This window comes from Leptodactylus fuscus, chromosome 3, assembly GCF_031893055.1.
Source record: "Leptodactylus fuscus isolate aLepFus1 chromosome 3, aLepFus1.hap2, whole genome shotgun sequence".
Classification (NCBI taxonomy): Eukaryota; Metazoa; Chordata; class Amphibia; order Anura; family Leptodactylidae; genus Leptodactylus; species Leptodactylus fuscus.
In genome coordinates, this window is record NC_134267.1 from 25,631,948 (window position 1) to 25,904,493 (window position 272,546).

Genomic DNA, 272,546 nt, shown 5'->3' on the forward strand with positions numbered 1-272,546 from the left:
ATTGGGGGCGTTTCGCACCGCAGACTCTGTTGCTGAGTCAGGCTGGGTTCTCACTATTGCTTGGTTTCCATTCTGGAATTCTGTCCCCTGAATCCGCCTATTGTCTATGGGGTCTTCTGGTTTTGGTGGGTAACCACTTTTTAAGTGATTTGGGTTTCTGTTTTTCGGGTCCCCAAGCGGACCTACAACATCCTACAATGTCTCCTGTGTGAATTCTTCCTTATACAAGTCCAAGCAGACAAACAAAAAAAAGTACACACCCAAAAAAAGAAAACCTGAAATTTTAGGAATTATTTTTATTATGACTTTTGGGGCTGTACTCTTTATGTATATTCTTGGACTTCTTAGATATTTGGTACAACGCCTGCCATCTTTGTTTTTGGTGTACTTTTTGTGATTTTACAGCAAAACATTTCCCACATTCAGGACATGAAAAGGACTTTGTCCCTGAGACAATTCTGTGATGTTTAATACAATCTGAGTGGCTGGAAAAACGTTCCCCACGTTCTGAACATAAATGTAGGACTTGTCTCCTGTGTGAATTCTCTGGTGTTCCAGAAGTTGAGATTTCAGGGTGAAACATTTCTCACATTGTGGACACGAAAGCACTTTGTGAACAAGTCTTTGATGCCGGACCAGATCTGCACGCTGGGGAAACTCCTCGTTACATATGGGACACGCCACCCGCTTAAAGTGCGATTCCTGATGTTGGACACATAATGATTTCTGAATGAAACCTTTCCCGCATTCCGAACAGGAGAACGGCTTCTCCCCCGTGTGAATTCTCTTATGTCTGGCAAGATGTGACTGCACCGTAAACTTTCTCCCGCATTCTGAGCATGCAAATGGCTTCTCCCCCGTGTGAGTTCTCTTGTGTGCGGCAAGGTCCCTTTTAATTGCGAAACTTTTCCCACAGACTGAACATTGAAACGGCTTCTCCCCCGTGTGAATTCTCTTGTGTGTCTCCAGCTGTGACTGCACCGAAAACTTTTTCCCGCATTCTGAACATGTAAAGGGCTTCTCCCCCGTGTGAATTCTCTGATGTATGATAAGACCTATCTTTTGCCTAAAGCTCTTCTCACATTCTGTGCACGAGTATGGCCGCTCTCCTGTGTGAATTCTACTATGTAAGGACAAACATGATTTCGCGGTAAAAGACTTGCCGCATTCTGAACATGAATATGGCTTCTCTCCTGTGTGGCATCTCAGATGTTCCATGAGATGTGTTTTATTTCTAAGATGCTTCCCACATTCAGAACATGAAATTATCTTCTTCCCCTTGTGACCTTTTTGATTTTTACCGCCCTTTTTGTTATTTTTGCCTTGTGGAATATTTTTCAAGGAGTCTGAAGATTGGGCTTTTTCAGGAGGATCAGACTGCAGGTCTTTGTGGGGAGAAGTTGCGGGTATCTCTGGGATATCGATGGGCTCTTCAGATGGCTCTTGCTTGATATCACAGTCTTCAACTTTAACATCTGAAGATATCTGTTGTCCCTCCGAGCTCCCGTGACAGAAATCTGACAAATATAAAAGTCATTTTATTATTTTCAATTATTAACCGGTTAAAGACCAGGCCTTTTTTTTTTCAAAACTGACATGTGTCACTTTAAATGGCAATAACTTTGAGGCGCTTTAACTTACACAAGTGATTCTGAGATTGTTTTTTTGTAACACATTGTACTTCATGTCAGTAGTAAATTTTGGTCGATATGCTTTGTCTTTGATTATGAAAAAATATGAAAATTGGCGAAAATTTTGAAAAAAATACAGTTTTCAAACTTTGAAATTGCAAGCCTTTCAAATAAAAAGCCATACTACCCAAATTTTTTCATAAGTATAATTAACCATGTCTCTGATTTATGTAGCAATGAAATTTTAATCACCCTTTCATTTTTTTGCAGATATTATAAGGCTTACAAGTCAAGCAGTAATTTCCAAAATACATTTTTCAAGGGACCAGTTCAATTCTGAAGGGAACTTGAAAGGCCTCTCTAATAAAACCCCCCATAAGTCACCCCATTCTAAAAACTACACTCCTGAAAGAATCCAAAACAGCAGTTAGAAAGTTTCTTAACCCTTTCAGCATTTCACAGCAATTAAAACAAAATGGAGGTCAAATTAAAATTTTTCAATTTCTATCACTAATATATTCATTTAGCCCTAGCATTTACACATTTATTAAGGGTTAAAAGAGGAAATGCACTCCACATTTAGTTACACAATTTCTCCTTAACACGACAATACCCCAGATGTGCTGGTACCCTAATGTACGGGCACACGGTCGCTCTCAGAATGGATGGAGCGCTAATTGGATTTTGTAGGCCAGATTTTGCTAAAATAGTTTGCAGGCACCATGTCTCATTTGCAAAGCCCCCAAGGTGCCAAAACAGCGGAAAACCCCATTTTGGAAACTAGACCCTTCAAGGAATTTATCAAGGGGAATAGTGAGGACTTTGATCCTACAGGAGTTTCACAGAATTGGCCCAGCAAATGGGAAAATGACATTTTTTGCTATAAAATGTTGCTTTAACCCCAAATTTTGCATTTCCACAAGGGGTTAAAGGAGAAAATGCACCCCAAATTTTGTTACCCAATTTCTCCCGAACGTGACAATACCCCATATGTGCTGGTACCCAAATTTACGAACGGATGGAACGCTAATTGGATTTTGTAGACCAGATTTTGCTAGAATACTTTGCAGGCATTCAATAAGTGGTAGAGTATCCAGATTTTTTGTGAAATGTTGAAAAAGATGCAAAAAATCTAATTAGTATTTTTGTTCCCCAATGTATTCATCTAGGGGTATAATTTAGGAAATTTAGAGTTTATAATAATAGGAATTTGCAGGTTTATTCAAAAGATGGGGCTTGGTGGCAACCACAGCGACTGTCTCTCTGCTGTCTCTAATATCATGTCCTCGCTCTATCTGAAACTTAATCTCTCCAAGACTGAACTACTACTGTTTCCACCATCTAATAGATCTGTCCCTGATATATCCATTGCAGTCTCAGGCCTTACTATAACTCCTAGGCAGCAGGCCCGCTGCCTCGGGGTCATGTTTGACTCAGACCTTTCCTTCACCCCTCATATTGAATCACTCGCACGTTCATGTCACCTCCACCTCAAAAATATCTCCAGAATACGCCCTTTCCTTACCAGAGATACACTAAAGACACTTATTGTCTCTCTGATTCATTCTCGCCTTGACTACCGTAACTCCTTACTAATCGGTCTTCCCCTCACTAAACTCTCCCCTCTACAATCTATTCTTAATGCAGCGGCCAGGCTCATCTATCAGGCTGGACGCTACAGCGATGCCTCTGGTCTGTCCCGGTCACTACATTGGCTGCCTATTCATTATAGAATAAAATATAAAGTTATCACCCTCATCCACAAGGCTCTACATAATGCCGCACCTCCCTACATCTCCTCCCTCATCTCTGTCTACCGCCCAAACCGTGTTCTCCGCTCACTCAATGACCTAACACTTACATCCTCTATTATCAGAACCTCCCACGCTCGTATACAAGACTTCTCCCGAGCTGCACCACTTCTCTGGAATGCTCTACCCCGGACAATCAGATTAACTCCCAATTTCTACAGCTTCAAACGCAAACTAAAGACGCATCTTATCAGACAAGCCTATCACAATGTCTAAAGTAAACCCTTAACCCTCTTCTGTCCCCACTCCCACATTACCCCACATGATATGATGTCATCTCATGCTAACTTTATAGGTCCAAGCTCCATCCACATGTTAAAGGACACGACTGTCGACGGCTCATAGTCTTATGTTTATGTAATGACAGTCACCTCTATTACAAAAGTGTCTGACCTCTGCATAAGCAATACCGCCCCTGCTACCTCTTGTGTCACCCCCTCTACCTCATAGATTGTAAGCTCTTGCGAGCAGGGCCCTCAGTCCCATTGTGTGAAATTACTATTTCTTTGTAATGTATCTTTCTCTCTGTATTTGAACCCTACAAATTGTACAGCGCTGCGGAATATGTTGGCGCTATATAAATAAAATGTATTATTATTATTAAATTAGAAGTGGAATATACAAGAAGAGCTCTAATAATGAAGAACAGTGTGGTATTTCTCAAAACAAGGAACAGTACACAGGCCTGGTTGTGAGGGGCATGAGGGACAATGGTAACGGGTATCTCTGCGTCGCCCATTGTTGGAGCAGACACGGCATTTTTTTGCACGGTAGCTCATGTTGTTGTTGAGGGAATTAGACTGATAAAATGCCTTTCAGTTAGTCGTTTGACCTCTTCAGACTGGGGGTTCTCTATGGGGTCCTGAGGGTCAAAAAGGAGGCTGTGAATTATTTCCTCCTGGAAATCCAGGTATTTGTCAGTGCCTCCCTTCTTTTTATAAAGTAACAAGGCATTGTGAATTCCAATTTGAATTAGGTATTTGTACCAGGTTTTTGTTTTTCTTTTTATCAAATATTGCTGTAAGATCTGATCACTTAAATCCAAGTAGTTCATGTGGGTAAATTGGGGATCATCCACTGTTATGCCAGGAGATGCAGTAAATGGGGGCACTCTAGAGGCAAAAGATGGAGCAGGTGCCCACTGGAGGGAACGCACATCAACTAGTGGGAAAGTGTCACTGTCTGCTGCCGCACTGCTAGTTCCTGCACCTTCACCATCTGAAGGGTCAATTTCATCAGGCAGAACGTCCCCTGAAGACAAATCTGAAATGACACTTATATTGTCGTTGTCTACAAATGTTTCAGTGTCAGACGCATCTGACCAAAGAATGGCGTCTGCCTCCTCACTGGTATAAAACCTCCTCGCCATAATGTCACTAGAACACTTAGATTGCGAGTCCACTTTGGTACAGTGGCTGACAATGTCTGTAGAGCGCCGCAGAATATGTTAGCGCTATACGAGTGACAGATATATATACCTAAATGGCATATATATACCTAAATATATCTCCCTATCTAGATCTGATATACAGAGATAAGATGATATACTTGGGGTGGGAATTAGGGATTTTGGGCAGTGGATGGGGTAATCGATGGGTTTTTGGGCAGTTGAAAAAATGCATTAGTGTTTTGTGGCAGCTGCTGCTCTAAGATCTCTCTTCTTCTCTTCTCCTCACAAAGATACTAAGTGTGAGGAGAAGAGGAGACTTAAGACACAGCCGTCATACAGTAAATAGAAGGGATCGCTGTGACTTGCTGTCAAAGCGATCACGTGACCGGGGACCAATCAGATCAGTCCCCGGCATGTTCACCAAGTCCCGTGCCGGTAGTGGGGGCGGGATCCCCTCTAAAATGGAGTCTAAAGACCAGCCGTACTTTTACAAAAGTACCGGCCGGTCTTTAGGTACCACGATCACTGGCCGTAAATTTGGCCAGCGGTCATTAACTAGTTAAAGTGGTTTTGCAGCTAAAAATATTGATGACCTAGCCTAAAGAGCGGGGGTCTGACATGCAGCACCCCTATCAATTATCTGTTCTCCAAAATGGACACACAGAAAATGGAACAGGAACCAGATAGCGCTGTTCTATGTGTAGTGGCAGAACGGAGTCAATGCAGTTTAGTTCCTCATCAGTATCAGATGGGTGGGGTCCGACATCCAGACCCTGCACTGATCAGCTGTTTCAGCGGCCAGCAGCAGCTCTGCAGGGTTGCAATTCCCTGGTGCAGCACTGTACACTGTATACTGCTTCCTACCCTGTGCACTGTAGTGGTGGCGATAAAGAACTACAGCTTTAAACCAGTCATATACTTTCGGCAGCCAAAACTGCTGATCAGTGCACAGTCCGGGTGTCAGACTCCGACTCTCCTGTGGACAGGCCATTAGTAACAAACCTTCGTGGGGCTCGGACAACCCCTCTAAGTTGTATTTTCATATCCCTACTTTAAAGGCCCGATGCGCGTTATTACCTATAACATTATCCCATTTTCAGCCACATTGAAAGAACTTTCACCACCTTCAACAAGTTCAGCTCTTTACATGAATTAATACCCATTCCTTCACAGTTGGATTTTTTTCTCTCTCGCCCCCATCAGTCCTGAGTAATCAGTGCTGTTAGTTTTTGTGCCTGATCTGCTATTTAGACTCTTTACTGTCAAGAGGGTGGGGTCAGGCAGGAGCAGACAAGGGGGTGTGATTATGAGCTCCGACACTGGCTGCCTCTGATTGGAGGGGTGGCTATTAACAGAAGGTAAGAACTAAAAGCTGAACATACACAGTGTCGCAGGTGAAGTAGCAGGAAGGGTTCTCTGCTCACCTGTATATACGTCTTCTTTAGACTCCTCATCTTCACTCACATCTGTCGCTGATTCTTCTTTTACCACCAGGTCCATCAGATCGTTATTGTTCAGCTCTATATCCTGAGAAATAAATCAGGTGAAGTTGGCGGAAAAGTCACCAGGAGAGTTTTACATAACCAAAAAAGATAATTAAAGGGATTGTCCAAGACCCACCAATGTCCCTAATTAAAGAGATTGTCCAGATCATCAATATCAGATCGATGAGACATCCAGACCCCGCACCGACCAGCGGATTTGACGCCAATAGCTGCATTCAAGCTAAAGTAATTAAAGTGAAGCGGCAGTTCTCCAGATCCACCACGTACAGCTCTGCACACTGTATACAGCTTGTGGCTATGTATACAAGACTGAACACAGGACATTAAGGCCAGATATCACACAGCCAAAATCAGGCCTAGAAATGCGGCCCATGTGTTGGCTGGACCGCGGCTCATAAGGACAGGACTCACAGTATCAGAGTCATCTACAGCAGGCATGTCAAACTCAGGGTACCCCGAGGGCCACATGAGTAACAAGAGGTTGTTGCGAAGGCCGTACACAGCAGCTAATGGCTAGGGCCTAGGGGACTGATCACTAATACCATGCATCGCAAAAATCCGGCATTTCTATTGCAGGCTACATAGAGTAGCCTACAATAGAAAGTATAGAATGACAGGCTGGAGCCTCACAAGGCTCCCGGCTGCCATAAAATGCACGCAGGCCTTGAATCTTGCTCCGGGTGCCTGCGATTGCCAGTAAAATGGCACCTCAGTTAAAGCCGGCAAACACCATTATTGTGTTGGAGTGCTGGGGAAGGGTTGGAGTGCTGGGGGAGGGGGGCTTCTGGATGAATGGCCCTTCCTTGGGCCTGAGGACTGTTTTTTCCCACCCACTTGTAATTCTTGCACTTGGGGGTTAATAGGAGCACTACAGACTGTAATGCTCCAATTAACCCCCAAGTGAAAGAATTACAAGGTGGGTGGGAAAAAAAAAACAGTCCTCAAGCCCAAGGAAGGGCCAGACAGACATCAAAAAGCTCCCCTCCCCCAGCACCCCTCCCCTCCCCCAGCACCCCAACCCTCCCCCAGCACCCCAACCCTCCCCCAGCACCCCAACCGCTCTATCATCATAAATCTAGTATTTATCCCCTATCCGTAGGATAGGGGTTAAATACTTGAAAAATCAGTTTCTTCTGCAGAAGCTTACCTGCTTCTGCTCTTCAGTCTGTGCAGCGGTCTTGTGAGACCGCGTAGGACGCAGGCACACGTCGGGTGCGGGCCTGATTACGTGGCCACGTCACCCGGCGTGTGGGGAAGAGGGGGCGGAGTGGAGAGAGGAGGGGGCGGAGCGGAGCAGGCAGAGAGCAGGCAGGGAGACCTGCTCTCTGCGAAGGGTGAGGGGCGGCCGCTGGAGTAGCGCTGCGTCCAGCAGGGCCGCCCCAATCTACCGCTCACTTTCCCTGTCGAGACGGTGACACTAAGCCAGTCCAGGGGCCGGGGCCCTGGCATAGCGCTACAATCAGCACTTCCGGCTCTTCATTCATTGGCCCATATCCTTGCATATGACCAGCTTACGTGATCAGCAGCCGACCAAAGTACACACGTCATGGATTGACATGGAGCTAGTTGGTTGGCTGCTGATCACGTAAGCAGGTCATATGCAGGGATATGGGCCAATGAATGAAGAGCCGGAAGTGCTGATTGTGAGTTTTGTACATCTGCGGCCCGCACAAAAGTCTCAAACTTTATCTCTAAAGTTTAGAGACAAAGTTTGAGTCTTTTGTGCAGGCCGCAGATATGCCTGCAAAGGGCCGCATGTTTGACATGCCTGATCTACAGCACTGTGCAAAAGTCTTCAGCAAGTGTGGAAAAATGCTGTGCAGTAAGAATACCCCAGAAATAGAAGAATTAATAGGTTTATACTGTCCTCATACACGTGACTGAGGTGTGTAATAGACATGTAGCTAAACCCCGTCTTATGACGTGGTAAACCTCTTTATTGGAAGTTGACGGGAAAGACAGGAAAGGTGAAACTATAGGAAGAAATAATGGCACTTAGAATACAATCTGTACAGTGTATATATATATATATATATATATATATATATATATATACACAGATAATCTCAAGTATAGTATATCATGAGGTAGTAATACAGGCTATGCACAGTACTATGTAATGCATCAACACACAGTAAAACAAGGCGTAGTGACAGACGTATAACGCTCTTACCGACTATGCACTCTGAGAGACGATGTAAAATGGTGGCTGGAGAGGAAGGAAATAGAAAACACCCGGGCACTACCCATAATGCCTAGAGCTGAAAACGAGGTTACAGAGAATGACCAGTAGATGGTGCTGTTACCATACAATATAAATTTGCCTATGAGGGCAGAACAAGGTTATTTCTGTGACAGATGATCCGGCCCCCACAGATATAGCCCTGATCTCAACATCATCCAGTCTGTCTGGGATGACAAAGAGAGAGACGGATTGAAGCAAGTCTACATCCACAGAAGATCTGTGCTTAGTTCAACAAGATGGCAGCGGGAACAACCTCCCTGCCGAGTTCTGCCAAAAACTGTTTGCAAGTACCGAGAAGAACTGATGGAAGGCAAAAGGGTAAAGGTCACACCAAATACTGATGGGATTTATATTCCATTAACCCTTCTATTTCTGAAAGCATTCTTACTGTGCAGCATTTTCCCACACCTGCCTAAAACTTTTACACGGTACTGTATGATGCGAGGAGTCTCTGCCTCACCACAGGACTGTGATAGGGGACAGAGACTGTGTCAACAGATGACTACGAGACTGAGAGTCCTGATCATATGAACCATGGCTGGACCATCATGGTCGTGAGAAACCGGCCTTAAACCCCATCTACTCATCTTAGCGATATCTCCATCTACCTGATCTTCTGGTGAGACTTCTTCCTCCTTACAACCCTGTGGTAGAAGAGGACTGGGACATCTCTCCGGGGTTGTCCTCTTACTGGATCTACCTGTAGGAAACACAGACAGGAACTGAATTCATTCTGTACATACAAATAATGGAAGTCCATGTGTATACAGTCATGTCTATTACCTGGTGATGTGAGGGGCTGCAGATCCTCCATCATGACTTCCTTGTACAGATCCTTGTGTCCTTCTAAATACTCCCACTCCTCCATGGAGAAATAGACAGCGACATCCTGACACCTTATAGGAACCTGACAACACAATGATACAGTCATCACCCCGACCCCTCCAGTTACTGTATAAAGTCCCAGCATTCCCAGCAGTGTCACCTCTCCAGTCAGCAGCTCCAGCATCTTATTGGTGAGTTCTAGGATCTTCTGTCCATTGATCTCCTCCTGTATAAGGGGGTGAGGTGGAGGCCCCGGGATTGATGTAGGGTTTCTTCCACAATCTTCAGACACAGGAGCCTGACAGCTCCCACTAGAGGTCTTCCTAACTACTGTGTAGTCCTGTTCATGGAGAGAAATTACAGATCACTACATACATGTCCAGAGTCCATCTCCTCTACAGCCATGTCTGTCTGTTATTACTATAGATAAGAATGATGTAATGATGACATCATCAGAGTCTCTCACCTCTCCAGTAAGCTGGTACAGGATCTCTAGGGTCAGGTTGAATATGGCCTCCGCCACCTTGTTCCTGTCCATGTTCATCCTTGACCGTTCATCCGGGACCATGGAAGATGACATCAAAAGATAAGAATATATTGTAGGAACCTAAAATGGGAAGAAGATGAAAAAATGTTAAAACCACCAGAAAATACCCTGGAAAAAATTATCATACTAAGCAACATGTATGTTGGCACATTAGGGACAGGTGGAGATGTCCACTTTTGGGTAGAGTTGTTTTCTGAAAATTTGTGGTGCTTGGCCCCTTTACATTCCCATGTGTCCCTGTGATTAGATTCCTAAAGATAAGACAAAGCCGAACCTGAGGATCTGAACAACCATTATTTGTAAACAGTCCACGAATAGTGAAACGCTGCTAAAACACAATCCCAAAAACACAATCCAAAAATGCTTGCTCTTAATAAATCTTTTACTTGCCCCCAAGCCTTGGTGTCTGTTCACACAGGGTGTAGACCTGTTGGATTTTTCATGGGATTTGCAGGCAGAAAATTACGGCATCAACAAAGTGAATTAATTTTTTAAGAAATCTCGCTCGCCTGCAGCGGAAATTGACCCGCGGTGCGATTACTTTTGGAGGATTTTCAACCTTTACATTCCATGACAGAATTCTGCGTCTTGTGTGAACACATCCCGATAAAATGGAACAGCAGAGAAATATCACACCCAAAAGAAAACCAGACAAGGAGACGACACAGCGACAACCCAATAGGCTTCACTATACGCCAACTTTCACCTGTGGTCTCCCCAATATGGCGTCACATTCACAGATATAACCAGACTGATAAATGTCCCCTACCCATATGTCCCAACCGTCCCAGATTCTGCGGGACATCCTTGGATTATGGGTCATGTACCGCAGTTCTAGTCTGTGTCCGGAGTACAATGTTGAATGAAGCAGGAGTTGTCGGCACAGCTCCTGCTTCCCCGCTGTGTTCAGGTTCCAAGCGCGATGTGATGACGTCACTCACATCGCACCAGCAACTTCCCAGTACAGACTGAGACTGCAGACAGAACGGCAGGGGATCAAGGAAAGGCGAGTATCAGTGTTTTTATGTTAAACTTTGATGACAAATTGAGGGGGAACATGAAACTAGGGGCAGAGATGGAAGGGGAACATTATACTGGGGGCAGAGATGGAAGGGGAACATTATACTGGGGGCAGAGATGGAAGGGGAACATTATACTGGGGGCAGAGATGGAAGGGGAACATTATACTGGGGGCAGAGATGGAAGGGGAACATTATACTGGGGCAGAGATGGAAGGGGAACATTATACTGGGGGCAGAGATGGAAGGGGAACATTATACTGGGGGCAGAGATGGAAGGGGAACATTATACTGGGGGCAGAGATGGAAGGGGAACATTATACTGGGGGCAGAGATGGAAGGGGAACATTATACTGGGGGCAGAGATGGAAGGGGAACATTATACTGGGGGCAGAGATGGAAGGGGAACATTATACTGGGGGCAGAGATGGAAGGGGAACATTATACTGGGGGCAGAGATGGAAGGGGAACATTATACTGGGGGCAGAGATGGAAGGGGAACATTATACTGAGGGCAGAGATGGAAGGGGAACATTATACTGGGGGCAGAGATGGAAGGGGAACATTATACTGAGGGCAGAGATGGAAGGGGAACATTATACTGAGGGCAGAGATGGAGGGGGGACATTATACTGGAGCAGAGATGGAAGGGGAACATGAAACTGGGGGCAGAGATGGAAGGGGAACATTATACTGGGGCAGAGATGGAAGGGGAACATTATACTGCGCGGGATTAAGAGGGATATTAAAATGGGGACATCTGGCGGAGGACATTAAACTGTGGGAGTAGCTGGAGGGGGATCTGTTTGCCTCTAGTTGCCCCCAGTTTCATGTCCCACTGCAGGTGCCATTAATTTATTGCCCCCCTCCAACTACCCCCACTGTTAATGTCCCCTCCAGCTGCCCCAGTTTCATGTCCCCTCTAGTTTCCGCCAGGTTAATCTGGGGCACCAGGAGAGGGACGTAATACTGTGGGGCAGCTGTAAGGGAACATTATAATGTGGGGACATATAGTGTACAGGTGACTGGAGGAGGATTATACTGTGTGGGGGCACATGGGGAAAAAAAAAAGAAATATAATGGGCGGGGTCAACACAGAAGTGGGTGGAGCTAAAAAAAATAAATGTAGATTGTGAGCCCCACATAGAGCTCACAATGTACATTTTTCCCTATCAGTATGTCTTTTTGGAATATGGGATGGAAATCCATGCAAACACGGGGAGAACATACAAACTCCTTGCAGATGGTTTTTTGCCCTTGGCGGGATTTGAACACCAGGACTCCAGCGCTGTAAGGCTGCAGTGTTAACTACTGAACCACCATGTGGCCCCTGAGTGGAGCTAAATGTGCATAATGTGCGGTGCATTGTGTCCCTCTTTCTGTCCTGTGAGGTCTGTCTACCCCTGCCAGTGACCGCGCAGACTGTGCAACTTACCCCGACCTGCTGAGCTGCATCTATGTGTGCACAGGACCTGCAGTGATGTCATGGTCATGTGACCAGGCACATACACAGGAGGAGGCGAGTGATCACATGATCAGCACTGTGTGCTATGTGCATGTAGTTGTACTGAAGGTGTGAATGCAGCAGAGCTGTGTGTGCAGTGTCTGTAGGGCTGAGCTGTGTCTTTGTAATGTGCATGTAGCAGAGCTGTGTGTGTAATGTGCATGTAGCAGAGCTGTGTGTGTAATGTGCATGTAGCAGAGATGTGTGTGTAATGTGCATGTAGCAGAGCTGTGTGTGTAAGGCTCATGTAGCAGAGCTGTGTGTGTAAGGCTCATGTAGCAGAGCTGTGTGTGTAATGTGCATGTAGCAGAGCTGTGTTCATGTAATGTGCATGTAGCAGGGTTGTATCTGTAAGGATGCATTCACACTATGGATACGCTGACTGATTCTGAACGTTAAAACACGTTCAGAATCAGCGCGTATAAAGCAGAATGAACCGAACGAGCCGTACACGCGAGTGCTTCCCATTCACTTCAATGGGAGCGCTCGTAGAGAAAAAAAGCAGCCCATTCATTTCAATGGGGAGCGCTCGTATGCCGACTCCCATTGAAATGAATGGGATCTGCTTTATACGCGCTGATTCTGAACGTGTTTTAACGTTCTGAATCAGTCAGCGTATCCGTAGTGTGAATGCACCCTAAAGGTCATGTAGCAGGTCGTGTGCATGGAAAGTGCATGTAGCAGAGCTGTGTGTGTAAAACCCATGTAATCCTTGAGTCTTCCCGGGGAATATTTTTCTTAGTTCTCCATAAGGTTTGGGTATTAGATAGAGATGTCGCCGGGGATATCGCCCACTTGGGCTGTTCCTGCCATCAGTCGGAGCTGTGGATACAGGTGTATGTTTACATACAGCAGATTTGTCGTAGTTGTTTCTAAATAGGATTTGCAGAGATCCATTGTGTGATGTTCTGGGGATTCAGAAGCTCTGGTTTCCTTTTCAGATCAAGCTGTATTGCAGCAGACATGTTTAAATGTACAGTGTTGTGCTGCTCAGTTACTCAGCGTATCAAAACAAACATAGGAAGATAAAATCCTACGCCTCTCCGGCGGCTAACTAAACAAGTTATTCCCTTACTAACCAGGGGTCAGCCTACTGCTGGCCTCCTAATAAACAGGGTTTCCAAGTAAACAAGGGGTACACATACCCAGCACTTTAACAGCATCCTCTTTGGCAGAGCTTTCTCCAACACTGGTTGACTGCCCCAGTGTTTGTCTCTCTCCAAATAAACAGCACACCTGTGCCACTTACAGACCCCTGCTGGTCTGTTTTTAAAGGGATCCTATCATTCAGGCACAATTTTTTCTAGGTACCACGTAGGAATAGCCTTAAAAAAGACTATTCTCCTACCCTTTGTCATCTTCTCCGCATCGCCGTTCGCCTACAATCCCTGTTTCTCTCAGTATGCAAATTAGCTCTCTTGCAGCACTGGGGGCTGGCCCCAGTGTTCAAACAGCACTGGGGGCGTGCCCAATGCTGCGAGAGAACTCTCTCCAGCGCCGCCTCCATCTTCTTCAGCAGCGTCATCTTCAGCCTCTTCTTCCGGCGTTGGCTTGTAACTTCTAGGCCTCGGGCAGGGCAGACTGTGCATGCCCACAGGCCACAAGAAAATGGCTGCTTGCACAGTATTGTAAGCGGCCATTTTCTCATGGCCTGTGGGTATGCGCAGTCTGTTCTGCCCAAGGCCTAGAAGTTACAAGCCAATGCCGGAAGAAGAGGCTGAAGATGGCGCTGGAGAGAGTTCTCTCGCAGCATTGGGGACGCCCCCATTACCGTTTGAGCGCTGGGGCCTGCCCCCAGTGCTGCGAGAGAGCTAAATTGCATACCAAGAGAAACCGGAATTGTAGGCGAATGGCGGCGCAGAGACGATGAAAGGTAGGAGACGAATAGCCATTCTTAAGGCTATTCCGACGTGGTACCTAGAAAAAATTGTATACGATCCCTTTAAGCTTGAAGTGGCTTGCCCTGCAGGACTGGCCTGAACTCCTACTCCAGTCCGGGACCTAAAAGCTAAATGCCTGGGCATACTGCAACAGTCTGCGGGAAATATAGCGGTTCTCCCACACTATACCTCTCTGCACTTCACATACCCCTCCTTTTTTTTTTCGAGCCAGTGGGGTCGGACAACAGCGGCTACCTCTGCACTGCCGCAGTATAATGCATCCGCATTTGTCTGGAGTCGGCCGGCTCTGTGCTCAATCGCAAACTTGTACAGTCAGGAACCAACGGGTGACTCTGGCATTTCTTTCTTTATTGTGAGCCATCCAAGTTAGGGGGGAATGGTCTGTAACCAACGTGAAGTGTCGTCCCAGGAGATAGTACCTTAGAGCTTCAAGAGCCAAGCACTCTCGTTCAACTATACTGTGTGTAAGTTTTCTACTCAAGTATATCACCGGACGTTTTTCTCCGCGGACCTCTTGTGACAGCACTGCCCCCAGTCCTACCTCTGAGGCGTCTGTGTGAACTATGAACTCATTTTTGAAATCCGGAGTGATCAGTACTGGCTGACAACATAGGGCAACCTTTAGCTCCTGAAAGGCTATTTCAGCTGCAGCAGTCCAGACAACAGAACCAGATTTACTTCCCTTTACCAGTTCCGTCACTGGGGTAGCAATGCTGGCAAAATTCGGAATAAACCATCGGTAGTACCCGACGAGTCCAAGAAAGGCTCTCACCTGTTTCTTGGTGACAGGCTGGGGTTACTTCTGGATTGCCTCCACCTTATTGAGTTGTGGCTTTATCACACCCCGTCCAATCACGTACCCCAGGTAGCGGGCTTCCTCAAGCCTAATGGCACATTTTTTCGGGTTCGCTGTTAGTCCCGCAGCTCTGAAGGAGTCCAGGACGGCTTGCACTTTTGCAAGGTGACTCTCCCAATCTTCACTAAAAATCACAATGTCATCCAGATAGGCCAACACATATTTCAAGTTTTAGGATGATGTCCATTAAGCGCTGGAAAGTTGCTGCGGCTCCGTGCAACCCAAACGGCATGTCTCGGTACCGGAATAAGCCTTCTGGGGTAATAAATGCAGTCTTCTCCTTGGCTGTTGGAGACAACGGTATTTGCCAATATCCCTTTGTTAAGTCAATGGTTGACACATAGCGAGCCCGTCCTAACTTCTCAATCAATTCATCCACGCGTGGCATTGGATATGCGTCTAACTTGGATACCTGACATGCAGGACAGGACGCACAGTAGTCCCTCACTTCCCTGTACACGCCTGGCCAATAAAACCCTTGGAGAATCCTCTCCTGTGTTTTTTCAGCCCCTAGGTGTCCCCCAAGTATTATGCCCTATAGTGGCCCCTGCAAACAGTATTATGCCCCATAGTGGTTCCTGCACACAGTATTATACCCCATAGTGGCCCCTGCACACAGTATTATCCCCCATAGTGACCCCTGCACACAGTATTATCCCCCATAGTGACCCCTGCACACAGTATTATCCCCCATAGTGGCTCCTGCACACAGTATTATACCCCATAGTGGCCCCTGCACACAGTATTATCCCCCATAGTGACCCCTGCACACAGTATTAGGTCCCATAGTGGCCCCTGCACACAGTATTATGCCCCATAGTGGCCCCTGCACACAGTATTATGCCCCATTGTGGACCACCCATGTACAATTATTATACGCTGGAGTCTTTTCAGACCACAGAGTATAATAATCGGGGACCCAGGGGCGGATACAAATATAAAAAACACTGTTACTTACCTCTCCTGGGCTCCAGTGCTCCTAGCTGATGTTGGCCATCTTCAATGATATAAGAGACGTCACTTGAGCTGGGCTTGCGTTGTGAAGCACAAGGACAGCAGCCTCAGCCCACGTGACATCTGGGACGTCACCAAGTAGGTCTGAAGCCTTCCATATCCAGGAGAGGTAAGTAACAGTGTTTTTTATGTTCCGCATTCAGAAATCAAAGCCTCAATAATTGAATGTGTGTGAAGTCTGCAGACACATTTGATTATTGAGACTTTGATTTATTTATAATGGAACGCTGAAAGACAGTTTGTAATTATGCCAGAACTGAGTTCCAGCGTGGTCCGGCCCAATTTAAGCACTGCTGTTCTCCATAAAATATACTGTCCCTGATACTTGATCCCATACAGTATATTGTCTTCATTACAGGCCCCCATACAATATAACGCTTCCCCCATACAGGCCTCCAAAGCGGTACTTTAGGCCACTACTAGAGACGAGCCGCTTAACCCCCTGTGTGCCGGCTGCGTCCATTCATTCCTATGGGTGTGTGTTATTCGAAACGGGAGTTTCGAATAGTAGTCGCTCATCTCTAGTCACTACCCATTGGATTACTGCTGTAGGTTATGAGCAGTTTTTTAATTTAAAAATAAAAAATCCTAAAATAATGGCCCCATAGCAGCAGTTGCGGCCCTGATATCATTGCAGACGATCGGTATAAGAAAAAATAAAATATAATAAAAATTACTACTGGAAAAGACAGGGAGGGGGAGATAAGCTAAAAATAGAGGCAATGCTTAACTATCCCAGAGCCTGCATGGGGTGGCACGGGGGAATATCGAACCCCATTATAGTCTATGGGGAAAATGCTTTGTTTCAGGGGATCCCACTATGACACCTCAGGAAATGATGCCAACACCTCTGCAATGCAACTGGGACAGCAGGGGAAGCATGTCTGGGGGCATCTAACAAGCAGAAGTCAGTTTTACCCCACCATCACAGCCTATCAACTACACACTTTCCACACTCAAAAAAACCTCTATGAAGGTGGGAAAATACCTGGAAACCTTCTTTTGGATGGACAGAAACCCAAATTTTAAGCTAAAGAAACATTACCAAGCACCCCTTTAAGTCACGTTGCCCATGATAACCACACATGGAATAGGCAATGGGAAATCCAACAGTACCCACCCTGAACTGTCATTGTGGATGTGTGTGTGATGTGGTAAGACCTTCCAAAATTCACTTTTCCGGCCCTTAATGTGAGCCCTTCCAAATTAAGTTAGAGACTTATAAGCTGAGCTACTAGCAGAGATTGAGGCCCTTTAGGTGACTTTGGCCTCTTACCAGCAGAGTGTTAGCCCCTTTAAAATTGTTAGCACCTAAAACGGTGGTTCCACAACCATCACTCTCATTGTGTTGGATTGATGCAGTGGATTGGACTGAGGACCCAGACATTGACCTTGATTTTGATTGTGAAATTGATAATATTTTGGCATCAAGTCCTGGGGGTAACTTTTATTTAGATGGCCGCAAAGGTGGAGAATTGGCTGCAACCACTACTAGCAGTAATGGCCCTCTAATATCGGACTCTACATTACCTCTACTGGGTTCTGATCAGGTGTTAATAGTCCAAACAACATGCTCCAGTACTTTAGAGAAAGGCGTACTCCCCTGCTCCATCGGCCTCTTCAGTGGTTTCAAGAGGAGGGCTTGAACTCCAGAATCCGGGATTGCAGTCGGTTGTCCACCCGCCAGGAGGAGCATTTGAGGATCGCAGAGTGCCAGCAGTGTTGGATGCCGGAGTACCGACTGGTGGGCCCTCAGCACCCCGGCAGTCAGGTGAGCACATGTCTATCCTTCCTTTTCAGCTACCTATGTTACCAGCCTTGGGGGCGAGGGATGTCCCTGGGGATGGTGGCAAGGGTATGTGGGAATTTTTAGGGATGCTAGGGCAGTTATGTAGGGGAGCTATTGCTCCGCCTCAGTTGCAGTCGTCTGTACCGGCGTGGCTAGGGATGGGGGTACCTGGTTTTAGTGGGATTAGTTCCGGGTTTAGACGGTTCAGTTGCTAAGGATGTGGGGACGGCAGTGGAATCGGTTGTAGGGACAGGAGCAGCGGGAGGGGCTAGTGGAGCAATTAGTGGGGCTAGGAATAAGGAACAGGAAAAAGATAAGGATAAGTCACAGGAGAAGGATGGGAATAAGAAGAAGGAGGATGATTCACCGAGATTAGACGATTCGGCTAGAGGGGAGGTCATTGCAAAACCTGAGGGTCCCCTGAGGGACTAACACAATAGGGCTCACCTACTCACTCTTTGACTCCTCGATGACACCCAGTTTCAGCATCTTGTGCACTTCCTTAGTAATTACTTCCCGGCGTGCTTCTGGGACACGGGTTAGCCTTAAACAAACCCGAACATGTGGCTCAGTGACAATGTCATGCTGGATCAAATGTGTGTGCCCTGGTATTGCTGAGAACACGTCAGTATTACGCTGAACCAACTCTCGTGCCTCCTGCTTTTGCCTTTGCGTGAGGGCTTCGGAGATTTGTACTTCTGTCTCCAGATTGGACAGTGGATTTCTCCTCTCAACATGTACCTCAGCACCTGTCACAACTGGAACATTCACTGCCCCGAGTGCTTCACGTTCCAAGGCTTTGACATGGTATATTTGTTCAGTCTTGCGTCTCCCTGGTTGAAACACCTTGTAGTTCACTTCTCCGACTCGGGATACTACTTCATAGGGCCCTTGCCACTTTGCCAGGAACTTGCTCTCCACCATTGGTACGAGCACTAGTACTCGATCCCCTGGTTTAAAAGTGCGCAACTTAGCAGATCGATTATAGACCCGACTTTGAGCTCTCTCTAGATTTTCTCAGACCAAGGGCAAGACTGCTGCCATTCTTTTTTTTTTTTTTTTTAATGTAGATTGTGAGCCCCACGTAGGGCTCACAATGTACATTTTTTTTCCCTATCAGTATGTTTTTGTTTTTTTTTTTGGAATATGGGATGGAAATCCATGCAAACACGGGGAGAACATACAAGCTCCTTGCAGATGGCTTTTTTGCCCTTGGCGGGATTTGAACACCAGGACCCCAGCGCTGCAAGGCTGCAGTGCTAACCACTGAGCCACCGTGTGGCCCCCTTAGACTGCTGCCATTCTATCCTGCATACTGGCAAGATGCTCTATTACACTTCTGTATGGAGTGTTTTCCTGTTCCCAGGTCTCCTTTGCGATGTCAAGCAGGCCTCTAAGCTGACGTCCATAAACCAGCTCAAAAGGTGAAAACCCGGTAGAAGAACGTGGGTCCTCCCGTATAGCAAACAACAGGTACGGGAACAGGCATCTCAGTCTTGACCGACAACTTTCTTGAGCATTCCTTTTAGAGTTTTGTTGAACCATTCAACGAGACCATCGGTTTGGGGGTGATAAACCGAAGTCCGTATATGTTGGATTTTCAGCATTTTGCACAACTCCTTCATAACCTGTGACATGAACAGAGTTCCCTGGTCTGTTGATATTTCTTTTAGGATGCCAGTCTGTGTGAACATCAGAATGAGTTCTCGAGAGATTACCTTAGCTGTGGCGGCTGTCAGGGGTACTGCCTTAGGGTACCGGGTGGCATAATCTAAAATTACCAAAATATATTGGTGTCCCCGGGAGGACTTTGGCAGCAGGCCCACTATATCCATGGCCAATCTCTCAACCACCAACTGTTCTACTACCTCCCCTCTTATTTTGTCTACTCGGTACAACTTATTATTTATAACAGACATGTGAGGATATTCATTCTCAGCTCCCATAAATTTGGGCTTTCCATCAAGCACCTTAACATTTTCCCACCCCCTAGTCAAGGTGGGATCCTGCAGTTGAGCAGACTCAAAATTGCCCCAAGTGATGTCCATGACAGGTAGATCATCTTCCCCTTCTGTATCTTCCGCCTCCCCTGCCATCGCTAACAGAGGAAAACTTTCCTCACTGCAATATTTGGTGTACTATGACCAGGATCCAACGGCAACAGAGTTCTCCAATCAGGGTCTTCAGGGCTCTCATCAAAGTTCACAGAGTCACTTGTCGGCGTCTCTGTCACCAGATTCGGTCTGGGGTTGTCCACACGGTCAACAAGAGACCCTTGGTGACTCCATAAGAGACTTCCAAAAGAGGGGAAAGTCTCTCCCTAAGGTCACACTATGTAGAAGTGATTTAACAACCCCCACTTCATGGGTTTGAGTTTCACAGGGGGTCTCGAACTACCGTATTTTCCGGACTATAAGGCGCACATAAAATACTAGAATTTTCTCAGAAATTGCAAGTGCGTCTTATAGTCCAGTGCGCCTTATATATGGATCTGTCCTACCTCTAATGGAAGTTGCAGAAACTCAATTTGAAGCTGTCTCTTCCCCAATACAACTGGTTGGGTCCCGGTCGTGCTGTCGCTGGGCTCTCCGCCGCGCCAAAGTGACCGCTCCGTGACTGCTGCACTCTGTGGCGCGATGTTAGGACAGCGTCCGGCCATGTTGGCTGCTGGCCGTGCCCCCTCGCTGCCTTACGTGTTCTTCACAGCAGTCTGTTGTGTGGGCGGGGCCTGGGCCGCAGCCCCACCTAATTTGTGTCACACTGGAGAGCTGGGAGCGCATCATCCCCCGGAGCTGCTGCTGCTTCTGTCCCCTGTGTCTCACACAGAACAGAAGCAGCAACAGGCGCCTTATAGTCCGGTGCGCCTTATATATGAACCTAGATGCCTTAGCAGGCTTTTACTGCAGGAGCGCCTTATAGTCCGGTGCGCCTTATAGTCCAAAAAATACGGTATACTAGGGCGTTCAGATATTCGCGGGTCTCTCCGTGGATGCACACAACCTCAACCCGATTTCCAGTTGAAGTGTCAGGGTCCGCCAGACTAACATGCACTAGTATTACTAGACTTCCAGAGTCAAGTAGGGCCTTCACAGCATAACCAGCAATCTTCACCCAGAAAATGTGCCTATCTTTGTCAGTTAGAGACTCTGTCAGTCCCACTGGACTAGCAAAGAGTGACATTCTTCTGGCTGAGCTGCAGTCCATTGGTTCTTGGGTCAGGGGACAGTTGGCTGCAATATGTCCTGGCCCTTTGCATCTCCAACAGTAGATCACAGCAGTCTTCCTGGTGGAGTCATGGGTCGCGTCTGCAGTCTCTCCCCAGAACTTTTGTTACCGGATCCCTTCACTTCAACTTCGGGTTGACAGTTGGGGAGCAGGGCCTCTCTGCTCCAAGCTACGACCTTACTTGGAGATTGAGCTGATTTTTGAGGCTGGGCAGTGGTCGACCCTCGTGGACAGTTTTGAAACAGGTCTTTCGTTGCCTGGTACCTCTTCACAAGGCTTACCAGCTGATCAGCGTCTCTGGAGTCTGCCTGTCCAACCCACCTCTGCAATTTTGGCGGTAAGGACCGTATGAACTTGTCCATCACTATGATTTCTGTAATCTTAGCTAGAGTGTGAACTTCAGGCCGTAGCCATTTCTTTACTAGGAGTATCAGGTTGTGCATTTGTGATTGTGCTGGGGAATCCTCTGAAAAAGTCCATTGCTGTGCCGTTTGAGCCCGTACATATACATTCACCCCTAAGCGATCTATGATCTCCAAAGCTGGTGGTAACACAGAATCCTATATAGCTGTAAGAGGATACAGATATAGCGCCTAGAACACTAGGAACCTCACTAGCAGGCTAATAAGGCCCAGATTGTCAGAAAACTGCCCACTATATGCAGCCCGCACCGGAAGTGGCTCCCGCGATAAGTAAATATCCCACACCGTGGAATAAAAAAAAGCCACCGCCCTGCTTATCTCTCCTGGAGAGGGCTAATAGACGTGCTCACCTCTAAGGGACCTTAAACCGGCGATAAAACGCTGTAAGATCCTTATTCCCGGCGAACCAGAAGTGCATACTCTGCAACCTTCCCCCCCTCGCCACAGGGGAGTAGGCCACAAGGTTACAGACAGGCCGAGTCAGAAGGGGTGGGCCTAAGCACTACCCAGAAGCGCACAGCTGCCTCTGGGAATCAGGCTGCGACCAGGCCTAAGGCTTCACCCAGCACGGCCAAGCGCAGGCCACCCAGCAGCAAACACCATAGGACGCACACTAGGAATGTGCCGTCCCTAGAGGAAAGGGCCCTACCTCAGGCCCTGCAACTAACCTCTCTCTCCCCACAGGAAGAAGAAGAATAACAAAGAAAGAAAAGGAGGGCCAGGACCCCCACCAGAAACAGGAGCGGGGAAAAGGTAAGGGAATAACCCTTTTTAACCTTGACCCCCGGCCTCCAGGAGGACACAGAGTCCTCTCCACCTGTCCTCCGTCACAAGACAGAAAAAAACATGCGGGGGGAGGTCTCTGTGCCCTCTTATAGGGCCTAGTCAAGCATGTATAATTAATCACTAATTAAAAATTCTGCCTGTCCTACCAGAACACAGGGGCAGAAATACCCCATATTGTGCTGCTGGTAGGGACAACAGGGAAATTAATATATAAATAAGGGGAAAGTTGTGAAAGCCACGAAAAGACGACAAAAACATTCTAAATAATTGTATTTTATTTTAAACTAAAAACAGATTTACGGGTAAAAGGTCTCTCACTTTCTGTACAGAAATATTCTGTTTCTTGTGTGAATTCTCTCATTGTACAAATTAACAAATATAAAATGCACCCGCAAAAACAAAATAAAAACTAATTATCATATTCTTATTATTTTTGCAGTTTTGGGTTTGCTCTTTTATGTGTCTACTTGGTATCAACTCACCAAAATTGCAAAAATAGGAATTATAATGGCAAATTCTAATAATAAAGTTATTTTTTATAATTTGTGCACTTTTCTCCTTAGACTTCTTTAGACAGTTGGTACAATTGGTTGTTATTGACGCCTTCCTCTAACTTATAGAGGTGCCGCCATTTTATTGGTGTTGCAAATTTCGTGATTTCACGGCAAGCTCTTTCCCGCCTTCAGGATATGATGTGGTCTTTAGTCGTGAGACAGCTCTCGGTCAACAAACAATTTCTTGTCTTTAAGAAAATCCCATTTTGATAAAGGATCAAAGATCTTCTATGGTGGGTCAAGGAAGAGGCTGTTCACATAACTGTAAACGAGGAGTTTAGGGTGAACATCTGCCTCAAATACCTCTTCACTTCCGCCCCTCTGGCATCCCGTGGTAGAAAGTAGAAGCAGAGCAGAGCTTTGGCATTCCACTAGGACATAGGATTAGGTAAATGGGGCTCATCGGGGGCGTCTCGCACCGCAGACTCTGTGGCTGAGTCAGGTTGGGTTCTCACTATTGCTTGGTTTCCATTCTGGAATTCTGTCCCCTGAATCCGCTTATTGTCTATGGGGTCTTCTGGTTTTGGCAGGTAACCACTTTTTATGCGATTTGGGTTTCTGTTTTTCGGGTCCCCAAGCGGACCTACAACATCCTACAATGTCTCCTGTGTGAATTCTCCCTTATATGACAAGTCCAAGCAGACAAACAAAAAAAGTACACACCCAAAATTTCCAAAAAAGAAAACCATGAACTTTTATTAGTTATTATTTTTATTATGACTTTTGGGGTTGCACTTTTTATGTATATTCTTGGACTTCTTAGATATTTGGTACAATTTGTTCTAACTTATCGCAGCGCCTGCCATCTTTGATTTTGCTGTAGGTTTTGTGCTTTTACTGCAAAACGTTTCCCACATTCAGGACATGAAAATGACTTTGTCCCTGAGACAATTCTCTGACGTCTAATACAATCTGACTGGCCTGTAGAGCGTTCCCGTTCCCCATGTTGTGAACATAAATGTAGGACTTGTCTCCTGTGTGAATTCTCTGGTGTTCCAGAAGTTGAGATTTCACAGTGAAACGTTTCTCACATTGTGGACACGAAAGCACTTTCTCCACTCGGTGAACAAGTCTCTGATGCTGGACCAGATCTGCGCGCTGGGGAAACTCCTCGTTACATATGGAACACACCACCCGCTTAAAGTGTGATTGCTGATGTTTGACACATTCGGATTTCTGAATGAATCTTCTCCCGCATACCGAACAGGAGAACGGCTTCTCCCCCGTGTGAATTCTCTTATGTCTGGAAAGATGTGACTGCACCGTAAACTTTTTCCCGCATTCTGAACATGAAAATGGCCTCTCCCCCGTGTGAGTTCTCTGATGTCTGGTAAGATCTTGCTTTTGCTTAAAGCTCTTGTTACATTCTGTGCATGAGTACAGCCGCACTCCTGTGTGAATTTTTCTATGTGAGGACAAATTTTTTTTCAGGGCAAAAGACTTGTCACATTCTGAACATGAATATGGCTTCTCATCTGTGTGGCACCTCATATGTTTCGTAAGATGTGCTTTATAAATAAATAGCTTCCCACATTCAGAACATGTAAATATCTTCTTCCCCTTTTGACCTTTTTGATTTTTACCACCTTTTATGTTATTTTTGCCTTGTGGAATATTTTTCAAGGAAGCTGAAGATTGGGCTTTTTCAGGAGGATCAGACAGCAGATCTTTGTGGGGAGAAGTTGCGGATATCTCTGGGGTGTTGTTGCGCTCTTCACATGGCTCTTGCTTGATATCACAGTCTTCAACTTTAACAACTGAAGATATCTGTTGTCCCTCCGAGCTCCTGTGACAGAAATCTGACAAATATAAAACTTGTTTTATTATTTTCAAATATTAAAGTGGTTTTGCAGCTAAAAATATTGATGACCTATCCTAAAGAGTGAGGGTCCGACATCCAGCACCCCTATTGATTATCTGTTCTCTGCAGGAGGGTGGGGTCAGGCAGGAGCAGAAAAGGGGGGGGGCGATTCTGAGCTCTGACACTGGCTTCCTCTGATTGGAGCTCTGAATCACGCCCCCTGCCTGACACCGCCCACCTGACAGTACAGAGCTTAAATAGCACATCAGGCATCAAAACTAACTGTGCTTGTTGCTCAGGAATGGTGGGGGCTAGAGAGAAAATTCCAACTGAGCTGGAATCAGTGGAGGGGTGGCTATTAACAAATGGTAAGAACTAAAAGGGGAATATACACAGTGCAACAGGTGACGTAGCAGGAAGGGTTTTCTGCTCACCTGTATATACATCTTCTTTAGACTCCTCATCTTCACTCCCATCTGTCACCAAATCTTCTTTTACCACCAGGTCCGTCAGATCGTTACTGTTCAGCTCTATATCCTGAGAAATAAATCAGGTGAAGTTGGCGGAGAGTTTTACATAACCAAAAAAGATAAAGGGATTGTCCAGATCATCAATATCCCTAAATAAAGAGATTGTCCAGACCCCGCACCGACCAGCGGATTTGACGCCAGAAGCTGCATACAAGGTAATGTAATGGGAGTGGAGTGGCAATTCTCCAGATCCACCATGTACATCTCTGCACACTGTATACAGCTTGTGGCTATAAAAAAAAACTTTGGAAAAACTGGCAACTCTCCGAAGGATAATTCCATAAAATGCAACTTTTAATAAATCATATTAAGAAAAATACAAAAAGTGAACAAAACAAGTGAGGATTTTGCAAAGAAGAAAATGAACACAGAGCATTAAGGCCATATTTCACACAACCAAAATTAGGCCAAGAAATACGGCCCATGTGTTGGCTGGACTACGGCTCATAAGGACAGGACTCAGAGTCATCTACAGCACTGTGCAAAAGTTTTCAGCAAGTGTGGAAAAATGCTGCGCAGTAAGAATACCCCAGAAATAGAAGAATTAATAGGTTATTTCTGTGAAAGATGATCCGGCCCCCACAGATATAGCCCTGATCTCAACATCAACCAGTCTGTCTGGGATGACATGAAGAGATTGGAGATTGGACGGATTGGAGTCTACATCCACAGAAGATCTCTGCTTAGTCCTCCAAGATGGCGGCGGGAACAACCTCACTGCCGAGTTCTGCTAAAAACTGTTTGCAAATACCAGAAGAACTGATGGAAGGCAAAGGGTAAAGGTCACACCAAATACTGATGGGATTTATATTTCATAAACTATTAACCCTTCTATTTCTGAAAGCATTCTTACTTTGCAGCATTTTCCCACACCTGTCTAAAACTTTTACACGGTACTGTATGATGCGAGGAGACCCTGCCTCACCACAGGACTGTGATAGGGGACTGAGACTGTGGCAACAGATGACTACGAGACTGAGAGTCCTGATCATATGAACCATGGCTGGACCATGTGGCCGACACACAGCCCCATCATGGTCGTGAGAAACCGGCCTTAAACCCCATCTACTCATCTTAGCGATATCTCCATCTACCTGATCTTCTGGTGAGACTTCTTCCTCCTTACAACCCTGTGGTAGAAGAGGACTGGGACATCTCTCCGGGGTTGTCCTCTTACTGGATCTACCTGTAGGAAACACAGACAGGGACTGAATTCATTCTGTACATACAAATAATGGAAGTCCATCTGTACAGTGGCGTAACTACCGGGGTAGCGGCTGCCACAGGGCCCGGGACCTTAGGAGCCCAGCGACAGCCGCTACCGCTGCGTTTTGTTTTTCTTACTAGGCCGTTACCGGCTGGAGTCACTCCAGCCAGTAACGGGCCCTATTTACTTACCGATCCTGGCAGGGGCCGGGATCAGTAAGTGAAGCCGCAGGCCCCACAATCACTATTATTATACTCGGGGGTCTTTTCAAACACCCGAGTACAATGATCGGAGGCCTGGGAGAGGTAGGAGAACATAAAAAACACAGTAACTTACCTCTCCACGCTCCATACAGGCATCGGGCCTAGTTGTGTAATGTCCCTGACATCACTTGAACGGGACCTGTGTCCCGACTCATGTGACGTCCTGACATAATTGAAGATGGCCAACACCATGGAGGACTGCAGCGGAGCCGGGGATAGGTAAGAGACAGTGGTTTTTATGTTTGTATCCCCCCCTCCATCTCCAATTATTATACTGTGGGGTCTGAAAAGACCCCACAGTATAATAATTGTTCATTTTGGGGCATAATACTGAGTATTGGGGCCACTATCCACTAAGGGACATAATACTGTGTGCAGGGGCCACTATGGGACATAATACTGTGTGCAGGGGCCACTATGGGACATAATACTGTGTGCAGGGGCCACTATGGGGCATAATACTGTGTGCAGGGGCCACTATGGGGCATAATACTGTGTGCAAGGGCCACTATCCAGTATGGGGCATAATAGAGCGCGCAGAAATGCGAGGGGGGGGGGTCGGTAGAGGTCGCCAGTGTTGGTTGGGGGGGGAGCATGTCAAAAGTTCACCACGGGGCCCTGCCATTCCTAGTTACACCACTGCATGTGCATGTAGTCATGTCTATTACCTGGTGATATGAGGGACCGCTGATCCTCCATCATGACCTCCTTGTACCGATCCTTGTGTCCTTCTAAATACTCCCACTCCTCCATGGAGAAATAGACAGCGACATCCTGACACCTTATAGGAACCTGACAACACAATGATACAGTCATCACCCCGACCCCTCCAGTTACTGTATAAAGTCCCAGCATTCCCAGCAGTGTCACCTCTCCAGTCAGCAGCTCCAGCATCTTATTGGTGAGTTCTAGGATCTTCTGTCCATTGATCTCCTCCTGTATCAGGGGGTGAGGGGGAGGCCCCGGGATTGATGTAGGGTTTCTTCTACAATCTTCAGACACAGGAGCCTGACAGCGCCCACTAGAGGTCTTCTTAACTACTGTGTAGTCCTGTTCATGGAGAGAAATTACAGATCACTACATACATGTCCAGAGTCCATCTCCTCTACAGCCATGTCTGTCTGTTATTACTATAGATAAGTATGATGTAATGATGACATCATCAGAGTCTCTCACCTCTCCAGTAAGCTGGTACAGGATCTCTAGGGTCAGGTTGAATATGGCCTCCGCCACCTTGTTCCTGTCCATGTCCATCCTTGACAGTTCAGCCGGGACCATGGAAGATGACATCAAAAGATAAGAATATATTGTAGGAACCTAAAATGGGAAGAAGATGAAAAAATGTTAAAAACACCAGAAAATACCCTGGAAAAAATTATCATACTAAGCAACATGTATGGATTAGAGACATGTAGGTGGGGACGTCCACTTTTGGGTAGAGTTGTTTTTCTAAGTTATGCCCTTCTTTGGGATTTGGAAATGCTGAATTTGTCTGGATTGTTTGGCCCCTTTACATTCCCATGTGTCCCTGTGATTAGATTCCTAAAGATAAGACAAGGCCGGACCCGAGGATCTGAACAACCATTATTTGTAAACAGTCCACGAATAGCGAAACGCTGCTAAAACACAATCCCAAAAACACAATCCCAAAATGCTTGCTCTTAATAAATTTTTTACTTGCCCTCATGCCTTGGTGTCTGTTCACACAGGGTGTAGACTTGTTGGATTTTTCATGGGATTTGCAGGCAGAAAATTACGGCAGCAACAAAGTGAATTAATTTATTAAGAATTCTCGCTCGCCTACCTTTGGGTAGAGTTATTTTCGCAAGTTATGCCCTTCTTTGGGATTTGGACATGCTGAATTTGTCTGGATTGTTTGGCCCCTTTACATTCCATGTGTCCCTGTAGTTAGATTATTAAGGATAAGACAAAACTGTTCCCGAGGATCTGAACAACCATTATTTGTAAACAGTCCAAGCAACAAAGTGAAAGAATTTTTAAAGAAATCTTGCTCGCCGGCAGCGGAAATTGACCCGCGGTGTGATTATTTTTGGAGGATTTTCAACCTGTACATTCCGTGACAGAATTCTGCGTCTTGTGTGAACACATCCCGATAAAATGGAATAGAAGAGAAATATCACACCCAAAAGAAGACCAGACAAGGAGACGACACAGCGACAACCCAACAGGCTTCACTATACGCCAACTTTCACCAGTGGTCTCCCCAATATGGCGTCACATTCACAGATATAACCAGACTGATAAATGGATGGAGGACATTATACTGGGGCAAATGGAGGAGGCAATTAAACTGCGGGGGATTAAGAGGGATATTAAAATGGGGACAACTGGAGGGGGACATTAAACTGTGGGAGTAGCTGGAGGGGGATCTGTTTGCCTCTAGTTGCCCCCAGTTTCATGTCCCGCTTCAGGTGCCATTAATTTATTGCCCCCCTCCAACCACCCCCACTGTTAATGCCCCCTCCTGCTGCCCCAGTTTCATGTCCCCTCTAGTTTCCGCCAGGTTAATCTGGGGCACCAGGAGAGGGACGTAATACTGTGGGGCAGCTGTAAGGGAACATTATAATGTGGGGACATATAGTGTACAGGTGTCTGTAGGAGGATTATACTGTGTGGGGGCACATGGGGGGAAAAATGGATTATAATGGGCGGGGTCAACACAGAAGTGGGTGGAGCTAAATGTGCATAATGTGCGGTGCATTGTGTCCCTCTTTCTGTCCTGTGAGGTCTGTCTACCCCTGCCAGTGACCGCGCAGACTGTGCAACTTACCCCGACCTGCTGAGCTGCATCTATGTGTGCACAGGACCTGCAGTGATGTCATGGTCATGTGACCAGGCACATACACAGGAGGAGGCGAGTGATCACATGATCAGCACTGTGTGCTATGTGCATGTAGTTGTACTGAAGGTGTGAATGCAGCAGAGCTGTGTGTGCAGTGTCTGTAGGGCTGAGCTGTGTCTTTGTAATGTTCATATAGCAGAGCTGTGTGTGTAAGGCTCATGTAGCAGAGCTGTGTGTGTAACATCCATGTAATCCTTGAGTCTTCCCGGGGAATATTTTTCTTAGTTTTCCATAAGGTTTGGTTATTTGGGCATTAGATAAAGATGTCGCCGGGGATATCGCCCACTTGGGCTGTTCCTGCCGTCAGTCGGAGCTGTGGATACAGGTGTATGTTCACACGCAGCAGATTTGTTGTAGTTGTTTCTAAATCGGATTTGCAGAAATCCATGTGAATAACAAAACCTATTCAGGGGGAAGAAACGGAGGCTGCTGGGTGTGAACAGGCTTCAACCCTTTACAGACACAGGCTAGTTTGGGGGTTATTATTTTTCCCCTTTTTGGTTGATGGAGCTTTGTGAGGGCTTATTTTTTTGGGACAAGTTGCAGTTTGTATTGTGCTATTTAGAATAGTAGTATACAGTCATGGCCAAAAGTTTTGAGAATGATACAAATATAAATTTTTTTACAAAGTCTACTTCAGTTTTTCTAATGGCAATTTGCATATACTCCAGAATGTTATAAAGAGTGATCAGCTTAACAGCAATTACTTGCAAAGTCAATATTTGCCTAGAAAATGAACTTTATCCCCCAAAACACATTTCAACATCATTGCAGCCCTGCCTTAAAAGGACCAGCTAACATCGTTTCAGTAATTGCTCCATTAACACAGGTGTGGGTGTTGATGAGGACAGGGCTGGAGATCAATCTGTCATGATTAAGTAAGAATGACACCACTGGACACTTTAAAAGGAGGCTGGTGCTTGGCATCATTGTTTCTCTTCTGTTAACCATGGTTATCTCTAAAGAAACATGTGCAGTCATCATTGCACTGCACAAAAATGGCCTAACAGGGAAGAGTATCGCAGCTAGAAAGATTGCACCTCAGTCAACAATCTATCGCATCATCAAGAACTTCAATGAGAGAGGATCCATTGTTGGCAAAAAGGCTTCAGGGCGTCCAAGAAAGACCAGCAAGGGCCAGGACCGTCTCTTAAAAGTGTTTCAGCTGCAGGATCGGGCTACCAGCAGTGCAGAGCTTGCTCAGGAATGGCAGCAGGCAGGTGTGAGTGCATCTGCACACACTGTGAGGCGGAGACTCTTGGAGCAAGGCCTGGTCTCAAGGAGGGCAGCGAAGAAGCCACTTCTCTCCAGAAAAAACATCAGGGACAGACTGATATTCTGCAAAAGGTACAGGGAGTGGACTGCTGAGGACTGGGGTAAAGTCATTTTCTCTGATGAATCCCCTTTTCGATTGTTTGGGACATCTGGAAAGCAGCTTATTCGGAGAAGACGAGGTGAGCGCTACCACCAGTCTTGTCTCATGCCAACTGTAAAGCATCCTGAAACCATTCATGTGTGGGGTTACTTCTCAGCCAAGGGAATCGGCTCTCTCACAGTCTTGCCTAAAAACACAGCCATGAATAAAGAATGGTACCAGAATGTCCTCCAAGATCAACTTCTCCCAACTGTCCAAGAGCAGTTTGGCCATCAACAATGCCTTTTCCAGCATGATGGAGCACCTTGCCATAAAGCAAAGGTGATAACTAAATGGCTCAGGGAACAAAACATAGAGATTTTGGGTCCATGGCCTGGAAACTCCCCAGATCTTAATCCCATTGAGAACTTGTGGTCAATCATCAAGAGACGGGTGGACAAACAAAAACCTACAAATTCTGACAAAATGCAAGCATTGATTGTGCAAGAATGGACTGCTATCAGTCAGGATTTGGTCCAGAAGTTGATTGAGAGCATGCCAGGGAGAATTGCAGAGGTCCTGAAGAAGAAGGGTCAACACTGCAAATATTGCAACGCTGCATTAACTCATTCTAACTGTCAATATAAGATTTGGTTATTCATAATATGATTGCAATTCTATTTCTGTATGTGATAAAAACATCTGACAAACACACAGAAACCAGAGGGCAGCAGATCATGTGAAAATAGAAGATTTGTGTCATTCTCAAAACTTTTGGCCATGACTGTACATGCCGCATCCCAGAGCGCTACTGCTTTGTGTTTGTCTATTGTGCCTCTGGGTTATGTTGATATGTCCCGTCCTTTATGTTCTGTCTTATGTTATTGTTTGCAGTTTTCCCTTGTTAATTTCCTCTAATTGTTCAAACCATAGCATTGGTTCAGTCCTGGTCAATCAAAGGCCATCGGGCGGGTTGTAGGAGACTCTAGTCTCTATAGTGACCATTGGTCCTCAGAGTTGAGATGAGTTCAGTCTAGCATTTAGTGCAGTACAGAGTGCAGAGCACCCAGCAGCTGGACAGAGGCCCAATGGCTAGCCTTGCAGCCTTCAAGGAGGATCATCTTCTGCCCCAGGCTCAACTATAGACAGGACTAAGCAGGGAGTTGCTGCTGTCTGGAATATTGGATGTTATCTGTGCTGTGCCAGGAGGAACAAGAGAGGACCCTGACAGGAGGAACAAGTTCAGGCTCAGTCTATAGGTAACCAGACCCCTGCCAGGTCTCCTGCACCATTATTATCAGCATCTGGGGGAGACACAAGAGGAGGAGCAGTGGTGGAGTATACCATAGAGCTGGCACATCCCTATAACCAAGGCTGGAGGATTGGATAATGTTGTATTACTACCCCCATATGATAGCTGCCGTTTACTTCTGTTCCAGTTGCCAAAATAAACTGTTACCTGTTTCACTGCATCTCTGAACTTCTGAGTTGTACCTGCCTCACCATCAGGGACCTTCCAACCAACAGCACTCTGCGTCAGAGAGAAGAGGTCCCCTACCCAACTGGAAGCGCCCCGGGGGAACTACTACCACCACCGTCAGGTAGTGCTGCAGGACACCCTCAGCAGTGGCTGGCTAAGGAGCGGCTCTAGAGTGTACTCGGCCTAGCAGGTGGCACATCATCCATCACTACCACTCCCATCCTCTGAGCTGTGGCATACATAAGATGGCAGGAAATCCTTCAGGACTCTGCAGGCAACTGCTACTGCTGCACCCCCCATATCTTGCCCCTGACAATAGAGCAGCCCCTGATCCTTTTTAAAGGAGGGCTTAAATTCTGCCAGTACTCACCCCATCAAAGCCACGACTACTACAAGCAGCTCCGACCTCTATCACACGTTGCTAACATATTTGGGCATATTCGTCAATAGAAGTCCAATACTTGTTTTACATTTACGCCAAAATTTATGGTGCACGACAGTTACGACGTTTATGAACAGTGCGGGACAGAAAGAGCAGAAGAATACGGCACATGTATGAGACTGGTGTGAAGTTCCCAAATATAAAATGGCGTAAGCTTAGGAATTTACATCGATTTACTTTGTGTGCCAGAAATTCCCGTCATGTGCCCCATATTTGTCTCCTCAATAAGTGAGAGAGGATTTGGTTTTGCTTATGTTGTAGGTTTTTTGATACGTGAACCGAATATTTGGTCTGTACGGTCTACGAGTTTGTCTACATTGTATTGTGCCAAAATTGTTTGTACAAAATTTGTCTCCGGGTGAAGCTCGACACGTTTAGTCGGATGATATTTGAGTCAGAATTTTGGAGCTTCGTACGACAGATTCATAAATATTTCTTAAACTGTGACCGGGATTGATCGGGTAAGACAAAGAGAAATAGATAAATGTGCCCCAATGTCCTCCAGTCATTGGCCGAGCCCCTCGTGGTGGAGGAGACACAAATATTTCCATCTTGATCAAGTCTTCAAAAGTTCCCAAATCTTCTACTTCAGTAAAAGCAACAGCCATGAATTTATATATAAATAAGGGGAAAGTTGTGAAAGCCACGAAAAGACGACAAAAACATTCTGAATAATTGTATTTTAATTTTTTTTGTAAACTGAAAACAGAATTATGGGTAAAAGGTCTCTCACTTTCTGTACATGAATATTCTGTCTCGTGTGTGAATTCTCTCATTGACACATATAAAGGGCACCCTCAAAAATAAAAAAAACTAATTTTATTACCATATTCTTATTATTTTTTCAATTTCGGGTTTGGTCTTTTATGTGTCTACTTGGTACAAACTCACCAAAGAAGAACAAAATTGCAAAACTAAGAATTATAATGGCAAATTCTAATAATAAAGTTGATTTTTATTAATATTTTCAGCTTTGTGCACTTTTCTCCTTGGACTTCTTTAGACAGTTGGTACAATTGATTGTTATTGACGCCTTCCTTTAACTTATAGAGGTGCCGCCATTTTATTGGTGTCGCACATTTCGTGATTTCACAGCAAGTCCTTTCCCGCCTTCAGGATATGACGTGATCTTTAGTCGTGAGACAGCTCTCGGTCAACAAACAATTTCTCGTCTTCAAGAAGATCCCATTTTGAGAAAGGATCAAAGATCTTCTATGGTGGTTCAAGCACCTTCTTCTTCACTTCCGCCCCTGTGGCATCCTGTGGTAGAAAGTAGAAGCAGAGCTTTGGCATTCCACTAGGACATAGGATTAGGTAAATGGGGCTGATCGGGGGCGTCTCGCACCGCAGAATCTGTGGCCAAGTCAGGCTGGGTTCACACTATTGCTTGGTTTCCATTCGGGAATTCTGTCCCCTGAATGCGCCTATTGTCTACGGGGTCTTCAAGTTTCGCAGGGTCACCGCTTTTAAAGAGATTTAGGTTTCTGTTTTTCGGGAACCCAAAAAATGGAAACGCAAGTGCAGGTGTGAACCTAGAGTTAGCCGTATTGTTTCAGCATCCTACAATGTCTCCTGTGTGAATTCTCCCTTATACAACAAGTCCAAGCAGACAGATGAAAAAAGTACACCCCCAAAATTGCCTAAAAAGAAAACCTGAAATTTTAGTATTTATTATTTTTATTACGACTTTTGGGGCAGCACTCTTTATGTATATTCTTGGACTTCTTAGATATTTGGTACAATTTGTTCTAACTTATCACAGCGCCTGCCATCTTTGTTTTTGGTGTACTTTTTGTGATTTTACGGCAAAACGTTTCTCACATTCAGGACATGAAAATGACTTTGTCCCTCAGACAATTCTCTGATGTCTAATACGATCTGACTGTCCGGTACACTGTCCCCGATGTTCTGAACATAAATGTCTCCTGTGTGAATTCTCTGGTGTTCCAGAAGTTGAGATTTCACGGTGAAACATTTCTCACATTGAGGACACGAAAACACTTTCTCCACTCGGTGAACAAGAGTCTGATGCCGGACCAGATCTCCAAGCAGGCGAAACTTCTCATTACATATGGAACATGAGAGTCGGTTTAAGTGTGATTGCTGATGTTTGATACATTCTGATTTCCGAATGAAAGCTTTCCCGCATTGTGAACAGGAGAACGGCTTCTCCCCCGTGTGAATTCTCCTATGTCTGACAAGATGTGACTGCACCGTAAACTTTCTCCCGCATTCTGAACATGTAAATGGCCTCTCTCCTGTGTGAATTCTCTCATGTGTGACAACGTCCGTTTTCATGGTGAAACCTTTCCCGCAGACTGAACATCGAAACGGCTTCTCTCCTGTGTGAGTTCTCTGATGTCTGATAAGACCGTGCCTTTGCTTAAAGGTCTTGTCACATTGTGTGCAAGAGTGTCGCTCTCCTGTGTGAGTTCTCTGATGTCTGAGAAGACCGTGCTTTAGCTTAAAGCTCTTGTCACATTCTGTGCACGAGTACGGCCGCACTCCCGTGTGAGTTCTACTATGTGAGGACAAACCTGATTTCACGCTAAAAGACTTGCCGCATTCTGAACATGAATATGGCTTCTCTCCTGTGTGGCATCTGAGATGTTCCATGAGATGTGTTTTATTACTAAGATGCTTCCCACATTCAGAACATGTAAATATCTTCTTCCCCCTGTGACCTTTTTGATTTTTACCGCCCTTTATGTTATTTTTGCCTTGTGGAATAATTTTCAAGGAAACTGAAGATTGGGCTTTTTCAGGAGGATCAGACGGCAGGTCTTTGAGGAGAGAAGTTGCGGGTATCTCTGGGGTATCGTTGCGCTCTTCAGATGGCTCCTGCTTGATATCACAGTCTTCAGCTTTAACATTTGAAGACATCTGTTGTCCCTCCGAGCTCCCGTGACAGAAATCTGACAAATATAAAAGTCATTTTATTATTTTCAAATGTTAAAGTGGTTTTGCAGCTAAAAATATTCATGACCTATCCTAAAGAGTGAGGGTCCGACATCCAGCACCCCTATCGATCTGTTCTCCACAACTGATACACAGAGAATGGAACAGGAAGCAGATAGCGCTGTTCTATGTGTAGTGGCAGAACGGAGTCATTGTAGTTTAGTTCCTCATCAGTATCAGATAGGTCGGGATCTGACATCCGGTCCCTGCACTGATCAGCTGTTTCATCGGCCGGCAGCAGCTTTGCGCGGTTGCAGTTCCCTGGTGCAGCACTTTATGGAGCACTGTACACTGTATACTGCTTCCTACCCTGTGCACTGTAGTGGTGAAGATGAAGAACTACAGCTTTACACCAGTCATATACTTTCAGCAGCCGAAACTGCTGATCAGTGCACAGTCCGGGTGTCAGACTCCGACTATCCTGAGGACAGGTTATTAGTAACAAACCTTTGTGGGGCTCGGACAACCCCTGTAAGTTGTATTTTCACATCCCTACTTTAAAGGCCCAGTGCACGTTATTACCTATAACATTATCCCATTTTCAGCCATATTGAAAGAACTTTCACCACTTCCAACAAGTCCAGCTCCTTACATGAATTAATACCCGTCCCTCCACTGATTCTGGCACAGTTGGAATTTTTTCTCTCTCGCCCCCACCAGTCCTGAGCAATCAGTGCTGTTAGTTTTTGTGCCTGATCTGCTATTCAGTCTCTGTACTGTCAGGAGGGTTGGGGTCAGGCAGGAACAGACAAGGGGGTGCGATTCTGAGCTCTGACACTGGTTGCCTCTGAATAGAGCTCTGAATCACGCCCCGTGCCTGACACCGCTCACCTGACAGTACAGAGCTAATATAGCACATCAGGCATCAAAACTAACTGCGCTTGTTGCTCAGGAATGGTGGGAGCTAGAGACAAAATTCCAACTGAGCTGGAATCAGTGGAGGGGCGGCTATTAACAAATGGTAAGATCTAGAATTGGTGGAGGTGGTGAAAACTCATCCTTAATCTGCATTTCAGATAAAAGGGGAACATACAGAGTGCAGCAGGTGAAGTAGCAGGAAGGGTTTTCTGCTCACCTGTATATACGTCTTCTTTAGACTCCTCATCTTCACTCCCATCTGTCGCCGATTCTTCTTTTACCACCAGGTCCATCAGATTGTTACTGTTCAGCTCTATATCCTGAGAAAAAAAACAGGTGAAGTTGGCGGAGAAGTCTCTGGGAGAGTTTTACATAACCAAAAAACATAATTAAAGGGATTGTCAAAGATTCACCAATATCCTTAAATAAAGAAATTGTCCAGGTCATAAATATCAGATCGATGAGACATCCAGACCCCGCACTGACCAGCGGATTTGACGCCAGAAGCTGCATACAAGGTAATGTAATGGGAGTGGAACAGCAGTTCTCCAGATCCACCATGTACATCTCTGCACACTGTATACAGATTGTGGCTATGTATACAAGACTGAACACAGGGCAACCAAAATCAGGCCAAGAAATACGGCCCATGTGTTGGCTGGACCACGGCTCATAAGAACAGGACTCACAGCATCAGAGTCATCTACAGCACTGTGCAAAAGTCTTCAGCAAGTGTGGAAAAGTGCTGCGCAGTAAGAATACTCCAGAAATAGAAGAATTAATAAGTTATTTCTGTGAAAGATGATCCGGCCCCCACAGATATACAGATATAGCCCTGATCTCAACATCATCCAGTCTGTCTGGGGTGACATGAAGAGAGAGACAGATCGGAGCAAATCTACATCCACAGCTTAGTCCTGTTTAGTCTTCCAAGATGGCGGCGGGAACAACCTCCCTGCCGAGTTCAGCCAAAAACTGTTTGCAAATACCAGAAGAACTGATGGAAGGCAAAGGGTAAAGGTCACACCAAATACTGATGGGATTTATATTTCATAAACTATTAACTCTTCTATTTCTGAAAGCATTCTTACTGTGCAGCATTTTCCCACACCTGCCTAAAACTTTTACACGGTACTGTATGATTTGAGGAGTCTCTGCCTCACCACAGGACTGTGATAGGGGACAGAGACTGTGGCAACAGATGACTACGAGACTGAGAGTCCTGATCATATGAACCATGGCTGGACCATGTGGACGACACACAGCCCCATCATGGTCGTGAGAAACCGGCCTTAAACCCCATCTGTACATCTTAGCGATATCTCCATCTACCTGATCTTCTGGTGAGACTTCTTCCTCCTTACAACCCTGTGGTAGAAGAGGACTGGGACATCTCTCCGGGGTTGTCCTCTTACTGGATCTACCTGTAGGAAACACAGACAGGGACTGGATTCATTCTGTACATACAAATAATGGAAGTCCATGTGTATATAGTCATTTCTATTACCTGGTGATGTGAGGGGCTGCGGATCCTCCATCATGACCTCCTTGTACCGATCCTTGAGTCCTAAATACTCCCACTCCTCCATGGAGAAATAGACAGCGACATCCTGACACCTTATAGGAACCTGACAACACAATGATACAGTCATCACCAGACCCCTCCAGTTACTGTATAAAGTCCCAGCATTCCCAGCAGTGTCACCTCTCCAGTCAGCAGCTCCAGCATCTTATTGGTGAGTTCTAGGATCTTCTGTCCATTGATCTCCTCCTGTATCAGGGGGTGAGGGGGAGGCCCCGGGATTGATGTAGGGTTTCTTCCACAATCTTCAGACACAGGAGCCTGACAGCGCCCACTAGAGGTCTTCTTAACTACTGTGTAGTCCTGTTCATGGAGAGAAATTACAGATCACTACATACATGTCCAGAGTCCATCTCCTCTACAGCCATGTCTGTCTGTTATTACTATAGATAAGTATGATGTAATGATGACATCATCAGCGTCTCTCACCTCTCCAGTAAGCTGGTACAGTATCTCTAGGGTGAGGTTGAATATGGCCTCCGCCACCTTGTTCCTGTCCATGTTCATCCTTGACAGTTCAGCCGGGACCATGGAAGATGACATCAAAAGATAAGAATATATTGTAGGAACCTAAAATGGGAAGAAGATGAAAAAATGCTAAAAACACCAGAAAATACCCTGGAAAAAATGATCATACTAAGCAACATGTATGGATTAGAGACATGTAGGTGGGGACGTCCACTTTTGGGTAGAGTTGTTTTTCTAAGTTATGCCCTTCTTTGGGATTTGGAAATGCTGAATTTGTCTGGATTGTTTGGCCCCTTTACATTCCCATGTGTCCCTGTGATTAGATTCCTAAAGATAAAACAAAGTCGGACCCGAGGATCTGAACAACCATTATTTGGAAACAGGTCACACACAGTGAAACACTACTAAAAGACAATCCCAAAAACACAATCCCAAAATACTTGTTTTTAATAAATCTTTTGCTTGCCCCCAAGCCTTGGTGTCTGTTCACACAGGGTGTAGACCTGTTGGATTTTTCATGGGATTTGCAGGTAGAAAATTACGGCATCAACAAAGTGAATGATTTTTTAAGAAATCTCACTCGCCTGCAGCAGAAATTAACCCGCAGTGCGATTACTATGAATTGATTACCTTTGAATTCCATGACAGAATTCTGCGTCTTGTGTGAACACATCCCGATAAAATGGAACAGCAGAGAAATATCACACCCAAAAGAAGACCAGACAAGGAGACGACACAGAAACAACCCAATAGGCTTCACTATACGCCAACTTTCACCAGTGGTGTCCCCAATATGGCGTCATATTCACAGATATAACCAGACTGATAAATCTCCTCTACCCATACGTCCCAAATTCTGTGAGACATTCCTGGATTCATGGTCATGTCCCGCAGTCCCGGTCGGCAGGAGGTATGTCCCTCATCTGTGTCCGGAGTACAGTGTTGAATGAAGCAGGAGTTGTCGGCACAGCTCCTGCTTCCCCGCTGTGCTCAGGTTCTAAGCGCGATGTGATGACGTCACTCACATCGTGCCTGCAGCTACCGAGAACAGACTGAGACTGCAGACAGAACGGCAGGGGATCGAGGAAAGGTGAGTATCAGTGTTTTTATGTTAAACTTTGACGACAAATTGAGGGGGAACATGAAACTAGGGGCAGAGATGGAAGGGGAACATTATACTGGGGGCAGAGATGGAAGGGGAACATGAAACTGGGGGCAGAGATGGAAGGGGAACGTTATACTGGGGGCAGAGATGGAGGGGAAACATTATACTGGGGGCAGAGATGGAAGGGGAACATTATACTGGGGGCAGAGATGGAAGGGGAACATTATACTGGGGGCAGAGATGGAAGGGGAACATTATACTGGGGGCAGAGATGGAAGGGGAACATTATACTGGGGGCAGAGATGGAAGGGGAACATTATACTGGGGCAGAGATGGAGGGGGAACATTATACTGGGGGCAGAGATGGAAGGGGGACATTATACTGGGGGCAGAGATGGAGGGGGGAACATTATACTGGGGGCAGAGATGGAAGAGGGACATTATACTGGGGCAGAAATGGAAGGGGAACATTATACTGGGGGCAGAGATGGAAGGGGAACATTATACTGGGGGCAGAGATGGAAGGGGAACATTATACTGGGGGCAGAGATGGAAGGGGAACGTTATACTGGGGCAGAGATGGAAGGGGAACATTATACTGGGGCAGAGATGGAAGGGGAACATTATACTGGGAGCAGAGATGGAGGGGGGACATTATACTGGCACAGAGATGGAGGGGGGACATTATACTGGGGGCAGAGATGGAGGGGGGATATTAAACTGGGGGGGATTAAGAGGGACATTAAAATGGGGACAACTGGAGGGGGACATTAAACCATGGGAGTAGCTGGAGGGGGATCTGTTTGCCTCTAGTTACCCCCAGTTTCATGTCCCGCTCCAGCTGCCATTAAAGGGGCTCTATCAGCAAAATCATGCTGATAGAGCCCCACATATGCGTGAATAGCCTTTAAGAAGGCTATTCAGGCACTGTAAATGTTATATTAAACTACACACACACACACACACACACACACACCCCCCCCCCCCGTTTTAAAATAAAACCCTAACACAGGATGTGATAAACTTACCCATCGTGCACGGTGGGCGGGCATTCATGGTCCGCCGTCTTCTTCAGCCTTGCCTCCTCTTCCTGCGATGTCCTCGGGTCCCGTCTTACTCGCGAACTGACATTGATAAAAAATGGCGTGGGCGCATCGCAGTAGCATGCTGCTTCTACTATGGCTACTGCACATGCGCCATTTTTTTTATCAATATCAGTTCACGAGTAAGACGGGACCCGAGGACATCGCAGGAAGAGGAGGCAAGGCTGAAGAAGACGGCGGACCATGAATGCCCGCCCACCGTGCACGATGGGTAAGTTTATCACATTCTGTGTTAGGGTTTTATTTTAAAATGGGGGGGGGGGGTAGTTTAATATAACATTTACAGTGCCTGAATAGCCTTCTTAAAGGCCATTCACGCATATGTGGGGCTCTATCAGCATGATTTTGCTGATAGAGCCACTTTAATTTATTGCCCCCCTCCAACCACCCCCACTGTTAATGCCCCCTCCTGCTGCCCCAGTTTCATGTCCCCTCTAGTTTCCGCCAGGTTATTCTGGGGCACCAGGAGAGGGACGTAATACTGTGGGGCAGCTGTAAGGGAACATTATAATGTGGGGACATATAGTGTACAGGTGACTGGAGGAGGATTATACTGTGTGGGGGCACATGGGGGGAAAAAAATGGCTTATAATGGGCGGGGTCAACACAGAAGTGGGTGGAGCTAAATGTGCATAATGTGCGGTGCATTGTGTCCCTCTTTCTGTCCTGTGAGGTCTGTCTACCCCTGCCAGTGACCGCGCAGACTGTGCAACTTACCCCGACCTGCTGAGCTGCATCTATGTGTGCACAGGACCTGCAGTGATGTCATGGTCATGTGACCAGGCACATACACAGGAGGAGGCGAGCGATCACATGATTACTTATTACTTCATTCCCGAATTCTCTATGGCAACATTTACCTTTATAAGATAACTGCTGCCACCTAGTGGTGCTCTCTGTGTATATACTAGAAATGGATTAGATGTCATCCTGTCTGTCTCCTGTGGTACCCATCTTTCCTGGGATCAGATTAAGTAGCAGTCCCCAATGATCAGGCATCGTCTTCCTTTGGTTATCCTGCTGGAGGGGCCACCAATGAACCGATCCCCCCGTGTCTGGCCATGAATCATAAATCCACTCTGTGTAATAAATGGAGACTCCGAGGAGGTGTAAAAATAGGATTAAAGCAGGATACTTGGTCACTGTTCAGATTCGTTGCTTTGAAAGTTCATTTTATTTCTCATTAATGTACACTTAGCCCCATCTTGACAGAAAAAAAAACAACAGAAATGTAGATATTTTTGAAAATTTATTAAAAAAACAAAAAACCTTAGGGTGCATTCACACTACGGATACGCTGACTGATTCTGAACGTTAAAAGACATTCAGAATCAGCGCGTATAAAGCAGTTCCCATTCATTTCTATGGGAGTCGGCATACGAGCGCTCCCCATAGAAATGAATGGGCTGCTTTTTTTCTCTATGTGCAGTCCCATTGAATTGAATGGGAAGTGCTGGTGTGTACGGACCGGAATGAGCTGAGCTAGCCAAACAAATGGGCACTTCCCATTCACTTCAATGGGAGCGCTCATAGAGAAAAAAGCAGCCCATTCATTTCAATGGGGAGCGCTCGTATGCCGGCTCCCATAGAAATTAATGGGAACTGCTTTATACGCGCTGATTCTGAACGTCTTTTAACGTTCAGAATCAGTCAGCGTATCCGTAGTGTGAATGCACCCTAAAATATCACATGGTCATAAGTATTTAGCCCCTTTGCTCAGTATTGAGCATTTGCCCCTTTTGAGCTCGTACAGCCAGGACTCTTCTTGGGAATGATGCAACAAGTTTTTCACATCTGGGTTTGGGGATCCTCTCTAGTTCCATCAGGTTAGATGGGGAACGTTGGTGGAGGCCATTTTCAGGTCTCTTCAGAAATGCTCAATTGCATTGAGGTCGGGGCTCTGGCTGGGCCAGTCAAGAATAGTCACAGAGTTGTTCCGAAGCCGCTCCTTTGATATTCTTGTCTTTGGCATTTATTTTCCACCTTAGGTTGTGGCCAAAATGGGTAATGAATGCAGCAGATTAAGACATATGGACATCATGAATTGATGACAGATAAGATTCTGGACCAGTCTTATTACTCAAAAAATCTCAATAATGGGCTGGTGTGGCCGTCGCTTTTCTCCTGCCAGTTGGGCATCACTTTACGGCTGGTTTCACATGACAGGGAGACGCGGTCCCCGTATTCGCTGGACTTGCACAGGTTTATGTGACTGGAATAGAGAACGTCCTTCAGTTTCCTATCTGCCTGAGGCTTCTTTTCAGGCCCAATGTTGCGGAAGAGCAGCTTTTATTTCTGCAATTTTTGCTTTCGTCATATCGCCAAAGTAGCTTGTACATGTTCACATTGGGATGTGCTGGCTGAATTTTTTTGTATAATTATCTCAATAAACATTTACGGTATAAAAATATAAGTTATCATATTTAAGCAATAAATATATAATGAATGATTATTAGAAAAAAACAATTATTATTATTATTTTTTATATTATTATTATTTATTGTTATTATTTATTGTTATTATTATTTTTTACTAAGATTCACTTCATTAAATTTAATATTTAACTTTTTTATTTTTATCTGTATTTTTTGTTTTCTTAGTAAAGAATTTTCTCCTTTATTTCTAGATGAATTTTGATCTATTTTTTTCCATCCTCTATGTTCACGTCACACACCGGGGACTCGGCAGAATTTCTTAGTTTATTGTTCTCTTAGTCCATTGGGGAAAAATTGATGAAGAAAATGGAAAAGCAACAAATAAAAGTCTCCCCGAGCTCCCTAGTAAGGGTTATAGGAAGCGACTACCAGCCAGCTGGGGATCATCGGCGCTAACTCCTTATCTCCAGGTACGGAGGGGAACAATTCTGTGTCTTTCTCAATTCCCAAGATTTCTAGTAAAATGTTACGAGGAGGAGGAAGGTGAGAGCGGATTATTTTACTGACACATTCAGGATCACGAACCTCACACGACCAGAGGCCAAAACTCACAGCAGAGCGATATTACAGTAATGCCGCCATACAGCTGTAGATTTACACAAACTGTGAACCCTGCAGAGATTTCGCAGTTGGTGTAGGTCGGAATATCTGCTGTGTCCGTAGTAGATGAGAAAACACGTAGTTGGATATTCCAGCCATATTAACGTCTGCTCTATAGGTATCAGAGAGTGAACTGCATAGGATGGTTACACTTTGTAGATCAATCCTTAAAGAGGACCCTTCACCAACTTCAGGTTTTTTGCTTCATCCACTGATTTCGGTGCAGTTGGAATTTTTTTATGTAGCCCCCACCATTCCTGAACAATCTGTGCAGTTGGTTTTGGTTTCTGACAGGTTGGATAGACTGTTTACTATCAGGTGGGCAGTGTTAGGCAGAACAGGGCATTGTCTGCTCCTTCCTGAGACTGCCCATTTGCCCAACCTATCAGGCACCAAAACCAACTGCACTGATTGCTCAGGAATGGTGGGGGCTACAGGAAAAAATCCAAACGTGCTGGAATCAGTGGAGGGACGGCTATTACAACAGCTAGAGTTAATGACTGTAGGGAAAGGCCCGATTTAGGCTGTGTTTTTTTGTTGCAGATTTTACTGCATTTTTAGCCAGGAATAAATGGTATTACATACATATATATATATATATATATATATATATATATATATATATATATATATGTATATTACATTACATATTACAGAGTACATTATATATTAGGACACGGCCATATGATCTAATACAGAATACATTATACACTAGGAAACGGCCGTATAATATAATACAGAGTACATTATATACTAGGACACAGCCTTATAATATAATACAGAATACATTATATATTAGGACATGACCATATAATATAATACACCTCATTTTGTCAGCCATGGCTTTTGACCGGTACTTGGCTATATGTAACCCCCTCCACTATATAACAATAATGAATAGAAAAGTCCAGATTCTTCTGGTTGTCACTTCCTGCGTAACATCATCTCTACACGTCATTTTACATAGTTATACCTTGTCGCAACTGAGCTACTGCCGGGACAGACTGATTCACTATTTCTTCTGTGACGTGACTCCTCTCATCCATCTTTCCTGCTCAAGCACGGCTCTGGCCGAGCTCTTCATTTACTAGGAGGGCTTGGTGGCCATGATGACTCCGTTCCTCTTTATATTATTTTCTTTTTGGCTTACTGGTAAGGCCATAATAAAACTGAAGGGTTGAAGTAAAGCGTCGTGTGTTAAAGCGTCTCTAAGTTATTATTGGTGGCAGATCCATTTTTTGGTCCATTTTGTGCACCAAGGTCTCCATTTAAGTCTATGGGTCCGTGAACACGAGAGACGACATCTTTTTTTCTTTGATCTAGAGACATTGTAAAGTATAGGCTTTTTTTGTTTTATAGACAGTTTTTCATGGATGTAAAAGGTGGCTCCACCATGGAGAGCACAAAAATAAGGCCATGTGCTGTCCATAATTATTATAGACATCACAAATCCACAAAATGTGAAGGTGTGAGTGAGGCTTAGGTACTCCCAAATATATACAACACTATCTTGCCCTCAGTGACTCTCGAACACAATCTTCTGGAATCTGTTACAATTGGGCATCCTCAGGACTTGGGACAGAAATTCCCACCACCTTAGAAACTAATGGACACCTCCAATGCCAAAGGGGAATATTTTAAGTGGTGCCTCCTAAAACCATTGGTGTAGGCGTCCATGTGTGACCTACATTTTGCAATATTTGCTAAGTTTGATATACTTTCTGGGGTTTATAAGTACTTTATAATATTAAAGGTGGAAACTCCATGGATGGGACTTGTTTTTCCAACATATCCATCAGACGTTCAATCAGATTGATATCTGGGGATAGGTGTGGATGTATCCTTATACCATTGTACTGTAACTAAATATTAGTACTATATGTTTTGACTGAATAATACCGCCATATTGTGACTGAGTCATACCACCTCAACATTGACCCATTAGTACCACCATATCATGACTGTTAATACCATTATACACCAAACAAGCAAGTTAAGGGTAGAATAAACACCAATGACCATCAGGTCATGACTTCCATGATAGTAGTTGTTCCAGTTCCATCCACAGAGGTCGCTCACAAAGGCCCATCACAAATAATACAACACATAACAAGCACCAAAAGCGTATTTAATTCATGTAATTTATGTTCTAATGGACAATTTGATGTCATGAAATTAAGCAGATTGGCGGATTCATGGAATCCTAGAAAAGGTAAAATGTTCTAACCACCGTTACCTACATCACAATACAATCGGTTGATCAGATTGTCCATATGAGCGTCTTGGGTACAATTGGTCACCCTCATGCTGACCAATAGCTATCATGGTCGGCCTTAGTCCCATGACGCATTTACACGCTAATTTCATACATTACACATAAAGTGGGCAATCTCTCTCCATAACCTCTTCCACCCGTTGTGCACCTCTTGGTTACGGAAGCTGTAGATAAATGGGTTTAGCATAGGAGCGATGATGGTGTAGACCACAGTGATCGCGTCTTTCATTTCGGTCTGTTTGCTCACCCCAGGCTGAATAACGTAGGTGAAAATTCCTGTTCCATAAAACAGAGTGACCACCGTCAAGTGAGATGCACATGTAGAAAAGGTCTTCCATTTCCCCTTAGCAGAGTTGATTCTCACGATGGTGGTGATGATAGCAATGTAGGAGCTGACCACTATGAGTGCAGGTATGGGGCCTACAAAGATCCCAGCGATGAACTGAAACATCTGGAGGCCTGAACTATCGGAGCACGAAAGCTGAAACAATAAAGGGGCATCACAGAAGAAACCGGGGATGATGTTCGGGCCACAAAAAACAAGTTGGAAAATGAAGATGGTGTTTGTTAATGAGTAGGCAACGCCCAGGAACCAGCATAGCAAAATCATCGCAACTAGAAAGGGTTTCACCATCACAAGGCTGTACTGCAATGGTTGACAAATGGCTAGGTAGCGGTCGTAGGCCATTGTGGCCAAGAGGAAACACTCCGCAACTATAATCAACTGATAGAAGAGAGTCTGAGTGACGCAGCCAACAAAGGAGATCACCTTGTGGTCAACCAACAGGATGTTCAGAAGATGAGGGACAATAACCGTAGATAAGGAAACATCTAAGAAAGACAAGTTTTCCAAGAAGAAGTACATTGGGGTGCGCAGACGATGCTGGGATCTGATGATGGAGATAAATACCACATTCCCACCGACAGTTACTACATAGATGATTGTGAAGACAACAAAGAACAGAAGATGAAGATCTGACTGTTCCCAAACCCCCAACAGGAAGAATTCATTCACCCGGGTTGTGTTGATTTGTCTTTGGAAGTAACCCTGGTGTGGAATGGAAAAAGGTCAGAAACATCATTATGTCCAAAAGAAATATCTACTACGTCTACATCACCGAGATGTTCAAGGAGCAAATCCAAGACTGGATTGAGAACCATTACCAGCGTAAGAGATGTCAATGGCCCGGCCTGAGACATCGGTGACCTTCAGTAGCTCCTTCCCTTCATCTTCTATTTAGTCTACAGACCTAAAAGAGACAACAATGGAAAAAAGTGTGACGTCTCAACGAATCCACTGTGCCTAACAATAAGGGATTACCCATTCCATAAATCATATCAATATGTTTTTCATGACCCTGAGCTAAAGCATAAAAGTCAAAGTGCACAAAAGTGAGGTATCAGGAGGTGAGAGGAGGTGAGAGGAGGACAGAGATGTATGGAGAGGACAGGTTGTGAAGTTACTTAATAAGTTAATAGAGTCCAGCTGTGTGTAATGTTGTCTCAGAATATAGATATATCTGTTCTGTGAAGGCCTCAGTGGTTTGTTAGAGAACACTAGTGAACAAACAGCATCATGAAGACCAAGGAACTCACCAGACAGCTCAGAGATAAAGTTGTGCAGAAGTGTAAAGCAGGTTTAGGTTACAAAAACATATCCCAAGCTTTGAGCATCCCAAGAAGCCCTGTTCAATCCATCATCCAAAAATAGAGAAAGTATTCTACTGCAAACCTATCAAGACATGGCCTCCACCTAAACTAACAGATCACTGAGCAAGGAGAGCGCTAGTCAGAGAAGCAGTCACTGGGCACCCCACAAATCTGCTAATCCATATGGAAGAACGGCAAGAAGAAAACCATTGTTATAAGAAAATACTAAGAAGTGGCGTCTGCAGTTTATGGCCACAAGATATATAGGGAACAGCAAACATGTGGAAGAAGGTGAGAGGAGACCAAAGGGAAACTTTATGGCCTAAATGCAAAGCGCTATGTGTGGTGGAAAAGTAATCCTGCCCATCACCCTGAACACCGCCTCTGTGACACATAGGGGGCAACTTCACACTGGCAGGGGGCAATAGGGACAGGGAAGAGGGCAGATATGATGGGAAGATGGATGGAGTGAAATACAGGGAAATCCTGGAAGAAAACCTGAGCCTGGAGGCTGCAAAAGACTTGAGATTGGAAAGGCAATTCCAGCAAGACAATGACCCTAAACCTCCAGCCCGAGAACCAGTGAATGGATTAGATCACGTACAATTTGGGGGTTAGAACGGCCCAGTCACAGGCCAGACCCAAATCCCATTTAAATTACTGATCATAGACGCTCCATCCAATCTGGCTGCAACGAAGGGGCAGAAATCTCATCTCTAGATGTGCAAAGCTGAGACCGAGCCCAAAAGACTTGTAGCTGGAATCCACAAAGTAATGGTATAGGGGGCTGAAGACTTTTGCACATCACACTTGTCAGATTTTTCTTGGATTAAAATTGTGACAACCTTGTATCATTTTCCTTCCACTCCACAATTATCTGATCCTTTGTGTTGTTATCACCGAAAATCTCAAGAAAATACATTTAAGTTTGTGTTTGCAACAAAATGTGACAAAGTTCGAGGGGTGTGAAGACTTTTGCAAGGCACTATATGTTAATTGGTGTTGGAGATGTATAGGAGGGACATATAGATAACGGAATATTATGTATGGGTGGTATTGGGAGATTAATACATAGATATACCCAAGGACCTGATGATGGACTGGTCGTGGTATTTCGGTAAGTGTTGGTCCTTTAGCTACACCCAGGCTTTCTGACCAGGATTCAAGGACCAAGATTTGTTACTACTTAGTGTTTGTTTCAGGGCGTACAACGCTAACATATACAGTAGATCCGTCATTATTACATAGGTCACAAAGGGGACGGTTGGAGAGAGAAAGCTGTAGTTTGACCCTGGTGGGTTAGTTCCCTTAGGAGTCGGCCCCGTCCTGTGATTTTCCCGCTGTCACGATTACAACTCCCCAGGCCATAGATCTATCTGCACCTCTAACAAGGTCCCTCAGGAGTCCATGTTTGTAACAATAATGTAATAACGATAGACTTGGAGGAAGGAAACGTCTTCATTATCTCAAGTCTACAAGGAAAAGTTGTTTGTATGAATTGTCTAAACATGGAGTATGATATCTAGCCATGATCTGGGGCAATGGACCCACATGAAACACCCAAATTTGGAAGACGAATCACCCTAGCCTTGGCTCATCCATTCTACCTAAGTTATATCATTTCTTTTATTATATTTTGGTAGATCTTTTATTAGCAGTTGAGTGCCCAATGGTGTGACAGTTCGTTGGTTGGTTCGTTGGGCACCACTGGCATGATGGTGCCCAATTCCTGTCTCCACTCCATTCATGGACAATTAACTTTTCTGATGATGTGGTCAAATACAACAACAGACATGAGGGATCCCCTCCATCAACCCATTCTCCTCCTCCGCAAAGCAAGATAGCCATTCAGTTGTTACGGCAGCCAAGAACCAAGTGGAGCTTTCAGGCTGGCCAATACTAGGTTACTATTAAGCTCTGTCTGTGGCCGGTCCTAATACTTACATAGAGATTGATGGTATATTGCTATGGTATAAGCCATCTAATGATCAAATGGTCATATGCTCTAAAGGGGCTAAAAATATCACCCCACAACTGTACTAACCACTACACACCAGGAACACCCCACTGTGGCTATTGTGTCCACTTATGGGATATGTGGGGAGAGGTCCTGGTACAGTCATAGACCCAATTTGCTAAACAACGTAAATTTGGCCTCGGTTTATTGGTAATGTTGGGACTTATGGGACAGATTTTTTGGCCGGGTAGAAGGGCACAATCCTGCTCTATACAGTAACCCCCAGTAATAAACATATACATCGCAGTATACTGTACTGTAATACACTGTACACTATATGACATCTAGGAAAAACTACTGTGTATAAGTATAGAATCCATACACATGCACGGAACAGGAATAAAGACACAAACTGATAGAATATCCCAAATGACATCATCAGTCACATAGTCCGTGTATAGTCAGCAGAACCGTATTGTGATTTCTTCCATTAATACTTTGCATATGGGCAGGGGCATTACCATAGGCTCAGGGGTCCTTTTGTAAAAGCTCAGCTTGGGCCTCCTGCTGAAGTTCTCCTCGCTACCATCAGCCATGCCCCATATGTATGTTTTTGCAGGACCCAGACCACCATGATGACTCCTTCACTACATGTGTGTGCAGACAAGATTCCCACCATCCCCATCCCCTGTGTGTGCCCCCATAGAGTAATCGTGCCTCGTTTTCTCCCCCACAGAATCCCTCCATAGCCATATACCGCTGACCATCTGCTGTTTTCCTATTAAAGGGTTAATTATCTGCTTTCTGACAGTGGAAGGCTGTGTATCCTAAATCTCCCTCCAGTGCACCAGAATACATTTAGGATGAACAGACTGCCAGGCATCAAAGTGTGGTGAGGGAGACCCGTGGGCAGCTCTGATCACTGCGATCTCTATAGTTAGCCAGCATGTCCCCTCTGCCCACAGCATGTCTCCCCTTTCCTCACCCTACACATGGCTTCCCACTCTCAGTCACTAATAGAGATGAGGCACTTGGTTGGTAATAAATCGAGTGAGTTGCAAATTTTCTAGAAATTTCATGTTCATCCAAACCCAAAAATGTAGGGGTCCTCCACCTGCAGATCATTATTATACTCTGGGGTCTGTTCAGATATAATAATCTCACTTTCCTGGTCCTGGCATCCACGTTGTCCTCTGACTCTCTACCCGACGTTATCAGCCCGGTTATCATGACTGAGGACCAATCGCAGGTCTTAGTGTTGACCTTGGACTGATGACATCAGGGCAAGAGCCGAAAGACATCGAGGACACCTGGGCACCATGATGGTGCCCAGAAAGGATGAGTATTACAGTTTATTAAACTGGTCCAATCTGCCAGGTGACCCTCGTAAATATTTTCAGAACAAATCTTGGGAGGTTCCCCCATCACCAGCCCCACCAGCCTCTCCTGTCATTCTCAGTCTACCTACAATGGCTATGGTTTTCCTCCACATGATGGATCTTTTCTCATTACATAGTTGTAGTGTGTGCTGCAGCTTATGGCGCAGACCGCGCCTTGTTCACATGTGACATGTTATATACTGTCAATCAGAGATGAATCAGTGTAGTGATGGAGGGTGGACATACATATTACATGCATACCACATATATACAATATGTAGCCACATACCTACCCCATAAATAACCACATACAGTATATATCAGGTTCTTATAGAAATGCAGAACATTGTAGTAACTTTGTGCCCTGTAAGGTTTGTAAATACCTCTGGAACACGCAGGGTTAATGATACCCCCACTTATTGTAATGGGGGATGTCGATATCTTCTGCTGTCCGCTTTACCAGGGCCCTGAGTGTTCTGTCCTCTGAGGAGAAGCTCCTGGTTCTTATATCTCCGCCCTGCGAGGGCGAGTTCATTATTGATTTCTCCGGAGACGACTTCATGTTTTTCAATCCTTATATATTATCATGAAAATTGTCCCCCAAGACCCGACAATTCCCAGAAATACAACATGTCAATTACCCTCAGAAAATACCTGGTAGAAGTGTCGGATAGATCGAAAACTCGACTAAGGCCGATATAGAAATGATAACAGGTGTGATACAATCTAATACTGGGTCTTATCACAAGAGGGCATAAAAGTGTTTTACTCGCTGCCCTATAACAAGCCTCTCGGAGGCTACTTTTGGGTAGTGTAGATCTTGGTAAGAAATTGATTATCTTTTGCCCAGTTGACAGACTTTGAGAGGGAGCAGCATTGTACTCAGGATGGTTGTATCCATGAATTGCTGCCATCCAGGATGTTCTGACCTCGCTATTAGGAGGTGTTAGAGTAGGTTACATGAGGACACACATGGTGAACAGCACGGCCCAGACAGACCACCAGGAGAGACAAGGTACGAGCAGCTCCCACAGTTTCCTGATCAACCATCCAGATACAGGGGGCACCATCATTACACCCCGTCTCTTCATTACACCCCCCTGTCTATTCATTACACCTCCTGTCTCTTCATTACATCCCCAACGTCTCTTCATTATACCCCCATGTGTCTTCATTACATCCTCCGATTCTTCATTACACCTCCCTGTCTCTTCATTACACCCCCCTGTCTCTTCATTATACCCCCATGTCTCTTCATTACACCCCCTGTCTCTTCATTACACCCCCTGTCTCTTCATTACACCCGCTGTCTCTTCATTACACCCCCTGTCACTTCATTACACCCTCCATCTCTTCATTATACCCCGTCTCTTCATTACACCCTCCATCTCTTCATTACACCCCATCTCTTCATTACACCTCCCTGTCTCTTCATTACACCCGTCTCTTCATTACACCTCCCACGTCTCTTCATTAAACCCCCCTGTCTCTTCATTACACCCCCTGTCTCTTCATTACACCCCCTGTCTCTTCATTACACCCCTGTCTCTTCATTACACCCCTGTCTCTTCATTACACCTCCCACGTCTCTTCATTACACCCCCCGTCTCTTCATTACACCCCCCTGTCTCTTCATTACACCCCCTGTCTCTTCATTACACCTCCCATGTCTCTTCATTACACCCCCCGTCTCTTCATTACACCCCCCTGTCTATTCATTACACCTCCCACGTCTCTTCATTACACCCCGTCTCTTCATTACACCCCTGTCTCTTCATTACACCCCCTGTCTCTTCATTACACCCCCTGTCTCTTCATTACACCCCCTGTCTCTTCATTACACCCCCCGTTTCTTCATTACACCCCCTGTCTCTTTAGTAACCTCCTGTCATTTCATTACACCCCCCTTCTCTTCATTGCACCCCCTGTCTCTGCCCGAACCATTTCCGGACACTTTGAAGGTAATTTGATGTCCCTTTGCCCATTACATGTCCTGCCATTGACACTCAGACACCGTCACCTTCATCTGCTGTGGTGTCGTGAAGAGGAAACCTGGACAGTACAGACTGGAGCTGTATCTTCTATGGTGATGGATCTGTTTGGGGTCTGATCAGTGCCTTAACTAAAGTCTTGTGGGCCCGGTACAAGCTTTTCTGCAGGGCCCCTTACCCCCTCCCTAGAGTGAACTCTTGATAGTGGCGGTTACGGACACTGCAGCGATATCTCAGATACTTGAAAGGGGTCCAACTATACAACCCAAAACTGCAGTGATCAAGAATCCAGTGAGTGTATTACATGCTCCACAGTGGCCCCCACATGTTATTACATGCTCCACTGTGGCCCCCACATGTTATTACATGCTCCACAGTGGCCCCCACATGTTATTACATGCTCCACAGTGGCCCCCACACAATATCAAACTGTGGGGAGCTTTTTCTCCTTAATTCCCTTGTGAAAATTAAAACTTAGGGAATAAAGTGACATTTTAGTAAGTTTTCATTTGTTCGGTTCTAGTAAAATCTGTCTTCCAAAATCCCAATAGCGCTCCTTCCCATGCGTTGTCATGTGCCCAAACATCAGTTTACACCCACATTTGGGGTATTTCTGTATTTGGGACAAATTGCGAGATGTTTTTTCTATTTTAACCCCTTACGAATGTGTAAATTCTAGGGATAAATGAAAGAAATTGAAATGTGTAAATTTCACCTTCATTTTATTTTCATCCCAGTGAAATGCTGAAAGGGTTAGGGAAATTCCTAAGTGCCGTTTAGAAATTTTTCAGGGGTGCAATTTTAAGAATCAAGTGATTTCTGTGGGTTGTATTAGAGGGGACTCTCAAGACCCCTCCAGAAAAATGAAATTTGGAAATATTCTTCAAAATTTGGAAAATTACCACTCTATGAAAAAAAATGAAAGGGGAGTTAAAGTTTGATGCCAAGATAAAGCAGAGATTTGCAATTTTTTATTTCCAGATTTTGACCAAATTTCGAAGTTTTTCATAATTGAACACAAAACAGGGCGACCAAAATTTACCACTAAATAACACAAAGTACAATGTGTCACGAAAAAACAATCTCAGAATCACTTTGATAAGTTAAAGCGTCTCAAAGTTATTGCCACATAAAGTGACACATGTCAGATTTATACAATGAAGCCTGGTCACTAAAGGGTTAAGTCCGATTCGCCGGATGTTTTCTTAGGTATCCAGGTATATTACAAAAGTAGGTGACCCAGCCCGATGTCCGCTACATGCCGGATAGGGGGAGATTGGTTTATGTTTTTACAGATCTATTTAGTAAGTTTCATTCTAGTTCTTAATCTATGTAGTGTTAGGTCATTGTGTAAATGTTCACTAGCCCCCGGCCTATAGTGGCCTCAACTGTGACTGGTCAGGACTGGAAGAACCGGTTTAGGGTCAGGAAATAAGGCAAGGCAAAAAGAGAAATAGAAACTACAACAAGAGAGAAAAACAGTCTCAGGTCTAGAAAGGTAAGAACCTACTCCATGAGCTATCTGTATATATATATATATATATATATATATATATATATCACTAATATGTAACTAACTAACTAAAAAAATATCTATCTACCTATCTCAGATCTATCTACCTATCTCAGATCTACCTATCTACCTATCTCAGATCCATCCATCCATCCATCTATCTATCTCATATCTACAGGAGTTAGATGCAATGATATGGTACACACATGTATAAGGTCATAACCAACTCAGCCTTAAGGTGTTTATTTTAGCAAAATCCTATCACACTGAAGAAGATATAAAACATGAACATGTCCAAATGGCATCAATTGTATTTTCTTCTGTGGTCAGCCACTTCTTGGAGTCAGCAGGGCGTCTTCATGTAGGTATAGTCTCTTCTTGTACAGACCACACAATTTCATGAGTCATGATGAGTCAGCCATAATGAGATATACAGACCTATAGTTATATAGAAATACAGGTAGACAAACAACATAAACAACATATCAAAAAGGAGTCCATAGTCCAGCATTTGAGGGTCTTCTATTTCTATCTATCTATCTATCTATCTATCTATCTATCTATCTATCTATCTTCTATCTATTTATCTATCTATCTTCTATCTATCTATCTCCTATCTATCTATCTATCTATCTATCTATCTATCTATCTATCATATATCTCCTATCTATCTATCTATCTTCTATCTATCTATCTATCTATCTATCTATCTATCTATCATATATCTCCTATCTATCTATCTATCTATCTATCTATCTATCTATCTTCTATCTATTTATCTATCTATCTATCTATCTATCTATCTATCTTCTATCTATTTATCTATCTATCTATCTATCTATCATATATCTCCTATCTATCTATCTATCTATCTATCTATCTATCTATTTATCTATCTATCTTCTATCTATCTATCTATCTATCTATCTATCTATCTATCTATCTCCTATCTATCTATCTATCTATCTATCAATTCATATCCCCCCTACCTAGCAGCCCCAGACCCTGACACTATCTATTCACCTATCTATCTATCTATCTATCTATCTATCTATCTATCTATCTATCCATCTCATATCTATCTACCTATCTCGTATCTATCTATCTATCTACCTATCTATCTCATATCTTTCTATTATCTATCTCATATCTATCTCCTATCTTTTTCTCTATCTATCTATCTATCTATCTATCTATCTATCCATCTCATATCTATCTATCTCATATCTATCTATCTATCTATCTATCTATCTCATATCTATCTTTCTATTATCTCCTATCTATCTATCTATCTATCTATCTATCTATCTCATATCTACCTATCTTCTATCTATCTATCTATCTATCTATCTATCTATCTATCTATCTATCTCATATATTTCTATTATCTATCTATCTATCTCCTATCTATTTATCTATCTATCTATTTATCTCCTATCTATCTATCTATCTATCTATCTATCTATCTATCTATCTATCTCCTACCTCTCTCTCTCTATCTCTCTCTCTCTCTCTCTCCTATCTCTCTATCTATCATATCTATCTATCTATCTATCTATCTATCTATCTATCTATCTATCTATCTATCTATCTCTATCTCTTTCCTCTGTGTTTCCTGCACAAATCCTGGATTTGTCAGTCTCTGGGGTTGGGCAGTTCATCCAGATATGGGGTCAGTTTGTTCTCTCTGTATTCTCTGTGTATTGTTAGTTTGTGTGATGTTCCTCAGTTATTCCTCCTGTCACTCATATTTGCTTTTGTCCAGTTTGGGTGAATTGTTCCTGGATTGCCTGGGACCCTTTGGTTTAGCAATAAGGACTTATAATGATGGGAACTTTTACTTCTACCATATAGATGGACCCAGTATGATGGCGCCCTCTACTGGATCGTAAGGTGTAGATGGAATCTGTCTGTTTGCAGTGCTGGTCTTATGTTTTTTTCTTGGGACAACCATGATGTTGGTTTTCTTTGGATTCAGGGTAGGGGCCACTTGATGCTGAATTTATTATCATGGAGGGTGAGTGCTGGTGCTGAGGATGACCCCAGACCCGCAGCCAGCTTATTGATGTAGATGTTGAGGAGACTTTTAGTAAACTACAACATTTCTAGACATACGGGGGGAGGAGATATGCTGCGACATCATCTATGGGCAGTAGTGATGTATTAATAGCTCAGTGGTGTTATCTATAGAGGTGTTATCTTCTATTGTAATAATGTGATTTGAATGGGGTGACTGCTGCAAAGGAACCCTACAGACTTATTATTTGACTTAGTGGCCAGAGTGCAAATTGCAGTATTGTTTAACATAGTGTATAGTTAGTGACATGGAGAATAAAAACAAGAATTCTTAACAAACGTGTTGAACATAAAATCTGGGCCCTTTTAGGTCTCCTGTCTGGTGCAGACTATCCGATAGTCACTGAAGCGTCCCTGTCGGGATCAGACACACATTGCAGCATGGCTAAAGCAAACAGAGGCTTGTGATGGGATCAGGGGTGACGGGGCCAGGTTTGGGGGTGTTCCTTGTGTCTGCCCCATCCCTGCACATCTCACTGGCCGCCGGCCTTCCACCCCTGTGAGGGTGACTTGTGATTGGCTGCGGGGTAGGTGTGACACTGTGTACACTCTGGGAAGTTGTACAGCTGTATGTTTGGGCTCTGCCAGTAACATGAATGGGGGTGTCGGGCCCATCTGTGCAGGGATTGGCTCTGGCACGCTGTGTTTTGAGTGTGTAATCGGTGTGTGCTGACACTGCAGGCTCAGACGTGCAGACACATGCTGGGTAACGGAGACTGCAGCTGTTAGATCATTGCTCAGGATAACTTGTATCTCAGGTGGGCACCATGGTGGACAGCGTGTACAGAACACGGTCACTGGGAGTGGCAGCTGAGGGCCTGCCGGATCAGTATGCTGACGGACGGGCAGCTCGTGTCTGGCACTACTACATTGGAGACAAGAGAAGTCGCACAGATGAATATCGGGCCTGGATATTGTCTCTACTACAGCAACATGGCTGCCGGACGGTGCTGGATGTCGCCTGTGGCACTGGGTGAGCACGGTGAGAAAATGTCACGACACAGAGTAATAATATACCCATAACATCGATATAACACACCCAACTCATCATTATAATACACCCGACTGAATGCTATAATACACCCGTAACATCAATATAATACACCTGACTGATACACCCGACTGACCATTATAATACACCCGACCGACCATTATAATACACCTGACTGAACATTATAATACACCCGACTGAACGCTATAATACACCCATAACATCAATATAATACACCCGACTGACTATTATAATACACCTGACTGAACATTATAATACACCTGTAACATCAATATAATACACCTGACTGATACACCCGACTTATCATTATAATACACCTGAATGAACATTATAATACACCCGTAACATCAATATAATACACCTGACTGATACACCTGACTGACCATTATAATACACCCGACTGACCATTATAATACACCCAACTTATCATTATAATACACCCGAATGAACATTATAATAAACCCGTAACATCAATGTAATACACCCGACTGATACACCCATCTGACCATTATAATACACCCGTAACTTCAATATAATACATCTGACTGATACACCCGACTGATCATTAAGATACACCTGACTGAACGTTATAATACACCCATAACATCAACAACTATCCATAATACACTGCTCTATCATCCAGTACTATCCATAATACACTGCTCTATCATCCAGTACTATCCATAATACACTGCTCTATCATCCAGTACTATCCATAATACACTGCTCTATCATCCAGTACTATCCATAATACTACTCTATCATCCAGCACAATCCATAATACACTGCTCTATTATCCAGTACACCCGACTGATCATTAAGATACACCTGACTGAACGTTATAATACACCCATAAAATCAATATATCAATATAATCAATATACTACACCTGACCGATACACCCAACTGATATAATACACCTATAACATCAGTATATAATACACCTGACTGATATACCCGACTGATCACTATAATAAACCTGACTGTTCATTATAATACACCCATCTCATCATAATACAACCGTCTTATCCTTCATCCAGTACTATCCATAATACTCTGCTCTATCATCCAGCACTATCCATAATACACTGCTCTATCATCCAGCACTATCCATAATACTCTGCTCTATCATCCAGCACTATCCATAATACAATGCTTTATCATCCAGTACTATCCATAATACACTGCTCTATCATCCAGCACTATCCATAATACACTGCTCTATTATCCAGTACTATCCATAATACACTGCTCTATCATCCAGAACTATCCATAATACTCTGCTCTATCATCCAGCACTATCCATAATACACTGCTTTATCATCCAGTACTATCCATAATACTCTACTCTATCATCCAGCACTATCCATAATACTCTGCTCTATCATCCAGCACTATCCATAATACTCTGCTCTATCATCCAGCACTATCCATAATACTCTGCTCTATCATCCAGCACTATCCATAATACTCTGCTCTATCATCCAGCACTATCCATAATACACTGCTCTATCATCCAGCACTATCCATAATACTCTGCTCTATCATCCAGCACTATCCATAATACTCTGCTCTATCATCCAGCACTATCCATAATACTCTGCTCTATCATCCAGCACTATCCATAATACTCTGCTCTATCATCCAGTACTATCCATAATACACTGCTCTATCATCCAGCACTATCCATAATACACTGCTCTATTATCCAGTACTATCCATAATACACTGCTCTATCATCCAGTACTACCCATAATACTCTGCTCTATCATCCAGCACTATCCATAATACTCTGCTCTATCATCCAGCACTATCCATAATACACCGCTCTATCATCCAGCACTATCCATAATACACTGCTCTATCATCCAGTACTATCCATAATACACTGCTCTATCATCCAGCACTATCCATAATACACCGCTCTATCATCCAGCACTATCCATAATAAACCGCTCTATCATCCAGCACTATCCATAATACTCTGCTCTATCATCCAGCACTATCCATAATACACTGCTCTATCATCCAGTACTATCCATAATACTCTGCTCTATCATCCAGTACTATCCATAATACTCTACTCTATCATCCAGCACTATCCATAATACACTGCTCTATCATCCAGCACTATCCATAATACACTGCTCTATCATCCAGCACTATCCATAATACACCGCTCTATCATCCAGTACTATCCATAATACACTGCTCTATCATCCAGCACTATCCATAATACTCTGCTCTATCATCCAGCACTATCCATAATACACTGCTCTATCATCCAGTACTATCCATAATACTCTGCTCTATCATCCAGTACTATCCATAATACTCTGCTCTATCATCCAGCACTATCCATAATACTCTGCTCTATCATCCAGCACTATCCATAATACACTACTCTATCATCCAGCACTATCCATAATACACCGCTCTATCATCCAGTACTATCCATAATACACTGCTCTATCATCCAGCACTATCCATAATACACTGCTCTATCATCCAGTACTATCCATAATACACTGCTCTATCATCCAGCACTATCCATAATACATTGCTCTATCATCCAGCACTATTCATAATACTCTGTTCTATCATCCAGTACTATCCATAATACACCGCTCTATCATCCAGCATTTTCCATAATACACCGCTCTATCATCCACTACTATCCATAATACACCGCTCTATCATCCAGCACTATCCATAATAAACCGCTCTATCATCCAGCACTATCCATAATACACAGCTCTATCATGCTTTATCAATAACAAGATGTTCTTAGTAATACATTGTCCTATCAGATTGTATTGTCAATAAAACACAGCTCTGTCATCCTGAACTATAACTATCATGTTGCTCTATCATAATGTACTGTAATACACAGGACTCACATGCTTGGTACCCACATCTGTCTGTAGGAGCACTCTATTACTACTATCACTGTCTCTTGGTGCACTCTATTACTACTATCACTGTCTGTAGGAGCACTCTATTAGTACTATCACTGTCTCTAGGTGTCTTACCCACTGAGTAGTCACACTTGCTCCTTTGCCATTCTTCAGGGTGGACTCGGAGATGTTGGTGGAGGAAGGATTCTCGGTGGTCAGTGTTGATGCCAGTGATAAGATGTTGAAATACGCCCTGAAGACTCGCTGGAACAGAAGAAAAGAGCCCGCATTCGACAAGTGGGGTGAGATGATGATAGAGTAGAGTATTATATGTATGGATGATGGAGGAGAGTATTATATATATGGATGATGGAGGAGAGGAGAATATTATATGTATGGATGATGGAGGAGAGTATTATATATATGGATGATGGAGGAGAGGAGAATATTATATGTATGGATGATGGAGGAGAGTATTATATGTATGGATGATGGAGGAGAGGAGAGTATTATATGTATGGATGATGGAGGAGAGTGTTATATGTATTGATGATGGAGGAGAGTATTATACGTAAGGATGATGGAGGAGAGTATTATACGTATGGATGATGGAGAAGAGTATTATACATATGGATGATGGAGGAGAGTATTATACGTATGGATGATGGAGGAGAGTATTATACGTATGGATGATGGAGGAGAGTATTATACGTATGGATGATGGAGGAGAGTATTATACATATGGATGATGGAGGAGAGAATTATACATATGGATGATGGAGGAGAGTATTATACATATTGATGATGGAGGAGAGGAGAGTATTATATGTATGGATGATGGAGGAGAGTGTTATATGTATTGATGATGAAGGAGAGTATTATATATATAGATGATGAAGGAGAGGAGAGTATTATACGTATGGATGATGGAGGAGAGTATTATATGTATGGATGATGGAGGAGAGTATTATACATATGGATGATGGAGGAGAGTATTATACATATGGATGATGGAGGAGAGGAGAGTATTATATGTATGGATGATGGAGGAGAGTATTATACATATGGTGGATGGAGGAGAGTATTATACATATGGTGGATGGAGGAGAGTATTATATATATGGATAATGGAGGAGAATATTATACGTATGGATGATGGAGGAGAGTATTATATGTATGGATGATGGAGGAGGATATCAGATGTATTGATGATGGAGTATAATATATGTGATGTGTGATGGATCATGCATTTACATATTATTGTGGGGGGTCATATTGATGGTATTGGTCTCTTATGCTGAGCATCTGTCTCTTGCAGTCATTGAGGAGGGTAACTGGCTGTCTCTAGACCAAGATATCTCTCGCCCTGGACCGGGATTTGATGCTGTCATTTGCCTAGGGAATTCATTTGCACATCTGCCGGACTTTAAAGGTACCCCCTGCACACAGAATGGTTTAACCCTAACTATGTAGACCGTGATGGAGATTTGTTTCCTACCATGTGATATGGACCACGGTGGAGCTGTCACATTGTCACCACCAGGGGGTGCTGTTCCCTCCAGTGATTGTTGCCTGTCATGTCAGTCTCCTTAGCCATCCTTACATCCCTCTCCATCACATCCTGGCCTGGAGGCTTTTTATTGGTTAATAACTTTTAAACAAACTGCGTGAAACATTAGAAAATCTGTATACAAAATACTTTGTAATATATCTTATTATAGAAAAATTACTTAGACTCTTTTCTTTCTCCCCCTAAACTGACATTCACTCTGAAATCTCTGTTGTATCTGTCTTGGTCTCCCAAGAGAGACTTTGGGCTCACAGAAGGATCAGATTACATGTGTGTATAGAAGTCTATGGAGACAGTCGGGAGAGACACAAAAAGAGCGTCTGCGGCATCTAATATGTTATGGATTTGCTTAAGCAATTCCTAAGGTGATAGAATTGCTGTTTAAGGACATTACCCGGGGAGTAATAAATCTTGCCGGAACAGTCTCTGAACTGGTTAAGCTTTATTACACTCTACTCCCCTGGAGCCCCATTGATTACTTTTGTGGAGGGCTGCGGAGGAGGAGGCCCGAACTCTAGTTCCTCTGTCTCCCCTGCAACTGATGCAGTCTGTGACATCACCAACTCTCCACAGACTCACACGCCATTTGGTGACCATGTGACCCAGACTAATCAGAGAGGAACCAGAGTATCGGTTTTCCCCAAGGCGCTCTGCAAATGTAATGATTGGGCTTTGTGGAATGGGGGTGTACAGGGAATGCACCGATAAGACTTATTACTCCTCGGGTAACCCCTTTAAGATATTTCCTAATATGACGCAGGTACTTGCTACCTATAATTCAACACAGACCAGGTTTACGGAGTCTATGGTCATCCTGAGCTTTGGAACCCAGGTTGCAATCCCAAAACAAGGTGCCAAAATAAAGGCGCACTTGCAGACTTAGGACCAAACCATAATAGTGGGCAGACAGAATAAAACACAGGCCAAGGTCGAAACCAGGAGAGTACGGAAACAGACAAAAACAAAAACAGAGATGTCAGAGTCCAGGCCATGGAGGCACAGGTACAGCCAAATCAGTAATAGAAGGGTTAATCAGCGAAGGTTAGTAAAGCAGGAGGTCAACAAACAAGGTAAAGTACTGAAAGTAATTTCCAAAAATACTAATGCAGTCATGGGAAAACAATACGGCTCCCTGGTAGGTGTAAAGACCCTGCCTCTACTCTGGATCGGGCAATGAGGCAGCACTTTCATTGGCTCTGTCAACTGAGAAGACCAAGCCAGAGTTGGACTGGTAGACATGGAAATCTCAAAGCCACAGCTATAGGAATGCAACACTGAATGGTGGATGCAAGTAGGAAGGGCAAGAGGTCTCCCTCACCTTATAATGCCCCCTGAATATGCTCCCACATTATAATGTCCCCTCCCCGGTGCCTCCACTGTATGTATATTGTCCTCTCCCGGTACCTGCAGAGTATAAATAAACAAGACTCAACCCTTCTCGCTTCTCCATTGTCTTCAGCTCATCTTCAGCCTCCGGAATTGTAGTTGGGATATACTGCTCGCCATCCAGGACAGCACCTAGAATCCAGGACACTTGGGCGATACAATACAGGAATCATTCTAGAAGTAAAGGAGAGGGTTGTCACAGCCACGCCCCCCTCTGATATTATAGAATGGAAGGTGTGGTATAGCAGTCACTCCAGCCAAAGCTTACTTCAAAGAATACAGCCACATATACCAAGTCCTTACAATGTCTGGTCACCAGCAATGTCCAGACCCCTGGAATGACCAGATGGTCACGAGTCCAGTATCATGAAGGTCCAGCCATATGAATGTTCAGTCACTTGAATTTCCCATATTTTGGCTGACATCCTGACAGGAGTTGTTATAATGACCACCCTGCCATCTCTCCCATCAGGAGATCAGAGTGACCAGCGACTGGCTCTCCGGAACATTGCAGGGATGGTCAGACCAGGAGGAATCATGATCATCGACCACAGAAACTACGACTACATCCTGAACACTGGCTGCGCCCCTCAAGGCAAGAACATTTACTACAAGGTGAGGCCATTTTTGGGCAGAGCTGTCTCACAGACACCCACAGATGTTACTGTCTCTGTCTGTCTCCGCAGAGTGACCTGACGCAGGACATTTCCACCTCCGTCCTGTGGGTGAATAATAAGCCTCATATGGTGACCTTGGATTATACGGTGCAAGTGCCAGTGCCTGGGGACCAGCAGCCAGAACTGAGGTACAGCTTACCCCCTCTGCCCATTATAAGGACACCCAATGACAGACAGAAAACGGGCCATAAAATCTACCACCTTTAGTATCTGCATCCACAGTCTATCTAAATCCTCCTCCCATATCTTCAGACATAAAGCCCATGATTTCAGAGAGAATTACAGCTTCACTGTCATATCTCTGGACCACCAGGGATGTTACCAGTAACTCCGTCATTTTCCTAGAATACCAAGGATTTTACCCAAAGCAATTTACTACTCCATACTATACCACAGGGATGTTACCATAAACCTCTTCCTTTCCCTAGACCATCAGGAATACCACCACAAAAAGCTTCACTTCCCTAGACCATCAGGGATGTTACCATAAACCCCTTCACTTCCCTAGAATACCAGGGATACTACCATATAAACAGTCACTTCCCTAGACCACTTGGTATGTTACCGTAAATCCCTTCATTCCCCTAGACCACATGGGATGTTACCATCAACCCCTTCACTTCCCTAGAATACCAGGGATACTACCATATATACAGTCACTTCCCTAGACCACGTGGTATGTTACCGTAAATCCCTTCACTCCCCTAGACCACCAGGGAAGTCACCACAAACCCTTTCACTTCCCTAGAATACCAGGGATATTACCATATAACCATTCACTTCCCTAGACCACTTGATATGTTACTGTACAGTAAACCCCTTCACTACCCTAGACCACCAGGGATGTTACCATAAACCCCTTCATTCCCTAGACCACTAGGGATGTTATCATAAACCCCTTCACTTTCCTAGAATACCAGGGATGTCACCATAAACTCGTTTACTTCCCTAGATGTTAATGGGGTTAGGGTCAGGGTGGTTCTTTTAGGATTAGTTGAGTTAGCTATATTAGACACATTTTGGGGATTAGTAGGGGTAGGGTCAGGTTGGTGGACTAGTGGGGTTAGACACTGTATGATAAATCTGCAATTCAATAAGCCCTTATTCCTATGACAATTTTAAGCTACATGCCTGAGTTCCATGGGAATACCCATAAACCTTCCAAAAAGTCACTTTCATATACGTGTAGCCAGTTTTCTGGCATAGAGGGGTGTGTTGCATGTTTAGCACAAGGCCCCCTCTTCTGTATTCATCCTCCATTCTCAGGACCCTGGGGGCTAACATATTTATTACAGCTCACATCAATTTTATGGCATGAGACATATCAGAAATCTACGCCACTTCCTAATTAGCATGGAGCTAAATTCTGACAAAGGGGCGGGGCCTAAAAAGGCCTTTATTAGGACTGGCATGGAAATGGCCGCACTGTCCTTTGCCCCTGGTGTGTGGGGCATTCTTGGTGTAACTTTCACCAGGACCCTGATATTATAATGAAGGTGACATCACAGCTCGGCACTATCCTGGGCTCTGGTGTCAGCCGCGCACCACTATATGGCTTCCCTATTCAGTGACATGGCTCTTCTTTCCACAGTAAGTTCCGCCTGTCCTACTACCCTCATCGTCTGGAGTCTTTCACGGCTCTACTAGAAGAGGCCTTCGGAGGTCACTGTGAGCATACGGTGTACGGAGATTTCCTGCCCTATACCCCAGGCCAGGGGAATGACCCTTGTTACTTTATACATGTCTCAAAGAAAACCTCATGAGCAGAAGACGCCCCAAAGAAGGAAGGGCCTCGTCTACACTGGACCCCCAGCTTCTTGATATTATTTGCAGCTTTTGCTGGGGTTGGAGTGATTTCTATATGATTAAATCTGCTGCTACGTTGTTTATTCTTTCCTTTCGTCATTGTTTTTCGTAATGGATTCACCTGCAGGGGGCGACACATGTCATCCAAATCACACTATATACAGGACATGAGATGTATAGACACTACAAAGAATCCTTGTCTATGAGACCCTGCTCTTACAGGAAAGAATCTGCGTCTATGGGGAAACCTTTTGCCATGATGGTCATAGATGGGGATTCTTTCCTGTAAGAGCGCGGATATGGTTGATTCATTGTTCGAGGGGCCGACATACTTATATTACGATTTTTGGGACCGGTGTAAACGCGATGATACAATAATGAAGGGATTGTTCCTCTAATATTGGGTATTGTTCTTCTTCTGGATCCACACAGTAGGATTATAAATTGGTCTTGATGGAGCTCGGCCTGTTTTTATTACCCCAGAAACACCATATACAGGACATGAGACCCGTATACACTGCACACATGGAAATATCAATAGACACACATGATATCCAGCACATGATATAACACCACCAATATACCATCTATACAGGACACAAGGGCTGTATACACTGCACACATGGAGGAGAGCTCAGCCTTTGGGATTGGTGTGAGCTTGTGCTGAGTGGACAGGCCGGGTGAGGTCCTGACCTACGTGTCATTGTCCGGCTGAAGCTTCTAGTGACAGAACTGAGAGATGAGGATCAGAGACAGCCGGGAGCAACGACAGGAACCCAATGTGTGGATCCAACTGGTAAGTGTCACTGCAAGGCCCAGAGGGGGCATAAACGCATCAGGCCTTAAGAGGACAATGACTGTAATCCATGATACATAGCAAGGGTGTAATAATTAGTGTTATGAAGCCATTTAACATATTGAAGTGTAATAATCAATGATAGTCCTGGTGGCATATTGGGGTGTAATAATTAATATTACTTGTTACCTCAGGGGAAACAATTCTAATGATCCATGTAACATAATGCCATGTAATAATTAGTGATAGTGTGTGTTACGTATTGATGTGTAATAATCATTAACAATAATCCATGTTACATATTAGAGTGTAATAACTACTGATAATAATCCATGTAATATACTGGGGAGTAATAATTACTAATAATCCATGTTATATATTGGGGTGTAATAATAATTCATATAATATATTGGGGAGTAATAATAATCCATATAATATATTGGGGAGTAATAAGAATCCATATAATATATTGGGGAGTAATAATAATCCATATAATATATTGGGGTTTAATAATAATCCATATAATATATTGGGGTGTAATAAGAATCCATATAATATATTGGGGAGTAATAAGAATCCATATAATATATTGGGGAGTAATAATAATATATATAATATATTGGGGAGTAATAATAATCCATGTTATATATTGGGGTGTAATAAGAATCCATATAATATATTGGGGTTTAATAATAATCCATATAATATATTGGGGTGTAATAAGAATCCATATAATATATTGGGGAGTAATAATAATATATATAATATATTGGGGAGTAATAATAATCCATGTTATATATTGGGGTGTAATAAGAATCCATATAATATATTGGGGTGTAATAATAATCCATATAATATATTGGGGTGTAATAATAATCCATATAATGTATTGGGGTTTAATAATAATCCATGTTATATATTGGGGTGTAATAAGAATCCATGTTATACAGTATATTGGGGTGTAATAATAATCCATATAATATATTGGGGAGTAATAATAACCCATATAATATATTGGGGAGTAATAATAATCTATAATATATTGGGGAGTAATAATAATCCATATAATATATTGGGGTGTAATAATTATATAATATATTGGGGTGTAATAATAATCCATATAATATATTGGGGTGTAATAATAATCCATATAATATATTGTGGTGTAATAAGAATCCATATAATATATTGGGGAGTAATAAGAATCTATATAATATATTGGGGAGTAATAAGAATCCATATAATATATTGGGGAGTAATTATTATTGCTAATCCATGTAACATTAGGGGTGTAATAATTATTGCTAATAATTGATATAACATATTGGGACATAATTTTTGATGATCAATGTAAAATATTGAGATTTAGTAATTCTTCATAAATATGAATGTAACATATTAGAGAGTAATTATTATTGTTTATTTATATAGCACCATTAATTCCATGGTGCTTTACATTTGGGGAGTAATAAGTATTAATAACTATGCACATAACACATTGGGGTGTAATAGTAATCCATTTATCATACTGGGGTGTAATAATCCGTGATAATAATCCATGTAACAAATTGGGGTATAATAATCAATGATAGTCCATGTTGTATATGGGGGAGCTATCACCATGTACCGTAATAATTAGTAGCAATAATTCATGTTACATATTGGGGTTTAATAATTAGTAACGCTAATCCATGTTACATATCGGGCTGATATTATTGTTTATAATACTCCGTTTTACATTTTGGGTATAATTATTATTGATAATAATCCATGTTTCGTGTTGGGGTATAATAATTATTGATAAAAACCTATGTTATATATTGGGGTGTAATAATTCTTGGAAATAATCCATTTTACATATTAGAGTGTGATTATTCATAAAAATGCATGTTCTATATTGGGGCATAATAATAATTTATTATAATTCAGGTAACATTTTAGGGTGTAGTTATAGATAATAATCTGTGTTACATATTGAGGTATAATAATAAATAGGTATAATAATTATTGATAAAACATGTTAGAGATTGGGGTGTAATATTTATTTATATTAATCCATGTTTTGGGGTGTAATGGTTAATAATAATAATTCATGTTATATAATAGGGTTTAATAATTATTATTAATACTATATTTTACATATTTGGGTGTCAAATTCTGGATAATAATCCATGTTACATATTGCATATTGGGGTGTAATAATTATTAATATTTATCCATGTTACATATTGGAGGAATTATTTTATAATAATAATCCACATTACATATTGGGGTGCAATAATACTCCATACTACATATGTGTTACTGTAACATACATAACTAATCCATGTGACCTATTGGGATGTTTTTATTATTGATTATACTCCATGTGTGTGTAATAATGATTGATAATAATCCATTATATATATTGGGGTGTAATAATATTCTGTATTACATATTTGTATGTAATTAATAATAATACTACATGTGACATATTGAGGTCTAATAATTATTGATAATAATCCATGTGACATGACATATACACATATACAGAGTTATATATTGGGGTGTATGATATGAATTCTTGATACTCTGTGACATTTCGGGGTGTATTAGTGATAATAGTCCATTCCGGTCACAGGCACACCAGATGAATCTCCTTTCCTGGGCGGTTGGGCTGCGGCCCACATTTAGGCCGTGTTTATACATTTCAGATTTTGGGCCCAAAACCAGATGGGAGTAAAGGGAGTGAAATCTAGAGATCAGAAACTTTTAGCACATTTCACTCCAACATATCCATTCATTTAGATTGATGGTCACAGCGCCATGACGTTCAGGGTGAGCACCATATTAATACGGCCCCTTACCCTTAGTTTAGCTCGCTGTAGGGCCCTGTGATATGTGTGATAGTATTATATAGTATATATACAGACATGGGCCTGCGCTGATCAGCCAGAGCACTGGATATCTGGTGACAATGGCGCAGCCTGGGGTCGGATATATTATGCAATGGTCATTTTTTGATGTCTTGAAGCAAAAGAAATGAGCAAGCGTAAGGATGTGAGTGAGTGATGGTGACAGGGTCGTCTTACGCCGGACACCACTGGACACCTGCACGGATCTTGGTTAGTCCAGGTCTTGATGGGTCAGAGCACAAGGTACAATAGTAGGCTGATGGAGTATAGTAGGTGACATATAGATATTCAGATTCCTCCAGGTGTCTGGCGCTCTAAGTTGAGCTGCAATACCAGCCATGACCATACTTGGAGGGTGCGCTGTCTTTACACCTTCCATCTAATCTGTTGCTGCCCCTTTAAGGGCTCGTTCCCACAATGTAACACGTCGCTCATTCTGACATGTATACACGTGTCAGAATCAGCGCTTCAAAACAGAATCCCATTGACTTCAATGGGTTCCGTCCTACGCGCGCTACACATTGAAATCAATGGGATGCTTTTTAACCCATTGATTTCAATGTGTTATGCGCATTAAACGGAACCCATTGAAGTCAATGGGATTCTGTTTTGAAGCGCTGATTCTGACACGTGTCAGAATGAGCGACGCGTTACATTGTGGGAACGAGCCCTAAGGGTCTTCATATATTGCGAATGACCCCCGTTGATTTTTTATTGTCCCCATTTCGCAGGTTACCTAAAGGGACTCTCCTAAGGAGCTGGCTCACCAAATCCCGTCCCCGGCTTCTTCTCTTCATTGCTGGATTAAAAAGACCTCAGGTCACCCTTATGAGGAGGAAGAGGATGAAACGCACCAAAGTTGCAAAGGCCACGTAAGCGGTAAATAGAGTAAAAGTGGGGAGGGAATGTGGGGAGAAACATTGAACATCTGATACATCTCCACCTATTCTTACCAGGTTGTTACAGCACCAGACCTCCAGTTGTGATCAGCGGGACCAGTACACTGCACTAATAATTCCCATCATAGATATAGGGGGCGACCCTTCATCCATAGCTACTGCTGTGCAATAGAAGCCATGCTGTATACCGTGTGATCTCCAAGATCCATATATAAGGCCTTATTCACACAACTGCACAGAGTCCAAGTCAGCATCAATGTGGGATCCTTTTTTTTCGAGTTGAGTCTGAAAATGGAGCTGTGTTCTGATCCGTCAGATAGTACAACATGCTATATTTTTGATGGATCATGTACAGCACCCAGTAGTGTGAACAGAGCCTAAATTATATACAGAGAGCTCCCCCTAGTGGTGGCGGCACAGTCAGGATTTACAATAGAAGGCTATACTGAATCAGCTCCATCATATGACCCCTGTGGCCCCCTGACAGACCCTAATAACCTATAATAGGGCCCATCAGGAAGCTGAACAAGTTCCCCATAGAAGGCTTCATCTGCAGTGCGCCCCCAGCTGGTGTCTAACCAGTGCAGTCAATAACGGGGATCTCACCATTAAGGTGTAGGGGGTAACTCTGCTAGTATTAGGCAGGTGAATCTTGGATTTGGGGTCTCGCTTATACCAGAAGTTGTTCAGGCCTAAAATCAGGCACATCTGTATTTCCAGTTCTCTTGATGCAGCCTGCAGTGTAAAGAATGGCGGCTTACAATGATGGTTGTGCCCTAGTAGTCTCTAGAGTAGTTTCTACTTCAACACAGCCCCACCCACTACTGCAACTTAGCCCTACCCATAATTTACACACCACTCCGCCTTTTACTGCAACACTCCACCCACAAATGCAAAACAGCCCGGCCCAGACTGTTGCTGCTGCCCTGGTATTCAGACAGCAGAGGGTTAATAATTCCAGTCTCGAGTTAGAAGGGATCCTAGGAGTTGGAGTGTTTTTCTTTTCTTGTGGTCATGTGATCCCTCCTGGCCAATCAGCACAGAGGGAAGCCCCTTATTACCATATACATCTGTACTGTGGGCGTTGGTTTGTAGCTAACAGAGGCGGCCATGATGAGGGATTCTCCGTACTGTGAATCTTTCATGATCGTCCTCATTCACCACCAATTGTCTGATTTAATCTTCATAGGGTAGCGCCCACAACCACCACCAGAGGGCGACCACTTATATAACTGCAGCTCTCTGCTGGGGGGTTGGATTGGCCCCACATAGGATGCCTAGCTGTTTCTAGGGTGTGAAGTCGCCATGTGCCTGTTCTCAGAGTACCGCATGTCTTTGCAGAGTGAGTGCCCGGTCCCCCCATTTTCCAGAAGAAGTGCTGGCCAGGCCAAGGGGAGACGTCTGGAGCTGCCACCAGTCACGAAGACGAGAAGACTAAGGGAATGTGGACAAGGCAGCCGGCAGTCTGGACTACCATAAGTGCCCAGCCCATGTCTGAACCTACAATACAGTCTGATTGTATGTACACACAGCCTGAGTCATTACTGTACCCCTGAAGGGGCATAGTCTGGTGGGAGGAGCCTGACAGAAGGCTGTCATGGTGGGAGGAGTCTCATAAAGAAGTTGCTCTAATAAGGAGCATCATACAAAGGGTTACTCTAGTGGGAGGAGCATCAAAGACGGCATGTGAAGGTAGGAGGAGTCTCACAAAGGGTAGTCCACAGTGGGAGGAGTCTCACAATGGGTAGCCCTCAGTGGGAGGAGGCTCACAAAGGGCAGCCCTCAGTGGGAGGAGTCTCAGAAGATTGATCTGATGAGATGCATGATACAAATGGGTTGCTGTAGTGGGAGGAGTGTCTAAGAGGGTCACTCGGAGGAGGGGGATACCACGGAGGGCCACTCTAGAGGGGTGGGGGAGCCTTTAGACGGTCGTTTCACTGGTATGTGCTGGGCCTCTACATCTCTACCATGTATTCCTACCACTACAGGAAAAAAACAAAACAGTGACCGCAGCTCTAGCTGTAACTGGAGTATAACACATTGTAGGACTTCAGAAACCGCAACTCTGAAAGGCACTAGAGTATTATGTATGGCGTAACAGCAGAACTTTGACTGCAGCTCTAGATGTGACTAGAGTAGATGACACAATCACATACACTTTTCACCTAGAGAGGTAATGGGCGCACGGCGCCTCCATCTTTATTCGTCCTCTGGGGCACAGGGTACACCCCCTCCCCCTGGTACTATTTTACACTTATTATTTTATACATCATCACCGGACATGGAGAACTGCCGGTGAATCCTCTCATATCGCTGCAGCTCTTTCTGTGACACAGACGGCTGAAGACGCTCCGCTGCTCGCAGCAAATGCTCCAGACGAAGGACGAGCTCTGGCACTGGTTCATCCGTACCTGGAAGGAGATGTGAGGATTAGTAAACCTGACCTCGCCCTGCTCACACAGCTGAGTGTTGTATCAGCCCGGTCTGCCCACAAACAGGAGGGAGAAGGGGCGTGGTGTAGATGGGAGTGCAAGTAACTAAGCAATCCCAAGGTGAGGATATGCTGCACGTCTCTCTGCTAAGGTCAGAATACCCCTTTAACCTCTCACCACCCTTCCCTCTTACTTTCTGACTCTGGCTCCCCCATAATGTTGAGTGACACCCCCCATAGCCCTGGCCCTCCCTCCGCCACATCCTCACCTTCCTGTAGGCGCTGCACCTTCTCTTTGATGGCGCTCATCATGGCATCAGCACACAGAGCGTAGAGGTCGGCCCCGGTCAGGGCCGCAGGACAGAACTGTAAGACATGAGACAGGTCCACTGCGGGGTCCAGAGAGAATCTGCCAGAGCGGAGAAAGATCCATAAGTGGAGACCCCTCACCAGGCATCACTGCCGGAACCCCAAAACCTGGAGTCACATGATAGGGCTCCAGTATGACACCAGACTCCCCGTACAGCGATACTCTAGTGACTAGCCTGGAGATCCATGTAATGGGAGACGACCCACCTGCACATTATGGCTTCCACTTTCCCTGGTGCAGGTGACCTGTCTGGGATCGGGGGGCTCCACATGATGGGGGAAGGGGGAAAGGGAACTACTCACTTGCGTGTTATGGCTTCCAGGACCTTCAGTTGGGAGTCTCGGTTTTCATTTAATCCAACATACACCAGCTTATCAAATCTGAGGGGCAAACAGAGAGGAGAGATGAAGACCAGATGGCATACCCCTCCCCCAATATCCTCAATGTGACATCTCTCTAGTTAACAGAAAGGTATGGACTAATGGTTCTACTAAACATCATAGTAAACAGGGAAGTGAGGACTCCTCCATTAGTACAGTAGCAGTCAGGGGTCCCAGCACATCCCCCACACCCTGACTACATACAAGAGCCTGGCCCCCACCTCGCTCTTGGTCTTTCAGTCTTCTGGGCATGTACTTCCCATCATGTCACCTTTAAATTTCTGAATTTGTTCTCACAGGTGAAGATCACATGACAGGAAGTTCATCTACCAAAAACTGAGTAGGTTAATGTTACCATGACAACTCCAGAGCAAGCACAATACCCAGATGGGTGCAGCAGGAAGATCAGGAGAAGGTGAGGACATAACAAGGCGCCACCTAAACATACAGCGCCCTGATAGTGGCCCCTGAGGGGAACAGACACAACATGGTTACCTCCCAGGCCGGAGCAGAGCGGGATCCAGCAGATCAGGACGATTTGTGGCTCCGATAACAAACACATCACTAGAGGAGTGAAGCCCGTCCATCTCAGCCAGCAGCTGGGACACCACCCTATGGACAGAGTCACATATAGAAGGAGTAAGGGGTCTGGAGGTGCACGGGGGCATTGTGGACCGGAGTTGGGGTTATAGGCATAGCCTGATACTCATAGGTTCTAAGTGTAGGGATACCAGGATAAGGACACTTGGCAGACATGTCCCCACACCCTGGAGACTGTACTGGGTGAGGACACATTCTATATGGTCTTACGGTGGTCAATAGTGTTATGGGAAAGGGAAAAGTCCACAAGTGTTAGCAGAAGATTCAATACATATATAGTATAGGAGGACATGGATGTCAGCATGTGGATGTGTCACGACTCAGGCAATACAGTGCAGCGGTGAAGATTACAGATCAGGCATAGTGCAGTCGGGGTCATTAGGGGGCTTCATCTTACACTTATAGGAGAATCTTTAAGACATTAACCCTCTTCCTAACACAAGTCTCTCATCCTGGGCTCTATACCTCTAGTCCCGCTGCACTGTGTAGACTGAGTCATCTCACCACAAGCATGGCTTTAGAGGGGATGTCAAATAATATAAATAGGTGAGGGCAGGATTAATACTGCTGTGAATGTGTGTGTATATATTACATAGACACATATCTATCTATATAACTCATCTCACCGATCCATCACACCTCCTGAGTCCCCACTTCTCCCTCTGTTTGGCGCCAATGAGTCCAACTCATCAAAGAATATAATGCAAGGAGAAGCTGCTTGAGCCCGGGCAAAGACTGTAGAGAGAGGAATATGAGGACAGGGCGAGCACAGGCATGATAGACACGGCGAGGAGGGTGAAGCACAGGCATGACAGACACGGCGAGGAGGGTGAAGCACAGGCATGACAGCACAGGTATGACAGGCACGGTGAGGAGGGTGAGCACAGGAAAGAGAGAACAGAGACAGGACAATGGGCAGAGATTTAGGAGACAGTGTACAGGGACAGAGGACAATGAGGAGAGCACAGGCGGAGGATTCGGGGTCTGTCGCTTCTCTCACCTTCTCGGACGTTCTCTTCACTTTGTCCGACATACATGTTAATTAATTCTGGTCCCTTAACACTGCAAGAAGAACAAAATCCTGAAAACCAAGGAGCAGACATGTCCAGGTGCACTACAATAACTAGAAACCTCCAACATAACCCCTTATCTAATGAATAATGACTTCATAAGCGGTATGATGGAGCTCCACACTAAAGCCGTGTTCCCACTGCACAGAACCCACCACAAAAATGCAGCAGTACCTGAGGAAGGTCATGGCACATTCTGTAGCAACAGCTTTGGCCAGCAAGGTTTTTCCTGTTCCTGGAGGACCGTAAAGCAAAATCCCCGACCTACTAAGCCCCAAGGCCAGCATCTCAGGGTGTTCAAGGGGAAACTGCACTGTGTCCAAGAGCTGACGCTTAGCATCCTCTAGTCCACCCACATCCGTCCAGTGCACACAGGGAACCTGGGGGAACAGAGACATCAGACCTAAACAGCGCATCAGTCTATTGTGGGGGAGTCAGTCACTTAGCATCTGTCCTTGTGTAATGTGACGCAGGATACCGAGGCTGGTTGGGGTAAGGTGGCGCTCTACTACTACACCTATATTGTTGGCATACATTGATACAGCTAGCGTATTTATGGATCCACTGGTGGTATATTAATCCATTCATTTCTATGGCCATAGGGTTACACAGATCAGTATCCAGGCCATAGAAATGAGGTGCAAATTATGAATCCGATCCCATTCGAGGCTCAGTCCATTCATTCAAGTGTATGAGCCCACGAAAAACACAGACTGCACTGATGCCAATAGTATCATTTTTCTGGACATGTGCACCGCAAACAGACCTGTAAGTGTCGACTTAGTAAGGTCTAGATTCTGGTGCTGGATTGCCCTGGTCAGGGCTGGTGTCATCTGTAGCTAGGGGCATTTAGGATGTTAACAGGAAGATGCATTGTGTCCCCTGTTCTATCCTTGGGAGTCAACTATTTGTAGGTGCCGCAGCCTGGACTCACCTTAGGGGCACCAATGGCTTCTGAATGAGCCTCCTGCAGTTCAGTAAGAGCACAATCCAAATCCTGAGATGTGACGGGGAAGCCAGCAGCCAAGAGGCCTTCTTCATCCTCTTCTGAGAGTGCACTACAAGGACAAGCAGAGTTATAACATGGGAGCAAGACCAAAAAAAGAGGGAGAAAAGAGATGAAACCAGGTAAAGGAGGAGGAACGAGTCAAGGTGACAGGGGTAGGGTCTGGGCCAAGTGGAAAAGGCCTGGCCGAGGGGGCAAAAACAGTAAAAGCAACAGATGATGAAATCCTGAATATACTATCAATATGTGGAGGGGAAACTAACCAGGAATTACGGATTCTGGTGCAGGAGATGCGCCCGGCTCTTGACAGCAACGCACAGAGATCCCCAACCACAAAACCCTGGAGAAGACACAAGGACGAGTCACGTTCACGGCTTCCCCCGATGTCATTGTGAACTCTTAGAGGCAGGTCACATATACACTGATGTAGCAGAGCCGACTCGCTACACTACATCAGTTTCCAGGTAAAGCCACAGCTATAGCCGGCAGGCAAAAGGGTAAGATAAATGACAAACTCAGCTCCTCTATATCTGTGAGGTTTCCATCTACACCAGTCCAGGCTCCTACAATAGGGGGCGCCACCTCCTTACTGATCAGACCAAGCTGTAAAATAAGTCAATGACCATTTGTGATATTCTCACCGCAGTCCTGCGCGCCAGGTGAGAGAGGTCCACATCTCTGCTGAGTGGGAGCGGAGCGGTCAGTACAGTGAGGAGGGACAGCCGCTGCTCTTCTGTCGGGGCAGTCAGGGAAACCTCATGTAGGAAGCAGGACTGGAGATCCAGAGGGACCTCTTGTGCTCGAGACGTAGTGGCTACCACTAGGAATGGCGGCTCCCTGCAAAGAGACAGCCTGTATGACCATTGTGACCACTGAAGCGAAAGAGAGTGCATTCACCGCTATCATACAGAGGGACGGCAGATACCGATTTGTGTGACTAGTCTCGAGCAGGAGACTGCACAGAGCAGAGACGACTCTTGTGTCCTCTCCAGACCCATCTCTGTCCTTCCCCAGCAGATCCAAGTGACATAGCAGCAGGATGCAGGGTCGGCAGTCTTGGGCATTAGAGAAGACGGAGCATAGACGTGAGATGCTGCTGGCGCTGCTGTCCCGGCAAAGTCTTGCACACTCCACCTGAAAAAATCACAAGGCGAGTCCCACAGGCAAGTTCTGAAGATGTTGCCAAGTGTCCCCAAAAAGATGCAGAATACCAACCTGATACAGGTGTAAATTCAGCCGGCTGCATGCAGCTCGCACCACCGTTGTTTTACCACTGCCTTTAGGACCAGTTAGAAGAAGGCGACCTCCGACCCTAAGGACATCGCTCCTGGGAAGAGAACAGTGTAAGGAGAACAGCGGCTAGAGCTGGGGTCTCAGGGTATGACAACTTACATGCTCTGCACATGAGGCAGGAGTATCCGACAGATGTCATCCACTGTGTGCGACAGGCCGGCCGGGTATAAACTACTCCAGAACACGTGACCATCCCGGGATGGAAAAGAGGGGACAAAGCTACATACGGTGCCCACCTGTCATATGACACAGAGGCCATTGTGAGGACACGGGAGATCATAGACAGAGACGACACATGTGCTATGTGTATTATAACCTGATAGAGGGTGGTATGGCTGGCGCTGGCCACGTAGCCCTCACTGTCTTGCTCTCCCTCGATTTTCTGCACCTTAAAGTAGAGGTCAGGACACCTGGAGAAAGATATGGGAAGGGAAGACTTCATACATGTGAACGCATGTGCAACCATAGATCCAGGTATACATATATGTCATGACTTACACTCACAGACCAGGCTGATATACATGTCAATACGCGAGTACTAAGGGACTGTTCCATCCTGACACATTCAGAGCGGTGGAAAGTGTCAGGAAAATGAAGGGGTCAGAAGCAGAGGTCCACCTCACGACCCTCCTCATTTTTGGCTATCTCCCTTCAGTTCACTCCCTGGTGCTAGCCAAGTTCCATTGATAAATACCATCCAAAAGCAAGACATCTGCACATTGAGTGAAGGGGGAGAGTCTGTTCTGTCTTCACACAGTGAATGGAGAGGGGAGGGGCTGATTCTCTTCACAGACTCACAAATCTGCAAACTGCTGGCTCTGTGCAAAGGAATGAACATTCTGCAAATCTCTTATCTTACAATGGTCTTTACTGTACTAGTATTTACTTCTGGCTGATTTTGTGGTTACAGTCGGATATTATTCACAGACTGCAGCAGCTTTCCTGACTGTGCTCATAGATTGCTCTTTTCCTGTGTTATGCCTGCAATCCAGTCTCCTTGGGCCTCCTAAATTACCATCACTTGGGCCTTTCTCAACTATTTTTTGCTATTTTACAGTTATTCCGGGCAGAATTACATGTAGATAAACCAGTAGTGATTATAATGGATTGGGAAGGGGCAGTCTGCTCCTGAGGGTAAGTTCACACAGAGGTTTTTGGTCCGGAACCTGAGGCGGAGGCCGCCTCAGGTTCTGGACCAAAAGCTGTACACTGCACTGGCATCAAGTCGCGCGCTCTGCTCCGGATTAGGCCCAATGAATGGGCTAGTCCGGAGGAGGGAGTGTCTTCAGGTCGAATCGTGAGGTGACTCGGCCTGAAGAATGAGCACCTTGCTTCTTTTTTCCAGGAGTCGGAAGAAACGGCTCCTGGAAAAAACTCCTGAGCGGCTCCCATTGATTTCAATGGGAGCCGTCTTTTTGGTCAGAATTTTGAGGCGGATACAGTCTCAAAATCCTGACCAAAAAAACTCAGTGAACTTACCCTTATTATACACGCCTATAGCCTCAGGGGCCAATGTCAAATGTGCTGCAGCCTGACTAAGGCTATTGGCAGCAGAAAACTGATGTTTGACCATGTTTGAAGAAGACTTATACAGTTGTAAAAAACACTGACCCATTGAGACCCTGCAGATATTTCAACTTTTCATGAAAACTCAGGTACCATTTAACCTCTTCCCGCCGACGGCATTTTTTGATTTTCGTTTTTAACCCCCCCCCCCCTTCCAAACCCCATAACTTTTTTTATTTCTCCGCTCCCAGAGCCATATGAGGTCTTAATGTTTGTGAGACAAATTTTTCTTCATGATGCCACCATTATTTATTCTGTACAATGTCCTGGGAAGCAGGGGAAAAAATTCAGAATGGGGATTTAAAGAAAAAGTACTTTTGTGCGATTTTCTTACGGGCTTCGTTTTTACCGCGTTCACTGTGCAGCCAAAATAACATGTCACCTGTATTCTGTGTTTCGGTACGATTCTGGAGATACCAAATTTCTATGGTTTTATTTACATTTTAACCCCTTAACAAAAATCCAAAACTATGCCAAATTTTTTTTTCTTCTAAAAGTCGCCATATTCTGACACCTGTAACTTTTTTATACGTCCGTGTACAGGGGCATAGGGCGTCTTTCTTTGCGGGGCCGAGTGTATTTTTAGTTCTACCATTTTGGGGAACGTTTATTGCTTTGATCATTTTTCTATTCAAATTTATGTCAGGCAAAACTGTGAAAAAATGGTGGTTTGGCACTTTTGACTTTTTTCCCGCTACTGTACAGGAAAAATATTTTTATAGATTTGGCGTTTTCGGACACAGGGATACCTAATGTGTAGGTGTTTCACAGTATTTGAGTATTTTTATATGTGTTCTAGGGAAAGGTAGGTGCTTTGAATTTGTAATACTTTTTTTATATTTATTAGACACCCCCCCCTCAGGGGTCTTGAACCCCAGGGGGTCTGATCACTAATGTAATGCATTACAATGCTAATGCATTGCAAAAAATCGTCATTTCTTTTGCAGGCTGCTTTATTCCTTTACAAGGCTCCCGGCTGTCATGCCAACGTGACGTCGGGCCTGGAGCTTGCTCCAGGTGCCGGCGATCACTGGCAAAATGGCGCCTCAGTCAGCTTTGACTTCCCGGCGACCGCCATAGTTAAACACCCGGCATCCAGTGTACTATTACGGCAAATGTCGGGAAGGGGTTAATGTCCATTATTTTCATAAATAGTAGTGTGAACCCAGCCTTACCAACCTTACTGGGATCTGTGACTTGTTGATCTGAAATTCAGAATGTGAGAGACAGGAGACGCACAGGACATCACCGACCTGAATGGCCCTAAACAAAGAGAAACCATTACTGAGCAGGAAAAGACGACCAGCATGAACAATAAGAACAGGGTCCGGGCCCCGGAAATATTAGGTAAGAATCTACAATACAAATTTTCGCCATATGTCTGAGATGCCGGTAAAGGAAAGGGCCTTGGGTTGACATTCCAGGTATATGATGTATAACCGTGCAGGGGCTGACCTGGGTGTCTGGAAGTGCTGACACAACGCTTGCTGGAACGTAGCGTCACTACTGTAAGCCGGAGACTTCACCACAGCTACGTGAGCCAACTTGGCAATCGGAGGCTCCACTAGAGCAGATCGACCTTCCTGTGTGGGCTCGGTGCTGAACCGCTGTCATGGAGGAAAGAACAAGAGGGATCAGTAAAGGTGAATAACGTGTGGGATTATTACGTATCTCAGGTTCATTCCTGGTATGTGGACAGTTATGTGGACATGAGGCACCATCCTGATTATATCCATCCATGTGGTGAGCTCAGTCCAGTGCTCACCTGTATCAGGACCTCACTGACAGAGCTAGTACCAGAAGTCAGGTTGAAGGCGAGAGTGGCAGATATGACGGCGGTGCCAGCTGCCACACTCCCGGGATAGGTGGGCTCATCTCTCGATGCCAGGCAGGGATTACTCAGCAGGTGATTGTACTTGTGTGGATGCCCCAACCAGAGCTCTGCGGCCACTATCATCGCCAAGTGCCGGCCCCTGTTAGCCTGTGCTGGAGTCTTCCTTGTGGTGCTCCTGTCCTGTGGTAGAGACACCCACACCCACTCCCGGTGGTACAAGCCCAGTGCCCGCAGCTGCTTCCTGCTGACCCATAAGGCAGAGCTCCGATCCACAGGGCCCCCAACTTCCTGCAGCCTCCCGGCCCGGACCAGTGACTCAGCATCAATCGGGGCTACACGGAGCTTCAGTGGAAGTGGGGTCCGAGCAAAACTGGATACCAGTGGAGAACGGAGATCAGGGGTGACTGCAGCGCCGTCCAGAAAACTGACAGAACTGTCCGTAACCAGACTGTCCGAGGAAGGAGCTCCAATGTGACTTCCCTGGGATCCCCCTTCCTCCTCTCGCAGTCCTCCCAGGGTTCCCCTCTTATCCTCTTGCTTATCTATCAGGGACCTCGTGCCCTCCTCCTGTAGTCTTGCCAGATGGCCCCTCTCCTCTTCCCACTGACCTCTCGGGGGCCCCCCTTCCTCTACCTGCAGTTCTCCCAATGGTTCCCTCTCTTCTTCCCAGAGATCTCCTGGGGTCCCCCCTTCCTCCTCCTGAAGATCTCCTGGGGGGCCCCTTTCCTGCAGTCCTCCTGAAGGCCCCCTCTCTTCCTCCCACAGATCTCCAGTGGTTCCCTCCGTCTCCCCACGTTGATTTTCCAGGGGTTCCCCTTCCTCCACCTGCTGTCTTCCCAGTGGCCCCCCATTTTTGTTATGTTTACCCCAGTGTCCCCGGTCTTTCTCCTGTGGCCCCTCTTTCTCATGCACTCCCCAGGTGCCCCCCTCATATTTCTGACCCCTCTGGGCACCCCCTTCATTCTCCTCACTATTTTGGGACCCCCCTCTTCCCCCCATGTTGCCCCCCTTCACTTCTATGCGGCTGATGCGAGTGTTTGGCCCCAGGATGCCCTGGAGGGTGGGCCGGGTGTCTAGTATCACGGCTCCGGTCTCTGGCAGCACCTCCCCCCGGCGGACAAGCAGTGGTCCCCGGGGAGTCGGCGTCCTGCGGCTCGGCACCCCCAGCAGAACCCAATCCAGGGCCGGGGGCGAGCTGAGCAGGAAGCGCCGCGGGGTCAGGGGGCCCCTGGTCCGAACGAACAGCAGAGGGCCCCCCGGACACCGGGAATCAGCCATACCGGACACTTCCGGGATCAAACTACAACCGGAATCGGCGCCTTATAATGACGTCGTGACAGGCTACATGCCGGCCATGTTTGTGTAGCCCAGCAGACCTCATGAAGCTATAATACATTGCTCGTGGGCGGGGCTTCCCTGTGATTACGCAACCATTATGGGCGGGGCTCATTCTCCTTGACCATGGGGGCCTATTCCTTGGCCTATATTCACACTAGGTGTATTTATTGTGGAATTTCACCACAATCATTACTATGGCAACAATGAAATGTGCAGAATCCACAGAGAAATGTAGCACTTGTAGGTTCATTCCAGATTGTCAGGCTGGGGCCACACAGTCATACCGACCAACTTTTGAAGAACAGAAAGAGAGATAAAATCTGCGGTGCGCATTGCGCGCAGCTGCAAATTTAGCCCCGCCCGCTTTTAAGTTGACTCCGCCCATTCTCATTCATTTTCCGTATACCCCCCCACACAGTATAATCCTCCTACAGTCACCCAGACACTATATGTCCCCACATTATAATGTCCCCTCCAACTGCCCCACAGTATTAAAGGGATTCTACCATTAAAAATCTTTTTTCTGTGGCTAACACGTCGGAATAGCCTTTAGAAAGGCTATTTGTCTCTTACCTTTAGATGGGATCTCTGCTGCGCCGTTCCTTAGTAATACCGGTTTTTACCAGTATGTAAATTAGTTCTCTGGCAGCGATGGGGGTGGGCCCCAGCGCTGAAAATGCGATGAGGGCGTCCCCACGGCTGCCCGAGAACAGGATCCTGCGCCGCCTCTATCTTCTGCTGGATCCTCCCCTTCTTTCTTCTGACGCCTGCGCAGTTGGCTCTGCCACTGAGACACTAGTAGAGCCGACTGCGGCTCGGAACTATGGCCGCGCATGCACAGTCGGCTCTACTAGTGTCAGAGCCGACAGAGGTGAAGCCGCCGAAGAAAGAAGGGGAGGATCCAGCAGAAGATAGAGGCGGTGCAGGATCGTGTTCTCTGGCAGCCGTGGGGACGCCCTCATCGCATTTTCAGCGCTAGGGCCCACCGCCATCGCTGCCAGAGAACTAATTTACATACCGGTAAAAACCGGTATTACTAAGGAACGGCGCGGCGGAGATCCCATCTAAAGGTAAGAGACGAATAGCCTTTCTAAAGGCTATTCCGACGTGTTAGCGACAGAAAAAAGATTTTTAATGGTAGAATCCTTTTAAAGGGGCTCTGTCATTGAGAAAAGTCATTTTTAAAGGGAGAGCCCCACATATGCATGAATAACCTTTAAAAAGGCCATTCAGGCACCGCTAAATTATATTTACGCGCGTAATACATTGAAAGCAATAGGGAAAAAAGCCTCCCACTGATTTCAATGGGGAGCGCACGTATGCCGGCTCCCATTCAAGTCAATGGGAGCTGCTATTTACGCACTCATTCTGAACGTGTTTTTACGATCAGAATGAGCGCAGCGTAACTCCGTGTGAAGGCTCCCTAACAATAACTGTGTGTGTACCCATACCGTCTCCTAGCACAGACACAGAAGTTTGAAGCCACCGCCAGAAGAAGACCCGTTCCTGAAGAAGATGGAGGCGGCGCTGGAGAGTTCTCTCGCAGCATTGGGGACGCCTCCAGTGCTGTTTGCACGCTGGGGACCGCCCCCAGTGCTGCGAGAGAACTAATTTGCATACCAACGAAAACCGGATTATATACCGAACAGCGGCGTGGAGAAGACATCTAAAAGTAGGAGAAGAATAGTCTTTCTTAAGGCTATTCCGACGTGGTAGGCAGAAAAAAATTGAGTTTTAATGATAGAATCCCTTTAAGTGTCAGATCATAACAAAATGGCAGCTCGGGGGGGTGGGGGGGCAATACTGACATCCTGCAAAGAAACTCAAGCAGAAACTATCCAAAAACTCACAAATTTAATGGATGCAAAAATTGTGACGCTGATAGTAAAGAAGGGGTCTATGTTAACATGGAAGGTTAGGTTCACATGTCAGAGTCAAGTCCGCCGCAGATTACAGTCTTATCCAAAAGTTTTGAGAATGACACAAATCTTCTATTTTCACATGATCTGCTGCCCTCTGGTTTTTATGTGTTTGTCAGATGTTTTTTTTTATCACATACAGAAATATAATTGCAATCATATTATGAGTAACAAAAGCTTATATTGACAGTTAGAATGAGTTAATGCAGCATTGCAATATTTGCAGTGTTGCCCCTTCTTCTTCAGGACCTCTGCAATTCTCCCTGGCATGCTCTCAATCAACTTCTGGACCAAATCCTGACTGATAGCAGTCCATTCTTGCACAATCAATGCTTGCATTTTATCAGAATTTGTAGGTTTTTGTTTGTCCACCCGTCTCTTGATGATTGACCAATTGATGATTAAGATCTGGGGAGTTTCCAGGCCATGGACCCAAAATCTCTGTTTTGTTCCCTGAGCCATTTAGTTATCACCTTTGCTTTATGGCAAGGTGCTCCATCATGCTGGAAAAGGCATTGTTGATCGCCAAACTGCTCTTGGACGGTTGGGAGAAGTTGATCTTGGAGGACATTCTGGTCCCATTCTTTATTCATGGCTGTGTTTTTAGGCAAGACTTGAGAGAGCCGATTCCCTTGGCTGAGAAGTAACCCCACACATGAATGGTTTCAGGATGCTTTACAGTTGGCATGAGACAAGACTGGTGGTAGCGCTCACCTCGTCTTCTCCGAATAAGCTGCTTTCCAGATGTCCCAAACAATCAAAAAGGGGATTCATCAGAGAAAATGACTTTACCCCAGTCCTCAGCAGTCCACTCCCTGTACCTTTTGCAGAATATCAGTCTGTCCCTGATGTTTTTTTCTGGAGAGAAGTGGCTTCTTTGCTGCCCTCCTTGAGACCAGGCCTTGCTCCAAGAGTCTCCGCCTCACAGTGTGTGCAGATGCACTCACACCTGCCTGCTGCCATTCCTGAGCAAGCTCTGCACTGCTGGTAGCTCGATCCCGCAACTGAAACACTTTTAAGAGTCGGTCCTGCCACTTGCTGGTCTTTCTTGGGCGCCCTGGAGCCTTTTTGCCAACAATGGAACCTCTCTCCTTGAAGTTCTTGATGATGCGATAGATTGTTGACTGAGGTGCAATCTTTCTAGCTGCGATACTCTTCCCTGTTAGGCCATTTTTGTGCAGTGCAATGATGACTGCACGTGTTTCTTTAGAGATAACCATGGTTAACAGAAGAGAAACAATGATGCCGAGCACCAGCCTCCTTTTAAAATGTCCAGTGGTGTCATTCTTACTTAATCATGACAGATTGATCTCCAGCCCTGTCCTCATCAACACCCACACCTGTGTTAATGGAGCAATCACTGAAACGATGTTAGCTGGTCCTTTTAAGGCAGGGCTGCAATGATGTTGAAATGTGTTTTGGGGATAAAGTTCATTTTCTAGGCAAATATTGACTTTGCAAGTAATTGCTGTTAAGCTGATCACTCTTTATAACATTCTGGAGTATATGCAAATTGCCATTAGAAAAACTGAAGCAGTAGACTTTGTAAAAATTTATATTTGTATCGTTCTCAAAACTTTTGGCTATGACTGTACACCCACAATCGACAGACAATATAGTCCTGCACAGAGTCTAAGGTGACCGCTGTTTTAGCAGACAGCTCCCCGTCTCCCCCAGGAGACCCGAATGGCAGAGAACCCAGCGCTAGTGTGACTGTGTATCAAATTAACTTTGTCTGTTAATTTGTTTTTGATTGAAATAGCTCTTGATTTCAGTAAATGTGACGTCTTAACCCCTTTAAGCAAAATCATGTACATGTATGTAATTAGATGTGAGGGGCTAAATGGAGAGGGGACGTCAGAACATCATTGTGATCAATTGCCATGACAGCCAGGAGCCTAGTGAAGGCTCTTCGGCCTGTCCTTTCAATAGTCCTATTACACTCTGCCATCCACGCTCCGTATATCTGTACACTAGTCTGTTACTGATCTCTCTGTATACTAGTCTGTTACTGATCTCTCTGTTATTGATCGCTCTATATACTATTCTGTTACTGATCTCTGTATACTATTCTGTTATTGATCTCTCTGTATACTATTTAGATACTGATCGCTCTGTATTGCTGTATACTATTCTGTTACTGATCTCTCTGTATACTATTCTGTTACTGATCTCTCTGTATACTATTCTGTCACTGATCTCTCTGTATACTATTCTGTCACTGATCTCTCTGTATACTATTCTGTCACTGATCTTTCTGTATACTATTCTGTTACTGATCTCTCTGTATACTATTCTGTCACTGATCTATCTGTATACTATTCTGTTACTGATCTCTCTGTATACTATTCTGTTACTGATCTCTCTGTATACTATTTTGTCACTGATCTCTCTGTATACTATTCTGTCACTGATCTCTCTGTATACTATTTTGTCACTGATCTCTCTGTATACTATTCTGTCACTGATCTTTCTGTATACTATTCTGTTACTGATCTCTCTGTATACTATTCTGTCACTGATCTCTCTGTATACTATTCTGTTATTGATCGCTCTGTATACTATTCTGTTACTGATCTCTGTATACTATTCTGTTATTGATCTCTCTGTATACTATTTAGATACTGATCGCTCTGTATTGCTGTATACTATTCTGTTACTGATCTCTCTGTATACTATTCTGTTACTGATCTCTCTGTATACTATTCTGTTACTGATCTCTCTGTATACTATTTTGTCACTGATCTCTCTGTATACTATTCTGTTACTGATCTCTCTGTATACTATTCTGTCACTGATCTCTCTGTATACTATTTTGTCACTGATCTCTCTGTATACTATTCTGTCACTGATCTCTCTGTATACTATTCTGTTACTGATCTCTCTGTATACTATTCTGTCACTGATCTCTCTGTATACTATTCTGTTATTGATCGCTCTGTATACTATTCTGTCACTGATCTCTCTGTATACTATTCTGTTATTGATTGTTATGTATATCTGTATACTATTCTTTTTTTTTTTGTAGATTGTGAGCCCTAGATAGAGCTCACAATGTACATTTTTTCCCTATCAGTATGTCTTTTTGGAATATGGGATGGAAATCCATGCAAACACGGGGAGAACATACAAACTCCTTGCAGGTAGTTTTCTGCCCTTGGTGGGATTTGAACACCAGGACTCCAGCGCTGCAGTGCTAACCACTCAGCCACCGTGTGGTCCCATCTGTATACTATTCTGTCACTGATCTCTCTGTATACTATTCTGTCACTGATCTCTCTGTATACTATTTTGTTATTGATGGCTCTGTATTGCTGTATACTATTCTGTTATTGATCGCTCTGTATTTCTGTATACTATTCTGTTATTGATCGCTCTGTATATCTATATACTATTCTGTTACTGATCTCTCTGTATACTATTCTGTCATTGATCTCTCTGTATACTATTCTGTTACTGATCTCTCTGTATACTATTCTGTCACTGATCTCTCTGTATACTATTCTGTTACTGATCTCTCTGTATACTATTCTGTCATTGATCTCTCTGTATACTATTCTGTTACTGATCTCTCTGTATACTATTCTGTCACTGATCTCTCTGTATACTATTCTGTCACTGATCTCTCTGTATACTATTCTGTCACTGATCTCTCTGTATACTATTCTGTCACTGATCTCTCTGTATACTATTCTGTTACTGATCTCTCTGTATACTATTCTGTCACTGATCTCTCTGTATACTATTCTGTTACTGATATTTCTGTATACTATTCTGCCACTGATCTCTCTGTATACTAATCTGTTATTGATCGCTCTGTATTTCTGTATACTATTCTGTTACTGATCTCTCTGTATACTATTCTGTTACTAATCTCTCTGTATACTATTCTGTTATTGATCGCTCTGTATTTCAGATTTACTTTTTTCAATGTATTAAAATTTGGAAAAAAAAAAGATATAATATTGGATAAGCCGCAAATATACTCAGCTGCAGAATATTGGGAACATGTCATTTTTACCACAAGTACAAACACCATCAACACGAAAGCCATAAGAAAATTGCCACATTGTGTTTTTTTCCCAGTTCCGTCCATTTTTCTCAGGTTTCTAGTACATTACACAGTATATTGAATAGTACCATTATGAAGTACAAGTTATCCCTCCAATATAAGCCCTCCTATGGCTCTGCGAATGGAAAAATAAACAGGTTATGATTTTTGGAAGGCAGGGAGTAAAAAACAAAAATGCAGAATAAGGAGGGCAGTACAGAGCTTAGGGGCTACAAAAGTAAGGAAATAACAGACAGGGAAATGTGCAGAAACAGAAAAATTATACAAAATTCCAAGTGGTAAAGCCCTCAGGGACACGGCATGTACCTACAGTACATCCTATTGGATTTGATCCCAAAGCGATGTCACTGTCTTGTGAACAGAGGGTCATTGTACTCTAGAGGGTCGTGGTGTCTTCTCCTCCCCAGGTCAGCCCACGAGGAGGTCACCTCTGCACTTCTTCACACTGCCACTACTTTAACCAGAAATGGTGACCTGTTGTATAAAATGTCTCCGACTCCACATGGGAGAAGCGACCCTGACAAGTGTCCTCTTATACGTTACATTGTGATCGTCAGGTAGGAACCAGAGGTTGTAGTGAACAAAAAGGAAGCCTAGGGATGCCCGGGGTATCGCCTTGTCACATCTACCCGCTAATCTCTGACATGACTGCTCTTTTAACAGCCGATCATGTTACATGACTACCCCTCTAAGCTCTCATACAGTCACATGACTACTCCAGTGATCCATCAGCCAGTCATGTGACTGCCAATCTGATCCCTCATCCAGTCACATGACTACCCCTCTGATCCCTTATCCAGTCACATGACTGTCCCACTGATCCCTCATACAGTCACATGACTATCCCAGTGGTCCCACCTCCAGTCACATGATTGATCCTCTGATTTTTTTTGACATCTCCACATGATGACCTTATGACTAACCCTTTGACCCATGACCCTATTACGTGATAGTCCTGTCACAGAATTAACCCTATAAAACCTGACCTTGTCCCATGATTAACCCTAAAATCCCTTCTTCTGTCACATGACCTATCACACCTTTACATCATTTTACACGTTTCATGAGATTTTTGTAGGGCAAAGTAAAATATGGCGGGAGAAGGTGTGAGGTGGAGAAAAACGGCCGCAAGAGGGCGTGTCTTTGTGGGCGGGGGTAGACGAGCTGACTGACGTCACGTGTTAAAATCAAAAGACAGAACGAGAACCAGGCTGTTACCATGGCAACACGTACGCGGCAACGTCACTCCGCCGGCTGAATGACGTCACACGTCGGACGCCACCGAAAATCCGCAGAGACCTCCCGAGAGGACGAGAGACGTCAAGAGACATCGGAAGAGATGCCGTATAAACCTAAGAAAGAGAAGGTGAGAGACGCCTGTGTGCAGACAGAGACTGAGAGAGACAGAGACAGCTCCTTTATCGGGGAGAGAGACAGACAGACAGAGACAGCTCCCTGAGAGAGAGATCCATTATCAGAGAGACAGAGACCGCTTCATACTGTGTGTGAGAGAGATTGTTCTATACTGATATAGAGAAAGAGGCAGCGCCATAATGACTGACAGAGAGAGACAGCAACATAATGAGAAAGACAGCTCCATATTGAGTGAGAGAGACAGCTTTATAATGATAGACAGCGCCACAATAATGGAGAGGAAGAGAAATACAGCTCTGTACTGATACAGAGAGAAAGAGACGGCTCCATACTGAGAGAGACAACACCATGATGATATAGACGGCTCCATACTGACTGAGAGAGGGATAGATGTATACTGAGAGAGAGAGAGACAGCACCATGATGATATAGACGGCTCCATACTGACTGAGAGAGGGATAGATGTATACTGAGAGAGAGAGAGACAGCACCATGATGATATAGACGGCTCCATACTGACTGAGAGAGGGATAGATGTATACTGAGAGAGACAACACCATGATGATATAGACCGCTCCATACTGACTGAGAGAGGGATAGATGTATACTGAGACAGCTCCACAATAATGGAGAGGAAGAGATACAACTCTATACTGAGACATAGAGAAAGAGACGGCTCCATATTGAGATAGACAGTTGTATACTGATACGGAGAGAAAGAGACAGCTCCATACTGACAGAGGGAGAGACCGCACCATGATGATATAAATGGCTCCATACTGACTGAGAGAGAGACAGCTCCATACTGAGAGAGAGAGAGGCAACACCATGATGATATAGACCGCTCCATACTGACTGAGAGAGGCATAGATGCATACTGAGACAGCTCCACAATAATGGAGAGGAAGAGATGCAACTCTATACTGAGACATAAAGAAAGAGACGGCTCCATATCGAGATAGACAGTTGTATACTGATACGGAGAGAAAGAGACAGCTCCATACTGACAGAGGGAGAGACCGCACCAGAATGAGAGAGATCTCCATACTGAGTGAGACAGCTCAATACTGATACAGAAAAAAAAGAGATGGCTCCATACCAAATGGGACAGTTTTGTATTGAAAGAGACAGCTTAATACAAGTGCTCCACACTGACATAGGAGGAGAGGGACAAAGAGACCTACAGCTCCATGCTGAGAGAGATAGCTATATACTGAGGCCTAGGGAGAGATGACATGATAGTGACAGAGAGGCTCGATAACAGGGCACAGGGCAGCACTTCAATTACTTATTTAGGTTCACCAAGGGAACCAACTAAACTCCCAAAAGTGTTAACTTGGAAAAAAAATTTTATGATGTCACATCAAAAAAAAAAAAAAAAAAAAAAAAGGAGGTGACAAGTGTGATGTGTATGACCGGGACAAGAGACTACATCACAACAGAGGAAGGGAGAGAGGTCAATAGTGACAGAGAGAGAGTGGAGCGTCTATAGGGAGTGTCGGCTCGGCCCTGACTGAGAGATTACCATTTTATCATAAGATAGACATGTGTTTATCCCAGAGACAGTGCCGTGCTGATAGAGAAGGCTGGGCATCCAAAGACATAGAGACAGCTCTGTACTGACAGAGACGTCTTTGTATCCTGAGAGACCGCTCCACACTGACAGAGCTGGAGAGAGACAGCTCCATCCGGACAGAAAAGACTGTGTTTTCAGAAAGCGAGAGCACCAAACTGCCAGAGACAGCTGTGTGACGTTCCTCCTTCTTCTGGACTAGGAGCCGGTCAAGGTGTCTGCGGGCAGAGGTGTAGTGAAGAACGGTAAAGATGGAGGAGGAGGCGGTGGCGGTGGCGGTGGTGGTGGTGGTGGCACAGCTGAGGAGGTGAGTGCTGAGTGCCCATGTCAGTGCTGGCGCTTTCTAGCTGATGTCTCTCACATCTGACTGTCTCACTCTGTGATGTCATAGCGTTGTGTTGCGGCACATTCATCGGCTTCCTGGTGTTCAAGCCATAAAAAGTCATAATTGTTTGCACAAAATCATGTATGTTTTTTTTTTTTTTTTTTTTTCGGTAGATTGTGAGCCCCACAAAGGAGGGTGTGATAAGGGTGTGCGGGGGGCGGGGCTATGGGGCTGCAGCCCAATTAGGGATCACAATGTAGGTTTTTTTTTTCCTATCAGTCTTTGGAGTGTGGGAGGAAATCCACGCAAACACAGGGAGCACATGCAAACTCCTTGCAGATATTGTACCTGGTGGGATTTGAACCCAGGACTCCAGCGCTGTAAGGCTGCAGTGCTAACTGAGCCACCGTGTTGCCCCTTGATTTTTTTGATTTTTTTTTTTAAATTGGCATTGTCTTTGCCGTTTTCCTGAAAAGAGGGCGTGATGAAGGTGTGCAGGGGGTGGGGCTATGGGAACCATCAGATTTACCATTATGTACACCGGTAATCTGTTAACCCGCTACAAGCCCCATTGTGATTGGTTGGAGAATGTGAGTGGGATCATCTCCTAGTGGAGCAATAACAAAACCTGTCCCCACCCACTGACTCAAGATTTGTAAGATGACGCTGCTGTATGTTCGGTGGGTCCCGAGGAGTCTCTTGAGAATGACGGGCTGCCGCTCTGTTTGTCCCATGGGTGGTGGCAGCCGCTCCTTTAGGTATAGGTTGGAATTCGAATGGGGCAAATTGGTATATTAGCACTATGACCCCCTCATTCTCAAGATTGTTGGGGGTCCCAGGGTTCGAACTACCCCCTACATGATAGGGATGGCCTATCCCAGCAGAATACCCCTTTAAAGCTCTCCCATAGTGGAGAAGATCTAAAGGATCGTCCAAAAATGCCAGAACCTTCTGGAGCTAAAACAAAGGAAGTTGTCGGTGATTCCCCCCCCAATACTTTACTTTATTCAATCCTTACTTCCCATGTTAAGTCTTCTATATAATTCCTTGTATCACATCAGATGATTCCTATATGATCGGCCAGACGATCCTCTCTCTGACTCTTCGGCCTCTTTCTCTGATTTATAGTGAGATTCAGAGGAGGAAGGGAAACTTAGAGTGTAAGGCCGCGTGTGCAGCCCGTGTTCTGATATGATATTTATAGAGCAGGGCCTAGGAAAAAAAAATGAGAACAGAACGAAGCATCGGAAGAGCCGCAGTCTGCACACACAGTCCTGTGCATGAGACCTTGGGGTATGTTCACATGGTGTAATTTGATGCTGATTTTATGGTGAATTCTGCCTGTATAATAAGTGGCCTGTTCGATGTTGTGACAATTTCCATAACTAATTCAGCCTCAGAACCCATGGAGCGTGTCACTCTGCTGTAAGTAGAGGGGCAGGTCGTGGGGGTGCTGTAAGTAGAGGGGCGGGTCCATGGTGCTGTAAGTAGAGGGGCGTGTCGTGGGGGTGCTGTAAGTAGAGGGGCGTGTCGTGGGGGTGCTGTAAGTAGAGGGGCAGGTCGTGGGGGTGCTGTAAGTAGAGGGGCAGGTCGTGGGGGTGCTGTAAGTAGAGGGGCGGGTCCATGGTGCTGTAAGTAGAGGGGCGTGTCGTGGGGGTGCTGTAAGTAGAGGGGCGTGTCGTGGGGGTGCTGTAAGTAGAGGGGCGGGTCCATGGTGCTGTAAGTAGAGGGGCGTGTCGTGGGGGTGCTGTAAGTAGAGGGGCGTGTCGTGGGGGTGCTGTAAGTAGAGGGGTGTGTCGTGGGGGTGCTGTAAGTAGAGGGGCGTGTCCATGGTGCTGTAAGTAGAGGGGCGTGTCCATGGTGCTGTAAGTAGAGGAGCGTGTCCATGGCGGTGCTGTATCGAGGGGCGTGTCGTGTCAGTGCTGTAAGTAGAAGGGCGTGTCAGTGGGGGTGCTGTAAGTAGAAGGGCGTGTCGGTGGGGGTGCTGTAAGTAGAGGGGCGTGTCCATGGTGCTGTAAGTAGAGGAGTATGTCCATGGTCCTGTAAGTAGAGGGGTGTGTCCACGGGGATGCTGTAAGTAGAGGGGCGTGTCAGTGCTGTAAAGGGGCGTGTCCATGGCGGTGCTGTAAGTAGAGGGTCGTGTCGTGTTAGTGCTGTAAGTAGAGGGTCGTGTCGTGTTAGTGCTGTAAGTAGAGGGGCGTGTCAGTGCTGTAAGTAGAAGGGCGTGTCGGTGGGGGTGCTGTAAGTAGAGGGTTGTGTCGTGTTAGTGCTGTAAGTAGAGGGGCGTGTCGGTGCTGTAAGTAGGGGGGCGTGTCGGTGCTGTAAGTAGGGGGGAGGGTGTTTCAAGCTGTAAGTAGGGGGACGTGTCAGTGCTGTAAGTAGAGGGGCATTTCATGCTGTAAGGGGAGGCGTGTCCATGCTGTAAGTTAAGGGGTGTGTTGGTTCTGTAGGTTGGGGGTGTTTCATGCTGTAAGGGGGGGCACGTCGGTGCTGCAAGTAGAGGGACGTGACGGTAGGGGCGCTGTAAGTAGACGGGCGTGTCGGTAGGGACGTGGGGGAGCTGTAAGTAGAGGGGCGTGTCGGTGGGGGTGCTGTAAGTAGGGGGGCGTGTCCATGGTGCTGGTGGGGGTAGTGTCGGTGAAGGACGCTGTGAGTAAGGGGGCGTTTCATGTTGTAATTAGAGGGGCGTGTCGGTGCTGTATGGAGATATACTATTTTTTTTTTTTTTTTTTTTTTTTTTTTTATAAACCTCCTGGGTTTCTGCTCAAGACATTCAGTATTCTGTGTTTTGTTGCTTCCTGACCATAAATTACCATGTATACTCTACCCTTACTGACTGAATCGTCCTCTGAGGTTGCAGGTAGGTGGTCCCAGGGGTAGATCCTGAGGTCTGATGTGTGTAAGATGTTGTGTGAGGCACTGGCTGACCGGGTGTATTTTTCATGTCTAAAGGCTCAACAGGGTGTGAACAAGCGGCCCAGCCCCAGTGCTCCGCCTCCAACCCAGCTAAACAAGATCCAATATGGCGGTGGAGGGCAAGTGGTGAAGCGGGAGCGGAGGCAGAGTTCATCCAGATTCAGTCTGAGCAAGAACAGAGAACTCCATAAACTCCCACCTCTGAAAGGTAAGACCCCCATTGTGTATCACTGCGGCTGTCAAACAAGACATAGCAGGCCATGACATCACTGACATGAGAGGGGGGACCATGACGGGACAGCAGAGAATTGATGTTAGGTTGATGTGTCTTATTTTTTGTTTTACCGCCACCCCTGACCTTCCCTAAATCCTGGACAACCCCTGTAAAGCTGCTCACCGTTTTGTCACTTCCCTTTCTCTCCGCAGATTGCCCTCCCGGGGAGGAGCGGGAGACCCTGTTTGTTCAGAAGATTCGCCAGTGCGGTGTCCTTTTCGATTTTGTGTCCGATCCTCTCAGTGACTTAAAATACAAGGAGGTGAAGAGAGCGGCGCTCAGTGAGATGGTGGAGTACATCACCCACAGCCGCGATGTGCTGACCGACTGCATCTACCCCGAGGCTGTGCATATGGTGAGACCCTGCTCCGATCCTCTCTTCCTTCTTATTGTAAATTATCAGCAGCACAGAGCATTTCAGGAGCGATCTGTGCGGTATTGTATGCTCAGCTCTGACGTTTCTGTTTTGTCCTGTACAGTTTTCAGTGAATTTATTCCGGCCACTTCCGCCCTCCTCTAACCCCAGTGGAGCAGAGTTTGACCCGGAGGAGGACGAGCCTACACTAGAGGCCGCGTGGCCCCATCTACAGGTAACGGCGGTTTTCCCTATTTCCCCCATTCTAAGTCATACTGTTCCCATGTCATGGGGGGTGCGAGGGGCAGGACTGTGTGTGGTGTTTGTTATGTGGGTATCGCCCCATGGCAGGCTTGTGTCTTCTAGGGTTCGGTCTCCTCAGCCCCTTGGATACGACGTTTACTTACAGTTTGTATTTTCTCTCCTTCCGCAGCTGGTTTACGAGTTTTTCCTCCGATTTCTCGAGTCTCCCGACTTTCAACCTAATGTGGCAAAGAAATACATCGACCAGAAATTTGTGCTGTCGGTAAGTGGTTACGATGTGTGTCAGCGTGTGCGATGTGATGGAGACCCCCATGTGTGACGCGTGTCCTCTTCATGTGTCTCCTCAGCTCCTGGATCTGTTTGACAGTGAAGATCCCCGAGAGCGAGACTTCTTGAAGACAATTCTGCATCGCATCTATGGAAAGTTCCTGGGGTTGCGAGCGTACATGAGGCGGCACATTAATAATATCTTCTACAGGTGGGATCCCCATAGTTGTAAGGGTGACCTCTGTGTTGTCATGTGGACAATTTAAAGAAAAGTGTTGCAGCCGCTCATGGTGACCCGTCCGCTCCCCGCTGCCATTTTTCATCAGCATTATGATTGGTTGTCGTAGGAATCGCCTCAACTTTTCATTTGCTCTAGTTTGGGTGAAACTGAATTCATAGACTTCAAGGATGATGACCGTGGTGGATGTGGGTGATGTCATCAGGGGTGAATGTGGGTAATGTGATGTCATCAGGGGTGGATGGGGATGATGTCATCAGGAGTGGGTGTTGTCATCAGGGGTGAGTCCGGGTGATGTCATCAGGGGTGGATGGGGATGATGTCATCAGGGGTGAATGTGGATAATGTGATCTCATCAGGGGTGGATGCGGGTGATGTCATCAGGGGTGGATGTGGGTGATGTGATGTCATCTGAGGTGGATTGGGATGATGTCATCACTGGTGGGTGTGGTTATAACCTTTGATTTGTCTTTTCCTAGGTTTATTTATGAGACGGAACATCACAATGGAATCGCTGAACTTCTGGAGATTCTTGGCAGGTATGTATGTGTGTATAGATGATGGGGGTGATGGTCTCTCCACAACTCCGCTCCTCAGTTCTTTCCCCTGGCCAGTGTCTTCAGTGATGGCCTGCGATTATTTGGGCACTGCTCCCCAGATGACCCCATGTATTGTGAACTCTATTTGATGACCTTTCCCATTCACTTTCTCCTTTCAGCATTATTAATGGCTTCGCACTTCCCCTTAAAGAAGAGCACAAGATGTTTCTGATCAGAGTCCTGTTACCTCTGCACAAGGCCAAGTCCCTGAGCGTCTACCACCCGCAGGTAATATTCATGTGCTGCTCCAGGCCCAGACTGTAGGGGCGCAGTAGGGAACATTGTGGCTTCTTGTAATTGCTGCATGTGATCATGTGTGTGTCCTGTCAGGGAACTGGGTGATGATGTCACAAAATTTGTACTTGTTTGTCACTTTTTGGGGGAGATAATGGGGTGCTCTGTATCATATTGGCTTGAGAGGAAAACCCCTTCCAGTTTTCCCACTGGTACAGCCAGCCACTATTGGTCTCGTAGCCCAATTCCCCAGCCATGTGACACGTCTGCCTCTCCATCCCTCCAGCCATGTGACTTGTGTGACTGCAGCCATTGCCTCCTCCTGGCTCTGTAACCTCCTTTTGTCTCGCTCTCTCCTTGCAGCTGGCGTACTGTGTGGTGCAGTTTTTGGAGAAGGACAGTACCCTGACAGAACCGGTGAGTAATCTACTGTCATGATAATACCGTGTCCTCCCTCTGTGACTCCTCTGGTTTTACATATCGGGATGTAGTAAAAACCTTTGTTCCTTAGAAAGTCTTAGGGTAAGTTCGCACTACGTAAAAGGTTTCCGCTGTGTGACTTTTCCACGCGGCTAGCCGCAACAGGATGCTTATGCAGTGCACCGGTATCCCGCTCCAGATTAGGCCCGAATGAATGGATCTAATCAGGAGTAAGTCTCGAGCCGCGGACGGCCCGACTAACTCAGCCACAGGATCTGCGGGAAGATAGGGCATGCCGCTCTTTTTACCGCTAGCGGGAAAAAAAGCGAATGACTCCCATTGAAATGAATGGGAGACGTTTTTGCAGGTGGATTTTGAGGTGGATTCCGCGTCAAAATCCACCTGCAAAAAAACTCCTTGTGAACATACCCTGAGAAGCTACACAATGATGAAAGTTGCATGCGGTTCTTCGATCTGCACAGTCACATGACTCTGTATTGGTTTTGTCCCTCAGGTCATCTCTGGACTCCTGCGCTTCTGGCCTCGCACTCACAGCCCCAAGGAGGTCATGTTCTTGAATGAACTAGAAGAGATTTTAGATGTGATGGAGCCTTCAGAATTTACCAAGATCATGGAGCCCCTGTTCAGGCAGCTGGCGCAGTGTGTTTCCAGCCCCCACTTCCAGGTAGGTTGTTCCTTTATACACTTACTATCACTATAAGCGTATAATGTGGTCCCACAGTCTGTTGCAGGATGCTGTCACAAAGCCTGTCTGTCAGCTCAGTCTGTCCTTGGATGGGGCTGTCACAACATGTGGGGCAGCCTGTGATTGTGTGAGGTCGAACAATTTGTAGAACCGATTGAGAGTGGATGGTGGTGACACAGCATGAGGGTAGTGCAGTCTCACATTCAATGGGGGTATGTTTTTAAAGAGGACCTTTCACCACGTGGGGCACATGCGGTTTTATACACCGCTAGAGAGCCGACCGTGCACTGAATTCAACGCATTGTTGGTTTTCACGATCTCTGTCCCAGGTGAAGATCTAACAGTCCCGTTACCGTAGCTCTTCACCGTCAGAAGGGCGTTCCTGACAGTCAGTCAGGAACGCCCTTCCTCATAGCAGCACCTATGGCGCTGTACTGTAAGAGCGGGGAGGAACGCCCCCCTCCCCTCCGTCTATGGACGAGTACTATCAGGAGGGGAGGAGATGTTCCTCACCACTCTCACAGTACAGCGCTATAGGCACTGCTATGCGGTAAGGCCTTCCTGACTGACTGTCAGGAACGCCCTTCTGACTGTGAAGAGCTACAGTACCGGCACCGATAGCTCTTCACCGGAGGCACAGATTCAGCGCAGTGTCTGCTTTCTAGCGGTATATAAAACCGCATATGCCCCAAGTGATGAAAGGTTCTCTTTAAGATTGGCATTTTATACTCCGTGTTTCCTTTTTACAGGTGGCAGAGCGAGCACTTTACTACTGGAATAATGAGTATATCCTGAGCTTGATGAGTGACAACGCTGCGCAGATTCTACCAATCATGTTCCCATCGCTGTACCGCAACTCCAAGAACCACTGGAACAAGTAAGTGAGAGAGAGAAGCTGAAGTGTCCCAGTTCTCTGGAGGCCTCTTTATTTCCTACTCTGTCCCTGTGTTAGGTCTCCTTGTCCAGTGGTTTATCTTCTCTGTGTTAGGTCTCCTTGTCCAGTGGTTTATCTTCTCTGTGTTGGGTCTCCTTGTCCGGTGGTTTATCTTCTCTGTGTTGGGTCTCCTTGTCCGGTGGTTTATCTTCTCTGTGTTGGGCTTGTTGTCCGTTGGTTTGTTTATTTTTGTCTCGGTCATCTGGTGGCTTTTCCTCTCTGCTTTGTTCTCCATTTCTGGTCTTTCATCCTGTGTTAAGTTCGTTTTCTGGTGATTTATCTTCTGTTTGTCGCGCTCCTCTCTGCTAGTTTATTTTCTACCAGTCTGCGACTCTCTAAACTTGGGCATTTATTTGAGGCTAGAAAGTTCTTCTCAGTAAAGGCTTTCACCACTGACCTCAGGGTCTCCTTTGTGTCTTCACTGGCGCTGACGTGTCTTGAGCTTCTTGTTCTCTTATAAAGCGTGCACGGTGCTGACTCCTCAGCCTTGGAAGCTCGTAACTTGAGATGTACGGACGGCTTGGCGGATTTGCAACTTTGACATAGTATCTACATGGCGTGTGATGATGAATATAGATCGGTCTCAAGAAATTGTTATTCTTATTGGTGTTAAGAAAAGGATTTGTGATATGTAGTTTGTGTGTCTACGTGTCGTGTAGGACTTGTATGTGTGTCTAGTAGAGATGAGCGAATAGTATTTGATCGAATACTCGTATCGGTCGAATACCACACAGGAAAATTCCATTGAATTCAATTCAAAAACCTCCTCGCGCTCCTCGTCCTGCTACTTCCTGAACTTGGAGGATCCAGTGTGTCGAACTTTGGTTTCCATGTAAACCGGAACAACAGTCCCGTTTTTTCCCATAGACTATAATGGTATTCGATATTCAATCGAATACTACTCGCTCATCTCTAGTGTCTACATGTCTTGTAGGACTTGTATGTGTGTCTGTGTCGTGTAGGACTTGTATGTGTGTCTGTGATTCTTGTAAAGTTGTGACACGTCAGCTCTTTACAATGTCTTAAATGTAGGCTTGTGAGTCTTATAGCTATGTGTGTTCTTGCAGGACTATACACGGACTGATCTACAACGCCCTGAAACTCTTCATGGAGATGAATCAGAAGCTCTTTGACGACTGCACCCAGCAGTACAAGGCCGAGAAGCAGAGGTCTGCAGCTTTGTCTGTTATGAGTGAAGTGTAGGGAAATTGTGGGAGGAGATAGCGGAGACTTCCGAGTATCCTCTCTTAAAAGAGTATTCCAGGCTTATCAATTGATGACCTATTCTTAGAATAGCTCATCAGCTGAAGGTCGGTGGTGGTCCGACATCTGAGACCCCCGCCAGTGAACTGACTATCATTTGAAAGAGCTAAAAACCAAGGACTGTGCCAAACAGCAGCTGCGTTTTGGTCATATGACCGGTCACATGTCCTGTGAATCAGATCCAGTGCTTCAAACAGGTGTCAGGCCCCGCTGATCTTCAATTGATGACCTGTCCTTAACCCCTTCGCGCCGACAGCATTTTTTTGAGTTTCGATTTTCATTTTTGACTCCCCTCCTTCCAAACCTCATAACTTTTTTTTTTTTATTTTTCCACTCTCAGAGCCATATGAGATCTTAAAGGGGTATTCCCATAACCCTTGTTCACCAACCTGCAGGCTGTGTGCTCTCTTCACTTCCTGGTTTTCTCTGCACATTGGGATTTCACTTGCTCTGCTATCTGCTATGTTTGCAGTTAGTAATGACATATTGTCTGTACGTACAGAGGTAATGGACTCCCTATCTCAGCCCTTATCAGATAAGTGGAAGAGCTAAAAAATAGACAGCACAGTATTCTCGAAGCTCTCACCTCCCCCCTCCCCTATCTGAGGAGCTCTGTTACTTGTCAGACATAAACAGCTCAGAGCTGCTGCTGAGCACTCAGCCCCTCCCCCCCCCCCCCCCCTGAGAGCTGTCACTTGGGGACTGAGCAGATAAGCCCAGTGGCCATAGAAAATAAAGTGTAAACAATGAAGTGAATAAATTAAGATAGCGGCCAAACAAAGCAGTATTGATAAAGCAATGTATTTAGGAAAAGTCTTAAAGGGACTCTATCAGCAAAATCATGCTGATAGAGCCCACATATGCGTGAATAGCCTGTAAAAAGACTATTCAGGCACCGTAAATGTTATATTAAACTACCCCCCCTAAATTTAAATCCACATAAACTATCAGTATAGATAGGATGCTTTTGCTTTTCATGGGACAACCCCTTTAATGTTTGCAGTACAAATTTTTCTTCAAGGTACTACCGTTATTTATTCTGTATAATGTCCTGGGAAAATGGGAAAAAATCAGAATGGGGATTTGAAGAAAACCTGCATTTGTGCGACTTTCTTATGGGCTTTGTTTTTACAGCGTTCACTGTGCAGCCAAAATGACATGTCACCTGTATTCTGTTTCGTTACGATTTCGGGGATACCAAATTTCTATGGTTTTATTTACATTTTAACTCTTTAATAAAAATCCAAAACTGTGCCAAAATTTTTTCTATAAGTCACCATATTCTGACACCCGTAACTTTTTTATACTTCTGTGTACGAGGCCATAGGGCGTCTTTTTTTGCGGGGTTGGGTGTTCTATTTAGTTCTAACATTTTGGGGAATTGATATTGCTTTGATCACTTTTTGATCACATTTTTATCAGAGGCAAAACAGTGAAAAAACAGCGGTTTGGCACTTTTGACTTTTTTTCCTGCCTGTATAGGAAAAATATTTGTATAGATTTGTAGAGCGGGCGATTTCGGACACGGGGATACTTAATATGTATGTTTCACTGTATTGAAGTACTTTTATATGTGTTCTAGGGAAAGGGGGGTGATTTGAAATTTTATTTTTAATAATTTTTTTTTTTTAAATTTGTATGCATGTACTAGACCCCCCTAGAGGTCTTGAACCCCAGGGGGTCTGATCACTAATGCAATACATTACAATGCTAATGCATTGCAAAAACCCAGCTCTTCTATTACAGGCTACGGAGAGTAGCCTGCAATAGAATCCATTGAATGACAGGCTGGGGAGCCTTCACCAGACTCCCCACTGTCATGACAACACAATCCCGGCCCCGGAGCTTGCTTCGGGTGTCGGCAACTTCCGGCAAAATGGTTGCCGCCTGGAAAATAGCGCCTCGGTCAGCTTAGACCTAGGCGCCAAAGGGGTTAATGCAAGCACCGACTGGGGACATTAGCGCTGGGTGTCTACTGTGTAAAACAGTAGACACCGGACATCTATGGTGGCTGCCCGGCTCCCGAGCAGCCGCCATGTTTAAACATCCGGCATGTGCCATACTAGTACGGTGGATGTCGGGAAGGGGTTAAGGATAAGTGATAAATTTATAAGCCAGAAAACCCCTCTAAATTCCCCCCTATAACAAGTGAGAAGTCAGTGAAGCCGCTGATTCTGATGCGATCGGCCGACCTTCTTATGGGTATGGCAGATGATTGGGGTCAGGAAGGATTAGGCATGTTTAATTTCATTAGTCAAGATTTTTTTTGGAGCTTGAAGCCCCTTCAGAGGATATTGGCAACAATCTGCTCTTCTCTCTCCATTAAAACACATGCACACTTAGCAACCCAGCATGCATGTGTTTTGGGGAGTCAGGGGGAATAACTGACATTCAAATCCTCCTGGATTTGATGGAGGGGCCGAGGTGCAGCAGTTCTGGCGAGTTTCCTGCACATTCTTCTATATCTCATTCTCCAGGGGGAAGATCCGAGGAAGAGAACGAGCAGAAATGTGGAATCGGATTGAAGAAATGGCGCGGCTAAATCCCCAGGTAGACATGTATTGCGTGCAGCTCGTGTGCTTTGTCTCCCGATGGTTTTCAGGTCTGGAGGAGTCTCTCACCCAGTTTTTCTCTCTCTCTCTCTCTGTCTCGTCGCCTCCTCAGTACACAATGTTTAATTCTCCTCCTGCTCTCAGCCTGATCTGCTCCATGGAGACAGACACCCCTACCGCTGAGGATATTCAGATCCTAAAGAAGACAATGGAGACTGAGGCTGTGCAGGTGAAGAACCACAGCTACCCTTCATGGCCCCATACACACTCTCATTCTGCCCCTCACAGCCATCACCAATCCTCAGAAAGGCCAAAATCTTTCCCTTAAAGGAGTTGTACCAACTTTAGAAGTTATTCCCGGTCGATGGGGTAGATTATCGGTAGAGTCTGAATATAGGGGTCCAGTTCTCTCATCCTGATGGAGCTGCAAGCCAAGCATGCACCCATCCACTCCCTCCATTTTCTAGGGATCTGTGGGGCCCCAGTAGTAATAGTTGGTACAACACCTCTAAGACCTGACATGTTAACAGTCTCTAGTATGGAGCATTGTTCTGAGCTTGTGACGTTGTACAGATACCGCCATTGTAGTATATGCTTAGTCCTAGTGACAGTCACCAATATTGCTGATTCTTATGATTGACAGTCAGTGAGTCTGATGGATTCCTCAGGCAGATTGTTCGGTTAGCAGACGTCATTCCCACCTCCCCTAAACTGAATGTTGGTTCTTTCTTCACCTCTTATGTTACTCTCTAATCTGTCTGGTGCTGACAGGTGACTGTTGTAGTTGGCTATGACTGGTGATGACTAGAGATGAGCGAATAGTATTCGATCGAATACCTCGCTCCCATAGGAATGTGTGTAAGCAGCCGAACACCAAGGGGTTAAGAGCAGTGAATATTCGATGTGCTTAACCACTTGGTGCTCGGCCGCTTACACGCATTCCTATGGGAGCGAGGTATTCGATTGAATACTATTCGCTCATCTCTAGTGATGACCTATGACCTGTGATGGTTCTAGTTGATTGACTGATGATGACTAGCCTCAGGTTAATGCAGACAGGTGATGGTTGTAGTTGGATGATGGACTATGACTGGCTACAGACTGGTGGTGACGGTTGTAGTTGGATGATGGACTATGACTACAAACTGGTGGTGACAGTTGTTGTCGGGTGATGGACTATGACTGGCTACAGACTGAGGGTGATGGTTGTAGTCGGGTGATGGACTATGACTGGCTACAGACTGATGGTGATGGTTATAGTCGGGTGACGGACTATGACTGGCTACAGACTGATGGTGACGGTTGTAGTCGGGTGATGGACTATGACTGGCTACAGACTGATGGTGACGGTTGTAGTCGGGTGATGGACTATGACTGGCTACAGACTGATGGTTGTAGTCGGGTGACGGACTATGACTGGCTACAGACTGATGGTGACGGTTGTAGTCGGGTGATGGACTATGACTGGCTACAGACTGATGGTTATAGTCGGGTGACGGACTATGACTGGCTACAGACTGGTGACGGTTGTAGTCGGGTGATGGACTATGACTGGCTACAGACTGATGGTGATGGTTATAGTCGGGTGACGGACTATGACTGGCTACAGACTGATGGTGATGGTTATAGTCGGGTGACGGACTATGACTGGCTACAGACTGATGGTGATGGTTATAGTCGGGTGACGGACTATGACTGGCTACAGACTGATGGTGATGGTTATAGTCGGGTGACGGACTATGACTGGCTACAGACTGATGGTGACGGTTGTAGTCGGGTGATGGACTATGACTGGCTACAGACTGATGGTGACGGTTGTTGTCGGGTGATGGACTATGACTGGCTACAGACTGAGGGTGATGGTTGTAGTCGGGTGACGGACTATGACTGGCTACAGACTGATGGTGACGGTTGTAGTCGGGTGATGGACTATGACTGGCTACAGACTGATGGTGACGGTTATAGTCGGGTGACGGACTATGACTGGCTACAGACTGATGGTTGTAGTCGGGTGACGGACTATGACTGGCTACAGACTGATGGTGACGGACTATGACTGGCTACAGACTGATGGTGACGGACTATGACTGGCTACAGACTGATGGTGACGGACTATGACTGGCTACAGACTGATGGTGACGGACTATGACTGGCTACAGACTGATGGTGACGGACTATGACTGGCTACAGACTGATGGTGACGGACTATGACTGGCTACAGACTGATGGTGACGGACTATGACTGGCTACAGACTGATGGTGACCTACTATGACTGGCTACAGACTGGTGGTGACAGGCGACTATTGTAGTCAGTTGCTGGTGAGTGGCCACAGTCCTGGTTTTGCTTTTTCTTTGTACATAGCAGCCTCCTGTCCTTCCTCATCTTCATCTTCTCATCCTTATACTGTTTGCATCCAGTTGATTTATGAAGGAGTTTTCACCATAACCCCACCTCATTGTGTCCTTGTGACCCCCCCTCCCTCCCCCCATGTGCCTCCTGGCACTGCCGTCTGTATCTTGGATTTGGAAGTTCTAGAATCTCCCTACATGAGAATCAGTATTGTGCTTGTGGTGATGGCTGTATAAGGACATGTTCACATCTGCATTGTTCATAGGGATTACATGGACTATCATGGAGTCAGTTGGGTATTCGATGCTTTTGTGCTTGCCGGACTCTATCCAGAATTTTAGAGGGATTCTGCTTCCGAGGCTTCACTGCAGTTGTGAACATGGTCTTAATACAGACCGCTCATAGTCCGCTCACTGTGCAGAATGTGTCTGCTTCACCAGCGGCTGCGTGTCCCGTCAGGCTCTGTTCACATCATGTTTGGTGCTCGTAATGTAAACCTTTAGTACTGTGCAAAAGTTTTAGGCAGATGTGGTGATGGGGAAATGGTGCAAATTAAAGGACTCCTATGGTTGGATACCCTCTTTTCTGACTAACACGTAGGAATAGCCTTAAGAAAGACTATTCTTCCCCTACTTTTAGATGTCTTCTCCACGCCGCTGTTTGGTAGAAATCCCGGTTTTCTTCTGTATGCAAATGAGTTCTATTGCAGCACTGGGGGTGGTCCACAGCGCTCAAACAGCACGGGGGGCGTCCCCAATGCTGCAAGAGAGCTCTCCAGCGACGCCTCTATCTTCTTCTGGAACGCCCTCTCCCTGTGTCTTCTTCCGTCCTGGGTTTGAATCTTCTAGGCCTCAGACAGAGCCGACTGCGCATGCCGGGGCCACAAGAAAATGGCCGCTTACACCAGCTTACTTCTAGGCATGCGCAGTCAGTTCTGCCTGAGGCCTTGAAGATTGAAACCCAGGACGGAAGAAGACACAGGGAGAGGGTGTTCCAGAAGAAGATGGATGCGTCGCTGGAGATTTCTCTCGCAGAATTGGGGACCACCCCCAGCGCTGCGAGAGAACTCCTCTGTGTACCGAAGAAAACCTGGATTTTTACCGACCGGTGGCGTGGAGAAGACCTCTAAAGTTAGGAGAAGAAAAGTCTTTCTTAAGGCTATTCCTACTTGTTAGTCAGAGATAAAGGGTATCTAATGATAGGATCCCTTTAAGAATACTTTCAGAAATGTGGATGAAGAAAAGAGAAATGTAAATCCCGTCAGTATTCGGTGCGACCTTTGTCCTGCCTTGAACTTTTGCACTGTATTGTAGAACCCCATACAACCGGTATATACTAGAAGTATCCTATGGTGTATACAGGTGCGGCCAGTGTTGGCACCTTTTCCATTCCCATGAGTCTAGTGATGGAGGAATCAACTATAATGTGAACAGAGCCCTAAAACCACAACCCTTCCACTCTGAGTAGTTCTGGCCCTGTCTACTGTCCCCCCATGGTCACCCGTGTCTTTCTGTTCTCCTCCAGGTGCCGCGTACTTCTCCTCAGGAGCAGATGCTCCTTAGCAAGAAATCCGAACTTCCGCAGGATATTTACACCATCAGAGCGCTGGAGTCCCACAAGAGAGCAGAGGAGTATTTGAGTAGCAGCAAGGAGACCCTCTGACCCCCTGCGATCAGGGACATTATGACATCCTGCCACCCTGGACATGAGAGAAAGGGGGCTCCACCCTCCCATGACACCAGTCTATGACCAGGAGGTCCTCCGGTCTCATCGGATTAGTCTGGAGACGCCACTCATGAAGCTCCATCCATCTTAATCTGTTCTTAAACTTTTTATACTTCAACGTCATGAACATTCACACACAGGACAAGCACCGCAGGACGTACGGGGGCCGGAGCGGTCACCCTCCTTTCTTGGCCATGCATGCAAGACACTCATTAGAATTCTGCATTTCTGGAACGTTCTTAATGCTTCAGAACCTGAAGAGGTTTCGTAAGTCCCAAAGCGGTCATGTCCTCGCTCATGGTGAAGGCCGCTGCTCCGACGTCTGCAAGGGCAAAACTGCAAAAGCCACAGCCGGACGCCTGTAGAAACCCTGAGCACTCCATAAGTGATCTGCCTGAGACTGTCCCGGGTGTTCAGCCTCCTTTCCCTTTCTCAATTCTCTTGGTCCTCACTCAAAACTTGTGATCCTGGGCCTGGTCACATCCGGGGTGAGGCCACGTGGCTGTGTGGATTGACGAAGGGGAGATATTGGCTCATTGTCTCTTAGGAAAGAAATAATAAATAATACAAATCATTAAAACTGACTTAAAGTGTTATAAAGTCATGTGACTGAGTATAGACAGGCCCATATACGCTAGACCACTGTATACAGCTACACAACTGGTCTTGACATCCCATTTAGTAACTAGCCAGTCAAATTTTGTTAAAGACAACCGTCCTCCAACTGGAGCTTGTTTCATGATTTAATAGCCACCCTTCCACTAATTCCAGCACAGTTGGAAGTTTTTCTCTAGTCCTCACCGTTCCTGAACAAACAGTACTGTTAGTTTCAGAGTCTGATATGTAACTAGACTCCCTAATAACCAGTGGGTGGTGTCAGACAGACAAAAGTGGGAAGAGGGGTGTGACTCAGCTCTGACACAGTCTGCTTCTGATTGGTGCTCTGAGTCACGCCAACCCTCCCCCCGCGCCTGATGTCACCCACTGGACATTAGGGAAATTATCATATCAGACACAAAAACTAACCACCAATTGCTCAGGAACAGTGGGGGCCAGAGGAAAAATTCCAGCTGCACAAGAATTGGTGGAGGAGCAGATATTGATAGAGGTGCTTTTAAGTCTTTGAACTGATTGAGAGTACGACAGGGCCAAGATTAGGTGTTAATGGTGAATTTACTGTGTAGGGGGCAGCACCGAGTCAGCAAATAAGAGGGCAGGTGAAGTTATATAGATGAGCAAATAAATACATATATATTATATATGACAAGAGGGAACGGGCACCTATGGATATACTGAAACACGTAATCCAGTGCCAGAATCTGTGAGAGGTGGATCTACAAGAGCACTGACTTAGCTCTGCACCTATATGGGGGAGGACCAGGGACCGACCAGGCCAAGAACTGGATACAGGTAAGGGATAAGCAGAGGTATGTGCTGTATGGAACCAGAACTACCTGTGTAGCCTGTGGGTCATCTGATCTTAACCCAGACCCCCACGTAGCTCCGCCTCCTCTCTGGTTTTCATAGGTAGTTATGGCATGCCAGCCCCCATAGCATACATAGCACAGGTATCTAGTAGTGAAAACAGGAGAGAAGGTGGAGTCAAGTGGGGGCTCCAATCATGTGACCTCATGTCAGAACCCCCTAGGCACGCCATCTAAAACCCCCAGAGGCAGTAAGACTAAAGACTCTCAGGCAACCCCTTTAAGTCCTGTAAGTTGCTCAGTGTGGCCTCGATCAGCTCGAGATCTGTAGAATTTATCGCTGTTGCCATTGTGCCTTCTATTCCTCACACTGTACCTGACCAGTTTGGGGGGGGGGGGGGGGGGGGGTAGTATCCTGCTGACAGAGGCCACCGCTGCCATAGTGTGTGTGTGTGTGTGTGTGTGTGTGTGTCAGTATAATGTTTAGGTAGGTGTCAAAGGAATGTCTATTGATGGTTAATGAGAAACACACTGCCGTGGATCACTCTGTTTCTTTCTATAGGGCAGCCTGAAGCCACCTGCCAGGTAGGTGAGGCCCCCGGACGTCCACATGGGCTTCATCAGACGGGGCCACCTGCGGTCAGCGCTCTATGGTCCATTTCTGATGCTTCCATGTCCATTGTAGGTGACTTTGGCAGTGGATGGGGTAGTAAGGACACTGCTGGTCTGTATGGAATCCTATAAGCAGAATCCTGCAATGCTCTGTGTGCGCTGAGAACTTTTTCAGAGCAATTTTTTTGGAGGTTTTGTTGTTTGTTTTTTAGCTTATTATTTCTACTGAGGTATTAAAGGGGATTTCTTATACGGATGAGCCTTTGGGGTCCAAATTCTGACATCAGCTGCCTGAAGGGGCCACAACACTCTGCTGAGTACTGCGGCCTCCTCACTGTATGCCTAGCACAGCGCCATAGGCAGTATAGTGGCTGAGCGTGGTAGTGCAGCTCACTACTTGCCATTTGTATGAGACTGACCCTCAGAAGAATCACATGATAGGGCTGTAATATTGTCAAATAATTGGGGGGAGGTGCAAGGACCTACTCTAAGGATGGGTCATCAAAATAAAAACCTCAGAAAACCCCTTTAATGCTGCATGGTAATAGAGTGACAGTGCACATGCGCGGGATACTGCACAGGAGAACCGAAGCCTCATACACGGGGTCTGTGGGGATTCCAGTGGTCAGACCCCACCAATCGTGAAGTTATCTCCTGTCCTATCAATAGTGGATAACGTCAAAACCTGTACAACCCCTTTAAGCGACAGAGAGACTCATCAGCCCGTCACATAGCAGTGATGTACAAGCCCCTCCCCTGCCCAGGGACCGCCCACCAGTATGTTGAGGAATCTGTAATCTGAGGATCCTTGTGATGACATCATCAGTCCTGTGATGACCTACCTATAATCTGGACGGAGTAAAGCACGGAGCACGGCCTTCTTGGCGCAGCTTTACATTTTATTTACATGGAGCGGTTACAGACAGGATATTTATATATACACATATTAAGTATAACGTCTCATTTCTTGGGAGGAGACATCGCGGAGCGGGACTGAATGGTCTGGTGGACGAGGTGCTCCCAGTCGGCGTCGGAAATCTGCTGTGCCCAAACAGGGACCGAAAGAGTCGGGAGCTTCACTCCTGCCATGGTCCTCTTTACCAGCTCCACATGATCTGCAGAAATATCACCAGTGAGGTATAACAGGAGCAAAAATACAACCCCCTCCCCCCACCAAAACATCTTCCTGACCTTGCAAGGCTCTCCAAAATAACAGGCTCTTCCATAAAATGCTCCTCTTAGTGCCAAGAACCCCTCCATGTGACCAGACCCTGTGCCCCCCTTACTGTACAGAACCCCTCCATGTGACCAGACCCTGTGCCCCCCTTACTGTACAGAACCCCTCCATGTGACCAGACCCTGTGCCCCCCTTACTGTACAGAACCCCTCCATGTGACCAGACCCTGTGCCCCTCTTACTGTACAGAACCCCTCCATGTGACCAGACCCTGAGCTGCTCTTACTGTACAGAACCCCTCCATGTGACCAGACCCTGAGCTGCTCTTACTGTACAGAACCCCTCCATGTGACCAGACCCTGTGCCCCTCTTACTGTACAGAACCCCTCCATGTGACCAGACCCTGAGCTGCTCTTACTGTACAGAACCCCTCCATGTGACCAGACCCTGTGCTGCTCTTACTGTACAGAACCCCTCCATGTGATCAGACCCTGTGCTGCTCTTACTGTACAGAACCCCTCCATGTGACCAGACCCTGTGCCCCCCTTACTGTACAGAACCCCTCCATGTGACCAGACCCTGTGCCCCTCTTACTGTACAGAACCCCTCCATGTGACCAGACCCTGAGCTGCTCTTACTGTACAGAACCCCTCCATGTGACCAGACCCTGAGCTGCTCTTACTGTACAGAACCCCTCCATGTGACCAGACCCTGTGCTGCTCTTACTGTACAGAACCCCTCCATGTGATCAGACCCTGTGCTGCTCTTACTGTACAGAACCCCTCCATGTGACCAGACCCTGTGCCCCCCTTACTGTACAGAACCCCTCCATGTGACCAGACCCTGTGCCCCTCTTACTGTACAGAACCCCTCCATGTGACCAGACCCTGTGCTGCTCTTACTGTACAGAACCCCTCCATGTGACCAGACCCTGTGCCCCCCTTACTGTACAGAACCCCTCCATGTGACCAGACCCTGAGCTGCTCTTACTGTACAGAACCCCTCCATGTGACCAGACCCTGTGCCCCCCTTACTGTACAGAACCCCTCCATGTGACCAGACCCTGTGCCCCCCTTACTGTACAGAACCCCTCCATGTGACCAGACCCTGAGCCGCCTTTACTGTACAGAACCCCTCCATGTGACCAGACCCTGAGCTGCTCTTACTGTACAGAACCCCTCCATGTGACCAGACCCTGTGCTGCTCTTACTGTACAGAACCCCTCCATGTGATCAGACCCTGTGCTGCTCTTACTGTACAGAACCCCTCCATGTGACCAGACCCTGTGCCCCCCTTACTGTACAGAACCCCTCCATGTGACCAGACCCTGTGCTGCTCTTACTGTACAGAACCCCTCCATGTGACCAGACCCTGTGCTGCCCTTACTGTACAGAACCCCTCCATGTGACCAGACCCTGTGCCCCCCTTACTGTACAGAACCCCTCCATGTGACCAGACCCTGAGCCACCCTTACTGTACAGAACCCCTCCATGTGACCAGACCCTGAGCCACCCTTACTGTACAGAACCCCTCCATGTGACCAGACCCTGTGCCGCCCTTACTGTACAGAACCCCTCCATGTGACCAGACCCTGTGCCCCCCTTACTGTACAGAACCCCTCCATGTGATCAGACCCCGTGCCCCCCTTACTGTACAGATCCCCTCCATGTGATCAGACCCTGTGCTGCTCTTACTGTACAGAACCCCTCCATGTGACCAGACCCTGTGCTGCCCTTACTGTACAGAACCCCTCCATGTGACCAGACCCTGTGCCACCCTTACTGTACAGAACCCCTCCATGTGACCAGACCCTGTGCTGCCCTTACTGTACAGAACCCCTCCATGTGACCAGACCCTGTGCCCCCCTTACTGTACAGAACCCCTCCATGTGATCAGACCCCGTGCCCCCCTTACTGTACAGAACCCCTCCATGTGACCAGACCCTGTGCTGCTCTTACTGTACAGAACCCCTCCATGTGACCAGACCCTGTGCTGCTCTTACTGTACAGAACCCCTCCATGTGACCAGACCCTGTGCCGCCCTTACTGTACAGAACCCCTCCATGTGATCAGACCCCGTGCCCCCCTTACTGTACAGAACCCCTCCATGTGACCAGACCCTGTGCTGCTCTTACTGTACAGAACCCCTCCATGTGATCAGACCCTGTGCCCCCCTTACTGTACAGAACCCCTCCATGTGACCAGACCCTGTGCCCCCCTTACTGTACAGAACCCCTCCATGTGACCAGACCCTGTGCTGCTCTTACTGTACAGAACCCCTCCATGTGACCAGACCCTGAGCTGCTCTTACTGTACAGAACCCCTCCATGTGACCAGACCCTGTGCTGCTCTTACTGTACAGAACCCCTCCATGTGACCAGACCCTGAGCTGCTCTTACTGTACAGAACCCCTCCATGTGATCAGACCCCGTGCCCCCCTTACTGTACAGATCCCCTCCATGTGATCAGACCCTGTGCCCCCTTACTGTACAGAACCCCTCCATGTGACCAGACCCTGTGCTGCTCTTACTGTACAGAACTCCTCTTTAGGATCACATTTCTCACACATTATTTTTGTCTATGAGAGAACTCTGCCGCTTCAGGTTGTTTGTGCCCACATATTATTGTCTCCTGGATCACCCCAGAGCTGTCGGTGGGGCGGTCACTGCCCAGGAGCTGCCTCTGACATTGGGACAGATCAGGGACTACAGCTAGGCCAAAGTACGTACAGAATGACCGTGGTTGTCGGAGATCCCCTCCCTGCCCTAGTGATAAATACCTGCGTCCATGGGAATGGAGCTCTGTGCGCCTAAGTCGTCATCCTCATCCTCACTGTCAACAGGAGGGTCAGGAAGCTGCAGTCTCATGGCCTAAAAGAGAGAGGGCGCTGCTTATAGTGGAGGGAGCTAGAGGGAGGCTCTCAGGGCGCTGGGGTTTCATGGCTGTACACAAAGCCCTTTGGGTTGTATAAGAACAAAGATACTATTTCTTCCAGAAACTGCGCCACTGCTGTCTGTGGTTATGTCTGTTACTGCACATCAGCTGCTGGGTTACTTTCCATATGGCAGGAGTCTTAAGGAACATGGCTGGCTTACCTGCCTGATGGGCGGAGCCTAGTGAACTCTGGCTGGGCCACCTGTCTGATGGGCGGAGTCTAGTGGCTGGGTCACCTGCCTGATGAGTGGACTCTAATGGAGACTGGCTACCTGCTTGATGGACAGCGTCTTGAAGAGTCTGACTGAGTTACTTACCTGATGGGCGGAGCCTAGTGAAGTCTGGCTGGGTCACCTGCCTGATGGGTGGAGTCTTGTGGCTGAGTTAACTGCATGGTGGGCGTAGCCTAGTGGCCAGGTTACCTGCCTGATGATTGGAGCCTAGTGGTCAGGTTACCTACCTGATGGGTGGAGCCTATTGCCGGGTTACCTACCTGATGGGCGGAGCCTAGTAAAGTCTGGCTGAGTCACCTGCCTGATGAGTGGCGTCTTGTGGCTGAGTTACCTGCATGATAGGCGTAGTCTAGTGGCCAGATTACCTGCCTGATGGGTGGAGCCTAGTGGTCGGGTTACCTACCTGATGGGTGGAGCCTAGTGCCAGATTACCTGCCTGATGGGCGGAGCCTAGTGGCCAGGTTGCCTGCCTTGTAGGATTATGGTAACAGAGCTCTGTATTACCTGCAGTCTCTCGTGTAGGTCACTTTCTGTCTGGACACCATCTTCTGGGTCTTGGTTAAGGGGCTGGTACTGGTAGCCACTCTGAACTTCTTCATCCTCCTCTTCCTCACCTCCACTCCACTCTATTGGAGGCTCCTGAGGTTCCCCGAGATCTTCGCTCTGGTTTGGTAAGATTCTCTCTGGGCCCATTCTGTGCAAAAACAAAATGGAAGCCTCAGAATGAAAATGAATATGTAACCAGCCAGTCCTGGAGATCTGCAGCTCCCCAAATATCAGCTTGAGCCCTCCATGTGACAGTGTATTTGGGGGGTATTACTGGTATAGAGGGGCAGGAAGGTTCTAACTGATCATGTGACAGTTTTTCTTGAGGGGCTATTACTAGTGCAGAGCTCACACCAATAAAGCTACTGCACTGAAATGACCTTTCTCAGGTGCTGATTTTGAGCTTGGCCACTGGGGGCGCTCCTACTCCTTCCTGCCATGAATATGGGGATTGTACGGCCGCTATTTATATCCTGCAGCTCTTTCACAAGCAGCAATGTGATGTCCAGAAATAGACGCAGCGTGGATAGTCATCCGGCTGTCCCTGAGGTCAGGAGAAGGAGCCGCAGCCAGGCAGAGGTAAGCCCGCTTCTCTGAGTAGTTCTGTCTTCTTCTCAGACTCCACAACATCCCCCGTCCTGTCCATGGTCACTCTACCCAAAAGTCCAGCAGAGCCGAACTCTGCACCTCTAGCAGTGGGACAATCTCACACAAAGGGTACAAGGAACCCATCAGGATGTATCTGGGGCAAAGGAACATCTCATGACTGGACCATAGTGCTGCCCCCTACTGTTTAATTACTTACTCCATAGTCAGAAGGTCTGGGGCCACATCATCCATTATGATTCAGTGAAGGTGAGAACAGAGAGTACGCTGCTGCACTACAACTCCGGGGTCTCCGGTCTGGCCTATCATTAAGAGAATGTCCCAGCAGCCCCTGGGGTGGAGGGATCACATGATGGCCATGGCTATATAAGCAGGACCCCATTCACATCCAGCGACTGACCAACCCAGCCTTGTCACCAGTCTACTGCTCTCCACTGCTTGTGGGAACCTTCCAATATGGCGTCCACAACAGTCAGCCCCAAATCTGTGTACGGAGGAGCAATAGTGAAATCAGCAGATGGCGCCATACCTGCTGCCCCATAGGCCACCTCAACTGGCTGGGATACAAACTATTCAGGCTGTGGGTATGTGAGGACCCTACTGGTGGGGAAAGAAGAGCCACACGGGGCCAGGGCCGACTCCTGCTCCTTCATAAATCCCTATGACAGTAAATATGGAACAAACTATAAAAAAAAAAATTATACAATATTAAATAATATCATTAATCAGTTTATTATGAAGTTGGGAACTTTTTTCGGATTCCACAGCCCTGAAAAGGCACCAACTCCAAGAGCTGGAGGGGCTGGTGTGGAGAGTTCGGGATCAGAGGCAGCGGCGATGGGTGTAGATTAAACGGTGGCGGTGAAAAGGTGATAGATGAAGAGTCTGGGATAAAAGATGGTGGTGGATGTAACGTCTAGGATTGGACATGGCAGTGGAGGTGGAGTGTAGGATTGGACATGGCTGGTGATGCGGAGTCTAGGATTGGACATGGCCGGTGGAGGTAAAGTGTAGGATTGGACATGACAGGATTGGACATGGCTATGGATGCGGAGCCTAGAATTTTTTTTTTTTTTTATGTAGATTGTGAGCCCCATATAGGGATCACAATGTACTTTTTCTTTGTAGAATGGGAGGAAATCCACACAAACACAGGGAGAACATACAAACTCCTTGCAGATGTTGTTCCTGACAGGATTTGAACCCAGAACTCCAGCGCTGCAAGGCTGCAGTGCTAACCACTGAGCCACTGTGTTGCCCCCACAGAATCTAGAATTGGACATGGCGGTGGTAGATGTACAAGGTGGACTCAATGGCGATAGGTAGAAGGTGGTGGCAGATGTAGAGTTCAGGATCTGAGCCGGGGCGGTGGATGTTCAGTCTGAGATGAGACCCGGTGGTGGTGGATGTAGAGTCCGGGGCGGCTGTGATCGGAGGGGGCAGTAGAGGACGCCGCTGTTACCCTTCCCCTATCACCACCTATCTGCCCATCTTCAGGTGTTTTTTTTTTAGGTTCAGTGATGGGGTCTACATACACTGTGGATGGGGGAGGGGTCACAGAATCCATACAGAATATGATGGGGCTATATAAACGAGGGGAGAGATAACAGGGGGAGGGGCTGACACTGTGACAACAGGAAACTCTCCATTACCAGGGAGACAAACAGATGACACATAACAGCATCCCCTCCCCCTCCGTATATTACATGGTCTGACTACCTGAGGTCAGGAGGCTTTACCAGATGCGACAACAGAAGGGTCCGTCACCGGTACTCACTTCCGGCAGAGTGTGGCACTACAGGACAGAGACTTCCGGCCAAGTGTGGCATCACAAGACATAGACTTCCGGCCGAGTGTGGCATCACAGGACTTGTACTTCCGGTAGAGTGTGGCACTTTAGAACATAAACTTCCAGTAGAGTGCGGAGCGGAGGGCGTGCACTTCCGGAAGAGTGTGGCGGAATTGACGGATGGAGGTGGCATAGCGCTGGGCTCGGGGTCTGGAGGCTCCTATTGTAGTCGGGTGAGAGGAGGTCGGGTGTCTGCGGGCTGTGGCTGGGGTGCAGGGCGGTCATAGGGTTGCAGGGGGTGATTATTTCAGTTATTGCAGTCTGGCAATGTCACAGCCAGTGACAGAGCAGTGGAGGAGGGGGATGTGGCTGCAGCTCGGGGGTCTGTGCCCTCCTCTAGGGTTTGGGGCAGTGGGCGGGGCTTGTACTGATTTATTTTTGGGATCAATGTCCATCCCGAGCAGAGTCCAGGCTGGACAGTATTCACACCTGGGACTGTGCCCTGTAATTTGTTTGCATAAAGATCTCCAGTCATCACAGCCGAAATATCTGCAGAACTGCACTCGCCAACAAAAAATATCTGCCCCCTCCCCCCCCTAGAAATATGGCACTGGTGGAAACTTCATGCTGCACTGCTGTCTCAGGCTGATATGTAAACTGTACGTATGGTCGGATCAGATACCGGGTCTTAGCACTATAGGGCATGAAAGTGCTTCCCCTGCTGCACTATAAAAAGGCTCACATGCTACTTTTGGGTAGTGTACCTCTTGGTGAGAGATAACTGACTGCAAGGCATGTCTTTAGACATTTGACATGTCGATGAGTTGCTGCCATAAAGACTCTTCTGACCTCGCTTTTAGGAGCAGAAGTTATGTGAGGACAGACACAGGGGGAACCTTCATTACACCCCTCTGTCTCTATCTGCACCTTATCCAGAAATCTGGTGTCCCGTCCATTACATGTCCTGCCATTGACAACCAGACACAGTCGCCTTCATCTGCAGTGGTTTCGTGAGCAAGAAACCTGGACTGTACAGACTGAAGCCATATCCTTTAGGCTGAGTTCACACAGGGTATTTTGGTCAGGATTTTGAGGTGGAATCTGCTTCAAAATCCTGACCAAAAAAACGTCTCCCATTGAAATCAGTGGGAGCCGGTCAGTTCTTTTTTTCTGGGAGCGGTTTGTTCCGGCTCCTGGAAAAAAAAAGAAGCGACATGCTCATTCCTCAGGCGGATGCCGCAGACGGTTCAGCCGTGGACGACCGCCTGAAGACACTCCCTTCTGACTAAGCCCATTCATTTGGGCCTAATACGGAGCCGAGTGATGTGACTGCATGCCGGCATCCAGTCGCAGCTACCGTTTTTTGGGTCTGGAATCTGAGTCGGCCTCTGCCTCAAATTCTGAACCAAAAAAAACCAGTCTAAACTCAGTGATGGATCTGCTGATGGTCGGGTTGGTGTATGGAGGCCTCATGGTGATCTATTCAATGCTGCCTGTTCTGTGGAGAGACACGCTGCCCCCTGCTGGTGTGATGATATTGGGGCCATCACATAGGACAGTCAGTCACCCCTAGTAGTGATACTAGGACACAAACAGCTCAGTGATATGTACAGGACATCCTGACACTGCCATATCCCAGCAGGACAATGCTCGCCCACACACACACAAGGGTTCCTAGGAATGTCTCCTCCAGATTACAACACTTTCTGGTCCTGCCCGGTCGCCACATTTATGGGACCAGTTGTGACTTCACCAATCTACAAGTGTTCAGGATCTACAGGCCCAGCTGTAACATCTGTGGTAAATGTACTGCTATATACCATACAGAGCCTGTATATACCTCCATGTCCTGCCGTATCTCATCTTGTATCCAGACTACAGGTGTAACATCTGTGGTAAATGTACTGCTATATACCATAAAGAGCCTGTATATACCTCCATGTCCTGCCGAATCTCATCTTGTATCCAGGCTACAGGTGTAACATCTGTGGTAAATGTACTGCTATATACCATACAGAGCCTGTATATACCTCCATGTCCTACCGTATCTCATCTTGTATCCAGGCTACAGGTGTAACATCTGTGGTAAATGTACTGCTATATACCATACAGAGCCTGTATATACCTCCATGTCCTGCCGAATCTCATCATGTATCCAGACTACAGGTGTAACATCTGTGGTAAATGTACTGCTATATACCATACAGAGCCTGTATATACCTCCATGTCCTGCCGAATCTCATCATGTATCCAGGCTACAGGTGTAACATCTGTGGTAAATGTACTGCTATATACCATACAGAGCCTGTATATACCTCCATGTCCTGCTATATCTCATCTTGTGTCCTGGAGCCTGTGTTGTAACCTATAATATTATCATCACATAATTATAAAGCTTCACCAGGACAGGACCCAGTTGTGAGGGACGGATGTTTCGTCAGGTTGTACAGTCAGTGACACCTCTTGGAGTGAAAGCGTCTGTTGGTTGTTTTTGTGGACATTCCCATTGCTGTTATTTCCCTGTTTGGCTCTGCTGATGTTTAGGGAGCATTCACACGATGTAACGCGCCGTTGATGCTGACACGAGAACTCGCGTAAGAATCGGCGCTGCAAAACTGAATCCCATTGACTTCAATGGGTTCTGTTTAACGCACGTAAGACATTGAAATCAATGGGATTCTGTTTTGCGGCGCTGATTCTTATGCGAGTTCTCGTGTCAGAATCAACGCTGCGTTACTCTGGGTGAATGCCCCCTTAGGGGTCTTGCTGGATAATAAATCTCCTCAGTTCTCTTGCAGGTTGCAGCAGGTTTCCTCCCAGGATTTCTTGTATTTTACTTGAGCCCTGATCCCCCGCAACCTCCATATCATTCATGTAGTTCTCTCCTCCGCAGGCTCTGGTGTGGTGACACCTCTGCCTCCCTGGTGTCTCGGCATGCATTGGGGGGATGCCTCGTTGGACGGTGCATCTAGAGGGGGGTCCAAGACGAGTGAATCATGCTGCAGTGGCCGTGGGACATCGAGTCTTTTCCTTTGGTGGCTACTGTACAGGGGAGGACTACGAGACGCGCCGTCAGATCGATGTCCACGTCTTCAATGCCGGTAGGGACTGCTGAGCGCGTGCACGGAGTATGGTGTGAATGGGGGGCAACTGAGGTGCTGTAGACAAGACATCTGTTTTTTTTTTTTCTTGCAGTGTCTCTACGTTGGAGGAAGCTTACCACGCCACGCTGCTCCCCGTCCAAGGTTCCTTACATGAGATATGGGCACACGGCGGTTCTGATCGATGACATCGTCTACATCTGGGGAGGACGTAACGACTCTGAGGGGGCCTGCAATGTCCTATACATTTTCCACACAGGTGATTCTCCCCTTCCATAGTCCTAAATCTTACTCGACTATCCCTAAGCCTATTCTCATTACAGGCACAGAGCAGTGGTTGAACCCCAGTGTGAGTGGTCACATCCCAGGGGCTCGGGACGGTCACTCTGCCTGCGTTCTGGACAGGACCATGTATATCTTTGGTGGATTTGAGCAGCTGGTAAGCCCCTCTGTAGGGGGGAGGAAGGGGGATTTCGCGATTACAGCTGTAGAGGCTGCAGTGACGTCTATAGAAGAAAGTAACAATGGGGCATCTGCCTGTCTCTTCTTGTGACATGCCCCCTAGTGGTCAGGATACATGTATTGGGAGGTCAGGGTCACAGCTCTGAAATTTTCTGCTTCTCCTTACAGGCCGACTGCTTCTCTAATGACATCCACAAACTGGATACCAAATTCATGATCTGGAGTCTGGTGAGAGCTAAAGTGAGTAACAATCCCCGCTGGTCTGTATCGGCAACCTCGCCTGCTGCCCTGCTCTGTAGCCTTCACCGTGTTACGTTTTGTTTTTAAATGTAGATTGTGAGCCCCACAAATCCATACAAACATGGGGAGACCATACAAACTCCTTGCAGATGTTGTCTCTGGCAGGATTCGAACCCAGGACTCCAGTGCTGCAAGGCTGCAGTGCTAACCACCGAGCCACCTCCTCACCCTGTTACTTATGTGCAGGACGTAGTGTCCTATTAATCCAGTAGAATGCGCTGTGTCCGCCCTGCCCCTACACCATGTCTGGTACTACAGAGCTGCACTATGTTGTGTCCACAGGGGGTGCCGGCTCGCTGGAGAGACTTTCACACCGCCACAGTCATCGGAACTAAGATGTTTGTATTCGGTGGCCGCGCAGATCGGTCCGGTCCGTTCCACTCTAACAATGAAATCTACTGCAACCGAATCAGAGCATTTGATTTACTAACAGAAACCTGGTTGGACGTCCCTCAGTGCTCTACCCTGCCTGAAGGGAGGAGGAGCCACTCTGCATGTGAGTGTACTGTGTACAGGGGAGGGTGGGCACTGAGTATAGGGTATACGGGGAGGAGGAGCCATTCTGAATGTGAGAGTATAGTATACAGGCAAGGAGGGGCCACAGACTATAGTGTATAAAAGGGGAGGAGGAGCCACTCTTTGTGTGAATATATAGTATACAGGGGAGCATGAGCACTAAGTATAGAGTATACAGGGGAGAAGTGGCTCTCTGAATGTGAGTGTATGGTATACAGGGGAGGAGGGGTCACAGCATATAGGGTGTACGGTATAGATGGGTAGGAGGAGTCAGTGAGTATAGGGTGTATAGCATGAAGATGAGCTCTGTAACTCCGCCTCCATTTCACACCTCTTATGCTTTGTTGCTGTCTCGGGGTAGGGGCTGCACTCAGTAACTCAGCTTTCTTACAGTTGCATACCGGGGGGAGCTTTATATATTTGGTGGCTACAATGCTCGTCTGAACCGTCACTTTCAGGACCTATGGAAGTACACGCCAGGTAGGTGGCAGAGCTCTGGCTGGGGATGTCTTGCTGATGGAACACGCCTCCATCTTTTTTTGGTTTCTCTCTGTTTAGAGACCGGCCGCTGGCAGCGCGTGGAGATACAGGGTAAAGGCCCGTGTGCTCGGCGGCGGCAGTGCTGCTGCATTGTGGGCGATAAAATCCTGCTCTTCGGAGGCACCAGGTAAGAGAAAAACAGATGCTAAAGAGATAACGCACGGGCCCAGAGGGACGGGGGAGGGGCTTCAAGGACAAGGCAGAGGGTCTGTAGCAAGGGGTCATCCTTAGGAGATCTTGAGAAATATTTTGAAGTCCTTATCCAGACTTGGACTGTACTAAGAGGACAGATTCTGGGGGAAATAAGACTGTGGGCTGAGCTTTGGGGGGAAGGGTTTCAAGGGGAAGAACCTGTTCTGACAGGAGATGTTTAGGAGTTTGTACGAGTGACAGGAGGAACAATTGATGGACTTTTTTTTTTTTTGGCTGCAGCCCATCTCAGGACCAGAATCTCCAGGACGAGTTCTACTTGATGGATCACTCAGACCTCCACATTCTAGACTTCAGTAAGTTGTGACGGTGTGCAGAGGGATCTGGTGGGAGGTGCAGACGGCAGGACCACACTCCACATTGGGGTAGGAGTCTGGCTGTTAGCAACGGTCTGTGTTTGCCAAAGATGGCGGTGGAGGACCGCACTTCACATGTAAGCCTGGCTGACGGCAGCTGCTTCTATAGGCCAGGGTGGATAATTGGGGCTGGGCAGGGGAAGACCTGACCCCCGATTATGTTCACTATGTCCCATTCTGAGTTGCATTCATACTAGTGTTGTGTTCTGGTCCATTGGAGGATCAGAGTAATGGACACCTAAAATTGCAGAAACATACAAAGCTATTGGACCCCATTGACTGTAATGGGATCCTATGGCTGGTTCAGTTTAAAAAACACAAACGCCCAAATGAGAAAGTGGAGGGGACCTATAGAATGGTCTATACGCCCTCTGTAGCATTATGTTTGACTTCCATTGTCTTCTTTAGGTCCCAGTTTAAAGACGCTGTGTAAACTTGCCGTATTACAGTACAGTCTGGACCAGTCCTGCCTGCCTCATGACATCAGGTGGGTGCGCATGCGTGTTTGGGAAGAGGGGAGGGGACTGTCTCATGTATTCAGCTCCATTAACCCTATTACCTTCTGCTCTTCAGGTGGGAACTGTCGGCCATGACCACAAACAGCAACATTAGCCGCCCCCTGCTCTTCTCCCATGGATAAGAGACGCCCCGCGCTTCTGACACCCCGCTTCTCCCACACTCATCATCTTTTATACGTCTGCACCGCGGAATAAATCTCACAAATCAATGAAAAATAAAATGTCATTATAATAACTGTCTAATGTGTACAGTTTGGTGTGTGGAAATGGTGACTGCAAGCGGGTAACTGAGAGAGCGGAAGGGGGCACATACTTTACATGAGACTAGTGTAAATAAAGACTCTTCCCAAAATGCAAATCGCCAAAATATGTATGGAGTGCAAAAAGAATTAAACTATGAATCTGAAGAATAGCAAGCACAGTATAGGATAAGTAATGTATGTACACAGTGACTGTACCAGCAGAATAGTGAGCGCAGCTCTGGAGTATAATACAGGATATGTAATGTATGTACACAGTGACTGCACCAGCAGAATAGTGAGCGCAGCTCTGGAGTATAATACAGGATGTAACTCAGGATCAGTACAGGATAAGTAATGTAATGTATGTACACAGTGACTGTAACAGCAGAATAGTGAGCGCAGCTCTGGAGTATAACACAAAGATTAACGCCACATTTCAATGACCTTCTGATTGTGCTTAGATTAGACTGGTGGTCAGGAAAGTATTTGTGACCTTATTGTGAAGTATCTGGATGCAGCCTAAGGGTGCATGTACACTACGTAACGCCGGGCGTGTATGAGAGCCGTACACGCCGGCATTACGGCAGACTGCCGAACACTTCCCATTCACTTCAATGGGAGCGCTCGTAACAGTGGCGTTTACGAGCGCTCCCATTGAAGTGAATGGGAAGTGTTCGGCAGCCCTGCTGTAACGCCGGCGTGTACGGCTCTCATACACGCCCGGCGTTACGTAGTGTGCATGCACCCTAAAAGGGGAAAGTCCACGTCTCTCTCTTGCTTCCTCCTGAGTGTTTTAAAAATGTGGACAATTCTCCATATCTATGAACTGGAAGTCGTGCTCTCAATGAAACCCTCCTGCTACACAATCAGATTCCTGAGCGTCCCCCCCCCCTCTGTCTTCAGACCATAATAATATTGCAATATTGGCCAAGTTTTTCAGCCAATTGGGGGGGGGGAAACCCAGTCTCAGGAAAGGGGTAGTTATACAAACTAGCAGGCTGATCATCCACAAGAGCAATTGGCTAAATATAAGCGGCTCAGCGCCGACACCAACCCACAGACGAAGTCGCGGGCAGATGCTAGTAACTATATAGAATGATATATAGTAGTGTAATATATGTAATGTGTGTAATATGTGATCTATAATAGTCTATATATCCTATTAATATTATAAATGTGAAAGTTTGTGGGTTTGTGTGTTTGGATGTTCGGATGTTTGTTCCTCAATCACGGAAAAACCGCTCCACCGATTTGGCTGAAATTTTCCACAAACATAGTTAATACACCCGATTGCGCAATAGGCTACTTTTCGTCACAATAGCTCACATACGTTTGTGCCAGGACCCCCACAAAACCCAAACTCACACCACCATCTCTGCAATCTCACACACTTTGGACCATAGCAAGCCACAAAATTCATATTGCCCTCTACAGCCTCGCCCCTAACCCCACACACTCACATATACATATACTTTACCACTTTGCCCCTCACCTTAACGCTACTTCAGGAGGCTCTCTTTAACGCTCCGATGCAGCCATGTTTGCCGACCCCCACCGCTCTGACAATCTGCGACACCGCCCACCCATGACAATACCCCTAGGCGGTCTAATAAATGCAAAAAAAAAAAGTTTAAAAAAAGTAAAAAAATATATATATATATAAAAAAAAAAAAAAGGATTAAAAATTCAAATCACCCCCCTTTCCCTACAACACATATAAAAGTAGTTAAAAACTGTGAAACACATACATGTTAGGTATCCCCACGTCCAAAATCGCCCGCTCTACAAAGCTATACAAATATTTTTCCTGTTCGGTAAACGCTGTAGCGGGAAAAATGGTCAAAAATGGCCATTTTTTCACTGTTTTGATTCTGATAAAAATTTGAATAAAAAGTGATCAAAGCAATAACATTTCCCGAAAATGGTAGAACTACAAAGTACACCCGGTCCCGCAAAAAAAGACGCCCTATACATCCCCGTACACGCACGTATAAAAAAGTTATGGCTGTCGGAATATGGCGACTTTTCAAAAAATAATTTTTTAACACAGTTTTGGATTTTTTTTAAGGGGTCAAAATGTAAATAAAACCATATAAATTTGGTATCCCCGGAATCGTAACGAAACACAGAATACAGGGGACATGTCATTTTGGTTGCACACTGAATGCCGTAAAACCAAAGCCCGTAAGAAAGTCGCAGAAATGCATTTTTTCTTCAAATCCACCCCATTCTGAATTTTTTTCCCTGCTTCCCAGTACATTATATAGAATAAATAATGGTGGCATCATGAAGAAAAATTTGTCCCAGGAAAAATTAAGACCTCATATGGCTCTGGGAGCGGAGAAATAAAAAAAAGTTATGGGGTTTAGAAGGAGGGGAGTCAAAAACAAAAATCAAAAAATGCCATCGGAGGGAAAGGGTTAACTTCAAATACTTCTGTCCCAAAGTCACTATGTAAAGTTTCTCACACACCGTATATATAGCAGCTCAAATACAAAGTAACTTCAACACAAAAGTCTCACGTATTCTCTGAATTACAGCAAAAAACAAGATACAAAGTTACATTTCATATCCCATACCTTATACACAGTACGAAAACCTTACCCGCGCCTCTATATACCCACTGCTACAATCACCGCAGACGAAGTCGCGGGTACCAGCTAGTGATTTATAAGTGTTATATATGTGTTGTGCTATAACTATATATGATATATAGTAGTGTAATATATGTAATATATGATCTATAATAGTGTATATATGATATATAAGGGCTCGTTCACATCTGCGCCCGTACTCCGTTCTGCAGGTTTCGGTTTCCTGCACAAAACACGGGCAGGAGACGGAAACCTGCCGGCATGTTTCAAGCCCATTCTTTTGAATGGGCTTGAAAAGTCTCCAGCCGTGTGCGCCTGTGAGCATTTTATGCTCTCCGCGGCAAAACCGTTTTTTAAAACCGGATACAGAGTAGGACATGCAGTACTCTGTGTCCAGTTTAAAAAAAAAAAAAAAACTGTTTAGTCGCGGAGAGCATAAAACGCTCAGTGCCGGACCCGGTCTGACAGGTTTCCCTCTTCTGCATGCAGAAAATGGAAACCTGAAAACGGAGTTCAGGCGCTGGTGTGAACTCAGAGTAAGTGTGTTATATATGTGTTGTGCTATCATTATGTAATAATATAATTATATATGATAGTGTAATATATGTAATAACATGTAATATGTGATCTATATGTGTGTATGTATGTATGTGTGTAGTATATATTACTCTAATAAATACAGAACACAGCAGCAGCTGTGACGTTACTTTTAGAAACGTCACAACGAAGCCGCTTAGCGACCGTGACGTCATCACGCTACTTACGCCTGTTTTCTAGGAAAATGTGTCTACGCATGCGCAGTGAAGTCAGCGCCTATTGGCCGCCGATACTCACTTCGCCGGAAGTTCTGAGCAGCGCGTGTTTATCCGGAGGATCGTGGAGAAGTTATCCGAGTGTGAGGTAAGAACACGTGCTCATGTTTATCTGCCTACTTGTATGTACCCCCGATGTATGATATAGATATATATATATATATATATATATATATATATATATATATATATAGCCTCTGATCGTCATAGTGGGGGGTGGGGGAGCAAATGTGCCAGCAGCTGCAATCAAGGAGACTCGCTGTGTAAACAGGCTTAACCCTTTAGTAATGAGTGTACAGACGGCACGCCAGGAGCTTCCTCTAGATAAAGCTATGACACTGATAGATATATACATATATATATATAGTGTATTTGATTGGTAACCCCTTTAACCATGTATTGGCAGGGCCACATGTTCCCGCTGCCCCTCTTTAGTAGCCATGTGGGGGCAGATATATACATAGTATACATATATAGGGCCATAGTGTGTTCAGAGACTGATCCCCTTATCCAAAATATTGTGAGCCTCAGCATCCTGACATTAAAGGGGCTCTATCAGCAAAATCATGCTGCTAGAGCCCCACATATACGTGAATAGCCTTTAAAAAGGCCATTCAGGCACCGCTAATGTTATATTAAATTACCCCCCCCCCCTCCTGATTTAAAATAATACCCTAAAAAAGAATGTGCTCTACTTACCCATCGTGCACGCTGGGCGGGCATTCAGGGTGCGCCGTCTTCTTCATCCACGCCTCCTCTTCCTGCGATGTCCTCGGGTCCCGTCTTCCTCCGGCGCTCGCAATCTGACATTGATATAAAAAAAATGGCCTGGGCGCATGCGCAGTAGCATGCGGCTTCTACTACGGCTACTGCGCATGCGCGTAGGCCAGTTTTTTTTATATCCGTGTCTGCTCGCGAGCGCCGGAGGAAGACGGGACCCGAGGACATCGTAGGAAGAGGAGGCGTGGATAAAGAAGACGGTGGACCCTGAATACCCGCCCAGCGTGGGGCATATGTGGGGCTCTATCAGCAGGATTTTGCTGATAGAGCCCCTTTAATGTGTTAATAATATGAGTTTGGCTGATGCTATATATAACACAATAAGGCCTCACGTACCGGACAGCACCAAAAAAGCGCTGCAGGATAATGCGTGGTGGCAACACTTAAAGGCATTCTACCATTAAACTACCTTTTTTTCTAATGAACATGTCGGAATAGCCTTAAGAAAGGCTATTCGTCTCCTACCTTTAGACGTGGTCTCCGCCACGCCGTTCCGTAGAAATACCGGTTTTAACCGGTATGCAAATGAGCTCTCCGCAGCAATGAGGGCGGGCCCCAGCGCTGAAACACTGATGAGCGCGTCCCCATTGCTGCCCCGAGCTCTTTCCTGCGCCGCCTCCTTGTTCTGCAGCAACTCCGCCTCTTCTGGCTTCTCTTGCTCTTGTAGTTCTATACAGGAGCATAGAGAGGCCATCCCAAAATGGCCGCCGGCCAGCTCCTGTATTGAACAGCAAGAGAAGCCAGAAGAGGCGGAGTTGCTGCAGAACAAGGAGGCGGCGCAGGAAAGAGCTCGGGGCAGCAATGGGGACGCGCTCATCAGTGTTTCAGCGCTGGGGCCCGCCCTCATTGCTGCGGAGAGCTCATTTGCATACCGGTTAAAACCGGTATTTCTACGGAACGGCGCGGCGGAGACCACGTCTAAAGGTAGAAGACGAATAGCCTTTCTTAAGGCTATTCCGACGTGGTAATTAGAAAAAAAGGTAGTTTAATGGTAGAATCCCTTTAACGGTTTCTCCTGCAGCTCTTCTCACAGAGAGGTTTCCTCTGCGGACTTTCTGCTTCCATTATAGCTTATAGGGAAACTGCAGGTGTTTCTGTAGGTATAACCGACTTACTGCGATTTACAAAACCGCAACAGTTGTAGAAATTGCAGTGTGTACGCCGCGCATTTTATTCAGCGTTGTTTCCGCAACGTGGGGCCCGGGCCTAATAGTGATGCCACTACATTCAGCTGGGTGGGACTAATGTTGCTGTACTTTTTGGGGTCTCCATGGTCAAACTCCTTACAACCAGGCAGTTACCCCTTACTCAGTAAATAACTTGCTGAATTGCCCTTAAAGGATTTTATATATACCCATATATTGTATACACAGGTGCAGAGAGGAGCAGGAAAGACATTTCTGATGGAAAAATCCCAACCCAGGGCAGACATGATGACGCCGGTCACTGACAGCTCAGATCGCTCTAGCATTGAAGATGAGACGTCAGATACAGAGAGCGAGAGCGACACCAGTTTAGAGCAAGATGCTGAATTAAGCCAAACAGGTAGGGGGGAGTGTTGTGTTAGGTGTGCGGGGCTCCCCTCCCTTGAGACCCTCACTGACATATTATCTAGACTGGAGCGTGACTTCACAATTTTAAAACATCAGGTTATAAGAAACAGCGCATATAGCCAAACAACTGTGGAGCCGACCGGTCTGAATGGTAAAGCATTAAAAGAAAAAATGTGCAAACTTCACCAAGAAAATGCAAATATGTGGAGAGAGATAGCAGACCTGAAATCACACATTCAACGCCTCACCCAAGAGAGAGGATCAGAGAAAGAGGGGGGTGAGAACAACATGACAGACATCAGACAGGACACCAACAAAGCTGAAGGAAATGCAACACAGGAGAGGCCAGAGCTGCCCACTGCCTCAGGAACCCAGCTGACCACCACTAAGAACTCACCGGGCCCAGATATTGTTCTGATCACAGACTCCAACGGCAAATACTTAAACATAAGAAGACTCTTCCCAGGAAAAACAGTCGTCAAAATCCACTGTCCAACCATCGAAATAGCAACCTCTGTCATCAACAATCCATTCTTCAGCAATCCCAACCACATCATCATACACACAGGGACAGAAAACCTCCAGGACCAACAGATAGCGGGACAGCTGACCCAGCTAGCAGAGAGAGCACAACACCAGTTCCCGGGCTGTAAAATCATCCTGTCCTCTCTGCTCCCACGAAAAGACGTCCCTGAACACATCATCAGGGAGATCAACACAGAACTGGCTGCTAAAATCAGATCAATGCCAGGCATCACCCTGGCACAACACCGCTCCATAAACCAGTACCACCTATACGACCACAAACACCTCAACGAACAAGGAGTCAGTCTTCTGGCCAAAGAATTTAAAGACCTAGTGCTCAGCAGAGACCCCCGGCCCAGACCCCATAGAAGACAAAAACTGTAGTGAAGTCACCTGTCAGGCAAAATCCCCAAACACCATACCCCCTCTTAACATACAATACAAAAATCCTTGGAGAGGTCTCCTGTAAGGAAAAATAACACAAACACACCTCCCCCCAACAAACTAGAAACGGGACCACCATAAACAATGGCAGAAGCCTTCTGGGCCAGCCAGAGCAATACAGACATAGAGGAGATAAAGACCCTGCTGTAACCTGACACAACATGGCCACCAGTCAAAAATCCAGCCTGTCCTCTGCAGGACGGCTCATTACAAGGTATACCCTTCAAAATAACATCATTGACTATCAGTAGCTGGAACGTACAAGGGCTGAACGCCTCAGCCTTTGGATCCAAGCCAAACGATCCAGACTTTATAGACTGACCAAAAAACATAGACATCCAAATCCTAGAGACATGGACCCGGGCAGAAGATGAATTCCTAACACCCACAGGCTAAAGGGAATAGCTCCATCCTCAGCAGCCAACATGATGGAGATGGGGTGACACAGGCAGACGTACAAGCCACGGGAGAACAGACTATGTTAACACTGTACCCAGGGGGCCCTAGAAGACGAGGCCCATGTCCTGCATCCACCTGCCACCAACTGAGGGGGAAGATGAGACCCCATGGACTGCCACACCCCATTACTGCCCCCTCTAATCACCCATCCACCCTACGTACGCCCCATACCCACAACTCACAGCCCCCATAACCACCACTCTATTTGCTTTGGCAATGACTAATGTTTATTTGGATGGTCCCAATAAAGCTTATTTGATTAGTGTGTATACAGTGTGTGCAGTGTGTGTTCTGTCCTCCCAATCCCCTTACATGTCTGATCTATGTGCGTCCTGTCCTCCTGATCTCTTTACATGTCTGATCTACTCTTTTTCTTTGCAGCACTCACTGCTTTATGTCTGATCTACATGTGTCTTGTCCTCCCAACCCCCCTATATGTCTGATCTATATGTGTCCTGTCCGCCTAATCCCCCTACATGTCTGATCTATGTGTGTCCTGTCCGCCTAATCCCCCTACATGTCTGATCTATATGTGTCCTGTCCGCCTAATCCCCCTACATGTCTGATCTATGTGTGTCCTGTCCTCCTACATACGATGAGTGAAAATTGAAGCAAAGAAAAAAGGATAATACTCAGCCCAACTGTGGTTGAATCACTCACGCTTTTCATGAAATAAGTTGCTTGCCATCTGTATTCATTCTATAGGACTTTGCTCGGACAACATATGCGCTCTCGGTTCAGAGCGATACACATGAAAAATCACCAATAAAAGCAAATCCGGAAAAGGCCACGGTGGATATATTGGAAAATCTTCTTTCACATCTTCTTAATAAAACGCAATGGTACAAACAGTGCAATCATGATGCGTCAGACTGACGCGTTTCGGACCTCTTCCTTCCTCAGAGTCTGAACTACAACTGTTGAGATCCTCACGCTACTTGTAATGACATCAATAAGAATCACCTGTATCTTTCTATCAGCTGGTATTAACCTGCCACTAGCTACAAGAAACATGAGGATCCCAATCCGCATCATGTAAAACAATACAATACAATATCGAGTCTAACACCCTACAAATGTGTATATTAAAACAACAGGAGAGGCCCATATACAGAAACCTCTTGTTAATTAATATATTGTAAAAAACACAAGAATAAAGAAAATTGCAGAAGACTATCACAATTCTAATGTTCTATGATCAAAAAGAAAACAGTCCAAAGAAAAAACTCATCTAAATTGAAAGGTTCTTATTCCTGTGGATCTACATAGAACAGTAGAATTGTGATAGTCTTCTGCAATTTTCTTTATTGGTGATTTTTCCTGTCCTACATGTCTGATCTATGTGTGTCCTGTCCTGCCGATCCTCCTACATGTCTGATGTATGTGTGTTCTGTCCTCCCAATCCCCCTACATGTCTGATCTGTGTGTGTCCTGTCCTCCCAATCCCCCTACATGTCTGATCTACCCTTTTTCTTCGCAGCACTAACTGCTTTATGTCTGATCTATGTGTGTCCTGTTTTTGATCTCTTTACATGTCTGATCTACTCCTCTTTGCAGCACTCACTGCTTAATGTCTGTCCCTGTCATGGTCATTTCTTGCATGTTTCTGACCTTTTCATTTTCCTCACCAGATTTCTCATCAATGTCTTTTGAGGAGATGATCAGTTTACAGAAGAAAGTGGGGACTAAAGCGTTCTACAAAAAGGCTCAAAGCTCTCAAAAAGCAAAAGTGTCAGGTGACAGCGTGAAACAAGATAAGAGTCGGTAGGTGCCTAGTAGTCCACCAGGTGCGGGTGTGCAGTGCTCGGGTTGTGATGCCGCAGTATGGAGACATCAGCATTGAGATATATGATCTATCACTTTTTGTTTTCAGACCTGTGGAAATATCCTCTAAGAAACCTGTTCCATTCCTGAGGAAAGTGGTGCCGGCCAAGAAAAAGGTAAGGTGTCTGCACCATATCATGCTGTTACTTCTGGAAGGGTCTATCTGGTTTGCACAGTCTTCTTGTTAGATGGTTCCTCAACATTAAAGGGGTTGTGTTTATTAAGGACACTTATCCCCGACCCATAGGATAGCGAATAGGTCACAGATCATCGGGGGCTGAGATTGCACTGTATTGGTGCTCCATTCACATGAAGACTTTATGGGGACCTTCAGTTACCCATTCTCCTCATTGCTGGGTAGACTCAGGGATAAGTGTCCTTAACAGCACATCCCCTTTAAGATGGTCACAGATTATCCATTTGCTGGTCCTGGTGATCAATTGTAGCCTGTGGGACAACATGGCAGACAGGTCAGTTCATCTGCAGCACCCCCTGCTGGAGAAATAGCTCACAGTTCCCATTGAATTATATGGTGTATACATGTAAGATATGGATGTTCCTCGCCCTCTATATATCTGCTGATATATATCATAAACTTCCCCCATGAACAGGAAAAGCTTATTATACCGTCCGTCAGACATGGAGGGTCATTACAGATCATTCAGCTGACAACAGCGGCTGGGAAAGGACACGGACGATGAAGCGACTCTGGTCGCTAGTCTCACAATGCAATGTGGTTTACATTTACAGATGCATCGCGATCCGCGGTTCGATGACCTCTCCGGTGAATTTAAGCCTGAGGTGTTTGACAAGACGTACAAGTTCCTAGATAAGATCAAGATGAAGGAGAAGGCGGTGAGTCTCATATTCAGTCACCTACTAACTGACTGCAGATAAAGATGGTCAGAGAGTCGATGGAGGGGTACGGCACTGAAGCAGAAGGTATAACGTACACAGACCTCCAGGGGACAGGGAGGGGGATACAGTATATAAGGGACACTGAAGATACAATCCATACAGACCTCCAGGGGACAGGCAGAGGGGACAGGGAGGGGGATACAGTATATAAGGGACACTGACGACACAATCCATACAGGCCTCCAGGGGACAGGCAGAGCAGATAGGGATGAGTCAGGGAGGGGGATACAGTATATAAACAACACTGATGACACAATTCATACAGGCCTCCAGGGGACAGGCAGAGGGAGGGGGATACAGTATATGAGGGACGCTGAAGATACAATCCATGCAGACCTCCAGGGGACAGGCATAGGGGTCAGGGAGGGGAATACAGTATATGAGGGACGCTGAAGATACAATCCATACAGACCTCCAGAGGTCAGGCAGAGCAGATAGAAATGGGTCAGGGAGGGGGATACAGTATATAAGGGACACTGAGCTGAAGGTACAATCTGGGGGACAGGCAGAATGGGGAGGGGGTGAGCAGGGGGATATAGTATGATAGGTATAAACCATGAAATGAGAGAGGAAATAAGCAGAAGATGTCACCCACACAGCATGTAAGACCTCTTTGAATACAGGTGGCGCAGGGTAAGAGTTACTGCAGACTAAACAGGGGGCCGCGTACTCCTACATTTCTGACCTACAGAGTACAGTTCTGCCATTCTTTGTGGGAGGGGGTTGTATATGGAGGATCCCTGAGCATCCCTTACTGATCTCTTTGATTATTTTACAGGTTTTAGAGAAGAAATTTCGGAAATCTCGTGACCCAGCAATGAAGGATCAGCTAAAACAGCTGCTGCACAGAATGGTAAGGATCAGTTCCAGAGGAAGGGGAGGGGGGAAGACCCCCAAGATCGGCTCCTCATTGGTCTTTGTGGTTATATTTAGGATCAGCAAGAAGAATCTGCTAAGCAGAAGCAGCGGCTCCGGGAGAAACAGGCCGAGTTTAAGAAACAGCAGAGAGAACGTGCACAGCAGGGGAAGAAGCCGTTCTATCTTAAGAAAGGTGAGTGCCGCCATATAGTGCAGAAACAATACCGCAAGTAGTCAAGTGTCAGGTCCAAACAACTAGTAGTGGGGCGACTTCTGTGAGGAAAGATAATTGTGTGGCCACAAACTCATGAAGCAACGAGAATATAGTCACCTTTCATGGATATTAAAAAACACAGGTGACAAGTGCACTGGGGGCGGGGCGATGTGTCAGATCTGCTAACAGAGCTGTGACATAGGGGAATCCAAGCGGTCGGGTTCACCAGTGATCTGATACTTTTCTCTTATCCTGTGGATAGGGGACAAGTATCTGTAATGGCAAAACCCCTGTAATGCAGACTCACTACAGTCAGGGGAAGGCCCAGGACTCTGTTTCCAGTCACCTGTTCTGTATACAAGGCCACTCAGCTGGCTTCATCAGTAGTAGTGGGCCCACTGGAGCCAATCACAGGCCTCAGCATTGACCTCTTCACAATGCTGTGACATTTGTGAAGAGGTGACCAATGAGGGCTGCTGCGGTCACCTGGCACGAATAGCCGGGGCACCTGTAAACTGAAGACCTGAGCGGCCGCTGTCAGTAATTGGGTCCCGAGGGGGAAGGGAGTGATTGCTTTTTATGTTTGTGGGACCCTTAGAAAGTCAGAACACCCCTTCTAATACATCCGTGTCACATTATGGGAGGAGCCGGCACTGTGTGATAACCTGCTGACCCGTCTACTTGTACCCTCAGGTGACGTTCGGAAGTTAGAACTTGCAGACAAATATCAAGAGCTGAAGAAAAAAGGAAAAGTGGAGAATTTCTTGAGTAAGAAGAGAAAGCGGAACTCTGTTAAAGACAGAAGACGACTCCCCAGCCAGCAGTAGTTGTGGTGAGCGGCTGCCCTGTGTGCAATGTTCTGCAGCTCATCTGTATATCATGCTGGGTTTTTTCTACCAGAACATTTATGGACATGCAAAGGTTCTGGAAATTTCCATAAAGAAGCTCTGCAAGGGTGGAGTCCTCTTGATCTACTACATCTAATGTGATGCTCTGCAGGGGTGGAGTCCTCATCGCACTACAATGTGTGATGTTCTGCAGATGACATGTGACTTGTATGACTGTGTGGACATTGATATTCTGCGACGAGTGAGGCCGCAGATCATTCCTTTTCCTGTAACAAGATGCAGAGTAACATTGGTGGACATGTGACGTTGTAGCCCACTCTGGACCACCAACCTCTAAGTGACTTCTTCCCATTTTTAAAGAGGAAGACTTAAAGGGGAATTCTCCGACTTCAACTATAAAAATCTGACACTAATCCTAACCATAAGCCGTGTCCATTCAGTGTTGTCAGATATGTCGCCCAGGGACTGAAATCCATCTCGGTACAGCTCATCAATCCTGAGGCCGTTGACACCTCTGATGTGGTCATTTATGGCAATGTCTGCCTTTCCCTCCTGGGATTGTTGTCTTTAGGGTTAGAGGAACTCGCTGAACATAAGAGGCCTTGCTCTACAGCAGTCTCTATGGTCTTTGACGTCCGGGTGGGGGGAGGTTGAGATTTGCTGGAGACCTGGCTGGTGAGTGGTCACCTGTCTCCTGTAATGTATTAAATAAACATTTACAGGCTTTACTCTTGGGTTCTCTTTCTTTAGGCAATGCTATTAGGAGGGTCTTTTATGTCTAGTTCTGAGAGGGCCATGTGGGCTGTGATGCTGGGGTCACTATCTCAAGGCCTTCCTCCTTATGCTCACCATATATGTACAGGGAGCAATGACCATACAAGACTAATAGACTGCTGCCCACCTCCATATGGAAATTCTTGTAGAAATGAGAACTTGACTATAGCCTATATATCTGCAGGACTGGGGTGATATGCTGGTTCTAGTGACACTAACCTATCTATCTGCAGGACTGGGGTGATATGCTGGTTGTGGTGACACTAACCTATCTATCTGCAGGACTGGGGTGATATGCTGGTTGTGGTGACACTAACCTATCTATCTGCGGGGCTGGGGTGATATGCTGGTTGTGGTGACACTAACCTATCTATCTGCAGGACTGGGGTGATATGCTGGTTCTGGTGACACTAACCTATCTATCTGCAGGGCTGGGGTGATATACTGGGTCTGGTGACAGTAACCTATCTATCTGCAGGGCTGGGGTGATATGCTGGGTCTGGTGACACTAACCTATCTATCTGCAGGACTGGGGTGATATGCTGGTTGTGGTGACACTAACCTATCTATCTGCAGGGCTGGGGTGATATGCTGGGTCTGGTGACACTAACCTATCTATCTGCAGGACTGGGGTGATATGCTGGGTCTGGTGACACTAACCTATCTATCTGCAGGACTGGGGTGATATGCTGGTTGTGGTGACACTAACCTATCTATCTGCAGGGCTGGGTGATATGCTGGTTCTGATTACACATTCCCTTTTAACACAAGTACAAACCTCTGTGGCCAATCAGCAGCCTAAGGAAAGTACACAGGATGTCACCTTTCCTTGTCATTGAAGCTTCTTATTGACCTCAGCGGTCATGTGGGGTTGGGGGAGGACTTTTCCCGAAACAAACCCTGCAGCATCGGAGGAACCAGACTGTGGCCTATTAGATTTTTTTCCACCTTCCCCAGTCTCCAGGAAATTAAAAATGTTTGTTTTCTGGACAACCCCTGATGGCCTCAAACTGTCCGACTACCAGATCCGGGGGGATAACGGAGGCCAAAAACAGACACAAATAAACAGCTGTAACGATCAATGTGAAAAAAAGAAGAAAAAAATATTGTTTTCATTGGACAGCACAGAAGTACGGTATATACGGTTATATATCTCTTGTATCCAGGTGCTCATCCATCTGTTTGTGTCTGGTTTTAGTATCCATTAAATAGATCTACTAAATGGATATAAAAAACGTGGTGTGAATAGAGCCGAAGCCTGAGAGCTGTGGTGTGCAATATAGGTGAATAGGCCATACCATGATACTACCAGCACTGGGGGTCCCAGATGGTAAACAGGCCGTACCATGATACTACAAGCATCGGGGGTCACAGATGGTAAACAGTCCGTACCATGATACTACCAGCGCTGGGGGTCACTGATGGTAAACAGTCCGTACCATGATACTACCAGCGCTGGGGGTCACTGATGGTAAACAGGCCGTACCATGATACTACCAGCACTGGGGGTCCCAGATGGTAAACAGTCCGTACCATGATACTACAAGCATCGGGGGTCACAGATGGTAAACAGTCCGTACCATGATACTACCAGCGCTGGGGGTCACTGATGGTAAACAGGCCGTACCATGATACTACCAGCATCGGGGGTCACAGATGGTAAACAGGCCGTACCATGATACTACCAGCACCGGGGGTCACAGATGGTAAAGAAGCCATACCATGATACTACCAGCACCGGGAGTCACAGATGGTAAAGAGGCCGTACCATGATACTACCAGCATCGGGGGTCCCGGATGGTAAACAGGCCGTACCGTGATACTACCAGCGCTGGGGGTCATGGATAATAAACAGGCCGTACCATGATACTATCTACGCCGGGGGTCACAGATGGTAAACAGGCCGTACCATACTACCAGCACTGGGGTCACACATGGTAAACAGGCCGTACCATGATACTACCAGCGCTGGGGGTCCCAGATGGTAAACCGGCCGTACCATGATACTACCAGCACCAGGGGTCACAGATGGTAAACAGGCCGTACCATGATACCTAAGGTCTAACCCCAAATGAGTGAAGACCCATGTGACCATAAGAGCTTACATGTTATAGGAAAGAAAGGAGCCAGCTGAGATTAAACGACTTGGCAGGATGTCCCTATCAACCCCTAAGCCATGACTGAGCTTGTTCTGTACACGAGAGAAGATATATATATACTGTCTACCACCCAACCCGTGTTCTCCGTTCACTCCATGACCTAACACTTACATTCTCTATTATCAGAACCTCCCACGCTCGTATACAAGACTTCTCCCGAGCTGCACCACTTCTCTGGAATGCTCTACCCCGGACAATCAGATTAACTCCCAATTTGTACAGTTTCAAACGCAAACTAAAGTCACATCTTATCAGACAGGCCTGTCACAATGTCTAACGTAAACCCTTCCGTTCTATAATTAGAATCCCCAAAATTTAACCCTCCTCTGTCCCCGCTCCCACATTACCCCACATGATATGATGCCTTATCAGGCTAACTTTATAGGTTCAAGCTCCATCCACATGTTACAGGACACAACTGGTGACGGCTCATACAGTTTTATGTTTGTGTAATGACAGTCACCTCTATTACAGAAGTGTCTGACCCCTGTATAAGCAATACCGCCCCTGCTACCTCTTGTGTCACCCCCTCTACCTCATAGATTGTAAGCTCTGGCGGGCAGGGCCCTCAGTCCCATTGTGTGAAATGACTTTCTTTGTTATGTATCTTTCTGTCTGTATTTGAACCCTACACATTGTACAGTGCTGCGGAATATGTTGGCGCTATAGAAATAACATGTATTATTATTATATACATAGCATTCTGTGCCTGTATTATGATATACGTGGCAGTATGTTCAAGTATTAGGATATATACGGTATGATGTTCATGTATTAGAGTATATACGGTAGAGGCCTAGCTGAAGAGGCTTTGAGCAGAATTTAGTTGCCCTGGTAACAGGTATACATAGCGTTCATGGTGGCTCCGCCCTGTTATCTCTCCCTGATCACATGACTGTTGCGTCACATAATCACAGCCCTGCTGAATCCCAGCATCAATCGGTGAGAAATTCCTCAAACCCCCTAATCCTGCTGAAACCCGGAAAATATATTTATGTGCCCCTTCACCTTGTACACACCCCAGTATATATATGTGCCCCCTCACCTTATGTACACCCCAGTATATATATGTGCCCCCTCACCTTGTACACACCCCAGTATATATATGTGCCCCCTCACCCAATGTACACCCCAGTATATATATGTGCCCCCTCACCCAATGTACACCCCAGTATATATATGTGCCCCCTCACCTCATTCACACCCCGGTATATATATGTGCCCCCTCATCTTGTACACAGCCCAGTATATATGTGCCCCCTTGCCTTATACACACCCCAGTATATATATATATATATGTGCCCCTCGCCTATATACAGTCCAGTATATATATGTGCCCCTCACCTATATACACTCCAGTATATATGTGCCCCCTCACCTTGTACACAGCTCAGTATTTGCCCCTTAACCTTATACACATCCCAGTATATATATGTGCCCCTCACCTATATACACTGCAGTATATAAATGTGCCCCTCAACTCGTACACATCCAGCATATATATATTATATATATATATATATATATACCCCCTCACCTCGTACATAGCCCGATATATTTGTGCCCCTTACCTCGTACACAGCCCAGTATATATATGTGCCCCCTCACCTCGTACACAGCCCAGTATATATATGTGCCCCCTCACCTCGTACACAGCCCAGTATATTAATATATGTGCCCCTCCATCTTATATACATCCCAGTATATATATGTGCCCCCTTGCCTTATACACACCCCAGTATATATATGCATGTCCCCTCACCAAGTATTTATACACCCTATCCTTATACAAAAGTCTATATGTACCACTCTCAGCTTACACACCTAGTCTGTACAGCCTGCATACTATAAGATCCAACATAAACCCCTACACCCCACGTTTAGTGTATGTGTGTGATCCCAGTATATTGTAAAAAACTGTTTTAAATTCAATCCATAAACCCTGTATACAGTATTAACCCCTAAATAGTCTACGTGTACTGTATAAGGTATGGACCCTACACCATTGTCATAGATGGAGCCCCTTGTACCCTTTAAGGATGACGTCTGTACCTAAATCCACCCTAAAGTCCAATATTTGCCATTGGGCTGATTATTGAATATGGCCACAGGGACATAGGGCCGGGATCACTATAGGCGTTCCATACGGTGGATGGGACTGATGGGACTGAAGTTACGGAATCTTCCAGATAAGTTTTAGCGCCCTTTTTTAGTTGTCAGGAGGTGTTAACGGTCCTCTCCGAACCCTAATAAAAAGTATAGCTGAAGACTTATCCATTATAAACAGGATAGATAGTCAGAGTCTGATCAGTGGGGGGCAAGAGTCCCATGCCCCCCATATGAGGTCAGGGAGGTGGGCAGGTATGCTGCTGCTCCATTCATCTTTATGGGACTGTCAGATTACACAAGCTCCAATTCTTTTTAGCAATCCCATAGAGCTGACTGGAGTAGCGGCAGTGGTGTAACTACCGCCATAGCAGCAGAGGCAGCTGCCACAGGGCCCGGGACATTAGGGGTCCGGCGACAACCGCTACTGCTGCTATCATTATACTCGGGGGTCTTTTTGGACCCCCGAGTATAATGATTGGCGGAGCGGGAGAGGTAAGAAACATAAAAAACACTTTTACTTACCTCTCCACGATCCTGGCCAGGCCTCCTGCCACTATGGGGCATAATAGAGCACACAGCGTCGGTGTCGGTTGGGGGGGCATGTCGAAAGTTCGCCACGGGGCCCCCGCCATTCCTAGTTACGCCACTGAGTAGCGGTGCACGTGCTGAACCATCACACCATCCATATGGGGGAACAAGGGGCACTAATTCTCCTGATCAGTCAGAATTGGGAGCAGCGCCCTATAAATATCCCAGTCATCTGCTGATATCTCTGGGAATAATACAGGTAGAACTTAGAGATGGGTGAATCGCTTCTGATATAACCAAATTTGATCCAAATTTGTCAAAAGGTTCATCTGAATCAAACCAGAGGGTCAGCTTGTCCAAACCTGAGGCAAACTGAATCTTCAGAAGTTCGCCCATCTCAGGTGAGAATCTTTCATATGACATTAGAACCACTGTTCTACTTCTATAATAGGAAAAATCTATCCTTGTACCTTGTATCCTTCAGAAATTGTGTTTAAACCTTGCCTGACGAAGGGGCCTAAGCAGCCTCGAAAGCTTGCAACCTGTCATCATTTTGGTTAGCCATTAAAAAAGGTATGAACTACTGAAGACTCTCAGTTTTTATATTTCTAATTCTATAATGTCAGAGATATAACTGAGGCGACCCCCTGTCCAGCCACCGCCTCCCTGCCCCTGGGGACATGTAGGGTATCTACTACTGGAGAAGGAGAGAAAGATGGAAGGAAATCGCCTAGCGATGAGTGAACTGTCACCTCATGTCTCTTTGTTTAGGGGCGCACTCGTGTTGGAACAGAAAAGGCCCGCTCCCAAATTGTTCCCACGTAGTGAAAATTGTGTGAAATGTCTTTTTATGCTGCAACATTAACGCTTCACTTGAAATAACGGGTTAAACCTTGAAACGGCAGACTTATTCTTACCCTTTCTCCTTTAAGGTTCTGTATGTCCTCAGACCGAATGATGGCGGACAAAGGCGGAGGCCTTCTCCTTAGCAATTCTGTCAGTCTATCTGGTAATGGCGGGAATGCGTCTCTGTGCCTCGGCCGGGGGTTAGATGCAGGACCCAACCTCAGTGGAGTGACCATAATGAGGCCTGAGGGGCCCGGCTCTGTACCCGTCCCTATGAATCTCTTTGCCACGTGGGAAGTGGACAGGTGCTCTCCCAGCTGTGTACCCAGGTACGTCTCCATACACCTCATTACACATTCAGTATCCCCAAACATGGAGATTTTGGAGTAGTTATGGGGCAGGAGTAGGCATTTGGGGATAACAATACTGCTGTATGATGGGATGATCTAGGAGTACTAGTGGTCAGGGGTGTAACTGAAAGCTCACGGCCCTGCTGCAAAAGCTAAAATTAGGCCCAACATCTTCTCACACCCATCAGTTGCTCCCCTCTGTACATTTTAGCAACAGTTCCATTTCCTTTCCTTCAGTGCCCCCTTTGATGCCACAGCCCCCCCCCCCTCCCCCACAGCCACCACAGAATTATTCCTTGACTAAACATTGCTGACTGACAGTGGAAGGCTGTGCACCAAAAACCTTCTCTCTCCAGGGCACCAGCGGGCGGGGGGAATACATTTACAATTCACAGATTGACAGTCATGAAAGGAAAATGGAATGAAGATGAAAGAAGTTTATCCAGCTCTAGTGTGGTGAGGGGCCTGTGGGACCCCCTGGCAGACCTGGTTTTAGCTACAACCTCTGCGACGGCTATGGTTAGGCCAGTGCTAGAGGTGCTGCAGGAGCAGTCATTGGTCTGATGATGATGTCACCTCCGTGCTCCTTGACTGATGATGTCACCTCCGTGCTCCTTGACTGATGATGTCACCTCCGTGCTCCTTGACTGATGATGTCACCTCCGTGCTCCTTGACTGATGATGTCACCTCCATGCTCCTTGACTGATGATGTCACCTCCGTGTTCCTTGACTGATGATGTCACCTCTGTGCTCCTTGACTGATGATGTCACCTCTGTGCTCCTTGACTGATGATGTCACCTCCGTGCTCCTTGACTGATGATGTCACCTCCGTGCTCCTTGACTGATGATGTCACCTCTGTGCTCCTTGACTGATGATGTCACCTCCATGCTCCTTGACTGATGATGTCACCTCCGTGATCCTTGACTGATGATGTCACCTCCGTGCTCCTTCACTGGTGATATCACAACCATCACTAGTACCCGTCACTTCTTTTCCGACCTCACCACCATTTGTCAGCAATGTCTTCACTACCTTTACATAGAGACCAATGATACAGCAAAGACGCTTCTTCTCTCTTTTGGTCATTGAAGATTGTTCGGAGATTGGGTCATTGGGAGATTGTTCAGAGACGCTTTACAGTATGGAGAGACTGTGCGTTTTGTCACAGATGGCTCATACTATACAGTAAGTGCAGATAGTAGATGTCTCCACATCCCTGGTGCAGAGCAGCGCTTGTGGATGACCCGTGTGGACACCTTGTCATGTTCATGTAGTCTTAGACCTTATGACCAGCTCATGGACTTGGTGTGCAACAACCATACCATGGTATTACAAATGTGGGACCTTCACTCTGGACCCCTGCTAGTGGTCCCGACCAGACCAGTTTCATGACTCTTCAGTAATTGTCAGTATTTGATTCCGGCTCTAAAATCCAGAAATTATGGAGCAATCCGGATCAGGAACGTCAGAAATCAGGGTGATGGACCATGAGCAATGTATGCCATGCACCCCCACACCTTGGGGCACTCCTCTTCTTGTTACCTCTATGTGGGGCAGCAGGGTTATATGAATATGTTATGACTCCCACCCTGTACTCTGGGGTCTCCCGCAGTGACAGGTCTCCTGGGGCTGCGGCTGCTAATGAGGATTAGTCTTCAGTTTGACATTTAGAGGCTTTGAGTTGTTCATGTCAGATTAGTCGCTGGACAGAGATGAGTGCCTGGGGAGGGGGGATTAACCCTCTATCCTCCATACGTGTAAGGACATGGAGGTTATATTATAGATTGGTGGAAAGAATAGCAGTGACTGCGCAGCGGCGGTGTATACTTGGAGGAAATCCTGCAGTGTTTGGTTCTGACCCATCGCCAAGTTACGGGTTCTTGTTTAGCTCTTAGAGGATCTGGAGAAGCTTCTTTATAGAAGAGCGGAAAGTCATTGGCTGATAAACCAGTCCGAGAACAGCTAAGTCTCGGCCAGTCTTGGTCAGAGCAAAAGATTATGACCGCCAGTTGTGACTGGTACGGTACCCTGCGTAATCTGTGACACTCAGGTCAGATCTGAAGATCAGGATTTGGTCTTCTTAATAAGTTAAAGCCATACACAGCTCCCCGGTCTTACTGATGGGAAGGCAATAGAGTTCACAGAACTTTTGGAGTCACCTATGAACGTCCTAAAGTCATTCCTACTGGAATCTTATTCTTCAGATATGCAAAGAAATCCATCCACTGATCAATGGAGCCATCAGTGGACCCATTAATGGACCCATCCCTCAGACATATCTCATGACCACTGGCCAATATCCACTCTATGTATTTCCAGCAAAAATGTAGAAAATGATGACATGTTAACATGGCTGCTAGCTCTCATGTACACACATATTATGGTAATCCTGATTTAAGTTGACCATACAGTACCATTATCCTCCCTCGATCACCAAATTTTTGTCCACCCGGCAATCATGTTTGACAACAACCAACTTCCAAAGTCAGTCTTGGACTTGATCTACCATGTGGGACTTATTTAGGGTACTTGGTATGAACGGTCATTGAGATTGTGGTGAGGAATACAGGGCTTGTAGAAAAACTGGGGGCTCTAATAAAGAACTGGGGGGTCTGAAGAAGGGATGGGGATGCAAAATACTGGTTTTGGCTTGGATCGTTCTCTCCATTCAAGTGTAAATGTACAATGAGGGTTAACCAACTGTGAGTGAACAAAGAAGTGCAGAACTGCAGACCTAGGGATACATCAGTGATAGAGTATAATGTCCATTCTATAGGTTTGTCTCCTTCCTCTATAGTATAATGTCCACTCTATAGGTTTGTCTCCTTCCTCTATAGTATAATGTCCACTCTATAGGTTTGTCTCCTTCCTCTATAGTATAATGTCCACTCTATAGGTTTGTCTCCTTCCTCTATAGTATAATGTCCATTCTATAGGTTTGTCTCCTTCCTCTATAGTATAATGTCCACTCTATAGGTTGGTTTCCTTCCTCTACAGTCTGATGCCCATTCTGTGGTCTCTTCTATACTGTCTATACGCCATCTTGGGACATCATGTATTGTTACTGACAATGTTTCCTTCCACTCTTGCTGTTTAGACTCTGCAGTTTGACCCTGAAGAAGCTCCTGGTGCTGCGAGAACTGGACAGAGATCTGAATTCTGTCGTCATTGCTGTAAAGCTGCAGGTGAGAGTCCTGATGCTGTATGGATTATTATACTGCGCACTTATGGGGTAGATCAGTCAAAGTGACTCCTCATTGTCTCTATCCAGGGATCCAAGAGAGTTCTGCGCTCCAATGAATATCACCTTCCTCCATGTGGGGTGATGGAGACAGAGCTGGAGCTCACGTTCTCCCTCCAGGTGGGTTATTATATTCCGCAGGTGGACATGTGATCCCCACTTTTTATCGGTCTATCAGAATACGTGGTAGTAGATTAAGGGCCCTGAAACTCCACCTCGCCACATCACTACTTGCACCCCTGATCATACATTGTTCACTTGTGTCATGTTACATATATACTGTACAGTACCATAGAGATATCTATAGTATACAAAGTGGGCTGAGAAAGGAAGACACCCCAACAGGGCACATCTTGGGGCAGTATACTAGAGAGTGACCAATGGACAACTAGACAAATTCTACATAGGTACCCATAATCTGTAGATATATGTTTGCAGCACTTGTGTGGATAACGGAGCAAGTCCAATAAGAAATTGACTCCCAGGTAAAGTGGGGTCCAGTGATTCGTTCTCTGTTGAGGGACCTGGGACCATGTGACATATCAGATTATAGATGATTTGTGCTGTAATTATTAGGGGTGCGTCGGGGTTGTACCTTATAGTGGACGGTATTGGATGTTTACTGTGCACGTCTCTTCTTTTTACTTTTGTCCAGTATCCACATTTCCTGAAGAGAGATGCCAACAACCTGCAGATCATGTTACAGCGCCGGAAGCGATACAAAAACCGCACCATCCTGGGCTACAAGTCTCTGGCTATTGGGGTCATTAACATGGCAGAGGTGACGCTATCATCATTTGAATGCCTGTTATTTTTATGACAGTAACATAGTCCATGGCGCTGTACACTTGATATGTCACTCATATGTATTCCCGGATTTATTGCTATCCCCGGAATCTCACACACACACTCTATAAGTGTCCATACACATTAAATTATTGTTGGCCGAACCAAACAAATTCAGCGGATCTGGCTGGACCATATGATGTGTATAGGGGTGTCCCGACTCTCCTCTGTCATGTTTTCAGTGAGATCCCTAGCACTGGTGGCCATGTTTTACTGCTGGTTGCTTCAGTTCACTGGATCTTGGTACTGATGTCCATTCTGTCCTCCTACAATTCAGGTCATGCAGCGTCCTACAGAAGGGATGAAGGTTCTCGACCTCCACAGTAACCGTAAAGATCCTGCCATACGAGTGGCTGAAATCAGCATCTTCTCATTGTCCAGCCAGCCCATTGATCATGAGGAGGTCACTGCAGTGACCAGGCTAAAGGTCAAGGGCCTGGGTAAGAAATCCCCCAGTCTAAAGTATCAGGTGGGCTAGGACCTGCATACCTAATATGAAGAACATTGAGCCCTGGGAAATAGAAACACATACAGAGACAGCAGATCTCCTGACTACACTGACCACCTAAGGTTACATTGACCACTGTGACAAGACGTCGAACATAGCAAGAGTGATACCAGTATATACTAGTAGTAAGACCTTGACTTCAAGGCATTTTGTTTTCCAGATGCAGAACCGTACTGGGAAGAAGAGGATGATGAAGATAGTTATTCCTCAGAGCCGGACGGCAGTGATGAAGGACAAGGACAGGTGAGTGCTGCCTCCTATAGAACATCATATAGTGCCCACACTGTTATGTATTATGAGATAAGGACAACACAATAAACTCCAAGTGTCACATTATATGATGATTTTTATGAACAGAGTGAAATTATGAGTAGGAGGTTCCAGGCCAAAAATTACCCACGCCGAATTATAGACTCGGCAAAACTGAGGGTAAAAGGGTTAACACAAGTAGACTGTTTAGCACCTAGGGATAAGACAACAAAGGTAGATTTGAGATGTAATTTTCTAACTACTTTCAACAGTCGACATGATACTATACGTACCATCATGACGCAACATTGGCACATATTGCAAAGTGACCAATATCTTAGAAAGATCATCCCAGATAAACCTAAAATGACCTTTAGACGTGCTAGAAATGTCAGAAATATTATAGCACCCAGTAGATTAAAAGCAGTTACTGGTAATTACCCATCTGAAGAACAAAATATGGATATAAATGTAAATAGGGGTAGCTTTAGATGTGCACACTCAAGTTGCAAATGCTGTGATTGTATTAGTCACAATATTACTAGAATAACTAGTCGAACTACCGAAAGATCTTTTGATCTTAAATTCCACATGGACTGTTCCAGTAGGTTTGTGATCTATCTGGTGGAATGTCCATGTGGTTTACAATATGTAGGAAGGACCACTATGTGCCTGAGGACCCGTATTAACAAACACAGGTCCAATATACTGAATGGCTACCCGAAGCATAGTGTGTCCCGCCATTTTGCGTTAAAACATAATAAAGATTTCGGTGGGTTTAGAGTTACACCTATAGATCATATTTCGGCAGACGAGCCCAATAGGTTCAGAACATTAAAACGTAGAGAGATCTACTGGATATATCAACTAAATACTTTACGTCCAGAGGGTCTCAATGAGATGTTAGAGGATGTCACGTCCTATTTTTTTCCCCCTCTAGGGGTAGTTTTATGTTCATTTAGTCTAATATAGAAATGTATGGTTTTGCATTACATGTGAATTTTGTGATGCTGATTACCTTTAGATAACATGTTATTATGTATGTTTTATATTTATATTTATATTTTTGTATTTATCTTAATTTATTTTATTAGCTATGTTTTACCTGAAATGATCGTAATGTTTGTTATGATGCGTGTATACACTCACTGGCCACTTTATTAGGTACACATGTCCAACTGCTCGTTAACACTTAATTTCTAATCAGCCTATCACATTGCGGCAACTCAGTGCATTTAGGCATGTGGACATGGTCAAGACAATCTCCTGCAGTTTAAACTGAGCATCAGTATGGGGAAGAAAGGTGATTTGAGTGCCTTTGAACGTGGCATGGTTGTTGGTGCCAGAAGGGCTGGTCTGAGTATTTCAGAAACTGCTGATCTACTGGGATTTTCACGCACAACCATCTCTAGGGTTTACAGAGAATGGTCCGAAAAAGAAAAAACATCCAGTGAGCGGCAGTTCTGTGGGCAGAAATGCGTTGTTGATGCCAGAGGTCAGAGGAGAATGGCCAGACTGGTTCGAGCTGATAGAAAGGCAACAGTGACTCAAATAGCCACCCGTTACAACCAAGGTAGCCAGAAGAGCATCTCTGAACGCCGCACAGTACGTCCAACTTTGAGGCAGATGGGCTACAGCAGCAGAAGACCACACCGGGTGCCAATCCTTTCAGCTAAGAACAGGAAACTGAGGCTACAATTTGCTCAAGCTCATCGAAATTGGACAATTGAAGATTGGAAAAATGTTGCCTGGTCTGATGAGTCTCGATTTCTGCTGCGACATTCGGATGGTAGGGTCAGAATTTGGCGTCAACAACATGAAAGCATGGATCCATCCTGCCTTGTATCAACGGTTCAGGCTGGTGGTGGTGGTGTCATGGTGTGGGGAATATTTTCTTGGCACTCTTTGGGCCCCTTGGTACCAATTGAGCATCGTTGCAACGCCAAAGCATACCTGAGTATTGTTGCTGACCATGTCCATCCCTTTATGACCACAATGTACCCAACATCTGATGGCTACTTTCAGCAGGATAATGCAATGCCATGTCATAAAGCTGGAATCATCTCAGACTGGTTTCTTGAACATGACAATGAGTTCACTGTACTCCAATGGCCTCCACAGTCACCAGATCTCAATCCAATAGAGCATCTTTGGGATGTGGTGGAACGGGAGATTCGCATCATGGATGTGCAGCCGACAAATCTGCGGCAACTGTGTGATGCCATCATGTCAATATGGACCAAAATCTCTAAGGAATGCTTCCAGCACCTTGTTGAATCTATGCCACGAAGAATTGAGGCAGTTCTGAAGTCAAAAGGGGGTCCAACCCGTTACTAGCATGGTGTACCTAATAAAGTGGCCGGTGAGTGTATATGTATGTATATGTATATTTATTTGTATGTATGTGTATATGTATATATATTGCATTGCGTTTTTTATGCTTTTTATGAACACTTATTATAAGTGTGTATATAGACTCGTAATACTATGCAACCATTTACTTTATTAACTTTGTTATGTAAGGGATGGTTAGGATAAATAATCCCCTTGGCTGTTAGAGCACATTTTTGGATGCGCTCCATCTGTCCTTTGGAAGTGAGTCGGATATATGTATTTCATTTCCGACTGATGTGCAGAAGGCATCCTTCCCTGGGCAGATATCCATCACTCAGCCCAGTCGGTCGGCGCATGAGCGTTAGATGGAGCGCAGATGCGTTCCATCTGCCGTATGTGAAAGCCGGACGTTTACAATCCTATTCCGGCGCATGCGCACTAGGTATTTCCGGTTCGGTGGAGCGCATATGCGTTCCACTGCGATGCCGATGGTACGGGTTATAATGTATGTGGTGTTTGAGGGGTTGTTTTGTGAATACACCCTCGGAATGGAAATCCGGTAGATCATTAATTAAGGTAAAATCTATTACTAAACTATCTATTTCTGGTAAAGGTTTGCACGGTTTACTAACCGGAAGTGAAATGGAGTCAAATCACTTCCGGTATCTCGATATTGCTATAAAAGGAGCCTATATTGTTAATGTTTTAAAGGACAAAAACGGACACTTGAAAAAGGGACGGGCTGCGTCCCGAAACGCGTTGTGTGTTGTCTATTATATGCTGAATAAAAATCGTTGGAAGGGTAAGCGCGGATCCATTGATTTTACTTTGTCTTTTCCATACATTTGGATGACTGGTCTTGATTGTACATTATATGATGGGTCAGGGTGGCAGACTATGGGTTTGGTCTGATAGACGTTTGGGCAGATACATGATCTTGTGGCTCCATTTCTCTTGGGCAGGATGTAGATGATGAAGATGATGAGATGAGGAGGCCAAAGAAGTTTGGTCGGAAGCTGATGCGCAGCACGTCTCTGAGCCGCCAGGTAGGTATGGGGTATGCTATACCAGTGAGTAATGTATATGGGCATGTAATGATGGAGCATTGTCCACCATCATGGAGGACACTGGTGGAGCAGTAAACTGAAAGCTTTCACTCTACAGCCAAACTGAATGTTTTATAAAACACCTTAGAATTGGAGAACAAGGTGTGAAGAATCCACAGAATCATTCAATTTCTTCTGCTCAAGATATACCCAAAGTACAGAAGTGGATGTGGTTGTGTGGTCGTGGAGGGCCATGGCATCATGAGAAGGTTTAGTTTCTAGATTATTACAGTCAGCCAGATGTCAGTGAGGGACAGTGTTCCCTGAGCTCAGCAGATGGCAGTTGTAAGGTCCTAGGGGGCGCTAGAGAATGGCTACATCTATTTACAGTACCTCTATGGACTGTGCGTCTATATTTACGTCTGATGTGACTAGAATAAGACATCTGTTCTCACTGTTTAGGTAACTGACTCAGGTTCTGGATCTATAGATATGGTGGCAGGTTGAAGATCAGGATCACTAGATATGCTTTGCAGATTAAGATTCTGGATCAAGTAGATATACTAAGCAGGTTGATGTTCTGGATAACTAGATATGCTAGACAGATTCAAGTTCTAGATCAGTGGATAGGATGGCAGGTTGAAGTTCTGGCTCTGTACAATGGTTAGGCAAATTAAGGTTCTGGATCAGTAGATCTGGCAGCTTCAGGTTCTGGGTCAGTAAATATACTGGGCAGGTTGAGGTTCTGGGTCAGTAAATATACTGGGCAGGTTGAGGTTCTTGGTCAGTAAATATACTAGGCAGGTTGAGGTTCTTGGTCAGTAAATATACTAGGCAGGTTGAGGTTCTTGGTCAGTAAATATACTGGGCAGGGTGAGGTTCTGAATTAAGTAGATATGCTAAGCAGGTTGAGGATCTGGATCAGAAGATGTTCTAGGTAGGTTGAGTTAGGATCTAGTAGTAGATCTGTTGTGCTGGGCTCAGGATTGGTGAATTTCGGTTGGGAGATACTCTGGATCAGTGGACAGAAGAAATTGAGAATGGCAATGGATGTCACCAGCTTGATGGATCGTCACCGACCTATTCCAAGGATTGCTTGAGAACATGGTCAGATACAGTAAAATAAATAATTTCTCAAAGAACCAAAAAATATCCTTCTTCCTGTTCCAGTTCTTACATCATGTTTACCTCCCAAAATTTCCACTGCCTATTTGTAGCATTTTAGAAAATTCTACATTTAAGGTCCTTTGCCCAAACTTTGGTCCTCAAATTGGAGTGTTAGAGTGCTGTCACAACCTCGGGAGCATTATCCATTGTTCCTTAGTGTCTCTGAGTTCATGACTACGTGGGACCTCTCAGACCAGTTTTGGGTGCAGCAGTTCATGGACAGGTGTAGTGGTGCTACCTCATGACCAGTGTTGGTAGAAACGTTTCATGGACAACTATGTGGGCACCATCTTGCGACTAGAGTTTGGTAGAAGGGATTCATGGACAAGTATGTGGGTGACCAGCGGGACCAGGTAGGAGAAGATCATGAAGCTTTCTATGAGCGCCTCCTGTTATCTGTACAGGTAGAAGTTGTTCATGGCTGGGGGTTGTAGTGCCCCCTGTTCCAGTACTTTGGGGAAGCAGCCCATGGATAGGTTTGTGGATGCCCCCATGTTACCAGTGTTAGTAGGAATGGTTCAGGGACTGGTGTGCACAGATTTGTGGTACATTCTGTGACCACTGTTGGTAGGGGCAGTTTTTGGACCAGTTTGTGACTGTCCTCTGTATTGGGAGGGCAAAAAAATCATGGTCAGATTTGTGGGCGTCTCGTGACCAGTGTTAGAGTGACTAGCCATGGCCAGGGTTGTGCATGCCACGTGTGTATTATGCTTACATGTCCATTGATATCTAGTTATAATTGTCTCCTCTTTCATTTACAGCCAAATTTTAAACAGAAGTTTGTGTCTTTGTTGAAGAGGTTCAAAGTTAATGATGATGTGAGTCTTCCCGAAAATATACACCCGCAGCCCACTCTCATCACCCACCCCACTGCATTGTATATGGTGGCCATGTCACATATCACATATAGAGAGTCTCCATTATCTTCTCTGTGATGTTTATGATTTTATGTGTCATCTCTTCATCATCACATCACCTGTAGAGGCCTTATTATCCCAATATCTATAGAGTCGGTACCATCACATCCCCTAGATCTATAAGGCTCCGTTCACACGGGGAGTGGATTGGTGGATTTTGGTCCCGAGAGTGACGCGGGAAGCCGCATCACAATAGAGCCAAAATGCACCTGCCACGACTGTCATGGCTTCCGACAGTCGCGGCTTTCTCCTCCGGAGTAGGCTCAAATGAATGGGCCTAGCCTGGAGTGTGCTTCCGCGAGGCGGATGCCAGGGCTGAATCAGCCGCGGAATCTGCCTGAAGAAACATGCCACTCACGGAAAAAAGTAGGCTGGCGGTCTACATAGACCACCATTGTGAGGGGGCGGATTATAACATGGATTCAGCGCCATAATCCACCCCCTCTTGCCCCGTGTTAATGGGGCTGAAATCCAGTATTATCACATCACCTATAGAGCCAGCATCATCACATCACCCAGATCTCTATAGAGCCAGTATTATCACATCATCTATAGAGTCAGTATTATCACATCATCTATAGAGTCAGTATTATCACATCCCCCAGATCCCTGTGATCTATATAAATCCAGTACCATCACATCCCCTACATCTATAGATCCAGTATTATCACATCCCCTACATCTATAGATCCAGTACCATCACATCCCCTACATCTATAGATCCAGTATTATCACATCACCTACATCTATAGATCCAGTATTATCACATCCCCTACATCTATAGATCCAGTACCATCACATCCCCTACATCTATAGATCCAGTATTATCACATCATCTATAGAGTCAGTATTAACACATCACCTACATCTATAGATCCAGTATTATCACATCCCCTACATCTATAGATCCAGTATTATCACATCACCTACATCTATAGATCCAGTATTATCACATCCCCTACATCTATAGATCCAGTACCATCACATCCCCTACATCTATAGATCCAGTATTATCACATCATCCATAGAGTCAGTATTAACACATCCCCTACATCTATAGATCCAGTATTATCACATCACCTAGATCCCAATTAACTCTAGAAAAAAAGAGCATTATTACACCCGCTATATCCCAGTGATCTCCATAGAGCCGGTATCTTCTCATCACCTAGATCTCTATGACCTGTATAGAGCTGCTATGATCGAACCATCTAGTTCCCAGAATATTCCAAGCCACTCCTCGGTGCATGACAAGTGTCGTATTTTGCTCTTCATAACCTAGAAATCTGTGTGAACATGGTCACAGGGAATCTAGTGACATTATGTAGGTGCTACAAATCATTACTTGTCTGTAATGTAGGATGACCCATGTCCGATGCCTCCTGGGATTCCTATGTATACAGCCCCGCTGCTGGGACTGTAGGACAGGTATTGGAGGACTTTCTATAGTCGGCCATCAGTAGTTCCTCCCAGGAAATTGGTGGTGGACATGTTTCTGTGTGGCTGTCGGTAGTGACTGCTCATTCGTTGTCCTCTATTCTTCTTCAGACATTGGACACAGAGCACACATGTAGGGAGCAGGAGGAAGACGAGGAGCTCGGCCTCCTGTATGACAGTCTGGATGAGTGTAACAATAGCGAGAGTGGGTTTGATATAGAAGACAATGACAGCGTTATCAGTACCCCAAAACCAACACTAAGGTGAGTACATCTCATGTATGTATCGTATAATCCTAAAATATCCTAATATACTCTGTCATGTACCCTACAACCCTAATATGTCCTAATACACCCTTGTGTATATACTTTATTATACACCCTAAATGAGCATTGTACTGATACAGAATAAAGTGTCCCCCTGATGTACCCTCACCCTGATGTCCCCTTAGTATCTGGCCTCCTTGTGGTATGGGCTCAGGCTCTATTGTTTCATCTTCTCCTTGTTCTCTTTCAGGAGATACTTTGAAGGTGTTTCTAATTCTGGATCTCAGACAGAAATCGGCAGCATCAACAGTCAGAAAGGAGGTGACAAGACACTTGGTGCGGTGAGCAGAGGAGTCATCAGCACTAGACATTACACAACTGGTGTGACAACTAGTGCCCTGCCCAGGAATAAGTGCAGCCCCTTCTGGAGTGACCCCCCACCCCAATTCCCTTCTGCTTCTCAGCCATCTCTTCTCTTCTCTAGGTCTCTTAGCTATCTTTTCTCTCCTCTCTCCTTGGCCATCTTCTCACTCTTTCTAGTCTCAGTCATCTTCGCACTCTTCAATCTCTCAGTCATCTCACTATCTTCGATCTCTCTGTCATCTTCTCACTTTCCTCGGTCTCTCAATCAAATTCTCACTCATCAATCTCTCAGTCATCTCAATCTCCTCCATTATTCAGTCATCTTCTCACTCTCTTCTACGGTATCTCCCTGTCAACTTCTCACTCTCCTCTGTCTTTCAGTCATCTTCTCACTCTCCTCTTTCTCTGTAAGTCATCTTCCCACTTTCCTCGGACTGTCGGTTATCTCTCTCTCTCCCCAATATCTCTAGGTCATCTTCTCTCCCCTTCAATGTCTCTAGGTCATCTTCTCTACCCTTCAATGTTTCTAGGTCATCTTCTCTCCCCTCAATGTCTCTTGTCCATCTCCTTTCCACCTGTCACCTGTGGTCATCTTGCACAGGCTATATAATCTGCTCTGTGAAGCTTAGACTCGAGGATATCCAGGAGACCTCACCTTCTGTGGTATTTATGTTGCATTTTACTTGTGATTTGTCTTGCAGGAGAAGCTTTCCCACAGCGTTCGGAAGGAGGACAGTAACTCCCGTCTAGCTGATGTAAGTTAGGATTAGCACATTGGGGCTGAGCATGTATGTGATAGAGCGAAGCCTGCAGACATGGAGAGTAGTCTGAGGAAAAAATAATACATGTGTAAGACAACAAGGGTTAGCACAGAAGAGAACCCCAAGTGGGCATCGAGTATGTAGCATTATTTCAGTAAGAAGCTTCTAATACTAGCGGTGAGACATGGCCCCAGCTATGCTACCCACACGATCATCGGAACCTCTTCATTCATAAGGGATTGTCAGCCATAATACAGGTGGTGATGCGAGATCTACTCAGGCATAGTATACAGGCTGTATATAGATGAATGGCTATTACTATAGTATAAGGTGTATAGATCTCATAGACGTCTGGTCATCATGTAATCTCATGTGACAGGAGAGCAGTGACCCTGGACCAGTATCAAGCTCATCCTTAGATCTCGGTTCCTGGGAGCCTGTTGATCGGATACCACATCTGGGCATGATCTCAAGGACTGAGTCGCAAATTATTATGTCCCCCAGGTAATGTAATGTGATGTATAAGTGATCAGTGAAGGTTTGGGTACAGTATAGATGTTGTCAGTATTGCAGGGTGGTTGGATACAGTATAGATGATATCAGTATTACAGGTTGGTTGGGTACAGTATAGATTATATTACAGGGTGGTTGGGTAGCGTATAGATATCATCAGTATTACATGGTGGGTGGATACAGTATAGATGAGATCAGTATTACAGGGTATTCCAAGACCTATAGTTTTTCCGGATCGATGATCCCCTCCACCATCACTTTTGCTCCAGACAGGAGAACAGACTGGCTCGTGGTCCTCGTAGTGTCTCAATGAAAGATCGCCAGAATTACCGAGGTGCGAGTGACCGTGGTGGCAGCTTGGAGTGTGAATTCTCCCCGGAGACAAGGTTCTGTAGTCAGGTGAGACTGTGACATATAACATGCTCACGTATCTTCTCCATGTATTGTCATCATATCACCCTCACATCTTCTCCATGTGTTGTAATCCTTCACATGCCATCTCTGAGTGTTGTCGCCATGTATCTTCATCATATGTCGCCCTCACGTATGGAGGACTCCCATTGGTCAGTCTGGTACTCATGTTGCTTTTGTCCTATCTTAGACCAATACTTCTTCAGTCTCTGTGTAGACCATACATTCCATAGTGACTCCAGTTCCCCTGGTTGCCCATCCTTCCCATGTATTGTAAGACTGATGTACATCATACACTTCACTCCATAGGTTCCCCGAAAGTCAGTCTTTGATGAACTAAATGAAATCCTGGGATGCGAACAGCAGCTTCCCGAGAGCGTCATCCTGGTGAACACCTCAGACTGGCATGGACAGGTAACATGGGATGGGGTTAGAACCTCAAGCAAGTCCTGAACCCCCAAATCTCTGCAGACACATTAAAGTCATCGACCTCAGAACACGTCCACCATGCTTTCGATTATACATTATCCATGTACACCCAGTGGAAGAGTAAGAGGCTTGTGTGAGGACGTCTTCTGTAACGTGGTGTCAAGTCATCCACTGGTCGGAACAAGCTATGGTCCTGCCTCATGGACGTCACTGTCACATGTCTAGTTTAGGGAGGTGTCTGTCAGATGTTTAGCTTTTGGCAGTCACTGTCACTTGTCTAGTCCATCAAAAGTCGCAGTCATATGTTTATTGTATCAGCTGTCACATGTCTATTACATGCAGGTTACTATCACATGTCTATTATATGGCAGTTGCTGTCACATGACTAGTTCCCAGAGGTTGATGTCACATATGTAGTGGAGGTGTCTACTCTGTGGAGGATGCAATGAAATGTCTAGTCCATGGAGGACTCTACCAAGTGCCTAGTCCATGGTGGATGCTATCACGTGTCTAGTCGATGGATGACTCTATAACGTGTCTAGTCCATGGAGGTTGCTGTCACATTGTTACTCCATAGAGGTTTTTGTCATATATCTTGTCCATAACGGTGACTCTCAGGTGTCTAATCCATGGACCTCATGGACATGTGCCTAGTCCAAACAGTGGTTTGTCCTTTATCTAGTCCATGGTGGTAGTTGTCATGTGATGTGCATCTTTGGTGATGGAGGATTAGCAGCTTTGCTGACCGAGGGATTCATGTAGACATGGGAGATACTTGTGTGGGCTCACGGGATTCTTGCCTCTTCTCTGCAGGACCTTTATACCTTTACTATCCATGGTAGTAGAGAAGTAGTCACTGACTTGGTGGGTCCACTATACCTTCTATCTTCAGCCTCTGAACACAGTGTAGTAGTCACAAGCCATATCCCATACATTGTCCTCCCTAATTTCCCACTATTAAGCGATGCCCCATAGACTATGTAGGTGCAGGGGGCTTCAGTTCTTCTACTCTAGTAATGTGGATTTCCTTCTAATGGAACAGTATCTCAGAGAACAGCTGCACGGGAAACTACTGACTGTCTCCACCTGTTCTTCAGCTGATGTCCAGGCAGCATTCAGTGGTATCATCACTCGTATCCAGAGATAGTGAGTATATCTCATGATATGACTTCTATAGTCACAGGTATCCCGAGACCACTAAATTCTATAGTCACATGTGTCCAGAAGTAGTTAGTACATACCATAACACATCTTCTAGATGTACGTGTATCCAGAAGTAGTTAGTACTCATAATACATCTGTAGTCATGTGTATCCAGAAGTAGTTAGTACATGTCATACCACATTTTCTATAGTCACCCGTGTCCTAAAGTAGTTAATATACATCTGTATACAGTGATAAGAGTATATGTCAGCACATTTTCTATAGTCAGGTGTTTCCAGAAGTAGTTAGTACATGTCATACAACATCATGCCATGCCACGTCTTCTGTGATCACAGGTATCCATATATAGTGAGCATATATCATACCACGTCTTCAGTAGACAGAGGTATTCACATATAGTGAGCACACGTCATACCACGTCTTCAGTAGACAGAGGTATCCACATATCGTGAGCACACGTCATACCACGTCTTCAGTAGACAGAGGTATCCACATATTGTGAGCACACGTCATACCACATCTTCAGTAGACAGAGGTATCCACATATAGTAGGCACACGTCATACCACGTCTTCAGTAGACAAAGGTATCCACATATAGTAGGCACACTTCATACCACATCTTCTGTAGACAGAGGTATCCACATATTGTGAGCACACGTCATACCACGTCTTCTGTAGACAGAGGTATCCACATATAGTGATCACACGTCATACCACGTCTTCAGTAGACAAAGGTATCCACATATAGTGAACACACGTCATACCACGTCTTCAGTAGACAAAGGTATCCACATATAGTGAGCACACGTCATACCACATCTTGTGTAGTCAGAGTTTTGCAGGACTTTCAGTACTTGTGTCTCCTCTCCAGCTGTAACTGTAACTCACTGATGCCTCCACCAGTTAAAGTTGTAGTCGCCGGTGATCAGAGTTATCTCAGCGTCATCCTCCGGTTCTTCGTGGAGCAGCTCGCTGGGAAGACTCCAGATTGGCTCAGCTATCTTCGCTTCCTTGTTCTGCCACTTGGTGAGTGTGAGCATTGACTATGTTTCCAGAAGCATACTCGGTCTGTGTCATGTTCTGTCACTATCAGGTGTGACCTTCAACATGAAGACCTGTGAAGGATCTTATCCCACTCCATCAGTGATGGTTTTCTGAGCCATGGATATTTGGATTAATGGTCTTTCCTTCCATCATCTCCCCTCAGGCCCTAATCCCGTGGCCAAATACCTGGCGTCAGTGGACAACAAATACAATACCCTGTTCATGGATGCCGCCTGGAGAGACGTGTTCAGTCAGGGAGAGCCCCCTGCATTAGGTGAGACTGTGGTGCATGCACGATCACATACATTAATAAGCAAAGTTGTACAAGATTGCCCAGAATAATAGGAATTATTATACCAGACATCATAGGGTAATGGTTTGTGCAGGGCAGTTCCACTCTTCCCTCACATACTGACAGACACTGATGCTGGGTTTTCCCCCTCCCTCCCCATGCAGACCCGCCTGGGTGCTTTCTTCCCAATATTCTGATCCCAATATATATACTGATTGTCAGGGCTCAGGGTCCCACATACAATATATCTGCTCAGTGTATACCAAATCTGTGGGGTATCTGTACACCTGTATCACCACACACATGCGATCAGAAAAAGGGGTACTCCGCTAACAAAGAACAGACCTATATAACCCTGAGATCATGTACGGCATGGTACTTTTATGAACCCCTGACCCTCAATTTACTTCCTGCAACCTCCCACCTATGATGGTGTAATTTTCTTTGTGGGATATCAGGGCTTTGATCAGCAATGCTCCTGCATGGCCAGGGGCCACAATGTCTGCTACGATCAGCGCACCCAACTTGCTAATTAGATGACCACCAATTGAATTAGCGCAGGGGTCTTCCTCTTCCTACTATGATGGAGGGTTATTATATGAGGAGTTTTGTCTGTGGATGATAATATGTCCCCCTTCTATCGCACAGAGCGGCTAGATGTGGCAGGGAGAGTGGCTCAGTACATCGCGGGGGCGTCCGTGTCCCACCAGCTCTTTATCTCTGAGGCGATGCTGACCTACAGACAGAGGAGGTAAGAGGCTGCAGCGATCCCTTCCCTACATGGTCCCTTTCCTTCACCTTACAGTCATAAAGTCAGTCTCTGCATTCACTTATTTGTAGAACGAAATGTTTTGTTGAAGAAAAACGGGTTTATACGTCAAAATCTTTTCCCAACATACATCTCCATTTCCCATTCAAAACTATGGCAATATTCCTTCTCAGTTTCTCCACATCATATTCTAACCTACAACATCTCCATATCTCATCCCAACCAACAGCTTAATATCCTTTCTCTTAACATATATGTATCCTGTTCCATCCAAACCCACATGTCCATATGTTATCACAGCTAACCACATTAGCATATCCCTTACACCCCTACAGGCTTTCCATTCTTCACTAACGTCTACATATCCATTAGCCAAAAATATATTCATAGCATTTCCGAGCTAGCAAAATCTATATATCCCCCCCCCCCTTCGAATAACCATATGGAGAAAATTTACATACCAAAATTTACATTTCTGGCGTCCGGAGGCCGCAAAAACTTACATTGTTTTTAGATTTTGCAACAAAACAGGGTGCTAATGGCTGGATTATAAGAAGGGCACAAGGGGCACCTGCGGCCTCCACTCACTGTAACTGTGCCCCGGACAGCCTGTCACCCTGGGCCTTATTCCTGGCCACAACTGTATGTTTATAGAAATGGAACATACCCCAGGTACTAACCCCCTGTGGAAATACTAAGGTATGTATTACTACAGGGAGAAGGTCTACCTTTAGGTTCAATAGATATTTAGTTTTGTGCGAAATTGTATTTAAAAAATATCAGACTGGAAACAATGCCAGGAATCAGCAAGAAGACATTGTCTGAATTCTGACCAAGGTCCCCAATCATTCACTCCATTTCCTATTCTCTGGACCTCCTCCTCCTCCTTAGCCTTCTGTTCTCTGTTCCTCCTCAGTCTCCTGTTCTCTGTTCCTCAGCTTCCTGTTCTCTGTTCCTCAGCCTCCTGTTCTCTGTTCCTCCTCAGTCTCCTGTTCTCTGTTGCTCCTCCTCAGCCTCCTCTTCTTTTGTTTTCTTAGTTCCTCCTCAGCCTCCTATTCTCTGTTCCTCCTCCTCAGCCTCCACTTCTTCTGTTTCTGCTTTGTCTTCTTAGCCTGCTTTATCATTCTGTTTCCTCTTTGTTTTGTCTTCCTCAACCTCATGGTCTTTTATGTTTCTTATCTGTCTCTTTAGCCATTGTTCTTCTCTGTTTCCTCTTCCTCTTCTGCTTCTTCCACCTCAGCCTTCTGTTATTTTGCCGTTTCCTTTGTGCTTTATCTGCTTTTTTATCTGTTTCCTCTGTGCCTTCGCAATGTCCTTATCTTCTGTTTTCTCTGTACCATATCAGCCTTTTGTTCTCTTCTTTGCTCTGTCTCTCCTCAGCTTCTTGTTCTTCCCTATTTCCACTGTCCCTCCTCATCTTTTCTGTTTTCTTTGTGTCTCTCCAGTATGTTCTTCTGTTTTCTTTCTGCTCCCTCTTCCTTCTGAGTTTCCTGTTTGTCTCTGTTTTTGCTGTGCTTACTCTTCCTGGTACTCATGTTCTTCTTATTCCTATGTGACTCCTAAGCATCATGTTCCTTTCTATTTCCACTGGTCTGCTACAGCTTCCCATTCCACTCTCTTTCCTTTCATTTCCTTTCATTTTTTATCATGTATGTTTCCTCCTCCTCCTCTTCAGCCACTTGTTCCATGTCTCCTCTGTGCCTCCTCTTCAGCCTCCTGTTCCATGTTTCCTCTGTGCCTCCTCTTGAGCCTACTGTTCCATGTTTTCTCTGTGTTTCCTTTGTGCCTCCTCTTCAGTCTCCTGTTCCATGTTTCCTCTGTGTCTCCTCTTCAGCCTCTAGTTCTGAGCTTCCTCTGTGCCTCCTCTGTGCCTCCTGTTCCTTGTTTACTCTGTGTTTCTTCTGTGCCTCCTCTTCAGCCTCCTGTTCCATGTTTCCTCTGTTCCTCCTCTTCAGCCTCCCGTTCTGTGTCTCCTCTGTGCCTCCTCTTCAGCCTCCTGTTCCATGTTTCCTCTGTTCCTCCTCTTCAGCCTCCTGTTCCATGTCTCCTCTGTGCCTCCTCTTCAGCCTCCTGTTCCATGTTTCCTCTGTGTCTCCTCTTCATCCTCTTGTTCTGAGTTTCCTCTGTTCCTCCTCAGCCTTCCATATTTCTGTCTGTGGAGTCTCAGTCACATTATCAGACTCCTCTCAGTGCCTTCTCTGCATCCTATGGTGTGGGTTGCTGAGGTTTTTCTTTCATGTTTGCTGCTCCTGTATCTCTGCTTTCTCGTAATTGCTTCTTCTCTTCTCCGCCTTCTCTTCTTTGTTTTCTTCTGCTTCGTTCTCTTAGTGCTGATGAGGATTCTTGCCAGAAGTTTGTTCCATTTATTGGGGTGAGTTTTCGATGCACATTATGGTAATGTGAAATAGACACTTGTTTTCCTGTACTGTTATGTGTGTATTTTCTATGGACAATGTGAGGTGGAGATGATATCTTCTTATCTCCAGGTGAGACCACCTCGGTGTCACGGCTGTAAAATCTGTTCATTATTGTGTTTCCAGAAGTAACAACAGTCACAGAGACCTGAACGTGCGTGAATTAGATCCTCACACCATTGACTATGAGGGAAATAATGCAGAGATTGGTGTTGGTGTGATGGTGATGGAGAAAGAGAGTAGTTTGGATGTTCTTCTGGGTCCTCAACACATTCAGTCACTCATTGCAGATCCAATGGCTCTTCGTTGTATTGAGTTTACCAAATAGATGAATTATACTAAGGCTTGTCTAGTCATTTACAGTATACAAATGGAGTAGATCTTTATTACTGTGCCCAGAAGGAGCACAGGGTACAACATGGTGGTCGCTACAGTTACACAAATATAATAATATAGAGAATTATATTACCTAACTAAACACTTCTACAACCTCCGCTGTCTGTATGGACACATTACACTTGTGGTCACAACTCATTCACATCATTCATTATCCTACTGGTTGCCTTCAGCACCTTCATTTCATTTATTGGAAGATCCTAGACTCCCTGGTTAGGAAGGAAACTTCAAGAACTTCACTTTCTCCATTTTGTCTGCACTTAGTCTCCTACAAAGGAAAGATCATGTGCAATTACCCCAAAACCCAACACCCATGATGTTTGCAGGTGAAGAACCAAGAAACCTCTTGAGGATGGATCAGAAGATAAACCAGGGGAAAGACCTGACAATGAACCTAAAGATGGGCCAGAGAACGGACCACAAGATAAACCAGAGTGTGAAGCTGAGGATGAACCAAAGGATGGACTAGTGAAAGGATCAGAGGATGACCCCAGTGGGTGAAGCAGATACTGAACCAATAGAAGTACAAATGAATGAATCAGAGGTTGTGCTAATGGGAAAACCAGAGGATGGACCAAGAGATGATCCAGAGGATGGACCAGGAGATGATCCAGAGGATGGACCAGGAGATGATCCAGAAGATGACCAGAGGTTGGACCAAGAGATGATCCAGAAGATGACCAGAGGATGGACAAGGAGATGATCCAGAGGATGGACCAGAGGATGGACCAGGAGATGATCCAGAGGGTGGACCAGGAGACGATCTAGAAGATGACCAGAGGATGCACCAGGAGATGATCCAGAGCATGGATCAGTAGATGAACTAGGGGATGGACTAGTGGAAATAATCCAGATGATAGATAAATGAGATGATGGACCAGGACATTAAACAGAGGATGAACTATGATTACTCTATGTCCATAGAGGGTTTCTTAAGCTTACAAGTTAGGGGGTTCACACTTGGGGTATATGTAAACATGATGAAACCAGGAGACTAGTGCTGTGACCTGATGATGGAGTGATTCTTCTGGTGCCGTCCTCTGGGGGTGCAGCGCTCCTGTTTTCCTTCTACTATGGGAATGTAATGTATTCTGCACTAGACATGTACATGCTCACCATGTATAACACCAGATGATGAGATTCCTACAGCTCATGGAGGGTCGGCACTTGTGTGTGGTTATCTCTTGTCTCATCTTATTTTAGGTTGTGAAAGTCGGGATTGTTGAGCAGCCTCTTGCAGCCTCTGGTAGGTTAATGTCATATAAAGTTAATGGAGGAGAAATGTATAATATAGAGGAGTATATAGCAGAATGGAGGAGCAGAGGATAGCGTAATGGAGTACAGGGTATATATAGCAGCATGGAGGAGCGGAGGATAGCATAAAGGAGTAGACGAGGTGTGTATAGCCTCACGTAGGAGCAGAGGATAGTATATAGGAGTGTACATAGCATCATGGATCAGCAAATAGGGGAGTAAAGAGAAAAATAGATGGATGTTGATGGTTCTTCTCTATGTCTCATGTATGGTTGTAGTTGTATAACTTGGGGGTCCTCTCTGCACCCCTACATTCTGTAGACGTTCTAATATAGTAGTTGTAACTCTTTCCCTCTGTAGTGGACTCTGATGAAGCTTCGGTCTGCAGTCCAGCTCTCCTCAGCTCATCCTCATCCCCCGGTACAAACTCTTCCATGGTGAAGGAGCCCACGTGTACTCCACCGCCATCCCCCTCAGTCAGCAGTGGCCTGTCTAATGCCGGGTAAGACCCATATCCTGAAATGTGATATATAACCGTACACCCCCCCTCTCCCTCTCTTCTGTGCTCACAGTCTCAGCTCCTCCATCTGTAGGACTTTACCCACTGGGGTAGAGGTGATGGGTCTGCAGGTGGATTACTGGCAGTGGCAGGGGTCCGAACGCCGGAAGGATGGAGACAGGAGAGACACTGCCACTAAAAACACAATGAGGAGCAACTTCCGCTCTCTACAAGTCAGCCGCCTACCTCCCCCAGGAGAGAGCAACTTACCCCTGTGTATGGCCATGACCATAGTGACTCAAGAAAAGAACAAAAAGGGTGAGTGCCCTATTATGTCCTGATTTACCCCCAGTCACACGAGGTCTACAAACCCCAAAACCGGTAATCTAGATCAGCCAAGCCATTGAAATATATCCGAGATCTTCAAGACTTACATTGTCAACATCTGCTCCCTCCTAGTTATGTTTCTGAGTAAGAAGCCGAAAGAGAAAGAAGCCGAGTCACGAAGTCAAGTGATCGAGGGGATCAGCCGCCTAATCTGCACTGCCAAGAACCAAAACACTATGCTGAGGGGTAAGTGCACTTTCTATGTATTTGCATACTGTACCTCTGTCCTGTATCTATATACTGTACCTCTGTCCTGTATCTATATACTGTACCTTCATTTGGTGCCTTGATCCTGTACCTCTATCTTTATCCCCTATACTGTACACAGAGTCTCTATAGCCTTTGTTCATACTATAGAATTGTATGGAGGGGTCCCACAGTGGTACACGATACCCATCCATGGTACAGACATGTAAGATACTGTGTGCCCCTATACTGCCATGTTTATGAGCCCTAATGTCCCCATGATTGGAGTTGAGCTCCGCAGCTTCCTTGAACACTACTCTCATCATTCACATTATCTGTTTGTATCTTCCTGCAGTGACCATAGATGGAGTGGACTGGAACGACGTGAAGTTTTTCCAGCTGGCCGCGCAGTGGCCGACACACGTCAAGCAGTTTCCTGTGGGGATCTTTGGTCATGGGAAGATCTGATGTCACTGTGAAGTCCATGTAGCCCAATCATGTCAGTTCTTCCTAAGTTAGTAAATCAGGCAGAAGGTTTCCCTCCCGTACACCAATCCTGACCTCATCGTAGAGCCCTCACCAACATCTACCCTCTTACCATCATGTCCCGTTCGAGGTGCATAAAACATAACTCATTGTCCCACATACTGGGAGGGAACCTCTTACCATTGTCCCCAGCTGCCAAAATCACCCCTCATTATACTACATACTGATATGGGACCTCTTGCCATACTGCCCCAGCTGAGGTGCCCAAATCACTTGACCCATTATATCATTTTCTGGGAGATTCCTCAGACCATAGTGCCCTGGCTGAGGTGCCCAAATCATGTGACCCATTATATCACATTCTGAGAGGTTCCTTTTACCACTGTGGCCCGGTCAATGTGCCCAAATCACAAGGCTCATTATACCACATACTGTGCGGTTCCTCTTACCATGGTGCTCTGGCGAGGTGTTCACATCCCATTATAATACCACGTACTTGTGGGAAAATGCAATAAACTCAAGTGATATCAATGACTCCTGATCTCTTATTGTTTGGCATGCCAGCAAGGTAAGAAAGGTTTGGGGCCCCATTAATGCCTTTTCCCGGGGGCTCAGGTCACAGGGACCCAACATGAAGCTCATCTGACAGAAATACAAAGTATTCAGAAAGTCTTCAGACACACTCACTTTTTTCACAAATAAAGTCCCCCCCCATCATTCTGTACTCAGTACCCCATAAGAAGAATGGAAAAACAGAGCTCTAGAATTCTTTGCAAATTTATTAAAAGCCAAAAACTAAAATTTCACATGGACATAAATATTTCAGCCCTTTAATATGACACAAGATATTGAAGTCTCGGGGCCTCTCATTTCTCTGGATCATCTTTGAGATGTTTCTTCACCTCGATTTCAGGATTGTTTTTAAAATCCGATTTTCAATCATTTTCCAGCCGATCCTGATTGTGAAATTTGCTCGATCGCAATCTATCTTTTCCGGTCTCGATCGCTCATCCCTAATGTTAGTTTTTCCCACAATGATTGGCCAGTAGTCAAGCATTGTGGGAACCAACGTGAGACCTCGATCCCGCCTAAAAAGATCGGAATTCCGATGTTGATCATGAAATTTGCTCGATCGCTGATTGGAATTCGATCTTTTTCGATCTTTTCCGATCCCAATTGTTCAACCCTAGTAGAAAGACATTAGGAGGAAAGGAAAGACAGGATTGTCTGGAGGTGAAGATCTGGAGAAGGGGGCACAAAGATTTCTGCTGCACTGAAAGGTCCCAAGAACACAGCGGCCTAACGAGGACTCCTCCAAGAGCGGCCACCCCACCAAACTAAGTAATTGGGGGAGAAGGACCTCAAATGCCCCAATGTGGGACTATTAAAGGATTATCTTATCTTAAGGGGTTGCCCAGTAATAAGAAGAAGGATCTGCTTTTCCCCAAAATACAATGCCCACAATGTCAGATAATGGCAGACACCATAGAAGAGACAAGAAGTGTCAAGGATCAGTTGTTGGGCCTCAGTCACTATGACAATAAACACCCCATGAGGCCCTTTGTAATTATTTGTGGTACCATATATAGGTGCGAAGGTGATAGGAGAGTGTTGTGAGCATGCTCTGTGACTGTGGTATCTAAGGGGTTAAATGGCCCTTCTAGCAGGGGATCCTGTGGTGACCACTTGGGCCTAGCTCCTGGGCCTCCACAATCACCACTATGTACACGTACAACATTTTGTAGGAAGGAAGAAAGTAGCCATGTTTATACAGAAACAGCAATCCCCTAAATACGGGGTCAGAGATTTATTTTGGATCAAACCTCATTGTAATATTCTGTATCATTTTTCACTTGTTTTACCGCTCCCCATCTCTGCCAGCAGCGCATTCTTATCATCAACACCAATACAATAGCACCCCCTGTTGTAGCTAGCTATAAAGGGACGCTATTGTAGAGATTAATGCCAAGTTCACATTAGTACCATGAACTCCATCGTTCAGGTCCACCAGAGGACCCACGATGGAAAGACAGACCCCATTGATTTTACTGGTGCCCATCAAGTGCCCATTAGGTATCTACTGTTTTAAAAGTCCTCAATGCAGGACAAATGTGAACCCAGCCTTACTCCCATTATAGTTGCCGTCCAACTTTCCTGAACAACATGTGTCAATCCAAAACAGCTCAGCGCAGGTGGTTTACACCTAATTGACAGGATCTTACATCAATTTGTGTTTTCGTAGGGCAATAATTGGGAATAATCGTTGGTTTGGCAGATTATTGGTACACGGAAAAGGCCCTTACAGAGGTATTCTCAAGGATCCTGGCTATACTGTAGCTTATGTAAATTCAAGAGTTTTCTTAAATACTTTGCTTTAGCAATGCTGCTTTGTTTTCCTGCTATGTGTAATTATTCCTCCCATTGTTTCCATGGAGCACAGCCTATGTGAGTAGGACGGATAACGCGAGTCACTGCTCTCTGGGAGGGGGGACAGGGGAGTGCTCTCACTGTTATCTATACCTCTGCGTTAGGACAATCAGGTCAGATAATTGCTGATAAAGGCTCCGCCAGTGTGTTTATATATCTGTGGAAACAGATAGCACTGAGTCAATTCTCTAGAAGCAGGTAAGTGTTCTATACAAACATGGGTAATGTAATAGACATTTACTGTGCAGATTATTGGAACTTCATTTATATATGATCTCTAGTAATCATAATAAATAACCTCTCATGGTAAAGGCAAAGTCTATATCTTCATCAAACAGTCATAGCCACCTCCCTCCAGCTTGCTGAAGAATACAGGAAGTGAGAAAAAGAGACAGGAGGCAAACTGCTGAAACAGGGAGATTAGAAAACCCTATTAAGTCATTGGACGACAACTCTAGCAGGAGACTACCTTCAATCTATCAGAGTAGTCCATTTCACAGGTCAGGAAAGTCAATAAGGATATGGAACAAACTAGACCAAGGAGAACGATTTCTCAAAATCTGTTCCTATTAGAGATAAGTGAATTTCTCAAAGTTTGTTTCAGCTGCAGAACTTGGTCTAAACCTATTGTGCCTTCATCAAAAGTGCCCTAATAGTCCTGAAAAGGCTCATATGACTCACTGAGGACTTTTTGGCTGTAGATACAGTATATGGCCAGGAATTCTCCACTAAGTTAACAGACCTAACCTTATAGTCCCTCACAACTGGCCATGCTTCGTGCAAGGCTTCTTCTCTGTCTACTTTTCATCTGTAAGATGGCAGAAGCCATTTTGAGTAATCCACGTGGAGCAAATCTCATCCGTTTTGGGGTCACTGATCATCACGCTGAATCGATTTTCTGGAGTTCCCTTAGCAGAGTCTCCTATTTTCTTACCTAAGAAGAATGTCCTAGAAGGTCTTAGCAGGACAGAAGTGTCTCCTCCATCAGGGATCTTCTACATCTGAGGACCATCACTAATGATTGGAGACGGAGGACACTCATGGATTTCTTATAGGGCAGTTTATGTCAAGTGAGAATGCCGACTACAAATCTATATCTACAGTAAGGACGGGCAATAGAGAGCAAGATCCGTCACCTGCCCCTATGCAACTACCTACCCAAGTCTGTTCTATACGAGGCACCTGATGTGTCTGTATTCCAATATAAGGTTCCTCATATACTCACAGAAAACACAATTAAACCAACAAACCTTTATTTGCACCAAGATTTTGTGAAGACTTTGGTGGCACAGCTCTCTGCCTTACCACTAATGAAGCCTCAACTCCACAATATCCCCCATAGATAGCCCATATCGCTCCAAGAGCACAGGAACATTTATGGTGAGCACAGTTTTAGCACCAGCCAAGATGGCCACTCACTTACTGGTCTGTACAATCCATCACACACATTCTTGGTGTCGTACTGAGGAACTGTGGTGATCTCAATCCCACCCTGATAGGGTAGGGGCCACCAGCTCCTTCTTCCCCACCCATTCCTAAAACACAATGCAGTCAACTCTGCTGGCTCTAGACTTTTACGGCTTAGTTCACGACCCTGAAGCCACCACCACATGTGACAACAAAGACCAAGATCACATGAACATGGAGTCCAGAAAGGCACAGCTATGGTCATGGGTCAACCAGCAAAGCATCGATACACAGAAAAATCAGAACCTGAGGTTAACCCAAGCCAGAAGTGCCCTGGAGATCCCAAAGAACATGACACAGCCTGGAGGACGCAGAAGCTTCTGCTAAATCGGTCTTCTCTGCCGCCTCCGTCTGCTCAAGAGTTCTCCATAGACCTGAATGTGCTGAAGGTCGGCCGCTCCTCTGGGACTGGGGCAATGTTACTACTGACTTTACGTACACTGCAGAATTCTGACACTTGGGGTTGGATTTGAGTCACAGTTTCTGCATGTGAAGTCAGGGGGCAAAGTTCCACGGGGGGCAGAGGCTCGACCTTATAACAGAGTATTAACAGATTGCTTGGTTTCCTATAGATAACACCCTTATCCAGCTGACGCATTATACAAGGGAGTACATCAGGGACACCACAGTCATGGGGCAGCGTGGAAGACACCTCACTCCGGAAACCATCAAGAACCTACAATATAGAATAGGATGAGCAGGAGGGGACGGTGTCAAGCAGGGGTCACATCACTTAGTTATTCATATAAGGAAAATGTTTGTTTTTCTACCGTGTTAGCCAGTGGGGATGAAATATAAAAAACAAAAAACTTGCAAGTCTTCAGTAGGTGATACCTTTGTTAATGGCTAACTCATAATGATTACAGAATATAACGTTTCGAAGCTTCTAGGCTTCTTCTTCTTCAGATATATCTAAAAACACTTTCTGAAGGCTGCATATTTATGTACAACTGGACACATAGGGATAGGATTTCAGGAGGGAGGGGGGGGGGGAAGAGGCTTATTACTATATACATATAAAAACAAACAAATCACAGTTCCTAGGTTCTTTATCTTTATGGCTGTCTTAGTTCAGTGATTTGTATAGAATGACATGAACCCATGTGATGCATTCATTCCATTATCCAGAGTGATAATGGAATGAACAGATAATGGAATGAATGCATCACATGGTTCATGTCATTCTATACAAATCACTGAACTAAGACAGCCATAAAGATAAAGAACCTGGGAACTGTGACTTGTTTATGTACAAGTTTAATGTTTATGTACATGACCTACCCTGAAGAGCAGCTTGTCCATACGGATCTCCCGCTCTTCCTTCATGACCCGCTCCAGTCTACACAGCACAGAGTTTCTCCTCTCTTCTAGCCTGCTGGTAAGTTCCTCTGACGTCCTCCTGTCATCCCGTCTAGCAGTGAAATCAAGGACTGTCCGTGATCCTAAGTCATGCAGAGCTGCTTCACGCACAGACAGACACCCTGGAATAAAGACCAGATAACATTATAGGGGGTCTATATACTGTATATACTATCCCGGCCCAGCAGGCACCACACTGAAGGCCTCTATTAGACCCTCACAATAGTTTATAAACACAGAGAAGTGATCGCTGGCAGCCATTTTACCTTGTGCTTATATTGGTAGTGACAGCTAATCCACATCACAGTCATGTCTACTATTACTACCATGTTATCGGTCACTGAATACAGACTCCCGAGCCATGAATCTAGGGACCCCTTCTCTGGTCATCTCACAATCTCCCAATTCTCACCTGTGTTCCCATGGCGGGAGAGGATTCCAGTATCGTTGATCAGGGAGTCTAGAGAGTTCATAAGGAAAGATCCAGATGTCCCTGTGAGCCGCTCTATGTCCTCTATGGTGACCTCCTGGCAATAGACATTATAGGAAATAAAGGAGACCTGCCTGACAACACAGACATCATACAAGCTCAGGATCCGGGTGATCGGGAGGATCCTGGACATGTCTCTAGCTAAACTCCCATCTTACCTTGTGCTGGTTGAAAAGCAGTAAGATGAACATCTGTAGGGTGGAGACTCTGAGCGTCAGGTCTCCATACTGTACCTCGGCGTTCCCCAACCAAGTCCACTGCAGCCGCCGAGACGGAGTAAGGTCCGACATCAGAGCGGTCTGACCTAAGGAAAGCACAAGGAATGATCAGCACACACATGCTTATGAGGAGTCTGCACTGGAGACATAGCAGAAGACTCTTACTCTTTGTATAGAAGTCAGTGAAGTGCTGCAGAGGGGTGCTGAGGGTCTCTGGGAAATATTTGGAGGGATTGTCCAGGTAGCAGAGACAGGATATAGACCAGCATCGAGGAGAAAGCACAGAGATATGGACCTCAACATCCTCCATGTTCTCATCCTCATCCATGTTCAGCACCGAGCTCTCCTCCAAGACCTTGAGATGAAAAACACAATGAGGAGCGACAAATACAATACAGAAGAAGGCGCCATCATAGATGAGGCCCTCAGTCATAAAGTACCGCCGAGGAGACGTGAACACCGCACCGCAGCAATATCCACACTGGATTTATCTCTCCTCTCAGTCTATTCCCCCATCCAGCAACTCATTAAGCAAAAGCCCCTCTCCCCATCACCTTCACCTCCTCCTCCTCACAATCTCCTTCATCACCCCCTCTTCCTCCTCATCTCCTCCCCACTATCATCTCTTACTCACCATCTCCCCTTACTAACCATACCCCTACTTCTCCCAAAGTCTCTTTTTCTTCCTCACCCATCTCCAATACTACTGCTCATCCTCCTAACCAAATCTTCCTCCTCCATCCCATCAAACTTCCTCCTCACAATCTCCTCCTTGCCATCTCCCTCCCCCCACTATCTCTCCCTATCTTCTATTCTTCACCATCTCATCCCCATCCTCCTTTCCTCATCACCATCTTGTCTCCATCCTCCGCACCATCTCATCCCCATCTCCTCCTCTCCATCTTGTCCCCATCCTCATCTCCTCACCATCTCCTCCTTGCCATCTCCCTCTCCCCACTATCTCTCCCTATCCTCATCTCCACACCATCTCATCCCCATCTCCTCCTCTCCATCTTGTCCCCATCCTCATCTTCTCACCATCTCCTCGTCCTCCTCATCCACCTCCTCAGATAAGACCCCTCGATCTCGCTCCTGCAGCCTGTACAGATGTTCCTCTCTCTCCAGATCTTTCGCCTCCTGCAGGTTTTTCAGCATTTCTTGAGGGATTCGGTTTGGGAAACAAATTCCTATGTGATCGGCCACAGAGTTCTCCAGCCAGCAGGGTCCGAGAGAGAGAAGTCGGTCCGCCAGGTAATGCCTGCAACACAAAGCATCCACCATGGGATCCAGGGCCTAGAAACAGCAGCACAGAGCATCGTAGGAAACAGTAGAATTTTCTGACCTGTAAAAATGCTCAAAAGAATTGGCCAGTTCTAGATCAGACAAGAACAGCACAAAGTCCAAGAACTGCTGGAGCTGCTCCAGGGATCGGAGATCGGAAGAATCTGCACGAATCGCAGTTATTAGCCGATCTATATAGCGAGCAAACTGTTCTGTAACCTGCAATATATAAAAACCAGGCTGGAAGTGAGAAACGACGTATACAGCCAAGAGAGGGGCCACACCATGTACAGCCAAGAGAGGGGCCACACCATGTACAGCCAAGAGAGGGGCCACACCATGTACAGAAACTAGAAAGGGCCACACCGTGTACAGCCAAGAGAGGGGCCACACCGTGTACAGCCAAGAGAGGGGCCACACCGTGTACAGCCAAGAGAGGGGCCACACAGACTCACATGCAGCACGGTGAGATATGGCAACTGTAACAGCCCCTCACAGAAGCCCTGGCGCAGTGACAATAAGAACCGTGTCTGTTGTCTAAACATCTCGTCCATGTCACGTCTAAGAGTCTGGTACATGGAGAAGAAACAGGGAACCAGATCCACATCATTCCAGGACATCTCTAGAAATTGCTGCACCTGGTGGACACAAAGAAAATTACACCCAGACCTGGTGGGCATGCCAACCCCTGGCAACCCTGGAGCAGTACCTACCTGTTTCCGAACCACTCCCTGCCAGCACTGAGCGATCCCTGCCATACTGCTCCATCCAGAATCGGGGGGTCTCGCAGAAAGTTGGGAAGAGTCGGGATGCCCTGAGTTTAAGAGGAGAAGCAAATGTTACAACAGCAACCCCCCTAACCTCATACATGGAGATCTCCTATAGGTGATGATATACAGTACTCACTGGGGGGCTTCAGGCCAGCGGTGTCTAGAGGATTGGTGTCCACATGTACCAGGAGATGGGTCAACCTATGGACCCGGATGTTGAAGACTGAAGTTTGCGCCTTAGGTCGTCGAGAGCCCTGAATGTTCTCAAGATACTGGGTAAGAAGCCAACTGAGGGGACTGACTCCACCAGGGTCTGAAAGGGAAGAAGATGCAGGGTGACTGCCCCATCCAAGACGTGAGCAGTACAGGGAAGGTATGGTGGGTTCTGTACCTGAGGTGGTGATGCTCCTCACCAGGGGGGATATCAGGGCCTCCCAACAGATCCGACCCAGCACCTGGGCAGCCTCATCATCTGGCAGGAACCGATCGGCAAACTCCTGCTCATGTGACAAGGCGCGGTTCAACCTGCAACAAAACAAACAATCAGTACTGTGGAGGTGACGGACCCCCACTACCCCAAGTGATAACAGAGCCACCTGCTGAATAACTGTAACAAGCGCTCCTTCTTCTCACAGATCTCCTGCCCCCAGCTGTGAGCCCGGCTGGTGTAGAACAGGAACGTTCTCCGACAGAGCTGCTCCTTAAACAGTGGCCACAACGTCGGCTTCGGCCCCAAGACTGCTAGGCCGCGCACCCGCGTGTCAGTACCGCCCTGCGGGGAAACAATGCTGCATGACAAGAGCGAGGAAAAGAGCTCAGCGAAGACACATGACACCAGCCCAGTACCTGCTGACAACGCTTAATCTTCACTTGAACCACTGGCCAGAAGCGAGTGGCGTTCTCCAGGAGTACGACGCGGGAGGCGGAGCTAGAGATCTTCACCTAAATGCAGAGGGAAAATTTACATACATAGACCTTAACATAAACGACAAGAATATTCTGACAACAATTTCGATACTGCCTGGACTGACACCATGACTGACCGCGTTCAGTTCTATGCTGATGCTGGACTCATTTTCTCCACCCATCACGCGCACCCGGGCCGGCATGTAACTGGAGTCTTCACTGGCCACGATCAGCACCAGCTGCCTGTAGGAAAGGGACACAAGCCCGTGTTATACCTATAGACCCATACAGATATGACCCCCACCCCACACCACACACTAGACTTCTCACCGGATCACCACTCCTCGACGCATGAAGATGTTGATATAATGGGATCCAGCGCTTCCATTAGATTCCCAGTAAGTTTTCGGGTTCCCGTCAGTCAGTCTACTGGTGCGATGAGAATTGGAGGAAACTTCAATCTTCTCCCAAGACTTCTTTTCTTTCTGTCTGGCCCCGGAATCTGCAGGAAGGATCCCTCCGTATTATTCAGTGAACTGTCACTTCCAGGACTCTGGGGTAATTCAGGGTGTGAGAGAGAAAGCTATGGGTGTGGAAGGGACAGACACAAGGCCGAAGGATGGGGGAGAACACACAAGCCCACCCATACAGAGGCAGTTTTTTGGTTCCTGGTGGACACTGTAGTTGACACCACCATTACGAAGTATTCTGAAAGCCTCCACTGACACCCATTGATGTTGCACTCATTTTCGTGGCTACTTTTGTACCCTACCCAGGTCATCCATGTTACATGTATGTGATTGATAAAACACGCCTGTCTCTGTATCTGGTGATAATCAATATACAAGATCAGAAGGGTCAGCGCTCACCTCGGCCAAGGCACCTCAGAAAATCAGCAAAGAACGGAACTCGGATGTGCCGCTGATGGCGCCGCTGATCGTCTATCTGCTCCAGAACCATCTGATGGGAGAACAGATGTGGTCATTCCTAATGCATGTGACAGAGGACCAGGGGGTGCTGAGGGTCAGGAAGAAGTGGCCTGCGGGTCCGGTTTCTCTCCTCTACACTGGTCAGGATGCCTTCAGTCTGTGGAGCGGTCAGTCTGGAGGATGGGGGTTGTGACCGTACTAGTCAGGGAAGGGGTCAGACTTCTCACCTGGAGGCAGGAGGTCAGAATACTGATGGATATGGTCTTGTACAAAATGGCCGCCTCCTCACAGCAGCATACAAGGTCTCGTAGATCCGCGGCCACTTGCAGGTCCGAGCCGTGTTTAATGATCACCTTTTTCAGAACATCTCTTATATCCAGACAGCGCAGGAGCACAGCGTAATCCTTACTGACCAACACCAAACTGTGCAGGAAGCGCGCCACCTCCAGAACAAGCTGCAAGGAAGAGTTTAATACCAATACCTGTCCCCTTAATGTGGACACCGCCCCTCCCCCACTCCGGCTCCTGCCCTATAATGGAAAAACTTCATACATGTAAAAAGTGGCATCCCTCCCCCATCCCAGTCCCCCCTTGTCCTATACGGTCTGTCCCAGCATCCCCTCCCCGTCACCTCCTTCTCGCCGCAGTGCATGGTCAGGACACTGATGCTTGGTCGGATGCTCTGGTGCCAGGGAATCGGCTCCTCCGGATGTAACTGAAGAGCTTTGTGCAGGATCCTGGAACCAGAAATGATGGCAGAGGTGAGGGGCCACAACATACACCTCTGGTTAGAAAGGCCAGGCTCATGTACAGTGGCCCACATTATACACAGTAACCATGTCCATCATGTAGAGATCAGCCTTATACAAAGACCATACAGCTCTACCACATACACAGAGAGCACGCCCATGGAGAACCCCACCTTATACAGAGACTACACCCATACAGAGCCCCATCTAACGGTATACAGAGACCACTCCCATGCAGAGCCCCACCTTACTGTATACAGAGATGACACCTGTAAAGAGCTCCACCTTATACAGAGACCACACCCAAGCAGAGCCCAACCTTATACAGAGACCACACCCAGGCAGAGCCCAACCTTATACAGAGACCACATCCATGCAGAGCCCCACCTTATACAGAGACCACACCCAGGCAGAGCCCCACCTTATACAGAGATCACACCCAGGCAGAGCCTAACCTTATACAAAGACCACACCCAAGCAAAGCCCCACCTTATACAGAGATCACACCCATGCAGAGCCCCACCTTATACAGAGACCACACCCAGGCAGAGCCCCACCTTATACAGAGATCACACCCAGGCAGAGCCTAACCTTATACAAAGACCACACCCAAGCAAAGCCCCACCTTATACAGAGATCACACCCATGCAGAGCCCCACCTTATACAGAGATCACACCCATGCAGAGCCCCACCTTATACAGAGACCACACCCAGGCAGAGCTCCCACATTATACAGGGACCACACCCAGGAAGAGATCCCAAATTATAAGAGACCACACTTATTCAGAGTCCAATCTTATACAAAGACCACACCCATGCAGAGACCACACCCATGCAGCGCCCCACTTTATACAGAGACCACACACATGCAGAGCCCAATATTATACAGACCACACTTTTCCACAGTCTCTCAATACACAGAACATACCATTGCACCCCACCTCCCACCTTATATAGATCCCAATTATGCAAAGCCCTACCATATAAAGACTCCACACCCATGTACACAATCCCTCCTTATGGACAGACCATATCAATGTAGTCCAATTTTATACAAATAAATTACAAACATGCAAAGTTCCACCTTATCTACATACCACATCCATGAACACAGTCCCTCTTTATAGTTCATACCCATGTAAAATCCCATCTTATGATCAGAGATCACTCACATGAACAGTTTTCCCCACTGCAAGCTAGAAATGTACTTTGCAGTTCTCCCTGAGCTGGCGGCTGCAGACTAGCTTCTATGCATTGCACACAGTGAGAAGAGAAGAATCTGCTGTATAACTATCCCTCTTACTCTGGACCGTGCAGGACATATGCAGAAAAGTACTGTCTTGTACTGATGGGAATAAAACGTATTTGTTCTGATAGTAAGCTTCTATTTTGTGTCTTTCTTATCTCCTGCACTTCCTGCTCACCCCTACCCTCTCTATAGACATAAGTCAGGTGACCTGTAGTCCATCGCGATATGGATACAGCAGTGATTTTCACAGTGAAAGGCAATTTATCAGAGGAAGGAGGCAGGAAATCAGCCTGATAAGTGGAGGAAGAAGCATTTCTCCCTGACAAAATATATTACAAAGATTCTTATCATCGCCTGTACTATTCATTTAGGCTGTTAAACCCTCACTTCAGTTCACATGAACACACAGGGCTCTTGCTCTTCTCCATAGTAACTCGGGCCCTCACCTGTAGATACAGAGCTGAAGCCGCTTCTCACTGCGGAGCTGCTCAAGACTGGAGAGAAGCTGCAGGAAGAAGTCGGGGGCTGCGAGGAGCTGGGAGACGTCACACGGTAGAGAGGAGGTGTCGTCACAGACACAACGCTCCAAAGATGGCAGCAACTCCCGACACAGCCGCACGTCCTTCAGGCCACTCAGCAACGATGCCACATCCATGTCCTGAAGAGCCTGAGCCGGGGCAACCTCTGAAAGGGACATCAGTGAGTCAGGGCACTAAGGCCAACACTATCTAGGGAGGCACCAGGAGAAGGAGACAACGGAAAAGAAGCAGAAGAAGGGGATGGCAGGGGCAAAGAGCCAGAAGAAGAGGGTGATGAGGGCAAAGAGGAGCAAAGAGGCAGAAGGATGGGATGGCAGGGGCAAAGAGGCAGAAGGGGGGTGTGAGGAGGAAGAGGCAGAAGGGGGGGTGAGGAGGAAAAGGCACATAAGCAATGATGAGACAGAAGCACCTTTGCTGTCAGCACCGCTCTTCTCCTGACCGTTCTTTATGAGATCGCGGAGTTGCTTCTGTATGAGGACGTCCAGGCGGCTGAACATGGAGTTGCTATCTCCAGTGAAGCTTTGGAGGACAGCAGACAGCTCACCCCCAGAGAGTTGCTCAGACAGGGCTTCATGGTTCTCGGTCAACATTCGGATGACCAGCAGTCCATTGTACACAGAGGTGAAGCACCTGAAATGTAGAAGGTTATGAGATAATGGCGGCTGATCAGAGATGATGGCACTGCTGACCTGACCCCTTACCCCTTTGTGCCCTGCAGCTTGCTGATGGCCCCAGGGATGGCCCTCAGGAGACTGGTGGAGCTTCCACTGGCAGCCGATCCGATACTGGAGAAGATTTCTTTCATCACTTGAGCGTCTCCAGGATTCAGGGTGTATCGCCGGGAGCTTCCTCGCAGGTCACAGCTTCCCACCCCGGTCAGCACTTTCAGGACCTGCCAGTGAAGGAGTGTGGGTTACAAGATGGAGACTGCACGTACTGGGGCACTGCAGGAAGGGCAGGTACTCACCGCCAGGCCGATATGCTGGATGGCAGCTGAGCTCTGATACTCCTGCATACAGCCCAACACTGCCCGCACCCCGCCCTCCGTGGCAAACAGCACCCGCCAGTCATACTTGGACATAAGCACATAGGTCAGCTGCAGACACGTGATCACCACAAGCTTCTCCTTCATCTGAGCCATCAACAGCTTGACCAACATCTTTACCATCTTCTTACTAAAAGAAGAAGAGAGTGACTCCCATCATCCTCTGCTCAGCCCAAACTCATGCTGCAGACAGCTCTCAGGTTTGATTGGCCGAGCTGAACGCCAATTAATGAGTGACCCCCACCCCCGAATAAGTGTCACAAGTTCTTACCTTAGTGAAGATTCTCCGTTGGAGCTCCTAAGACTTCTCCCACATGTCATGGACCCCTCGTGCTCTGACCCATCATGGTGGACATTATGCACCAGCGCTCGGCAGCTCTCCAGTGATCTCTTAATCTCAGCCTCTTCCTCACTGATGGTTCCTGAACACACAGGCAACCATGTCAAAGATGGCCGTGAGTAGTTTAATGATGCTGCAGATGGTCTCATGGTCCTAACACAGGACTGATACGAGGGCATGACCATGAGCAGTGACCCCGGCACCATATTACACCTTGTGCAACACTCTACTCTCACCCGCTGTCTCCTCCTCTGCAGCTGAGAGTTGTAGTCCCTCCAGGAGAAGCAAGGTGTTCAAGATCTGGAGGTCAGACTTTCCTTCTCCACACGGCCCAGCTGATTGTGAGTTGCAGATTTCTTCCTCTCCCTCCATGACATCAGGACGAGCCCCAGGCTTCTGTGATACTACGGACATTGGCATCAGACAGAACCGGGTATAAAGGCTCGAGTTCTGCAGGTCACAAAGGAGGTGGCCCTGACAGTGGTCACACAGGAGCCGGACTATGTCTCGAGCTGCTCTGTTAGTCACAGTCATCTGGAGGAGGGCAAGAAAGTCCTATGGAGAAGAAAGAGGTGATAACGGGGTGACGTGTCCTCAGGTAACATCACCTGCCACTCACCCTCAGCTCACCTGCATTACCACATTCTTTCCGACAACCTCCAACACTTTCTCTTGGTCCTCATCGTCCAGTTGTCGGATGAAGAAGAGAAGCTCCCACCAGTCACTCTGTGAGATGGTCCCACCACCCAGTGTGGTCTCCACCCCACTCAGCTCCAAAGTCTCTGCAGGGAGATAGAGCGCAAGGATAATCCACAGGCCTCAACAGACAAGGCAAGTCCCACAACTTATCACTGCTGGCAGGTAACCTTGGCACTTGGATTTCCTAATGCCTGCCACATGACAGCACTCACCTGGCTCAGCCGTCCGCTGTAACCCCTGACAACGCTGCACACGGGCCCTGTCATGAGACACAGGCTGATGCCCATCCATCCTCCAGCCCATGGCCCACACCAGCTCACGGATGAGGCTTCCCATGGCCATGCAGAAGTCAAACTGGCGCTGTAGGCGGATCCTCTCGTTATGATCTGGCTGGTCAATGCTCAGTTGGTCCAGCAGTGATGTCACACACAGGTAACGTTTCACCAATGAGAACAGCTGCTTCCCTGGGACCTGTCAAAAAAAGACCAGGCCATCTACTGATTTGCCTCCTTCCTAGGACGGTCTCTTTCCCTCCAGACACCACACTGCTGTTGCTATATCTTTACTATATGTGAGGACATGACTCTATATAACCAGAGGTGCGGTCACTTACCTGAGGTAGGTGGATGCCATCAAAAGAGATGCAATGTTCCTCCGAGCTGGTGGTCTCTGCAAAGAGCTGCAACAGCGTAAAGCGAGACTCAAAATCCATGTGCTGTTCAATGCCGTCCTGCTGACTGAGATACAAGAAGATGTGGGCGCGACTTCCTGCAAAACACACACAACTACCCATCATGTAGTGCAGCGCCAGGGATACGGTAATTGTCCTGGACTCGTCCAGATCAGTCAGGCCATGTACTTAAGGGAAAGCTGGGTGACAACCAATATGGCCCTAGTACAGCTTCTCCAGGAGTTGTCACTGGATACCCTGGTTATACACCCATAACACCACACAGATGGTCAGGGTTACCATCCAGAAACCCAGGAAAGCCGAGTGACAACCCTGGAGAGTTATGCAAGATGCTTATTAATTCCCATCATGCCGTGTAACATCTCCCCCACCATGTCAGCCGTCCTCCCCACCTGCATCATGTGACACCAGGGTACGTAGAATCTTGCTGGCATTTTTACGGATCTGCTCCTCTGAGTTGCAGAGCATCTTCATGAGCAGGTCCAGCGTTCCCGTCTCCTTGAAGACTCCGACCAGAGAGCCGATACTGGCGTAAGCGCTCAGCACATGGATGGTGTTGAAGACGGGCGAGTCGGGGCCACAGCTGTGCGACATCTGACGGGCGGCTCTCTGGACCAACTTATGAACGTCTTCTGTCATTTCCTGCAGGGCGCCGTCATCCGGGGGCCGAGAAGTCTTCTCCTCTGGGACCCCGGGCCCCTCAGGCTTCTCCTTCTCCAGCAGAGTGGGGCAGTTGCTGTATACCTCCTCGGCTGACATCCACATGAGGATGTTGGAGGACTTGTTCTCCGCTTGTGAGGTGGTTCCACTGCTGCCGGCCCCGGTCTCCTCCGTGTTGTGCACCGCCCAGCGGATCAGATACTCTACATGGCCGTCCATGCTCCATCGTTGCCGCAGGAGTTCCTCCGGCTGGGCCTGAAGCTTAGGACCCAGCTGTACCAGGAGATTGATGTTACTCTGCTCCCCCTCCAGCATGGCGGACACTAATAACGAAACACAGAATATTAGGTTGCCGGTGGCATGTGTGTGCTGTTGAGGGCTGTGTGGGAATGTGTGGGGTGTAGAGGTGTGTGGGGTGTAGGTGTGTATGTTGTGAGGGCTGTGTAGGGGTGTGTGTTGTGAGGACTGTGAGTGGTGTAGGGGTGTGTGGGTGTGTATGAGGGCTGTGTGGGGTCTAGGGGTGTGTGGGGGGTGTAGGGGTGTGTATGAGGGCTGTGTGGGGTGTAGGGGTGTGTATGAGGGGTGTAGGGGGTGGGCTGCATTAATTCTACCAGACAAACCTCACTATAATACAGCAGTTATTACAGCCCAGGTAAGATTATATGAGCTTTATCTGGCGCCCTCTAGTGGACATCAGCGATTACAGCAGCAAAGACATCACACACTGAAAAACATTGACCTCTAGCGGCAGCGGCCGGTACTGTCACGCCGTCAGTTCAGGCTCCGCGGGCACCGTCACATAACAGGATGAGATGGGCGTCCTGGCTTCCTGTGTCGGTGCCCGGGGACGGGCAGGTGATCGCTGATATTACCGGTCTCATCTATTTCAGTTCCAGCTACCTTTCCAGCATCTCCACTTCCGGGTCAGCTAGTCACATGACGCACAACCACGCCCACCTGATATTACTATAAGGAACCAACGCGGATTTATCGGAGGTTTGCCCGGGGGCGGGGCAAGAAAGCGTGGGAGGGGTCAGAAACAAGGGAGGAGTCAGCTGAAAAGGAAGAGTCAGAATGGTGGGAGGAGTCAAGCGGTAATTGAGGGAGGAGTTAGAAAGGGGAGGTGTCAAATAATTAGGACGAGAAGAGGAGGAGCCTGAGTTCAAGTGAAGGGTTATAGCAGCAGGGGCGGAGACCTGCGTTTGATGGGCGGGGTTATAGCGCAGGGGAGGAATTCTGGGGTGGAGGGAGTCAAATATTGAAAGCATAGATATAGATTAGAGGAGGAGCTAGATATTGGGGAGGAGTCAGGGGTGTTAGAGGAGGAGTTATGTATGGGACGCTATAAATAAGGGAGGGATTAAATAGGAGATGTTAGTTGGAGGAGGAGTTATGGTTTGGGGAGGAGCCAGATGTGTAAGAGGAGGAATTTGGGTGGAGTCTGTAATATCAAAGGAGGAGTTACAGGTTTGGAGAATTTAGGATAAAGAGGAGGGGCTAGTGTATTAGAGGTGGAGTTATGGTTTGGAGAATAGGCGTAGTTATTATGGGAGGAGTTAGAAACTGAGTTATGGATTAGAGGAGGAGTTATGGATTAGAGGAGGAGTTATGGATTAGAGGAGGAGTTACAGATTGGGTGAGGGGCAGTTGCTCATTGGTTGGGCTGTGAAGGATTCTTGGCTGTAACTATGAAGCGGTGGTCAGGGGGACACGCGGTGTTGGCGCAATCTGGTGCACATCAGCAGCAGCTAAACAGTTAATATCATTGTATGGCGCTGCACTGAGCGGTGGCAGTGATATACGAGTCCTCAGTGCCAGGCAGCTGCTGTACAGCCAGTGGGATGTATATCCAGAGTCTTGTGCAGGATGTGTGGTCCTTGTGGACAGTCAGATGATGGCGCTGTACCATGTGGGGCTCCGGGGCTCCTGACCTCTACAAGATTTGGCCTGTCCTGTGGCTCACCATAAAATGAATTACACCCCTCCCATTTGACCATGTGTCAGACATATTATAGCTTCCATATTACACACCCCTACATATGGGTATGAGATGACCCGGGATGTTACGGCCACGTTATCACTGTATGAGGCCTCAATAGGTGAACTAATAGGACTTTGGGTGTAATGTCTGCACCATCTCAGGGGTCAGTGACCTCGGCCTGATCCGTATACCCCCACAGAGGGGAGGAGCTCCATAACGATGGCAGGAGGCTCCATGTAATATTGCCCTCAATGTTCGGTAGACGATCAGCTCTGCCTATCACACAGGAACTGCCTCATCCAAAATATCACTAATAGGCTGCACAGAGAGGGAGGTTAAAAGTATGTGAACCCCTTACAACCTCCTGCAGACGACATCTAGTAGGCAAGTCTGGTCCCTTGTCCTGGGTCTTGTCTTCCCCTTCCATGGACATCCTGACCTCCACCTGGAAAAAGTTCTGCTACAATTCAAAAAATGTTGAGCGAAAAGGGATGCTGAGATTGGGGAAGAATCAAAAAAAAAGGGGGACCCGTAAGAAATTTTAGGATCTCCGGGCTCCGTGGTTTGATACTCTGGGTTTGCGTCTGAACTAGTGGATTGGTATTGATGCTCTCCTGATTATAACCGGTCTATACTGCCCCCTCTGGTGGGGAGGACCTCTCTGCAGCTCCGACATGGGTCTCCCTATATAGAATTATGAGCCTCATATAGGGATCACAATGTACATTTTTTTCCTATCAGTCTTTGTAGAATGGGAGGAAATCCACGCAAACACGGGGAGAACATTCAAACTCCTTGCAGATGTTGTTCCTGGCGGGATTCGAACCCAGGACTCCAGCACTGCAAAGCTGCAAAACTAACCACTGAGCCACTGTGTTGCCCCCAAAGCCTCCACATTGTGACTGACATGTTCACAGTCCGGCTGGATCTACTGGTGGGTTTTACCTAACCATCTGGCTCACTACTCCTATCTGACAGTAGTGGGGGAGGTTCCTCAGATGTTTCAGGTCCCTCAGACCTCCTGGACACTTGGCTCTGGTATAGAAGACGTTCCAGTTTTCGGAAGAAGGAAGCGACCACAGCAGAGGAAGTGTATGGTGAAGCGGCAATGACGTCTGCCTCATAGTGATGTCTCCATCCAGGGCCGCCATCAGGAATTTTGGGGCCCCATACAGCCTAAGTGTCTGGGCCCCCCTCGCCATTTTAAAACTACCTTATTTTGCGTCATACCAATTCTGTATTACATTTCCCTTTATTTAGCAGCTTTACAAGGCTTAATCAGATTCTATTTGCAGGTACAATCTGTTACGTGTGGCAGCGCCTATAGAGAGCCAACACCATCTATAAGAGCCCTCCTAATAAATCCTCAGGGCTTATTCACATTGCGTTTTTGGCCTCCCTTGCCGGGATATATTGGTAACCAGTCAGAATCAGCTCAACTTATCCCTGCACGAAGAACTGGCCATTAAAAAAAAGGGGGGGCCTGCAGTTCTCTGTGCAGGGATAAATGGAGAGCTGATTGTGACTGGTTACCAACGTACCCCGGCAAGGGAGGCCAAAAACGCAACGTGAACACTCCTTTAAAGTGAAAGTCCCACCCCCAAACAGGCTGCTATGCTAGTAACATAGCAGCCTACATCATTATTAATACAAAGCACACATATCTTTGGAGGGATTGTGTGCCTTGTAGTTCTCCAGCTAAAAACTTATATATTATATATTATTGCCCCAGTTCCCTCTCCGCAGTGCCGCACACCCGATGCCCCAACAATACCCCCCCCCCCCTAACATCTTTCCATTGCCCCCTGTACCCATACCTCCCAACTTTTGAAGAACCAAAAGAGGGACAAATTGTGCGACGTGCTTTGCGCGCCGCGGCAAATTTAGCCCCACCCACTTTTATGTTGACTCCGACCATTCTCATTAATTTTTCATGTGCCCGCACAGAGTATAATCCTCCTACAGTCACCCGTACATTATATGTCCCCCCTCTATCTCTCCCCCAGCTTCATATACACCCTTCATCTGCCCCCAGTTTCATGTCTCCCCCTCCATCTCTGCCCCCAGTGTCATGCCATCCTCTCCATCTCTGCCCCCAGTGTCATGCCGTCCTCTCCATCTCTGCCCCCAGATTCATGTCCCCCCATCTCTGCCCCCAGTGTCATGCCGTCCTCTCCATCTCTGCCCCCAGTGTCATGCCGTCCTCTCCTTCATCTGCCCCCAGTTTCACGTTCCACCTCAGCGTACACAACATTACACTTACCTTCTCCTTCGTTCCCTCGCAGCTCTCTGCACGCGTCTCTCTCACTGGCGCACAGTTGTAGACGCGATGTGACGTCATCACATCGCGTCTACAAGCCAGTAGCAGCGGCGAAGCGAGGAGCTGACACAGGTCAGCTCCTCGCTTCAGCCACATATGTGTCAGCGAGAGAGGCGCGCAGCGAGGAGCTGACCTGTGTCAGCTCCTTGCTTCAGCCGCATATGTCTTCACCTCAGATCTGCGTTCTCTGGATGCAGATCTGAGTTCAAATAGGACATACAATGACTGCTACGGGCGCCAGGGGGCCGGCACACGGTGGCGGGCCAAAACCGGGCCCCCCCCATTTTTCAATTTGGCCGGGCCCCTGACGCCAGTAGCGGTAGTACTGGCCTATCGGCGGCCCTGTCTCCACCCCACGCACCTCCAAGTCTGAGTTCCCAGAAATCCCTGCTACCGCTAGTGAGAGAGGTTCACATACTTTCTTTCGTCTGTTTTTATTACTTGCTTAACAGCTTTTAGGTAAACTCTGCTGACAATTGTAAGGGGTTCACAAACTTTGCAGTGCACTTGATATTACACATTGACCTGTATGAGTGTTCTGGATGATGGCGCTGATGTCCTGTGATGCTGGGTGTTGTAGTTTCACTGCCCCGTGGGGTCATAGTAATAAAAACCAGTCCTGTTACACAAGAGGGTGCACTTACTTTATTTCACAACACAAACCACCCCAACACTGTGGCTTACAGCAGCACTACTCCGCCCACTAATACAGTGCTTCCACTTAGCGACTGCACCCGGCATTGTCTTTCATGCAGCCCTGGTGGACTGTGGGATACAACTGTCCTGCTCACAGGTAAGCTCCGCCTCCCTTGTACAAATGATACAGAGACTATGACAGTCCATCCACAGTGCGGACCCCTCGCCGTGGTCAGGCCCGAGGCGCTGGTCTGGCACTCGGTAACTTCACGTAGCTCTTCAGAGCGGGCAGTGGTTTAATCTTACGTCCGGCCCAGCCGCCCTTCCTCTTCCAGAGTCCGCTGGACGGTCGGATTCCCAACCAGCGGTTTCGTCCAGCCTTGCCAATCACTCGCTTGTTGTGGTCAACATTGGAGACACGTCCCACGGTCGCCACACAGGTTTCTAGCACCTGTGAAGTGGAGAAGGGTCAGACTCTGGTATATCATATTATTTGGGGCAGGGGTTAGGGGTCATGGTCACCTGCACTTGTCTCTTAGAGGGCAGCTGCACAATGGCCGTCCCGTTCACCTTCCTCAGTAACACCCCACATGTTCCTGGGAGAAAAAAAGTGACACGTTACACACAGCAGACATCACCTACACGTATGTGCGGCCCTGAGACTTACCCGCAGATCGGATGAACTCAGCCCCTTTCCCGGGTATCACTTCCAGGCAGTTCACCAAGGTGCCGACCGGCAGTGCTCCAAGTGGATGAGCGTCCCCCTCCTGTGCATACACTGGCAAATAAGAGCAGAAGGGTACAGTCATGTGACACATTCAGAGCGCCTCCTCCTGGCCCTCACAAGGATCATACCTGCCATGCGTCCAATGTGTCCGGACGATGTGATCAGATCTCCGGCCTTCATGTTCTCTGTAGCAATGATCCAGCGCTTCCGCTTCCCACCAGCCACCAGCGCAATGTCCGCAGACCTGTGGGGATTGGGACAGTACACGGATCAGGAGCGGACACGTCACCATTGTACAGTGTGATATCACGACTTATTGGGTGGAGTAGTCCTACACAGAGGGAGGGGCATGACCAGCATGTAATGGGAGGCTGGCGGTGGGGTGACAGATGGCAAGACCTGGCTGACATTACCTGCATGGGTCGTAGCGCACCTCCACCACCTTCTCCTGGAACGCAACGTTCTCTCGTCCAGGCTCATAGTTCAGTCTCTGAAAATCAATCATCCTGAAGAGCTGCTTGTGCCCCCCTCCGATGCCCCGTACACGGACACGACCTGAAACACATGAACACAATGAACCAATCTGCCCACCTGAGGGGCCAGCCAAGGAAGGTGGGGGTTAGGTGTCCTCCTGGGTGAGGGGTGGCCAAAAAGGGAGGGGAAGAGGCCTGAGCAGCCATGGAGGGAGGAAAAGTGCATGAGTGGCCAGTCAGTGAGGGGTTAAGCAGCCATGTGGGTGATAGGGAAAGTCAAAAGTAACCTGTCAAAGGAGGGAAGATCAGATGGGCAACCAAGGGGAGAAGTGTCCCCTTAGAGGGGGGGGGAGGGGGCACATACAGTTATGACCCTGACACAACATCACGCACCAGTCTCATCCCGACCTCCGGTTTTCCTCTTTCCTATAGGATTGATTGTGTACTTTGTGGGTGGCCTCCATATTTCCAGGGCATTGAGGTGTGATGTGGTGAGGAGACCTCTAGAGGGCAGTAGTAAGGAAGGGGCAGCCTGCATGAGAGAAGGACACAAGACATAGAGATGCAGTTACTAGAGCCTCCCGCAGTTACATGGCAGTAGTGTCTGGTCCAAGGACTGCTGGTGACCACAGCCATGTTCGGTACACCAGGGACATCCAGCCGGTCACCCTGCGCACACACAGCACCCCCTAGTGGTTACAGGACAGATCACCGCACACATAGAGCACTCCCTTGTGGTTACAGGACAGATCACCACACACACAGAGCACCCCCTAGTGGTTACAGGACAGATCACCGCACACACAGAGCACTCCCTAGTGGTTACAGGACAGATCACCACACACACAGAGCACCCCAAATGGTTACAGGCAGGGCTGGCTCCAGGTTTTTATGGGCCCTTGGGCGACAGAGCCTCAGTGGGCCCCCTTGTAAAGGAGGCGGGGGAGTCGAGACACTGTGCGTCGCAGATGAAGCGAGTGACGTCATGCAGGAGTGTGGCGTCACCAACGCCATACCTCCCAATTTTTAAAGAGAAGAAAGAGGAGCTCTGCGCGCCGCGGCAAATTTGGCTCCACCCATTCTCATTCATTTATCATGTGCTCCCACACAGTACAATCCTCCTACAGTCACCCGTAAATTATATGCCCCCCCTCCATCTCTCCCCCAGTTTCATATACACCCTTCCTTTGCCCCCAGTTTCATGTCCCCCCCTCCATCTCTGTCCCCAGTTTCATCACGTTCTCCCCCTTCATCTGCCCACAGTTTCATGTCCCCGTCTCTGCCCCAGTGTCATGCTGTTCTCTCCCCACCCCCTTCATCTGCCCCAGTGTCATGCTGTTCCCCCCTCCCCTTCATTTGCCCCCCAGTTTCTTTGGGCCCCCTCCATCTTTGTCCCCAGTTTCATGCCGTTCTCTCCCCACCACCTTCATGTTCTCCAGTTTCATGCCGTTCTCTCCCCACCACCTTCATGTTCTCCAGTGTCATGCCGTTCACCCCCCTCCCCTTCATTTGCCCCCCAGTTTCATTGGGCCCCCTTCATTATGTTCCACCTTTATATTTAATACAAAACAAACACTTATACTCACCTTCCATCACTCACCTTCTATCGATCCCCCGACGCTCCTCTCTCCAGTCACATACGCGATTAAAGCAGGAGCTGTGAGTTCAGCTCCTGCTTAGCTGCGGCCCGGCTTGCGTGTGTAGGCGTGATGACGTCATCACGCCTACACACGCAAGCCGGGCCGCAGCTAAGCAGGAGCTGAACTCACAGCTCCTGCTTTAATCACGTATGTATTCCAGCTCATCGGCGGACGGACGCCGATGAGCTGAAATTGTGACAGGCAAGTGCCGGGGGGCCCCCAGAGGCTCTGTGGGCCCCGGCACTTGCCCGACTATGCCGTGCGCTGACGCCGGCCCTGGTTACAGGACAGATGACTGATAAAAGGCACCATGTGGGTAGGGGGTCACTGACCTGGTGACGGAGTACAGAGGTCGCTGTGTTTTTACAAGTCACCGTTAAGCTTCGAAAGGCGCAAGACAAACTGCAGAGAGCCATGGCCGGGGCCCAGGAGGCTGATGGGAAGACAAGGAGAGAGATATCACAACACATCTGTATTACACTAGATTCACACTACTATTTGCTCGTCTCCATCCCAGATTGCGCTTAAAATCACTGGAGAGAAAAATCCTGCAAAATGGACCTTATTATCACTGATGTCAGGATAGAAATGGCTGAAAACTCGGCAGACCCCATTATAATCTATGGGGTCCACAAGTAACCGCTTTGTAAGGACGGAAAGCCGAATATTAGCGTGATCATAGTATAAAGTATTCACACCCCTCTAATACTGAGCTATACCTGTGTCATACATAGGGGGCAGTATAAAGTATTCACACCCCATTATTACTGAGCTATACCTGTGTCATACATAGGGGGGCAGTATAAAGTATTCACACCCCATTATTACTGAGCTATACCTGTGTCATACATAGGGGGCAGTATAAAGTATTCACACCCCTCTAATACTGAGCTATACCTGTGTCATACATAGGGGGGCAGTATAAAGTATTCACACCCCATTATTACTGAGCTATACCTGTGTCATACATAGGGGGCAGTATAAAGTATTCACACCCCTCTATTACTGAGCTATACCTGTGTCATACATAGGGGGCAGTATAAAATATTCACACCCCTCTATTACTGAGTTATACCTGTGTCATACATAGGGGGCAGTATAAAGTATTCACACCCCATTATTACTGAGCTATACCTGTGTCATACATGGGGGGGCAGTATAAAATATTCACACCCCTCTATTACTGAGCTATACCTGTGTCATACATAGGGGTCAGTATAAAGTATTCACTAACACTGAAGTATAACCATCATACACAGGGGAGGGGCAGCATAAAGTATTCACACCCCACTGCCCCCTCTCCCGGGATGTAAATACATGTGTCATTTGTTAGACTGGTTAGGAAACATCTCCAGGATTACCTTTCAGTCTGCAGGTCACACCGGGCTTGGGTCGCAGGCTGATGAGGTCACACAGCGCTGTGCTTCAGTCTTAGGTTGATGACGTCACTCCCCTCAGTCACTGGATGTCAATGTGTTTCACAACATGGTGGAAAACCAGTGAGCAGATTAGAACTACAGATGCTAGAGGGCGCCAATGGCCTGTAGACTACACAAAGATGGCGCCGCAACCATCGCGTCATAAACAGGGAGGAGCCAAACCGTGACACGTGACCCGGCGATGCATCACAACAATACGGAGCGAAGGATTGTGGGAAAAAAGACGAGACCGACAGAGAGAAGCGAAGAAGGACGGACACCGGGCAAGGCAAGTGCTGTAATATATGTATATCTATATGTCTGTGTCATGTATGTGGGATATACTGTATATAATATATACACTATATGATATGTCATATATACCCTGTATAATGTATACACTATGTGATATGTCATATATACCCTGTATAATGTATACACTATATGATATGTCATATATACCCTGTATAATGTATACACTATATGATATGTCATATATACCCTGTATAATGTATACACTATATGATATGTCATATATACCCTGTATAATGTATACACTATATGATATGTCATATATACCCTGTATAATGTATACACTATATGATATGTCATATATACCCTGTATAATGTATACACTATGTGATATGTCATATATACCCTGTATAATGTATACACTATGTGATATGTCATATATACCCTGTATAATATATACACTATGTGATATGTCATATATACCCTGTATAATGTATACACTATATGAAATATAAAGATGGAGTCTTCAGTCATTGATACCTTTTTAATGACTAACATAAATGATGACAGATTGTGAGTTTTCTAGACGACCAGGTCTCTTCATCAGGCTGGCATGACACAATTTCTGAAGGCAAGCATACCTATACACAAAAAGGGCAGAGAATCAAGTGACAAGTGATGGAAAGCAGTATACACACAAAGAAATAAGTTAAAAGACAAATGATCAGGTCACAGGCCGCTCCTCTGGGTTTATGGTCCCTTTGATTAGTGATGTGATGCCGAGTTGTTGTAAAATGACATAAAAACATGAGACAGATTTAACCCCCTCTGGAAGAGAGACAGAAGAATACAGGAATATAAACCATGACGACCTTTTACACATTCCAGAGGGGGTTAAATCTGTCCCATGGTTTTATGTCATTGTACAACAACTCGGCATCACATCACTAATCAAAGGGACCATAAACTCAGAGGACCGGCCTGTGACCTGATCATTTGTTTTATAACTTATTGTGCTATTCCAACGTGTTAGCCACAGAAAAAAGTTTTTTAATGGTAGAATCCCTTTAAAGGGATTCTACCATTAAACCTTTTTTTTGTGTGTGGATGAGACTTCGGAATAGCCTTTAGAAAGGCTATTCGTCTCTTACCTTTAGACGTGGTCTTCGCTGCGCCATTCCTTAGAAATACCAGTTTTTACCGGTATTTAAATGAGTTCTCTCGCAGCGGTGGGGGCGGGCCCCAGCACTGCCAGAGTAGTGTCTCCAGCGACGCCTTCTTCTTCGTCTGCAGCGTCATTTTCAATGTCTTCTTCCGGCGCAGGATCGTAACTTCTAGACCTCGGGCCTTGAGCAGAGCAGACTGCAAAGGCGCACAGGCCACAGGAAAATGGCTGCTAACAATACTGTGCAAGTGCGAATTCCTTTAAAATAACAACTCTGTGGGGTCATTTCCCTAAAGTGATTTGATTAAATCCCGGAAGTATTTTAGTGAAACGATAGGTAAAGTCTTTCTTTAGTGTCGCAGCGTTATTACATGTAGAGCAAGTAATACAATAATAGTCATTGGAACACTAATTATTTATTCAAAACTAATTAACCAAAATAAATTAGTACTTACGGTGATATTTTTAGCACCTTCTTCCATAACATCCTCCCCATTGTATTTTCCCATACTAGTCCTGTGTCTGCGCCCGTTGTAGTCTAAGTAGTTGCGGCTAATTGTAAATTGCTCAATGACTGCGCTCATTTTTTCTCTCCTTTCGCGAGTCCACAAAGGTTTTATCTGCCGCTTGTTCAAAACACGTCCTGATAGTTTCATTAAACTGTTCTTCAGATACAGATTTGGTCAGAGTTTGACTTTTTTTTTCTATATCTGAACCCTTTTTTTGTGTGCGTCACGTCAGAAGCGCGGTGCGTTGGCCGGCACGGATGCCGGAGAGGAGGGGTGGGGTAAAGGGGGAGTGGTAACGATTGTAACATAGAGCTGTGCAAGTGAGTTTTTTTTAGATCTGAACCCGTTTTTTTGGAGTGCTGGCTGGCTGAGACGCCAGTGGGGAGCGGTGAGGTAAGCCTGGGTTCACACGGGGTTTTTTGGACTAGATTTTGAATCTGCCTCAAAAAACCGCCTCCCATTGACTTCAATGGGAGCCATTCACTTCCTTTTTCCGTGAGTGGTTTCTTCCCGCTCATGGGAAAAAGAAGCAACCTGCTCTTTCTTGCCACAGATTACGAGGTGCGACACTAATTCGCGACTAGACCCATTCATTTGGGCCTAATCCAGAGCAGAATGGCGCGACTGTTGGAATGCCGCAACAGTCGGCAGCTAGCCATGGGAGGTGTTTTTTGGTCCGGATTCTGAGGCGGCTTCCCTCATCAAAATCCAGTCCAAAAACCCCAGTGTGAACCCCAAGGGGGAGTGATAACAAGAGAAACCTAGAGCTGTGCGAGGCCTGACTTGTGTTATTTCATCATTTCACTAAAACACTTCAGGGATTTGATCAAATCCATAGTTTCATCATCTCCCTGCGACATATACACTATATGATATGTCATATATACCCTGTATAATATATACACTGTATGATATGTCATATATCCCCTGTATAATGTATACACTATGTAATAAATGTCACATGTACACTGTATAATATGTACAGTATATAATGTCGCATGTACCATGTATAATATATGTATATGTCATATGCACCCTATATTATATTCATTTTCTTATTGTAGTTTTTTTTTTAGTATTCTGTTTTCTGTCCATGATTATGGGGGCGGCCATCTTGTTTGAGTTTCTCCTCTGCACTTAGTGATCTATTTTACAGCACAGTCCAGACCATAAGCAGCAGTAGTTTGGAGTCGACTCATTGACGTCTATGGGAGAGTTTTCTAGACATGTTCTTCTGTGCAGATAGGAGGAGGAGACAAGTTGTGACATCAGAAGTGATGTAATGATGTGTGTTATCTGTAGAGGTGTTATTTTGTATTGTAATACTGTTTGTGATATAAATGGGGTGACTGCTTCACAGAAAACCCCTACACAATTGGCAAGTGCTGTTCTATTATTAGGCTTAGTGGTCAGAGTGAAATTACTGGGTAGGGTATTCTCTTAAATATACCATATAATTAGGTGCTGGGCTGCTAGACAACGGATGGAGGTTTCAGCTTGTAACCCTGTATTTTGTACTGGACTGGGGCCAGAAGAGGCAATCCTTAAGGCCCCGTTCACACAGGGCAAGAGGGGGCGGATTTTGGCGCGGAATCCATGTCATAATCCGCCCCCTCACAATGGTGGTCTATGTAGACCACTAGCGCTCTTTTCCCACAAAAAGAAATGAGCCGCCCTTTCTTCAGGTGGTATCCGCAGCTGATTCAGCCGCAGCGTCCGCCTCACGGTGGCACCATCCAGACTAGGCCCATTCATTTGGGCCTAATCCGGAGCGGAAAGCTGTGACAGGATGCTGTGCGGCAGCCGCAACGGAATATGCACACGCGGAATTGTGTGTGAACTAAGCCTAAGGAGCACCCTTCACCACACCATCCTTTGCAACCTATAATAGCCGCACCTCTGCTGATTTTAGCAGAGTTGTAATTTTCTCTCTCTAACCCCCACCACCTGATACGCTAATGAGGCTCTAAACTGTCAGGGGCCCGTCCTAGACTACCTGCCCAACCTAGGCCCACCCACCTGAAATTAGATGCCTGTTTGGCACATTGGCTGCTGACAGTAACAGCATTGGTTGCTCTAGAACGGTGGGGGCTAAAGAAAAATTCTAACAGCCAGAACCAGTGGAGGATAGTCTGTTCTCTGGATGTATTAAGTCTTCATCCATGAAGTTCGATCACTTTTTCTGCGGGTAATAGCCTCATTATGGCTACAGCACCTTTTACATTTGTCTTTGAGGCAGTGGGCTGCACATTAAGGAGCAGACTGCCCCAACCCTATCCATTATTACTAATACTGATTTCTTTACAAGTAGTTCTGCGTGGAGTAACTGTGCAATAGAAATAGTGACCATAATGTAGGAAATTCAGGGACCCTGAACTGCAAATACAGGGCAATACATGCAGGTATGACACAGAAAAAGAGAAATCTATGAGCACAGTCAGGAAAGCTGCTGGAGTCTGAATAATATCCGACTAACCACACAGGCAGCCAGGAGGACATACAAGGAAAGAGAAGACTTTTCTTACAATGTAAGCTCTGAGAATTGCAGAATGTTCAGTCCATTGCCTATATATATATATATATATGTACACACACACATGCAGGGTGCAGTATATATATTTATGTAAATTATAAGCCCCATATAGGGATCACAGTGCACATCTTTTTTTCCTATCAGTAGGTCTTTGTAGAATGGGAGGAAATCCAAGGGGGCCACATGGTGGCTCAGTGGTTAGCACTGCAGCGCTAGAGTCCTGGTGTTCAAATCCCGCCAAGGGCAAAAAAAACATCTGCAAGGAGTTTGTATGTTCTCCCCGTGTTTGTATGGATTTCCATCCCATATTCCAAAGACATACTGGTAGGGAAAAGTGTACATTGTGAGGGCTATGTGGGGCTCACAATCTACATTTAAAAAAAAAAAAAAAAACGGGAGAAAATCTATATCTATATATATATGCGCGCAGGGTGCAGTATATTGTGAATGTATACATAGGCAGTGTGCATTGTGGTATGTGTGAGTATATACATGCAGCGTGCTTTGTATTGTGTGCAGGGTGCAATATATTGTGAGTGTATATACATGCAGGGTGCAGTGTATTATAAGCGTGTGTGTGTGTATATATACAGGGTGCAGTGTATTGTGATATATATGCAGTGTGCAGGCGCAGTGAGGTCAGTGCAGGGTGTATATAACATATATGCAGGGTGCAGGCGCAGTGAGGTCAGTGCAGGGGGTGTATAACATATATGCAGGGTGCAGTGCATTGTGATATATATGCAGTGTGCAGTTGGTGCAGGCGCAGTGAGGTCAGTGCAGGGGGTGTGTGGACGCAGCATTGGGAGTTGCTGGTTGCAGAGGGTGGATCATTGAGCTGGGGGAGGAGCATGGATTGTACAGGAAGCTGAGGAGGAGGAGGGGACGTCGTTGTGTCACTGTCCTGCAGTGCTCATCCAGCCACTTCTCAGGTGGTCTCTGCAGTGACGTCGGGCCTCTCCTTCCTGGAGCCCATTGGGAGCCCCCTTTGTAGCCAGCCGCAGCCTGTGTGAGAGGTGAGTGGGGGGCTCCTACACTGCAGGTGGTGACATGTCTTGGGGGGGAGGACACGCCGGCACGGACTACAGCACTGCACTGGCTGGCTCTAGCTGCTGCAGTCTGGCTTTGGGGGAGGGATTCATATAAAAAAAATGGCAGGGAAGGAGTTAATGACCTGGGACTGGCAGCTGTGTGAGTCACTGGGTGACGTACTGCCAGCCATGCAGTGGGGGCTCCATGTAGGGCGCATCCCAGTCCTGACGGGGTTAATGGACAGTGTCAATAATAATAGCTGGTAATGCTAGGGTTAATGTCTGATGGCACAGGAGGTACTACGGGGGGTCATGTCCATGTCTGATGGCACAAGGGGTACTGTGGGGGGGGTCTTGTCCATGTCTGATGGGACAGGGGGCGCTCATGTCTGATGGGACAGGGGTACTGCGGGGGGTCATGTCCATGTCTGATGGCACAGGGGTACTGTGGGGGGGGGTCATGTCCATGTCTCATGGGACAGGCGGTACTGCAAGGGTTCATGTTTGATGGGACAGGGGGTTCAGTGAGGGGGGGGAGAGAGTCATATCTGATGGGACAGGGGGCGCTCATGTCTGATGGGACAGGGGGTGCTCGGGTGTAAAGAGGGGGTCATGTCTGATGGGACAGGGGGTACCGTGGGGGGTCATGTCTGATGGGACAGGGGGTACCACAGGGGGTCATGTCAGATGGGACAGGGGGTACCGCGGGGGGTCATGTCAGATGGGACAGGAGGTACTGCGGGGGTCATGTCTAATGCGACAGGGAGCGCTATGGGGGGGAGGTGTCATGTCTAATGGGACAGGGGGCACTGTGGGGGGGTTCATGTCTAATGGAACGGGAGGCACTGCGGGGGTCATGTCTAATGGGACAGGGGTGCTAACTGTACTGGGGAGGTAAAGGTTTGTGCTGATATTGATCTTCTGGCTAGTGGTACTTGTGGGGTATGTGGGTCACTGCTGGTTGTGCAGGGGGTGCTGTGTAGCCAATGGCTGGTGTTACTTTGGAGTGATGTGGAGGTAATTTTTGTGCTATGTAAAAGATTGTAATGGGATTTATGTTGCTAAAGGGATTTTGGGGTACCCAGGAGTAGATTGGCAGTACCTGAGTAGATGGATTTGTGATTTTGAGGTGGGGGCGAGGTAGGTGATGTTCTCAGCAAGGAGTGTGTGTTAGTTGTAGATGGGCACGATAGGGTATAAGGTTAGAGTAGTTCATCAATGGGGGAGTAGTAGATGATGGGTTATGGGTAGTGGGGGTGGCGGAGTAGTGCTTGTGGTCATATGACATTTATAATGTTTGGGGGTCAGTACCTCTGTTGTAAGTGGAGACTGGTTGTGGGGTGCAGAGGGTTCCTAGTAACAGTGAGGTTGTATTTTGCTGCTCGATGGTGTACCCCGTTCACCTCACTGGGTGGGGTGCAGCGCATTCTGCGTCGTGAGGCCTCAGCTGTGTTATGGTGCCGCACCCATTACATTCCTCCTGCTTGATCCAGGTGTGTGTCACGCTATCGCACTCCTCCTGCTTGGTCCAGGTGTGTGTCACACCCTGTGCTTATCACACAGCCTGGCAGCAGGGGGCGCCTGTTGTGTAATCGTGTATGTGCGGAATACAGGGATGTTCCCAACTCTGTAAGTGCAGGGATAGGGCCAAACCCTACACGTGTCTTTGTTGCTGCCGGATACTGATCTTCCGGTTTCTGTCTTGCAGGACATGTCAGTGATGATGTATCCCCGGGAGGAGAAGTTGGACAAGTTGTCCCAGGAGGAGATCATCTCCAACACTAAGCTGGTCATGCAGGGGCTGGAAGCTCTGCGCAATGAACACAACTCCATCCTCCACAGCCTCCTGGAGACCATCAAATGCTTGAAGAAAGATGAAGAGGCCAACCTGGTGCACGAGAAGTCCGGCCTCCTGCGCAAGTCTGTGGAGATGATTGAGCTGGGCCTGGGGGAAGCGCAGGTGAGCCGAAAAAGGACAACTTCTAGTCCAACTTGCATCAGTTGTGATGTATTTTCCCTTCTCTATGTCGCTTGGGATTCTCTTTCTTTGGCATTGGAGAAAGTGTATTATACTGGAACATGTCAGGTCCTGGTTGGAGCGATGTTGGAGGACAATCGTATACATGTAAAGTGAGAGGAGGCGATTGGACTAGTTACCCCAGGGAATAGGGTTTCCTTAGCAAGGTCATGAGGTATGGGGGATCACAGGACACAAGTGATGAGGAGATAGAGTCCTGGCAAGGGACACAAAGGGTGAGGATTTAGGAATAGTTCCAAGATAGGGAACTATAGGGTTAGTCCTTAATGGGGCACATGAGACAAAGACATGAGAGATCCTGAACAAGTAATATGAACCGTGGGCACCCAAAATCAGGTGCTACAGAGTCCTGCTACAGGGACACATAAGCCAAAGGCATGAGGATATGGGCAACATGAGACCAGGATATACCAGTAGGATTAGTCCTGGATGGGGCACATGAGACAGGGGAATATGGCGATCCTGGACAGGGCATACGTAACAACGAAATAAAAGGTAGTCCTAGCAATAATATGTAGGGATCAGGAGTTCTGATGCAGTACATGAGGGAAGGAGATGGGAGCGAGTCCTGGACGGGTCACATTTGGCAGGTGGTGGGGACTTTGGTTGAGGAGCTACTGAAAAGTTCTGTTTGTGTTTATGGAAAGATCTTCTGATGAGTAATATTTTAGGGGGCCGGGGTCCTGACATATTCCCAGCATACACCTGGTGCTGATGAGGAAGTCTCAACATGGATATACTGGACCTGTGTTATACATAGCACCCCCACCCCATATGTGACTGGTGTATTATGGTCTTACCGGTGTATACTGGGATCTGTGTTATACATAGCACCCCCACCGCCATATGTGACTGGTGTATTATGGTCTTACTGGTGTATACTGGACCTGTGTTATACATAGCACCCCCACCGCCATATGTGACTGGTGTATTACAGTCTTACTGGTGTATACTGGACCTGTGTTATACATAGCACCCCCACCCCATATGTGACTGGTGTATTACGGTATTACTGGTGTATACTGGACCTGTGTTATACATAGAGCCTCCACCGCCATATGTGACTGGTGTATTATGGTCTTACTGGTGTATACTGGACCTGTGTTATACATAGCACCCCCACCCCATATGTGACTGGTGTATTACAGTCTTACTGGTGTATACTGGACCTGTGTTATACATAGCACCCCCACCCCATATGTGACTGGTGTATTACAGTATTACTGGTGTATACTGGACCTGTGTTATACATAGAGCCTCCACCGCCATATGTGACTGGTGTATTATGGTCTTACTGGTGTATACTGGACCTGTGTTATACATAGCACCCCCACCCCATATGTGACTGGTGTATTACAGTCTTACTGGTGTATACTGGACCTGTGTTATACATAGCACCCCCACCCCATATGTGACTGGTGTATTATGGTCTTACTGGTGTATACTGGACCTGTGTTATACATAGCACCCCCACCCCATATGTGACTGGTGTATTATGGTCATACTGGTGTATACTGGACCTGCGTTATACATAGCACCCCCACCCCATATGTGACTGGTGTATTATGGCCTTACTGGTGTATACTGGATCTGTAATATCCCTAGAGCCTCCAGTTTTGACCCCACTGCCCATAGATTATGATGCATAGCTCAGGGGTCCCCTGTGAGTTATTACTTTTGGTATGAGCGGAGCAGTGACTTACCTCCTGGGTAGTGGTGCTTTCTTTCTGTCAGCATTCTCATCATCCTGGACCCTGGCGCATTGGCTGCTGCTCTCGAGGTTCTGGAAGGTTCTGTCATTTTATGGATGATATATCATTGAGGTCATTTTGGCCCTTAGAATGGTTATGCAGTTAAATAACAGGAACAGAAGGGGGGTAAATGTTTCCTCTTAACCCTTTATGTTTATAGAGCTCGTCCGTTTATCTGTTTATAAAGTCTAGATGAGATTTAGTCTGATCTGATCCAGTGTGGTCTCTGGGCTGTGTCGTTGTCCTTTGATCTACAGGTACAAAATAGTTCTGGGTCATGTCAGTCCCCACCTATGCCCTGGAGGTGACAAGGGTGTATACCTCCGAAGAAGGTGTGCTGGTGGACTTGGTGTATACCTCCGGAGGGTTGTACATTATTAATATTCTATAAGGGCCTGTGCACCTCCAGGCAGGCAGACCACAGTTATGGCACCTCCAGAAACAGATAGCAGGTTACAGGTAGATACAGACATGAGTCTCTGTCGGACTGGTTGCCATCATTGCAACCATACAAGTGGCTGTGGTAGTGGATCCCCATCATCCCTCAGTATCAGGTCTGTGTTCTGTAGGGAGTGATGACCACTAACATCCTGATACTGGAGGGTCCATAGACTGTAATTCCCCACAGAGAGTTAGATAACCTCACACTGTACTTCTCTACAGCTCATGATGGCGTTATCCAATCATTTGACGGCAGTGGAGTCTGAGAAACAGAAGCTGCGGGCACAGGTGAGACGACTTTGCCAGGAGAACCAGTGGCTACGGGATGAGCTGGCCAATACCCAGCAGAAGCTTCAGCATAGTGAGCAGAACGTGGCACAGCTGGAGGAGGAGAAGAAACACCTCGAGTTCATGAACCAGCTCAAGAAATATGACGAGGACGTCTCGCCCACGGTAAGATCGCCCTCTATACCATCACAGCTCTGGGGCACATGTCACCAAAACCTTAGCTAGTCTGTGTATGAAGCCACACATCATGGCCACCCTATATTGTCTCTTCCTTATGTTCCACCCATAGGAGGAGAAGGAAGGAGACTCCAATAAAGATAATCTGGACGAGCTTTTTCCCAATGAGGAGGAAGAGTCGGGACAAGGCAGTGAGTATGAAAGACACCCTTGTGTCGCTGCTAGTGCCATCTTCATCATCCATGCACAAAGCAGTGACTGAGGACATGTTGTATGTTGACCACGAGTGGCAAAGAACATACTCATCCAGTAAATATGGTTCTAGTGGCAAGTCCACATGTAAGATGTCCTCATGATGACGTTCCTACTGTACAACAAACATCAGTCCTTTATAACATGGGGTCATGTGATAGGCTTGGTCATAGCAGCACCTCTATATCATCTGCGTATGGTGAGGTTTGCTGAACATCATGTGGTTGGGTTGGCATCGTCATATGGTTGGGTTGGCCAGGGCATCGCTCCAGCAACACTCCCTCTTTCCCTTTGCTCAGTGTCACACCAGCACAGTGCAGCGGCCGCAGCTGCCCAGCAGGGTGGGTACGAGATCCCGGCTCGACTCCGCACATTGCACAATCTCGTCATCCAGTATGCATCTCAAGGTCGGTACGAGGTGGCTGTGCCACTCTGCAAGCAAGCGCTAGAAGACTTGGAGAAAACCTCTGGACATGACCATCCTGATGTGGCCACCATGTTAAACATCCTGGCGTTGGTGTACAGAGACCAGAATAAGTATAAGGAAGCTGCTCATCTTCTAAACGATGCCCTGTCCATCAGAGAGAAGACCCTGGGCAAAGACCACCCTGCGGTAAGTGAGCAATATACACTGCACATATATGTAACCCTCTGAGCAACACAAGCGCTGATTGTGCCGTCTCTACAGGTGGCAGCCACACTCAATAACCTGGCAGTTCTGTATGGCAAAAGAGGCAAATATAAAGAAGCCGAACCTCTCTGCAAGCGAGCACTTGAAATCAGAGAGAAGGTAATGGTGGTATTTGGGTTCATGTCATCCTCCTCCTTTGGGGTCTCAGTGTACACCCCACTTCTTCTTTACATCTTCAATGACTTGCCTATCTCATGTCCACCACCTGCCTACCTCCTCACATTCATGTCTACTCTTTCTCCTCATGCCTACCTTTCTCCTTCCTGGCCTATCTTCTCGATCTCTCACCATGTACTCTCCTTATCTTCTTCCAGTACTTTCCTCCATGTCTCCACCCACTTGTCTACCCCATCTCCTTCTATCCTCTCATTAGGTTTCTGTACTCACCCGCCTACCTCATCTTCTTCTCGCCTCCTCTCTCTTTAGTCTTACCAATCTGTCATACACCCCCTGCTGTCCTAGGTGACTCTTCTGATATCTTTCTCACCAGGTTCTCGGGAAGGATCATCCTGATGTTGCGAAGCAGTTGAATAACTTGGCTCTGCTGTGCCAGAACCAGGGGAAATATGATGAAGTAGAATATTACTACTGCCGTGCCCTTGAGATTTATCAAGCCCGGCTAGGACCTGATGATCCAAATGTTGCCAAAACCAAGAACAATCTGGTATGAAGGAGGCCTGAGGTGGTGTGCCTCCAACTGATGTGTATGACGGAGGTGCCGGGCTGTGTGGATGGGAATGTCTATAAAGGGAGGGTTTCAGATTGAGGGGCTCCTGTTTGTGGCTGGCAGTGATACATATGAGCGACAGGATAGACATGAGATATAAGTTCTTAAAGTGGACCTTTCACCATCTCCAGTTCTTTTTATTCTTTTTTTTTTTCCTCTAGCCCCCACCATTCCTGAGCAATCAATGCAGTTAATCTTGGTTACTGGTATAACTAGACCCCCTAATGTCAAGTGTGTGGTGTCAGGCAGGAACAGGCAAGGGGGTGTGATTCCAGTCTTGCCTGCTTTTGCCTGACACTACCCACTTGACATTAGAGAGTCTAGTTACCCTGCACTGACTGCTGGGGACTGCAGTGGTCTAGCTGAGACTCTTGCGTTATCTGTAGGTCTTCTGTACATAGTAGCTGGGAATTCACTCGTCTTTCTTCCCCAGGCCTCATGTTACCTGAAACAAGCTAAATACAAGGCAGCGGAGCAGCTGTACAAGGACATCCTCACACAAGCCCACGTCAAGGAGTTTGGCTCCGTAGATGGTGAGTTCGGAGCCTCAAGAGCTGATGTAGAACACAAAACGTACATAACGTTTCACTGTTGTGTATTTTGTGTCCCACAGACGACCACAAGCCCATTTGGATGCATGCTGAGGAACGAGAGGAGATGAGCAAGGTCAGGGCCTCCAATGTCTTCTCTGTCACTAAAGGTTAAAGGGGGGATCTGAGCTTGTTCTGTGACCCTGGGATGGGGTGGCTGGACTGGGAGGGGGCTAAGCTGTAGCTGACGGTCAGGAGTGTGCTAGAGGAAGTAGGTACTGATCTGGACTAGGGAGTAGGAGTTTGGTTGAACTGTAGTTTTTGAGTATGGCCTGGAGGGGTTGGTTGTGGGTTCTGATTTGTACCCTTGAGCCTGGACATGCGGAGCGCTGAGCTCAACCTCTAATAATAATACATTTTATTTATATAGCGCCAACATATTCTGTAGCACTGTAAAATTTGTAGGGTTCAAGTACAGACAAAAAGATACATTACTAAGAAGTAGTCACTTCACACAATGGGACTGAGAGCCCTGCTCACAAGAGCTTACAATCTATGAGGTAGAGGGGGTGACACAAGAGGTAGCAGGGGCGGCATTGCTTATACAGTGGTCAGACAATGTTGTAATAGAGGTGACTGTCATTCCGCAAACCTAAAACTATATGAGCCGTCACCAGTCATATCCTTTAACATGCAGATGGTGCCTGGACATATAAAGTTAGCCTGAAACGGCATCATATCATGTGGGGTAATGTGGGAGCGGGGACAGAGGAGGGTTTGTTTTAGAGATTCTAATTACGGTACGGAAGGGTTTACATTAGGAATTGTGATCGGCCTGTCTGATAAGATGTGTCTTTAGTTTGCGCTTGAAGCTGTAGAAATTGGTTGTTAATCTGATTGTCGGGGAAGTCTTGTATACGAGCGTGGGAGGTTCTGATAATAGAGGATGTAAGTGTTAGGTCATTGAGTGAACGGAGAGCATGGGTTGGCGGTAGACAGAGATGAGGGAGGAAGTGTATGGAGGTGCGGCATTATGGAGAGCCTTGTGGATGAGGGGGATAACTTTATATTTTATTCTATAATGAATAGGCAGCCAATGTAACGACTGACACAGACCAGAGGCATCACTGTAGTGTCTAGCCTGATAGATGAGCCTGGCCGCTGCATTCAGAATAGATTGTAGAGGGGAGAGTTTAGTGAGGGGAAGACCGACTAGTAAGGAGTTACAGTAGTCAAGGTGAGAGTTAATCAGAGGGACAGTAACCTCTGAGCGTGGACATGCAGGGCGTTGAGCTATAGTGTGATCCTGGAGGCAGCAGTGTTATACATGCTGCGTTACTGAGCCATAGTTTGTGATCTGCCAGTGCTGTCTTTCCGCTGTTCCTGTGTTCTTTGTTGTCCTCAGTTATTTTGTACCACATTCAGTCCTGATTTTATCATCTCTCAGCAGACTCCCAACAACGATGGGGCACCGTACTCAGAATATGGCGGCTGGTACAAGGCCTGTCGGGTGAACAGGTTAGTCCGCCTTGCCATCTCCCTATTACTTTGATCTGATCTTGTTGACGATTGTACAATCCACCCACTGGCAATTTCTTCATTTTCTTATTTCTTTGTTTTGTTCTTCCAGTCCTACAGTGAACACAACACTCCGAAACTTAGGTGCTTTATACCGACGACAGGGAAAATTGGAGGCCGCTGAGACCCTGGAGGAATGTGCCATAAGGTCACGTAAACAGGTGAGATCTACATATGGGTAACAGGGTAACACTGAAGGGGGCAGGGCATTGTTACCTGGGCATGAAGGTATACGCACTATTGTACTCAGCGCAACCCTCTGCCCATTCTTTGCTCTAGGGACTTGATCCCGTCAATCAGACAAAAGTTGCCCAACTTCTAAAAGATGGCGAGAACCAGGAACAGAGGAAGAAAGGACGAGACAGTGCCCGGAGTAGTGTGAAGTATGAGAGTGGCACAGAGGGCACCGAAGAAGTGAGTATGGGCGGCGTTGAATGGAGTGGGGTAAGTACACATCCGCCATCATGATCTCCAGGAGCGCGGCGATCATACAGAGGGAAGCCACTCTGTCCCCTATTACAGAACAGGACACCCATACTGTGCTCCTCAACAGGCTGTACAGGGTTAATCTTTTTTTCACTGCTAATTGTTACTTGATAAATCTTAAGAAAATTCAATAGACATACAGTCGTATGAAAAAGTTTGGGCACCCCTATTAATCTTAATCATTTTTAGTTCTAAATATTTTGGTGTTTGCAGCAGCCATTTCAGTTTGATATATCTAATAACTGATGGACACAGTAATATTTCAGGATTGAAATGAGGTTTATTGTACTAACAGAAAATGTGCAATATGCATTAAACCAAAATTTGACCGGTGCAAAAGTATGGGCACCTCAACAGAAAAGTGACATTAATATTTAGTAGATCCTCCTTTTGCAAAGATAACAGCCTCTAGTCACTTCCTGTAGCTTTTAATCAGTTCCTGGATCCTGGATGAAGGGATTTTGGACCATTCCTCTTTACAAAACAATTCAAGTTCAGTTAAGTTTGATGGTCGCCGAGCATGGACAGCCCGCTTCAAATCATCCCACAGATGTTCAATGATATTCAGGTCTCCCCAGATGGCCATTCCAGAACATTGTAATTGTTCCTCTGCAAGAATGCCTGAGTCGATTTGGAGCAGTGTTTTGGATCATTGTCTTGCTGAAATATCCATCCCCGGCGTAACTTCAACTTTGTCACTGATTCTTGAACATTATTCTCAAGAATCTGCTGATACTGAGTGTAATTCATGCGACCCTCAACTTTAACAAGATTCCCGGTGCTGGCATTGGCCACACAGCTCCAAAGTATGATGGAACCTCCACCCAAATTTTACAGTGGGTAGCAAGTGTTTTTCTTGGAATGCTGTTTTTTTTTGGACGCCATGCATAACACGTATGACCAAACAACTCAATCTTTGTTTCATCAGTCCACAGTACCTTCTTCCAAAATGAAGCTGGCTTGTCCAAATGTGCTTTTGCATACCTCAGGTGACTCTGTTTATGGCGTGCTTGCAGAAACGGCTTCTTTCTCATCACTCTCCCATACAGCTTCTCCTTGTGCAAAGTGCGCTGTATTGTTGACCGATGAACAGTGACATCATCTGCAGCAAGATGATGCTGCAGCTCTTTGGAGGTGCTCTGTGGATTGTCCTTGACTGTTCTCACCATTCTTCTCCTCTGCCTTTCTGATCTTTTTCTTGGCCTGCCACTTCTGGGCTTAACAAGAACTGTCCCTGTGGTCTTCCATTTCCTTACTATGTTCCTCACAGTGGAAACTGACAGGTTAAATCTCTGAGACAACTTTTTGTATCCTTCCCCTGAACAACTATGTTGAACAATCTTTGTTTTCAGATCATTTGAGAGTGGGCTGTCCATGCTCGGCGACCATCAAACTTAACTGAACTTGAATTGTTTTGTAAAGAGGAATGGTCCAAAATACTTTCATCCAGGATCCAGGAACTGATTAAAAGCTACAGGAAGCGACTAGAGGCTGTTATCTTTGCAAAAGGAGGATCTACTAAATATTAATGTCACTTTTCTGTTGAGGTGCCCATACTTTTGCACCGGTCAAATTTTGGTTTAATGCATATTGCACATTTTCTGTTAGTACAATAAACCTCATTTCAATCCTGAAATATTACTGTGTCCATCAGTTATTAGATATATCAAACTTAAATGGCTGTTGCAAACACCAAAATATTTAGAACTAAAAATGATTAAGATTAATAGGGGTGCCCAAACTTTTTCATAGGACTGTAGATGGGAGGAGTCATGCAGATTTTTATAATGGGATTTTAATGCAGGGAAAGCTCATGCCAGGTGCACCATACAAATTAGATAAAAGCTGGCATGTTTGCGCTGTACAGAATTTTACTCCGATCCTGTATCTTCCCACGTTTCATAGCTATGACAGTTCCCTGTACAGTGTGTGAGGACTTGCACGTTCTGTTAGGGGGCAGCAGTGCGCTCATTATCCCTATCACATGGTCAGACCAATCATTGTCCGATACTATTAGAACCCTCTCATGGTGACCCCTCTACAGTAATGAGTGAGAACTCACCCCTTCCATCATGGCAGCTGGTGGTCACCGCTCATGACTGCATGCTCCTTCCTTGTAAGCCCACCCCTCACTCCATAACCTCTCCTGCATGTCACCCACCCCGTCATAACACAGCTGACTCTAGTCTGCGCTCTGCGTGAGTAGTAGTCTGTATTTAATATGTTTATTCTGTGTGCCAGCATGTGCGTGTGAGAGTTTGGGGTTGAGTGTCATGTTAAGCAATGTTATCGGAAAGGGCGAGACTTGACACAGATAGAATGGAGATGGGCACAACGTTCTAACAGTGATATCCAATTATGGTAGAGGGGATGTTTTAGAGATGCTTTCCGGATACAGTCATGGTCATAAGCATGACTGTGAACATATCGTGACCAGCAAGATGTTATTGTTTAGTCAAAAAAGTGCAGACAATTGTGAAAGAAAAGAAAATGTGTAAACTGGTAATGGCTCATTAAACTCTTCCAAGTAGGTTGTCATTTAAAAATCTGTAATGCGGTCCAATATAGGTTATTACTAGAACATCTATTACTATACTGTTCTCCTGAGGAGTCATGTTGTTTCCTGATTCATATACTTCACTGTGACATATTGGGAGCTCATCTGGGATGCTGTCTATCCATAGCATAATCTTGGCCAAAGTGACTGACTTGTGGGCTCATCCATGATGTTGTCTCTACATATCATAATCTTGGTCTTGATGGCTCATTAGGGGCTTCTTCGGGATGCTGTCTATACATGGCGTACTCTTGGGCACAGAGACTGACTTGGGTGTTACCTATACATCACATAATTTTGGACTAGTGGGTTGATATGTGAGCTCATCCAGGATATTATATATGCGTAGCATAATATTGTGTTTGGAGACTGACTCGGGCTCTTCCAGGATGTTGCCTATACCTGGCACAACTTGGTTATGGTGACTGACTTGGGAGCTCATCGGGATCTAGTCTATAAAATAGCATGATCTTGTGCTCTGTGGCTGACTTGGGGGCTCGTCTGGGATGTTGTCTATACATAGAATAATCTTGGGTTTAGTTACTGACTTGGGGGCTCGTCTGGGATCTCTCTATATAGCATAATTTTAGGCTTGGTGACTGATTTATGTTGCCTATGCGTCACGTAACCTAGGCATGGTGGCTATTTGGGATCTTGTCCCTGGTGCTGTCTATATGTTGCAAAGTCTTGGGATCGTTGACTGACTTGGGGATTCGTCTGGGATGTTGTCTATACTTATTATAATATTTGGCCCGGTGACTGACTTGGGGGCTCGTCCAGGATGTCTATATATGGTATAATCTTGGGCTTAGTGGCACTTGGAGTAACCGTTCGTACCATACCATACGCACTTGCGTACTGTGACCTAGCTAAAATCTGAATATCAAATAAGAGCAGAAACATTCTAAACAAGAAGAGGAAGAAAGGGAAGCAATGACAAGAAACAGAATAAAAAGAAAGAAGGCTTCAGGCCGTGTCAAGGAGAATAATATCCCATGAACCCTTGCTGCCCTGTAAGCTCTCCAAGAGGGAATTTGTGGAGCAGGAAGACTTGGCAGATGCTGAAATGTTCATGATTTATAAATTGATTCCTTTATGAGACAACATGTTATTAATACCAGTTTCTAATCGAAGAGATTTTGCAGGTTGTACTTTCTGCAGACAGAATGAATGTGCTTGAGTGTGTGTGTGTGTACTTCATTGTACCCGGCGTTCTATCTTATTCAGGGTCCCTATAGCGAGTTAGTCATTCCTGTGGTCTAATACCTTCACTGGAGCTCTGACACAGGTAGAAGACCCTTGGGGGTCATCAGATCACATCTGTGGGGGTATCAGCTTTGACAATGGTCAGTTCTCTTGGCTTCATTAGGAACAGACAGTCGGACTATTATAGTCCTCTCGGGAGCATGCGCTTGTGTAGGATGGTGGCACCATAGAGGAAGACATAATTTGTGGATCAATGGAAAGATCTGGGTTTTGTAAGGGGAAGAAGCGCAGTCTAAGGACTGTTGTCTTAAGGTCCTGTAGTTCCTCTTGGGACAGATTTGTAGATGATTTAAAAGGGTTGTGCAGGACTTGGAGATGTCACCTCCTGTCAAGAAGAAAGCAGCCATGTCCTGCACAGCCCCTTTATAGAGGATCTTCCACTGATTCCAGAACAGTTGGAATTTTTTTTTTTCTCTAATCCTCTGCTATTCCCGAGCAATCCTTTTTTTTTTTTGTTAGTTTGATCACGGTTCTGCTGTTAGGTGGGCAGTCCCTGTCTACCTGCTCCTGCCCAGGACCGCCCACCTGACAGTAGGCAGCATAATAGTGCTGAAATTAACAAATGATTGCTCGGGAATGGTGGGGGCTCGAGAAAAAATTCCACCAGTGCTGGAATCAGTGAAGGGGCGACTGTTGGAGGATGCAAAGAGTTTTAGGAGCTTGAAGTGGTGAAACATCTCCTTTAAGAGTTTGGCTATATAAGTAATGTCTCTCTCTCTGGTTGAGTGGATGGATGTCTCACTGATGGTGATGGTGATGGTGAATACTTAGTCTGTAAACAGTAATTGACGCTTTGTAGATTTGGAGACCCCTAACGTCTCTTCCGACCCTTGTCATGTTCTGCCTAATCCAGTTGTATGAAGCCCTCTCCTTGTAACCCTCACCCCCCCAAGTCCCTGCATCCCAGACATGGTAACCCTTCTTTCTGTTCCTGAGCTCCAAGCTAACACACGTTTCCCTCCTCTGACTTGTCATGTTTACCCCCGATTTGTCATGTTTACCCCGTCTGACTTGTCATGCTCTGTTAACCCCTTCCTCTTCTGGCTTACCCGTCTGCTTTCCCTTTATAAGAAGACCTGTGTTTTGTAGCGTTCATGTTTCCTCCCGACCATTATCTGCCATTGTCCAGGATCCTCACGTCCGTGTCTCAAGAGGACTTCTCTCCTCTGCAGGTGCTCCCCTCACTCCTGGCATCTTGATGGTGGATTGTGCTGCTCCCTGTGTTTGGGGTCTTTCCGCTTCCTTCTCTGTTCTGTTGGCCATCTGTTCACTCGTAGATTCCTCTCCAAGTCCTTAGCGTAATTGATAGATGTAAAAATCGACTCTCCAGATTCCTGACGGGAAGACAACCCCTATCACCCGAGATTTCAGGATGAATCTCTTTCTTTCTACCTCTATTGTATCATAGACGTCTGTAGCCCCATCTACTGTTCCCGTCCTGTCCTCTCTCCTTCTTGCCGGGGGTGGGTGTCGTCCAGCACAGTTACTGTAAGATCTTCTTCTTTTGTTTTTCTTATTTCTGTACTTTTTAGGCCTAATTATTGGAACACATCCACCCTTGTCCCACCCCATCAGACGGGCTGCAGTCATACGCTGAGGGGACAGAAGCAGGCTCTGCCCGCACACCTCCCACCTCACTGCCAGATACAATCTACTAACAGTGTGACTGCGCAGCGACAAGGCTTTTACCATCTGTAATGGTCATCAACATGGACAAAACCATCCCTGACCCCAGAGGTCACTCTGCTCTGTAATATCTGGGCCTCTCTCCTCTCCCTCCCCTCAGGATCCTCTCCATTACAGCTCCCCCATCTGTCCTGCTTTCATGGGTTTGTGGGCCGAACCACGAACATCTGTAGCCACAGAGACGACACTAAGCAATGCCGCCTGTCACTTCTCGGGGGTGTAACTGGGGAACTGAGATCCTTGTAACCTGCTCACTGTGTTGCCTATGATAAGTGCCATTAAACAGTCTTCCGCCCGCGCAGGTTTATATTACCGGAAACAGTTTCTACGATGAGTTTAGGTAGCGCCATGGCTCAGGATGGAGCACTAGCATTCTAATCGTGTAGCCATGTGGTCGGAAAAATTTGGGGCCGCTTGTCCTTGGTTCTGACCTGTGTACGGCTACTTTAACCTGTTGGACTTTAATCATTGCAACTGTTTTCTGCCTGCTGCGGGCATTCACATGGGGGCCATGCGGCTGGTCAGGGGTATGTTACATGTCCACCATGTGTCGTGCTGTCTCCATCTCCTCCTGTCTCCTCAGTGACATCCTCCATGGATGTAGACTAGATTTAGTGAACCCCTCCATGTTTTCCCCCTTCCTTTTCTTGAGTTTGGGGTGATGATTTTACACCTCAAGCCTTACAGGGTCTGGTAATAAGATGGAAGTGTCATGTTTGGGATATTTCTGCAGGAAGGTGAAATATGTATAGCTCAGGACGTGACGTAGAGAGATTAGGGTTAGGGGAATTGGTTGCGTGTATATGAACGTGTAAGTGATCACCCGGCTCTTGGGTGAAAGTTACTATGGTGGAGTATTGTAGCGGCTGAGATAACAATGTCTGAACAATTTCCTAGGCCCTGTCCACACACTAAAGCTGTTAATGGATTAAAAACCTGCTTTGTGTGACCCTGCCATGATGTGCGGTTATTAAATGGGGGAAGAAAATTTACTAAACCTTAAATTACTACCGCCATAAGCTGCCTATTGACATTGAGCCTAGCTGGCTGATATGAGAATTACACAAGAGTCGTATTACCCAACATTCCACAGCCGGCTGGTTCTTATGGCCGCTCCTTCATGCTTCTGAATAATGATTGGCTGGTGCATTGGATTTATATATTCATTGTGTCACCTCATCTCTGTGGATGCCATTATTTTGTGCCTGAGCTGAGTGCCTTCCAGACCTCCAACACCTGATGTCCTCCTATAGGTAACCCTGTCCTTCCCGCTCACCTTAGTGCCTAGCTCATAGGTCAGTGCCTCCTGCTCTGTGTGCGTTGCTCACCTGTCTATTGAATCCTATTTGCCCTCATTGTTACTGGACATGGTGAAGTTTCTCCGTCTCTGCTTTGTTCCCCCAGAGCCTCTGTCTCTGTGATGTCTTCTCTACATTATCAGGGTGTCTTTTGGCTCCTGATAAGTTCTCTACTTTCTTCCTGCACCTTGAGCTTTCTAGATTCACTTTGTGTTTCCTGTAATGTTCTAGACTTGCCTCCTACTCTCTATACGTTCTAGACTTGCCTCCTACTCCATATGTTCTAGACTTGCCTACTGCTCCCTGAACATTCTATATTGTCCCTCCTAATCACATTCTGTACTTATCTTTTACTCCTGTAAGTTCTTTACTCTCCTCCTGCTCCCTTGTAGACTCTACACTCTCCTCCTCTTCTCTTGCAGGTTCTATTCTCTACCCCTGATTCCTCGTAAGTTTTATGTTCTCCTGCTTCCTTTTATGTTATAGACAATCGTTCCACGCCCTGCATGTTCTACACTCTTTCCCTTCTCCTTGTAGGTTCTATACCCTCCTCCAGCTCCCTATAGGCTCTACACTCTCTTCATTCTCCCTTGTATGTTCTATATTCTCCTGATTCCTTGTATATTTTATACAATCCTTTCCCTGCTCCTTGTAGGTTCTGTACTCTCCTCCTCCTCCGCTCTTGTAGGTTCTGTACGTTCCTCCTGCTCCCTTGTATGTTCCAGACAATCCTTCCTCTTCCTATAAGTTCTTTGCTCTCGTCCTGCTCCCTTGAAGGTTCTCCACTATCCTCCTCTCTTGTAGATTCTATACTTTGTTTCTGGCTCCCTTGTGTGTTACAGACAATCCTTTCGCTCAGTGTATGTTCTATACTCTCCTCCACCTCTTCTCTTGTAGGCTCTATACTTTTCCCCCTTCTTCCTTGTATGTTCTATGTTCTCTTTCTGCTCCCTTGTATGTTCCACACAATCCTTCCGCTCCCTGTATGTTCTAGACTCTCCTTGCTCGTTCTCCGGGTCTCTTCAGCATTACAATATTTATATTAGAATGAGAATTATTTAAGTTATTAGCAATTTGTTTTCTTTGATACTTGTTATGAATGTATTTGCATTATTAAAGTACGATGGCAAATCAGACTGAGTCTGGTCAGAGACTGGATGTGACGCGAGTGCAGAACTCAGGCCGAGTCCAACAATTCTGGTACAAAAATTCTTTACGGTTCATAAAATAAAATCCAGACTGAAGAGATCCTTTCAGTGATGGTAGTCGTTCTCAGATGTTTACCTTTGACGGATGACCCATATACCCCTCATTGGTGAGGGGCGCCTCTTGTGGCCTCTATTTTTACTCGTACATAGTCCTACTAGTTTCTCTGCAGTAAATTCCAAGCAAAGTAGAGCTGAAATCCCATCACTTGTCTATGTGACGTTCCTGATCTGCTGACTACAAACAAACCCAAGAGAAAATCCAAACTATGAACACACAACTTTTTCTGAAAAAAAATTCTAATAAGAGGCATACCCATGTTATAACGTGATGTCATGGCAATGAAAAACAAGGAACAGCAGTTCTACGGCCACTTCATTCTCAGGATTTTGGGGAAAGCAGAGTTTGACCCCCCTGAAGATCGAAAAACAGCATCAACGTTATAGAATAGAACATCTTTATGTAAGAAAGGGGACACCACCCTAAAGCGCACCGAAAGCTTTCCTATTCATTTCAACAGTGCAAGTGAAGGTCACAAACTTTTTCTTCCTCTCGTCTCTGCTTTTATCACTCTCCGCATTCACTGATCCTATGACGGACAGATCAGATTACAATGAAGTCTATGGAAAGGGGAGCAGAGAAGAGGAGGAGACAGGGCATAGGGGGAAGTGAGATCGTCTACAGCATCTAGTGAGCCATTTCTCTCACATCAGTTCACAATGATATTGATATTATGTACATAATTTGTTACTTATTTACTTGCGTGGGAATACAATAACAATTATTTTTCTGAATGTGAGCATCTTTGCAGCTTCTGTCTGACCACAGCTGTTTATGAAGGAGTCAGAGTTGTTGCTTTGGCCTACCAACGTCACAGCCCTTATACATAAACATTAACTAATAAACTATATTACATGGTTCACTATCACCTCTGCACTATTCATGACATGTAACAAAAAAAGTTGCACAAATGTCGGAGTGCATCAAGCTTCATAGATCTGAACAAAAAAGAGGAATGGGGCATCACTACTTGCATCTAGGAGAGTGAGAGGATTTTGTGCCTCATGGGGTATATCTGTGTGTAAACCAAAAGACTCAGGAAATTTTCTAATTTTGAAATTTAGACCAAGCAGACCCGCCAATGGCCCATCTAAGTGATCCTTGTGCTGTACGGTAAATCTGGTTCATCTTTAGACACTTTTTATGTCTCATCACCTTGGTGCCAGGTAAATTCAAGCCAGAATTCTGGTCACCACCGGACTCCAGAGCGGAAAAAGCGTCTTCTGTGCAGTGACCAATTCTCCATATAGCATATTCTGTTTAATAGGGAGTCTGGGACACGTTCTACTCTAGTTCCTGATGGTCAGTGAGTGTTTAGCCAGAGGCTTAACTGGAGAATCCTTGTGAAAACTGAGCAATTTTACATCTTGACCACAACCATATTGTCTGTTGATATTGTATTGCATTCTTTGACTACAGGGCCGTGTTATGTTGTGCAGGCGCAGGAGGCAGCGATCTTATTGATACATATTGATCTGTATTAGAGGGTGTTGTGGGCATGCTCTGTGACCTGCACAGAGAGGTGTATAATAGATATACATATGTGTAAGCGTTGTTACCTGTGATTGTAATCCCTCCATTTTACTATACAGTTCAGTCCCATTAATGTGACCACCTGTGAAAATCCAGAATAACCACCTTTGGCAGAGTGGACCGCTGCGAGACGTGCAGGAAGAGAGGGGATGTTGTGATGATGATCACTGGGATGTTGAGCCATGCCGACTCCAGTGCCGTGGCCAGCTGCGCTAGGTTACCCAGTTGAGCATCCATGACGCGAAGAACCCGATCGAGGTGGTCCCACAGATTCTCGATTGGGTTCAAGTCCGGGGAATTTGCTGGCCAAGGGAGTGCGGTAAACTCATCCCGGTGCTCCTCCAACCACGCACATACACTGCGAGCTTTATGACACGTCACATTGTCCTGCTGGTAGATGCCATCATCCTGAGGAAAAACATTTCGCATGTAGGGGTGAACATGGTCCGCAAGGATAGATGCATACTTGTGTTGATCCATCGTGCCTTCCACAATGATGAGTGCACCCAGATGGCTGATGACACGTGCTTTCTGCCATTGGTTATTTAACGTTGACGTCAAAAGTAGGCGGCGGTCACATTAATATGACTGGACTGTGTATATACCATGACTACTGAGAAATGATCTCTACAGAATGGGACGTGTTGGACTATTGGGATGGTCATTTGCCAGCGTGAAAACTACAAGATTTCCTAAAGATTGTAACATGGAAAACTCAACTTCGATCCAGTTGTTAATTATTATTTTTTTTCTGACTCCATTGACAGCGATCTTTACCATCGACAAAAATATAATAAATGGTAGCGACGTTCCAGGTTAGTTCTACTTTATAATTTTTGGACATGAACAGAGCTCTAAGGATCTGTGAAGGTGCCAGCTATGGTCATATATAGAGCCTGAGACACATCCGAGATGGTATGAGCCCAGTGACCAAGCCTGTGATGGTCTGGTGGGGTAATTTTTCTGATTTTTCTATGTCGAGTGTGGCTCATTTCAGCAGTTGAGTTACAGATGTGTTTGATGAACAGGGAGGTCTCTCGGTCTGCATTACAGGGCAAGTACGGGTAAAAATCAGGACTTGCTCATTGGAGACCTGATTGTAGCAAACGTTGGGTGTGTATAGAAATAAAAATGGCAGGAAAATTGGTCCTTTTTCATGACTGTTTTGCATCTGTGAGGCACAGGTATTCATGGGCTCCTCATAGCTTTTTAGTCCATTGATGGACTGTGAAAACGGACCATCAAAAAAACACTCATGTAAATAGACACATTGACCTCAATATGTTCTAAAAACATCTGTTTCTGACATTCATGTCACTGAGGCTTTACTAATCTCATCGGATGTATAAAAAAAAATCTCACTAGAGTCACCAGTAAGAAGTTGTAGCCAACTGTTCACATGATGTTGCACGAGGTTGGTGATACACACGTTATCAGGTTGTGTTACAGAAGGGTACTGATAGGTTTGGTGTCAGGTCTACTACGGGATGGTGGTGATACACGTGGTGTGATGTGCACTCTGCTCGGTGTATGTTGCGTTACAGAAGGACAGTGATGCCTGGTGCTTGTTTTTTGTTTTGCAGGGTGGCAGTAATACATTTGGAGTCGAGTGTATGTTATATTAGGAATGGTGATGTGCTTGGTGTTTTCTGTACATTGTGTTACGGGAGACATTGTTACGCTTATTGTGTTACAGTAGGGTGCGTGCGGTGATACACTTTGTGTAAGGTGTGTGTTACGTTATGGGTGGTGATTTGCTTGGTGTTTTCTGTACGTTGTTTTACAGGATGTAGCGCTGTGCTTGTTTTGTGTTGTTCTGTGTTGCGTTACAGTAGGGCGGTGATACACTTGGTGTGAGGTGTGCGTTTTGTTACAGGATGGCAGTGGAACGCTCAGACGCTCAGGCTCTCTTGGTAAGATCCGAGATGTCCTACGGAGGAGCAGTGAAATGTTGGTGAAGAAGCTACAAGGGACGACGCCTCCGGAACCACGAAACACAAAGTAATTATCACACAGTACACAAAGTATAAGTGTCACAAAGACATTTTGAGGAGAGAACAATGAGTCCAGTGCACACAATACACCTGACACGGGTGACACCTTCCCGTTCCTTGTTTTCAGCACTTCTTCTTTGTTCTCTTGCAGTATGAAGCGCGCAGCTTCCCTAAACTATCTCAACAAATCCAGTGACGAGACCTTCCAGGTAAGGAGTATCCATGCAGTGGTGGTGTCTCCTAAGTGTCCCATCACATCTGTTACTTGTACCGCCATTGTGGGTGACTTCACGAAATTTTATTTGTTTCCAGGTTTCTCAGAATCTTCTGTCTGAAAGTCGAGGCTTGAGCGCCAGCAACATCGATCTGTCATCCCACAGCTAATGACTAGTGTCCGGATAACGGGGAGACCTTAAACCCCCAGAATAAACTCATCGCTCTCTCACCCTGACATGGCCCATCGGCCACCCAGCCTGTAAAATAGTCTGATAACAAAAGCACCCCTGCCTCTATGACTTTGATGAACACAGATCAAATTATGAGATTTTGCTGACTTTGCAATTTTACAACCCCAAAAGATGGACAAACACCTCGTTACCCAGTGATTTGGCCCAATTTATGGAAATTTCTCCTATTCTTAGGTAACACCATGACTCCATCACGTCGCTAAATGGCAACGGAGCAATCCACATGACCCTGATCTAGTGTAATAAACCAACGTAACTGCCCCATCATAGTGCTCTACAATAATATAACACTACAACCCCCATCACTGTGCCCTATATTAATACAACACAACAGTCCCCATCTGTTTCCTATAATAAAGCAACACTATAACCCCATTATTGTGCCGTATAATAACACACTACAGTCCCCATCACTGTTTCATATAATAATTGGGTATTACAGGTCCCCACCAGTGTGTCCCATCCTAATAGACTAACATGACAATTCCCTCTAATAATAAGATAACACTACAACCCCCATCATTATGCCTTTTAATACTGTAGCAATATTACACCCCCTTTACCTCCTGCCCTATAGGGATGAAGTTGTACATAATGTCCATAAGTGGCTGGTAATGCTAAAGCCACCATGTGATCCATCGTTCAGTAAACGTCACCACCTGAATTCCACATTCTTCTGTGACGTGGTCAATGTGAATGCGTCTTAATAATGTGGTTAGGTCAATGTCACAAGTTGTGCACAAGTGACTGGTAACGCTAACAGCCAGCTAAACCTTCCCACCACCCCAAGCACTAACTTGCACGTCTTCCCACCATTATGGGTAACATTATGGGCACCAGATCAGTTGCGCTGTGGACTTGGATTATTGGATGATTGTATTCTGGGGTGAGGCTTCCATTACCAGGATGGATGAAGTTCCAGTGTCACTGGTGAGAGGGATTCTCCATACACAGCACTGAAATTTCTAGGTGGTCCAGTCATGGTGAATCCATGGAGGAATCTAGTCTGTTGGGGTCAGTAGCACTTTATTATTAATATTCCACAACCTGGTTGTTGACCTTTCGTCTTCACTCCAATCTTTCCTGGGCAAGAACCCAACATGGTGCATGGTCTTCTGCCATCTTTATGCATGAAACCTCACACCTTTGTATCCCTAGAAGGGAGAGGTGCTCAGACTCGTGCACCCCTAAGATGTAGCTTCTGGACCCGCGCTGCAATAATTCTTTGTGATTACTGATGGCTCTCCTCCTTGTGCTTTCTGTCAGCCTCGTCTCATGTTCCCAGCTCTTTCCAGTGGGGGGCACTCTATACAATATGAAGTGCTGCTCTTTCTGGATTGTCAGGGTTTTCTGTAGCCTCTTCACCTTCATATGACTTCATTTGGATTTTATCTCAGGAAAATAAAATACTTGGAAACCTGTCCATTGCTTCTTTATTACTAATGGGAACCTGTCACCAGGTTGGGGGACCTTAAACCAGACCTGGTGACTTCAGTCCCATCCATCACCAAGTTTGGCCGAAACTGAAAGTTTTGTTCTGCTGGATCTAAGTCATGACTTTTCTCCAGCAGCTCCTGGTGCGTGCATGGTATGATCGGCACCAGACCTGTTAGGGCATAAAGATTTCATAGACGGATGATCCACCTGTTCGAGACCTTTAGCGTATGGTCACACAGTAGAGTCTGCAGAATTTCAGAAGATGCTGAAAACAATAGGATTCCTGCTCGATCTTGCTGCTAACCTTGTGGCAAACTCCGCTGTTAAGGACCACTCCTCCGAGCCTAATCTGCAAGTGGAACATGCGTTGGAAAGTGAAGTCCTCAAAGTCAAATTCCTCTTCCATTTCCACTGTGTAAACAGCCCCATACACCATTCCAGCTGCCCCCTGACATTGTACGGGGTGATCTTACGAGTAAGAGTGGCTCCTCACTTTTGAAGCTCCCCGTGATCTATTACTACTGACACCATAGCGCAGAAGTAGAAGTGATACAAAAGTTGTTCTTCGTCCATGTGGTCACCAGTTCATGGCTGACGTCATATCACTAGACTGGTGGAAGAAGGGACGCTGCAACCTACTCTACTGCCAAATGTATATGATTGACTTCCTTTGAAAGTAAATATGTAAACAAGCTCTGCACCTAATAAATTATACAGTATGAGTAATTGTATCATAATTAAAAGGAAACCTATTATTTTGAAGTTTGAGTCCGTAACTTATTTCCATCTCCATTACTTCTTGATTGGTCAACTGGGAAGTGCCTTGTTGATGAGAAGAAAATCTGTCCTCACCCCAGGATTGTAGAAGAAGTTCTTTATTAGTGTCCATGCTACAACTTGTTTCGAGGTATAAAGATCCTTTTATCGAGTGTACATTGACACGTAACCAAACATAACAAGATGCCAGCTTAAAGACCCCTCAAATTCCGAAAGGGCTTGGAAAAAAAACCTAACTGGTAAACTCATAAATTTTTAAAACTCAATTCAATGCGTAAGAGTTGTATACGGTAGTTGCAATAAACCCCTTCTGGATCACCCAAATGTAAAGGGTGTCAGTTTCTTCAGAGGCACATCCCACCAGAATGCCTCTATTTATAATACATCAGTCTGTTTTAGGCCTACCTACTGTACAACAATGACCACTTACCACATAAGGGAAACCCCACAATTTACGATTCCGACTACTACAGCCCTCTGGGTGTAAAGAGAAAGAAATCGGAGGTGGTAAGAAAACAAAACAAAGTGATAAATTCCAACCCCAAGAGTAACAAGATAACCGGTATCTTCAACGTTTCCCAACATATTTTATTCCCAGAGGTTAGTCGTCTTCCAAAAGGTTTCTTTTTGTCCAGATTAGAGAGTGAATTACCTACAACTATTGATGGATTTTAAATGCTTTCGTTACACAACTTACTCTAACTCCTCAAAGGCGACCACACCCTAAACTTGTCTATAAAACAGGCGACGCCCTAAAAGACATTACACCCAAGCCCATTACCACTCATCTAAAACCAAAATCGACGTTTTATCCAGTACGACACAAAGGACGCCACATAGAAACTTTTTATTCTTTATTGGGTGCAGATCTTAGGAGTATCCTTACCCCTGAGCTCAACACCTCAAAAGTGGAAGGGAAGAGTAACGTTCTCTTATGTCTAATAATGACATAGTCAAAGAAAGTTCTGACAAAGGGGAAGGGGTGGTGATCCAAGATAAGACCTCCTATATCCGAAAAGTAGAATGGATACTATCAAGACACTACCTACTATTGACGTTTGTCTAAAGACCCCACTCCCATGTATTCCAACCTTGTACAAGAGACCTACACAGGAGGCATCTTAAAATAAGAAACAAAACCCAACTTTGGCACTATGCAATTATTTACCCATGGTCTACAAGAATCGGATCAACCCTCTGGGGAAACCCATCATATCTAGCTTAAACTCATTAACTTGTAATTTATCCCATTAGATAAATGTGTACCTACAAACATTTGTGATAAAACTACCTTCTTCTCTTAGGGATTCTGCCAATCGTATTGAGGATTTTCTATCATTAGCTTAGAAACTTTCTTACAAATGGGCAACCCCCAACCTATCTCTTTACAGGATCATCGCCCACGACAAGGGTGTCTCTTAACCCCTCTACGATACTTGAGTTTGAACCCAGTTGCCAGAATTACAAAAAAAAATTTCCTTTTGAGAGTCATCAAGTTCATCTTATAACAAAATAGGTTTCACTTCGGATCCAAAATTTACATTCATATACACAGAACTGCCATGGGCACGAGATGCATAGCTAGTTACGTGAATCGTTTGTTGGAGAGATTTGAAGATGCGTACCTATACAAGAATCACAACATATAGTATATTATAAAAAAAATTCACAGATGACCTACCGTATTTTTCGGACTATAAGACGCACTTTTTTCCCCAAAATTTTTGGGGAAAAGAAGGGTGCGTCTTATAGTCTGAAGGTGGTGCCTGGCATCCGCTGTAATAGAGAGGCGGAAGCCAGTAAGTGATAGACGCCATTACAGGTGCCGGGGCCTGCGACATCGCTGCGCTCCTCTGCCCCGCATGAAGCCAGCAGCGGCAGGGGCTCCTCCGTGCCCCCGCCGCTGGCTTCATGCAGGGGAGAGGATCGTAGCAATGTCTCAGGCCCCGGCGTCTATCCCTCCCCGGCATCCGCCTCTCTAGTACAGCGGATGCCGGGTCAGTATCAGCGGCCCCTTCTCCCCCGGCCCCCACCGGCCCCGTACCTGTAAAGTTGCAGGCCGGCTCCTGCGTGGCGATATCGCAGGAGCCGACCTGTTCGGGTGACAGCCGGGAGCCTAATGAAGCTCCCGGGCCTGTCACTGCTATATATTAGTATTGCGGCTGGGTCTATGACCAGCCGTAATACTAATACACAGAATGTCCCATAGACGGCAATACAGTTGTATTGCCGTCTATGGGACTTGCGATCAAGTGACCGCAGGTTCAAGCCCCCGGGGGGGAATAAAATAGTAAAAAAAAAAAAGCTTTAAAAATATGAAATAAATAAAAGTTCTAAATCACCTCCTCTTTTTTTTTCAATACAAGGTGATCTAAGCAATAGATATCCCCCAAAATGGTATAACTAAAAAGTACAGCTGGCCCCGCAAAAAAAACGCTCTATGCATCCCCGTACAGCTGCAGGTTCACCTGTCAATGTGGCCTTGCAGCTGTTGCAAAACTACAACTCCCATATATTAAATATTTTACCAGTTTTTGCTTCAAAATTTTTTTTCCCTATTTTCCTCCTCTAAAACCTAGGTGCGTCTTATAGTCCGAAAAATACGGTATTTATTTTGGATGGGTCACGTGATTCTTTTTTTCTGGCTTCGCGTGATCTCAATGTCAACAGTTGGGTTTCTCCATTTGGAAATCAGAAGAAGGGGAGATCGAGTACTTGAACCTCCTCCTAGTCCACACAAAAAACATTTAATAAGAAAGTCGACTGTAACATCCTTCTAAATCTCAATAGTCTCCATTACAGAAAATGGCAGCACAACGCCCCCATCGAACAATTTGGAAGGATTAGGAGAAATTGCACGAGAAACAATGATTACGTATTACAAAGCAAAATCCTTTCCCAATGTTTCCAGGAGACAAACAACCCTGGGGCCACAATAGAAGCTGCACAGAAACGAACAAGCACCCTGACGGAGACCGACTGCTTCATTCTGAAGAGCCATGAAACAATTTTATTACAAATTTCACCTCCTCACGTGACAAAATAAGACCCTTTTTGTGTAAACAATGACCAATACTCCTGAATAGCCCCCACTTACAACCAACGTTACCCAAACTCCCTCAACATTACATTCAGGAGAGCAAAAACCATCAAAAATATGTATGGTAAACTGAGTCCATCAGTCCAGACAACCGTCCAGGGGGTACCGAATGGTAGTTCCAACAATCAGCCAGGGTCAACCTAACGTGACCAGTCGATACACAGGGGGAACCTTCCCTACAAAAAGTTACGTAGACCGTTCTTCCTCTTTTGTATCTATGTAATGGAATACCCTTGTGGACCTCATGATGTGGGCTGTACAAGTATGTGTCTCAGACAACGCCTTAACCAGCACCGCTGCAACGTTACTAATGGTTATTCCGAACACAGCGTCTCCCGTCATGCCTCAATTTATTACAGTGGTTTTTCACCTATTCCAATGGATCGTGTCCCAATCATTCAAGTAACTGATTTAGAACATTGAAGAGACGGGAGATGTTTTGGATTTATAAGGACTCAACGAAACGCCAGAAAACATAATGGGTTGAGGATAACTATAGCTAAGTTCACTCCTCTCCCTTCTCTGACCTTAAAGGACCAAACGCCCATCCAACAACCAAGTCATAGGGAACCACAGGGCAGTTAAAGATATAGAATCGTGTCCTAAAGATGCTGATGTTGTTAAAAGGGGACGTGTGACCATTTCTCCTTTGGATTGTCATGGCACCCCTGGTGGGTCTGCACTGTATTCTTATTGTAAATCATTGGTGTATTATTAGGCTTAGTGGCCAAAATTAAAATTGCGGTATATGGTATAGTATGGAATTTAAAAAATTCTTTAAAAAATATGTTTAACATGAAAACTGTCTCCACAAAATTGGTGCCAAAGTGTCAAATAAGATCTAAGGATACATCAAGACACATCCCAGATGGAAATGATAGAATATAAATCACTTTAACTTCACCCCAACTCCATCACCCCCTTACTACATTTTCAGTTACACAATGCAGAGCTGCAGTTGCCGTTTTTTTCTCATTTTTAGGTAAAATCTATCAGTATAAATCCATCTATAAGTGTATTTACAGGAGGCAGACTTGTCCCATGTACATATAAGAACCCCTGCCCCCTGCAGAAACCTGTCACATGTATGGAACTGATATTGAATGACAGAAATTTCTACAACAAATGTTCCTCTTGTGAATGTAGCCGTAACAATGTGTGAATCAATGAGTCACTGAATAAGTATGTGCACCTGTGACTCGGGACCGCCATGTCTGAAATTCCCTGAATATAAAGCTAGTACTACCCAGTGCCTTGGCTGCGACTTGTCACACATCGAAAGATTGTAAGTGGTGGCGCCTGCAACAATGATAGTGAATGTGGTCGCATAACCTGAGTGCCTGCAGGGGAAATCTACGACAGTTCACAGCTGGCTTGGATTTCAGGGGGCTGCACTTTACTGCCCCTTGCACACCCTGGTCATGGTCCTGGGGAAAATGATGTAGAAAGGAAAAAATATGCTATTTTTTATAATGCCTTATACCCCAAACATGTGTCCCATTGTGAGTAAACCAATACCACGACAACATGCTTTTTATTGAGCTCACTGGGACACATTTATTAAGCTACTTGCACCTTTTTTTGGCGTAAATTGTGCCTTGTTTTTTTTGTCCTGCACTTTATTTATGTCACATTTGTTCCTTTTTTTTTTTTTTGCATATGTCACACTTCTCTTGCCTTTTTTGCCTCTTGCCTTGGGAGACAGATTTGCATATTCTTCCCATGTTCCCTTGCAGTGGAGTAACTATGGCTGTATAAGTCTCCACACACCTGAGAAGGTGGTCTCTCCCTAAGGATGGAGGTTATCCCCATAATCTGGTCTCTCACTTCTACCAAATCAGTTCTCTCTAGGCTGCGCTGATGAAGTCCAACCAGACAGAAACGGTGCCGTCCGTAGCTGAGAAATTGATTTGGTTATAACCCCGCATTATGCAGTAAAGACTTCTGGGAAAGTCGGGCCTGATGTTCAGGGTGCTTCCCATAGAGGGCGGCATAACAGAGGCACTGTCTCCCTGTTTACATCTTGGGAGACAGATTTGCATATTCCTCCCATGTTCCCTTGCAGTGGAGCAACTATGGCTGTATAAGTCTCCACACACCTGAAAAGATGGTCTCTCCCTAAGGATAGACGTTATCCCCATAATCTCATTTTTGTATGGACAGAGTAGAGTTTTTTTTTCTCATATCTATAACTTGCACCTTTTAAAAAGTTGCAGGTACCCTCCAGTACTAGAGCAGCATAAAAAAAGCATGTCCCTTCAGACCGCAATATAAAGGCGCAAGTGCCATAAAAAGCACACCTAAAAGAACCCAAAATATTCACAACATTTAACAAGGAGCTGCACCTACATCATAGACACCACAGTAAGACTAGTCTGCAAAAGGTGCACCGGCGAACAAAACTTTTTGTGGTTCTTCATCCTCAAAGCAAAAGTGAAATTATTTTACTCTGGGGTCTTTCAAATGCTTGGTGTGCCCCATGTGACAGATGAGGTGCAATCACAGGCCTCAATGGTGACCTTGGACTCATGATGTCACTCAGGAGGCTGAGAGAGCACTGGATGGCATGAGACCCAGAATTATATACATTTTTTACGCCTCCCCCTATTATATTTTATATAATATATGTATAATATTTCACTTCTGTCTGTATCTGAACAAGTTCTGACCTAGACGAACCCAAGACAAAATTAATCTGCAGAGGGGGCAACACGGCTCAGTGGTTAGCACTGCAGCCTTGCAGCGCTGGAGTTTTGGGTTCGAATCCCGCCAGGAACAACATCTGCAAGGAGTTTGTATGTTCTCCCCGTGTTTGTGTGGATTTCCTCCCATTCTACAAAGATATACTGATAGGAAAAAAAATGTACATTGTGATCCCTTGTATGGGGCTCACAATTAAAAAAAAAAAAACTACTCTGCAGGAGTTGTAACTGTCAGCAGAGGTTCATCCATCTCTATAAACCGCAGGTCCTTATGGGTCAAGGATTTAGGGTCCAAAATAGCCCTCTTCATGACATCCGTGTCCATGATAAAAAAAACAAACATACCTACCCAGTTCCTGTACTTCTCGTGCCTGTGTAGTTCTTCAGTGAAGCCAGGGGATTGCACCCTCACTGCAGTGCACCACAGCTTGGCTTCACCAGAGAACTGTGCAGGCATCGCGAGCACCAAAAAGGAGTTTGATACAGCCCATTGGAGTCATCTCTTGGTAAGTATTAAAGATGTTTGTTTTTTTTAATGCGGCATGGAGTTGCTACAGGCCTATATGGGATACTAAACCCCGGTCCATGAAGAGCTGAGGGTAGTTTAGTGTTGTATATCGACTTGACAGGTTTCCTTTAATACAAACAGTTTCTATTTCCAGATCCAGTTCCATATTGAACTATGAGATGACAACTCTCTTACCAGTTGCACTTATGTCCGTGTTTAGTTTCTGCTCACAGACGACGCCGGTCTCGCCTCCCAGAGCTGCTGGTCTGAGGTATACCGACAGCCACACTCCTAGATCTTCCTGGTTCTCAATAGGAGTGAAGTCAGGATGACGGTGAGTAAACCTTCATTTTATGCCCATAGCAGCCAAGGAGACAATGATTTTGCAGAATGGGCTGGTGCATTGTCTTACATTAAATGATTTTACTTTGGAAAGAAGAATTCACCTTGTTATATCCTGGCAGTAATTCTTAATTGGGAACTCCACATATCGTCCTGAGTTCAGTTTGACTTTCCAATATTCTGACCTTAAGCATCACTCCACCACCTCCGTGAGGGTGCTGCAGTCTTGTAGGGACAGAGTGGGAGCTTTATTGGTGAATAAAATTTGTGAACAACTTGATGTATTTCTGAACTTGCCGAAAATTCTTTTCTTTATGACCTTTGGATAGGGGGTGGCCAAACTACAGCTGACAACCGGTGGTGGACCTTGCATAGAGAGGTTGGTGACACTGCGGAGACACCAGCATCTTTAGACACTTGTCTTCTGCTCATCGGTGGTATTTGTAGAGCTGCCCTTTTAATAACATTCATTTCTTTGGCAGAAACTTTCCTTAATAATCCTTTATCAGATATAACATTAGAATAAGAATATTCATCGTTCCTGTGAATCACTCGTACGTCTTTTTGCGGTTTAGTGATCTCTGGTTTTCGTGAAATATCATTTGTTCAAGACATTATAGCATTTCACACTTTTTACCTTCAGAAAGGTCTGTTTTTCCTTCCCAAACTGCGGCTCGCTGAATAACGTGGAACAGTCTCTTTAAGTAGCTTTCCCTTTAACCAAGAACATCAGACAATTCAAGTAACAAAGAAACTTGTCTGGATTGATACCAGAAACACTTTATGTTCATTTTACTGAAATCCTATCAATATGAACTTGTTTCAACTATTATACAGAGGCACACACCGCCTAGTTACTGACAAAGCTGTTCTTTTCAAGGAAAATTGATTTGAACCATTCCTAGAAGAAAACAAGTTTCAGATGATTGCTAAAGCTTGGGTGCAGATCAATCCACAAATGGAGAACTATATCTTTGTACCGTGTTAGCCAGTGGATATGAAATATAAAAATGTATTTTTGAGGAGTCTTCAGTCGTTGATAATTTTATTAATGGCTAACTAAAAATGATGACATATTGCGAGCTTTCAGGACTACTAAAATGGTCCCTTCATCAGGCTGGTGTAACAATATCTGAAGGCAAGCATATTTATACAGGAATAGAGTGTTAGATGCAAAAGTGATAAACTGTTCAAAAAAACATATTTATATTCCCATATCCTCCTATGTTTTCTGCTTTTGAAATTTCCTCTTAGTACCAGGATCTTCATGTCATTGATGATATTATGATTTTGATTGCAGAAGTGTTTTGGCACAGGGAGGTCCATTCTCTGCTCTGTAATCGTATGTCGGTGTGAATTCATCCTCATCCTAAGTGCCTGGCCTGTATCACCTACATACAGGCCCCCAGTGGGACACTTGGTACATATTATTAACTACACCTCCTCTATTTACAGCCTTGAGACTCGGCCTCCCCTATATACAGCCTCTAGACTAGGTCTCCCCTATATACAGCCTCTAGACTCTGCCTCCCCTATATACAGCCTCTAGACTCTGCCTCCCCTATATACAGCCTCTAGACTCTGCCTCCCCTATATACAGTCTCTAGACTCTGCCTCCCCTATATACAGTCTCTAGACTCTGCCTCCCCTATATACAGCCTCTAGACTCAGTCTCCCCTATATACAGCCTCTAGACTCTGTCTCTCCTATATACAGCCTCTAGACTCGGCCTCCATTATATACAGCCTCTAGACTCGGTTTCCATTATATACAGCCTCTAGACTCGGTCTCCACTATATACAGCCTCTAGACTCGGATTCCCCTATATACAGCCTCTAGACTCGGTCTCCACTATATACAGCCTTTAGCCTCCCCTATATACAGCCTCTAGACTCGGCCTTCCCTGTATACAGCCTCTAGACTTGGCCTCCCCTATATACAGCCTCTAGACTCGGTCTTCCCTATATACAGCCTCTAGAATCGGTCTTCCCTATATACAGCCTCTAGACTCGGTCTTCCCTATATACAGCCTCTAGAATCGGTCTTCCCTATATACAGCCTCTAGACTCGGCCTCCCCTATATACAGCCTCTAGACTCGGTCTTCCCTATATACAGCCTCTAGACTCGGTCTCCACTATATACAGCCTTTAGCCTCCCCTATATACAGCCTCTAGACTCGGCCTTCCCTGTATACAGCCTCTAGACTCGGCCTCCCCTATATACAGCCTCTAGACTCGGTCTTCCCTATATACAGCCTCTAGAATCGGTCTTCCCTATATACAGCCTCTAGACTCGGTCTTCCCTATATACAGCCTCTAGAATCGGTCTTCCCTATATACAGCCTCTAGACTCGGCCTCCCCTATATACAGCCTCTAGACTCGGCCTCCCCTATATACAGCCTCTAGACTCGGTCTTCCCTATATACAGCCTCTAGAATCGGTCTTCCCTATATACAGCCTCTAGACTCGGCCTTCCCTGTATACAGCCTCTAGACTCGGCCTCCCCTATATACAGCCTCTAGACTCGGTCTTCCCTATATACAGCCTCTAGAATCGGTCTTCCCTATATACAGCCTCTAGACTCGGTCTTCCCTATATACAGCCTCTAGAATCGGTCTTCCCTATATACAGCCTCTAGACTCGGTCTTCCCTATATACAGCCTCTAGACTCGGTCTTCCCTATATACAGCCTCTAGAATCGGTCTTCCCTATATACAGCCTCTAGACTCGGCCTCCCCTATATACAGCCTCTAGACTCGGCCTCCCCTATATACAGCCTCTACACTCGGCCTCCACTATATACAGCCTCTAGACTCGGTCTCCACTATATACAGCCTCTAAACTCGGATTCCCCTATATACAGCCTCTAAACTCGGATTCCCCTATATACAGCCTCTAGACTCGGCCTCCTCTATATACAGTCCTATCCCGCCTGCTACGACGTGAATACACGGGTAGCGCCCCCTACTGGACACACGGCAGACCAGGCGGCTCCGAGCTTTAGCTCCTCCAGTCCCGGCCTGACCGCAGACATTTCCTGTTTAGCCGTCAGTAGACATGGCGACGAGCAACACGCAGACTGATGACGTCACGTTGCGTTGCAGCGGAAGGACACGCCTCTGGCTGAGGCCGCAGGGGATTGTGGGAGAAGGAGATCGGGCCGGGAGCCATTGAAGACGCCGCAGAGATGTGCTGAGGACTGGACGGAACAGCCATGAGCCTGAGCGCCGCCTTGTGCCTGCTGCTGAGCGGTGAGTGCCCGGGGAGGGAGCGGAGGAAGCACGGGGCATGGAGGAAAGGACGGAGGGCAGCGGGAGATGGCGGAGGGTTAATAATGGAGAAGGGGGAGGGGATATAAAGTGATGGGGGAGGGGATATAAAGTGATGGGGGAGGGGATATAAAGTGATGGGGGAGGGGGGATATAAAGTGATGGGGGAGGAGGAGATATAAAGTGATGGGGGAGGGGGGATATAAAGTGATGGGGGAGGGGGGATATAAAGTGATGGGGGAGGAGGAGATATAAAGTGATGGGGGAGGAGGAGATATAAAGTGATGGAGGAGGGGATATAAAGTGATGGGGGAGGAGGAGATATAAAGTAATGGAGGAGGAGATGTAAAGTGATGGGGGAGGGGATATTATGTGATGGAGGAGGGGGATGTAAAGTGATGGGGGAGGAGGAGATATAAAGTAATGGAGGAGGGGATATAAAGTGATGGGGAGGAGGAGATATAAAGTGATGGAGGAGGGGATATAAAGTGATGGGGAGGAGGAGATGTAAAGTGATGGAGGAGGGGATATAAAGTGATGGGGGAGGAGGAGATGTAAAGTGATGGGGGAGGGGATATAAAGTGATGGGGGAGGAGGAGATATAAAGTGATGGGGGAGGGGGGATATAAAGTGATGGGGGAGGGGGGATATAAAGTGATGGGGGAGGGGGGATATAAAGTGATGGGGGAGGAGGAGATATAAAGTGATGGGGGAGGAGGAGATATAAAGTGATGGAGGAGGGGATATAAAGTGATGGGGGAGGAGGAGATATAAAGTAATGGAGGAGGAGATGTAAAGTGATGGGGGAGGGGATATTATGTGATGGAGGAGGGGGATGTAAAGTGATGGGGGAGGAGGAGATATAAAGTAATGGAGGAGGGGATATAAAGTGATGGGGAGGAGGAGATATAAAGTGATGGAGGAGGGGATATAAAGTGATGGGGAGGAGGAGATGTAAAGTGATGGAGGAGGGGATATAAAGTGATGGGGGAGGAGGAGATGTAAAGTGATGGGGGAGGGGATATTATGTGATGGAGGAGGGGGATGTAAAGTGATGGGGGAGGAGGAGATATAAAGTGATGGAGGAGGGGGATATAAAGTGATGGGGGAGGAGGAGATATAAAGTGATGGGGGAGGGGAGATATAAAGTGATGGGGGAGGAGGAGATATAAAGTGATGGGGGAGGAGGAGATATAAAGTGATGGGGGAGGAGGAGATATAAAGTGATGGGGGAGGAGGAGATATAAAGTGATGGGGGAGGAGGGATATAAAGTGATGGGGGAGGAGGAGATATAAAGTGATGGGGGAGGGGAGATATAAAGTGATGGGGGAGGAGGAGATATAAAGTGATGGGGGAGGAGGAGATATAAAGTAATGGAGGAGGAGATATAAAGTGATGGAGGAGGGGATATAAAGTGATAGGGGAGGAGGAGATGTAAAGTGATGGGGGAGGGGATATTATGTGATGGAGGAGGGGGATGTAAAGTGATGGGGGAGGAGGAGATATAAAGTAATGGAGGAGGGGATATAAAGTGATGGGGAGGAGGAGATGTAAAGTGATGGAGGAGGGGATATAAAGTGATGGGGGAGGAGGAGATGTAAAGTGATGGGGGAGGGGATATTATGTGATGGAGGAGGGGGATGTAAAGTGATGGGGGAGGAGGAGATATAAAGTGATGGAGGAGGGGGATATAAAGTGATGGGGAGGAGGGGGAGATAAAGTGATGGGGGAGGAGGAGATATAAAGTGATGGGGGAGGGGGATGTAAAGTGATGGGGGAGGAGGAGATGTAAAGTGATGGGGAAGGGGATATTATGTGATGGAGGAGGGGGATGTAAAGTGATGGGGGAGGAGGAGATATAAAGTGATGGGGGAGGAGGAGATATAAAGTGATGGGGGAGGAGGAGATATAAAGTGATGGGGGAGGAGGAGATATAAAGTGATGGGGGAGGAGGAGATATAAAGTGATGGGGGAGGAGGAGATATAAAGTGATGGGGGAGGAGGAGATATAAAGTGATGGGGGAGGAGGAGATATAAAGTGATGGGGGAGGAGGGGATATAAAGTGATGGGGGAGGAAGAGATATAAAGTGATGGGGGAGGAGGAGATATAAAGTGATGGGGGAGGAGGAGATATAAAGTGATGGGGGAGGAGGAGATATAAAGTGATGGGGGGGGGGAGATATAAAGTGATGGGGGAGGAGGAGATATAAAGTGATGGGGGAGGAGGAGATATAAAGTGATGGGGGAGGAGGAGATATAAAGTGATGGGGGAGGAGGAGATATAAAGTGATGGGGGAGGAGGAGATATAAAGTGATGGGGGAGGAGGAGATATAAAGTGATGGGGGAGGAGGAGATATAAAGTGATGGGGGAGGAGATATAAAGTGATGGGGGAGGAGGAGATATAAAGTGATGGGGGAGGAGGAGATATAAAGTGATGGGGGAGGAGGAGATATAAAGTGATGGGGGAGGGGATATAAAGTGATGGAGGGGAGGGGATATAAAGTGATGGAGGAGGGGGATATAAAGTGATGGGGAGGAGGAGATGTAAAGTGATGGGGGAGGGGATATTATGTGATGGGGAGGAGGGGATATAAAGTGATGGGGGAGGGGATATTATGTGATGGGGAGGAGGGGATATAAAGTGATGGGGGAGGGGATATTATGTGATGGGGGAGGGGATATAAAGTGATGGAGGAGGGGGATATAAAGTGATGGGGGAGGGGATATAAAGTGATGGAGGAGGGGGATATAAAGTGATGGGGGAGGAGTCTGCTGATTATGGTGGTGTTAGTGACATTATGGGGCCCGGTCAGTTCCTGTACACATTAGGGCAGATGTAATACTTAGACAATGTGATCTTAGATTAGGCAGTTTAACCCCTTCCCGTCTCAGATATTTCTTATTTTTCTGTTCACAGAGTCACTTAATGTTTGCTGGACAAATTGTACTTTCTAATGGTACACACAGAAGTCTATGGAGAAGGGAAGGAGGAGAAGTCAGTAATTTATGGCCTGCCTCTATGGCATCTTACTAATCATTAGGGATAAAAGATCTTTCTGTGATCACAGAGCTAAGAGGAGTATACAGTATATGACTTCTCTGCTTCCAGCAGCCTCCCCTCCCCCCTCCATGGACTTTTATGTTAAAAGTAACTTGAAGACCAGGAAAGTGGAGAAAGAAGTTTTTCTCTTTAATAAGAGATCTTACAAAGCTTCTTATTTTTCACCTGTACTACTTATGATCATTAGTAAGGACACTTTAAGGATGGGTCAGATTCATCAAAGCCTCTCATTTTGGATGGTAAATCTTTAGACTGTTTTGTCTAACTTTATACCATATGTTGGTCAGTTTGTGTCACACCAAACCTCCTATCCCACTAAGTCACTCCCCGGGTGAGGAGCAAAAACTGTCCGTGACACGACCACTATAGTGCACAGCATGTGTGGCAGTTCATTGGTGCAAATTAAAGGGGTTGTCCAAGAATTGGAGCAATCTGTGTGGAGCCCAGGGGAGGTATAATAAAAATATAAAGCACACACACCTGTCTCTGGTGCTCTGTTGTCCATTGCCAGCATCCATTCAGGCTATTCTTCTCCTACCTTTAATTGTCTTCTCCAGGCCGCCATTCGGGATATAATCCAGTTTTCGTCAGTATGCAAATGAGTTCTCTCGCAGCACTGGGGGCGGGCCCCAGTGCTCAAACCATCTTCGTCTGGTACAGCCTCTCTTCGCATCTTCTTCCGGCACTGGATTCAAACTTCTAGGCGTTGCGCAAAGCCAACTGCGCATGCCCGCCGGCCACAAGAAAATGGCCACTTACACAGTAAGTGTAAGTGGCCATTTTCTTGTGGCTGGCGGGCATACGCAGTTAGAACCCAGCCCCGGAAGAAGACGCAAAGAGAGGCCATTCCAGACAAAGATGGAGGCGGCGCTGGAGAGTTCTCTCGCAGCATTGAGGACGCCCCCTGTGCTGTTTGAGTGCTTGGAACCGCCCCCTGTACTGCAAGAGAACTCATTTGCATACCGGTGAAAACTGGGATTTCTACTGAACGGCGGCGCGGAGAAGAATAGCCTATCTTAATGCTATTCCTACGTGATAGGCAGAAAAAATACAATTTTAATGATAGGATCCCTTTAAGCAAGAATTTCTGCACATTTAGCGCTTGTTCTGTCCTTGTTGCAGTGTTAGTCGTTGGGTCACCTTTTCCTTTACTTCGCTTTTCCAGCTGCCAGTACAAGTGGCGCCATTGTTTTCACCAAGCAGCCATCTTCCCAGGATGCCTTGCACGGCCGCAGTGCTTTCCTGCGCTGTGAGGTGGAGGATCCAGCTAGGATTCAGTTTCAGTGGTTGCAAAATGGGCTTCCTGTGAAGGACACGGAGCGGCGCTTTCAGGAGGGCGGAAGTTTGACAATCACTGCGGTGGACCGGAAACTGGACGCTGGAAATTTCCAATGTGTGGCGAAGGATCTGAGCAGCGGGGAGGAGGAGAGGAGCGTCAATGCTTCATTCAACATTAAGTGTAAGTTTCAGGCAGTGTGGTTGGGGGGGTTGGCGGAGTTGGTGGAGACGAGCGCTCATTTGTGTCTACACTGTAGGGATAGAGAGCGGTCCAGTGTCACTACAGAGTCCAGGCAGCATCAGCGACATCCAGAGCCAGTCACCGGTCACACTGCGCTGTCACATCGATGGACACCCCAGGTAACATGTTCGCCATGTCCATCTGCTTTTATGGCGTGGCTCAGTTGGCCACTCATCGCTGATCACTTTGCTTGTCTCTAGGCCGATCTGTCAGTGGTTTAGAGATGGGACGTCCCTGGCAGATAACGGGCAGATATACACCATCAATAACAAGGAGCGCACACTCACCATACGTACTGCAGCACCCGACGACAGCGGTGAATATTACTGCTGTGCACACAACGCTGCCGGAGATGTCTGCAGCAGCCGCAACTTCACACTCAACGTCATTGGTGAGAGTCAAACTTGTTTATAGTGTGTAGTCCCATGTATGGCGTGTCATATGAGGGTCATGAGTTGTGTACAGTGTGTATGCCGTATGGGGGTTCTATGTCAGGTATAGTGTGTGTGTAAGATGGGGGGTCTTGTGATGTGTACAGTGTTGTTTGGATGCGGGTCAGTATGTCATGTGACATAGAGTCAGCTGTTGTCCTCTGGTTTCTGCAGATGAGAGTTTCCCGCAGGCGGACATTGTGCCCGAGAATCAGGTTGTGACTGAGAACGAGGACGCCATGTTCCACTGTCGATTCTCTGCTGTCCCACCGCCAACTCTTGATTGGTTTTTCAAGGACACTCTACTGCAGAACAAGTCCCGGTAAGATTATTATGGAGCTGGGACTCGGGGATTTGGGGGTCAGTTACTGGACCCTTTCCGCTTCTGACGTTTTAATGACCCGGTTCTTGTCTGCAGGATCACAATTTTTCCGAACGGTTCCCTACTGATCACCTCTGCGAGGCTGCGCAATAACGGCACATATCGCTGTGTGGGTACTGGACTGCGGGGAAAGCCGGTGGTCCTTCATGCCACTCTCAACCTGGCAGGTAAGATGTGAGTGTAAGCTTGGCAGTCTAGCACTGGTCTATGTCATTGTGCCGCTCTGACCCCTGATATTTACTACAGAGATCGATGAAATGCGTCCGCTCTCCCCGCGGGTCCTCATCGATGACACCATTCAGCGCATAACCTGTGTACGACCACGAGGCCAGCCGCTGCCAACCGTGTGGTGGACCAGAAATGGCCATCGAATACCAGCAGAGGGCAGAGTGTACCAGGATGGTGAAGATCTGGTCTTCAGTCCCATTACAGAAATGGATGCCGGAACATACAGCTGCCTGGCCTCCAACACCGCAGGGAAGCGCAAGCAGGACGTGAAGGTCACTGTGGCAAGTAGGTGTCTGCCTGTCCCCTGATTTCTGCTGCTTGCCCTCTGACTTCCTCTTTCCAACTGCCATCCCATCCTCACCATCCTCCTCATCTTCTAGCGGCTCCACAGTGGGTGGAGAAGCCTCAGGACACCGGAATGGATGAAGGGAAGTCCGGATTTCTTCACTGTCTGACCCGCGCTTCATTGGAGCCAAGTGTCTCTTGGTACCGCAATAGCAACCCTATCTCTGCTGAGGTGAGTCTCCGGCCCTTAGCTGTGGCCTCTTACCTTTCTTCTCCCCAAGCTCAGTCAGTAATAACCGTTATGGCCGCCTGTTAACAGGACTCCCGATACGAGGTCTTCCCAAACGGGACTCTGAAGATTGTAAATGTTGAAGTTTATGACGGAACCGTCTATACCTGTGTGAGCAGCACGCCAGCCGGCAGAATTGAGGCGCAGGCGAGGGTCTTGGTTCAGGGTGAGCTGGGAGTGTGCATCCTCCATATTGTCATGTCTTGTGATCATGGGGGTGGTTGAGTTCATCTTGTGTTATGTTTTATTGTAGAAAACTTAAAGTTCACGCCTACACCCCAGTCCCAGCAGTGCATGGAGCTGGACAAAGAAGCCACGGTGCACTGCTCTGCAACCGGGCGTGAGAAACCCACCATGCAGTGGCTGAAGGCAGGTCAGTTCCATTCACATACTTCATATCCCAGCATGCACTGCATGTCTATATCAGCCACTGGGCATGGGTTGTGGTGATGCAGGAATTCTCATACCCATTCTTTCCTGACAGATGGGAGTGCTCTTCCTTCTCATGTGGATTCTACGGCCGGGCACCTGCACTTCCATCGAGTAAGCCGCAGGGATGCTGGGAATTATACATGTACTGCTTCCAACAGCCAGCAGGGGGAGATAAGAGCGTCTGTGAACCTTATTGTGGCAGGTGGGTCTACCATTATAATTCTATGTATACTGGGGTTCCATCTGAAACGTTGGAGGTTTCGGGGAGGGCTGGTCACATCTAGTGGCAGTGTCTATATAGATTCTCTGTCCTCTGCTCCAGTCTACATCAGCTTCAAGGTTATCCCTGAGAATACGACTGTCTACCAGGGACACACGGCGACACTGCATTGTCAGGCTCTAGGAGACCCTACCCCTAATGTCCAGTGGAGGGGACGGGAGGGCATGCTGGATGCCACCAAGTCATATCGCAGGTAGGCCGCGGAGTCTGTGGCAGTGGTTATTGGTGGGAATGCATGTGCTGGAGAGTTCTCATCTCCTTCTGTGTCCGCAGGATCCAGATTATGCCGAATGGCTCCCTGGTGATCTATCAGGTGTCCAGCGAGGACTCCGGGAAATACACGTGTTTAGCTGGAAATGTCTGCAACATCAAGCACCGCGATACCTTCCTCTACGTTGTAGGTGAGTCCAGGAAGGGCAAGAAGCAGAGGACACATACCTGATTGTATACATCTGAGAATGTCTTTGTAAATGTCCTAAATACTCATGTTGTACCCTGACCCGGGGGATGAGACCACGGGAGGAGAGACTGCTACAAATCCTAGGCGAGTCTGTGACTAAATGGTGGCGCTTTAGATGCTAATAATATATGCTGTGCCTCCGCCATACAGACCTGTGTATGAGAAAATGAAACCAGAATGGCAGAATAAGATGAGATCTAGCAAGAAAAAGTTTATATGTCTGAGCAAAGATCAGTTCTCGGGGGTAGATCTAGGATACGTGTGTATATATGTGTGTGTGTGTATATATGTAATGTAACACTGAGCTGTGCACCGGAAATACAGAATAGATGGGTTTTACCACCATACATTATACCACCCCACACCATAATCCCAGGAGTATGATCGGTGTGATGTCCCCTTGTGAAGCTCCCATCATGGCATTGCTTATGTGGTCAACAAATCAATCTACGGTATCATTGAGTGAGACAAAAATGGGACTCATCACTGAAGAGGATAGACCTCCATTCCAGGACTCATCATTATAGAGGATAGACCTCCATTCTAGGACTCTTCACTATAGAGGATAGACCTCCATTTTAGGACTCTTCACTGAAGAGGATAGACTTCCATTCCAGGACTCATCATTATAGAGGATAGACTTCCATTCCAGGACACATCACTATAGAGGATAGACCTCCATTGACCAGCGCTGACATCTCGGCCTAAGCACATAGTGATCTGCTGGAGAGATACACCAAGGACTCTCCGTACGAGGATTCTGTCACTCTCAGTATATGACAAGTGGGGATAATCAGCATATTGGTGAACAGGAGACATCGCACAATCTTCACGCTACACTTCATCATTATTTTCAAGTTTCATTTCATGTGTCTAAAAAAAAATTTGCTTTCAATCTGGCTTTTATAACCCTCTCACATGACTCAGATTGGAGCTAAGGCTGGAAAATGTCATCACCTGTACTTCTTAGTGACACCGACGACTTCTTGGATTTGCAGAAGTTGAGGACATGTCCTTCTGGGTGTTGTAATTTCAATGTTGAGTAGTAGATCAGTTATCGGGTATAGACCTGGGATCCCTCTGTATATAGATCAGGTATCGGGTATAGACCTGGGATCCCCCTGTATATAGATCAGGTATCGGGTATAGACCTGGGATCCCCCTGTATATAGATCAGGTATCGAGTATAGACCTGGGATCCCCCTGTATATAGATCAGGTATCGAGTATAGACCTGGGATCCCCCTGTATATAGATCGGGTATCGAGTATAGACCTGGGATCCCCCTGTATATAGATCGGGTATCGAGTATAGACCTGGGATCCCCCTGTATATAGATCAGGTATCGAGTATAGACCTGGGATCCCCCTGTATATAGATCGGGTATCGAGTATAGACCTGGGATCCCCCTGTATATAGATCAGGTATCGGGTATAGACCTGGGATCCCCCTGTATATAGATCAGGTATCGAGTATAGACCTGGGATCCCCCTGTATATAGATCAGGTATCGAGTATAGACCTGGGATCCCCCTGTATATAGATCGGGTATCGAGTATAGACCTGGGATCCCCCTGTATATAGATCGGGTATCGGGTATAGAACTGGGATCCCCCTGTATATAGATCGGGTATCGAGTATAGACCTGGGATCCCCCTGTATATAGATCGGGTATCGAGTATAGACCTGGGATCCCCCTGTATATAGATCAGGTATCGGGTATAGAACTGGGATCCCCCTGTATATAGATCAGGCATAGACCTGGGATCCATAGGTCAGGTAATAGGAATAGTCCCAGGGTCTGTGAACAGATCTATTAGATCATCATCTGCTGACATGACAGTGATTTGGTTTTGTTACAGATAAGCCCAATGTCAAGTCTGACCCCAATAGCAGCACCCCGTACAAGATGATCCAGACTATTGGGCTGTCGGTGGGGGCTGCTGTGGCCTACATAATCATCGTTCTGGGGCTCATGTTCTACTGCAAGAAACGTCGGAAAGCAAAAAGACTGGGCAAGAATGAGGGAGAGGAGCCAGAGATGGAGTGTCTAAACGGTGAGGGCACCAGTCGCGGAGCATTTGTGTTGTGGTTATTTTGTCACTTGTATGTGCTGATGGTTTTCTTTTCTTCAGGGGGCGCTGCACTACAGAACGGGCAGACGACCGCAGAGATCCAGGAGGAGGTTCCTCTGACCACTCTGGGGAACAAGAGGATGAGCTCCGGGGACAAGATCAACTTCCCCCGCAATAACCTGCACCCGATCACCACGCTGGGTAAGTGCAGTACCTACCTGTAGTCAGGAATGACCCTTCTGGGTCTGTGTTGTCAGCGGAGCACTGAGCTTGGCCATATGTCTTGATCCTTGTAGGTCGTGGTGAGTTTGGGGAGGTTTTCTTGGCGAAGGCTCAAGGCATTGACTCAGGCTCCAAAGACGCTGTGGTTGTGGTCAAGGCTTTGCAGACTCGTGATGAGCAGCTGCAGATGGACTTCAGGCGCGAGTTGGACATGTTCTCCAAACTCAATCACAATAACGTCGTGCGACTGCTCGGTCAGTGTCGTGAGACGGAACCGCACTACATGATCTTGGAATACGTGGACCTGGTGAGTCAATGGTCATGAAAGGAATGGGCACTACGTCATTGCCTTCACCCTATCCTGCTATAGGGCATATTGCCAGGGACTCATGTCTCCTGTTCTTTTATACAGGGAGACCTGAAACAATTCCTAAGAATCTCCAAGAGCAAAGATGAGAAAATGAAGCCTCTCAGCACCAAGCAGAAGGTGAGGGTGACAGTAGAGCGGGTATTGACCATGTCCCTCAGTATTTGAGTTAGAACTCCTGCATGCGGCTGTCATACCGTGAAGGATTGCTCTGCCGCTTCGTGTACCTTCCTGTCTTCATGCTGTTGTTTGTATATCCTCCTCTAGGTGGCGTTGTGCTCCCAGGTGGCTCTGGGAATGGAGCATCTCTCCAACCATCGCTTTGTGCATAAAGACCTGGCAGCTCGGAACTGTCTGGTGAGCGCCCAGCGAGTGGTCAAGATTTCTTCCTTGGGGCTAAACAAAGACGTTTATAACAGGTGGGTTCTGTTAGGTGACATTTGCCGTCCTCCTCTGTATCTTGGGTGGGGTGCGTGATACCCCCACCGTCCATAAATCTCTATGTTATGAGAGATTGACTGCCATATTGGAGAGCTCTATGTCTGACCCACAATAATGTCCAGTCCTGGTCACCTCCGTGCACGAGGTGTAAGGATCAGGATGAGTGACAACCTCTGTTCTGCTGGTCTTGCAGTGAATATTACCACCTGCGTCAGGCCTGGGTACCGCTGCGCTGGATGTCTCCAGAGGCCGTTCAGGACGACGACTTCTCCACAAAATCTGACGTCTGGTCTTTTGGAGTTTTATTGTGGGAGGTCTTCACCCTGGGGGAGATGCCTTACACCACCATGGCAGATGACGAGGTGCTTGCTGGTAAGTCGATTCCTTATCTGGGACTTGGCGGGCAGGACACCCATTGGTCTCTTTGGGTCACCATTGTCTATCTTTGGCTTCAGGTTTACAGGGTGGATCTCTGAAGTTGTCGGCTCCTGAGAACTGCTCTTCCCGTTACTATAAGCTGATGCAGCGCTGCTGGGCCTCCAGCCCCAAAGATCGCCCCTCATTCAGCGAAATCGCCAACACGCTGGGAGACTCGCCCTCAGACAATAAGATGTAAGGCTGCAGCGGGAGGGCGGTCACCAGGGACAAGCACAGAATCTGCCTCAGGGAGGGCGAGCACCGGCCAGACATTGTACACTACGCTGCAGCCGGTTGTGTCTGGTGCTGACATTATGGACCTTAGTGGGGGGTGCTTCCCCCCCATAACAAAGCACAATGCAGCCACCGCCGCCGTCCTCCTCCTCCTCATCACCCTCCATGTATGTACATACGGCGGTCACTAATGTTACGTCTTGTAGGAACATATTTATTCACAGATTAATGTTTAACCTCATGTGTCGGTACGAGCTGAAGCCACCTCAGGGCGACAGGTGCCTGATTTACGGTCATGTGGTCCTGTGACTTGGACCTTGTGCCAGAGACTCAAAGAATTTGTCCTCATTGGGGGTCCTTCCAGGCTCTGAGGCCTCATGTCTACAGTATTCAAAGTGCTCTCTGCTGCTTATTCGGCTGCAGCCGCTGCAGAATTAAGTGCCTAAGGGCCGCGCCAGACAGGTGGTAACACGTACCGGCATGCCAAATGCACGCCATGTGTTCCTGAACATGGCAGCCTGTGTAGATGCCAGGTCCGTCACGTTACAGTGGGGGGACGGTTGTAGCCTTAATCCACCTGTATGACGCGGCCCACAATAAATGAAGAGGGAGGCTGTGCAGCCAACTAAACACTAATATAACTGTCCAGTCCTGGGTTAATCACCTTCTGGGTTACACTGTCACGATGGATTCTCCATACCATGACAAGCCTTAGTGACCATTAGTTCAGGCTGTAGCTCAGTGCTGAGAGAATCACAGTTTAGGTTAGTGGTGAAGGGCCACCTGTCTGGGACAGCTCTAATGGACCAACTATCTGGGATGTGGAACAATGGTTAAGGGACCACCTGTCAACTACAGGGTATAGGGATCACATGTTCAGTTTTTAGGTCAATCCACCATCACCAGCCAGGGTCTATTAGAAGGCCATTCATAGACGTTTAGGTCAATACTGAGGAACTAGAAGTCCAGTAGAATACTGAGGAATCAAGGTCAACACTAGGGAAGCTGAAGTCTGTGTACTCCTAAGGGACCACCAGTCTGAGTTAACACTAAGGAACCACAAAGTATTGGTCAAATTTGAGGACTCAACAGTCTAGGTTAACACTAAGGAACCACAAATGCAATGCAAAGGGACCACCAGTCAAAGTCAACACTACAAACCAAAAGTCCAGTGTAATGCTAAGGAACCACCAGTCTTGGTGAAATCTGAGGAACCTCCAGTCTAGATCAAGGCTGAAGGACCGTCAATCTAGGTCAAAACTATGAAAGCACAAGTCAGTGTAATACTAAGGGACCACCAGACCATGTCAACACTAAGGAACCACAAGTCCAAAGTATTGCTAAGGGACCACCAGTCTAGGTCAACGCTAAGAACCACAAGTCCAATATAATGTTAAGGGACCACCAGTCTTGGTGAAATCTGAGGAACCTCCAGTCTAGTTCAAGGCTGAAGGACCATCAATCTAGGTCAAAACTAGGAAAGCACAAGTCCAGTGTAATGCTAAGGGATCACCAGACTAGGTCAGCACTAAGGAACCACAAGTCCAATGTAATGCTAAGGGACCACCAGTCTAGTTCAAGGCTGAAGGACCATCAATCTAGGTCAAAACCAGGAAAGCACAAGTCCAGTGTAATGCTAAGGGACTACAAATCCAATGTAATCTGAGGGATCACCAGTCTTGGGTCAAGCTCATTGATGAAGGACCGCCAATCTGGGCTCTTGTCAGTGCTGAGGGATTGGTCGTCCGCCCATCCTCTGACCCTGTTGTACCTTGAGGTCGGCTTGTTCATTGTTTTTTGTTGCTTGTTTTGTTTTTGTAGCATATTTTCCCATCACCGCGTCTTCCGTGTAACCCGCACCTCACACTAAGTGCCTGTGTAATGAAGGATTCCTCGGGCAATATACTTCTGCCTTACTATGTTCAGCGCAGGACGATCTCTTGTTTTATGAGGTTTTTTTTTACAGATTTGTTTTTTTATATGTTTGGTTACAAATTGTAGATTTGTTTTTAATATTTTTGGGCCGTTTTATCGCTCAAACTGCTGTTTTTGTTTGTTTTTTTATTTGAAGTTTTTCTTAAAACTGTTGCACCTGAGATAATAAAGGCCTTTTTATACAAGATCTGGGACTCTGCGTCATGAACCTTCCAGTGGTGACGGAGCTCGTAGTCACCGATTCTGTACTGGGTGGTGGATTTAGAGTTGGTTCAGCTCTTACGGGGGTGGGGGGGCTTGTCAGGCAGAATTTTATCTGGTTTGATGAGGAATTTGGTGTGGAATTTCAGTGCTGAAAAAAAAGCCTCCCATTGACTTCAATGTGTTACGCGCGATAAACGGAATCCATTGAACTCAATGGGATTCTGTTTTGCAGTGCTGATTCTTACGCAAGTTATTGTGCCAGAATCAGCGCCGCGTTACTTCGTGTGAATGTCCCCAAAGTCTGGTTTTCCAGCCTTCTTCTTCTTTCCGTTCAGGGGTTAACTCCCACTGAATTTCTTAAGACCCATTCAAATACATCCTGGGCGAAGAATAGGGACGTCCCCTTGGACCTTGGAAACCCTCCCTAAGGGGATTACTTGCTACATCCCCACATGGTGCTGCTAGCGGGACGTAAGTGAATAGTTGAAGCACAAGCTTCCCTCTAAGGTCACCCTCTTTATGGTACTTTTCTATTAACACGTGGGGAGGAGGTCTCTTTGCCCTCTTATAGGGTTGTAGTCATACATATTCAATTTATGTTGATTAAAAGTTCCCCCTGTCCTACCAGTACACAGGGGCAGAAATACCCCACATTGTGCTGCTGTTGGGACTAAGGGAAAACAGATTCTACAGCTACATAATCAATGATTTTATAGTATCAGGCCTTACAATTCAACCAAGTTCCCCCAATGGGAGTGATGCTTTTAAGTGTCGCTTTCAATCAGAATTACTATACCATATAATGGATGCATACATTATATACTCATACATTGTGTTATATGTGGAATACCCGGACCCAGACATAAGAACTTGGGGTCACAATTACGCTGAGAGCAGATATAGACAACAGTCTGTGCAGAGGCAGGGGAATCCGTATAATTAGACAATGATCAAATGTATGTTTTAACCTCTTCTATGCTCTTTGAACTACCTTATCACCATACAGTGACTTCATGTTCATGATGATGTGACCTTTTTGCGGCTCAGTCCTATTCAAGAGAATATTCTAGAAATTCCAGAACATTTTATTAGTCTCAATCTATTGTTTCGGATTTCCCAATTAAATTAGTCACACTAAATAAGTTATTAGGACTTGTGTTCTGTGAAAACCTCATAAGGCGCCCGGGCCCTCGAGGACGGGATGTGGAAACACTGATGTAACCGCCAACCCACTGCGTCTATCTGTATGAACATGCTCAATAACTTTGGTATATATTACAGTCAGAGAATGTGACTCTTGAAGTCCCCCCCCCTCCATGTATACAGTAATTAAGCGCACTGCAAAGGTCTCAGACATGGGTCAACCTATGGATGGCGGTGGCCATCTTGCCCAAGCTGCTTGCAACAGCATGTAGTGGTCACACGGGCACAATAGACTGGAGATGTACATTGAGGTCTATGGGGAGTGTTGTGGGCATGCTCTGTGACCTGCGCACAAGCCATTGTGCAGGCAATGGTGGACTGTATGTGTATATAGATGATACTGGTCACTGTAATCCTGCCTATACTTATGTGATGACTGTGGTGAAGTGATCTCTAAAGAGCAAGGAGGGTCAGACTATTATTAGGATTGGTGGTCAGAATGAATACAGCACAAATTTAGATAACTATCTCTACAAAGTTTAAATATACAAAAAAAAAAAAAAAAATGTTTACAGGATTTCTTTCTATTTTCTGTATGCGATTATGAGGGTGGCCATCTTGCCTGAATCTCTCCTCTGGTCTGTAAACATTTAGTGATATGCTCCAATAGATAAAACATGACATCCCAGGTTGACTTTATCGCCTCGAGAGAGGCTAGGGACAATACTATCAAGGTCCTTAACGCTGTTCACTTCGCCCGCTCCCGGGATCTCCCGCTCTGCCTTCTCTCCACTGACGCGGAGAAGGCATTTGACCGGGTGGGTTGACCCTTCCTTTTCGAGGTTTTGGACCATATTGGCCTGGGCCCCTCTATGAAGTCTTGGATTTCTTCCTTGTACTCCAGCCCTTCGGCATCCACTAGGGTCAATGGGATTTTGTCCTCTCCTTTCCCGATACGTAATGGAACTCGTCAGGGTTGCCCCTTCTCCCCCTTGATTTTTGTCCTCATCTTGGAGCCCCTTCTCAGGAAGCTTCTTCGACCTTCTGTTCTTTTTGCGTGACCCGGCTACCTCTCTTCCTGTCTTGATGTCCAAATTGGACGTGCTTTCCTGCCTAGCTAACTTTAAAATTAACTATCAGAAGTCTGAGGCGCTAGATGTTTCTCTCCCGACGGGCCTTTGTTCCTCCCTAGCCCTTGCTTTCCCCTTTCGTTGGACCCGGTCGGCTATTAAGTACCTGGGTGTGTTGATTACTTGTAACCTCGACAATCTTTTCACTCTCAATTATCTGCCATTACTCAGATCCGTTTGCCTGGATCTGAAAAAGTGGTCTAGGGGTACTTATACCTGGTTCGGCCGCTGTGCGATCTATAAAATGAATGTGATGCCTAGATTTCTCTACCTGCTGCAAACTCTCCCAATCCATATTCCCCCTAGTTTTTTCAAGTTACTCTACTCCGATCTGGTCAGATTTGTTTGGCAGGGTAAACGCGCCAGGCTGGCGCGCTCTACCCTGACCCTTCCGAAACAATGGGGGGGGCCTGGGTCTTCCCGACCCTCGCCGCTACTATGAGGCTGCCCTTTTGCATCGAGTCCTGGATTGGTGCCGCCACTCTCCCTTCAAGCAATGGATCTCCCTGGAAGTTTCTTTTTCGTGCCTTCCGCTACACCTGCTTCCCTGGCTGGACTCCGTCCCCTCCCCTTAACTCCCACTCCACGATTGGGCCCACCCTTCGGGTGTGTCGGTCGCTCTTCCGTAAGGACTGTCTCTCCCCTTCTCCATCCCCACTCCTTCCTATTTTGGGTAACCCGGTCTTCCCGGCGGGGCTCTCACGGGGTCCGTTCCGTATGTGGCTGGAGTCCGGCTTGCAGAGGGTTCTCCACTTCCGAGCTACTGGAGCGTGGCGTTCACTTGGAGATCTGCAATCGGACAGGGCCCTCCCTCTCCTTGGCCCCTGGAGGGCGTTGCAGCTTTCCCATTTCCTCTCCTCCTTCCCGGATCCTGGCGTTTTTGATAGACCCCTTACGGGTTTTGAGAAGGCCTGTGTTGGTACTGGTCTTCTGCGCCACTCCTTGTCGGAGTTTTATGCGATGCTGGTCTCCCCTTCTCCGGACCACAGACCTTCTTTCATGTCTAAATGGGAGACAGATCTCCCTCGGATGCGGACTGCTCTCGGATCTTGCCCATAAGAGCTCTATGGCTTGTAAACACCAAGAGGCTGGTTATAAGATCCTAACTAGATGGTACCATGTCCCTTCCCTGCTACACAAGTTCTTTCTGTCTGCCTCCCCTTCTTGCTGGCGCTGTGGTTCGGAGGAGGGGACACTCCTCCACGTTTTCTGGAGCTGTTCGGCCTTGCGAGAATTCTGGGATGGTGTCCACCGCTTGACGTCCCAGGTTTTTCAGACTACCCTTCCTAATACACCAGCCTGTTTCCTTTTGCATCTTACTGAGATCCCTCGCAAGGCTTATCGGAAATCTGCAATTCGCCATTTGATAAATGCCACTAGGGCCTGCATCCCGGCTCTGTGGAAGTCCCCTAACCCCCCCGTCTCTTCGCCATTGGATTCGCAAGGTCGAGGACATCCAATCAATGGAGGATCTGACGGTGTCCCTTCGGGACACTCATGAGGCTTTCCTGAAGGATTGGACCCCCTGGATTCTTTTCCAGGGGTCCGGGCTGTACAGGGACATAATGGGTTAGGCCTGGGCGGGTGGTGTGTCAATAATGGATGTAATGACGGGTCACTGGTGTTATCCAGAGAGGTGTTATCTTGAATTTTAATCCTGTCTACGATGTAAATGAGATAACTGCTGCAAAGAAAAATTACATAATTGGCAATTGTCTGTCTAGTATTTGGTCTAGTGGCCAGAGTGAAAACTGAACTGCAGAATGTATCTAGATAATGACTTGAAACATATTTAAAAAAGAAAAAAAATATATATATAAAAACTTGGCTTAACAATAGATAATTTCTGGTGACTCTTCCTTCAAGACCCCGTGACCCACAGAGAGGACAAGGCTCAGAAATGTGCACAAAATGATACATTTATTTATTGAAAGTTTTTTTTTTAATTTTTTTTTTTTTAATTTTCTATAAAAGGATTATTTTTTGTTATTCGTATGTACACAGTACTGCGTTTTACTCCACAAACTTCTCCCGGGAAAAATCCCAGAAAATTCCAATAAAAATAAATCGCACACAAGCACAACAAAAAAAAAAGAAAAAAAAAAAAAAAAAGAAAAATCAGAATAACTGAGAAGCCGGAGAAGTGAAGCCACCTCACAACATCACGTCTCCCCTGAGGAGATCTGCAGCAGCAAAAAAATACAACACCCTCTCCTGCCCTGAAGTGGGGTGCTAGCTGGGTATTGGGGTTCAACCCTGATCCCATCCATGTTCTGGAGATCGGAGTGCCAGGTCTACTGACAAACCCATCGGGCAGGTTGTCAGGAGTGACCCGGCCATTTAGCACTTTTAGCCCAAATCTTGGCAAAACCTGTGCCCCCTCCCACGGCTAGCACTGGGCTCCATCCTAATGTCAGCCCTATCCCAACTCAATCCTTCAGGGGAATGTAAAGTGCCACATTTGTGCCGAACTCCCCAACTTTTCCTGGGAACAATTCAGGGCTCAGGTCTTGCCCCCCTACCCATTCCTATAAAGGTGTGGAGACCCCAGAGGAGAGCAATCAACCTAAAGAGAAAGAAACCTAAAGGAAAAGCAGAGCTCCCGGTCAGCTTCACCCCTCAGGCCTGCCATGATTGTGGGGAGGTCAGAAGGTGTCCATGTAATAACCGCCATGGGGAGCCATGTGCGAAAACCAGGGCGGTGGCAAAAGTGACAACTGTCGTTTCTCGGTCACACTCTGGTTGGTCAGGCTCTTCACACCTGACCCCGTATGGTCTCCAGTCTTCGGTTCTTTGAACAACCTGAGTTTCTTGAATTCATAACCTGAAAATCACCCAAATAAAGGGCAACGGACTGAAATGACCAGAGCGGACCCGAAACTGGGCCCATCCATGACACAATGGGGCTTGGGAATAACATGAGAAAATTCTGGCACACCTGGATGTTACATGACGCAATAACCAAATTTGTTGGCAATCCACACACCGCACATGACGTATCGGTCCTGGAGGATGTCCCTCGGATATTGGATTGACCCAGAGTAGTGGACCAGAAGGAACACCAAGAGAAGAAGTGGCACTGCCGCAATGTGGTCTGTGCTGCCGATAATTCCCCTGGTGCTCCTTCTATGAGGAGATTGGGACTGCCACAAATTTTCCATGGATCACCAGCAAATTTGGTTATTGCTTCCCAGATCATTGTTTTTTTTTTCCCCACACTATTGCCTTCTGGAGTGAGATCCTTTTGGGGCACCACCATCCTTCTCAGTAATGACAGTAGAGCCCGGGGCCCCATATCCACTGCTGTATACTAGATCCCTAAATTATAACATACTCGGCCTGCCTTCATTTATTTTGCACCAGAGTCACGGTCTTTAAGGGCACTAAACTGATGAGCTATCTTGGAATAGGCCATATAATTCGATGAATGGGGGTCCAACCACTGGGAGACACCACTTCATTGGGATGTAATGCAGTGTATATTAGTTACACGAGTTATTTGCAGATTAGTCTGGGTGTCTTCCGATGAGGTTCCTTCAACAGATAATCGGCGGATGTTCTGGGTGTAAGATCCCCCCACCGATCCGATACCATGACTTATCCTAAGGAAAGTCATTCATATCTTAGTCCTCCTTTAAATGGATATTTGCTCAAGCCACCCCTGGAGAACATCACTGGAGCGAATGACCATCAAGGTATGACCACCACCAATAGATGTTGACACTACGTATAGCTTCCCCTTAGAGGACTGCATAGCGATCCTATTGCTGGCCACCACGTTATAGCCATCATCTGTCCTGTCCTGTCACTGTTATTTCATGTTGATGTTCACTCCTCCAATCATGACGGCCTCCACAGTCCCTTGGCTCTGGTTGATCTATCTCATGCTGTATTTTCGGGATTGCCCCTGACCCTATGGTCAGTACCAGGAGGGAGCACTGTGTCATCTCCATCTGACTGTACTGTGATGGTCAGCTCCACGAAAGGGTAGTAAACCATTCAGCATCACAACCTATGGCAATAACTATGGACTCGCCTAACGAGAAGGATAAATAATGGAATTACCTTGGGACTAAATTAGTAGCCAAGGCTCTCAATTTATCACTATCTGCCATTGTAACAATAGCAACTCGAAAGGCCTCACAAACAGCCGCTGCCCTGTCTATATACCCTTGGGGTAAGTTTACACTGCAGAAGACAATGAGGACTGAGGTGAATAAGTAGCATCGACATCCTGTCCAGATGAATGGGCTGGATCTTCAGGATTCTCTTAACCCCCATTAGCATGGTTGACCTCTCGCTGAATCTTGGCTCAGGGGTTGCAGCAAAGCCCCACAATGTCTAGATATGACAAAGGCCAGTGGACTCATCTTTTTTTGTATGGAGGGTCCATAATTTTTACCAAGGGTTGTCAGATCCAGTTTGGCATCAACAAACATCACACAAAGGTCAAGGTTCAGACCTGCAAACATGGAAGAATAAACCTGACATCAAATCACCCAAGGCCTCAGATCAAAGATAACTTTGCACATGAAGTGCAAGGAACTTTGGGGTAACAGCAATAAGGTGGGCCAGTTCTTATTTCTTCGATCCCCTTATTAGCATCCTTCACCTACGACACAGCGTAGTCAGATAGTGTGGAGAATTATAGTGCTAGAACGACTTCTAGAAAACAACTGCATGTGGTGGATTTACACTGGACCTGTAAAAACCACTTAAAAAACAACCCACATGCAGTTTTAATGTGGCTTTCGTGGCTCTGAGTCTAAGTCCACGAGGGTTGGTGTCTGCACTGAACTACATCAGGCTGTGTTCACATCCGCCTTATTTAATCTATTCTTCTGATCCATCATAGGTAAAAAGAACAGATCAAACAAAGAGGCGGCTCCGCGCGGACATCGCCGGGTGAAGGAGTTCTGCTTGCAGGACTTTATCATTCCACCCCAGAACGGATAGGAGCATCACCTAAAGCTCCGATCACACCACAGTGAAAATGGCCGTGAGACGTCCAGGATTTTTTTTGTGGACGCCACACAGCAGAATTAAATTCATAGTCTATTTACATACATGACGGTTATTTTGGGCAGTCCATGTGACAATCGATAGGTCATGACCTACTTTCTCCTGATTTCATGGACCTCTCCATACACTGTTATGTACAGGAGATCTGTGAAAGTGTTTTCCACTTTGGGCACCTGAATGCAGCCTAACACTGCAGTAGAATCTATGACATGGAGCATGCCCACAAACGCTGGGGCACGCCCACTATACACTGGATCTCAACACCTGATGGATCTGGCCACATGTAGGGAGCTTCCTATATGAACACCGGCTACGCGCTCACTATAGTCCAAGTCATTTTGTACTCAGGACCTCAGACAGAAATGTCACATTTCATACAACACACAGAGCTGTAATACAACCAAATGCACAACGCGCAGCCACCATGGAGTCTCCAGCCTCATTCGGGTATTCCCCTCCCCTTAGGCAGAAGTGGCGCAGTCACCCTATAAATAATACACATGCACGCTATAGACATTATAGCAGCTCAGACCCTCCAGGCAGTAGCTACTGCAGAGCTCCAGGTCATGGGGTGCATGATCAAGTCCCCAGAGATAGGGGGCGACCTATAGAGCAGACATGGCAAGGCTGTGGGATGAAGCTGAGTACGACCAGCAGACAGCGGCGCCCAGAATTACAGTACACGTGATCAGAAAGGCTTCAGAATACTGACGGGTGCTAGAACGCAACTCCTGTAGTGCCACAACCTCAGAGAACCAAGGGTTAACCCTTCCCGGCTCAGCCCTGTTGGCACATAGTACTGGGTGTGGCTTCAGGCCAGGGAAGGGTTAAGTGATCACTGATCACAGATTTATTGTTTGTTTGTTTTTTTCTTCTTCTCTTATAAAAGCAGATAAAAATGATCACACCCTCCCCCTCCCGATCACAGGCCAGACCCTGCACCCCTCCCCCAGATCACAGGCCGGACGCTGCCCCGCCCCCTCCTTACATAAATACTGAGGATTCAGACTTAGAAAAATAAAAGGATTTGTCTCCTTTCCCTTAATAAAACTATTTCTCTGCAGTCAAGGGGGCGCCCCTCCCCCAGTATAACAGTATATAGTGATCCTGTACTCCCGTCACATTCAGTGCAAAACGCCATCTCATCCAAGGGGCCATACTAAGGTACAGGGGCCCCAGTGACCCCCAGATGCCGGGCTCTGAGCATTCCCTAGCAAAAAGAGCTCAGATCTTTGGGTGGGACGAACACACGGTACCCCCGCCTCCTGCACACAAGAGACGTCCGCAGGGGGGGAAAAAAAAGATATAAAATAAAAGTGAAAAGGCATCGATAATAAATAAGTGGCGCAGTCCATTGTGCGGCGGCGGGGGCCGTCAGTCAGTCTTGCTGTTGTGCGACGTCTCCAGGTTGACCACTTGGAGCTCGGTCAGGTTACTGCTGCTGCCGGACTGCTGGCCGATCACCGCCATCTGGGGGACAAAACAGAAACTACATGTCAGATGCAGCACTGAGTCAGCCGTGCCTCTAGGGGGCAGCATTAGGCAGGAGACCAACCTGGTGAAGCTGCACTGCAGAAACGGGAATCTGGACAGTGCCGGACGGAGCGGTGAGGAAAACCTGCTGTACTCCACCTGCAGAGGAAGTGGAGCGTCAGGACAAACACCAGCAGGAGGCAAAACACGGACAGCGCTACAGAATATGTCCCTCCCCCCTCAGAGCAGGTAAAATGCATTCCTTAGGGCTGGTCTGTACACACAGGGCCCCTCCCACTGCAGGACATCACGGGGTTAACACTGAACACAGCCATGCAGTCAGCCTTACCCTGATCCGGGGAGTGGGACACCTGCATCGGGGGGCCCGAGGAGAAGGCATTGAGCACTGCCAGGCTCCCGTCTGCCAAACCCTGAGTGGGAGCATACATGACGGCGTGTGGGCTGGGGTACATCATGTGACCGCTGACGGTCGTGGGCACAGAGGAGGTCATGATAGCAGCAGGGAGGGTCACTAATGAAAGAGACGGTCAGTATACACAGTCAGTGGGGTGTCATATAGGGATCTCCCCCTCCCCCACAGACTGCCTCTGGCAGCCACCAACAGCTCACCTGTTCCGCTCGATGACGTCTGTACCAGGTCGGAGCTGCTGTCACTGGACGGAGACGCCTGGGTGGCTGGATGCACTTGGATTGCCTGCACTGGGACCTGCTGCGCGACAGCACCCCCTGCTGGAGAGAATATTGAATGTGAGGAGGTACCATCATGTGACGACCCCCCACAATGTAGGTATGGGGGGGTGGGGGGGGACACAAAACTTACCAGACATCAGTGTGAAACCTGTGGGGAGCTGCATGAGACCCCCTGAGCTCATGGCCCCGCCCTCAGTCTTCAGGATTGTTCCATTGGCGCTGGTGACAGGGGCCAGATAATTGGTGATTGGGAAGGAGTGCCCACTGGTGACCTGCATGGAGGTGGATGTGGTAGGGGCTGTCTGGATGCTGGAAGTGCCGGGAAGGCTGGACACGGTGAACGCTGGCTTCAGAGAGTCCTGGGAAGAGAAGGAGAATTCTAATAGTATTATGTACCCCCGCCCAAGAGAGCAGGACTAGTAGGATATCATATGTGACCCCTCAAGGTATAGCTCCTAGGGTAGGGGTCAGGAACCTTCAGCATTACTGCTGCTGTGACAACTCCCACCATGCAGCATTCACTTCTGGGCATTGTAGTGTCTATGGCCATACCCCTTTAGTGGCAGCGAGAGAGCAAGACACGGTGGGGCCTTGATGGTTAAGGACGACTCCCTCTATGTCTGCGCTGCAACAATAAATTTGTTTGCAGTTAATGTTGGGACAAAACATCGGGTTTATGAGGGGCAGGGGTAGGTGGGAGGGCCTGGGGGCAGATACTTTTGCAGGTGGCCGATCTGCGAAGCTGCTGATCATACATAAAGCAGTGACTTGTGGACGGGAGCGAAGACTCAGAAGAGCAGCTGCACGGTCAGGGCTGGTCAGGTGATGACAGCTGCATCTACACTGGAGTTTCGGGGGTCTATTGTCTGGTCAGTGTCTGGGGCCCCCACCACGGCTATCCCCCACCCCCACCTGTCACATGATACAACAACATGACAAGGTCACACGTCTATCACATACTAAAAATATCACATAAGAGGAGCAAAGCAGCAGCCAGAATCTCAGGGGACAACACCTCACGTGGGGAGAGCACTAACTGGTAGAAGGGTTAATGTATAACGTACACAGCAGCACAGAGGGATACAGCAATGCCTTTATTTCCAATAACAGCTAGGGAGAGAGGATGAACCTCTCGAATAAGCTGGTTGGGGGTATAGGTATGGTCATAGCGGGCCGGGGTGTAGTGACTGGTCAGTGGGTACAGATAGGGTTGTAGCAGGCCCAGTGTGTAGTTACAGGTATGGTCATAGCCGGCTCAGTGTGTAGTAACATGTCCCAAGACTATTTTACCTGTTACCCATGAACAGCGGGTAGTTACTGGTCAGGGGGTACAGGCAGGGCAGCGGCACGCAGTGTACTGCAGGACCCCCCTGTATGCACAGTAGTAATATCCAGCTACGCCCCCATAATTTACACATTTCCCCATGGTTGTGACCGAGTGTCAGCAACAGATCTCCACCTCCCCTGGTGTAGTGTGAGCCGGGTGTGTATTTGTTCCTGCAGACCCTCCCCCCTCCCATACAGAGACAGCTGCGTCTTATAAGGAATGCGGGGGTCCTGCCAGCAGCGCTCGGCCTCTCCTTATAAGGCCACCGAGGAAGAATCACAATTTTATCAATGAGAAGTGAGAGAGACAGAGCGCAGCTGTGCTGACAGGAGGAGGGGGAGAGGAACACCTGTCCCTTGTCTGTCCCCCCTGCACCAACCTTCACCAGTCACATGGAGTACGGCTGCCCAGACACTGACCACAGGACAGCAGCCGTCCACCATGTAAATCCCTGACGCCATCCAGAGCCAATACACAAAAACTTACATCCAAACATATACTAGACCTCCCTGTTATCAGCCAAACTACAAGGTCCTCCCAGGTCATCGCTGGTTAATGTGCCCACAACAGGCACCGGAGGAAGGCAACACTCCTCTCTATGAAAATGCCAGCTGCCCCGACACATGGCAGGACAACCAGGCCGGAGGCTACTGCAGGTCTACTGCTCATTCATATGATCAGATTTTCAGCTCCTGTGCTCAGGATAGTCTACAGCTTAGACGTGTGAGCTGACAAAGCAGACCAGGCCCTAGAGAAGATAAATACTTGGCGGTCTCCAAATGCAATAAAAAAATCTTCATCAATACAAAGAATTTTCTGATCTACAGAAGTTTGGTAAAAGTTTTCAGCCCATCGACCTCCAAACTAGCAGAGGGTGGTCACTGTAAACCATCTGCTGCGACGCTGTCCATTCTATGTATTGGCCCCATCAGTCTATCCTTACACCTACTACTATGCTGATGGCCACAACGCGGTGTTAAAGACCAGAACACCAAGCGGATCACAGCAGAAAGGGGAGAGGAGCCGACCGAACCCCAGGGCAGGACAGCGTGCGTACCAAACTACAGAGAGAAGCAGATCAGACACCAGGCCAATGGTGCAGACCCTAAGGGCTAGTTCACATGTGAACTGCCCGCGCACGTTTTGACACCGAGAGAGACGCGGTGAGCCGCGTCTCTCTCTTGTCAAAACCCGCCTGCCGCGACCATCGCGGTCGCGGCTTTCCCCTCCGCTGTCGGCTCAAATGAATGAGTCGACATAGGAGGGTGCTGCCGGGGGCGGAAGTCGCGTGGCTTCTGCCTGAAGATAAGGCAGGTCGCTAGCGGAAAAAAAAAGCCCGGTGGTCTACATAGACCACCATTGTAAAGGGGCGGATTTTGAAGCGAAATCCGCTGTCAAAATCCGCCCCTTTGCCCATGTGTGAACTAGCCCTAAGCCAGACATCACAGAGTGAGAAGTGGAGCAGACCAGACTTCAGAGTATAGGAAAATACACAGAGCAGACCAGAGACTAGGTCATAGGCCGGAACATGGAGCACACCAGTCAGCAGACTATAAACTGGAGGTTGGAGCACACTACATCAGAAAAGACAAGAGACCAGACCACAGATGCAGACTAGACACCGGAACGTAGATAAAAGTGAGAAGCAGATCACAGTCATAGACCAGAGAAGACATCATAGGCCAGAGCAGTCCAGACCCCAAACCAAAACCATGTTCTGACCAGACATGAGAGGATGGACCATGGAACAGACCAGACCCCAGTCCATAGACTGAAGAGCGGAGAAGATCCTAAGACCAGGAAGCTGAGCAGTTCAGTCACCAGGTCAAACCTGTCTGGCATTAGCCATTAGCTCTGGGCCAGAGCCAACCGTACCACCACATTCACTACTAGAAGCAAAGCTTGCATGACTTTCAGCTCCAATATCCAACACTTTTATAGTGAAATGTTCATGGCAGGAGTTTCCTTTTTTTATGATTTCATAAGCCCCACCCCCATAAAAGGAAGACACCGACTACCTTAGATACCGCTTTCCATCAGGCTCACCTTGGTTTCTCCACTGCTGTCGGACTCTGACACTTGATAGGTGAGGTCAGTCTCTTCAAAGCCAGTTGCGCTCATGCGTTGGTCAGTGGAGGGGTCCGAGCGAGGGGGAGAGTCCGGAGAGTTCAGACAAGTCTGTATTAGCGCTTTCCCTGTCTCGCTGGTAATCATTGGCTGAAGCTTCCTAGTTGCAAACGTGTAGACATGTCCAGTCTCACTCGCCACCAGCAACAGGACCTGCGTCCCCGTCAGCGTAGACAACTCATATGCCTAAAGGGAGAGTAGTAAGGGTTAATTACGGAGACAGCACTTGGATCACACACAATGCTTGAGACCCCCCCTCCACCATAGAAGATAAGGACACATAACCCACGGACATAATGACGAGGACACGGGCACACAGCCAGCACTGTATACGGTACAGAGCAATCTATGGACACCAGAAGACCACACACTGGCTTCTTAGGTCATAGATATAGAGACCCCCAAAACTCTCACAGAAGGCACAACTGGCTATGCTCTGGGGGACACTTTAATATCAGAATCGCGAACATGTAGACAGTTCAACCCCACAACCTGGATGGCCCCGTTTCATATAACCACCAAGCACCACTATCCCCCCCCCCCCACCTCATCATCTGAAGTCGTGAGAAAACATGGCGACCTCCAGACATGGAGGACAGGACTCAGGATGTAGCAATCCCCTCCCCCCATCCAGCTGTTATCACCTTAATGCTGCATCTGGTTTTCATCTCATTGTGGAGGGGTCTCCTCACACCCCTGGAGACAGAACACAAACCCCCAAGCAGGAAACACCAAGATGTAAGTCTATAATTAAAGTGTTCTTAAGTGTGGCTGGAGGTTATAAAAGGTCAGCGGCATTATAAGAGGAACATCAGTGACATCCCCGGACAGAACACACTACCCGGAACGCAACTACAACCAGCGATCGTGCACTGTCCACCGCTGACGGTACAAGACTGACCCCCATTAGCTGACACTACACTGACCAGCAAGTAGATTGTCCACCCAGGACTGACCCCGTTGGCCGGCTCCTAGACCTAGCATTGCTGACCGGGTATGACTATCCCCACAACCTGAGACCGCTCTGACCAGCACAGCCTGAGCGCACACAATGGCACAGATTTACTAACAGCGAGGCAATGCAAACTTAGGTCGTCTGAACATCTGCCAGATTTACTCACAGTGAACCGTCTAGTCTACATTTACACCAGCTTCTAGTTCACTCACTTTGACCTAATTTTTCAGCACTAGTTTGATGCCTATTACCGCTTTGTGGCAGATTTTCTGACAATCCACAACCACCAATCTTTAGTCCGAACTAGATGTACCAAAATGTTCCACACTGTGCAATATTGATGCAAGTCTCTAGTCATAACCTCAATGTACCGACCACTAAGAGCGGGTTCACACCTGCGCTGGTCATCCAGTTTGTGTAATCCGGCAAGCTTCCGTCTTCTGCCCCACGAAACCGGACAGGAGATGGAAACCCGGCGGTCCATTTTCAAACCCATACACTTGAACGGGTTTGCAAAGGTGACCGCCCGTGTGCGTCTTCTGCCTGTTCCCGGTTTTTTTTTAACCGGACACAAAGTCCTGCATGTCCGGCTAAAAAAAATGGTTTCCCCATGGACAGGCAGAAGACGCACCCGGGCAGTCACCTTTGTAAACCCATTCAAGTGAATGGGTTTGAAAACTGACCACCGGGTTCCCGTCTCCTGTCCAGTTTTGTGGGGCAGAAGACGGAAAGCAGCGGGATTGCACAAACTGGATAAGGAGCCCAGGTGTGAACCCGCCCTAAGGCCTGCCCCCACTATCCAATACCATTCTGACCACGGATACTATATAGTCAATACTGCTGACCATCTATAAGTGACCCCACTATCCGAGACCACAGTCTTACCATATACCGTACCCACCCATCACTGACTACCAGGGCTGTGCAGACGCTAGGCCAAACCTCCGACTCCTATTTTCCCTCCGGTCAAACCTCATTATGAAATGGCTGACACCACAGTGAACCAAAAGCAGTAAAGCTTTAAGGGGAAAAAAAATGGTCATGGAATTCATAGAAAAGTAAAAACTTTGTAACAAATGAAACATCTAAGTACAGAATAATTGTGTAATATCATTTAATACAACTGATCAATTCATTTCCAAGCCAGAATCGGTAAGTTTTTCCCCACTTCCTCGGACCAGCCGGCTATCCTACTACCTTGGACCACACTATGGTCAGGCCGGGACTGGACACTGTACCCACCACTGACTATAGATACGGTATTCACTAGAACTGAGGAGTCCGTAGGCAAAACCACCGAACCCTATTTTTCCACAGTCCGCCTCCATAAATGGCTGACAGCTGTGGTCAGAGAGGAGCGGTAAAGAAAACAGCGTTCGATTCCCACAGAAACAAACTATAGGTCTATTTAATTACACAATATATATCGATAATTGTATCTGTATCATTTTATTTTGAAGCTGGAGTCAGTTTTTTTCTTCTAACAAATTCCAAAACTGTGGTACCCACCATCACCAGCCACCCAAAAGTGATCCCCACAACCTGAGATCACACATACTGTACCCAGCCCACTGACTACCCAGGTCTGATCCAAACACCCAAGACTGCATTGACCAAGTCCAACTGCTGCTCCTTTGTTTACCCGCGGTTCTGCGATCGTATCCATAGAACTCTACTGGTAATGTTACTATAAAGACTGGCCATGGAGGAGGTCACCAACGATGGCCACCAGGAAGATCTTTGCCAAGACAGGTAACTGCAGGTGTGATCACTGGGTAAGACACCATTAGTGAAGCTGAACTTCAGCCATATAGACAGGAGAGCTTTTTTTTCGTTTTTAGTCCAAACTCCAGTCTTTCTAGCCAATACCTTAGGGGTGTAGCCATTTGTAATGGTGTTTGGGGATTGACCAGGACATGACCTGCCATACGGAATCTGAAAGGTGGTCTCTTTGGTAGAAGGATCAGCACCAATTCCAACACTGTGGACAATGTTGCTCCAGATTTATTTTTTTTTTTTTTAAAAGCCTTTTCACCCTCATGGTCACATGACCGGAAGTGGACCACAAAAAGTACAAAGACTTTACGTAGCATTATTGATTCATTTTAGCCAGCCCGGCTCCAGTCCACCCATACCATGGAGCTGTCTGCAATCTCAGGGCCTGCAGCTGTCACTATCAGTAGTGCTGCAAAAAGTCTCCTCAAGGCACTAACATTTATGTCACAAGCACGGCCTCCACCATGTGCCCAGAGAAGTCTCCACAGTGTCCTGAGGAAAGACACAGGAACTCCAGGTCTAACAGTAAAAGAGTCCAAACCTCCAAAACGGCCAAAAATGACACCTGCACACACCTCCTATACCCGACACCTGTAGCTCTCAAAAGCCGAACACCCCCAAAAGTCTAGAACACCAACCTAAACTGACACCACTGCCCCCTCAAAAACAAGACTCAGACACCAACCCCACAAATCAGAGGTTGACTAAAGACACAATACTTCTCCCCAAAACTAACAGACCCCACATCTCACAAGTTTGACCAAGAACTCAGCTCCTCTCCCATTCCTAAAATCTACAGTCAAGAGTGACAATGACATCAGCCCCCCAAAATCAGAGATAAGAATGACGAAGAAATCAAAAAGAAGATCCATTACAGCATCTCCTCACAAAGTCACATCTGAGACCAACAACATGATCAACCCCCAAGAATCCATGACATCACCCCTCAAAGTCAGAGCCAATACGACGCCATCGTCAACCCCAAAAATTATGAGACACGCCACAAAGTCTCCCCAACATGTCATAGCCAAAAATAAAGGCAATGACCTTACCAAGGCCAATCCACCATGGCGTCATCCCCTAAAGTCAAAGCCGAGACGACAACATCACCCCAAAAATCGGAGACACTCTGCAACATCCTCGCACAAAGTCACTATGGAGAATGACAACACCATCACCCCCTAATGTCATAGGCAAGACCGGCCATGGTATTCCCCCCCCCCCCCCAAAGTCAGAGCTGAGACAACCACAGCTTCACCCCAAAAATTGTATTAGAGGCCACCGAGGCATTGGCCACCCATGTCATGGCCAAGGCTGATCCCCTCCCCCAATATCAGAGCCCAGATCGCCCCTTGGGCTCCCTATAGTCAGAGTCCAGCCTGTCCTTGGCCCCCAGGGGCCCCTCACCTTCTTCATGATGCCGGTCTTCCTTTTGCTGAACGTCGTGTACCGCCGCAGCTTGTTATCGATGAACTCCATCTTGATCTTGACGCGGCCCCGGGTCTTCTTGCCAGGTTTGGCCCCTGACACCCCTCCGCTAGCCCCTGGGTAACCTCCGGCAACAACCCCGGGGCCCCCCGGCTCCGGGACCCCGAGCTCCAGCTCTGTCAGTCCGCGTTTCACCCCCCTGGACACGGTTGGAGACTCGTCATCCTCCCCGGAGTCAGAGGTGGCCTCACTGCCGCTGTACACCACCCCGCCCGGGGTCATTTCATAGCGGGGACCCCCCTGCGGCCTCCCCCGGCCCGGAGAACCACCATTCCCGGCCCTACGAGGCAGCGAAATCCCGGGGTTCCGGCCTAAAGACGAACCGTTCCCCGGGGAGGCCCCGGCTTGGCTGGGAAGCATGTCCCTGCTCACCGATCGCTACGGCCGGCCCCAGCGCCCATCAACCCCCTGAAGAAGCCGGTCTGCGGTCAGTGCGATCCTGTGGCCTGGGCTCCGCCGCTGTCCCGGGCTCTGCTGCTGCAGCTCTACTCCCGGCTTCCCCGCGAAACCGCGCCTCAACCAATCACAAGCGGAGCGCTGCCAGTGACAGCGGATCCCTCCGCCGCGGCCGGGACTATTTCCCTTCTCCTCACTGCGGCGGCCGCGGCGCAAGGATCCGCAGTCTGACAGCAGAACTATTTTCAGCCATATAAAGCGATTCGATGTTTCCTTATATGGAAAAGCCTTTCCTTATATGGTGAGTCACCGCTCCGCGCGCTCATTGGCTGACCTCTGGGGAAAGCAAAACGCCGATTGGCTTGCTGACGGAAGGGGGCGGGCAAAGCGGTGTCGTGGATGTCGTCATCGAGCCAAGAACCCAGCGGACGGCGGGGCGCCAAATGTCACCAGAGTCCGGTCTGACAGGAAACTTATCTCTACCTGCCTGTGCCCCTGACAAGAGCCACACCTGACACTGCTCTGACAACACCTGGGCCCCTAATAGCTGACAGGACTGTGACAACTGCCCCCCTGTCACTGCCCATAACAACCCCTTGACTAATAACAAACAGCCCCTCACCCCACACATCTGAGTATTCCCATCTGTGGCAAACATGGCGGCGCTACCGACGTCTGCGCTAGTTACAGAAACCGTGTAGAAGACACGTCAACGCGTTTCCATAACCCTCACCCCTTTTCTCGGTGCTTCGCATCTCGCCCACCTGGTTCTTCCCACACGACCCAAGGCAAAGCCCTCGTCACATTGTGGAACATGGTTGGTGTCGGACCAGGGTGCCTAGCACAAAGCAGGAAAATTCATTCTGGGCGCCCGCTATACAGCTCCGTCATTGGGGCCTCTGCCATGTGATTGAGAAGATGGGGCCCAGAGAGAAGGAAAACTGGTTGGCCTGACCTAGATAAGATAAGATAATCCTTTAATAGTCCCACATTGGGGAAATTTCATATATATATAGATATATAGATATAACCTCAGCGGCCCTGTACGCTTATGGTATATGGAAATAAACTGGGTAGTTTCTTAAATAATCTGCCCAGTATATTATACCTCCATCTTTCTGAGGTGATAGTCACATTTATATACCACCAACATATTCTGCAGGGAGGTGAAGACCATCATGACTTGGAGAATCCGTATTTCGGATACGTGAGGAGAAAATTCGAACACGGGTGGCAGAACATTAAGACTAGGAATGAGAGGAGGACCGAGCAAATATTACAGGCGTAGATAGACTATATATAGGGCAGACTAATGGTGGGTAGAGAAGCGGATAAGGAGATCCATATGTTACAGCCAAACACTGGAGACAAATATGGCTATAAAACGTCAAGAATTCATATTTGTGGACGTCGTTGTAGGAACTTGGACGGCAATTTAAACTATATGTTTAGAAATGCCAGAACCCTACTAAGCAAACTGGGGGAGCTTCAAGCCCTGATTCGGGGGGGATACATGGATGTAGTTGGTGTGACTGCAAATGGTTGGACTCCTCGTGGGACTGAGCTGTTCAGGGTTTTAAACTCTTTTGCAAAGACAGGGTTAAAAGAAAGGGAGGGGAAGTGTGTACGTATACTCTGAAGTGACACAAAAGCAACGGCGAAAGAGGCAAATGTGGGGAAAGATTGTGAGGATGTTGATTCCTTGCGGGTGGAATTACATTAGGATGTGACCACTGATAAAATACTTTTTGGCATAATCTTACGCCCTCCCAAAATAACCGAGTACATAGAGAATTAGTTGTATAAGCTACTGAGTGGGTTGCAGAAACGGATATGGTGGCCCTGATGGGAGATTTCGAATACCCAAACATTGCCTTGGGTCATGGTTTTACATTGTTTGTAAAAGGGAGGTAATTACTCAACTTATTACAGGACAATGTTATGATTCTGTTTGTAAAACGTACAAATAAAGTTGAATATTTGATCTGATCATGTTTAACAACATGGGATGGTAAATTCACTGTTATAAAAAGGCGAGTCCTCAGGTTAAGGGCCACACATTAGGACCTGGCCCGGGAGCAGCTATTGTAGGATAATGATATGGAAGTCAAGTGGGAGAAATTCACATCCACTTTGACTAAGCATGTAGCTAAATTTATTGTCATAGGAAACATATAAACGTCTTAGTTAATCCTCCACGGCTTATAGTTCTGGTTAAAAGGGTAATGAACAATAAAAAAAAAAACGGACATCTAAAAAAATATTCTGAAGGGTCGGCTGTAGAATTACAAAGAACTTAATAAAATTGATAAAAGGTAAATAGAATCAGCTAAAATAAATAATGAAAGCCAGGAGGCTAAGGAAAGCATAACTACCCCCCCCCCCAAAAAAAAAAATATATATATATATATATATATAGCCAAAACTGTTGGTACCCCTCGTTTAATGAAATCCACAATGGTCACAGAAAAAAACTTGAATCTGACAAAAGTAATAATAAATAAAAATTGTTGACAAGCCACAAAGCTTCTGGGAGAATAAGATAAAATAATCCTTAAATAATCCCACCATGAGGAAGTTTCAGTGTGTTACAGCAGCATAGTAATACAGATACAGGATAATACACAGTAATATATTACAGAAGGAGACACACATATGCTGAGAAAAGAAAAAAATACTAGGAATACATAGCAGGTAAGGAAGAAAAGGAAAGAAGAAGACTTGAGAGTCATTTAGTTCTCTGTGTGGAGTGGCCTCGCATGGTCTGATGTAGACTATGTAACCTGACTGCGAATGGGAGGAAGGACCTCCGATAGCGCTCCTTCTGACACTTGGGGTGAAGCAGTCAGTTGCTTACAGTGCCGTCAAGGTCTCATACATGGGGTAGAGTTTATTCTCCCGCATGGAGCTCGCCACGGACAGTATCCTTCTGTCCCCGCCACCTGTACTGTCCTATGGACAGATGAGAGAAAAATCAAACTTTTTGGCAAGGAACATCAGCTCTATATTCACAGACGGAAAAATGAAGCATATCTTGAAAAGAACACTGTCCCTACTGTGAAACATGGAGGAGGCTCTTTTATGTTCTGGGGCTGCTTTGCTTCCTCTGGCACGGGGTGTCTTGAATCTGTGCAGGGTACAATGAAATCTCAAGACTTTGAAGGGATTCTAGAGAGAAATGTGCTGCCCAGTGTCAGAAAGCTTAGTCTCAGTCGCAGGTCTTGGGTCGTGCAACAGGATAATGACCAAAAACACCCAAGAATGGCTAAGAGGAAAACATTGGACTATTCTGAAGTGGCCTTCTATGAGCTCTGACCTAAAACCTATTGAGCATCTTTGGAAGGAGCTGAAACATTCTGTCTGGAAAAGGCCCCCTTCAAACCCGAGACAACTGGAGCAGTTTGCTCACGAGGAGGGGCCAAAATACCTGCTGAGAGGTGCAGAAGTCTCATTGACAGTCACAGGAATCGTCTGATTGCAGCGATTGCCTCAAAAGGTTCTGCAGCAAAATATTAAGTTAAGGAAACCATCATTTCTGTCCAGGCCTGTGTCATGAGCTTTATTTTTTTTTTTTTTTTAATTCTGTTCAAGAATGGTTGAAAAGCAATTTCTGACTTTTATTTGTTCATTTTCATATAATTTTTATTGATTATCACTTTTGTCAAGCTATTTCTGTTACTTCTACTCGTGGGTTTTTCTTTCATTAAAGGAGGGGTATCAACAATTTTGTCCCCGTGTATATATATATATATATATATATATATATATATATATATATATATATATTTTCACACTATGTGATCAAAAGTATCCAGACACCCCCCAAAGCATACGTTTTTCATATTAGGTGCATTGTGCTGCCACCTACTGCCAGGTACTCCATATCAGCGACCTCAGTAGACATTGTGAGAGAGCAGAATGGAGCGCTCCGCAGAACTCACGGACTTCGAATGTGTTCAGGTGATTGGGTGCCACACATCACGCAGTTCAATGCCAAACGACGCCTCGCTTGGTGTAAGGAGCATAAACATTGGACGATTGAACAGTGGTAAAACGTGGAGTGACAAATCACGGTACACAATGTGGCAATCCGTTGGCAGGGTGTGGGTACGGCGAATGCCCGGTGAACGTCATCTGCCAGCGTGTGTAGTGCCAACAGTAAAACTCGGAGGCAGTGGTGTTATGGTGTGGTCTTGTTTTTCATGGAGGGGGCTTGCATCCCTTTTTGTTTTGTGTGGCACTGTCACAGCACAGGCCTACATTGATGTTCTAAACACCTTCTTGCTTCCCACTGTTGAAGAGCAATTCGGGGATGGCAATTGCAACTTTCAACACAATCGAGCACCTGTTCATACTGCACGGCCTGTGGCGGAGGGGTTACACGACAATAACATCTCTGTAATGGACTGACCTGCACAGAGTCCTGACTTGAATCCTATAGAACACCTTTGGGATGTTTTGGAACGCCGACTTCGTGCCAGGCCTCACCGACCTACATTGATACCTCTCCTCAGTGCAGCACTCCGTGAAGAATGGGCTGCCATTCCCCAAGAAACCTTCCAGCACCTGATTGAACGTATGCCTGCAAGAGTGGAAGCTGTCATCAAGGCTAAAGGTGGGCCAACACCATATTGAATTCCAGCATTACTGATGGAGGGCACCACGAACTTGTAAGTCATGTTCAGCCACGTGTCCGGATACTTTTGATCACATAGCGTATATATATATATATATATATATATATATATATATATATATATATATATATATATTATGAGGGTCTGGGGTTGCTAGCTGGGGTGGCATAAACACACAAGTCCAGTTTCTTTAGTCCAAAACAAAGGTAGAGTTTATTTTCACTCAAAAAGGTAGTGTAACAACAAAAGGAAACAATACAAAAATAAATCCCTGCCCGGCTAGGCTCTAACTAAACATAGAATAGGTTACCTCACCTAGAATAACAGAAATCCAAAAGCCAGTAGAATCATTCAGGACACAGCTCCAAAAATATGACCTCTCTGTTGGCTCTCCAGCCAAGCTCTGCTCAAAGTCTGCTGCTGGAGCTGACTTCTTAAGCCTCCTTGACGAGGAGACTCTCAACAGCTGAATCGCTGCAGGAACAAGCGCAAAGTGTGGACTGGAGGGGGGTGGAATGACAGGTCCCACTACCAACCTACCTGCCATTCCTAAAAAAATCCAGCCTAATAAACAGAACTTTGAAATAACACTCAGCAGACAAAGTATCTGCTGAGAACCATTCTTTCTGGAGTTTTCTAGATATACAGTAGATGATGACACAGAACGCAGACAAGACAACAACAAAAAGGAGGTCAGCTGTCGGTAATGTGGGATTTGTTATAAATAATCTTAGCCATCTCCACCATATATCATGTACGATAAGATAAGTTAATCCTTTAATAGTCCCACAGTGGGGAAATTTCAGTATGTTACAGCAGCATAGTAATATAGATACAGGATAATACACAGTAATATATTACAAAAGTAGACACATATATGCTGAGAAGAGAAGAAATACCAGGAGTCCATAGCAGCTTAGGAAGAGAAGAAAGAAGGAAGACTTCATAATCATTTAGTTCTCTGTGCGGAGTGATCTTCGCTTGATCTGATGTAGATTATACAGTCTGATTGCAGTTGGGAGGAAGGACCTCCGATAGCGCTCCTTCTCACACTTGGGGTGGAGCAGTCGGTCACTTACAGTGCTGCCAAGTGCCATCAAGGTCTCACACATGGGGTGGGGTTTGTTCTCCCGCATGGAGCTCACCATGGACAGTATCCTTCTATCACCAACCACCTGTACTGGGTCCATATAGAACTAAGTCTTAAAGGGGTCGGCCACTTTCAGACCAATATTGAGAGACAAATGTTATGGTTTGTATAATAAAAAGTTGAACAAATTTCCAATATACTTTCTGTATCAATTCCTCACAGTTTTCTTGATCTCTGCTTGCTGTCATTCATTCTGTTACCTCTAGTAGATAAAAGTCTGACCATGGTCAAATGATTTACAGTCCACGGTAATGTGATGAGCTCCGAAGTGCACAACTCGTTATAGTCACAGCACAATAATCAGACATTTGCCTGGTAACGAGCAGCACCTGTGTGCTCATCACATGACCATGGCCCATCCATTTTGGCCTATTCCAGAGCGTGCTGCCACGAGGTGCACACTGTGCCTGAATCAGCCATGGATTCCGCCTGAAGAAAGGGCAGTTCGCTTCTTTTTGCATGTTGCCGCTCACGGAAAAGAGACTGCTAGAGGTGTACATAGACTGCTATTGTGAGGGGGTAGATTATGACGTGGATTCCGCACTAAAATCCACCACCTCTTTCCCCGTGTGAATGGGGCCTAAGGCTCATTGGGGTCCTGTGGTCAGTTATTGTCCTGCTTGGGGTGACGCCATCCTTTACTCTTCCTGTACAGAAGAAAAGTCACTCCACTGGTTTGGTATGTCACACAGCTGAACCCAACAAGGCCGCCATGTTCGTGACATGGCCTTAAAGGTTTCTCCATTCCCCCACAGCTCGAATCATCTTCTGCCCAACCGTTTTCATTCTGTATGGGTGTTTGCTTACTTTACCCCGTATATCCAATAACTGGACTGATAAGGAAAAGACACAGTGATAATCATCAGGAAAAATACTGTATTAGTACAAAATATTCTAAATGTGATTAAAAGTCGTCAATATATCTGCCGATAGATATAATGGAGACCGGTCTATTATGGCACATAATGAAAGTGTGATATGGGAGGGATCAACATAGATCAGGATATACAAGTACAACACAAATGGACAGCAGCTGACCACACACCGCTCAGGACAGTGTACAGAGTCAGAATACTGACCTACTCCAGGTACAGCAAAACAAGGACTAAAGCGTGAAGAAAATCCCAACTGGATAACTCGTAAGGATGGCCGCCTGGGGTGTGAAGGGTGTAGCTAATACAAAGCTCGCCCCTTCTATATCCCGGGAACTCCTAGTACTGAGACTACTAACTGCAAAGTGATCTTTAATGGTAAGGATATGACAGCTGAAATCTCATCAATCACCTTACAAGAAGCATATTGTAGACACACTGAGAAAAAATGGGTCAGATTCTACCACTCAGACCGTGTAAACTTAGACTGTCATCTGAAATTTTACCAGATGTATTGGAAGTCCATCACATCTTCCGAAATTTCTGTCAGCATTTTCTGGTCCTGTAGAGAGTAGGTGAATGGATCATTTTGTGTCTTTTTTGCTCCTTTTTGTCTCATGCGCCTTTCCTTATCGTTTCCAATGTTTTAAATGTAAGCGGACACCCCGTCTATACAGGCAAATCAAAGGTGGCAGAAGTCTGAAGTCGAATGAGTTACCTGGTATGATTTGCACCCCACATTGATAGACTTCTTACCACCCCATCACACACTCACTGTATACAACTTTCTAGAAGCCATGTTGTGCTCATGTCTTATGATCATTGCTTTGGAATGTAGCATACACCTTTGTATCAGGTAGCATCAACAAAGCTAGAATTGAAGTACAAAAGCCATCAAGAAGAAAAATTAACCCTTTCCAATATTGGTCTCCACTGAGACAGAGGTGGGGCCATCTCCCACCCAGTGAGGTGTAGCCATATATTCCTAAAATTGGGCTTCTTGAAGAAGAATCCAAGGGTGGCAAGGCCAAAGCTCCTCCTCCAAAAAGACCAGCCCAGCATGAGCCTGACTCCCTGGGGGGAAGCACAGTAGGCCAGGCCATTATCACGAACATGTCTTTCTCTTATTTGGGGCTCCAATTGGGCTTAGTAAATTGGACTTATTATATACAAGGAAACCCACAAGGAAGGAAAAGGCTCGCCATTTAGGGGGACTGTCCTTGAGAACATTCATGCATACCCATGGACTAGGCAACCCAAGATACTGCCTGAGGTCCCCATTTACTGATAAAACACCCTTACACTTCTGAGAGTCCCATTTGCACAAGCTCTGTTGAATTCCCTGGATGTCAAAGATTCTGTCCCCAGGACCAACCTACAGTACATCTTGGTGCTCCGAAACACATCAGCTGGGACGCTTTTCTCTTTTTTATGGGAGTCACTGTTGGCATCTGGATCATTTTGTATTTTTAATCAGATGAGTTAATACATTTTGATTTTAAGAAGTCGATGGCTGCTGGATTCCGTTTTATATATTTTACTGGCCAGATCATTATATGTCCACTTACACCTCATACATACAGTATGTCCTCCGAACATCACTCTCATCCTACTCAGTGGATAGTAAGCTCTTTAGATAGATTTTATAGATGGTAAATGTCTGATCAGTGGCGGTCTGACGTCTGTGGCCCTCACCGATCACAAGAAATGGAGGTTCCCTGTCCCCCATATATGAGGACCAGCAGTGAAGCACACATGCCACCTGTTCATTTACCTCTCCCTAATGCCACCCCTTATATTCTTAACTAGCTGGTACCCGCGACTTCGTCTGCGGTGATTGTAGCAGTGGCTATATACAGGCGCGGGTAAGGTTTTCGTACTGTGTATAAGGTATGGGATATGAAATGTAACTTTGTATCTTGTTTTTGCTATAATTCAGAGAATACGTGAGACTTTTGTGTTGAAGTTACTTTGTATTTGAGCTGCTATACGGTGTTGTGAGAAACTTTACATAGTGACTTTGGGACAGAAGTATTTGAAGTTAACCCTTTCCCGCCGATGGCATTTTTTGATTTTCGTTTTTGACTCCCCTCCTTCTAAGCCCCATAACTTTTTTATTTCTCCGCTCCCAGAGCCATATGAGGTCTTAATCTTTGCGGGACAAATTTTTCTTCATGATACCACCATTATTTATTCTATATAATGTACTGGGAAGCAGGGAAAAAATTCTGAATGGGGTGGATTTGAAGAAAAAATGCATTTCTGCGACTTTCTTACGGGCTTTGGTTTTACGGCGTTCACTGTGCAACCAAAATGACATGTCCCCTGTATTCTGTGTTTCGTTACGATTCCAGGAATACCAAATTTATATGGTTTTATTTACATTTTGACCCCTTAAAAAAAATCCAAAACTGTGTTAAAAAATTATTTTTTGAAAAGTCGCCATATTCCGACAGCTGTAACTTTTTTATACGTGCATGTACGGGGATGTATAGGGCGGCTTTTTTTGCGGGACCGGGTGTACTTTGTAGTTCTACCATTTTTGGTAAATGTTATTGCTTTGATCACTTTTTATTCAAATTTTTATCAGAATCAAAACAGTGAAAAAATGGCGGTTTGGCACTTTTGTCCATTTTTCCCGCTACGGCGTTTACCGAACAGGAAAAATATTTGTATAGCTTTGTAGAGCGGGTGATTTCGGACGTGGGGATACCTAACATGTATGTGTTTCACAGTTTTTAACTACTTTTATATGTGTTCTAGGGAAAGGGGGGGTGATTTGAATTATTAATCCTTTTTATTTATTTTTAAATATTTTTTTTACTTTTTTTAAACTTTTTTTTTTTGCATTTTTTAGACCGCCTAGGGGTATTGAGATGGGTGGGCGGTGTCGCAGATTGTCAGAGCGGTGGGGGTCGGCAAACATGGCTGCTCCGGAGCGTTAAAGAGCACCTCGTGGAGTATCGTTAAGGTGAGGGACAAAGTGGTAAAGTATATGTATATGTGATTGTGTGGGGTTAGGGGCGAGGCTGTAGAGGGCAATATGAATTTTGTGGCTTGCTATGGTCCAAAGTGTGTGAGATTGCAGAGATGGTGGTGTGAGTTCAGGTTTTGTGAGGGTCCTGGCACAAACGTATGCGCGCTATTGTGACGAAAAGTAGCCTATTGTTTAATCGGGTGTATTAACTATGTTTGTGGAAAATTTCAGCCAAATCGGTGGAGCGGTTTTTCCGTGATTGAGGAACAAACATCCGAACATGCAAACATCCAAACACACAAACTCACAAACTTTCACATTTATAATATTAATAGGATAAGTCGGATAAAGCTCAGGCTATCCCAGCCATTGGAATTCACATCTTAGTACCAGGGGCGTAACTAGAAATGGCGGGGTCCCCGAGGCGAACTTTTGACATGGGGCCCCCATCCCGACCAACGCCAAAGACCTCGACCGACCCCCTCCTACACATTCCTGCGCGTTCTATTATTCCCCATAGTGGACCCTGCACACAGTATTATGTCCCATAGTGTCCCCTGCACTCAGTATTATCCCCCATAGTGGCCCCTGCACACAGTATTATGTCCCTTAGTGGCCTCTGCACACAGTATTATGTCCCTTAGTGGCCTCTGCACACAGTATTATGTCCCTTAGTGGCCCCTGCACACAGTATTATGTCCCTTAGTGGTCCCTGCACACAGTATTATGTCCCATAGTGGCCCCTGCACACAGTATTATCCCCCATAGTGTCCCCTGTACACAGTATTATGTCCCTTAGTGGCCTCTGCAGACAGTATTATGTCCCATAGTTGCCCCTGCACACAGTATTATCCCCCATAGTGTCCCCTGCACACAGTATTACAGCCCATAGTGGCCCCTGTACACACTATTACAGCCCATAGTGACCCCTGCACACAGTATTACAGCCCATAGTAGCCCCTGTACACAGTATTATCCCCTATAGTGCCCCCTGCACACAGTATTATCCCCCATAGTGGCTCCTGCACACAGTATTATGTCCCATAGTGGCCCCTGCACACAGTATTATGTCCCATAGTGGCCCCTGCACACAGTATTATCCCCCATAGTGGCCCCTACACACAGTATTATGTCCCACTGTGGACACCCATAAACAATTATTATACTCTGGGGTCTTTTCAGACCCCAGAGTATAATAATCGGAGACCCAGGGGGAGAAAAACATAAAAAAAACCTCTGTTACTCACCTATCTCCCGTCTCCTACGTTGTTGGCCTCCGAAGTATTCGATCTTCAATGATGTCAGACGTCACATGACCCGGGATGCAGGCCGGGGTCATGAAACGTCAGACGACTAGGCCGAAGTCTGCACGGATCGTGGAGAGGTAAGTAACAGTGTTTTTTATGTTTCTTACCTCTCCCGGGCCGCCAATCATCATACTCTGGGTCTGAAAAGACCCCTGAATATAATGATAGCAGCGGTAGCGGTTGTCACCGGGCTCCTAATGTCCCAGGCCCTGTGGCAGCTGTCTCTGCTGGTATGGCGGTAGTTACGCCACTGCTTAGTACATATTAGATACATAGCTTGCCGAATATTTACTTTTTTCCAAATTCAGTCGCTTTTTTTTTCTGAATTAGAGGATTTTTAATATTTCTGACTGACCATGGCTATCAGCCGTGCATGAGGTAGCCAAACTGGGAGTTTGGATACGGAGAAATAGAAGAGTCGGAGTTGGTAGTTTGGCCTGCTGACTCCACAGCCCTGGTAGTATAAATACTGAACACGTTCTGGAGCGAGCGGCTAGCATTCCTCTTTTGTTATGTGCTGGAATCTCAGGGTACAGGAGGGAGGTGCTGCCCTCTGCTGGCAACAGCTGGTCTCTTTGATTTTACGAGCTATATACCATTGAAGGTGTGACCTCACTGGTGGGCTTTAAAAGTCTCCCACAGATGGGAGTTTACAGAAACAGCATGAAGACGAGTGACATCATCTCTGGGGTGGGGTGGCACTAAACCTCCCAACTTTTATTGAAGAGGAAAGTCACATGAGGCCATTTTTTATTATGCCATGTGTCCGCCCATTCACACTCAGTCATGCCCAGCTTCCTCCTGCAAATAACATGAGTATTATTATTATTTTTTTTTTTATTATTTATATAGCACCATTAATTTCATGGTGCTGTACATTATTATATTAATTCCATGGTGCTTTACATTTGGGGGTTACATACAATACACAAAATATACAGGTACATATCATACTGACAGTGATCGGCTGGCACAGTGGGGTAGAGGGCCCTGCCCGCAAGGGCTTACAATCTATGAGGGAAGGGGGAGAGACAGAAGGAGAGGGGGAGACAGTTCAGATGGCGGTGTGGTGATAGTGTTATTGGGGGTTGTAGGCCTTCCTGAATAGGGGAGTCTTCAGGGCCTTCTTGAATCCTGTGATTGTGGGGATCAGTCTTATGTGTCGTGGTAAGGAGTTCCAGAGGGATGCACAAGAGAAATCTTGGAGACGGTTGTGTGAGGAGCGGATGAGAGCAGAGCGGAGTAGGAGATCATTGGAGGATCTGAGGTTACGTGTGGGCAGGTAGCGGGGGAATAGGTCAGAGATCTATGGAGGGGGCAGGTTGTGGATGGCTTTGTATGTTAGCGTTAGTAGCTTGAACTCAATTCGCTGGGCTATAGGTAGCCAGTGGAGGGACTGGCAGAGGGGAGCAGCCGATGGGGAGGGGGGGGTGAATGAAACGAACAGCGCAATTTAAGGTGGACTGGAGGGGGGCGAGGGTGTTTGCTGGAAGTCCACGGAGAAGGGTGTTGCAGTAGTCTAAGTAGGAGATTATGAGGGCCTGGACGAGTGTCTTAGTAGTTTCAGTATTCTGCCACTGCTCATTTTTGGATATGTTCACACTGAGTTTCTTCACAGTTTGGAAAATGTATCAGAATCTGTATGGGAAGCCTTATTAATGTGCCCCAATTGATCTCAATGTGACTGACGAATTGTTTTATTTTTAACATGCTAAAAAAAAAGTGTCCTTCCCTACTCCAGACAACGCACGCCAGGCAGAAATCCCGCAAATCTTCAGGATTCTGCTGCAGGCTCCGTAGCAAAAATACACGACAGATTTTTCCAAGCATATCCATCAGAGGTGTAACTTGAGGCTTCTGAGCCTTAATGCAAAATTTGTCGAGGGGCCCTGACTTACCATGTGCTAGCTATAATACTGGTGTCTCATTATAGTGTAGAGAAGCCTTTGGGCCCCCTCAGGCTCCAGGGCCTGGTGGTTATCGCTCCCTCTGCACCCCCTATTGCATTGGCCAATAACAATATAAAGACTCCCTCTGGCACCTGATGATCTGAGCGCCGCTGCTCGAACACATTATGGCAGTGCTAAAGGGATTCTACCATAAAAATCAAATTTTTTCTCGTTGACACGTAGGAATAGCTGTAAGAAAGGCTATTCTTCTCCGACCTTTAGATGTCTTCTCCGCGCCGCCGTTCGGTAGAAATCCCGGTTTTCGTTGGTATGCAAATGAGTTCTCTCGCAGCACTGGGGACAGGCCCCAGCGCTCAAACAGCACCGGGGGGCGTCCGCAATGCTGCAAGAGAACGCTCCAGCGCCGCCTCCTTCTTCAGGAATGGGCTCTTCACGCGTCTTCTTCTGGCGCAGGCGGTCAAACTTGTAGGACTCGGGCAGAGCTGAACGTGCATGCCCGCGGCCACGATACACAGTAAACCTGCGGGCATGCACATTCAGTTCTGCCCGAGGCCTACAATTTTGACCGCCTC

The 272,546-nt window shown here is 46.4% G+C and overlaps 14 protein-coding genes and 1 long non-coding RNA gene across 31 annotated transcripts; 8 read left to right on the top strand and 7 right to left on the bottom strand.

Annotated features, from left to right (window-relative positions):
- Window positions 1-283: 283 nt before the first annotated feature.
- On the bottom strand, window positions 284-41,788 carry LOC142198462 (uncharacterized). The gene is given in 30 exon segments (XM_075269498.1): window positions 284-517; window positions 520-1,517; window positions 6,257-6,359; window positions 9,191-9,282; window positions 9,366-9,489; window positions 9,568-9,747; window positions 9,874-10,014; window positions 12,409-12,445; window positions 15,179-15,358; window positions 18,206-18,326; window positions 18,493-18,987; window positions 19,354-19,489; window positions 19,543-20,175; window positions 20,993-21,267; window positions 21,372-21,803; window positions 22,035-22,045; window positions 23,863-24,823; window positions 25,260-25,362; window positions 26,450-26,541; window positions 27,494-27,617; window positions 27,696-27,875; window positions 28,002-28,142; window positions 33,381-33,663; window positions 34,769-35,879; window positions 36,998-37,100; window positions 38,113-38,204; window positions 38,288-38,408; window positions 38,486-38,665; window positions 38,792-38,932; window positions 41,756-41,788. Coding segments are annotated over 29 exon segments (7,797 nt in total). The 5' UTR covers window positions 38,906-38,932; window positions 41,756-41,788.
- Window positions 41,789-46,436: 4,648 nt separating this feature from the next.
- LOC142198463 (olfactory receptor 5J3-like) lies at window positions 46,437-50,551 on the bottom strand. Its single transcript, XM_075269499.1, has 2 exons — window positions 50,477-50,551; window positions 46,437-47,396 (listed from the first exon to the last, which is right to left on the bottom strand). The coding sequence occupies exons 1-2, from the start codon at window positions 50,549-50,551 to the stop codon at window positions 46,437-46,439; spliced, it is 1,035 nt and encodes a 344-aa protein (XP_075125600.1).
- Window positions 50,552-57,469: 6,918 nt separating this feature from the next.
- On the top strand, window positions 57,470-66,343 carry GNMT (glycine N-methyltransferase). Of its 2 annotated transcripts, none has more exons than XM_075267258.1 (7): window positions 57,470-57,482; window positions 57,673-57,887; window positions 60,998-61,125; window positions 62,142-62,255; window positions 64,252-64,394; window positions 64,466-64,584; window positions 66,048-66,343. In XM_075267258.1, exons 2-7 carry the CDS (start codon window positions 57,682-57,684, stop codon window positions 66,217-66,219), a joined length of 882 nt encoding a protein of 293 aa, XP_075123359.1. In that variant the 5' UTR covers window positions 57,470-57,482; window positions 57,673-57,681; the 3' UTR covers window positions 66,220-66,343. The 2 variants fall into 2 exon arrangements, with proteins under 2 accessions (XP_075123359.1, XP_075123358.1); XM_075267257.1 differs by lacking the exon at window positions 57,470-57,482 and adding an exon at window positions 57,519-57,576.
- A 413-nt stretch (window positions 66,344-66,756) lies between these two features.
- Window positions 66,757-72,376, top strand: LOC142196549 (uncharacterized). Its single transcript, XR_012715263.1, has 3 exons — window positions 66,757-67,058; window positions 70,684-70,831; window positions 72,193-72,376. It is a non-coding gene; the product is annotated as an uncharacterized LOC142196549 (long non-coding RNA).
- A 658-nt stretch (window positions 72,377-73,034) lies between these two features.
- PEX6 (peroxisomal biogenesis factor 6) lies at window positions 73,035-82,679 on the bottom strand. Its single transcript, XM_075269500.1, has 17 exons — window positions 81,333-82,679; window positions 81,023-81,174; window positions 80,747-80,830; window positions 78,318-78,411; window positions 78,101-78,237; window positions 77,924-78,035; window positions 77,634-77,842; window positions 77,350-77,545; window positions 76,972-77,048; window positions 76,637-76,760; window positions 75,877-76,082; window positions 75,633-75,694; window positions 75,259-75,367; window positions 74,528-74,644; window positions 73,955-74,032; window positions 73,552-73,691; window positions 73,035-73,262 (listed from the first exon to the last, which is right to left on the bottom strand). Exons 1-17 carry the CDS (start codon window positions 82,677-82,679, stop codon window positions 73,114-73,116), a joined length of 3,393 nt encoding a protein of 1,130 aa, XP_075125601.1. The 3' UTR covers window positions 73,035-73,113.
- Window positions 82,680-89,927: 7,248 nt separating this feature from the next.
- PPP2R5D (protein phosphatase 2 regulatory subunit B'delta) lies at window positions 89,928-107,680 on the top strand. Of its 3 annotated transcripts, XM_075267259.1 has the most exons (16): window positions 89,928-90,096; window positions 91,880-91,984; window positions 94,955-95,126; window positions 95,345-95,547; window positions 95,672-95,782; window positions 95,981-96,073; window positions 96,159-96,289; window positions 96,796-96,855; window positions 97,035-97,143; window positions 97,513-97,566; window positions 98,084-98,254; window positions 99,025-99,152; window positions 100,277-100,378; window positions 102,950-103,022; window positions 103,137-103,253; window positions 106,900-107,680. In XM_075267259.1, exons 1-16 carry the CDS (start codon window positions 89,989-89,991, stop codon window positions 107,035-107,037), a joined length of 1,875 nt encoding a protein of 624 aa, XP_075123360.1. In that variant the 5' UTR covers window positions 89,928-89,988; the 3' UTR covers window positions 107,038-107,680. The 3 variants fall into 3 exon arrangements, with proteins under 3 accessions (XP_075123360.1, XP_075123361.1, XP_075123363.1); XM_075267260.1 differs by lacking the exon at window positions 103,137-103,253; XM_075267262.1 differs by lacking the exons at window positions 89,928-90,096; window positions 91,880-91,984 and adding an exon at window positions 93,408-93,427.
- Window positions 107,681-110,014: 2,334 nt separating this feature from the next.
- MEA1 (male-enhanced antigen 1) lies at window positions 110,015-116,440 on the bottom strand. Its single transcript, XM_075267267.1, has 4 exons — window positions 116,350-116,440; window positions 113,983-114,172; window positions 113,091-113,181; window positions 110,015-110,251 (listed from the first exon to the last, which is right to left on the bottom strand). Exons 2-4 carry the CDS (start codon window positions 114,169-114,171, stop codon window positions 110,097-110,099), a joined length of 435 nt encoding a protein of 144 aa, XP_075123368.1. The 5' UTR covers window position 114,172; window positions 116,350-116,440; the 3' UTR covers window positions 110,015-110,096.
- On the top strand, window positions 114,522-122,657 carry KLHDC3 (kelch domain containing 3). Of its 3 annotated transcripts, none has more exons than XM_075267264.1 (11): window positions 114,522-114,603; window positions 119,313-119,520; window positions 119,615-119,779; window positions 119,844-119,959; window positions 120,151-120,222; window positions 120,565-120,778; window positions 121,192-121,278; window positions 121,357-121,465; window positions 121,771-121,844; window positions 122,313-122,391; window positions 122,478-122,657. In XM_075267264.1, exons 2-11 carry the CDS (start codon window positions 119,367-119,369, stop codon window positions 122,542-122,544), a joined length of 1,137 nt encoding a protein of 378 aa, XP_075123365.1. In that variant the 5' UTR covers window positions 114,522-114,603; window positions 119,313-119,366; the 3' UTR covers window positions 122,545-122,657. The 3 variants fall into 3 exon arrangements, with proteins under 3 accessions (XP_075123365.1, XP_075123364.1, XP_075123366.1); XM_075267263.1 differs by lacking the exon at window positions 114,522-114,603 and adding an exon at window positions 116,559-116,652; XM_075267265.1 differs by lacking the exon at window positions 114,522-114,603 and adding an exon at window positions 116,560-116,605.
- A 3,434-nt stretch (window positions 122,658-126,091) lies between these two features.
- RRP36 (ribosomal RNA processing 36) lies at window positions 126,092-135,210 on the top strand. The gene is made up of 8 exons (XM_075267266.1): window positions 126,092-126,158; window positions 128,224-128,395; window positions 131,463-131,595; window positions 131,705-131,771; window positions 132,406-132,510; window positions 133,352-133,426; window positions 133,507-133,624; window positions 134,339-135,210. The coding sequence occupies exons 2-8, from the start codon at window positions 128,254-128,256 to the stop codon at window positions 134,470-134,472; spliced, it is 774 nt and encodes a 257-aa protein (XP_075123367.1). The 5' UTR covers window positions 126,092-126,158; window positions 128,224-128,253; the 3' UTR covers window positions 134,473-135,210.
- Window positions 135,211-138,322: 3,112 nt separating this feature from the next.
- On the top strand, window positions 138,323-165,168 carry LOC142197163 (phosphofurin acidic cluster sorting protein 2-like). Of its 2 annotated transcripts, none has more exons than XM_075267268.1 (25): window positions 138,323-138,368; window positions 140,996-141,238; window positions 144,360-144,447; window positions 144,534-144,623; window positions 145,159-145,284; window positions 145,627-145,789; window positions 146,018-146,100; window positions 149,403-149,486; window positions 151,415-151,471; window positions 153,119-153,270; window positions 153,524-153,614; window positions 154,338-154,391; window positions 154,777-154,901; window positions 155,180-155,309; window positions 155,631-155,735; window positions 156,793-156,896; window positions 157,787-157,941; window positions 158,123-158,233; window positions 158,900-159,002; window positions 161,349-161,391; window positions 163,034-163,076; window positions 163,445-163,586; window positions 163,678-163,901; window positions 164,043-164,156; window positions 164,512-165,168. In XM_075267268.1, the coding sequence occupies exons 2-25, from the start codon at window positions 141,003-141,005 to the stop codon at window positions 164,622-164,624; spliced, it is 2,736 nt and encodes a 911-aa protein (XP_075123369.1). In that variant the 5' UTR covers window positions 138,323-138,368; window positions 140,996-141,002; the 3' UTR covers window positions 164,625-165,168. The 2 variants fall into 2 exon arrangements, with proteins under 2 accessions (XP_075123369.1, XP_075123370.1); XM_075267269.1 differs by lacking the exon at window positions 138,323-138,368 and adding an exon at window positions 140,445-140,464.
- A 3,147-nt stretch (window positions 165,169-168,315) lies between these two features.
- Window positions 168,316-181,352, bottom strand: LOC142197165 (cullin-9-like). The gene is made up of 29 exons (XM_075267270.1): window positions 181,202-181,352; window positions 180,195-180,785; window positions 179,725-179,879; window positions 179,324-179,582; window positions 179,043-179,194; window positions 178,649-178,967; window positions 178,344-178,494; window positions 177,995-178,202; window positions 177,729-177,919; window positions 177,437-177,657; window positions 176,935-177,172; window positions 175,121-175,226; window positions 174,717-174,944; window positions 174,430-174,520; window positions 173,891-174,062; window positions 173,698-173,803; window positions 173,501-173,596; window positions 173,251-173,426; window positions 173,046-173,179; window positions 172,791-172,967; window positions 172,598-172,698; window positions 172,340-172,522; window positions 171,946-172,103; window positions 171,642-171,861; window positions 170,769-170,958; window positions 170,544-170,689; window positions 170,308-170,422; window positions 169,818-170,017; window positions 168,316-169,212 (listed from the first exon to the last, which is right to left on the bottom strand). The coding sequence occupies exons 2-29, from the start codon at window positions 180,775-180,777 to the stop codon at window positions 168,892-168,894; spliced, it is 5,397 nt and encodes a 1,798-aa protein (XP_075123371.1). The 5' UTR covers window positions 180,778-180,785; window positions 181,202-181,352; the 3' UTR covers window positions 168,316-168,891.
- A 4,033-nt stretch (window positions 181,353-185,385) lies between these two features.
- On the bottom strand, window positions 185,386-189,687 carry MRPL2 (mitochondrial ribosomal protein L2). Its single transcript, XM_075267278.1, has 8 exons — window positions 189,601-189,687; window positions 188,572-188,672; window positions 186,993-187,131; window positions 186,540-186,681; window positions 186,255-186,370; window positions 186,067-186,177; window positions 185,922-185,995; window positions 185,386-185,850 (listed from the first exon to the last, which is right to left on the bottom strand). The coding sequence occupies exons 2-8, from the start codon at window positions 188,653-188,655 to the stop codon at window positions 185,632-185,634; spliced, it is 885 nt and encodes a 294-aa protein (XP_075123379.1). The 5' UTR covers window positions 188,656-188,672; window positions 189,601-189,687; the 3' UTR covers window positions 185,386-185,631.
- Window positions 189,688-189,881: 194 nt separating this feature from the next.
- On the top strand, window positions 189,882-218,372 carry KLC4 (kinesin light chain 4). Of its 6 annotated transcripts, none has more exons than XM_075267271.1 (15): window positions 189,882-189,946; window positions 196,856-197,107; window positions 199,600-199,830; window positions 199,955-200,033; window positions 200,394-200,707; window positions 200,783-200,884; window positions 201,276-201,449; window positions 201,946-202,045; window positions 202,126-202,178; window positions 203,490-203,560; window positions 203,673-203,781; window positions 203,900-204,064; window positions 215,589-215,713; window positions 215,858-215,915; window positions 216,019-218,372. In XM_075267271.1, the coding sequence occupies exons 2-15, from the start codon at window positions 196,859-196,861 to the stop codon at window positions 216,088-216,090; spliced, it is 1,902 nt and encodes a 633-aa protein (XP_075123372.1). In that variant the 5' UTR covers window positions 189,882-189,946; window positions 196,856-196,858; the 3' UTR covers window positions 216,091-218,372. The 6 variants fall into 6 exon arrangements, with proteins under 6 accessions (XP_075123372.1, XP_075123376.1, XP_075123374.1 ...); XM_075267275.1 differs by having other exon boundaries at window positions 203,900-204,034; XM_075267273.1 differs by having other exon boundaries at window positions 203,493-203,560.
- A 9,807-nt stretch (window positions 218,373-228,179) lies between these two features.
- PTK7 (protein tyrosine kinase 7 (inactive)) lies at window positions 228,180-241,525 on the top strand. Of its 5 annotated transcripts, none has more exons than XR_012715295.1 (21): window positions 228,180-228,291; window positions 232,540-232,833; window positions 232,910-233,012; window positions 233,094-233,284; window positions 233,499-233,646; window positions 233,743-233,873; window positions 233,953-234,219; window positions 234,315-234,451; window positions 234,539-234,674; window positions 234,762-234,881; window positions 234,993-235,142; window positions 235,263-235,413; window positions 235,494-235,621; window positions 237,541-237,735; window positions 237,814-237,954; window positions 238,050-238,282; window positions 238,388-238,462; window positions 238,610-238,761; window positions 238,977-239,155; window positions 239,239-240,955; window positions 241,064-241,525. XR_012715295.1 is itself a non-coding variant. In XM_075267279.1 (20 exons), exons 1-20 carry the CDS (start codon window positions 228,255-228,257, stop codon window positions 239,397-239,399), a joined length of 3,129 nt encoding a protein of 1,042 aa, XP_075123380.1. In that variant the 5' UTR covers window positions 228,180-228,254; the 3' UTR covers window positions 239,400-241,525. The 5 variants fall into 5 exon arrangements, 1 of the variants encoding a protein (XP_075123380.1); XR_012715296.1 differs by having other exon boundaries at window positions 239,239-240,794; window positions 240,875-241,525; XR_012715294.1 differs by having other exon boundaries at window positions 239,239-240,498; window positions 240,602-241,525.
- An 8,300-nt stretch (window positions 241,526-249,825) lies between these two features.
- On the bottom strand, window positions 249,826-259,265 carry SRF (serum response factor). 2 transcript variants are annotated; one of them, XM_075267281.1, is made up of 7 exons: window positions 258,645-259,265; window positions 254,426-254,692; window positions 251,183-251,411; window positions 250,972-251,088; window positions 250,691-250,873; window positions 250,424-250,500; window positions 249,826-250,338 (listed from the first exon to the last, which is right to left on the bottom strand). In XM_075267281.1, the coding sequence occupies exons 1-7, from the start codon at window positions 259,083-259,085 to the stop codon at window positions 250,243-250,245; spliced, it is 1,410 nt and encodes a 469-aa protein (XP_075123382.1). In that variant the 5' UTR covers window positions 259,086-259,265; the 3' UTR covers window positions 249,826-250,242. The 2 variants fall into 2 exon arrangements, with proteins under 2 accessions (XP_075123382.1, XP_075123381.1); XM_075267280.1 differs by having other exon boundaries at window positions 250,972-251,091; window positions 258,645-259,262.
- Between the last annotated feature and the right edge of the window lie 13,281 nt (window positions 259,266-272,546).

Excerpts from the sequence above, each read along its gene's own strand:
- LOC142198463 (XM_075269499.1), bottom strand. The coding sequence starts at position 50,551 with ATGGCTGATGGTAGCGAGGAGAACTTCAGCAGGAGGCCCAAGCTGAGC. Across the intron at positions 47,397-50,476 it reads AAAGGACCCCTGAGCCTATG|GGTTACTTCCAAAGACAAAT; the intron begins GTAATGCCCCTG and ends ATTCCACACCAG.
- GNMT (XM_075267258.1), top strand. The coding sequence starts at position 57,682 with ATGGTGGACAGCGTGTACAGAACACGGTCACTGGGAGTGGCAGCTGAG. Across the intron at positions 61,126-62,141 it reads GCCCGCATTCGACAAGTGGG|TCATTGAGGAGGGTAACTGG; the intron begins GTGAGATGATGA and ends TGTCTCTTGCAG. Across the intron at positions 62,256-64,251 it reads ACATCTGCCGGACTTTAAAG|GAGATCAGAGTGACCAGCGA; the intron begins GTACCCCCTGCA and ends CTCTCCCATCAG.
- PEX6 (XM_075269500.1), bottom strand. The coding sequence starts at position 82,679 with ATGGCTGATTCCCGGTGTCCGGGGGGCCCTCTGCTGTTCGTTCGGACC. Across the intron at positions 77,843-77,923 it reads TGAATTTACACCTGTATCAG|GTGGAGTGTGCAAGACTTTG; the intron begins GTTGGTATTCTG and ends TGATTTTTTCAG. Across the intron at positions 74,645-75,258 it reads TCAGGAGGTGTGATGGATCG|GGTGGTGTCCCAGCTGCTGG; the intron begins GTGAGATGAGTT and ends CTCTGTCCATAG.
- PPP2R5D (XM_075267259.1), top strand. The coding sequence starts at position 89,989 with ATGACGTCACACGTCGGACGCCACCGAAAATCCGCAGAGACCTCCCGA. Across the intron at positions 95,127-95,344 it reads TAAACTCCCACCTCTGAAAG|ATTGCCCTCCCGGGGAGGAG; the intron begins GTAAGACCCCCA and ends TTCTCTCCGCAG. Across the intron at positions 95,783-95,980 it reads CCGCGTGGCCCCATCTACAG|CTGGTTTACGAGTTTTTCCT; the intron begins GTAACGGCGGTT and ends CTCCTTCCGCAG.
- MEA1 (XM_075267267.1), bottom strand. The coding sequence starts at position 114,171 with ATGGGCCCAGAGAGAATCTTACCAAACCAGAGCGAAGATCTCGGGGAA. Across the intron at positions 113,182-113,982 it reads ACCTACACGAGAGACTGCAG|GCCATGAGACTGCAGCTTCC; the intron begins GTAATACAGAGC and ends TCTCTCTTTTAG. Across the intron at positions 110,252-113,090 it reads CTCCATTCCCATGGACGCAG|ATCATGTGGAGCTGGTAAAG; the intron begins GTATTTATCACT and ends ATATTTCTGCAG.
- KLHDC3 (XM_075267264.1), top strand. The coding sequence starts at position 119,367 with ATGCCTCGTTGGACGGTGCATCTAGAGGGGGGTCCAAGACGAGTGAAT. Across the intron at positions 119,521-119,614 it reads TGTCCACGTCTTCAATGCCG|TGTCTCTACGTTGGAGGAAG; the intron begins GTAGGGACTGCT and ends TTTTTCTTGCAG. Across the intron at positions 120,779-121,191 it reads GAGGAGGAGCCACTCTGCAT|TTGCATACCGGGGGGAGCTT; the intron begins GTGAGTGTACTG and ends GCTTTCTTACAG.
- RRP36 (XM_075267266.1), top strand. The coding sequence starts at position 128,254 with ATGGAAAAATCCCAACCCAGGGCAGACATGATGACGCCGGTCACTGAC. Across the intron at positions 131,772-132,405 it reads TGGTGCCGGCCAAGAAAAAG|ATGCATCGCGATCCGCGGTT; the intron begins GTAAGGTGTCTG and ends TTACATTTACAG. Across the intron at positions 133,427-133,506 it reads AACAGCTGCTGCACAGAATG|GATCAGCAAGAAGAATCTGC; the intron begins GTAAGGATCAGT and ends GGTTATATTTAG.
- LOC142197163 (XM_075267268.1), top strand. The coding sequence starts at position 141,003 with ATGTCCTCAGACCGAATGATGGCGGACAAAGGCGGAGGCCTTCTCCTT. Across the intron at positions 144,624-145,158 it reads AGCTCACGTTCTCCCTCCAG|TATCCACATTTCCTGAAGAG; the intron begins GTGGGTTATTAT and ends ACTTTTGTCCAG. Across the intron at positions 158,234-158,899 it reads GGGAGAGCCCCCTGCATTAG|AGCGGCTAGATGTGGCAGGG; the intron begins GTGAGACTGTGG and ends TCTATCGCACAG.
- LOC142197165 (XM_075267270.1), bottom strand. The coding sequence starts at position 180,777 with ATGCTGGAGGGGGAGCAGAGTAACATCAATCTCCTGGTACAGCTGGGT. Across the intron at positions 179,583-179,724 it reads ATGGCATCCACCTACCTCAG|GTCCCAGGGAAGCAGCTGTT; the intron begins GTAAGTGACCGC and ends TTTTTTTGACAG. Across the intron at positions 179,195-179,323 it reads ACAGCGGACGGCTGAGCCAG|AGACTTTGGAGCTGAGTGGG; the intron begins GTGAGTGCTGTC and ends ATCTCCCTGCAG.
- MRPL2 (XM_075267278.1), bottom strand. The coding sequence starts at position 188,655 with ATGGCTCTCTGCAGTTTGTCTTGCGCCTTTCGAAGCTTAACGGTGACT. Across the intron at positions 187,132-188,571 it reads CCTCTGTACTCCGTCACCAG|GCTGCCCCTTCCTTACTACT; the intron begins GTCAGTGACCCC and ends TCTCTCATGCAG. Across the intron at positions 185,996-186,066 it reads TGAGTTCATCCGATCTGCGG|GAACATGTGGGGTGTTACTG; the intron begins GTAAGTCTCAGG and ends TTTTTCTCCCAG.
- KLC4 (XM_075267271.1), top strand. The coding sequence starts at position 196,859 with ATGTCAGTGATGATGTATCCCCGGGAGGAGAAGTTGGACAAGTTGTCC. Across the intron at positions 200,034-200,393 it reads GGAAGAGTCGGGACAAGGCA|TGTCACACCAGCACAGTGCA; the intron begins GTGAGTATGAAA and ends CCCTTTGCTCAG. Across the intron at positions 202,046-202,125 it reads GGAGTTTGGCTCCGTAGATG|ACGACCACAAGCCCATTTGG; the intron begins GTGAGTTCGGAG and ends TGTGTCCCACAG.
- PTK7 (XM_075267279.1), top strand. The coding sequence starts at position 228,255 with ATGAGCCTGAGCGCCGCCTTGTGCCTGCTGCTGAGCG. Across the intron at positions 228,292-232,539 it reads CTTGTGCCTGCTGCTGAGCG|CTGCCAGTACAAGTGGCGCC; the intron begins GTGAGTGCCCGG and ends TCGCTTTTCCAG. Across the intron at positions 233,285-233,498 it reads CTTCACACTCAACGTCATTG|ATGAGAGTTTCCCGCAGGCG; the intron begins GTGAGAGTCAAA and ends TGGTTTCTGCAG.
- SRF (XM_075267280.1), bottom strand. The coding sequence starts at position 259,085 with ATGCTTCCCAGCCAAGCCGGGGCCTCCCCGGGGAACGGTTCGTCTTTA. Across the intron at positions 254,693-258,644 it reads AGACCGGCATCATGAAGAAG|GCATATGAGTTGTCTACGCT; the intron begins GTGAGGGGCCCC and ends CTCTCCCTTTAG. Across the intron at positions 251,092-251,182 it reads AGGTTTCACACTGATGTCTG|CAGGGGGTGCTGTCGCGCAG; the intron begins GTAAGTTTTGTG and ends TATTCTCTCCAG.